Genomic DNA, 288358 nt, shown 5'->3' on the forward strand with positions numbered 1-288358 from the left:
GACTTTTACACAGTACTGTATATGCTGCTATACACTGCAAGTGCAATCTTCAAATATTTTCAAAACACATTCCTGAGCACTGTAACTCAGGACTGGCCTGCTTTATTTTTTGACCAAAATCACTGATGTTTGTTGAGTCATGCAAATCCTCAGGCTTGAAGAACATCTAAGGTGCTCACATGCTCACAGCATACAGTAAAGCCTTCAGTGATTGGTTTGAGGAACATTTGCATTTTGTATCCTTCTACGAGATCAGTATTGTGAAAACCACTGTCAAGATAACAATAAAGAAGTGTAATATTGCCTGAACTAATCCTGGAACTCTATTGGAACGTTCTATTACAAAGCAGGTGTATTTGGTCTGAGTTACTTATTTATTTATTTGAGCAAGTTATTTCTGCTTGAAAGTGGAGTGTATTTTGTGGCCTGACTATAGAGCACCTTGTCGCCACATCACGCCACATGCATTATTCTTTCTGTAATACCTGCTCTGACCTTGAGAATATACTGAAAAGCCATCTTTGGGCCTCTCCCTGGCAAACACATGCATTTAAAAAAGCTGCTTCTTCATTTAGCATGTGGGAAAAAAGAAGTCTTGCCCAGCATCATTAAAACTGCACACTGCCACATCTATGAGTTTTGTGGTGCAGCATTGTCAATGCTCAGCTGAGCATAGAGCATCTTGCCCCAACGCTTTCTAACAGACCGCAGGTCCATCTTCCAAAGTAATCATTGTCTGGGAATGACGGAATGGAAAGCTTTCCGTTTTCATTTCAAACAGCGCACCAGCTTCATGTACCACTGTCTGAAATCCTCTACTCAGATTGCTCTGCAATGTTCAGCAGTCTGGCCCTGAGTTAAGAATCAAATTTGGTGGGTGGCAGCAGGGAATGAATCTCAGAGTCAATGCGAGTACCACATAAAAAAGCTCCAGCTGCCATTATACAGCGTGTTTGAGGGGAGCGGAGCCCACAGTGCACCTGCAGCCCACATTCCCTGACAGCTTGATAGACTCCTTAATAGTGATTCACTGGGTGTATCTTGGGAGATAAAAATGGAATTCTGAGAGAGCAATTTAATAACAAAATAAAGCATTTAAAGCTACCAAGGTCTTGGCGTACCCCTTATAGATCTTTTCTCTGTTATTCATTCTCCCTGAATCAGAAAACTAGAAGATGCTAGAATTAAGAGGTTAAAAGCCTTTGAAATTTCATCAATATGCTAAAATAAGTATTTGCTGGACATACGGTTCAAACTAAAACAAAAACTGTTGTAGAATCCAATAGTTTTTGATATTAAACATCTCATTAAACAAATGGTTGCTTAAAGATGGTTCCTCTTTGTACTCATAAAGTAGCTTTATTATGAAAAACTAATTTTTCCTCACTTGTTTTTAAATAAAAGAACCTAAAGTAGTATATTAATATTGTGCACAAGTATTAAAACATACCCTTCTCTCCTCAATCCATAAAGTCCAGTTACAGAAACTAAGCTTCATTTTGAATTGACTATTTTTGTGATGTCATGGAAATCACCATTTACATGTAGCCACGATACAGCACCCATTCATGCCGAAGTTATAAGTTTCAGCCAGCTTTCTGAATGAGACAGAATACAGAGCAACCAATCACATTTGTAGATATCAATAACAAAAAAGCCTGGTTAATTCTTAGGGATAAAGAGAGGTTGAAAATGGTCATAAATTAATGAAATATGACTGTTTATGGTACATAAAATCAGACCAATGTCATAAGCTGACCTCAGAAAAATAACATAAGGGCCCTTTGTGATCCATAGAAGACCCACTTTTCCTTAAAAAAAGCTTTTAATAGGTTCTTTAGAAACCACTTTTGAAAAAAAGATGTGTGACTAAGGTGAACACTTTTAAAGACTAATGAATCTCCACATGATGTGAAGGTGTTAGAAAGAATCCTTATATTGGTGTAGAATGTTTATATCCTGCAAATTTTCTCTAAACCTTTAAAAGGTTTGCCAGACTCAGATCTCAAACAGGCTTCTTTACAGAACCTAAAGTAGTTCTTGTATGGCATTGCTCAAAGAACCCTTTGGGACACACACACACACACACACACACACACACACACACACACACACACACACACACACACACACACACACACACACACACTTCTTCTAAGCCACAGGTCACCAGTCCTTTGGGCCACATCTTTTTAAAAGTGTAATATTTAGAAGTACTGTTGCCCAACATTTTTTTAAATAAATGAATAAAATGTAGTTTACGCTAAATACATAAATAATCACATATAGGTACCAAAGGCTTGAACCTTCATGCTCCCTGCTCTGTTATACATTCTCCCTGAATCAGAAAACTACAATAAAGGGTTAAAAAGTGTTTGCAAATGTTCCTCTAATGCCGCTAAATATTCAAACTGAACGCTTCCCAAAAGTTTCTATCCAAAAAGGAACTTCATTTTTTATCAGCACATTTAATAGCCCTTCCAGTGGCTTTAGCAGAGTCACTGAGGGCTACCTGAATTAAACACCCTCTACATGGCAGCTTTTCCTGGGTTTCTCTAGTCAGCACTGTAATGTATATAGACACTAAGTGGAATATATAATGTTGAACAGCGTGTAGCCATTAGAGCCTCTGTAAGGAGCTTGAGGATCTAACCCAGAGCCCCCATTGATTTCCAGTTTCATATATCTTTAATGAGGGGATTAAATACGTGTTTAGGAAGCACAAGGCTGGGCTTAAGTGGTGTTTGTCAGGGAAGCTCATAACGGAGAGGACCCTTGCAAAAATCTCCCCAAGGTGAGGATTCTCATTTAGAGAGAAGCCATTAGTGGAGTGATGTCATGGGTTCTCACATCATCCAACCCATTGCTGACTGAGGGCAGGGCACTAGGCACTGCCAGTGTGTACACTCATATTCAATATGAGATCCAAGCCAGGATCCAAGCCAATCTGAGCAGATCACAGAAAGACCATCTTTGCTGTTGTCATTTCTGTTCTATGTCATATTACATGGAACAGAACTGTTCCACAGCAGAACAGCCTCAATTTCTAATCTCCTGAGATGTGGAAACCATAGAGGTAGAAAACTGCAAATGGGACGTCATATAGTGTGGTATAAGCAGGTTGAGCAGGGTGGATACTCAGCGAAATGAACGCATAATGCACATCAGTGGTATTGATCAGTATAAAATCTGCCCTACACATCTCACCCATGGGTTATCATAGCATCATTACCATCCGGAGTTTGGGGATGTGGCAATGATACGGCAAATGGAGCTGCTATTGATTTTGCATAGCTGGGCGAATGGCAGATGGAGAAAGAAGGAGAGCATGTGGATTGTACAGAGCAGGAGGGGGAAAGGGCAGGCTGAGTCTCTACTGTCAGACGATACACAGCCACAGTCCTCGGGGCCACTGCTCCAAACACAGAGATCACTCATGTTTCACTTTTAGCGGAGGAAATCCCCCAATAAAGATGGAAAGGTGGACAGCTCTTTGTATGAGCAAACATGGCAACGATGTGCATCTACTCAGCTTAAAGGGCCTGTATCATGGAAAACTGAATTTTCTTTGTTTTTCTGGAAAAAAAAGTTCAATGTAGTGTGTACACATTCCAAAACGTATTATTCACTCATAGACCACTCGACCCACATGCCACTGATGTCAGAGAAAAAAACAAGAAAAAATGTATTATTAAGTAGAGTATTTTCATTTTTATAAATTTTTTATCTATCATTTGTACAGCAGCTGTTCTACATTGTGTAAAAATTTTTATGATGAATGGACCAATACAAATGCTCCAAAACTGCTTTGAATAAAACCTCTTTACATTATCTTGTACTGAATTTAATGAAAGCCTGTGCCTTCTCTTTGTGTCATCATTTTGGAGATACTGTTTATTTTTGAACAGCAATAATATGGAAATTAAGGTGCAAAAACATTTTTGAATTTGTGTTGTCACAAATTGGGCCTACAACAGTTTATTCCTACCCAATCATGCTGAAGTTATAAGAAGCGTTCTCAGCCTGGATTTCTGTTCGAATGAGGTTCAACATGAAGCAGCAATAACAGGTCATTTACATGTGCAATACGATGCAAAAGACCACCCTTCTTTTATTTAATTTCCAGCCAAAATACACATTAAGTTATTAATTTTCAGTGTCAGGAAATAATCAGAAAACATATACATTATATCGCCAAAGGTATTCACTTACCCATCCAAATCATTGAATTCAGGTGTTCCAATCATTTCCATGGCAACAGGTGTATAAAACCAAGCATCTAGGCATGCAGACTGCTCCTACAAACATTTGTGAAACAATGGGTCGCTCTTAGGAGCTCACTGAATTCCAGCATGGTACCATGATAGGATGACACCTGTGCAAGTCCAGTCATGAAATTTCCTCACTACAAAATATTCTACAGTCAACTGTCAGTGGTATTATAACAAAGTGCAAGCGATTGGGAACGACAGCAACTCAGCCACAAAGTGGTAAGCCACGTAAAATGACAGTGGAATCAATCACAGAATCAATCACTACAGACCTCCAAACTTCATGTGGCCTTCAATCAGCTCAAGAACAGTGTGTAGAGAGCTTCATGGAATGCAGTGAGCAGCTGCATCCAAGCCTTACATCACCAAACGCAATGCAAATTGTCAAATGCAGTGGTGTAAAAGCACTCTAGAGGACTCTTGAGCAGTGGAGACGTTTTCTCTGGAGTGATGAATCATGCTTCTCTGTGTGGCAATCCGATGGATGACTCTGGGTTCGGCGGTTGCCAGGAGAATGGTACTTGTCTGACTGCATTGGGCCAAGTGTAAAGTTTGGTGGAGTGGGGATTATGGTGTGGGGTTGTTTTTCTGGAGTTGGGCTCTGCCCCTTAGTTCCAGTGAAAGGAACTCTTAATGCTTCAGAAAACCAAAAAGATTTTGGACAATTTCATGCTCCCAACTCTGTGGGAACAGTTTGGGGACGGCCCCTTCCTGTTCCAACATGACTGAGCACCAGTGCACAACGCAAGGTCCATAAAGACATGGATGAGTGAGTTTGGTGTTGGAAGCACTTGGCCTACACAGAGTTTGGTGTGGAAGAATTTGACTGAGTCCTAACCTCAACCTCATAGAAAACCTTTGGGACGGATTAGAGCAGAGACAGCGAGCCAGGTCTTCTCATCCAACATCAGTGTCTGACCTCACAAATGTGCTTTTGGAAGAATGGTCAAAAATTCCCATAAACACACATGTAAGCGTTGTGGAAAGCCTTCCCAGAGGAGCTGAAGCTGTTATAGCTGCAAAGGGTGGGCCGACATCATATTAAACCCTATGGATTAAGTATAGGATGGCACGTTCATATGCGTGTGAAGGCAGACAAGCTTGTGTTTTTGGAAATATAGTGTATGTCTAACAGAAAATTAAACAGAAGTCTCAACAGCTAAAAAGATCAGCTTCAATTCTTTTTGGCAGACTTTCAAATTTTCAGAAATCTGCAGAGATATTTTTCCCCACACGTCCAGTCTATGTTGCATTTTCTGCTTCTCATGATGCATGTAGTCTCAAACATGTTAAGTGATGTTGAAGTCTGGAATCAGCAGCTTCTTTGTTTGATTTGCAAATGTTCTTCTCATTTGTCTGTTTCCTTTTCTCAGTAATGGCTTCTAAAAAGCTACACATTCTTTCAGACTTGTAGCATTGAGTTATCTTCTCACAGAGGAAGGATGGACAGAAACACCTGTGGATAATTTCAAATCTGAAGTAAGAGTGGATCTTGATTTTCTCCTCTCTCTCAAAGATGAAAGCGCTTTGCTGTTTATCTGATGGTGACATTTTTGGTGAGCTACCAGCTCTTGCATTGTTGTTATGAGTCTCATTTGCTCTGTATCGTTTAATATTTTTTTTAACTACACCTTTGAAAAAGATGGTTCTTCAAGGGTTCTCTTCAAGGGTTCTTAAGTACAGAAAATGGTTCTACATAGGACATATTTTCTGTACTAAAGAACGCTTTGAAAAAAACATTTTTTAAGACTGTGGTTTTTAATCATTTTGGAAACTTGTGTGTTTTTCACTTATTTTTGTTTGACTTTTTTGAAAAACAAAAGGCAAGAGAAAAATGTACAATATGGGCCCTTTATTATTTTTTCAAGCCACTATTTCATCGGATATAACACAGGTCTTATTATAGATTAATGATCTGCATAATACTTACACCATAGTTTGCATTAGAATTCATGTTATGAGACTGGTAGGACATGATACAGAGGGTCAGTGCATGACATGGTGTGTAAAGGCACACATACAGTCATTATAACTTTACCATTCAAATAGGTGTGAGAAAGAATACTAGGCGAGCAATACTTCCTCTCGGGAAAGGGATATCCTGAGGCACAGCGATATAGACCCTCAGTGCTGACAAAGAAGATATTGTGTTTTCCCCAGATTGCCTTTTGAATTTACTGCTGGACAAAAGCAGAGTTCAGCCTGGTCATCCAAAGCATGACTGTTTTTACATGATACGCCTCCATGTTTAGATGACATCACTGCTGCAGAAAAATTAAATAAGGCCCACTGGAAACAAAAGGCTGAGCTCTTCAACTTCATGTACCAGCACATCGCTGCTCAAGTAAATAAGGACGTTCTTCCTCTGGGATCAACTTGTCCACTGGCCAAATTGTCTTTTTTCATCCTCTCTTTCCGCTCCACTCATTTGTTTTATACTGGTTGATTAACTGAGAATGCACACAACTGTATGTATTGTTTCCGCACCATGAACAGTGAAGTAAATATTTGCTGTGCTTTAAATACTTTCGCAGAAAAATCTAAATCCTTTCAGCACCACATGTCCATGTGAATAAAGGCCAACAAAAATATATGTCTTGAGCATAGTGGTGAAGGAAAACACGTCAACACACTGCCTGCTCACAGAGTCCCTGCCTGTCAGGTAGAGCTGACTGGCAGCTGAGATTAGTAGGGATTTGGTTGATGTAGCACAACCTTGACACTGAACTGTGAAATAGTTTCACGCAACATTCCAAACGAGCTGTCTGTCAACTGCCTCTGATTCTGACAGACAATTATCAATGTGTTGTTCCACAGTGCAAGTTTGACAGAGAACTATACCCCTTAAAAAAAAAGAAAGAATGAGAAAGAAAACAGCTTTTCCTAATAGTCACATGAACAGTCACATGACACTGGATTGCAGCACAAAATGCTGTGTTTTCATTTCAAAAGCAGTTCAGGCAGTCTTTATTGATCATTTAAAATATGCAAATTCTTTCACTACTACCCTGAAAAACTTTGTATTGCTGCTAAACTCATCATGAGTTTAACTTAGTATCATTTTATTTATTCATTTTTTTTACAACTGTTTAAAAATAGTTGATTATGAATATATGAATTCCTCTATTTCTCCCAAAAACATCCCACATTACTTCTTTCCAGCAGTGTCAATCTGTCCTCATTTATAAACCAATACTCTACAAATTACTATCAGGCACATCAACTTTCCAAAAAGCTCAAACTGTCTGTTTTCACCACTCTGCTGTCTATTCAAAAGGGTGATCAACTTACACATTAATATTTTTGTCCCTATCAGATAAACAATATTTAAAGCTTCCTTCTTTGAGAGAGAGGAGAAAATAAGCTCTACTCACTCTACAGATCTGAAAAAATCCACAGGTGTTTCCATCCATTCTTACACTGTGAGAAGACAATTCAACACTGTCTGAAAGTATGTGTAGCTGTCAAGAAGCCCTTACTGAAAAAAGGAAACGGGCAAAAAAGTAGAATTTTGTATTTGTATTTTGTATACGTTTGTAATTGAGATTACTTGGATTGCGAAAAGCAGAAAATTGAAACCAACTTAAATAACCAACTTTGAAAGTGTGTAAAAATATCCCTGCAGATTTCTTTGAAAACCTGAAAGCAAGTCTACCAAAAAGAACTGAAGTTGTAATAAAGGCAAAGCGTGAACTCACTAAATACTAATATTTACACTGATATTTAGCTGTTGAGGCTTTGGTGTAAATGTTAAATATCTGTTTCCTGCTTTTTCTTGCAGCTGAAAAATGAATAACTTTATTTGAGTGAATATTAAAACAGAATAATGCAATATATTTGTTAAAGCTAAACTAAATATAATTTAATGAAGCACTGATTGAGCCTAACGAGGTATTGGAGGAAAATTATAATTAATACAGAGCATGGGAAGGGGTTATTATATAAACTTCATATTTATATTATATTATTTGTATTTATTTTCTAATTTTTTTTTCTGAACAAATTAATACTTACTGCCCAATTATCACTTTTAAAACTTAGACTATACTTTATTTTTGTCATCAAAAGAATCCCTAAAGTTCTCAACAGTCTGAGCTTGACTGAGGTCAAAAAAAGAATATACAGGAACTTATTTGGTGACCATCTGTATTTTATTGCCGAATAAAACCATAAATTCATCCCAACATAAGGCAGACTCACAGCAGAGCTCCACTTGGCTGTAACTGTCTTTCTTTGAACAAAATTGCTATTAGTTTGGGAAATCCTTCCTCTCACGCTACATTTGCGAGACATGTCCTTGAGACAGAGCCATGTTTAACTGCCACGTCCAGCTGCAGAGGATGTGCCCTCAGACCCAGTGTCCATCAAGAGATGGTCTGTTTTTACTTTCGACCCATTAGATCCAGCGCAGGTGGATCCTCACTCTCTGCAGGGGACAAGCAGGTTAGCCACTTTAGCATGCAGTGTATTAACCAAGAGCCCAGGAAGACACCTCCTATGCCTCCCCCCCACCCCCCAACTACCATGAGGGTCATTAATGTGCGAAAGGGAGGCTGTGTAAAATATGAGGAAACACATTTTTCAATGCATTAAATTTCGGGAAGCATCTTTCAGAAACGTCTCCGTTATTAGTTAACCTCAGACTAGGGGTCACTGGAGCATCACGAAACGTTCAAGGTAGGGTAAAAGTACTTAGGAAGGGTGTGGGTCAGGGTGCAATGGCTTAAAAAAATGGCATAAAAAAAAGATTCTCCCACGTTCATGTCTGGCAGCAGAGGCAGACAGAAAGAGAGACAGAGGACAAAGAGGGAAAGAAAGAAGGATTCAATCTTTTACGCTAAATGATACAGCGAAGCCATGTGGTGAGTCCTGAACAGACAGACTGAGAGCTGGATAGATTACAGTAAAAAGGAACAGCATGGCAATAACAGCAGAGAACCTAAAGATCAGCTGGCTCGCTATATAATACTGACACAGTGGCTTTAGTTCTGTGCACTTTGCAGACCATAAGAACGTAAAATTTGATACAGAGGAGCCAGCAGAAAAAACATGATGTGCAACAGGGTCTGATTTGTAGCTCCTACATTTACAGCAAGAACATATAATGTAATCAGGGCAATAAGAAGCAATAACCACAGTTATCTTCACTCCAAAGTTCAGTGCAAATGTTCTCAGTAACTTCTCTCTGTGCATTAACAGGAAGTGTGCATGTTGGGCCACTGGAAGTGGGGTCTGCTGAGGGCAGAGTCAGTAGGAAGAGGGGCAGCACCACATTTGGGCCAAAGCCGCTTGCCCCACTGGGGCACAAAGCGGATATTGGTGTGTCAGCACTGATGCATGCTCCAGCGTGGCCTCTCGCATGAGAGGGCACAGGAAAAAAGATGGATTGCTGCCTCATAAAGCACAGCCATTGTCAAATGGGTCTTTCTTACAGTGTCACGCTGTTGCTGTTTCGTCGAGGTTTTAATCAAATCATATCATGAAAAACTGAAGTTTCCTCAATTTTATGAAATAAAAGTGTTTGATGCACTGTGTTTAGTGCAATAAGATTACTAATTACTTCTTGGAAAAAGTAAACTACTCATTACTTTCTTTTACGTTACAGTCCTGTAACGTAATCTGTACCAAAACAAAAGTACAACCAAACCTTTTAGAATCAGAATCAGAATATTTATTCACCAAGGTGTGCAAAGAATTTCCTTTGGTAAAGGTGCCAACATAAATGTAATTCCAAATAAATAAATAAATAATCAAAGAGGGGCTGAGGCACACATCATCTGCCTCTCATTGTGTGCAAATGGTAATTCTACATTTTGTGGTAAACATACCAATGGAAACTCAGGAAATCACTAAGACTGGGCCATCATATGGGAAACCCTCCATTCTTCATTCAGTTAGCTTTGGAGACGTGTACAAAAGGTTTATAGCTGCTGAATTTGCTGTAGCAGTTTTGATAAGTAGTAACAAAGATAATGGAGCATTTTGATATGAAACATATGAATATGAATATGATATGAATGTGAAAGCAACATAGATGCTAATAGGCTAGCCTGCTAACAGGCACACTGCCTCAGCTACGACTTAAACCAAAAAAAATGCATATTAAAATCAAATGTTCAACAAATAATTATTGATGTTTCAGAACCTAAAGAAAACACACAATCAAAATGCCATTATATTAAACTGCAAAACAGATAGATGCTGTTGACCATCAGTATGTAACTCCATGTTCAGTTGACCACGTATCTCAATTTAATCAAATTGAAAAATGAAATCATGTCCCACCCACAATTATTTCACTGGGAAATATGTCACTTTAAGGAAAACGAATGCATTCTGATTCCTGATTCACACATTTTAAGAATAAATATAAGCTTTCAAAAATATCCATTGAACAGTACTTTATAGAACCAAAAGTGGCTCCTCTATGGCATCGTTCCGAAGTTCCCTTTTTGAAATCTTGATTTTCAAGAGTGTAGGTGAGTGACAGACTCACACTTGATGCAAGACTACCCGACCTGACACACAACAGCAATAGATCACTGAGTCAGGATAAGTCACAATGCTCTACAAGGCCATTCTGTCACCCAGGGTAAGACGACAACTGCTCCGTCATGGGGAAAAGTGGGTAAGGGACTCCCTAAGGAGGTTAGAATAAAGTTGTGCTGGATGAGCTATAAGAGCAATCACTGTGACAGCCATGACGAGCCCTGGCATCCACTTTGGCGTCCCCCCTCAACCTCCTCCGATGCCACAGGGGTCTTAGAGGGCATGAGAGGGGGATGTAATTAGGAATAAAATTGCCCACTGGCCCCATCTATGGGCACTGCTGAGTGTGGAGGGAGGTCCAATGAATATGCATGCTGCTAAAAGTGTACAGGGCATGCTCATCAGAAAAGTGACAGTGGCATTTTGACTTTTCGGGGCTGCCTTACCTGTCATCGGCACTGACATTTGGAGAACGAGCCTGTGGAGATGGGACAGACATGAGGTATGAGGAGACATGGGAGCCTGAGGGCTATGATTAATGACATGTTCCAGGATTTGTCTCTTGAGTATTTACTAAGGAGAACCATCAGTGGATTCACCGTAATGAACTAGAAATTAAGCTGTAATACAAACCATGTATTTCATGACAAAAAAGCTATAATTGATATGGAGAAGAAGATGTTATGTTGGTTTGCTTTTGGCAAGTAAAATCTATGGGTGATCAGCTGAGTTAAAGGCAAGAGGTGGATAAATTGAAGGGGGCGTATAGTCAGTAAGTGGAATCAAAAAGAATCCAAAACTGGCAATGTCTCTTGCATGATTCCAACAAGAAGCACGAATTGAAAGAAAATAATCTACTCAACCATCTACAACCAAGTGAACCTCATATATGTCTCCCTCAACTTTTCCTAAAACTTTTGTTAGTCACTGACAGAAGCACTTCAAATTATTGGTGGTAAGGAAGGACAGGTAATAAGAAAAAAAGAAAAACACACACAGACACACACAAACACACACAGACACACAGACACACACACACACACACACACACACACACACACACACACACACACACACACACACACACACAAAAAGCACTTTTAGGGGAAAGTATGTCTCATTAAAGCCAAATTACTTTGTCAACACTGTGGATGATAAGTTCCCTGGACAAATGGCAGTGAAGAAGCAGTTTTTACATGTGGTCACTGTGTAGTGAAAGAGGGACACAGGCCCAGAGCTAAGAGCTTAAGATATGGAAAAAAGGCATCCTTAAACCATTTCTAATTCTGGCTCCAGGAGTATCAAAGTACACACCATAAAATATGAGCCAATCAGGCTAAATCTTCCAGAAGGGGAAGAATTCTGGCTATGTTGAGCCCTATCTCTGGTTCTCTCACCCCTCCCCAGCCCCTCTGATGTCAGGATGCCTTCCCAAAGCTGATTGGGGTTAATGCACCGGACAATGAGCGAAACACTGCCCTTCTGTTCCACATTATGTTCTTCAGAGGCCCAGTATGGTCCTGCTTTGGAGAGGACGTGAGCCATCACCTCAAAATAATATTTACCAGATACACAAGCAGCTCTGCATGTGGTATCACTCTCTGCTAGTCCAGCGGAGAGGTTCTTACCATCAACCATTCTGCTTTTTTCAATTCATTGCACTTTTTTTCACTGCATATAATCATTAAGAACCATTCTCACAATCTTCTGCCTTCCGTTTGCAAGCAGTATAAACTTTTTAAGTAATGACCTTGACCGCGTAAAGGTTGGGAGATGGATCTCTTCTTGCCTGGGTTAATGTGAGGTCAGCCAGAGGTGCTGATTGGTGAGGGTGCTTCAGGCTGCTCAAAGCTCTCTCTAGTCATGTGATGCTAAGCTATGTCATAAAGGACACAGGTGCTGTGATTAGTCCTGCATGTTCCAGCACAGATCCACAGATCCATGGAAATGTTCCCCCAAGACCATCTGCCACAAGGACACACTGATCCTATGTATCTTGTATCTACACAAATGTGGTATTTTTTAGTGCTGGTGGAATGTGAAGCAGAAGGAATTGGGTTTGGGCAAGACAGGGAAGAAGGCTTTTAAGACAAATAATAGAGAGAATAGCAAAAGAATGACAACAATAGACTTGGTGTGACTTAAGAGTTTCTGTCATCACGAGCAATAACAGAAATGGGGTGTTATTATTAATAATAAAGGGTGTCAAATTATTAAAATAATCACAAATAATTGCATAATTTTGTGTAGTTAATCACATTTGTCTCATTAGCCACAATTTGACCCCCTTAGAGTGTTTTCCATTTAAATAAGCTTCAACAGAAATACTTTTTAATAACTCACTAACATTATATTCATGATGTGAATGCAAGGTTCACATGAATTGAACATAAAACTCACATGAAGTTGAACATGAAAATACGGTTTCCAATTGTCATCACTGATGTTCAGTGAGAGCAACAGTTCCAACTTCTTCATGATTATAGCCCTATTGCTCTCATACTGCTGTTATGTCTCTCTCGTTTGCAAACATTTAGTTGATTCCACATTTGCTTTTGTAAGTGGAAGATGACATATACTTTATTATTATCTGAATTTGATAAAAACATTATTGTTGTGCATATAGCTATGTAAGTATTACATAATTACATTCAAATAGACCAGAATTAGGTGGTGTCCTAATTCAATTGATTTTTAAATAAAACAATGAGTGCTTGAAAATGTGCGTGGGGTTAGTATGTTCATACTCCCATTCTGATTTTATCAGAGAATGTAACATTAAAAAGTACAATATTACTTTAGAATGGCAGAGTGGAGTTTTGCCTCATCCATTCAGACTGATTTCTTAGCAGCATAGTAATAAGCTGTACTTTATAGTGCCCCAATCTAACACATCTCTATGAATTTGGATTCTGCAGGGTTGTTTGATGGGCAACACCATAGAGAAGACGGTGATAAATATTCAGTTAAATATTCATCATGCTTAACACATGCACAGTAGCAAGATTAGCTCATTTCCACCACAAATAAAAGAGCTGGAAATCGACCAAGACAAAATACTCCCCTTTTGCAATATGTAGCACATACCATGAGGCCTGGCAAGCCACTGAAATGAGAGATAGTAACCCAAAGCAAGCCTGCTGTGCTGTGACGGACAAAAGCCCTCTGTTGCACTCTAGGCCTTTAATATGCTTGTCTAGCTGTGGCAGGTCTGCATGGCACTGGCCCAAACTTCCTCGTCTGGCTACAGAGTGAGCAGAGTCCACTCAGTCTCCAGCAATGGGGGAGAGGGTCTGTTTGCGTAGGCCCACCTCCACTCATCAAAAAAGGCAGAAATGTGGAATTGATGACCTCATGCACAGTGTGATAGATTTATCTTTCTGAAGTGTTTCCATCTCTACAGTTCTCCTCCAGCAGCCTTCCAAAGCAGCTAGTTAGCAACTTTTAAGAATGATGGTGTAGTAACGTAAATCATTTCACAAATGATAACAGTTATATGCATCACCATGTCCTGTCCACAGCTGACCTAGAGCTTGAATTACGTGCCCAAACCTGCGAAGACCCACCCCAACACCCTGGGTACCACTGAGTTCAGATGGGTGTCACGTTTAGGTTGGGTTCAAATTTCACATTTGAGTTTTCACAGCCTGCCTTCCACTTTAACAGATTGACAGAATTTGTTGACATCGTTGATAAAATTTAGCAATGAGTTCCATTAGGTCCTGTGAAAACTGACATGTGGGAAATAAACACAGAATCAACTCCATAAAGTACAGTTAAGTGCAGCCAAAAGGATATTTAATGAGCCAAAAGCAGTTTTATGTTGTATGTTAAATATGTTATATGGGATATGTTCAATGTAAAGACATTGAGTTTAAGGCTAGCGTTACATGTGAAACTTTAGATGCTTGTAACTTTCAGAAAACTAGTTTTCACTTGAGTTTCATAACATAAAGCATCCTGCAACTTAGCCGCAACAGTTGCAACCATCTCAACTTTGTGAAGCAACCAAATAAAATGCAGACAATGCACTTATTAAGGACAAGAGTAAGGACAAGAAAATAAGACAGTTTATTTGATGGTTGAAAATGAGATCATGTAACTGTCAAGTTGCATAGAAATGAAACTACATGCAACTCACAACATGCAACTAACTGCCAAATGCTTTAGGATTAAACAGGAGAAAGCTAACATCCTGCTATATGAGCGCTGCATAGCATGAAAACAGTAGTGCATTATTAATAGTTTATCCAGACTGAAAAACAGATTTGCTGTTCAAAAGCGTTCTTTAAAGAATAAATGCATTAAAGTGGGATGTGATTTTTGACAGCTTATTATTTTATTTACCCATGATCTAATTATAGCAATTGTTGTCACTTCATTGTTGTCAGATTTTTTTTGTTATGCTGGGTAACGATGGGCCGGTCTGGTTAAGTTTTGGGCAGAATTTTTTTTTGTTCTTGGGTCAGCTTTGGGCTCAAAATTGACAATATGTTTTGGGTCCGGTTGGTTTCTAATAAAATTCTCTTGGGCTTAGGTCGGGTTTAAAAAGAAAACGTGATACTGTGCGCTGGGTTGGGTCAGGATCGGACAGAAAGCTCAGCTTTGGAACAAAGTATCAGGTCTGATTAAATCTCTAGGCTGAGGAAAACCTGATGTTTATATTCCAGCCTTTGGTATATTTTGCCAAACACCAAAACTGTGAGACATTTGGAGGAAATGTTACGCTAGCGTAAATGCTGTAGCCCAAGTTGAAGAAAAATATTTTGGAAGGTGCAGGTCATCAATGCTCGACATAAGGACAAATAATGCATTGAATGGATTGAATGCAGACCTACAGACCCTCTTCCATGAAATAAGATTTTGCATATAGGTGTGTATATAAGACATATCTGAAAAGTTTAGCACACCTTTGCTTTGGGCTGTCCTGTCACTCTGACAGGCCCTATAGACTCTGGGTGTGCCAAGAACCAGCCCTAAAGCTTATCTACCTTGATAATAAATAGACTTCGATCACCGTTCCAGTGTGAGAGTCATTAACACAAGACGCTGTGAAAGAAAAATGAGGTGAGTTGGGGGGGTGGGGGCACAGCGGGTTCAGGGGGCAAAGGAAATGGTGCACGTCTGGAGAGAGGGCGAGAAAGAGAGAGAAAGAAAGAAAAAAAAACATGCTGCTATGCTTATTTTCCCTGCCCTCAACCTCCTCATGTGATCCAGGGGCTGAAACTGTGAAATACTGCCCATGCTGTGGAAGTGACCTTATTTAAAATGGTACACTTATGTTCTTTGATCAACCTTGTTTCAGTTTTGTGGTTTTGTGAGAAGATGCAACTCCCCCGTGTCCATATTTGGTGGAAATCAAACAATGCAGTGCATGAACACTTGAAGCTTCTTCTCTGGAGCATCTCTTTCAAAAAGCCAGAAGGCCAAGGGCAGTGTGCAGTAGGAAACTGCTCCATATTCCCACAGTGAACTTCAAAATGACTGGCCAGTCTATCTTGAGCATGTCCATAAAGTGCTGGATGCAGAAAGACCCAGCGTGAAACCCTAGCCGCGGGTCTGTGCAGTGCTGCACTATAGAGCACTCAGGGGACAGCTCGGCTTGCTAAAGCACTATCACAGCCAAGCCTGGCTTTACTGCCTCAGTCATCCTCGCTGCACACACAACCGGGCCGGCCCAGTACTGCGCTGCATGACATACAGCACAAATCACATTGATGAAATACACCATAAATAAAATGTGTGTGGTTGTTAAACATGTATGTCTCATCATCAAAACACAGCACCAGTGAGAACACAAAGCGAGCAAATAGTGAACCGAGCCTTTCTCAACATCCACCTCGTCCCATAAACGCTCACATGGATGACAGTGATGAAACACGTTTCCAAGATTAGATATGATTCATTAATTGATTCGAATGCACACAATGAATAAATCAATGGACTTACATTTGGGCAAAGAGCAGCTTTACACTTAGTTTCAGTGAATATGGCAGCACATGACAGTACTATACTTCATGACTTTTTATTGCAGTTTTAGTTTTCCATCAGTTAGGATCAGCAAAGAAGCCCTTCTCTTTCTAAAATACACACACACACGCACACACACCAGGGGTCAGACTTACACATAACAAAGAATGATGGAAAGCTTCTTCCTGGTGATACAATTTATAGTAACTTTAGGAATTTGTGTTTATTTTAAAACTTCAAATAACCATTACCTTTGTCACTTTTTTAAATAAATCAATTCATTTATTGATTATGGTGCTGTTTTGAAAAATACACTTAATTAATAGGCCAAGAAACCATAACTTGAAAATCTTGTTCATGTTTATGTTAAATTTATTTCTCAAGTGAGGCTGTTTCTGAATGCAGCTTTTTCATTGTGTAATAATGTCTCTTTATATAACATCATGTACTGTTTATTTATTTATTTTTTTTAACTTTTTAACTAAATGGGACATGTCTGTCTAGGTGACACCTGCTACTAAATTGGCTAAAAGGAGAGTCCGTTTAAGAGAGTAAGTTTATGGTTGGCAAGGAAGACTGACAAATTAGTGATTTTTCAGCTGTATATTTTACAGATTTTAAGCATCAACACACTTTTATCGTCCCTCATGCACATTTAATGTCATCCTCCCCTGGACAACTGGACAGCATTAGTCTGGAGCTACTTAACATTACTGAAATGTTTGTCTCTTTCCTTCTGTTTTCCAACATGCAAGTGTTTACCTGCTATTAGCGACAGCAGCTGCTGTGAAGTGCTACCTTTTGTCTTGCTTTCTTAAATGTATTTTCGTTTGATATTGTTTAAAAAGCTATGTTTGTACCACAAACCTACCCTTGTTATGATGCAGTGCTATATTCCCCCCATATATGTGAAATATTTTAGAATTAATGTATAAACCTTAGGGAGCACTTAAAAAAAGTAGACAATGCATCAAGAATAAAAAAAAAATCAACATTTTAAAAAAAATCAACATACATTTTGAGAACTGACATATGAAGTAACAACTAGCATTAATATCAATCAGTAAACTACTGTTTAACTAAAGCTGCTGGAGTCCATAGTGACCAGGTAATATTACACCAGCTGATATTTTTAATTATCTGCATTTTTAACTCCTTAAAATTGGTACTGGTGGTCAAATTTTCATGCCGGTCAGGCCCTAACACATATACACACATGCCCAGGTAAGCTGGAAGTGAGCCAAATCCTTGCACTGCTTCAATGGCACCATAGCCCCAGGGCAAGCTAAACATCATATCCTCATATCAAACCCAAGAGAGCCAAATGAAGGCCAAGCAGCCACAGGACTCATCCAGGCCTGCAGCTGGGGTTAATGCTGGGCCTCACCTTCTGCAGCTTCGCATATCCTTTTTTCCTGTGTGTGTGTGCACGGGCAAGCTCATATGACTCCACACACACGCACTGCGGCCTTGCCAGGAGCTGTGTTTTACCTGACGCTTCGTTCCATTCCATCTCACTTTATCTGCCCAGGACGGGGAGGAAGATTTCACCGTCTTTTCTTTGCCTGGGCTGGTGGGGGATCTGTGATGCACTTCACTCTATCTGGTAATTTCTTCCAGTCGTGGTGTGAGTCTGATGCTGGGCCTGGGACGCAACCCCGGAGCCTCAGCCTTCCGGTCCGACTGCCATTAATCTCCCCGCCTCAGCCTGGCTCAGTGAGATCATCAGATGCTGCTGAGCGGCAAAGAGGAGCCACGCTCAGTGCCAGAGGGGCCCAGGGCTCTGCCAGACACCCGCCGTTCCTTTTCCATTCGCCTCTGGAGGAGGGGTAAAGTAAAGACTGCTGGAAAATTGGACTTGCATTGGACTTGCCCAACACTGAAATTAGTTTCTCTTTCTCTTCCTCAGCTTTCTGGCAACGGTAGAGACTAGAAGAGTGCAACCTAATACGAACAAAGCAGTATTCACATTCAAAAACAGCACGGCTCTTACAATATATCCTCCACAGGAGTGTCTCTTTTTGGCTATGTAGCTGCGCGAGGGGTACATCTGAGACTTCTTTAGGCCATCATCATCAATCTGATATTCATGTTGTTAAATATATTTATACTCTTGTTATTCAATATGGGAATCTAATGCATAAAGACTTTGGTTAACTACACAAACAGACTTTTATGTGAGCTAAAGTGGGCTCGGATTCAAAATCTGCTGATTGGGGGCTCGGATGGATTACCGCATGTGGAAACAAGCAGAATCGTTTCCTTATCTATGACTTCCTGCATACGTAGAGTTCAGAAATATGAGGATACAGTTGAGAAAGAAAGTGAAGAGGCTTTAGGGAGACTGACAGTGGGATTACAGCACTGGCTGCCAGAAAGAGAAAGGCCGCAGCGCAGCACATGTGCATGCCGGTGCAGGGCGGCCACTTACTGATGAGCTGTGGCTAAGTTCAATGGTGAGTTTTTCTCTAAGCACCACCCCACCATAGAACACAGCACTCAATTCTCCCCGCCTTCATCGTGTGTCTGGGGGACAGATGAGACGGATTTTCTGTGGCTGCTTGATTGTGAACGGATTCCTTTTGAAGGACGACCAAGAGCACCACTGACGCACTGAGAGTGGCAGAAATACAGGCTGGGACTGTAGAAGTCCTGCTCTGATACCTTTTTGTGTATTATTAATCAATTATAGTTCAGCTGAGGGTCATCTACACTTAGATATGGTTCTTCAAGTGTTCTTTAGTAAAGGTAGTGGTTCCATTAGTGATATATAGTACCATTTTAAAAAAAGCCAAACCATAACCATATACAACTCCTTCTCCATCAATCTGCAGAAACCATTTCACCATGCAAAGAAACATTTAAGCATGAAATGGTTCTCTAGAGAACCATTACCTTTACTAAACAACCCTTGAAAAAACATCTTTTTCAAGAGTGTACAATCCCCTATCCAACAAAAAGCCATTATATTACGACTTTTGTGACTATTATGTAATGTTGTAAAGTTGTTTGCAAAAGTTTCAAAACTTCAAATGACATATTTTGTTGACTTTCAAAGGGAAGAAATTTCAATATGCCATTTTCTGCTCATATAAGTTTAACATATTGGAAAATATGAAATATAACATAGACAATGTGCCATAGCTTTTGCACAGGACACATTTTATGTTTTATTTTTTTCCAAATTCAGCAAATAACAGTGACTGTGCATACAAATGTGCATATGTGCCCAAACTTTTGCACATGACAGTAATCAGGCTGGGTAAAATGACAATATCCTATTGTTACTGTGATTAATTACAATATGCTTTTCTGAGTGTAATGTAGTTGTCTTCACTACTTCTAGAACACTGAAGAACAACTGAATGTATCCAAAACAAATCAATCAATTATAGAGAGCCTGCAAACAACAAACACCAACAAGTTTATAGTAGGAATGTAACAAAGTCTCCTGACACTGTGATACTGCAATGTAAAACTGTAGCAATGTGCATCATGGAGAAGTGACTGACGCATCATGAAGAATGGACATTTAGTTAATTATGGCATCTGCATTGTTTGAACACCAAGGCTTGAAAATGGTCAGCACCAGTTAACACTTCAGTCCTTCTGTCTTTAACTCTGTCACTAATAATCTGCATAACACTGTGATTATATTCATCATTTTTTTCAGATTTTGTTCAATATCATGAGAATACTGAATCATGAACCCAGGACTGTGAAGCGAATCGAGTGATGGGCTGAATACTGCATAGAGTGTACAGTAACAAGTAGCCATCTTATTTTATCCATTATTTTTACTGTTTTACTTTTTGCTTTATTCCTTCTTAAATACTTTGATTAATAATCATTCTATAGCCATGTTATATTTCTGCCTACTTGCTCCAGTTCAAGCTTTAATTTTAAGTATTTTTTTGCAGACTGTTTGATTTTCCTTGCTGTTTCTTATTAAAGGGCCCATATCATGAACAAACCAATTTCTATACATTTCCTGGTCAATATAGTCCAGATACTAATGTCTACTATACTACAGATACTAGTGTCATTTTAAAGGCATACTTTTAATTAACATCTGTTACAGATAAAGACATATCAAGGGTAATACAAAAAACACTGTGCTGTTATAGTCATGTAGAATTAGAACTTTAAAACCAAGTATTTTTTGGGGTTTTTAATTGACGATTTATAGCTAATGTCAATTTCAGACATGCCTTTCCTCCAGGTAATATGAGATCAGTTTGAGTGTACCTTTAATTTGTTTTAAATAAAAAAAGGATAACAGGCAGCAATGTACGTGCTCAATTAGGCAGTTTAGTAGAAATACAGCAAATAAATCACTTTGTCAATCAATGTTCTCAATAATTAAATGCTGGGCAATAGGTTTTCTGTTTGGAGACTGTCGATATGAATGAAATTTATAACTATGCCCAAACAGGAAGTCAATTTTTACGGCAATTCAATTTTCAACTGGAAAGCGTATAATTTGAATATGGCCATAAGGGGGAGATTAGAGGCCTGTGAGTCTATTTCTTTTTTTTCCAGCCAGCATGATCGATAAATTAAGGTAAAAGTATTGGATCCCTGGCAGACATACGCTCTGAGTGAGACCTTCTGTGTATTCAGGGGTTATTCTTTACAAAACCAATACACAGCACTCTAATATGATTGTGTGTGTATTATTTTACAATTTACAGGTGAATGTACTGTATGGGATACACTTGGCTCAGCTCACTAGCACATCCAGGCTGGAGATTCCTCTAGGGCTGTGTGTCCCTCTGGACACTGCTGAATAGAATTACACTCCTCTGGATTTCTAGCCCTGGGCTATTTACACATTTTCAACAGGATGGAAAAAGAGCTTTCAAATCACGCTTATGCCCAAATGAATGTCCATTTCCACAGTCTAAAATCAAATGTGACGTGAAGAGACTGCTTTATCCGCATGCATCTTTCCCTCTGCAGTGATGATCTGGTGAGCTAGTGGATTGTACGTGATGACAGAGGTTTGAATAACTGCAAGTACTTGAGCTAAAGCAAATAATCTGAACAAACAAAAATATGCAATGAAGCTGTCAGAGCAGGGATACAGACACAGCTCTGTGTAAGTCACGCAGTTATCATAACACTACACCTCTTCAAATAGACATCCCTAGAGGAGCAGACAGAGAGAGAAGACTAAAACATCCTTACTCAGAGCAGTATAAATCACACCTGCATGGTAGGGATTCACAACATTCAAAGCTCCATTTATTACGATGCAATATACAATTCAATCCATTTTTTTTAGAAAAAGTAGAGCCAAGTAGTTTGTGTTTTCAATTTATTAGAACATTGAACAGTAAAGAAATTCAATATTTTAAACTTGATAAATGCAACATGATCCATTCAGACTAGTTTATTAGCAGGATATGTACATAGAAAAGAAAAGCCCAAAAGATATATTCTACAATGTTACAAAAGCAAGTGCAGCAAGAAAAAGAAAAAAGGAATATACTGTGCCAACAAGTACAGCTCTGAACCATTCAAGAAGCATCGCTCTGGACTGTTCAACAAGCGCAGTTCTGAACTGTGTAATGACAACAGCTTTGTACTATACAACAAGCGCAGCTCCAGACTGTTCAACAAGCGCAGCTCAAGACTGTTCAACAAGTGCAGCTCCAAACTGTTCATCAAGCACAGCTCCAGACTGTTCAACAAGCACAGCTCCAGACTGTTCAACAAGCGCAGCTCTGGACTTTTCAACAAGCACACCTCTGGACTGTTCAATAAGACAGCTCTGGGCTGTTCAACAAGCACAGTTCTGAGCTGTGTAATGACAACAGCTTTGTACTATACAACAAGCACAGCTCTGGACTGTTCAACAAGCACAGCTCTGGGCTGTTCAACAAGCACAGTTCTGAGCTGTTCAACAAGCACAGTTCTGAGCTGTTCAACAAGCACAGTTCTGAGCTGTGTAATGACAACAGCTTTGTACTATACAACAAGCACAGCTCTGGACTGTTCAACAAGCACAGCTCTGGGCTGTTCAACAAGCACAGCTCTGGGCTGTTCAACAAGCACAGTTCTGAGCTGTGTAATGGCAACAGCTTTGTACTACACAACAAGCACAGCTCTGGGCTGTTCAACAAGCACAGTTCTGAGCTGTTCAACAAGCACAGTTCTGAGCTGTGTAATGATAACAGCTTTGTACTATACAACAAGCACAGCTCTGGACTGTTCAACAAGCACAGCTCTGGGCTGTTCAACAAGCACAGCTCTGGGCTGTTCAACAAGCACAGCTCTGGGCTGTTCAACAAGCACAGTTCTGAGCTGTGTAATGGCAACAGCTTTGTACTACACAACAAGCACAGCTCTGGACTGTTCAACAAGCACAGCTCTGGACTGTTCACAGCAAGCACAGCTCTAGACTGTTCACAGCAAGCACAGCTCTAGACTGTTGAACAAGCACAGCTCTGGACTGCTCAACAAGCCCAGCTCTGAAATGTTACCCAACACAGCTCTGGACTGTTCAGCAAGCACAGCTCTGGACTGTTGAACAAGCATAGCTCTGGACTACTGAACAAGCCCAGCTCTGAAATGTTAACCAAGCACAACTCTACACTGTTAAATAAGCATGGCTTTGAACTGCTCAACCAGCCCAGGTCTGGACAGATAAACAAGCACAATTCTGAACTGTGTAATGGCAACAGCTTTGAACTGTTGAACAAGCAAAGCTCTGGACTGATAAACAATTACAGGTCTGGGGTTGAACAAGTACAGTTCAACTGTTTCTTCTATTATTTTACTTTGATCGGACATGTTTTTGCTATCTTCTAATATGCTAAATATGTGACAATGCACTAGTAATGAGCTAATATGCAAAAAAACCCATAACCAAAAATAATAAAAAAAAAAAAGATATTTTGTCCCAGCAGTGACAATAATCATTATTTTCTATTTGGTTCAGCCTACTGGATGCACCGGCTGATGCTCCAGAGAGCCTTGTCCCAAACAATACAGTATAAACCAATGTACTGTTACACCTCTCATGCACTGCTGATCACTCTGCTCTCTTAGCAACTACAACCCACTAGGGTCTTTCCAGCCGAAAAAGTTCTAAAGAGACAAGAAGGCATCAGCCACATGCACCCTCTACATTTACAACATGGAAGCAAAACCAAAACACACTGGTCATTCACTCAAGTCAAAGAAGAGGTAACCAGCAAAGGTATGCTTCTGGGACTCCATTTTGATTCTTCTATTGGCAGAGCAGGCCAGCAGGAGAAGAAAGAGCTGTTGATGGAATGCAGCCATTTTGTTGACCTCGTGGCCCTCCCTCGGAGCAAGGCCGGAGACAGGTAGATATATGGCCAGTTTGTTATTGTGAATTCCAGATCCTGTGATTATCTCAGACTCCGCTTCTGGAGTTTTTTAATCTCAGATTCCTGAGCCGGTTCACGCAGGGTGCCGCCACTGCCTCTCACTCACCTTTCCCTGACCCGCGCTCCTTTTTTTTCACCCTCCTGCATGAAAAAAGAGAAAGAGGAAAAAACTACACCTTACAGATTCCAGGGCCAGGCTCGAGTTTCGTTTTAATGTCCGTTTACATGTGGGCTGGTTGGCGGGGGAGTAGGAGGGGGTTAAGGGGGGTTCCCCACACAGCCATTAGTTTTACAGACGAGCACTGATGTCACGGACCTAGCCATCGTCGGCTGGCTGACGAGAAGCAGCGGTGCGGCCAGTGCTGGGGAATTTATTTTCCCTGTTGACCAAGGCATCAAAACTTTCAAGCTCTCTGAGAGCCTGATGGACAAGACAAACACGAAGTACTCGGATAGCCACACTGAAATGTGGCCAGCATCTAGACAAAAGGAATCACGTTTCCGAGCTGTGCTCAAACGGCAGAGGCCTGATTGAAACCAGATAAGGATAAAATGGAACTGTTGCGAGGAGTAATGAGATTCTCCGAGTGTATGTTTGGATTAGGTGATTACAGACTCCCCCCTCACTCTCTCTCCCTCTTTCTCTCTCTCTCTCTTCCTTCTTCCTCTCTCTCTCTCTCTTTCTATCTCTCTCTCTCTCTCTCTCTCTCTCGCTCTCTATCCTCAAGCATAAGGCCATAGGCTAAGAGTTCAGCACTGGTAAAATACAACACAGTACTTTTACAGCGACTCGTAGCTGAACAAAAGGAAAATGGGTTATGAAAACAGACACAGCTGGCAAGATGCAAACAATAGGCCAGCTGTTTCTTTTTTGGGGTAATGGTCTTCAGATCCTACCAGACCTGACGAGGTCAGCAGAGTTACTGCACTCATAAAAGTGCAGGCAAGATTAAAAGAAAAGAACATTTCAATAACAGAGGCAGAGGTCAAAACGGCACCTGCTTTTACAGTAGGTCTACACTTTTGCATACCGTCTCTCTCAAGACCCCTCTGACATGGCATTGTGGTTCTGAGGTAATAATAAACACAAATAGATTGTTTTACTCATTAACAAACAACTCACATTCGTATCTTTATGAATGAAAGAGATGACAGCGGAAGATGTGCGCACGTGTGGATAGAAAACGTCAGAAAAGTTCAGCTTTTGGTACTTTTGCACAGAATGTGAATACATAAACTACTAAAGAAGACAAAGGCATCATATCTTCAACAGTGAACTTCCATTCCTCAAAGTACACAAAGTAAAATTTGCATCCCCGTTTAATGCGGCCCTTTCATTGCAGGGTTAAAATCTGAGATGAGACAAAATGAATTAATTCGTTGCTCATTCTGAATTATCATTTCAAAGATTATCAGCGCATGGTGGGCATGACACATTTTCACAACTTAGTGTGGTTTTAACATAATATTTCCTTTCGGGCATTAGCCAGACATCCAGAGAAATATATTGACATGTGTTTAAAGTTTGTTGGCATATGTATGCAGAGAGCTGTGGAATGCATAATTTAGCACTGCCTCCTCTCCTTAACTGCAGGGCCAACACTGGGAGCTAGGCTTGCAGCACACTTCAATAACCACACGTGCATGCATTGTTCCTTTGAAAAGTTTGTCAGTGTGACAGCGTCACTGGGGTTTTTGACACCGTCTGTCATGCTGAAGATCACGCCTGCTTCTGTCGCCGTCAGCTCTTATCAGCACTCATTTCTTAAGTTTGCGCTCGCAAATATTCCACCAAATATTACTATTCCCCCCCCTCTCGGTCTGGGGGGGTGGGGGGTGGGGGGGTAGAAAATATGAAAGTGTGCAATAATCTCTCTCTCACAGTTTTATCTGGGAGCCATCCTTCATCCGAGTGCTCAACATTCAGGATTTTCATCAGTCACTCAAATGAAAAAGAAGGATATTAATGTTTTGATGCTCATCTTCTTGAATATGAAGCAGCACGACAACCTTACCGCTTACTGATTCTTTTAATATTTCCCTGAATTATTTCATTTCACCTCGGGTTAAATGGTAGTGTCAAAAATGACTGCATGTGAATTTTTGCCGTGCGCCGCAAACAATGGCAAGGGGTTGCGGGGGAGGCTTACATGTGCGCTTTAATTGCATTACAAGACAAACATTTAGGAGCATAATACAAAATCGCGGAGGCACGATTTTACAGAGCACCCTCGCACAAAAAACAGCGCCTCAGATCAATTTTGGCATATCCATCACAATGCCCTATCAGCGAGGTGCAGAGTAACCTGATTTAAGGCTGACTTATTGGATTTGTGGGAGGGACACAGTGGGGTGGAGGGCTCCCAGACAAAAAACAAAAGCCCCGCTTTAATCGCTCGCCTGTGCCATGACAGTGCTTAGAAAAGCCAGTCATGAAACGGCTCCTTGACGAGAAAATGATTGCGCGATCCGCAAGTAACTGCCTGCCACCGGCGATGTTCTCCCTCCAACTCAGCTTGTCAGGTGTAATCATTTTGTTCAGCTTAATGTTTTATGCAAATGCACTGGGGGTAGGGTTAGGGTGCTGCTGGGTTGGGGTGGGGAGAGGAGGGGGGTAAGGAAGGGGGGGGGGGGGGTTGTTGTGCCTCACAAGGGTGTGTTGTTTTCTCAAGTGCTCTGAAAATATTTGCACTTCTCTGAATGTTGCCTGCATTGCCCTGATTATTTCCTGTTTGCATCAGGGGTTTTGTCTTTGCTGCCTGCGTGTCTCTCTAGTGGAGATCACAGGGGTGTGTGGCACATCACACAGCTGCCTGCAGTGCTGTACTGAGCTGGGGCTTCTTCATCTTGCTGAAGACAGAACAGAGTAGAGGACCAGCTGCAGGCCTACAGCAGGGATGTGTGGATCACATATTTCCAATAAAAATATCAGTACTGAAAACTTGAATATCTATACACATCAACTTTTTTAAATTCATAAATTACTAAGCTTTAAAATAAGCTATTTTGCATTGACACACTTCACTCAAACTGAACAAACACTACTGCCCTACAAGACCTGATAGTTCTTTTTTCAATTTAGTTAAACTGCCACTAAGAAATTGATATGTTTGCAAAATTAGACTAAAGAAAAGGACCTGTTACTAGAGATGCACTGAAATTTTAGACACCAAAAAGGAGGAAAAAAAGTCCAAAAATTCTAAATAAATAAATTAATAATAAAAAAAAGATTAAATAGAGCTAAGACATGCACGTGGTTTCTACAATGAATAATGGACAGATAGTTTATAATCTCTGTTAATACAGAGTAAGTGGAGATACAGGATTTAACAACTTTACTACAAGCTTGATACCACTTGGAGACATGCTGTGCCACTTGATATACAGAATACAGCAAATCAGCAGAAGCAGAAAGTTCCTGCTAGTATGCCAATGTCATAGTTTTTCAAATCATAAATGTGATAATGATAATAATGATGCAAAGCATAACCTGAAAACCATAATTATTTGCTTAGGCTAACCATTCTCTGTCATCAAGGATGTTCACATTGTTGCACATACCGCTCATACTCCTTCTTTCTTTCTTTGATGTCTGCACTTGATATTCTCTTTTGAGATCCTATCCTAGCATAAAATCTAAGTATTGAGTGTTTTCTTTAACCAATAAATGCAATAATGTTTTAATAAAATAAGCATCATTCAATGCTGTGAAAAATAGACTGCACAAGATAAATGTGTAGCATAGGGACAAACACACATAAGCATTACCCGTGTATATTTGGTGAGATATTAGATATTATATACTCAGATATATACGGTGAGATATTAGATTATTTTAATAATTGAACACTTGGAATTGAAACTCCTGTTATTTCGTGTGGAAAACAATGCTAATGTGTTCATGGTTACAATAATATGGTAATAATGATAATAATAATAATAATAATATAAATAATGCGTAATTGTTGCCACAGCTGGTATATAATAATACCTGCACAAACAAACAAGACAAAACTAGTTTAAAGGAACATTCCATAACATGTAGAAACATTAACTAATCTCTAACGTCAGCTTAGCAAACCACTGAACACAGAGTGAGCAGCACAATAGCTCAATTCAATTAATTCCTACATCAAACTGTTTCTTCTCATAAATAAGGAAGGTAATCATGTTGAAAAATCAATGAAGAGGAAAACATCCATGATGTGAAACAAGTTTAATACAGCCCCGGGTCCCAACAGTGAACACCTGCCTTTTAGGACTTTTATTGGCCTATATCTTTTTTTATAGTTCATCATCATCATCATCATCATCATCATCATCAGAGGACAGCTAAAAATCAAAGAATAATGTCAGCATTGAGGAGGCCAGTGAGGCGCTGAATGCAGTCCTAGCCTGAGGTTTTTCCCCCCCTCCTCATACCCGCCTTAATTTGCTGCCAGATGCAATAAAGGGATGTAGCCGATGGAAGGAGGGCGACTCTCTTATCTACAGAGTGATATTCTCTGCCTGGGTCTTTTATCACCTTTAAAACCTGCACACTTTAATGCAGCGCACTGAGCCTTATTGAGCTGGAGCTAAACGATTCTCTTCCTGCTGCTCGCCTTTTCACTCCGCCAAAGCAGGAGCCTTTATAATACTTTTTTTTGCAGCTGAGTTCGACAGTTTAACTCTGACAGTCTCTTTCATTACAGTCTTAAACTGACAAACTGCAGAAATCCACATTACGTCTTTTGTGACAATAGTACAATTACTGTAATTCAAGCCAGTCAAGCTGCTTTTCACTTTTTTTTTACATTTTACTCTAAAATTATTTATCATTATTTCATCTTAACAGCTGATGTTGCTGAAAGGGCAAGCAGTTATGTTAAGGAAATGACGTGAAATGGGTGCAAAGGCTACACCTCTGTGGAGGTTGTGCACGTCCTGTGTGACAGAAAGCCCGAGCTGATGTTTAAGGCTTACGCTGTGCTAGTACTAACTCTGAGACAGAACACTAAACAGGTGAAAAGAGCGAAAATGATGAACATCAGCAGTTAATCAGAAATCAGTGACTTAAGTAATGTCATCTTTACGAACCAGCGAGTCAATATGTCAATATATTGCTTAAATCAAGCTTTCAGAGATGGAGCTTGTCAGTTACCACACAAGTAGTCAATCAGCGAGTACATACCTAGAGGACAGAGGTTCATGTAGCTAAAATTAATGTTAATACGTAATACACAGTTATCAATTATCTATAAAATCAACTGAAGTACATTAAAGCTGAAAACATTTTTTTTCAGTCATATGCAAAAGTTTGGGTGCATCGGTCACAATTTCTTGATTTTCTAAGTGAAAATGTAAACATCGTCTACATAAACTCTGCAAAACACTGCACATTATTATGCACAATTACTGTTTACTACTGATCTTAACATACTTGAGTAAAAAACATAGGAATTTGTCTTGTACAAAAGTTATGGCACTTTTTTCTGTCATATTCATTATTTTCTCACAATATTTTATATTGCCTACATTGTTTATATATTTACAGTCAGAACAAAACTTTGTATCTTCATTTTCTTTCTTTATTTATTTATTGTAGAATTTGAAAATAACAACTATCCTTTACAATTTTATGACAAATGAACCATCAGCAGTTATCTAAAATAACTTAATAAATCTTGAGCCATTAACTTCTGTTCAAAGAATGTTCTTTCTTCTCCTGTAAAGTTGGCATTTTGGAGAGACAAAGTTTTTATGCTTTGTGTCTATTTCTGAAAATTGCTGCATGTAGTATGTTAACAGTTACTTGCTAGAAACAGTACAAAACTCTACTCTCGCTATTATTGTGCAATATACGTACTATCCAGAGTTCCCAAACAGTTAATATAAGATAATAATAATAGCTACCCTCAAATATCTTTACATAAAGTTTATTTAATTTGTAGACAAAGTAAAGACATCTGCAGGTTATATAAACTGCCATTAGTGGGTAAGGCAGTACCTCTTTGCTTCATCATGATGTGTAATTTTGCTGTGTGATTCTGGTATAAAATTAGCACATTCATGTCTACTTAGCAGCTCAATGTGGTTTAAAGAATGTGTGCGATGATTTGGCCATGCAGTTTGGACCACGCAAATTGTTCTCTGGTCAAATTGTGACCACCCAGTGCAAAACTAACGAAGCAAACCTCTGACACTACATCTGAGTTTTTGCTAAACAAATAATTCAAGTGAATGAAGATGTTCATGATTCCAATGGCACCTGACTGTCACATGCTTTATGTACACTACCTAATGCTGTCAGTCTCTGCAAAGCAGCTTTAAGTACACATGTATGTGCATGTGTCTGTTTCTTAAGGCCATACAGTCTCCGTTTATGAAAAAAATGGAAAATCTCAAATGACTGTGTTTACACTGTGCAGCAGGGAAGAGTGCATGAACAGACAGGCTGCATGTTATCTGAGGACAGAAACACCATGCCCTCCATTCCTGTCCAGCTCCACGCCAAGCCAGGGCATGGGGAATGAAGCAAGTGATGATACAATTACATGCTTCAATAATTTGTGAATAATGACCAATGAGCATTATATTTGTGCATCTTGTGTGCGGGTATCTGCAGGCTATTCTTTTCTTACATTTTTGATGCACATGCAAACCTTCAGGACAAGTAATTACAGCTCTCTCTCTCCCTCTCCCTCTCTCTCTCTCTCTCTCCCTCTCCTTCTCCCTCTCTCTTTCTCTCTCTCTCTCTCTCTCTCCCTCTCTCCATTTAGATTAACAGAATATCCAGACTGACCTTACTTTCCTGCTGTACAAAAGTGTTTGCTATGGAATATTCATTGGTTTTGCTGGCCTCCTCTACTACAAGTGAACAAGGCAAAAACATCTGGGGATGTGGAGTGATTATCTTTATATCACACAATTAAACAACATTGCTTCCACTAAAGGAACAATATATCCAGACGTTAGCAGCATGCAGACCACTTCTTAATCCTCAGAGCATACAATAATGAAGTCCATGTAAAAATGCAAAGAATGCAATTAAAACCTTTTTATGTTTCTGAGGCAGTGTCTGTTCCTCTCATTAGGAACTGGACTGGGTTCTCACTAAAATAAATCCCATTAAGATGACCTTTACTCATTACTCCAACATTACTCATTATGGCAAGCTGACACATTTCCCTTTCTTTCCAAACCATAATGAGGAGGCCAGTACACAGACTAATACATAATCTTATCAGTGGCCTCAGTCCAAAATTAAAAAGACCTTTTTAAAGTTCATCTCCATTAAACGCCTGAATCACTCAGATAGGAACTTAACAACAAACACAGCCATTAATAATTGTCTGTGGTCAGTGTTTTAACAAATAATAACTGCATTCATGTATGTTCATAACCTAAAACATACCGTAAGATACCTGAACAACAGGCTAACTATCAGATACTGCTGAGGATTTCACGCCTAAGTTCTAAGAAACGGCGGTTATTATGCTGTCAGAAAAGCTTTGGTACAACACCTGAAAACGTCTTATGGAAAATTATTTAAAATTACAGAGGTGTCAAGCTATGGAGGTTTTACACTGTCATGCTTTACTGATACAAGATTTAATATGCAGGCTCCAACAGCTGGGCTCCACCACTTTCTCCACGTTCATGAAGCAGAATATTAGATATGCCCAGACTCCTCTACACAAAGCAGAATCGTGATAGGAAGAGAGATAATCAACATAGCTTAAGCTACACTACTTGGCTTTAAGTCAAAACCCAGATCGTTGCGGGTTAAATGAGTTATCAGTAAGGAAACAGTAATATATCTTTCTGTCATAACAAAAAGATTGTATACTTTTAAAATCTCAACATTTTATATCATATGATTATGTAATACTGTAAACACAGCCATGTGCTTGGAGTGAGCATGTTCATACATACAGTACTTTACAAAAGGCTACCTTTCATTTATTTCATTTCCAGTCAAACAGACATTAAGTAAATTAATTTTACAGGAGATATTTCTAGATGTAAGTCAGGGGAAAGTCAAAGGAAAGTGATTTGATAAAAAACAGGACTTTCCAACACTCTAGTACAAAAAATGAATAAAAACTATAGAGAAAATGGGACTCCTAACAACCATACATAGACCACCTACAGTCAACATCAGATAACCAGTACGTAAAGCTTTAATCTTTGATAGACAGGAGAAAATAATGCTCCACTCTTGCTTCACATCTGAAAAAAAACACGTTATTGTCCATCTGCCTCCTGAGAAAAGGAAATAGACAAAAAAGAACGAAAGAAAACGAAAGAATCTGTATCACTATATCGTCACTCTCCAAAGAAAACCACGCACCTCCATTTTTGCCGATTTTATTTTTGTACATCATTTCAATACACCAGCTGTCCTGTTACATTGTGTCCTTTACATTACATTAACTTACATTGAAATGCAAGAGAGGTTTTGGATTCTCCTGTAAAGTTACTCATTTGTAGATGGACAGTGGCAACAATGTTCTCAGTTCAAACCTCAACATCACTGAATTTGTTTTCGGACTTGGATAATGCAACCAGCCTCTAAGACTGACCTAGAGATTACTCTAAAAACAGAGATCTCCAGAAAAGAATGAAGGCTGTAATAAAGGCAAAGGGTGGACACACTTAATGTGTCACATTCACACAGCACTATATAAAATGGTCTATCACACATCTTAACATTAGTATTTAAATGAAATCAAATGCTAAACGTACACAAACAGGCACAGAGGTACAAACAGAACAACATAATTACAAGACTCAGAGAGCAGCACTAGCATTTGCATTTTATTAGGCATAACATTAATTTAAACATTATCTCATGAAGCAATGCTTCCAATCACTCCCATTTCTGCTTATGCACAGCTAGATTAATTTGCTGATGCTTATTCTCGGTTCTTGCTCTGAAAAAGTCCCACAAGCAGCTTGTGGAGATGCACAGTCCTTTGTCCATTTTTATTTTAAAATAAATGTTGTTCAAAGTCATTGATTTATGGAATAAATAAGCTAAACTATGCATTCTATAAATACACTTTATGAGGTTTCACACAGAGCAAAGAAAACTGTAAAACAAAATAATCACAAACAAAAAGCTTTACAGGTCTTTAGTGTTTTCAAAGAAAAAAGGACCTCTTTCACTTGCTTCAGCTTATTTTTGCACTTGAAAGCAAGCCATCTACTCCAGAACTCAATAACGCAAAGCTAATTGGCTACAGCTATTAGCTAATTGCATACAAAAATAAAAAGTTGCATAAATGGATTATCTTAAACAGACGAATGTGTTATCCCTTTAGATTGATGTGGAACAAAGCAATTAAAAAATTGGACAACTAATGGAAACATTTGTTCTTTCTGTCTAGGTTTTACCGTAAATACTAAATATAGGACTATTATGCAGAACTGAGATAGTTTCAAAATTCTATTAAGCCCATAAGCCTTGAAATATTACTATTGGAAGTTCGCTAAGTTCTTTTCAGCACTTTCATTTCAAAAGATGTTGTGGCGCTTTGAAGCTGGGGGGCCTGCTGAGGGCAAAAATGCTTTTAATCAAAATGTCTTCAAGGCACACAGCCTCCATTCACTACGGCTTTGGAGACATCATCCAGAGATGAGGACATTTCTCTGACAACATGCAGTATTTAAAGTGAGCAAAAGTTGTTTCTGTAATTTAATTTAATATGTTTATCCACAAGCTCATTGCATTCCTGTGTTTGCAGATCTGAGGACACAACCAAACTAATCCAACTCAATTCATTGAGCAATACCTGATACTTGCATTTCTCATGATGCTGCTTATAGCTGTTATATTGCCTTATTTCATGTCCATGAAGAAGTAAAAAAAAAGAAAAAATGTGTTAACAGGTGGACAGAACTACTGAAGAACTAGCAAAAAGTTAAAATCCTGCGCACCACACACACACACACACACACACACACACACACACACACACACACACACACACTAATACTACTACTACTAATAATAATAATAATATACTGTATTTATGTTTCTATCAACACTTTGTGCAAATTGTAAGAGGTCAAATAAAAAATATGTGGAAAAAATATCAGCGATACTTGCTGCCCTGCAGCTTGTTCCATCAGAATTTTACCAATAAAAAGACTCTGTCATTACATCATTTCCTGAAAAAAAAAACTGATGTCACACAAGTTTTGGCTTATCGATAAAAAAGCGGAGGTCGACATGATTCCATCTCTAACTTTATATGTGTCACAACTTTGGCCTCCCTGAATTCTCCATAATATACTGACAAGGACATTTATTTTATTTTCCCTTTTTTTCAGCAAAAACAGTTATATGACAGATCGTCTTAAAAAAGGCTGCAGTATTTTCTGGACATGTGTCTGTAAAAGCTGAAGGTGTCAGCATTCCTACTCAGTTCAGCTGCACCTCTCCACCAAGCTCTCACATTACACTAAATTTATGTGTAAATGCAGGTTTTTTTTCTCAATTGCATTAAAAGATTATCACAAGAAAATTGTAATTATTTTTTATAAAAGTGTATTCAGTTAAACCTCAGCATGGACAGCAGAATGGAGGAAAAACTAACCAAACATTATAAATATGTTAGTAAACAAAAACTAGAACTTGATGGGCGATGACGGGCAAGGATAAGGCAAACAGGAAAAATCTCTCGTTGCCTATTTTAACTATTACATTTGTTTGGTTAGAAGTTATTTAATAATATCTCTTTTTCAAAAGTACCACTTTCCATTAGAATAGTTCATAAGAGATACATTAAAAAAAGAAATGAAGTTTTTTGAAAAATAATAAGTTACACTATCTTAAGTATAAAGAAAAACAAGACAAAACAAAGAATGAAAAGACACATTTAAAAAGATTCAGAAGGCACTTTTGTGAGCAAGGCTTCAGAGACTGAAATGTTTGTACCTCTTTGGATAGATTTTTGTAGCATTATGGTTCTATTACATTTAATATCTCATGAGATATTGTTTATTTGACGTTTTTGTGTAGCATGTCTTTTTGTTCATTCTTATCCATAGATTTCTTTCAGTCTTCTCTAGAGCTGCTGAGGCTCTGGAGCAGCCAGGGTGCTTTACTGTGTTTACGGGGCAACAAATGAGAGAAAACTGTGACCAAATTCCTCACACTTCCTCCTTTCCACACCTCCTGGGCAAGCGGGCTTAGGCCGCCAGCAGCCCGCACTGCACGGCTCTGTGGAACTTTGGCGGTGTGCCGCTTCACCCCGCCACAGGTGTTTCCCATTGCTGAGTCGTTCTCTCTCTCTCTTACTCACACACACACACACACACACACACACACACACACACACACACACTGAAGAGCAACATTGTTTAAAGTGCGAGGACTGCAGGCCCCCTGCAGCAGCCACTGACAGGCCCAGAAGCCCATGTTTATCTGTATGCATAAAACCGCATTGCACTGTCTACTCTACACAGCCACAAGGGACAGCACATGGTTTTAACATCAGAGCATCTTTTAGGCTTTTTTCCACCCAAAACTAAAAGAGAGAACCGCGAGTGGTCCTTTGACAACTCGGATGGGCATGGCTGAAAAATGAAAGTAGAAGAAGTTGGATCTTACCACTCAGAGCAACCACTCTTCCGCATCTGCAATGTTTCATACTCCAGAGGCAGGCACAGGAAACCTCATTCATTCTGAGAGGTTACAACTCTTTAACACTGATCTATACATTTCTTCTGATGCTGCTTGTGCATCCTTTGGTCTCTGTTCTTGTTTTTCATCCATAAAAAACAAAACAGGACTCAATGCATCATCAAATCAAATCATGCAAGAAAAAGGTGTTAGCACGTGTGTATGACTAATGAACAGAGCACACTAATAAAAACAGACAAAAGTCCCATATGCGTCACAAAAAATGTAATAAATATGATGTGAGATCTAAAAGGGGAACTCCATCAATTTGTAAAAAATTACTGCATAATTTGATTGTTGAGACATAAACTTACTGACCCAGATCTCTTTATAGTGGCGCTGATAGGAACCAGGGATTGCACAAATATGTCCATTTATTTATTATTCAGATTGATCAGTGAAACTACACGAGTTTACACATGAGACTCATAAAAGCAGTAAATACAAAAAATTATTTTCTAAGAATTTGTTTTACAGTGGCCTGCATTTACACACTCAGCAAAAAAGGTACTAAGCTGCCACTGGGCTGGTCCCTTCAAGGGTATGTTTCCAGTTCCTTTAGTTAGGGAACATAATGGTACTATATTTCATTGTAATTCTATTTTTTAAGTATTGACTCTGCGTGGCCTGCCTTGTCTCCTGCCTTTTTATTTTATGGTTCTGTTTCAAATATTAGGTTATGAAAAGGTACAAATATGGAAAAAACCTATTCAAAAGACCTTTGAGGATACATATACATTGTTTGTACCTCGACGAATGCACCGGTACCTTTTTTACTATTAAACTTTTTTTTTTTTTACTATTATTACTACTAAAAACTATTGTACAATGATGTCTAAGGTCTCAAGCAACATATTTGCAACCATTTTATGTAATAGCTTCCATGAGGTAACTTTCAGTGCAGAAGTAGCTAAGTATCCAGTCAGTTACATCAACAGTTAAATACAATGTCTGGATTTGAAGACCTCTGTTTCAGTGTCATTAAATGTCTATAACAATCGCTGTGAAAAATTCACTCAATGACTGAATTATGCAGACATTTAAAAAAATCTGTTGAACTCCTCTTCAAATTGTAACTGCTGGTTTGCACTGAAGTGGTCATGCAGCTCTTTGCATTCTTTGCACTCTGAGCAATGTTTCGTACTCCAGACGCTGGTAAACTCACTAAAGAACCACACTCATCTGTGTCCTCTGGCTTCACCGTGCCACTGTGTAATGAAAGCACACTCCAAATCTTTCTAACGAGATGTTTTCTTGTTCACCATTGAGATCTTCCAATTCTCAAATGAATCTTACTGTTACTGTCACATGTCTCTGAAGTCTTAGAAGCCCATAGGCTATTTTCTCAAACTACAATGTAAACTGCATTTTCTATACCATCCACAGCTGAATTAATGTTAATGAGCTGTCATCTGATTCCTGCAAAGGCAAAGAGATACTACATTTGAAGAGGAACAGTGATGGACATAGAGCCCCTGGATGATACAGCTTTCATAACTAATAAAACTGCACCACATGCCATTACAAATAACAAAAAGCCACTGCAGATGTCTTTATGGTCTCTATAGGCAGAATCAGGAATATTTTATCTATTCAAAAACAGGAAAGTAAGCTAACAAGAAAACAACGAAAACATTGATTTTCTCAAAGATACAGTTCTCAGCTAATATAAACCCTAAATATATGTCTAAGACAACATCCACTATACCGCTAATCAAGTCAGGACTATGCAACTGCTAATAGCACATCTGAATTACATCTTCCTTTTGCTGTGCAGTTTGGGAGAATCACCCGTTCACCTCTGAATGCCTATAATGTGGGTAATTGCAGCACAGCTGCTAGCCCGATGCTACGACAGTGTCAGTGATACAAGGATCCACTGTGGGCGGCCTGCTCCTATTTTAGCCACCTACCTTTCAAGTGCACTCACCATAGGCAACACCTCTGACACAGCAGTGAAAGCAGGAGCGGCTGACTGAGATTGCTCAGTAATTCCAGGCACATGATTGACTTTATGATCGCTTTAGTAGCGCAACTAGTCGTTATGCTTTCAACCCATGCCAAAAGTTTCCTGTGAGAAAGTGACGGGGAATTAGGAGGATGGGGGAGGGGGGTGGTATTTGAGCACTCTGTTGAAGATGGTGTAAAGCCATTCCTTCGTAGGCCCTCCTTCCTGCACTTTTAATGGCACAGAATTATGGGCCTGGGTGGAAAGCAACCACTGTCTTGGTTTAAAGCACAAGACGTTGACAGGAGTGACACAGCCATTTTCTCCTGCTCCATTAGTGCAGGGGAAGGCCACCCCCAGTGCTCTTAAAAGGCCTGACCATGGACAGCACTACACCTCCTCCTTCACCATTATCCTCTGATGGCTGTTATTTTCATATTGACAAATTGGTAAAACTGTCAAGAATATGAGTGTAACTGTCACCCTGACTGAGTAGATTTTTTGGTTTGCTGTGTATGAGAAATTCTGAACTTTTTGTTTTTATGGTAGATTCTACATTTAACACATAGATAAGGCTACTCATCAAATCTTTATTATTACCATAATCAGTTATTTATTTATATATTTTAAAATATTAGCCACACAGGATCTTTCAGCAAGGCCCTTTAATTTTCTTGCTCCTTAAAATCATGTATTTTATCAAAATAGAAAGACTAAAGTCTTAAAAGACATTTGGTTGAGGGGTTTAACTTGAAAAACACACATAAGAAGTAGCCCATATCCCGAAGGCATAATATTTTTGTCTTCTTGGTGGAATAATAATTAGTTATTTATTTAATTTAAAACAAATATGAGAATAACAGGGCTGAATGATTTGGAGAAACTGTGATTTCCCAAACCAATATTTTGATTATAAGTTACATTGTGATTATCTTCTATAAATTAAGGCCCAGGCCTGTTATTTTGACCAAGCAGACCAGAACACCCACTTTTTCTCTCTTGAGGCTTGTATGCTGGATATGATGTGCCAGACTACCAGTTGCATTGTCATGTATAGCACATTGGAGTGTGGTTGGTACTGATTGGTCTAAATCATCTATAGACAATGCACCAGCTCCACATTATTGGAAGCAATTTGACAATGACACTCAAATAACAATTATGATATAAAACCAATCTTCCAGTCTAGGTATTACAGTAAGTTTCTTTCATTACATACCTTTTCAAATCTAGAGATGGTACCATTCCAATACCAGATATCAGTATTGGGCCAATATCAGCAGAAAATGCCAGATCAGATATCAGAGGGAGAAAAAGAATGTAATACATCTAGAGTCATAAGTCATATTGCACACAATCACATCAAGCATGATTGCCTACATTTAGATGCTCATCTTAAGTGAAGTGCTTTAATTAAAAATAGTTCATTTTAACACTGCACTTACAGAAAACAAATATGACTGTTTTCAGTTTCAATATCGGCATCAGTAACTAAAGAGTTGTATTGTGTCTTTATTAAATATTTAATCTAAAATAAAGCATGGCAACCCGCAAATTCTGATACTTGGTAGATTGGTTTACTTAAATTTATGAAGAAAACAGACAAGCAGTAGCCCAGTATTTTCAGCAGGCACATTTCAGAGGGAATTTCACCCTTAAGCAGTGAGGAGGAAAGAGAAGTGACAGAATGGGTCTCTGCTGGCCTGCATGCAGGCTTTGGAGAGCAGAGGAGCAGAGTAATAACACTGCTTTCAGCAGCAAACTTCACATCTATGGGCTCCTGTCAGAGGAGAAGAATCAGAAAGTCCCGCTCCACTGAGGACCACTAGTGTGGAGATGCACCATTGTTTTACATTTAAGGTGTGTGTGTGCATATTATGTCTATTACATTTGGGACAAAAAAAACAAATTAATTAAATATATCATATTTTGGAGAAAAGTTAATATTTTGGAGAAAGATAGATGAATGTATGAAGTATTGATGTGTCATATAATTCTCAAGCATATTGACTAATATGTTATCATACAGGACACCAAAATCTATTGTTTTCTTAGTCTGCAAAATGGTGCTGAGAAGTATTTATTTCTCCTTTCTGGGGAACACATTTATGTTTTATGAGGATGTTTTGTGAATGCTGAATAAGTGAAGTGAAATGAACAAAGTGTAAACTTTATTAGACAAAACGCATATTTTGTTGTCAAATCACAATATAGCAATATCATGTTACTTCATCAGAAAAAATTAGGACATGGTTTATCTGTATAAATCTGGTATTATTTTATTTTTCTTTTTGTTGAGCAAGACCTTTTCTTTAACAGCACATCCTCTGGCTCTCTGAACAGCATAGCAACTCTAGGGATGGTGCTTTCAGCTACTGAAGGGACTTTGCATTTCTTTTATAAATCCCTCAAAAATGTCAACAGCATTTCCCGATGACATCATTAATGTTGTGCTGAAAAGTCCAGTGCTGTGGCGCTGCCTGGGTCTGGCTGTCTTTGGACCGGTCCTGCAGCTACTCGCCGTGGCCCAAACTTCAAGATCATCCCTTAGAGCCCCCACAGCAGCTTCTGCAACTGTAGATCAACGTGACAGCTAGGCAAACCCACTAACTCCTACTCTGACTGCTCTCGGAGCACACACAGGAAAACACAGACCAGCCCTCCACCAGCAGCGTCCCCAAAGAGAGGATAATCCATAATTACTGCACAGAGAAGATTAGTTACTCCAAAGCCCTATGAATTTCACTCACGCACTGCAGTTGGCAAGGGAAAATGCAGAAATGGGGAAATGGAATGCAGTAAGAGGTCGGTAAGGAGCACATTAAGAAGTGGTGATCCCACTAAGAGAGTCCTTTCAGGATGGAGTGCATGCAATGCGTGTCTCAGCAATGACAACAGTAGGTGTACATTTCATCCAGTGAAACCACACATTTAAGCACACAGCCTCAGTTTTCAGTCTCAGGTTCTTCCTATTTTGCTTGAAAAGATAATAGCATGTAAAATATCCTATGCAAAAGCACACAGAGGTGCAGGCTGGCATGTTTATGCCACGGATGGCTCACACGCAACAGAATGAGATGTATTTTCAAAAGGATTTTGCATTTTGGCTGTCTTAGGTGGTTTCCAGGCCACAAAAATGAGCCACCAGCAAAAGATCATCCCTGTTGTAACAAGACCTTATTACTGAAAAGGCAACTTTACACACATAAAAAAATGAAACACTGAATTTACTTAAAAATGTTCTGTCAGGTGGTTCCAACTTGATTAACTTGATTAACTAATATGAGCTCAGTGAATTCAACTAAATCACACACAAGTGATCTGAGTAACTACTAATTAACTGGAGTGGTTTATATTTAAAGGTTATATTAAACTAATTAAAGTGCACAAAACAGGTTATGGGTTTCAGTTATGTTTATGTATTTTAGTTATTGTACTACCGATCCATCAAAACAACAGCAGGGTACATGGTAACTCACCAACAATGAGGTTAGGCGGCTAAGAGTATAAAAAAAGAGAGTATAAAAAAAGATATTCCAGGGAGAAAAAAAACAACACAAAGACTGTGCAAATAGATGATGCCAGGAGCCAAAGGGAAAGATGTTCAGTTTTAGTCAACAAGGTTGCATTGATACAACTGCTTATCAAGTAAATCTGACTTCTTAATGTAGACAACTCAACTGAATGAGTTTCACTGGGTAATGTTTGTTAAGAAATCTACAGCGCAATTTCAGAGTGTAGCAAGATAAAAAAAAATGTGCTTAACCTATTCACGTCCAACAACTAAATTTAGTAGTATAAGGAAAATTCCCACAGAATTTGTTCTGATTGGTCTAAAGTGATGAAGTATTGTTTGTTTCCATCTTAGACTATAACAGTAACAGTGCTTGTTTTATTAGTTTATTTTTTAAAACTCACAATTCTCATATTTTTATTCACAATCAAATTAGGATATTCTGTTATTTTAACTATTTACTAGCAGTCCAACTGAATTTAATATGATAAGAACTCACTTTTAAGCCATTTGGTTTCATCAGTTTGAATAATTCATATCTGTTCAGGCAAGCTCACAGAACATTATCTGTATTTTATTCATTCACTGCATCTGCAATCGTGCAAAATAAGTGTTACATTTCTCTGTCATGCTAATTCAGGTAGAGTTGGTCTAAAGTTCTACATTTATGATGTTTATGTATCAGCACTGAAATATATGTGCATGTAAAACATTACACATTACATCATCACTTTCAAAACAAAACCTTGACTTTTTTCTTTATATAAATTAAAAAGACTGGTTGACATTTATACCATGTCAAATTTCAATGGTAAACAGACCAATTGAAATGGTCTAAAATTACCTGAAATAAAATTTTGTCACATTTACTCACAAGTTAAGACAAGTTTTTCCTACGCTTGTAAAGTGGCTTTCCTGGAGATGTGAGGTTTTGTTCTGACAGTGGCAATGTGGAAATTAAAAACTTCACATATAAACACTGAGGACATACTGGTAATGTAAGTCATCAACATCGTCATACATAAAAGGTGAAAGGCCATTTTTAAATGGTGTAAAAATAATAATAATAAAAATAATTAAGGAAAAAAAAAAAACAAATGCACTTACAGAGCTTTAACATGGCAATGAGAAAATGCTCATGGTAGCTTTTGAGGATGTATATGCACACACCCACCCAAGCACCCACAAGCACACACAAACAAAAACAGATCACGCAGAAACGCTACCTCTTTCATCTAATCTGTGATCTTGGTTAGCACGGCATGACAAGACAATGTGACAGAGCTGCACTCACAGCCTTGACTGACTTGTCAATGTATGCTGCCTCATTAGGAACTATGATGAATGGGCCACTGCCAGGATGCAGCTAAGTCATTAAATCACTAGGAATTAGGACTGTATGCATGTTTAGAATTTGCTATTCAATTAGCAGAGAGAGAGAGAGAAAAAAAAAGAAAAAAAAAGAGCAAAAAAAAAAAGCATTAAAAATGACTGTTCTGTCCATTTGGACCAGCCATGATGAGAAGAAAAGTAATCGAAAGAGATTTATTAATCCTTTGTTAAGAAACTTCTTTTTATAAGCAAAACAATAAATCCCATTGTGCAGATAAATTCAAACTGAACTGCAGGAAGCATCTGCTCAAAAGTTGTTGATTTCTTTTTAAATTATGAACAGTGCCAGCTCTCAAATCTGCATTACATTTTTTTTCCAGAATAGTAATAATAGTAAAGTAAATGGTAATGTGTCTCACTCTAGAGACCAAATGGAACTGCTGGAACTTTAAATAGCAAATAAGTGGTGATGCACAACCATCCTTAAATAAATAGTTTCTGCTGGAATGAAACATCATATTTCTAAAATGGTAACTTTAAAGGAGAAGAGCAAGAGGAAAAATGAATTTATGATGAAGTTTTATGCAAAAAAAGTCAAAAACAAGCAACATGGAGATACAAGTTTTTTGTGCAACAGTGAGAAATAAATAATAATTTCCATGTAACTTAATGCAACATGATTTCATTCCTAACAATTTGGATGCATTTCTGTTGGTCCAATTATCATAAAACTAACCTAATGTTAAACCTAATATTTTCTGGTATGCTGATTTAGGTAGATCTAGCCTCCAATGTTACATTACATTAATGTTTATGCATCAGCATTGGTATTGGCATTAGAAGACATGTACATAAATCATATGGGATATGTGAGCTTTGGCCCACAAGTTTCATTGCATCCCTAACAAATAAGGGCTACATCATCTTCAGGATAAAAGTAAATGTGCAAAAGTGAAGGAGAGAAAAGTATGAAAAAGTGGAGGAGGAGAGAAAAAAGTGTGAAGTACAGCACAATTTGTTAAATTGTCTAAACATATGTTTCAGAGGAGAACAATGCTGGTGTGAAAACAGTCATATACTATTTCTTTTCCCACAACTCTCTGTCTTTTGAATAAATGAGTTCAAGCTCTCTCACCAGGTGCAGACACAGGTGCTACCCTGATAGAAAGGTCAACCATTTTTTAAAATGTCACAACATGATCACATTTTGGGGATGCATTCAATCAAATGCCTCTGAGGAGGCTACTGTCATAGGCCTTGGCTCGTAACTTGAAGAAGAGGTAGTTCCAACAGCTTCTAATCAGAACACCTAAGCCGAGGACACGAAATACCTTAGATCAGCTGTTCCCAACCTGGTCCTCAGAGCCACAGAGAAATGACAGACCATCTGGGGTGCCCTGAGGACTGGGTTGGGAACCTTTGCCTTAGACTTCATAATCTGTAAACAGAGGTGGGAGATATGGCAAAGACATACTACCATGATGCTTAGAGATGTTTTCACCACTTCATGCTTTTCAGTTTTTCTGAAAAATAAGTTGTGATTCAGCTTTTCTTAATTCCTAAGTGGAAATAGCCACAGTGCACCACTGGGGGTGGGCGATACAGCAAAAACATAATATCATGATAGTCTAAGGTATATTCATGATACATGAATGCATCACAATAGCTTGTTTCCCTGAGTTATGATTAGTTGGTACAGACAAAATCCCCCAATAGTAGCACATTTAAAAAACATTATCGAAGACGAACTGCACTGATACAGGAACTGTGGGTCGATGCCGATATCTGATATTTTTCATGCACATATTTATTGATCCTTATATTAAGACAAACATATTTATAAAACATAGAAATGCATCTACCTGGATTAGTGTTACAGTGAAATGTATCATTATAATAAAATTAAAATATCCTGTATCCTGATGACAGCTGAGATAGGCTCCAGCACCCCCCGCGACCCAGAAGGAGAAGCGGCTTAGAAGATGTATGTATGCATGTATGTAAAAATAACTTTGCAGATGGTTACAAATGGAGTAAAATGAATAAAATGCATACATTTTATGAAGACAACCCAAATGCTCTGCTATACCAAAGTACAATATACATTATCAAATATTGGTTTGAAATACCAGCCAAATCTGTCATCATCAGTTCAATGCTAATAACTCATGTTTAAGAAATTATCCGCCAATACTGATATATTTATGATATCATTTTTCTTTAAATACTGATGATACGCATGATATATTTAGACAAACACATTGTGATGTAATTTATCACAATAATGATAAATACTGTGAAATTGTCCAAAACATTTTTAAAAATGCTGACAAAAAACTTAATAAATTCATTTTTGCTATTTAATGTTTCACATACATGACTACATGCAAGTAAACTAGTTCTACTCTCTTTAGTTCTAGAAGCATTGATGACACACTGAGAAAGGTGTACTGTGATATAATTTATCATTATAACAATACTTAGTGTCATATTTATGGATGAAAAATACTGTGATTATGTGCTCTAGAAGTGTATTATGTGTTCTAGAAGTACTGATGTTGAACATAATCTACTGAGAAAGGCATACTGTAACGTTTACCATTTAGCGTTAAAAAACTATATCATATATTACACAGTTCTACCTGTAAAATGTAATAAATACACAAAAGTAGGGAAGGTCTCCTCATATAATGATTTGAAACACATCAGAACATGTGGCGCTGATGCTGTGATAAGGGATGGTTCATGGAGAACAAGTTTCTGAATATTTGCTGAATTCCACAATGAGTTCGGCTGTGCCTCCACTAGGGAGGGGCCATGACAGTGACGAGAGGAGAGAGAGAAGACAGAAGACGAGAGGGTTGAGAGAACGAGGTAGAGAAGGAGATCAGACAGAACAGACATGAGGAAAACGCTGTCAGGTTCTTCATCATCTGTGCAGCCGTTCTCAGGCCAGTCGTAAACAGTTATTTGGCCTCCCCTGAGACCAGTAATACTTTTCCATAACTAGTGCAGTTATAAATCTAGTCTTGGCTACAATTTTTTTTTTCCACCAGAATCACTTTGCCTTGAAATTCACACTAAAATAGAAAATTAACTTCAGCCATAAAAATTAACAAGGTCCGTAAGAGGCATTGTACATGGACAGTGTGACACCTTGTTGTACTCGAGTTGTGTGACCTCACACACTTGCACGCAAACACGTATGCACATACCTTAAAGTACCTATAAATACATTTCACTGAAAGAAAATAATGAATGGCTCCTTATGGAATTAAATAGTTTATTATTGTAACGACAGTTGTTAGACCTTTCATTACAACATGTGGCGGTGCCTGTGAGGACTCAATGTGCAGCTCGAGTCCAAAGTCTGGACTCCGTCTTCACCGTCAAAATATTTATCCTCCAATATAACCCTAAAAAAATCTGCAAGTGCGTCAGTATTTTCAGTGAAATACTATAAGCAGTGAAGCAATTATGCTGTGTAAGACATGGAAGTCACACACTCGTGCTGTGTGCCACATTTGCACCTGTGTGTGTGTTAGTTTAAGCTGGGGCAGATCCGAAAGCAGCTCCATCAAATCTGTGATCAACGTTTCAGGCTTTACTGTCCCCAATGCTGCGTAGCAATGTGTAATTCCTCCTTGTCAAGGACACTGAGCTTTAAACAAGGCAGAGCTATATATAGATAAAAGCAGGAACTCGAAGACAAGTGTGATATGAATATAAAAGAATATAAATATAAATATAAAAAGCTGTGGTCCTCTGACAAACTGTCATGCTGCTGAATTTTGATGCAGTGCGGCTCTGCTTCACTGCCAAGTATGGAGAGGAAAAAAAAAGAAAAACGATATTTGTATTTCTAAAAGTTCCAAGAGAGAGGAGGATGAAAACAAAGCCAACAGAAAAGGTTGATGGGATTTATCTGTGGGATTGAAGGCTCTCAGCAGTTTGGAATGGCACGTCTGAGGTCAGAGGTGAACTGCGGAAGCCAACGATCCAGCAAACAGAAACAGAGAAGTCAGCTTTGTGTGTGGAAATGGGATGTTAATCCGCACGACGTTTGATCAATCTTAGCTAATGCGGATCTTAAACACTAAGCAAATATATTAGTTCTTCGACCCCTAGAACAGGTGTGAGGCTGTGAAATACCTTTGATACCACAGAACAGTTCTCTAGCAATAAAGGTTCTCAGGATATGAAGACAATCAAATGGCTTTAAGCATGTATCTTTCATTCACTGATTTTAAAAAAATAATAATTTAATATAAAAGACAGTAGAAGTGCTTTCTTTAACTCTTGTTGGTATGTGACTTATTATTTTGTGTTGTGTTATGAGAGAAAGGACAGGGCATGATGAAGACAAATATCACTTCCCACTTCTATAAGAGGACATAAACAGTCAAGGAGCACTGAGCTTGTTTCCAATTGCATGTATACAATACATAATTGTCTGTGAATGTGAGTATTCATGAGCAGTTTCTATAGTTACACAGCAGTAATTAATAGATATACTGTTACATGAAAAAGTTTGATTTGTTTTGTTGATTTGAAAATAAGTTATTGCATCCTCTACAAATAAACTGACATATGGAACCTTTCTGCAATTTTTAGTGACCATTTTCTAGTGATTTACAGAGTTTAATGTAATGGAAAATATAAAACATAAAATATAAAATATGCACAGACCACATTTCATGTTTTATTTTTCCATATTAAAATCAAGTTTGCATTTAAATGTGCACAAGTGTGTTCACAGTAGAGGAAATGTACTTATTTTCACTTAGAAAATCAACAAAACATCATCATTTATGAATCATAATATAATTTAAAATGTTTGCACATTAGTTGATATATTACTTGTGTGTTTGATATACAACTTCTTTTTAATACATTAACTTTCTAATTTTACAGGAACAGTATGAAACCAATAAAAAATTTAAACAATAATGCTGAGAAAGGTCTCACCAAAAATGTAACAGAATGTTACTACATGCTATGTGATGTTCTGCTGAAAATCTGTTCTTGAAATGTTTTTCTTAATATTAAAATAATTCCTCAGTAACACTGTAATATTAATAGCAACCAAACTAGCTCAGTGCACAGCATTCTAATGAAAAATGATGAGGATCTTAAAGGGCTAATGAATGAACGCGGTTTACATTTGAGTGATAGGGCTCTCATTTGATTGGTCTCCCAGGGGGCTCAAGGCACTAGAGGCCAGCTTGCCATCCTCTATACCCCATTTAATTGGTCGTTTGACATGAGTGACTTGACTTCACATCCGTGAACTGTCAGTGGAGACATTTAACCCTCTCAATTATTAGAGGGTTTTCTGAAATTCAGAGCAGCAAAGCTGTGAGAGATACAACTGTAGTGGAGCTAAAGCCATTCAAGAGTACAGTTTTCATTATTAAACTACATTATCTCAAAATATTTATGGACACACGCAATTCATTTTAAGAGTTCTACAACAAATCCTGACAGAAAAAAGATGCAGAGTTGAACTGTATAAGGTTGAAACTACAAGATATCTCATCTCCCGGAAGCATGTTACAAAATGGTGGGTGGACGTTTAAGCCATTCCCTTCTAGCATTTACATTGGGCTTGTCCAAATAATCATACTTGCATTTTAGCACAATTATCAGCACACCCTATTCTACAGGTCTGATAACATTCTTGCCTAGGTTTCGATGTGTCACTCGGGGGAAAACAATGCCTTATTGACACGAGTTACAGCCCCACAATGGACACAAAGCATTAGGGTTCCTGTTTTTGTTGACACTGATTAAGCTCCCCATTGATAGGAAAACCGCTGTGGACACACACATGCATAATTGGACCTTTCGAGCCCTCTGACATACAATAGGACAAATATGTGCTTCAAATATTTGAGTTTGATAACTGGTGAAAAGAGGGCACACACACAGAGAAGCAGCTAAGCTGCAAAAGAAGACTTCTAACTGCACACAGGATGAGAAGAGGTGCCAGCAGCCACTAGGGGACAGTAGCAAGTCACAAACCAGAGAAGAGAGTGCAGGGAAACTGCAAACAAAAGACTTTCTTTGTTGCACTCTCAGATACAGAAGAATACAGAAATAGCTACTTGACTGCTTTACAAAAGATCCTGACAATGCGTTGGCCCATAATGCACAGAAACAGCTCTGAATTTACATAATCACATGAAATGTAAACCACCAAGTAATATGGCCAACAACGGAAAAAGAGAAGGTGGGAAAATATCTGGCTTTCCCCATGGAATTAATATTTCCACTAAAAGTACATTTTACATTATGTACCTGCTCACAACAGTACAGAAACAAGCATTTTACATCTGGAGTCTTTTTTTTTCTTTCCTTGGAAAAAAAGAAAAAGTTATAGCTTTCAGCAAAATACCTAGTGCTTTGTTTTTTTTTTAAGTGCATTGAGTGAAAGCAAAAGTACTAAAGCCATTAGACTTATTCTTACATTTTGTAAATACTCTAAAAAAAAAAGGATGCAATATTTCAAACACAGCATGCATTAAATTCTCTTGCCTCCCTTCAAATGACAGGCTGAAGAAATTAAAGTTCAATCAACAAAACCAGAAAGACATTTGACAAGCAAAGCTCCCCTGAATATATCTGCTTGCTCAAACACAGATATTTACATACACGCAAAAGACAAGATGTTTTATGAAAGTGTCTGTGAGCACGTGGCCTAACCGTTAGAGTCCACACCTCCTCTTACCTCGTACGCCAGATAAAACTGTCAGGAAAGGTCCAGTGTTTCTGTGTCACTATAGCAACTGAGCACATACACTAAACATGCCTCCTTATCCGACAATTAAAACAGTATCAGCCGCTGCGCCTTTCCTTTGACGTCTGGCGTGTGCACGGTTTTATCACAAAACATGAGGGAAAAAACACTTAAAAATGTGAGAGGGTTAGAGAAAATATACGTTTAGTCATTCTGAACAGCAGTGCTAATAAAAGCAACAATTATAATTATAAAGACAATGCTCTTATTTATGTTATGATTGTAATTAGGATTGTAATATATCGTACTGCAACATAGAAACAGCAGGCATCTGTTCACAACTCATCACCCACACATATTAATATATGTAATATAACAGAGTGTAAGTACAGTGCATATGGTATATTTCATACTTCACAGAGGGACTGGCATTTGTTATGATAGGTGCTTTTTAGTTCCACTCAAAACATATTGTAACAACTCCTCAGCAGCCATATTTATTCAGGCAGGGGAAAAAAGAAAGAAAAAAAGAATATACAAAAATAATCTGGCGACATAATATTCAGCTGTTTGCACTTCATCGTCACCTTTCCAAATATCCGATGTGTTTCATTTTCACGTGATAGACTTGAGTGACATTTGGCAGGCTGCTTGAGCTGTGTCTACAGGTCGCCTCTCATTCTGCTAAAATAATTACTATTCTATTATTAGCAGAAGTATTTGTGTTATTGTTGTGGAGTGTCAAACACGAGCTCGAATGCTGAGACGCTATCAGCGGGAGTGTACAAATACAAACACATTTGTCAGAGTTATTGACCTTTATCTCTCTACTTTCTTGACAGCCTTCTCCAGTTATTGACAATACAAACACACGGGGCAAAGCGTAACCTTTCATTTACCAAGCCGTCTCTCCCTCTCTCTCTCTCTCCCTCTCTCTCTCTCTCCCTCGCTCCCTTTTCACTCGCAATTTGTTTAAATAACACGGCAGACAATGGTGCTGTTCATTTCTGCCATTTCTCTTTCTCTCCAAATTTTACTAGATAATGTCATTAGGCAGATACAATGGCGCCCATTCAGCCCCGGCTACGGAGATATTTCAAAAGTCTTCAGCATGACTTTGACATGGTGACATTACCACAGACTGTTGTTTCCCTATTTGTTTGCTTACAATGTCATAAATATCATGGATCTCGGATCACTGAACCCAGGCATCCGTCTTTGGAGCCACTCAAACGACCACATTCATGTTAATAGGGCGACTGTACACTCTGTCCGGAAGAAAATTATTTCACACAAAGAACAGAGGTTATGACTCAGCCACAATTATAGTTTTAAATGCAAATCTTTTCCACTGGTACATAAAATCCAACTGTGTCTATCTAGAAAAGACATCTCTCTGATATGCTTGTATACGCACACTAAGGAAACATGGAGGAAATTCATGCTTCTATCCTTAATGTCAAGCACCATGCAGCCATATATTAATTTACTGAGCTTAAAAAGACAAGCACAATGATGATAAATCACATTCCAAATGCTCTAATGATGCTCCTGGAAAATTACCAGGCTTTTTTTTCCCCCCATTGCATCCTCTTGTGCTTCAATGTGAAAAATAGCATACATAAAATATGTGCATCCCCACCAGTCAGACGCTCTCTGGGCACTTCAGAGATGAAAATTAAATTTTAAACAATCCAGACCAGTGTTTGGTGACCACGGTTAATCATCAAGAAACAAAGACATCAAACAATATTTGATAATGAGAAAAATGCCTCCAGGATATTAGGAATGGGGGAGAGCAGAGCCCAGCGTGAGCGGCGGCGACACAGCCAGCAGCATCCCAAACACAGAGCACCCTCTCTCTGGCTCTCGCTGTAACACGCACACATGCGCGCATGCAGAGGGAGGAAGAATGGCATGTCCATTCTGTGGATTTCTGATTCTCTATTTTGAGTTGATGATGAGATAATTAGAACTCAGTGTGGGGACTCGACCGAGATATCCAGGCTTTGAGGGACGCTGCCTCTTTTTAACCACACACCACATCACAACTGAACCCAATTATCGGGGAAAATGGCTCTGTGATGACCTAAAGCACATGAGGGGGAAAAAGGAAGTCAAAAATTGTTTTTTATTAACAGGATTGAGTGAAGCTCTGACTTTACTCAATCGTTCTATTTTCTGAATGCATTTAGAGATGCACCGATATGGGAATAGTGGGTGTGATGTTTTTTGAGGGACATTTCTGCTGATATCTATGTTGATATGTAGCTCTACAGAAAAATGGAACATTTATTTGTATAGGGTAACAAATGCAGTAACATGAATAAAATGCAGATGTTTTGGCACAGTAGCCCAGAATCTCCTGGTCTTCTACTTTTTTACATTACAGTACATTAATATCAGTGAAATCTCAACATCTGTCCAGTGCCGATATGGTTTAAAAAAATGTTTGCTGATACCAAAATGCTGTGGATATCATTGTATATCACTAATTTAATTTTACATTATTAGCTCATATTAATGTATGAAAGCATGGATGTAGTCTATACCTGTTCAATGAATTAAATCAAAACAAGAAATGAAATCCTCTGTTAAACATATTATATAACAACGAAACATTGAAAGGCTATACAAAACCTTGCTACATATTTCTCAATAAAAAAAAAAAATACAGACACCACACCACTCTTTAAACTTCCTTATGTCAGAGTAATTAGTGCTGAGCAGAAACGAACGCTTTTGGGGGCAAGAGAGAGAGGGTGCCCTTTACTCTCCTTAGACAGCATATTACTAGGTTAGCCCTGATTGACGCACCGTTAACAGTTTGGAGAAATCAGGGAGAGCTCTGGCAACCCCGGCTGCTCTGCAGCACCACCACCTCACTCATGCAAATTGCAGCAGAGCTTCCCTTTGACAAAGATTAATGAGCTTGTGCTGCAGCCTTTGTTTCAGCGTTTGCCCGTTTAGTATGAAATACAATCCAAAAACATTATCTATCCCCGATTAATCCAATAAATTTGTGCGTACCACACATGTTATTTGTGGCAAATTACAACAAGGAGGGAGGACGCTGTGAGCACAATTACATTTAATTACTTGCAATCTAATTACATTCATTAAACGCTAATAAAATAAATGAAAAAAGGCTGCTTTAAAATCGTCTGCAAAGCACACATCTTCTTAATGGTGTAAAATATGGCTATGCGATTTCACGGGGTGATAATGTGTTAGTGATACATTTTCCAATAATCTGATATTTTGCTAATACTCCACCATTTCCTGGATTATAGCTTGACCAAGACAGACCTCTGAAATGTTTGTAAAATTTGAGGCCCCTGTGGAAAACCACTAAGACTTCAATGCTGTCATTTTTAAGAGAGGATTATATAATATGACACCAATCAAAAAAAGCCAGCATTAGTGAAAATTGCTAAGAAAGTGCATTTTTTCAAATATGAAAAAACATAAAACAGTCTTTTCATAAATATAAATAAAGACTACAACATAATTTCAATGTAATATAAACTATATACTATGTATGCCTACATACTGTCTACCTGTATACACATAAATATAAGCATTAAATAGTACAAAAACAATCTTTTCCAAAAAAAAAAAAAAAACACATTATATTTTATGTCCAGTGCCCACTAAACCAGGCGGGAACCACCCACCTTCTGTATGAGAGCAAATGTAAATGCATCGAAGGCGTTAAGGTATAATGCTGCCATTAGAAGCACAGTGCTTAGCACTACAATGGTGTGCCGAGAGCAGTGGAGCAGAGATCAGTGGAGCGTCTCCTGGATATCAGAGGGAAACATCCTTTGCAAATTCATCTCCCACTGTGCGCAGGCTTCACAGCTGGTTAACAGCACCGCGTGTACCACTGCCCTGTTTACACGCCGCCTCAGAAGCCCCCTCCTCTCTGTCTCCCTTTCTCTCTCTCTCTCTCTCTCTCTCTCTCTCTCTCTCTCCTCTCAGCGCCTGTGCTCGCTCGCCACAGCTTCTCCAGCCAGCTCACACCCAAACCCGCCACCTCTGATCCCTGCCTTTAGAGCTATTACACAGCTTTGATTTTATCTTTTTAAACCATCGAACTACACTGATCCTTTCATTCCTAATACATACGCTGTTTCCACAACCTCCAATTCTCTGATACCTGTGAGGGGAAACAGGCTCCATCCTGCCTGACCTCAGCCTTTCATACCAATCACCCTAACACTGCCTTAAGACTCCAGAATTTTATCTGCCATGCACAGTCCAAGAGGAGACAGCTTAAACACAGTATCATACATCACAGGCTCAGGATTGCCTTCTTTTTTGCAGTACTGCAGTAGACTGTCTCCAGCACTTTACTGTACTTCAAATATAGTGACAAAGTGACTGAAATGATATGTTCTGAACTGTTAGGCTTTGTTCAAATTTGTTTTGCCTTTTCCTTCCATCTTTTCAATTCTCTTCAAAGTCCAGCTCAAATTGTTTCTCCTCTACCTGTGTTTTCACTTCACTAGTAGAAACAATAGTAATACTGGTAGGAAAGAGTCAGGCTTAACCCAATGCATGTCGCTTTTTGCTAAATAATTTTTTTAAAATGTAGGAAGTTTTTTTTTGTATACTAGCAACCTGCACATCTGTGCTACAAAGGAAAACATTAACTTGTTTTCAGCATCTACAATTTATGAACAATTTAGGTGAAAATAGAATGAGTGCAAACATTACAACTTACCTCATAGGCACTGTTAACTGTAACAGGGGCTAGCAGTTACAATTGCTAAAAGGCCTGGTAAATTAACGCAAAACACAATTCATTCTGTACAGTTCTATATTGCTTGAACATAACAAGCTTTCCAACACAACAATATATTTCTCAAAACAAATGTGATAAGGGAAAAGATGCTGCGCCAAATGTGACATATAAAGCACAAAATAGAAAAACAAATTTACATCACAATAACATTGAAATCAATTTTTATTTACATTACATCTGTAGTATGCTTTTGATGAATCTGTGCATGCAAAATTTAAAAAAAACGAGGACATGGTGTTCTCCTGTTGTTTACTTTAGCTGTAACACTGCATTAAAACTAACTCCACCATGTGGAGGATGTACGCTAGCTCTGACTGTAAACTGTTTACATATTTCTAAATGGCACTATATCAGAGACACTAAGAGGTTGATTAACATAATATTGGTGTGGGTTCTGTTATTTATACAAACAAGTCAGTAATCAAAAACATTCATGATGAAAAAAGTTACCTTCATGGAAGCAAAAGTCTTTGAGGTGAAATATCTGTCCAATTACTGGCAAATTTTACAGATGGCTTTGATCATGAGAGTAATGTTCTGCTTGAACTTGTTTAATTACGTTAAATGCCTATGTTACACTTCACTCCACGTTATTTGTGTCTTGCCCTCCTCTAGTAGTAATTTATAACCGCTTAATATAATAATAATAATAATCATCATCATCATCTCTCTACATAATAAATAAAATAATTCTCTCAAAAGCGAAGAAAAATAGCCTACCTTGGGCTTGCATTTCAGCTGTAATTCAAGCTCACAGTAGTGGGATTTCCAGGGTTATCTACTTGCCTCCTGACTGACTGACAAAACCAAACCAAAAAAAACTGTAACCTAAGTATTTTATTACATTTAAGACACCTATTACAGAATAATTCACCGTTTAAAAGCACTGGTTTTGGAAAAGTATTAATAACAAAATAGTCCTTAAAACGCAAAAAGGTAGCTAACAATTCTACATGCTATCAGTACTTTGGACTTTCTCTTTTATTGAACAAAGATTGTGGATAAAAAGGACAGTGACAGAGACAAAAGAGGGTGACGGGAACAAAAGACATTGATTTTACATACGTCTTACACTAAACTGCACCGGGAAGGTGGCGGTTTTCCGCAGATTTGAAGGCATCGTGCTAAAAAAGCAGACCGTCCATATTAAAGGATTTGCAAAGTGCTTCCCACTGTTTGCCAAAGCCTCATTGCAAGTTCATATCCCTGGCCAATCAGCTTTGGCCATACTCAATTCCTGCGAGTCTAGCCAATCAGAGATGGACTTTTTTGTGACGCCCGCCTTTCAACTTGTTCGCGGGAGTGATTCAGGAAGCTGCTTCAGAGCGTTGCAGCAGCAGCGACGCCTTCATCCATAAAGGGCTTTTTTGGAGCAAAACATAGCAGAGAACGCAGACATAAGGCTGATTTAACGGTGTCGAAGGTACATTGACGCGTAGACCGGTTGAATTTGCTGTCGTCTATTTCTCGGTTTAGCGCTGTTTATGTTGTTAGCTGAGCTGCTAGCCGTTGCAGTGTTTTGCTGTGCGGAACGACAGCCTGCACATCCACAGGCTGTTTATAAGTATGTTTCTGTTGATTATATGGTTATAACACATATATAAATACCTGATAACCACTCAGAAAGCATTAAGTACACGATGACAAAACTGTCCACTGCATCGTTCAGCTCAGTGTGCCTCTTTAACGTTACTTCGTACCACAGCTTCCCACTTCAGCCTGACAGTAAATGTGAATGCTAGCTAGCTAGCTGATGTGGAGTTTGATGGATATTTGTGCTGTTCCCATTACACATTCTTTTGTACGCTTTAGCTATGTGTCAGATTCATGCATGCTTTGTTATTAACGTAGCACAACCCTGTATATAAATGTATAAAAATGGCAATAATATTATTACTTAATCAAGTAACTAAGCGTTATGTGGCTATGTCAGTTTACTGATGTGTAAGGAATCTTAAATACGTTTTTATACCTCAGTCCTCTTCCCTTCTCTCCTGAAGGTGGGCACATAGTAAGATGAAGCTTTGTAGAGCAGAATATAGAACGATTGCGAAATTCACCGATCAGCTGCGGCCCACTCGACAGTGTATGAAGATGCTGAAAGACAGGTTCCCCAAGTAAGTGCATGGTTTCTCACACTGTGCCATCACACTTACATAGCCTTGAAGATTTACAATTTTGTGACAGCCTATGCCATTGTCATGCACAATTTGACATAACCAGACAAACATCCCCTTCCTGACGCTGCTAGGTTACACACATGTCATTTCAAAATGGTATCCCTTTTTGCTTTCATCTAAATATGTCATGAAGTCTATTTTCTAACAAAATGTTTAAACTGAGGGAGGAATGATCTCTTCTTTCTCCTAAAAGTGCAAAAAGTGTAAGCCCTTTTGCCTTTTGTCGCTCTGGTTGTTTCGATGTCATGAACCTGACGGGCTTATCACGATCGTGACATTTCACTATAACGATAAATTGTGATTAACAGTTTAATTCTCTTTTTGCATCTAACAGACAGGCTGGTGAACTATCTTGCTTTCTTGTGTGCTCCCAAATGATGACCAGTACAGTTGAAAATTTTTTTGTTTTTGTAAGGCCATCACATATCTCAATAAAACATGTTTTCTCATTTATTTTACTTGCATGTATTTTCCTCAGCCCAACTGACAAAAAAACCCAATCATTGTCCATGAAATGCTTTGTAAGGTCAGTTCTGGTGAATTGGAGATAAATCTGTATGAAATATTCTTTATATTCATAGGATATGCAGTCAGGTGAATGTAACATTATAGAAGACCAGGCACACTGACCAGTTATTTGCTTAAAACAAAGTTTGTGCATCTCAAATGCCATACTATATATTTATGGAATTTATCTGTCATCATTTCATGTTTTCTGTTGATCTTGTGAGCTTTGTGCTGTTAAGAGAGGTTATTGTAATTCTCTGAATTTGCCCAGAGTCAGTGCTTCGTTTCTGTAGCTGACTTGGAGTGTTATGTGCTGCAGAAGGTCTTAGATAAAGACATACTTTTTATCCAGTGCCAGTATTAATTTAAAGCTAGGAAGAGTGTGAATATTCTTGTGGTCATGGGCAGAAACTGGCTTTTCTGTGAAAACTCCAAATGTCCTGTAGGCTTGTAGGAGCCTTTGTGCTACTATCCTGTTTGAAACATATTTGTGTAACTTGAAGAAGAAAGCTGAAAAACCATCAAGATCAGAAAGAAATATTATACTATTGGAGTGGACAATCGGGATGCTAGATAACTAACTTAATGTACATAATGATGATTAAAGTTGATGAAGGAAAAAGTGGTCAGATCCGTCTGTCGCACCTCAAATATCAAAAATAACGTCATATGAATGTGCACAAATAGCAAGCCAATAGCAGCTGAAGTGTTAGTTCTCTTGGTCATTGTTTGTTGCATCTATATACAGAAATATGATTTCTAATTGAGAGTGTGGTCAAATATCCCTTGCTCATCTGTCTGGACAATGTCAAATTTGGCAGTCTTTAGTTCTTGTGCAGTACATTCCTGCATGTTTTCAGAAGTGTGTTTAAACACTAAAATCATCCAAAATGATGCTTCATTGCACTTTCCAGTAACAAAGAAGATCCACAAGGCCTTTGACTCCTCCGTGTAGCTCAGATGACTCTTTCTCACTGGGACTTCTCAAAGCTTCCTCAAATCTATCACATATTTTGTAGTTTCAGCCTCATCAATGGATAAGGCTGAAACCACAAAATGGTGACCGTCTGATAAATATTGTGCACTAAGGTGACCACAGCTGTTGTAATTTTGCCACAAGTTTTTTGTGAAGTTCATGGTATCACATCTTTGAAAGTTATAAGTATTTTTTGAGGTATTTAGTCTCTAGTAAATTAGATCCTTGCATGTTTAAAAATGTTATATGCATAGCAGATTCAGAGATCTGTTTTATTTGTAACACATCTTAAACAGTTGTTTTCACATGACTCAAAACTACGTTTTGTTCTTGGCTCAATTTCCTGGCATAGTAGCAGGATGGGATATGCACGCATACTCAAGTACTTAGTTAACCATTCGAGGTGCCAGTATTCAGTCATAGAAATCATTGTTCGTGTATTTGTTACATATTATCATGGGATGATGGGAAAAATGCAGACCGATAATCCAGTGAAATGGCAATTTTGTGTAGCAGAACTGTAAAATGTGAGTTGTGCTTGATTTTACGAGTAAGTAAGAGTATTATATTACTCTTTTCTCCTAGACTAGACCAGCTACTGTGGCCACTGTTAGCTAAGTTCAGAAACAGTGAAAATATATGTATCTGACAAACTTATATTTGTCACATCATCTGCTGAGGATAAATACCTGCTGAAAGAAGTCTCCATTAGCAACCAGTTCAGTACCCGTTAGCACATTAGCTCAGCTGAAGAGGCAGCCTCTGTTACTCATCCAACAGGAAAACCTGTCTTTTTCTCTTGGCTATTTTTGAATAATTAAAAATTTTTTCAAAGGCATTCTTCTGCATGCTGCTAATTGTTTGTACAACCGTTGTGCTGTCTTCTAAAAAAAGCCTTTATGTTAATGTTATTCAAAGTCTATTGATCTTCTTTTGTTATTTTTTTTTAACTGAATGTCCGTTCATTAACTCTTGTGGATGCTAGCAGAGTGTTGTCCATGTGTAGCAGTGAAAACTACTGGACTTTTTGACAATTGGTAAATGGCTGTAAGACCACATTTTCTGTTCTAGTTAGCTAATTTTGACTTAGTGTACATGGTCTTGTTAACCTTACTTGTGTGTATATATCAATATATTTCTCTGATTATAATTCAAATTTTTTTTAAATTTGCTATGGATTTTGCTAACCTAATTAAATGCTTGATATTGTGGCTCTTTTGGCTTTTTGCTTTTTCCTGGATGTGTCCACCAGGATGATATGAGGCCCATAGAAAACAGAATCCATTGTTAGTGAGACCGTTTGGAAGCCAGCCAAGGTTACCTCTCAAAGAAGCTTCTAGAGGTTGTATATTGGTAAATTTTTCTTTGATCTATTGAAATCTGTTTTGCTTTAATATTGAAATGGGCCTTACAAGAAAAACGAAGGCCAGCAGTGGTGCTCTTGTGCCAGTAAGAATCTACAGACACTACATTTGCCTGTAAGTAGAATAGAAGAGCTTCTGCTAAATATGTGAATACAAGTTTTTGCTGGTGTTGTTTGTGAATTTTTTTCAGTTAGCATTTCAGTTAGCATTTCAGTTATTCAGTTAGCATTTCAACATTTTGGAGTAACTGTAAAGTTAAGTCAGTAAAAATGTCAAGATTAAGTGTTGGAGCTTGGTGATGCAGACCTGTAGGCTTCAGCCGCCTTAGAAACAAGAAGATAATTACAATTAATTGTAGAAAAGCCAAGACCAGGCTAGTGCAAGTTTTGTGCAAGATGTTAACTGAAATTATGTAATATTCTAATGAAGATGCTATGATGTCTAATCAGTTATTTCTGCATGGGGTGACTTGGAAAGACAATGATATTTGATGTGAGTTCAACCATGGCAAAGTTCCCTTGCTGATAATGGGAGAATAGTGTGAGTTATTGCTGTGAATGACTTTGACAAGACTGTATAAGACTAATGGAAAGGACGAGAGCATTTGATCCCAGATCTGGAATATCAGTTTTCATTTCCTTTGGGTTGGCCCTTAGTGTTTCATGGATTAATATTTGGATGCAGAGTATCATCGGTACAATGATTTTATGTGGAGTTTCTAGTTAAAAAATCATTTATTTATTTGTCCTGGGGAATTCTTAATTATCAAAATTATTTGCTCAGGTTTTACATTCTCTTACAAGCTACCTTGTTGTAGTAACTAGTTTTGATTTTGCATTTTAATTAATGAATTTTATGGCACCATACTAAATTTAATTTAGAACCATTTTGCCAACTGTGTTTTTTTGCACACTGTGGAATTAGACCTCCACATTTAACCCATCTGTGCAGTACACCCACATGCATGCACACTAGTGAACACACACACTAGGGGGCAGTGAGCTGCGGTGGTCCTATCCATGGCACCCGGAGAGCAATTGGGGGTTAGGTGCCTTGCTCAAGGGCACTTCAGTCATGGACTGTCAGCCAAGGGGATCGAACCGGCGACCTTCCGGTCACAGGGCTGGTTCCCTAACCTCCAGCCCACAACACTTTGTGATATGGTCAGTAAAGGTGTATGAGCAAAGTATTAATGACATCTAGTAAATGATTAAACTTATCTATTATTTCATATCTTATCTATTTTCAGAGAATACATAGATAACACATTTAAATAGGTGTGCTCATGAACAATATGGAATATTTTGCAGATTTACCATGCTAAGATAGAATAGCAATATAATTTTTATACCTATGCCTTCTGCTTTGTTTTGCCATAATAACATTTTGTCCCATTGCTAGGCTCGTATTCTTGGATATATCAAAAATTGTTATATTGGTCAATTCCTAATGTATGTCTTTGTTTATATTTTTACATATCACTTCACTACATAGTGTTTATATTGTGGATGAATTGTATAAGCTAGGGTTAATGGCTTTGTTTGTGTGTCGCCTTGACAATGAGGGACTGCTCTTTATTGAATGTAACACATGTAATCCCCCAAGGCCACTGAGGCAGCCCCTGTTCCTTTAGAGGTCACTTAGAGACTCGCATGAATTGGGAGCTTCCTAGTTTCATAGTGCTGTAATCACTGCTAGAATAAGGCACAGGGTCCCTAAGGGGTTCACAGCCTACCTTGAACATGCCTTTGTTATTGGCGTCAGCGTTTTATAGAATATGATATGTGCTAGGCTGATCCCCCAGCCACTTTTTTATATTCCATTGTCCTCATGGTCTACCCTGATGTATGACCTAATTTTCATGGATTTAACTTTTTTTTTTTTTCTTCAAATAATAAATCTGTGTGTGAGGCAGTTGTTCTAAACTGTAGTGTGACTAATATTTGTGCAGTGTTTTTCGTTTTGGATGATTGCTTAAAAAAAAAACGCGCTCAATTCTTCACTTGGCTGATTGTACATGGCAACAAATGCTTGTTTTAGCAGCTTTGATTCGTCTTGGTATTATTGTTCATATTTCCTGCGTGTAAAGAATCTCAGCGAGGCCCTGGTTTTAAAAACCTGAACGGCGTCTAAGAACCTGACAGCCGGCCATGGCGGTAGTGTTTTCACAGCCTGCGAAATTATTCTGCTTGTCCAATCAGCTGAGCCGGACTCTGGAGGGTTAGTGATTGGACTGGCAGGAAATCAGGCTCTTAAGACATAACATATCGACTAGGCCATCCATCATCTCTTAGCATGCGTTGAGGCACAGCAATCCTCCCCTTCCAGTGCCTAGCAGCCCCCTCCTCTGTGCCTGAAAGCCCAGGGCCTTAGTCAGTGCTGGAGTGGAGACAGGCAGCCTGCCTGTGTATTTGGGGGTCTAGGGAACAAGGAGTTCTGTCCTTCATCGGTCCTCATGCAGGCTGTCCCTGCTGGGAATGCCATGCTTGCAGAATCATATCAGAGAATCCTTCCAATCTCCCAGCCTTGTCATACTCTGCAACCCCCTATCCATGCTGAACGGATATGTAATATGTGCCCACGTGGACTTAATGAAAGAATATCGTCTGCTTTCAGGACCAGTTTTTCATATTTTTGATGTCGCATGCTGTGAATGTGCTGCGCTGAAGCTGCTGCATCCTTTCAGCTATGGAAATGCATTAGAGGGTACTTTTGAAACTTTTTTAAATCTTAAAGGTTTTATAAAGCCTCTGATATTGCCCTGGAACTAGGTCTGAAAGATTAATTGTTTTAAAATCAAAATTGCGATTTAAGAGGGTACAATTTTCAAATTGCAAGAGATGCAGTTTTATTTATATTCTACATTAATCAGTGTTGTCTTAATAATTAATTGGGAAAATAACCTAATAATGCAGAGCTTCAGAGCTTGTAAACTGGTAGTCTGGTATGCTACATTCAGCTTTCCAGCCTGGAAAAAAATTATTTGTTGGCCTGTAACTTAACAAAAATAATCACATTAAAATTGCTATAAAAAACATTCACATGTAAATATTCTTTAAATATTTTAGTCCTATCTAGACCTGTGAGCTTGAGAGTTTGCCTTTGGTCCCCTGTGAAGTTTTAATAAAAAAACGGAAATACAGTCACTGACACATTGTCCAATGTCTGACACAATGTCCACTTTTTCAACTTCGTGAGCAATTATTGAGCTGCACTGTTCCAAAAGTTATGGACTGATACATATGCAACATACATGTGTTCATACAGAAAATGATTTAATTAAAACTTATAAATATATGTGTGTATATATAGAAAAAGGCAGACAAATTAATCAATGATAAACCTACTTGAAATCACCATAATGGCTCTGGTCATTTGAAGCTGAGTTCCGCTGGGTCCCTGAGCTCTGTCTAGTGGGGTATGAGTTTGGCTGCGAGGGGGATGCAAAGTCCCTCATCTGTATCGCTCACGTAACACAGATGTTGGGAGTCATCTGTCAGCCTGGCCTATCCTGCCGGGCTCGAGCTGTTCTGAAGGGAAAAGAATTGGACACGGTGCTGTCACTTTTCCCCCTGCTCACAATGGAGGGACATGCAAATCCAGCACACCTCCTGCCTGGACGGCCTGTCCTGCCTAGTGTCTGTGCCCCCACTACAATGAGACTAGAGCGGGGGGCGTGATGGGCCAGTGGCGGGATGTGACATCAGTCCTGGGCCTATTCTCTTTCCCCGCTTCATATTAGAATTGGAAATTAAAGCAGGATCTCGGAGACCTTGCCTGGCTGACTGGGATCATGTGGGACCACTGTCATTCCCCCTGGTCTTTGTCCCAGGAGAGAGAGGCCTCCATCGGCCCTCTGCACAACGCTATGAATGAATTTGGGTGTAATGATTACTCCCTCTTTATAATGCCATTCAGCTCATTTTGCATATGTCTGTCGAGTTTGGAGAGCCGGCTGGGTGAAGTGTGGAGAGAATGAATCTGTGCAGATGCTCCGGTCTTGGATGCGCTTTAAAGAGGAAGAGTGTGCGGTTTCCCCTTTTTTTTTCTCCATACACACTCGCACACACATGTCCCAGCAGAGTCCCTGAACGTTTTCAAAACGGGCCCTAATGTGCCGTTTTCATCAGCACTGAGGCGGGCTGCAATATGGTGCCAGTGGCTCGCTTGGGGAATATGAATGTTGATTAAGCATGCACTCAGCCTTTTGAAATTCTGAAGAAGTGTCAGAATAATGGATGTTGAGCAAATGTCAAGCATTTGTTAATTTCTCTGTTATTTGGGGTTTATCTAGCGTGATCTTTGGAGTAAACCAAAGGCCAGTGTTGTTGTGGCATGTGCCATTGATATGCTGATTTTCTTGGCTGCAGACACTTTGTTTTCGATGGTAATGTTCAAGCTGGGGTTTGAAGCAGAGGGGCTCCTCATTGATTATTTATTGCTGTTATGGTGTTTATCTCTCCATTACATGCTTGTTAATCCAATAGGACTGAATTATACGCTAACTAGTCTCTGTATCGTCATGCTAACTGAAAATTCATTATTTTTTTTATTCCTTTTCCTCTTCTTTTTCCCTTCATTGTCTATATGTGTGATTAAAACTGTTGAGACAAAGTATCAAAATCAGAGCTTTTTACTTTGTGTGTCTCGTCTTGTTGAAAGTTCTTTAGTGTCAGGGCCACTGTTTTGACTACAATGCTTTTGCTTAGACAGTGCAGTAAAGATGCGGTGATGACATTAGCCAGTAGCCAGTCTGGCTCCCAGAGCTGTTGCCCTGGGCCCCGTCGTCCCTCCCATGGAAGACCACACGTCTCTGGCTCACAGTGCAAACAAAAAGTGGAGCTGGCAGCTTAGGCTTGTGGCTTTGCCCTGGCCAGTGGAGTGCTGTGCTGTCAGGGATACAGAAGGCCTAATCACAGAACAGGGATTGTTTATATGGTCAGGCGTTGAACAGGCACAAGAAAGAAAGCCAAGGGCCAAAAAGGGGGTTGGATGCCAGAAAGACCTTTCGTTTAGTTTACGAGAGTATGTCTGGAGCGTGCTTGATTTGGTAGAACTGGAATTAAATGTTTCCTTGTTAGATACAGTGCCCTGTTATTCTTTGCTAAGATAAGTATATTAGGCTCTAAAGCATCTGCTGAAAGCGGTCATAAAACATCTGTCTCACCAGCCAAAAATGTTTCAAAGTAAACTGTAACCTGAAGGTTGACTTCAGTGTACTGATTTTAGAATTATCAGCAGAGTGATTTTCAGAATCACCTGTGCTGTAGTACACGATGACCAAAGCAGTATTCAGTGAAATGCTGCACATCATGCTCTCTTACACAATGTTCTGCAAGTGTGCTTTGCTGAGGACAGTGCAGTGGCTGTATGTGATTTTAGCCTGAGGATCAATTTGCATACTGGGATCAATGGTAGAAGAGGAATGGAACAAATTGTGTAGAAAGGTACAAGTGCTGGAGCTGTGCTTAAGGGAGTAGACATTTGGTTGGCCTGATGTGCTTCCTTGTCATACTAAAGAATGCACAATGCATGATGAGTAATGGAGGCATAATTTTCCAGTTTGCATTAGGTTTTGTAGACAAAGGAATGATAATGATTTTGATTTAGAAAAAATATTCATGTGATAATAATTGTAATGTGTTTTGGCACTATTACAACTATAGACCCTTACTTTTCATAGCTGATCATAATTAAAGTAGAGACAGTGTTGCGGATATTGTCATTTTTGCGATTGTTATTGAACTACTGACAGCCTGCAAGCCTCTAAGGCACCATTTAAAAGATTATAAAGCTACTATGCTCCTTTACAAGGCAGCAAAGAGCCAGTGCTTCTGCACCAAGAGGCGTTAGCTGTTGTCTAAAGTTGATGCTCCCTATGCTGTTAAGATCAGCGTTTCCGGAGGATATAAGATGAATGTGTAATGTGGGGAAACTGTAAGTGCTTTTGTCTTTGAGAAGCTGTGCACTAAGTTTTTCATTTTTTTTCTTTGGTGTTAACATGGGCATGTAGAACCTCAAGCATTTTCCATGACTAAATGTAATATTTGTTCTAAAGACATGTTTCTGTTTGTTTTTTCTGTTTGATTTTCAGTAATTTATTAAAAAAAAAAAAAAAATATATATATATATATATATATATATATAATATATCGTACACAAGAATTACATTTGAACATTTGAATCATTTGAATGCTTGTCTGTTTAACAGCACCTGGTAGGAGAAAAAAGTAATATATGAATAATAGCAATTTTTACAGTATAGTTTTGGGCCACAACGTTTGAATATTTTCATTTTCAATTATTCCTAATATGTAACAAAGGCTGAAGATATTTTATAGAACGTTTTGTGTTATTATTATTATTATTATTATTGTTGTTGTTGTTGTTTAGTGTCGTACAAGTTCCAAAATGTACAGGTCTCAAATGGGGGTAAAGAAAATTTGTGCATTATCATATGATTATTTATTTATTTATTTATTTTATAATGCTATTACACAAGCAACTGATATTGCATGTCATGCTATTAGTGTGCTTGTTTATATATAACAATGTAAAATATTTTGAAAATTGTTAGAATAAGACGAGATATAATTGGATGGCTGTTAGTATACTGTGGGGGACACCTAAGAAGAGTAGCCTCTGTGTGGGAGACATTATTATCAGCATTTTTATTATTATGTACTCTTGCATAAAGCATATGCAATTATTTTGCTGTGTAAAACTAAAATTCTACAAGGTAATGAAAAAATATAACTGATCAATAATTGTTTTTATAGTTACATTAAAATACTAAACCAGTGCCACCCTGATGCTGTGTTACTGTAACTCAGTAAGTGGTGTGGGAAAGCTGAGGAAACAGCATTTTTTTAAAACTGTATTATCTAAATGAAAGATTTTTAAGCTGCTCAGAACTGCTTTATTTCTGAGCACACGCTAAACTCAGTCATTTCTACTTTAGTCTGAATAATTTTCTTACAGCTCATGAATGATTAATTTTCTTGGCCCATTAATTCTAGGTAATAAACTGAGAGCGTGCTAGCCAGAGAGCTAGCAATGTGAAGCAGTAAGAAACTTTATAAAACTACACCTGTGGTTAAAACATTTTGCTTAACTTGCCAAATCTGTGTCAAACTGCAGTCATAGTGAGTGTGGTGTACAGAGCAACCGCAAGGTACTGGTGACAAGCTAGCATTCAGTTTGATAATCAGATGTTTGTTTCTACGTGGAAGCGATTGGTTTAATAAAAATACAATAAAATGGTGTAAAGAGAATGCATAGCATAAACATAATGATTTAGGCAAACGTATTTATTTATTGATACATATGAAGGGTATTGAATATAACTACACAGCCCATTATACATGTTTATGTTTTCGTTTTGGTGTGTCACATCTATCACAGTTGTGAGTTTCCTCTTTATGTGAATGCTGTTTGGGCTGAAACAGATGTTCGCCTGCTCTTATCAGCATGTATAATTAGGGGCATTTACATATGCGGAGCATGAAGCAAAAACAAATCCAGTAAAGTATTTTCCTCTGGTGCAAAATATTGATTTGAGAGAGAGAGAGAGAGAGAGAGAGAGAGACTTGAGAAGAAGCAGTCCACCCACTCTCCTCGTCTCTGCTTTTCAAAGCAGATCATATGCGGCCTGCACTTACTTCATTCACTATTCAAGATGGCTTTTGACTAAAATGTTATCTAGAGCAAGCAAGCTTTCTTAAAGTCTCATAAATGTCAGCATCAAGCTAACTCAATCTGACCTTGCCAAACCTAGGCAATACCATAAGAGGGTTTTCTTTCTGGAGCATGTCTTAAAACCATTAGGAACGATATTTGCTATGCTTCAGTTAAGTTCTGCATCACGCTACAGAGGTGTGGCAAATGCTAATTATCATCAAAACATATGATACAGATGTCATTAGCCAGGTGGCCTTCATTAGGTTAATTGCTGTCATTTTTTTATTATTAATCATTTGTAGAAAGAATGAGATTTGAAATGAAAAAGTATTGAATAATTAAGAGAAGAGTGTCTCTTTAAATCTGCTACTGCTTTGCTCTCTTGTTACACACAGTGGGGAAACTAAAGTAAACTGCTTTGGTTGAAAAATGCAGAAAAGATAATATTCTCAATTAGTGCTTTAATCTTTGTTTGATCACCATGCAGTTTGTGTATGTAAAATGCTCTTCTGTTTATGAATATGAGCAAAGTGCTGTAGTTTAACTTGTTCAGTTGATGGTAGAGTTAAGTAGACATCATGGAACAGTTTGAGTGGGATATTTTAATCAAATTGGCTTCGATACTATTTTCAGCCACATGCATATTAATGGAATGTCGTAGGTTGTAGAGAAGGGTAATTACGTTCTGAATGATTTCCAAGGCACTATTCTGATTGCAGACCTTCTGTTTTTCCCTGTTTGAAATTATAGGCTAGAGGCAATAGGCTTAATACTGTTCTATGACCTTCTAATAGCTCTCTTCATTCTTATTCCACTGAAGTATTTTCCTGATTTTACCTAGATGTTGTAAGCATACTGTTCAAATTGCAGTCATTTGTATTTTTTTTTCCTCCCCATGAACCACAGGTCTAATTGAAAAGAATAGACAGTTTCATTATAGATGTGGTAATTTGGTAAATCAAAACCCCTTGCTGACTTCTGCTGTTCACTGATCTTATTCTTTCTGGACTTTATGCCCATTTACCAGTGGTTCAGCAGAGAAAATACAAATTGGTCCAGTTTAGAAGAACAGCAGTTTAGCTGCTTGACAACTCACATCAGTCTACTTTGACCAGTTTCACACGTTGCTGTTGTAAATACTGCAGCACAGAGGGTAGGGATTACGATATATTGGGTTTACATGCATTCAGCAGCTGCCCTGTGGTCTGATGCCCACAACCCCATGGATGCTAAATTAGTGAAGCCACCAAATAAGTACAATTCATTTTTACTTTATCAGACATAAATAATCTGATATTAACATTTGATGCTTTTTCCCCACCAATAAAATGAATTAATTTTATTCAGTCATTACATAGGTTATCAGGCTTAAGAAGTACAGATCAAAGAAGGGTTTATACTAGGGATGCACAGTGATATAATTGCAATTGATAATTGCGTTTAAAAAAAATATTTGCATCAGATAGATGTCTACTGGACTACTTTTTTGTTTTTTTTTGTTTTGCTGTATTTGTAACCCCGTTTTTAAATAAATTGAACATTTTCCGCTAGTACTAATCTAGTTAGGTTATGGGATTTTTATGTATCAGCATCAGATATCAGCATTGGCCCACAGTTCCATTATCAGTGCATCCTTAGTTGATATATCAGTCTGTGAGGGAATGGGTCCTATGAGAAATTGGTAGTCTCATGATGTGTCCTGTAGGTGCTGAATTCTACATCGTGTTTCATATAGACAATACAGTTCAAACGATTTCCTTTACTGTTTCAGATACCTTTTGAAATGTAACTTAAGTCATGCTGTACTGCACAGTGAGTTTTGTGATATTGTACTATTGTTTTCTTTGTCTTTTGGAGGATCTCTTAAAATTGATCTAAACTTGGATTCTTATGCCATATTTAGTTGTTGTTTTTGAAATTTAGCTTGCTTGTGATGATTCTATAATCTTTTCATTTTTATGTGTTGCTGTAGATGCGAAAATAAGTTGAAATACAGTTTGTCGTCTATTAAATTTAAGATGTATATTTTGCTTTTGACTCAGCCAGTGTGTGAAGTGGAAGCCTGATTCTCTAATAGGCTCTTGTAGATATGTTTGTTTTTTTTTCCCCAATTTTTTTTCAAAATTGCCCATTGCTCTAATGATGTACGAGTAATTCCAGCCTCCTGTTCATTTCCCAACTCTAATTTAGGAGCAAAAAGTGGTTTAGAAAGATAAAGACATTCAAGGATAAATAAAAGATTATGCCAGAATACATAATCAACAAAGTGTAAATAAACAGGCTAGAGCATTTCCTTGATTTATTTTATTGATATAAATATTTTAAACAATCAAAGTCTGTACTGAACTTAGTGTTACATCATATATCTTTGAATAGATCTTAGGAATTAATGGGAGAATTGAAGTATAAACTTTCTGCATGTAAAAATTCATGATCAACGGTCATCATATCGTTGTGTTAACAGGGTGAGTGTTCAATGATAGCCTGAGACTATTACTACACATTCGAATTGCGATTTTCCTGAAGTTCTTAAAATGGCTCCGAAAAGCATTTGATTTGGCTTTGTACCGATGGGCTTTGGGAATGCCTCACATCAATTTGTGGGTAATCCTTCCTACCAAAGAGCCAAAGCCTGAATTTGGGGTTAGCAAAGCAGAGTTGGGAATAAATGTGGTGTCGACGTAATGTACAGCATAATAGTCTTGTTTAGGGCTTTTTTAGATCAGGTGTCATTGTAAATCCCATGGTATTGTACCACAATGAGAGAAGAGTACACCAGAGGACCCAGGTTGAATATGCATCAAGGAAAAGGCTGCAAAAAGCCTCGTCTTAATGTCTTCTGTGGAAAGAGGAACGTTATACCCCTTTGCCTTTAAAGCCTGCACAGACACAATAGAATGATCTGAACTGGTTATCAGACTTCCTATGTTTCTGTCTGCATTGTAGTAACCCCGCTGGAAGAGTATTTTGGCCGTATTTTGCCAGCTGAAGCACAAACACTAAGGTGCAGAATTCAAAGTTTTTTCCCTGTTGTTTAAAACAGGTATGTTTTCACAGATATTTAGGGCAGTTTACCTCCCTTTAAACTTAACAGGGTAAAGATTTAGCAATTAGGGAGTAATCATGATCATTATAGAGAGTAATCCGTTTAAAACCTAACAGATGTTGGATTCAGGAGAGGGGATGGTCAGGGCCTTGAGAATTGTGCAGTAACGTTGTTGAAACGTTCAGGTGCAAGGCTGAAGTGTAGAGGACTTTTTTTTTTTCTCCTCTTAAGTGTTCACATGTTGACAGTTGACCGTTTAATGGCCCACTTAATTGCACTGACCCTTTGGCCTGTGCATATCATTGTAAATTAATGCCTTGCCAGCCTTCTTTTCTTAGAGGTATGCTCACAAAGATGTTATTTTTCCCCTTCTGAAACTTTGTTCAAGCTGAGTTGTTGATGGTCAGCCACATGGCTGAAGCACACACCAGGGAGAGTGTCCACACACTGTTCACTATATATAACCACTACTCTCTTTTTAATGTATTTTCAACTCTTATTTTTATTTCATTTTGACTATAATGAGAAGAATATAAATATGCTAACAATAAGGCTTCTTTCATATAACCCTCTCTGGTGTTTTCATTGGTGCATGTTCTGATTGATGACCAGTGTAGACTCAATATTTCAATGCAGAAGGAAGCCTGCCTTTCCAGTCTTTATTTACATTCTGTTCTCAGGTGACTTGTAAAGAGAAGTCCATTAAATTTAACAATCACATATACTGAGGGTGTTATGTGGGAAGAAAGCCATGTGAGACAGTAGGTACAATATCTGTACATTATAGTGGATACTAGTTATACATTTTTGGGCAAAAATATAATTACTTAGAATATTTTGGTGTTTTTGTATGGGGGATTTGGAAGGAGACAGCAGCAATGGAACAGCAGTCTTACCCCCCGCCCTTGCCAGGTGTTTGACATTGAGTGGGGCTGGAGATGAATGTAGCTTATGGCAACCCATGGAATTGTCTGACTCCTGGGAGTCCTAGCTTCCTGCTGTGAAAGTTTCCATTTTCAAAGCCCACCAGTTGCAGTGGGAATGTTCCAGAATGTCCCATATGCCAGTGCTGACAGTGAGGCAAACTTTTTTTCTTCTGCTTCACTATCACCAGCACCATTTCTGACACAGAAATATTACTTGATAATGGGACTACATCCTGTTAAATTTGAGTTGAATGTTATATCTTCATGGTTATGCCTTTTTCTCATTTGAACTCTCTATGCTAGTTAAATTTAGGACAGTCTCTCTGCTTGATGCAATATGCAGATGCAATATAGTGGACAGTGATATGAGGAGTGGGAGTGCTTTTATTTTCTCTCATTTCACACCAACCTGATTCTCTGTAACCCAAACCCCCCTCCCCTCACGAAGCATCTCAGCAGGAACCTTTTGTCCAAGGTGTTCATCTGGAACAACTTTGCCACACTTGTTTTCATGTTCTTTTAGATTACAGGGCAGCTGGCCTCAGCTTTGAAGCGCCTCTCTTTCTTTGTCTCTGTGCAATGCACTCTGGTAATTAACTTTGTCCTTCTTTTATTTGTTCCAGTCACTCGCAGTCCACTCTTCTGAGCATCTTCTCCCTGGAGTACCAGGTTAGAAGTTTTCTTCCTTTGTGAGGCCTGACAGGTGCCTAATTGAATGATGAATGTCCCCTTATTTCTTTGTAATTGAACTGCCAGCTTTCTGATTGGTTTGGAGGATGCCCCCTCCTTCTCCTCTCCCCCACTTGCACGATGAGGGCCCTGCCTGAGTCTCGGTGGAATCCTGCCAAGCCTTCCCATCCATCTGTCTAATAACATCTAGCCCCTGCTTATTTGGTGGACCTGTAATAAATTATGCTAAACCATTATTATTCTGACAATAATAATTTCCCCGTGTAGTGTGGCTCCGTGTGCTAAATGTTTGCTGACTCGCACTGTCACTGCTGCTTTCCCCGGCTGACAGCCGATGATGATAAATGGCCGTTGCCGGGAGTGGCAGAAGGCTGCAGAGGCACAAAATGGAGTCATTCATCATCCCTCTGACAGGTGTCACTCAAGTGGCGTGTCCCTGCGGAATTGCTTTTTTTGTAGTTTTTAAATAAGTTGTTTTTAAGCAATGCTCTTTCTTTCCCCTGGTTAAGATGGCAATTGAATCATGTATATAAAAAAACAATTTCAGACGGGAAGGCTGAAATGGGTTGTAGTTTCCTCACAGTAGAAGTTAATTGAAGGTTTGAGTCAGGAATGAATAAGTTTTCCATGACTCACATTGAATCATTAGATAACTTGCTGAGATTCAATAACTGATCTTGTCTGCTCATACACAAAGATGCACCCTGGGCAGAATGATTATTGTAGCTTTCTTACAAAAAAACCTTGCATCTCCATTTATGACATTTTCAGCCATTTACAAATGGACCAATACAAATAGAACAAATTGACTATGATTTTTTTTTTTCCCTCCATCTCTTGTAAAATAACATTTCTGGATATACAGTTTTATTCCAAGAGCAACGCTTTGCCTTTCATTCAGAGGAAAAAGCAAAGTTGCAGAAAAAAGCATTTGCATTTTTAAGCCAACATAAGTGAATAGTGCATGTGTATATCCGTAAGTAACATTAAAAAAAAATATTATTTTATGTTTTCAGAAGCGAATGAAAAGAAGTCTTGTGAGACACCATGCCCCAGATGTTATTGAAGACTACTACCAGAGGTAGGAATCAGTCTACTCTACCTACTAATCACTAGACAAGTGCTTGTGAGTGGGTGGGCTCTGCTGACAGATATAATCTCCTCTAAACAAATCACCAGGCCATCCAGATCCCCACTCGCACCTGCTAAGCCTACAAAAGCACACAGCCCCACTGAAAAAAAAATAGTGCACTTGGATATTTGCCCTGATTGGGTGTATGGTGGCCTATTATATGTAATTTCTTTCAAAAATCAAATCAGGAGAAAACAAAAGGAAACTGGCTGAAGGCAAGGAAGCATTTTTGCATATCACAATTAGCCTTGTGTAGCCTATTAAGTTTGTTGTTTTGCAGGATGGAAGCCGGATGATGCATTTGTAATCCACTTACATAACAGCAACCTCATAGATTATCTGCGAGGGATCTTTGAAGGCTTTGTGGTTTCTTATGGGGAGGAGGCAGAGCCACCCTTTTTTGGTTAATGATCATGCCTGTCTGGTTTGAGGACAGTCTGAGGTTTCAGAGCTCTACCGTTTGAACCGCGCCAAGCGCTCTAAATGCCGCAGAGGCCAAAGCCATCCGGGACATCAACATGTCTTGGCTGGCCTGTTCTTGTTGTCCCCTCTCCCCTTGTTTGTTGACTTTCTTCATGGTCGTTGTTCTTTGTTGTAATGAAGGTACCGTAGTGAAGCCAAGAAACGTCCTTCAGACCCTGTTCTGCTGGAGTTAGCCAACGAGGTAATGACTTAAACCCTCTCAAGAGTCTCTCTGTCTCTCTCTCCTGGTCTCATTCTTTCCTTCTCGTTTTCTTTCTTTCTTCCCTTTTGTGTATTTTCTTCCCTTCAGTGTTATAGCTAGCTATTTATTTTTCTTTTGAAGTGTTCAGGCAGGTCTGCAGCAAATTTTTGGCACAAACACAATTATCCCTGAATGCTCCATCATTTCATAGACCAAATTGCTGTTTTAAATTTTTTTCCCCTGCCTGTTAGTACTTATGAAAATTGGGCAAATGGTCCTATCTATTAACCAATTATTTAATGCAATTAGGCCATATCCTCTTTAGACAGATGTAAAAATACTTTTTGTATCATTATCATAATTGACATTTATAAATGCTGCTGCATCAGTTTGAAAAAATAAATGATTGACACATGGAGGTTGGCTCTTAATATGTGGATTTATGCCAACTGTTTACATATCAGATCAGCTCTCAGGCTGAAAACATTCATTAATTCTCAGTTACACATCACTGAAAAATGACACTGAGAGTATTCACAATGATACTTGTTCATGGTCATATTTCAGTTCTGAATCCACTCACATAACCTTAATGGTAATTCGTGGACTGAGGTGGACAGGCACAGGTTCGTCATGTGTGCGTATGTTTGTATTGGAAATAGCTTGATGCTGTGAGCATTAAAGTGTTACACATGGGCAAGTTCCCACATTTCACATTAATAAGAATGAATGAGCCCTCTGCCTGACTAGCCGGTGTCTCCTGTGCTTTGCAGCCAGTCAGCAAATTAACAATTAACATTGGGTTACTCTCAAGGTTTAATGGCTAGTGAAAGGGCCCTGCAGTGTCTTTGGTGCCTCCCATTAAACATTGCTCTTCTCCCACCCTCTCCATTGCCACAGCCTCTTAAAATGCATCCCATAAAACCTTGAATTTGATGTTTACTCTGATAATAGCAATGAGAATCAAGATGAACTGAGTTAATACCCTTTCTTTAATGATCACACCTTGCCTCAAATGACCTGCTTCTCCTGAACAGACATTAAGCATGAACTCTAAATAAGAAGTGCTCATTTTTTCATAAAGAGCCTTCACTTCACTACATGAGTACTTGACCTCAAAATATGAATCATGAAGATTAAAAAGCTGATTAACACATTCAATCAAGAAGTTGGTGTATGTATATGTTATGGTATTTAATGATGTAGTTGTATGTTGATGTAATGATTAATGATGTAGATGTATTGATTGATGTGCGATTCCCCCCCCCCCCCCCGTAAAAGGGTGGCATATGCTTTGCTAAAATGCATGATGAACGTGTTATCTCATTCTCAGGCCCAGCACTAATAAATGGTTAGTCATCCATCCAGTGGCAGTCTAAAACTAGAGCAGTTCTCATGCATCTAAAACGTAACTATCTAACATCATTATTTATCTTGTTCAATTGATGTATTTTCTTTTTTTGGAGTCTTAGAATCAGTATGTCTGATGCATTTAAACAAACTGCTCGCAATATTATATACAGCAAATTAATATTGGGAAAGTTGGGCACAGGGCAACAAATAGGGGTAAAATGTGACAGACGTTTTGTGTAGTTAAACAGATTCAAGTTGAAACATGCTTTTTGATCATTATCTCGTATATCATTGTCATTGAGGCTGGCTATCATTTAAAAAATTTCAATGCAAATATCTTGATGTCAATACAGATTCCTGAATTATACTTTTTTTAGATAGCTTCTTTTTATTTACAAATTGAAAGTGGATAAGGATTAAACTTGAAATAATTGTGATGTACAGGTAGTAGCTATATTTACGAACTACATGTTTCTGAACAACATGCAGACTGATGTGGAATATAATATAGACAGTCAGTCAGTAGTATAGATTTCACAACAAGCATGCTTATGGCTCAAAGATGCTGATAAGCCTGACTGCTTAGGTGCTGACTTTTAATTGAGAGTTTTTCGCTACTCTGTAAAATTGTTGTAATTTGATAGGTACCATAAAATACTGAATTTTGATGCCTGTAATAGTCATCTGTGGATTTTCATGCCAATCAGACAAGATTCATCCTGAAGACTTCATTCTTCTTTTTTTTGTAGTTTTGTGTATAATTCATGAAATGTATGCCTACTGTTTTAATGAATCTCTTTAATCAATTTTGAAAAATATAAAAACAACTCACAACCAGGCTAACAGCCTTCATATGGTGGCATTAGTTCTATTGCAGTTTTACAACTAAACATCTCAAAGTAAGCAATAAGGGAAATCCCTCTCATATGAGACTGCACTGATTTATCAGACTTTTTAGCAACGGTTACTAGTTCCTCTTTTTATTGCAGTTAACTTCACCTTTGGGATAAGTTATAATATTTACGCTTCTCGAATGTCTGAATTGTTCACAGATGGTAGGTAGTGGAAAAGAAAGTTTGTTTTCATTTGTAGCAGAGATGTGCAAGTGGCTTGCATAACAATAATAATAATAATAATAATAATAATAATAATAATATTGCTCAATTTTTTTTATATTTAGCAAAGAACAAAATGTGTTCTAGCTCATTCTTCTTAGTCATAACTTATAAGAGAGTATATCTCTAAACTGGGGGACAACAATGGAACTTGATGAGAATTAGCACAATTTACATGAAGATGTTGCTTCTCATTTATCTCAGGCTTGAATATTCAATAGTGATATGTTACATGCTTATATAGCTTTGGGTGCATTTTAATTCTTGTCATTAAAATGGCCCTCGCCCTCTCAAAGGGGCATAGGTTCATTTGTGGATGATGAATTTGCGGAGTGGTTCAAGGGTCTGTAAATGTTACTCACACGTTGCAGGCAAGTGCTAGGGTCCAGCTTTAGAGCGAGATGGGCTTGTGATTAATATGAAAATTAGGAGAATGCAAGTACCTGAACTAATCAGGGAGTTCTTATTCAGGCCGGCCCACCTTTGGTAATGTTGCCATTTTTCAAGTGTCAGTCCTGATGTGGGTTACTGCAGTGGCTATGCACTGCTTCTGCGATATTTAAATGTGTGCACGTGTGTGTGAGAGAGAGAGAGAGAGAGAGAGAGAGGGAGAGAGAGAGAGAGGGAGAAAGAGAAAGATAATGGGGAAGAGAAGCCAAGAGACCTGCAGGCTTAAAAAAGACGAAAGTGCACTCAGAGAAAGCAAACCCCTAATGAAGATGAATACTGTCTCCTTACTACCATAATAATTATAGACGTGTTTGGTCTTTGTTGAGGTTACGTTCTGTATGCAGAATTATGGAGATGTTAACAAACAGCACCGCCAGTAAATCTCTTTGTGTTGTGTGTGTGTGGACTGCTTCAAGCGGCTCCAGGAAGGATCACAGAGGAGATAAAACACTACAATCGAGCTATAAGCAGAGCAGGAACTCACGTTTGGAGCCCCAATTATGCTAACAAGAGAAAGGAATGTTTTCCAGCAATGAATTTTCCCAGTTTCACAACAGAGGGGAGAAAAATGGCTCAAATACACCAAAGATGTTTAATGAACTAAAGAGGCATGGGGATTAGACTGTAATGTTATCTTTCTTTTCCACCCTCCCTGAGCACATCTTATTCTGGCCAAATTCTTACTGTATTTCCTTCGTCTGTGCTGTATGTTTGCTCCAGCTGATTTTATGCACTAATTATTTTTGCTGCAACATTGTATTCTCCAAGCACTCCTAGACTAGTTATTGAAACCCATTAATTATCCACCACCCCAGCTCGGGATACAGGATTTTGAGAGGGGGAGGCAGGGTGGAGAAAGCATGGATGAGTTGCCATTGGTGTCAGCCTGTACTCACAGATGAGCTTAAAATGAGCCATAGGTGCCGTGCTACATGTCAGGCTCTGTCTTGATCTTCCAACCCACGCTAGCACGTTTCAAGGTGTTTTTACCTTCAAAGAGCTGCTACTCTGCTACTGGTCCTTCCTTTCTTTCTTTTAGTTAGAGAGGGTTCCTAGGCCCTGCCATGAGCTCCACCTTTACCCAGCATCTCATATGGAAATGCTATGCTTTGTGTTATAAAAGGATTTGTGTCATTTAAAGGGCCTATATCCTACAATTTCTTTGTTTCTTTGCATTTCCCTTTTATTTTTCTCTCCAAAGGCCCACTTAATATTTGTATGGATTTATGTCCAAAAAAACAGTCATAATTAATTTTTAAATTACTACTTTCCAACCTTTCTTTATCCCTTAAAATTAAAGTAAGAACTGTTTTGGTTACTATGTTTTAAGAGTACAGAAATTATGTAGGTTCTTATTGGCTGCCCTGTATTGTGCCTCATTCAAAAGTCAGTCCAGGCTTAAACACTACTAACCTTAGCGTGGATGGGCGAGGCTCAACTGCAGCAGGTTGAATAGGAAGATATATGTAAAAGAGTAGACTTGTAACGTCACACACATAGTTCAAAATGCTTTGTTTGCAGTTTAGTTTTTGCAAATGGCACATTTTGCAACTTTAACAGTGTGTTGATAGGAACCAGGGGTGACAATGTCTACAGTGCAAAAATAACCATTTTATTAACTATCCAGAATGACCAATGAACCTACATATGTTCTGTATGTTTACAGAATTACAGAAAAGAACCCACCAAGATTCGCTTTAAAAAATATTTCAGGCCAAACTTTTATTTATCATCAAAACTATCATGAAGCAATGTCTTATACATCAGCATATTCAGTACCATTACATGTTATAACTTTCTGTGAGTAGCCATATTTTAGCTAAGTTGGTATGTGTGGTTTTTAGTCCTCACCTCCTGGCCTCTTGGCCTATTTGGTTTACCAATGACATTAGTAATATAGTAGTGTTAAATAGAGAATGACCTGAAAGATGAGAGTAAACTATTGTACAAATTCCAAACATTTTTGTGGACTGTGAACAATCTGACTGAATGTGAAATATTCCTGATGAGAGTCCTTTGGGTGTTCTGCTGAAATTAAGCATTATGATCAACAAATGCAAATTATTTTTTAGCCAAAATAATGCAGCGAACATTGTCATTTTATTTTAAGTATCATAAGTTATTTTATTACAGTCTGTTTTATCATTTAGTCATCCTCTTGGTGTCTTGGCCTTTGCTGGCCTACTAATGCAGTTCCTAATGTAATGTTGTTGAATGCAGAATGAGATTGCACAATGTATTGTTAATAGCACAAACCACAACAATGTGCATATAAAATAGGTTTGTGTGCTGTTATGTCCTGTTAGCACCTTGACCAGCCTGTTTAAGTCTTCAGCTTTTGCCTTTTTGGCATGTACTTCTTATTTTCTGCATCCATAATAGAATGGTGTTATATTAAGGATTATGTGTGGTAGGACTGCACAATATATTTGATGATTGCATTTATCAAAAACAAAGATAGAAAACACTCATAGGAAATGACCACAACACACAATAAAACTTTTTCATTTATTAGAAGCCGTTTTTTCTGATATGAGTTCTATGTATGTGTAGATGAATCAGAGTATTTGATACAGTGGTTGTAAATGATTTTGGTCAAGATATACAACAGACGTGCAAGCAACAACACATTTTATAACTGTCTTTTTTATTATTGCAAAGAATAGCATACTCACAATAAATAGCAGCACAATGTTGTACAGCTCTAATTTGTTATATGTACATGTGTACAATATACATGCAATCCATTCTGATCACATTATGAAAATAAGAAATCAATATCAAAAACATTTTAGACATATTGTGTTCTCAAAAGTATCTTAATTGAAGAGTGAGTTTTTGGTGTACTGCCTGCTAATTGCTAGAGGCTCCTCTGTATGCCTTAAAATACTGAATGTAATTGAGCTACGTTATATTATTAACGGAGATATGTAATGTGTCAGGACAGTGAAAAAGTCTCTGAATAGATTCAGAGATACTTCTGTATGCTTTTAATTCTTTTCCTTTTAAAATTAAGTTAACCCTTGGCAGTGCAGTGCTGCATCATGACATAAAAAGCATGGTGTGATTGGATGTTAGTTTCATTGTCCTAGCTTATTGAATAAGTGAAGGAACATTTTTCATATTCTGACTGTTCCATCGATACCACCTTTGAATTTGGAAGTAGAACAGGAGATTTTATCATGATGTGAATTTGATAGTGATAGTTGGGCCTGCAATCTAATCACTTTTTTGTCATTACCTCACTTTGACCGAAAATAATCTGAAAGCCAGACTTGAAACTTTTGATACAGAATGTATTTCAGTTGTAAATACAACTTACTGTATAGCTTGCTATTTAAGTAAAAATGTGAATAAAGTTATATTTGAATAGAACAACAAAACAAAAGTGACTCAGTTTTTAGGGTCTGATTCATGAAATGTTTCTTTGAGAACTGGATAATCTTAAAATGTTACTATGGCACTCTCTGGATCCTATGTTGTCTTGTTCCTCAGGTGGATCTGTCTCCATCTCTCATGGCTCGTCTGCTGGTGGAGCGCTTCCTTGAGGAGCAGCAAGGTTCAGTGTGTGAGTAGAGCCGCTTATTTTGCACCCCCACGCTCCTAATGAGCCACACATAGGGCCTGCCAGTAGAACCTGCGGCACATGACTGACAATTAAGTGCTCTGCAGACCACCCACCACTTAACTGCTGTTTAGATCAATGCTTCTTCATTTCATCAGTGTTATTTATAACCCCTATTTTTCCTCTTCTACCTTTCTGTCCTTTCCTCTGTAGAAAATCGAATCTTATTCAGATACCATTAATATTGTGTGTTTTTAAAAAGGTTGACTTTTTTTTTAGTTTATAAGAACTGCCATAGATAAGTTGCTTAAATGGTTTTGACACCTGAAATTCAGGTGAAATTTCATTACAATGGGCTAAATGGCGATTTTATTAAACATGGGCTAAATGCCACTGATGTATAAATTTAAAGGCACCTTAAAAAAAAAAAAAAAAAAAAAAAAAAAAAAAAATATATATATATATATATATATATATATATATATATATATATATATATATATTGACAATTCTGTGTAATTTAAATGTATAATGTATTAAAGACACATGTAAGTACAATTTATATATATATATTATTTTGTATGTAGGATTTGAGAGAATAGGTACAGGTGTGTTTGTGTCTTGCCTCTTGCACTCATTGCCTCTCTGTTCTTGGTTTTCAAGGATTTTCCTTTTTTATTTGCACCTTGATGTCAGTAAGGTTTGACATCCTATTTCTTCCTTTGAGCATTCATTTGAATGCATTTCTAGTGATTTCCTATAGTATTCTCTCTCTCTCGTTCTTTTTATTTCTTTGTCTCTCTCACTCTCTATCACTCTCTCTTGCCCCCCCTTCCATCTTTCAGATACTGTACATGAACACACTCACATCCATACACCCTGACTCCATATCATTCTAGCAGGCACATCTCTGCACAAAACCAGCAGTGGGTGCTTTATGAGAGAATCACATGATGTCAAAACTGTGTGCCTTCGATTTAATCAAGAAAGAGATTAAAGTGGATGTGTGTTATTTTCAACTCGGCCACAGCACAGCCATTTATCAAAGTCAGGGCTGTGATTGCTTTGGACCTGCCATTATCCACTGCTTGTCAAAATAGTAGTCCTGGTACTGTATAGAACAGGGCAGTGTTCCAGAGGCTTTTTTCCCCAGGAAAGTATTCAAAGCGTACATCCTCAGATGGTCCATAGACCTCCCCAAGATAGCTCAAAGTATACTGTACAGTTGTTCTGATCAGTCAAAAATTCATGAATTTAGGTTTAACTTGGGTTGTTCTTAGTTTAATTAACATTTGTCTTTACTATATTGCTTTATTGCACTTTAAGCTATTTTTACTAATAGGAATAGGATTTACACAGCTCATTTTAATTTGCCATTTTACATCTGTACATCAGGTGTTGTTCATATAGGCAGAGCCCTGCTGCAGCATTCTGGTAATCTGGTCAGGGTGACTTCTATTTTGACATCAATGGCCTGCCCTTCTCTTTTCCACTGCTGACCTGACTGCCCTTTGGCAATGAAATTCAGTGCACATGGGCTCCACGGTCAAATCTTTGAATCTCCCTGTGTGTATATTAGAGTTTTGTAATGTGTTTCCATTATGAAGCAATGCAAGGATAATTGTCTTTGGTGGCAATTAGCTAACAGGTTTGTTCAGTGCTATTGGCAGACACATCAATCATTCCCTACCCCCACTTGCACAGATCTGCTCTGTGTTTGCGTGTGTATATGTGTGTGTTTGTGTGTTTCTAGTGAACTGCATGAATCGATAGATTTCTGTATAAGGGACCTTGTCTCCAATTCACTGAGCGACTTGTTGTTACCCAGTACCATCATTTTTATTCCCTTTCTTTGCCCTTTTGCATTTAAGAGACATAGAAATTGCACCTTCGGGACTGTGGAATATATACACAATCACTTGGTTAGAATCAATAAAGAGTTTTAAATTGTTTCTCATCTCTTCCTGACTCTGTTTGTCGTGTGTGTGTGTGCGCGTGTGTGCATGTGAGATTTCCCCAGACCACTAAAGCAGCATATAAACAGGCAGGGCCCAAGATAGGTTGACTGTGCATGTAAATAAATCAATACTTCATGTATTGAATATAATATCAACATCCATAATGCTTCCCTTCTGCCAAGAGTGCCAAGGGCAAGGGAGGGACTGCTGTAGGAAAACTTTTTTAGGAAAGTTTTTTTTTTACTGTAGGCTGTTTTTTTTTTTTTTTTGGGGGGGGGGGGGGGGGGGTGAAATATTGCTTTACCTGTGTGTGTGTGTGTGTGTGTGTTTGTGTGTCTGTTGCTGTTTTTAGCCGACAAATGCATATCCCATTAACAGTATGGAGTTAAATCCATGATAAATCTAAATCTTTCAGCTTCATTTTAAAACTAATCAAAAGAATCTTTACAATAATGAAAAGTCATTTAAAATGTACAATTTGGCAGTTAGCATTTGAGACCCCAATAGAAAGTACTTTATATATATATGACTTTGTATGTATTTATCCTATCACTGTCTCAGTTAATGACTTGGATTTAAATTGATCATTATCTTTCTAAATGTCTCAGGTCTGGTTATTGAATTGCTTTTACATTAGTTTTTTGACTTTGGAACTGCAGTTTGAACTAATTTGGTAGAATGGTCCAGTCTTAAAGGCACAGTAACAAACAGCCTGCTTAGAAAATGGTCATAAAAAAATTAATTATGACTTTGTTTTTGGTACATAAGCTTACACAAACATCACATTAACCGTGGTTAAAAAATAAATAAATAAAATGAAATCCAAGGAAAAAAGGATATGGATAGAGCCTTTCAGTACTCTTTCCATCATTTGAAGCTAATAATGTGTGTTTGCAATTTTACCTTGTTAACATATGAGCCTCTCGAGCTTATCACTGCTTATTTGTTTAGTGAAGCCCGTTCTTGGAATATATCTGAAAATCTACCTGCTAACTCAGCTTCTCTCTCAATCTCTCTCTACTCTGTCTCAGACTCCCTCCACCTCCCTCTCTGGGTACCTCCCTGACATGATTTGAAGTGGTGTTAGATTTAGATACACTTTTTTTGAGGAGGCAATTTTGTGAGCTGTTTGACCTTTTCCATTTTCCCAAGGCCTAACATGAGATTAGATCCCTACTCCAGCCTTTCTAACAATGTGATTGGACTTGTTTAAGATTTATTGTCATATTGTGTTTAGTCACCTAAGCTTTATAGCACAGCACTGGTTGGGTGGGGAGTGGCGGGTCAGTGTATGTAAGTGGGCTTTGGTGCTGTGTTCCTATATAAAAAATAGAAAATTTGTTTCCAATATATCTCATTATGCAGCAATAGAGAGCGTCACCATATTGACTCTAATTGTAGGTAGAGCGTGAGATGCAGATCGTTTTAGGTTTTGAATAATGAGATCCACAGCCTCTTCATTAGCAGCAGGAGCAGAGCGGAACAGAAAGTCATACGCGTGGTGAGACGACTGGGAGGTGGAGGGGTTTGGGTGAGGTAAGCAGGTGCGTGGCACTCGGCTTGACAAGTATACTAATTACTGGAGTAGAGCGGAGGAGCTGGAGTCAGGCTCGGTGCAGGGAGAAGCTCTGACCCAGGCCCAACCTGCTTTCCGCTATCAGCCACAATCAGGCACAGGCAGATCAGTTCTGCCCCACTAACCCTGCTGGGACCTGGCTCCTCCAGTACTGCTCGTACTCCTCTCCAACCTGCACCTATAACCACCACTGCACCAAAGGTGGAGGAAGGAAAGCCCCCCCCACACCCTCCACCACCACCAGAGAGCGAGAGGGAGGATGGATTTAAAAGAAGTAAATTGGAAAATCAAATGAGGGCTTTAGGCAGCCAGCGAGATTTGCAGAGCTGTCCGCCAGGGTCTGAGAGGCTCATCCATCATGTCCCACAAGTAGTCAATTCCTCTAGTATCTGTAAATGTTTTCAGATATTAGCCAATTTATATGCTCCAAGATTCATCATGGAAAATCAGCTTTAGCGGTGCGCGTTATCAGGACCCGTCTCTCCTTTGCACCATGAAGTTTGATGTACGAGCGCTTCCGCAGCTCAATGGGTTGTGCGCTGGAGCCATGGGGGGTGCTGTTAAGAAAAAAAAAGTGGGTTATTTTAATTAATAAACAAACTTGCATAGGAGCTCATCAGTGTCAGGGGCAATAACGATCGTCATCCATTATTGTTTATTATGGTCCTCCCTCAACAAATGTTGCCCTCTAATGAGGTTTCTTTCAATTTTTTGACTTAGATAATGACTTTTTCATCCTAGTGGAGAAGGAGAGAAGATATAAATGATAGGACTAAGGGGAGAGAAATCATGCAAGGTTAGGCTCATTTCTCCTTCCCCATTCATCATTTCATCAGAGCCTGATAAAGGTGCTGTTGTTTTTCTTTTTCTTTTTTGTTTTTTTGTTTTTTTTGTGAGTTTTTTTTTTGTAAACACCAGTTCTGTGTTCATGTACAAGTCCCAGAGGAGGTGAAGCTTTTCTCTTTAGTATTCTCCTCCTCTGCGTGCTTCCCCAGATAAGGATACCTCAGTCAGAATTTATGCCGACATGGGACAATTACAATAAATTTGGTGTGTATTTACAGTGCTCTGTTGTGTGTTGTTAAGTCACGCTGCAGGGCTTTGTGAGTGTGTGCATGCGTGGCTCGGGCGGGGGTTTTGCGGTGTGTGTGTGCGCAAGGCGGAGGCGTCTTTAATAAATGTATGCTGATGTTCGAGGCTGCAGTGATGCGAGGATGTTAGGCTCTGTTGTTATTTACTAGGCTGTTTGGGCGCGGCGGCGGATCCTGGGCTGCAAATGGCATTACTGCTAGTGATGAATGAGCATTAGGGTAAACTCATTTTAAAAGCAGCCTGATTTATTAGTGCTCTGGCCTTCCGTTTTCATCAGGTCAGTGCATGGCTGAAACCTTACAATGTCAGCTCCAAGGTCATCCTGTTTATGATTATTTTTAACCCCGTACTTCACAAAATGGAGGGAGAAAAAAGATCCTTTTCGCAAATTGTCCTGCAAAAAGAAAAGAAAATATAAGCCAAAATGAAGGGAGAACATCAGGCAAATGAAAAGCAGGAATGTAATCTGCGTAAACAATGTAGCGTGTGGTGTGAGAGGCACCAAAATTTGATGGTGGTCAACCTCCAATTATGAGTGCTAGTAAGACAAGAGCTTTAATGACCGCTGTTTGCCTTCAGGGAGGTTTATTACACAGTACTGTTTTGCAGGAGCAGCGTCAAATCTATAAAACTACCATTAGGAGGAAAAAAATCAATCAAAATGCCATTAAAGTGGAATAAGTTGCCAATATTGCTGATGTGGTTGTGGGTCCTTTGATTTTCTTTCAGATTATTAGGCACAGTCGAGTAGTGACTTTGTTAAGGGAAACGAGTGTTGTTGGGGAGTAATATGTCTCCTGGCTTCATAAAGTTTGCTGCCTCATATTTCCCACTTTATTGATTATCCATTATCATTTGTCATGAGGTGTCCTAACTCAAGGGGAAAATATAACCCTCTTTCTTCAGTGTCGAGCAGCACGGGAGCCCTGTATAGATCTGCGTGTGAAGGTACCAATCTCAGAGAAAAATGAGTGGAGAAATAAGGTGTTGCCTGTGCCTGGCAGGCCTGGGCTCGGTTGTAGAGAGGTAGAGGAGTGCTGACTGTGCTTTGTTCTGTCTTTCCCCGCACCTCTTTCCTTGCCTCTTTTAGCAGCAGCACGAATAGTGTTAAGATCACAGCCTTATATTTGTTATTCCACCACCAGGAATGAGACAAAAGGAGCAACACCTCAGAGAGAGAGCTGGAAGAAGGAGGAGGAGGGGAGTGAGACCAGATAGTTTATAGATAATAGTGTAAAGATGTGCATAGGATGGAGATCATAGAGAAGGTTGCCAGAGCTTAAAGCGGCTCTTTGGTTCTTAGAAATCTTTTGTTTTAATCATCCTATATTTCTGTAGCTGCTTCACCAAATCTCGGCTTGCTCTCTCCAATTGGCTTAACATGCCCTTTCACGACTCTCATATTGCAGATAGAAACATTCCTTGAATTGTCACCACAGCTGTGCGTCTGTCATGACCATATGTATATATCATTAGAATGGCATGCCTCCACCATTTCGTCACACGGTGATACAATCCATTTAATCGGAATCTGTTTGAAAAATGATTTAGGGAATTTTGCTGTTGCGGTAATAGGAAATCAATCTAGTGGCTTGTGGCCCTGATTTATAATGTTAGTGCTGCATGAATGGGGTGAGAGATGCAAAATATTCATCCTTCAGAACGTAGATAGACTGCATGGTGTGCTAGCTCTGCAGAGTGAAGCATTTATCTACGCAAAATCTCAATAGGCTCTGAGCTTCCACTAAATTGAGTAGCATGAAAGTAGTGCACATATCGGAGTAAGTGGTGTAAAATATGGCATTTGCATCTGTATCTTCACTAAAAGCAGTATATCACTGCCGCTACCTAGTCAATTACACAAATCAGATTGTCTGGGTTACAAGAATGTTGTTACATGCTAGTGATAATGTTTAAAATTCTAATTGTGTGTGCATTTTTTTCCCTTTTCTTCCTCTCTGTCTTCAGCCTCTAAGCAAGTCTTGAACAGTATGTTACGGGAGCCATCTTTAATTCCAGACATGCAGTTAGCCAAACATGTCGAACAGGTATGATCACTGTCAGCCATTGTGATTTGTGATGCAAATGAATCATATAGTAATGGACGGAGATTACAAATGAAAGAAGAAAAAAAAAAAAAAAAAAAAAAAAAAATATATATATATATATATATATATATATATATATATATATATATATATGTGTGTGTGTGTGTGTGTGTGTGTGTGTGTGTGTGTATATGTATATATTCCTAATGAATCAGCAAGTTATCTTTTGTCCCTGTTTGTCCCTTTATTTGAATTTGGTTAAAGAAACAGCATTTTAAAGAAAATGAGTATATTGTCATGGTCCAAACAAAACCTTGTGTACCTATTTCTGTATTTATTAAAAAAAACAAAACAAACATAATTTGAAAAAATAAACTGCTGGAATTTACATTTTGTCAGAATGTCATAATGGAAAGATAAATGGAAATTATTAAAAATTCTTTAGAGTAGAATCTTTTTACATTAATTTACTTTGCAAGATATAGTTTTTGCTTCTCCTGTAAAATTATTTTGCAGTCAACTAAGTAGCTAACTTACTTTAGTCAAGATCTAGATTAACTGGTTAATGATTAAAAAATATGCAAGACAATGTTATGGCCAAAAAAAATCTAGCCGAAATGTACTCATCTCAAATAAGAAAAGCAGGCTACATGACTGATTGATTAAATTGATCGATTGATTAGATTGAATTTTGTAGTTTCTAGTTTCCTGTTTTCTAGTTTCATTTTAGTATCTAATGCTTAATAAGTACCTAATAATTAATATTTAGTTGGGACGCTACTCCAAAAATGTCCATAGAAACATAACATAACGATTTCATTTGTAAATGGTATGAATAGAGTATGCAGATCCAGCAGGGTGGGTGGCCCTGTATCTAGCTGATGTAAATAATCCAACATCTCATATTTGCTAATAGCGTCATGTCTACAGCTGCATTGGTGCGTGGCCTCTAGTATTTCCTCTTTTTCTCCTATCAGTTTAACGGGTGCACCACTCCCCCCCCTCCCAAATGCTGTAATATTTCTTCTCCCTCTTTTCAGTGCACAATAAATGACTGCTGTTATGGGCCGCTGGTAGACTGCATCAAACAGTATCCTTTCCCATAAAATTTTAAGCCTCAAATTGACGAGGAGCTATTCAGTGGGATGAGATGTGTCGAGCATCACCTGACATAAAAGTTCTGCTTGAGTAGGGGTAGTGTGCGTATGTGTGTCTGTATGTGATTGTATATATGTTTATGTGTGTGTGTGTGTATATATATATATATGTGTGTGTGTGTGTGTGTGTGTGTGTGTGAGAGAGAGAGAGAGAAGCATATAGACAGACGAGCAGCTTTATCTCTATATGCACTCTGCATCAGGGCCAGGGTTTTATACCACACTGTGTACTCTTTCACAGGCTGTTCATATACATTGTTTCCTTTGGCGGTATGTAATACACACTGTTCTAAGGACAGGCCTCTCTTGACAGAGGGTGCTAACAGTAAAGAGGAGGTGAATTATAAACCGTGCAACAGTAATTGCACAATTTTTCAACTTACCAAAGATGTAGTTGATCAGCTAAAACACATTTGGTGTCTGAATTTTGCCTTGTTTAGTGCTGGAGCTATAAGGTTAATGTCCCTAAGAAACACGAAGTCAATAGATACGCAAATCTTTTCCACAAGTACCTCTCCAGAACTTCTCACAGCATGCTCAAACCGCATTTAGTTCTGTGGCAATACCATGCAGACTTGTCAGTGTGGTTTAGGACACAGTGTGACTAACTGTCAGCTATAGAAATGAACAAAACTTCACCATATATCTAAGGGAAGTGGGCTTTGATTGCATGTATGTCATGCAGGCATATGGACACAAGGTTGCATTCTCAATTTATGTTGTCAGTTCGAAATCTCAGGTTTAGCAGTTATTTATAAACAGAGACAACAATGTGCCAGCAAGACATTCAAGCATGCAAATAACAGTCTGATTTTGGTAAATCACCCATTCAACGTTCAGCTACACAGTGACATTTTGTTCATTTGTGAAGTTCACAGTAAGTCATGCTTGACCATGTTGGTGTAATAAAATTATCTTTCAAAGTTAGGGCTGCATAGTATTGCTATAAAATGCAGTGTTTGATAAAGCTGATGCATATCATGATGATGATATGAGAAGTGATAAATTACTATTAACATAGTGTCTGAGGCTGGATGTAACACAAATGCAGACTTTTTTTGGGATGTATAAACAAAACTCTTAAGTATGTCTTAACAAATCTTAAGTAACCTCTCTTTAAGCCCCTCTTCAAACAAATATCAAAATACAAAATTACAAAAGCACTATTTACTATTCTCTAAAATAAAAAAATGAAATACTAAGAACTATTTTTATCAGCACTGCAAGCACATTTTTTTTACACTGAAGGGCTGAAAAACAGCATTAACTCACAGCTTTTTACAAAGGCTCCAAAACCAGATAAACAAATAAATACAATATATATACTACTATTATTATTATTATTATTATTATTATTATTATTATTATTATTATTTTATTATTATTATTTTATATAGGCACACAAGAACCAATACAAATTCTTGTTTCATTTTGTGTGTAATTATTAAATATTGTGGTGTCTGGGTTGTATTTAGTTTGAAAATAATGTTCTTGCTTTTGGTTCAGTGTAGTTAAGCACTGTGTTCTGAGTTGGTCCGTGCAGCAATACATGCAACATATGAGCTATTGCTTCTAACTTTACATTTACGAGGTGGACCAAGATGGTAGGAGTGACTAATAGAGTGGACAAAGTGTTTAAAAACTCCCAACTAGACTGCTGTGTCTGATCCACTCGTACCAGCACAACACACATAAATACATCACCACCACACCAGTGTCACTGCAGTGCTGAGAATGATCCACCACCCAAATAATACCTACTCTGTGGTGGTCCTGAGCATTGAAGAACAGAGTGAAAGAGGGGTAACAAAGTATGTAGAGAAACAGATGGACTGCAGCAAATATGGAACTGCAAAATGCTCCTGTGTCATAAGCAGATCTAATAAAATGGCATTTGTAGACACAACATAGGCATTCGTAATAAAGTGCTCAGTGAGTGTGCATTGCTTTGTGTTAGTTTTGTGATAAAATGTTAGTTTTACCTAAAATGTATTTATGCATTTATTTATTTATTTTACTTTTACATTTATGGCAGAGAGGCATAATGGAAAGCAAAATGATACCCAAAGAAAAGCTTTTTTTCCCTAGATTTACTGCTATTTACCATTTAGAAATGTGTAGGTTCACTGCTTTTATACAGTAAATTAAATTACTGTTTTATTATTTACCTTTTAGACATTGTGACCTAGCTCATATCAACACTTTTGTGAAGAAATTACAGTCTGTAAATTACCACATTTTGCATTAAAACAATCTGAATGCCTTTGATTACATCCCAGTAATGGAAACGAAACGACTTGGATATCCACAGACTTTGTGTTTTGTTAGCAAAGTTAGCTTCATAGCTCCACCGCTAAACTAGTGAAACTAAATTTGGACACCCAACTTGTTGTTGGTCTAGATCTGGGGATTAGGGGAAAATTGTGTAAATTTTACTTTTAGCCAGTTTTTTTAAGATTATGCTCTTTTGCATAGTCATTCAAGCATGAGATATATAAGTATATGTCATAGACAAATATTCATCATACACAACATAGGCATATGCAGTGATTTCTTTCAGCTGTGAGGATTTTGAACACATTATGTTTATTTTCTTACATTTTCATATTTGAGTCAGAAGCCTGAAAATCAGTTTAGACTCTCTCCTTGGTGAGAAACAAGCCTTATTCTTTTCCACCTGTGTGTTTATGGGTGATTTATCAGCACCTTGGAGAGATCTTGGCATGTCACCATGATTGTCAAATGTACCTTTCTCTATTCTTTATCCTTCGGCTGTGATTCTTATCCTCTTTCAGGCTTCTTCTTTGTCTCTGACTACAGCACTCTCATTCTATTTTACTCTGACTCATAGTTCTGGCCCCAGTCTCTTATCGGAGCACTGATGCAGTCCCAGCGATCAGAGAGCAGGAGATGGGCAGTTATGGGCTGTCAGAATCGGGTCATCACATGCACACGCTGCACCCTTGAGACTTGTGTGTGTTTGTATGTGTGCGTGAAACAGAAAGGAGTGGTCAGTCTGCAGGCTGTTTAGGGACGTACAGCTGGGGACCACACTAGGCTCTTCTGTTCCTGGCCAGTCAACCCTTTCCCGCCCTGCCCTCCATCTTCATCCTGCCTCTTTACCTCTTTTCACACTTCTCCCTCCAGCATTGCTCCTCATTCTCCTGCATTCCCTCTGAGGGTTCATCATGCCAGCCCACTCGGTCTTCTTCTGGCGCTGCACCGTGACATCAGTGGACTTGCTTCAGTGCCTGCACCCGGCCACCATTATAATGACCTAACTAGTCACTCTTTTCTGACTGTCTATATAGAAAAGGAATGTTTATGAAAAGAGTTTATTTAGCAGGAGTTAAGCATCTCAGTAGCCTAATTCTAAGTATTCTGAAAACTATAATGAGTAGAATTTTGTTGCTTCAGTAATGGTAACTGTTTAATAAAAAAAGATGTTCTTAAAATAGAATTCAGTGTAATGAGAGTGTATTATTTTAAAGTGAAAAGAAATTAATTTTTGACTATTTCATGTGGTCTATTTGCCACTAAATCTTTGTGCAAATTTCATAAAGGCAGATTTAGTTTTTAATCACACAAAAAAGGACAAAACTAGAGTTATGAGATTTTTATACAAACATTTGGTCTGTTTCTCTTAAGTTTGAGATTATGCAGTATAGACTAGAGCTGTAATGTTCGTTTGCCTCAAGGCATACCTTTTAATCCTGCATTACATTTTTTTATCATCTTCAACTGTAATTTAGAGTGATTGTGATGTTCATTTCAAGTATCATTTAGCTGTTGAAAAAGCCCCCCCCCCCCCCCCCCCCCCCCCCCAAAAAAAAAAAAAAAAAAAAAAAAAATCATATACAATCATGTTGACTGTCAAGTTTATTGCAGCTGCCACTCCCAGGCATGCATATTATAATAAATCACACAAACAATCGTACACTCTTCTGGTGTTGCCGCAGCAACACTGCTTAGCAGTCTGAGCGTTTCCATAGCAACCTACATGCAGGTAAAATGTCCCCGTTTCTGAATCGGGCAACTCAGATTTGGGAATATGAATTGCCATTGTGTTCTCTTGTTGTTTTTTTCTAAAATTCTAAAAATTTGTTAGTCTGTTTTATCAGAACAAATAATTCTTTCCTGAATACATCATCATACGCAGACTTCATTTTTTCAAAAAGAAAAAAGTTACTCCTTCCATCTCCTTAACTCCAAACCAACAGTGCTATAGGCCAAGAGCATGAGGAAATTCTACGAGAGAAACTCAGAGAGAGGAACTTGTCTTTTTTAGGTAAGCTGCAAGTCCTTTTCAGTATCATTTCACATAAAAATATACTGTCCGTTTATTACTGTGTCATTTTTTAAACATCATTTTGTTAATGAATGTTGTTCCTGTTGACATGAAATCATACAGTCTATACATGTAACTGTCAGATTCAACTTGTATCTACCCTAAGTAGCTGCTAGCATTTTTAAAATGATTTATAACACAAAATGTTATCCCCAACTTAAGCGTCATGAGGTTTAAGGTCAAGGTGGTGAGTGGCCAGGTGTGAAATTCCCCTTTTCTTTCCTGTCTCACTACCCAAGAGAAGAGAAAGAGGGGACTTATAGAATCAGTCTTTCTGTCATTAAGAAGATATCATTTATTTGGGCCCCTAGTGCTGACCTTACTGGGGCGACTGGGAGGACTGTTCTAAAACTGTCAAAGTTTGGGCGCTGGGGCCACAGAGGCAGCCTCACCTAGCTGATAAATGGATTGGAAATAAGCTCCCCAACAGGAGGGACGGCCCATTAATTTTAATCAAAGGTGATGTAAAAAGGCGATCGGCGCCGCATGACAATGTCAACAGCCCGGTAGGTGTTAAGAGAGAGACCACACAGCCTGGACCCTCTCACCGCCAGAGACCTTCGCCTCTCTTCCCCCTAACCCCATTAGTCGAGCTTGGCTGAAGACAGAGAGGCCAGCCCCTGGAATTGAATGACCTGGTCAGCCTGAGATTTAATGGAGAAATCAGGTGTTCCACGGATAATGGTCGAACCGCGCCAGGAGTCAAGGACAATGGCTGAGGCACACGCACACAGGGGTCATGCTTTCAGCTGCTATAATGCCAGCCCTATCCTTTCTGTTCTTTATGAAGCACACCAGTCACACACACCCCACAACCAACCTACCTCGATGGATTTTTGTGCAGTGGTTGCAAATAGTTGGCAGATGGAATGGCTTTGCTTTTTTACTGTGTAGAAGAGGCTTGTGCTTCTGTGGCATATGTGGCTTTACTTGATGTGCTTTGTGGAAAATCAAGATGTAAGTGAGGTAGTGCAGTAAGCATTGGGCTATTTTTTTTCTTTGTTCATTCCTTTGTTTTCAAATGCTTTTTTACTCTAATGCTTTTTCATTTCAGCTTTGTATGATGTTTTAGGTCAGTGATTTGGAAGCAAATAGCGCACCTCATGCTGTTTTATTTTTAGATCCCTACTCAAGTACAGTAAAGGTCATTTTTGTCACCTAAGAACCTATGACTTCTGTGGAATTTGTTTATTACAGTTTAAATAATTGCCTTACAATGTGTCCCCTCAGATGAGAATCATCTACGGGCCAAGGGTTATGACAAGACCCCTGACATTATTCTAGAAGTCCCAATTGGTGAGTTTCTGTAAAATCAAGAAAAACTCTCATGCTGAATTTTATTAAAAGACATACCATTAAAGCAGTTTTGTCTGAAAATACTGCATCGCCTCAGAAGAGGTTTTCCTTGTGATAAAGTTTACTTCAGTCAAACACCTGTCAGATAGATTTATACATTCACTGTTCCTCAGTGTGGGTACTGAGTTTCCATTCACAAGGCCATGTCAGAATGTGTATAGCATAACCACTTTCCTCACATTTGAAACTTCTCTGCAAATTCACAGCTGTTGAAGGCCACATTGTTCACTGGATTGAAAGCAAGGCTTCATTTGGAGATGAGCAGAGCCATCGCACATACCTGAACGATCAGTTCTGGAGCTACTGGAACAGGTAAGAAGCCCCACATCTGTTCGAGCTATTTATTTTTTCATACATGCGTACATGCATATTAAGGACAATGAAGTAGCAGCAAAAAACCCCCCAAAAAAGAATATCAATATGAAGAAGGGCAACTTAAAATAGAAAAAAAAGTGGTTGGATTCATGCTTCAACTGTAATTGTGCATATGAGATTGGTTCTTTTTTTTTGTATCATTATCACCACCATCATTATCTAGCACTGCCTAAACCCTCTTGGGCATGGAATTCACCAGAGCTGCGCCGGTTGCTACTGGAATCCGTTTCCACTCCTCCATGATGACATCTCCGAGCTGGTGGGTGTTAGACACCTTGCGCTCCATCATCGTCCACTTGAGGATGCCCCACAGGTACTCAAGTGGGTTTACGTATGAAGATATACTTGGTCAGTCCATCACCTTTACCTTCAGCACGCCAGCTGTCATCTTGGAGGTGTGTTTGGGGTCATTATTGTGTTGGAAAACTGCCATGCGTCACAGTTTCCAAAGTAAGGGGATTATGCTCTGCTTCAGAATGTCACAGTACATGTTTGAATTCATGTTTCCCACAAGGAACCATAACTCTCCAGTGCCGGCAGCACTCATGTAGCCCTAAACCATGATGCTACCACCACCATACTTGACTGTAGGCAAGAGACCGTTGTCTTGGTACTCCTCACCAGGACACCACCACACATGCTGGACACCATTTGAGCCAAACTAATTTATCTTGATCTCGTCAGACCATAGGACATGGTTACAGTAATCCATTTTTTTTGGACTGCTTGTCTTCAGCAAACAGTTTGTGGGCTTTCTTGTGCGTCACCTTCAGAAGATGCTCCCTTCTGGGACAACGGCCATGCAGACCGAGCACTGACAGGCTGACCTCCCTCTTCTTCAACCTCTGCAGCAGAGGTTGGCCGAGCCTGACGAGGCCTGCTCCTAGTGGAACCTGTCCTGGAAATATGTATAACCTTGACCACCATGCTAAAGCTCAGTTTCAGGGTGTTGACAATCTTCTTATAGCCTAGGCCATCTTTGTGGCGAGCAGCAATTCTACTTCTCACATCCTCAGAGAGTTCTTTGCCATGAGGTGCCATGTTGAATATCCAGTGGCCAGTATGAGTGAATTGTACACACAACACCAAATTTAACAGCCCTGCTCCCCATTCACACCTGGAATCTTGTAACTCTAACGTGACACCAGGGAGCGACAACGGCAAAATTGGGCACAATTTGGACATGTTCACTGTGAGGTGTACTCGCTTGTGTTGCCAGCTTTTTAGACATTAATGGCTGTCTGTTGAGTTAATCTATATTGTTATACAAGCTGTAAATTGACCACTTTAATGACTAAGTTTCATTTCTATAGTGTTGCCCCATCTGAAGTGTGTGTGTGTGTGTGTGTATGTGTATGGTAACTTTACAGGAAAAGGAAAAAGTGTAATGTGAGTCATTTTGGGCCAGTTCTTTTGGTCTACAATGTAAAGGACAACAGGCCTTTTCAAATTATGTGAAAAACAAAACAAAAAAAACAAAAATGGAAATACAAGGTTTTCTTCCGACAGCATATACATTCTTATACACACACACACACTCACATATATATCGCTGTTGTCAGAAGAAAACCTTGCCTCTCCAAAATGATAACTTTACAGAAGAAGGGAAAAACCTACTTTGCTTTTAATGTCAACTTTTTTCCAAGTTATTTTGGGCTGTTTATTTTGGCCGGTCCTTCATGAAATGCCATTTCCCAACACAATTGCCCAGCACAAGTCAGTGCATTATGATACTGATACCAATTTCTAATTGCCATTAGGCTCTATATCACAATATTGGTGAGTCCTAAGCTCTCTTATTTCTTAGGACTTTTCGATTTCTGGCCTGTCAGGTGGAGTGGGTACAGGCCGTCATCTATTGGTTTGGAAGGATAAGAACTGATTAGGCCCATTCGTCTCTGTAGTGGCGGACAGAAAAGGCCTGTGGCTCTTTCACTGAAGGCTGCATGCAGGGCCAACCCTCTACAGCATGAAATGAGATCTTCCCCCCACTCCCTCATTTAGCTGTCTCTCTCTGTATTTCCTTTTGCATCTGTATATGTGTGTGTGGGTGTGTGTGTGTGTGTGTGTGTGTGTGGGTGTGAATGGTAGACCAAAGATGAAGCTTCAATGTGTCCTCTGAGATGATCTTGTTTTAAAAAAATAAAAGAGAGAAAGAAATGAACTACAGCAGGCCTTCTAAGCAAGTCGTACGATTGAGGTCATGTAAACAGCTGTTTTTGGTTTCTAGAAAAGCCTTTCTTTCCAAATGATTCATCGTTGCTGTGTCGTATTCTGCATACAACAATGAAGAAATGTGTACAGCATGAAATGATTTTCACCCCACACAAACACACAATACAGGGAAAAATACTATGTTGAGAAAGGAAGTGGAAACCAGCTGTATACCACCCATAGTTTCATAAGCATGCTTTACTGTAGTCTTTTTGCTTCCATATTAGTCTTATTTAATATACTACTAGCTTTTTACATCGCTATATCTTCAGATGAGACTCTATGAGGTCTAATTTGAAGGGCTTTGTTAGCTGGCTACCTTGGAGACTTCACCTTGCTGGTGAACAGATGGACATTGTATGTATGTGGGTGTGGAGCTGTGGCCGTGCCGGGGGAAGTGCTCAAACGTGGCCCTGTGTGCAGAGCTGAAAGGTCACCCCCACTAGTCATGCTGAGGCTGACGGCCGGCTGACACACTGTGACATGCTGGTGCAGAGCCGCAAGCTCCTGACCCCGAACACTGTCCAGAGACAGCCACTCTCACTGCGTCTGCTGGGTCAGCCAGCCACGCAAACAAAATATTACCTGTATGCTTTGGTTTTTGTTATTTTTATTGCTATTCTTAAGGCTTATCTTAGTTTTGGGAATAAAATTTAAAAATTCACCTGTTCAAGTTAAGTTTAAAAATTCAGATGTTGGATTTTGGTCATGGAAAGCACAGTGACCTAACAAGCAGTTTGGTCAGGAAAGGGCAACCCTCATGTCCACCTAATGATGTCTCCTGAATGTTTTTCCATGACTGGGTCATCACCTTTTGAGCAGGAAATTAGTGAAGTGATTGTCATCATCATGATGAGCAGTATATTGCACTGTATTGCAATACCCTTAGACTTTATGTTGCTGTCCTTTGTGGAATGGTTCAGCAAAACATTGTTTTTTCACTTGCAGAACTAGTAATCGATTTACCAAGACATGTTTGGAGTCCATATTTTGCTTTAATCTAACTCTGTTACTATGCAGTTTACACTGCTAGCAAATACAAATCTTTTCCATAAATGCATCCTCAGAACGTCTCTTAAAATGCTTAAACGCATCCGGGTCTTCATTAAAGTTGCCTAGCCTTGTCAAGGTGGTTTAGTGTACAGTATGACTTACTGTGAACTGTAAAAGTGTCAAACTTGTAACAATAGAAGAACCCTTTTGGGTGCTATGTAGAGCCCTTTTCCAAAAAGTTCTATATAGAACCATCTATAGCACATTCATGCACATTTTTCACCAGTACAAAGGACGATTTTGTGCTGCAGAAAACCTGTTAATCATGCAAAGGATTCTTTGAGTGTTTATTTTGAGTTTCTTTACAAAAGCACCCTTGAACCACATTTTTTAAGATTGCAGAACCCTTTTTTGGTGCTATATAGGACCTTTTCAAAAAGGTGGTATATAGAACCATCTATAGCACATTCTCCATTAATCTAAAGAACCTTTCACAACATTAAGAACACTTTGATTATGCAAAGTGTTTTTTGAGTGTTAATGATTCTATGTATAACCATTTTCTTTACTAAAGAACCCTTGAAGAACCATCTTTAAGTGTGTATGTATTTGTGAACTTAAAATGTTTAGGACCCTACAAATGAATAACATTGTTACTTTGGCAATTACAACATAAAGAACTCTACAGTAAGCGTTTTGCAGCATTATGGTTCAATTTCCAAAATTTCTCATGGTGGTGTCCTGAATTCCCCAAAGTAAGTAGGTTCTTTCTGTTAGACTTGCAATTTCTGAATCCTCCATGCATTTTCTGTGGTATTGGAAGTCATGATTGGTTAGGCCGTGCAAGTACCTCAGCTTTTCTGGAAACCAGTCTTGAGTTTTGTCTGTATGCATATTTAGATTGTTGATTAGTCTGCTCTCTCCTTCTTCACCTATTAGATTCAGTTCTCCTTTGCTGTTCCACTCATGTTTCCCCTGTACAATTTGCAGAGAAGCATCCCTTGTAATGTCCTACATCTGTATTTCACTGTTGTTATGGTTCCTGGGTTATGTTCCTGGGATCATAATTGTAACCCTTTTTTCTTTCAACGTAAAGAGCTAAATTATTGCCATTGGGTTCTATTTTTGTTTCATTGGAGTACATTGTTTCAAAATATTTTTCAATTGTCTTCTTTTTTGCACATTTTTTAGCAAAATTTTTGATGCATTTATTAGTTGGAGTTTCATTGATTTATTTTTATTTTTAACCTTTTTATATGCAGATTTCATATCCTATCTTATTATATGTAACTGTAAAAAAATACATACACACACACACACACACACACATATATATATATATATATATATATATATATATATATATATATATATATATATATATATATATATATATATATATAATTTGTGTGTGTGTATTTTGTACATCTTTTTATATATATATATATATATATATATATATATATATATATATACTGGAAGTATATTACATAACACCAAAAAGTGTCTGAAGACACGTTTCCCCTCATTGTAGTGTGTCATTCTTTGTCCTAAACCGCATCAAGAAGTCGATTCAACCTTAATGAAGACTGGATGTGGTTTGAGCAGGTTGGGAGGTTTTTGGGGCCAGATTTACTTACATTTGGGTGAGTATTGCTCTAGCACTAAACTACCAAAGCAAATGTGGACAATATCCAACTTCTAAGAAGAGTCATTCTGAATAGGCATCGCCATTGAATTGACATTTTTTGCCAGAGCATCTTGATGTCTTTAGCAGATGCTGTGTCTCCGTGAAGATGATTCCTGAAAAAGTGCAATGAGTCGAACAGAATTGCCAAGCGATGCCAAGGTCATAATCAACTGTGTGTTTTATTTTCTCATTTTTGTGGGGTTTTATTTGGAAATTGCATGCGCTGGATTGCAAGCTGTGCTGAAAAGCCGTGGGATCAGAAGTGTGATAGTCTCAGCTTTGAACAATTCAGCTTTTAGCAAGCCTTATTAAAGACCTTAAAAAGTTGTTGACCGGAAAATATTGGCCCATGATTGAGAACATTCCTAGACTATGAGGGATGTAGCATTTAATGAGACAACACTTGAATGAAAACTGCCCTAGTCAATCAAAATTGACATGATATAGGACTAAAAATATATCCTTTTTTCCCCATTATCCTCTATGATGAGAGACACAGGCCTTGCAGGCCTCTGAATAGTCATATGATTTATCAGTCCTCCTCACTATATCTGATACAGTTGTTGGTAATGATAGTTGTGTTCTAATACAGGTGATAAAGAATTGCAGATTCTACTATAAAGATGTAATGTACATGACAACGAAGGACCTTCACATTGGCATTCAGCAGCGGCTTTTGGCTCGTGCGTGGAGAGGCCTGACAGTGCCGATGCCGTCATGTTTGTGGGCTGCCTCATCCGATAAACTCTGCCATGTCAAAAAAATGTCAGTTCCTTCAAAGCCCACCTTTTGGAACTCCCTTGTAATTTTTAATTGACATTTACATCTGACATTTTGAATGCGCTCTCCCATTGTTAAGCCTACTTCATGGGCTGAGCAGTAGGAGCTGCCCCCAGCCCCCCAGCACATGCCGACAGAACAGCTACCTTCACCACACTGCCCAACTGAACTGATGTCAGCACTGAGAAGAGTGATCAGGTGACATCACTGCTTTCTGTTCCAATTCACTGTATGGTTTTATTTCAAGGCCTGGGACCTTTGTAGACAGGCATTAGTTCATTCTTTCTGTTGGGATAAAAACATTGCAGTGAACCACCGAAATGCATGTTGAGTTTCCTTTCGAATGACCTTCCAAACATGGCAATCACTTTTTTTTTTTTAATTACCACAGCACTCCAGACTGACAGTTCTGGTGATTAGCTTATTTTTTTTTTACCCTGTTTCCATTTAAACTAATGCCAGTACTTGTAACCATTGTTAATTTTTCCTTATTTACCCTTAAGCTGTGGGGAAAAAAGAAGAAGAAAGGAATGGTGTTGTATTGACACAACTAATTTTCTCTCCGAAGCCCTCATCAACAATATTCATCATCCAAACAATAGCCTTGCCAAAACACTAACCTCATAATACACTCTCCTCAGTGGAGTGAGGGGTAATGACGCTTTGCCTATGAAGGCTGCAGAGGAGAAAAAAATAAAAAGAGGAGCTAAGGAAGAAAGGCGATGGAGAAAAAAAAAAGTGTGTTCAGGCCCACTGGCTGGATGTGATGGCAAAGAAGCCATTGGTCTCATCTTACCATCAATCTTATCTGCAGCCTTCCTCGTGCCAGGGAGCCGTGTGACGGATGTGCTGATAATTGAGTTATCCATCTCCCACAACTATCAGAGTTGCATAAAAATTATTCACCTGATGGTGAATATTAAGTACATAATAAGCCTCATGTGTGTTTTAGGAGAAGTGGGTATAGTTAAACATGGCATGTAATGAAATATGGCTCCAGGGTAACCTGCTCCCTCATCGTGATTGGAGGGCATGGCTAAGCTGCGGTTGGCAGAGAGTATCCAGTAAATAAAAACCCACGCATAGGAATAGGAAATATGTAATTTCTTTCTAGCATACCTCGCACTTTGAATTAGACCCATTGAGCCTTCTTTTGAAAGCTTTGACGTTTGTCCGCAATGCATGGTTTGCAGGGAAGTTCTCGTCTCTTGCTGGGTTACTTCAGTTTGTCAAACATGGGCTTCAATAGCACAGTGTGCAAGGCATTAGTCCACTGCATGTTAGCGCTTGTTCTCCCTACTTCTCCCACTAAAAGCTAAAGCACATCTGTGCGGCTACATGCAGCTGGCTGAATTTTTGAAAGCTAAAGCTAGGATGCACCAGGTCTTACCCCCGTTTGTGTACAGGATGAATCATCTCTGTTTCATGTTGGTGAGGTAATACTAACCTCATGTTTGTGACACCATCATTTACACACAGAGAAACACTTTGGATTTAGATCAGCAGAACACCCCCCCCCGTCATCCAATATATGTGATTTTCGTCATTCAAATAAAATTATCAAATAAATTTCTTTTTTTTTTGATGATTGCTTTTTCTCCTCTGTTAGAGGTGAAGAGGGCTTTGCTGCAAATGAGCTGGGCTGGCAGCCTGCCCTAGCCTAAAGTTAATCAGCTGTGCGATCCGTATGCTGCAGATGTGTCAGAGTTGAAAATGTTAGCGTTCCTAATGGAGGCTTGAAAAGGTTAGATCTGATAAAAAGCTGTCAGTGTTTGACAAAAATGATTTATGGCAGTATAATAGGACAATATGGCTCATTTCACCCTCATATGAAATGGGGTTAAGACTTTTGGATTTGTCATATACATCATGCAGCTTGACCACTTTGGAAGTAGTTGATGTGATGGTGTGTCGTTTGCGTCGTTCTGTTGTCTTTGTAGCATTTGTGGCTGATGTCTTGAAGAAACATTTTACAGTATGTTAGAGACCAGCCTACCTTTTTCATTTCCATTCAAAAGGGCCATTAAGTACAAGTTATTCATATTTCAGCAGATATTTCTGAAAAAGATTATATAAAGGCGGGGGGGGGGTCAAAACTGGAGATCAAAAATTAGTTACAGGACATAAAGAAAATCAAGCTCGACTCTTGCTTTACAGATCTGAAAAAAAAATCCACAGGTGTTTTCTTTCCATCCTTTCATTGTGGGAAAACAATGCTCCGGGTCTCAAAGGATGTTAGCTGCCAATAAGCCCTCACTGAGAAAAGAAATAGACAAAAACGAAAATTTGCAAATCAAACAAAGAAACTACTGGTATTTTCAGAACGATGGACTGACCACCCCAGAGCCCAGACTTCAATATAATTGAATATGTTTGGGACTACTTGTATTATGATAACAGAAAACACAAACAACTTTTAAAACTTTCTTGGAATGCAAGTCTCTTGGGAAAATAAATGCTGAAAAATTAATGACTTGTACTTAATGATCATTTTGCCTGGGGAAAAAATGGTCTCTGGCTTTTGCACAGTACTGTACATTGTCATCTTATGAATATTAAGGAGTACACTCAAGCAGTTGGACAGACAGTTACATAATGAATTGAGGTTGGAAAAGGCTAATTCAGGATAACAAATAGCAAAAGACTAGCTTTTTAATTGTATTTTGTGCAAATTGTAAATTTGAAAATATTTATTCACTGATTTGCATACATAAAGAGGATATTTATGCCCCTTTTTGTTGGCTTACCTCCAATCTGACAGTTACTAGCCACCTTAAAATTTTCCAATTAATTTTCTTGTCTTAGATTTTGCAGGAGTCATAGATTTTGCAGGAGAAATTGGATAATAATTTTGTAACAGTCTTATGCTGGTCTATCAGATAGCCCTGACATGGAATTAACTTTTGATATAAGAAATTGGACAGTGTGCTCATGTATAATGGATATGTCCATCATACTCTCACCCATCTTCTGCATGTAAGGCCAGGAATTTCTAATTAATAAATACGTATTCAGAGAGAGAGAGAGAACACTGCTGTATATAAATAAATCACTGCTGTCTGAACAAAACCTTGTGTCTCCAAAATGATAACAGAAGAAAAAAAACTGATTTTTCTTTAGTGTGCCCTTTACCTTGTATGGACTAAACAAACCATAGGGACTTGGAGTCTAGTTCCACTGATAGGTAGGTACATAGGTACTTACATACATACCTACGTGTTAATTTATTTTAATATAGAAAATAAAGAAAACGTAATTTGACTAGGGTGTTAAAATGTTGGATACATCTGTATGTACATTGTATAGTTTTGCCTGAATGTATGTTTTGAGGGTTTAGGTGTACTGGGCCACAGAAGGCCATCAGCAGGAGCATGCAGATAGAGCGTGTCACCTGAGAGAGAGGCTGGCAGCCCCACAGCTCTGTCTCCACTGATCCCAATGAGGCTGGACATCACTGGGCTAACCCTGAGGACAGTCCCTCTGCCACAGTCATCTGTGACACACATACAAGCACACTAAGCCCTGTCTGCTTGTGTAATGCCTTAAACCATTTTACAATACATGAACTTTATTATTTGAATATCATGGTTGTATGGTTAAGCTGCAATGTATGTTTGATTTTTTTATTTTTTTTTTGGGGGGGGGGTCTGTGTCTTTCCAAAAACCCAGTTTCAGGGCTTAATCTTTCTTCTGGAAACGTTCTCATCCACATCCCATGACGTTTTCATCTTGTGTTCCATTCTGTACCGGCTAGTTCTTTATACCCAATATTTCAAACCATTTTTTTCCTGAGTTCTCATAGATGCAGGCTGTGCACCACAGAGTGCTCTTGTGACAGTTTAATCGTTAAGAGCTCTAGAGAAATAAAGTTGACATGAGATGACTTCAAGAAATCCTCTTGGAATTTGCGACCCTCAGCACATGACATTTACCACTGCGATACACCCAAGTGTAACGCAAGATGTATGACAGACAACCCAGAATACTAATGGCAAATGACAAGGTGGTTTCATGCTTTAAGGATTTCAATGCATATTTAGGCGCATTGTTTAACGCGCTCTGCATGTAATCCAGGGGTTTCAGCCTCCCATCTGGCCGTAGGATTTAGCCCCCACTAAGCCTCCATTTCACTTATTTATTCTGAGGGGTTTGTGCCGGCGCATTATACAAATTTGTCATTTAAACTTAAGGTTAAGAGCAGCTTTGATGCACAGGATGTGCAGTAGAAATGAGCAATGGGACGCAAAGAGGCACCCGGCTGCAATTTCTGAAGCTTTAGTCTGACAGTTCATGTTGTAAAGAAAGACTAAAGTAATTGAGAGCGAGAGCATGCCTTTTCAAGGAATTCCTGTTTTGTAACGGAACTTTTGAGTAAACTTTTTTTTTTCTTTCCTCTGCAGATTTAGAGATTTATGTCGTCAGAGCTGAAGATGCATGTGCAGGATTTTAAGCCCCCACTTCCCCTCCTTTCTCCCCCTCTTCCCCTCCTTTATTGACCTTCCGGGTTTCATTCCAGGCAGAAGTCAGCAACATTTGTCATCCTGGTGGAGATCATGTCTGGGGGCACTGAGAGCAGTGTGACTTTATTAAAATGGCTCTTTGTAAAACCTAATCTAACAGGAGAATTTTGATGTCTGAAATGGTTTTGAGCACACAAGTGTCTCTAACCCCAGAGATATTTTGAACTCTGGGATGGTGAACACAAGAGAGGTCGTGAATTCTTGTTTTTCTGGCACAAAGGTAGCCTTGTGACAAATAGAACTGGCGCATGGAACAAGCTGTGTACTGTAATTCACACATTCATTGTAGCTGACTGACATGTCAGCTCACATCAAAACACATGGAAATTAGTGTTTCTAAGGTGTGATTCTTTGAGTGCTTAAGTTTGCAGAGGTTATGTACAGTATAGCATGAGGGTCTTCATTGTTTGATGCTTAAGTAAAAAAATCAATAAATAAAAGAAAGAAAATGTTTTAAATATTAAAAAAAAACAGCATCTTTTTAAATCCTGAGCATGTATATGAAACTTCAAACAAGCTAGCAACAGTACTAGAGATGTTCTCTCACATCTTAGTATAGATCCTGTTGTTTACCAGAAATCAACATATCTGCATAGCAGAGCTGAAAAAGTCAGTGTTGACATAACTGCTGAGAATAAGAGCAATCATACGATTTGTTTGCATGACCCTTAGATGCCCCAAACTGTTCAAAGCACATATGAGATACTGCCTATTTCTGTCGTAGCTCATATCTAATTTCATGAAACATCTATCCTTCTATATTATTGCTTCATTTAGTTTCATAGTTTTTAATAACTCTACCATCCTCAAGTGCTCTTCATAAAAAAAAAAAAAGCACAAAACCAACACAGTCACTCAGTGATCCTTTTTAGAAGAAAATGAAATTTGATTTCAAGAGATACACGTGACTGCGTTCAGTTCCAAGCAGTTCATCTTATGTGTCCTGTCTGAGCCAAAGTCAAGTGTAAGACGTCTGAGTGCTGGTGGAAGGGGCTGACCTCGTGCTGGGCTTGCGTGAAGATCGTGCTATTGTACAATGAGGGCTAAGGAGAGTGCTGGAGCATGAGGCTACGGGCCTGGATGAAGGACACCACTCTTAAAGTGGCCATTTAAATGAAAAAAAAAAATTTCCTTAGTAAACCAGCAGGCCCCTGGCATATTAGTCCAAGAGTCTTCTTTTTTTATTGGTGTTAAATGGACAGAAAAGGAGTATATATTTTAGAGTCAAAGGTTTCATCATATTGCAAGCTTATGATTGCTTGTGTACTATGTGTAGCCTTTATAGGCTCACAGCCGTTTTAATACATTGATATTTATCATGGAGATGCATGATTCTTTTCATTCTCTGAATCTGCAGAGCATAAAATGCTTGCTCTTGTAGAGTTTAGCTATATCCAAATGATGACTATTAGGTTTAAAAGCAATAATATATACTACAGTTCATAAATTAATCATAAAGAATTACTGTTTTTATTTTAAAAAAAAATTTTTATTGGAGATGTATGTTTAAAATTTTCAAATCTGATGTTTTATAGATTTCAAGTGGTTTATAGGAAGATGTAAATATGTTTAAAAAAATGGTGAACAGAGCTGTAGGTGATTCTGTAATAATTTAGACAACTGTAGCTTAAAAATCATCTTACAATAAATGAATGTCCAGAATACTACATATTTGGAAAGTGGTTATCAAATAGCTATTCATTATCATATTTATGACAAGAAATTACTATAAATTGGCAATTACATTTTATTTAAGTAATGAACGTGTGTTTGTATTTACATGCTGTGGAAGTCTTAGGCACTTAAGCACTTTTTAATCAAATTATTTAAAATCATGTCTTTGCTTGTAAATACATCAGATCAACAGAATAAATGCCAATAAACAAACACAGTAAAAAGTAATAATTTCCTGTTTTCCTAAACGTAACTGATACCTTGTGAGCTATTTTGAACAAAAATGTTTCCTGTTGAAGCCCCGTGCCATCAAAAGGATTTGTTAAATTCCATCACCAGCACACCTGATTTGAACTAATGCATTGATTAGCAAAAACGAGGTATTGAATGATAATTACAAATAATACTGACCTGAGGACAGGTTTGAAAATGGTTAAACACATTGACCTACATAAAACCGCTACTTATTAAATTAATATTATTGTAGCATTACAAAAGTGTGTGTGTGTGTGTGTGTATGCATGTATTTAATTTTTTCATTTCATTTCAAAAGACATGGCTTGTGTATATATCTTTGTTCATTTGAAAGAAAAGTCTGTTAATTTTATAGTTCTAAGTGGTAAACAGCTAAGATTGAGAGGCTGGACGGCTGAAATAAGTGACTATTTATAAATAACTTACATTTGTCTTTTAGGGCCACTGTTACTCGCTTAGCCTTGTCCTCTTCCTGCCTAGTTTGCTTCAACCTGTCTTAGCTCTCACCTGGACCATCAATTACAGTGGGTCACCATCATGTCATCTTAATCGAGGAACAGATGTTGGCCTATTCTGACAGTCCTCATCAAGAGAACACATTGGTGCAGGGAATTGTGCTTTGTGCTACAGTATCCATAAACGTCAGTGTTGAGTTAGTCAGTCAGGATTTTTTTTTGTTTTTACTTTTTTTCCTCCTCTCCCCTCCCCTTGGTTGCTGTATGTTGACCTCGTTGGACATGATCGCAGTGTGAAGGCCTGAGGTTGATTTGTTTCTGTAAAGAGTCTTTGAGTGTTTCAGGCTGAGAGGTAATCCAAGCAAACAGGGGGTTTATAAAGGACAGCTAGCCTTCCAGAGAGCATGCCTGTATATATCACAATTAGCAACCTCATGCTTTAACCAAGCTAAATATCTATAAACAAGTCTCCACAAAAACAAACATGTCATGGTGTACAAATCACTTTCTATATTGTACTCAGCATTAAGGAAAATATGTGCAGCAATTGTGTCAGTGAAAAGAAGTGATTGCTTCTTTTCCCTCATTTCATCATTTGTTAAGTTTTCTTTTTTCTCTTGGATTTGGCTTATCAAACATTATAAAAATTACGTGTTTTTCAGTCTTTGTGCAGATTGAGTGTACTCTAGAGAGTTTTTTTTCTTTGAATTTTCATTGCAGATATCATGTAGACAATCTTGTTTGTTTAGATTTTACAATAACTATTTAAAATCACATTGCCTTGCGTTATTATTGGGAATGTACAGTAAAAGAGGTGGACACAGGAGGATACTATAGGACATTAAAGTAGCAATATGTACAAATAAAGACAAAGCTCATCTTTTGTTTTTTTTTTTGGTTTTCATTGCAGTTACTAATATAAGACCAATGTGTGTGAAGGATTCTTTAGATAAATCAGGTCATTATTTACTAATTGGCCAGTATGCCTGTGGTGTTTCTGATGATATACACTAAAGTTGTCAAAGTTAATATGTTAATAGTAAAGTTGACAGTAAAGCTACAGGTCCCCTTGAGAGAAGCAGAAACCTTGGGTTATGTGAGAGAGAGTGGTAGGCTGCAATCATAGAGGATTCAGAACCATTGACATGATTATATAATATACAATCAGGTCCAAAAGTATTTGGATTTTTGTAATTTTGCTTCTGTACACTACCACAATGGATTTGAAATGAAGCAGTCAATATGTTATTGAAATGTTGACCTTATAGCTTTATTTCAAGGGGTTTAAGAGAAATATTGCATTAACTGTTTAGGAATTACAGCAGTTCTTCCTACTCCCTCCATTTTCATAGGCTCCAGTGTAATTGGGAAAAACTAACTAAATTAAAAACTCAAGGACTATACCTGGATGCAGATCTTTGCCTGAAGTCTAGAACTCATGGCCATCACCAAATCCTGAGTTTCCTCCATTGCCAGGCTTTTACTGCAGCTGCTTGTTTGTGGATCTTTCTACCTTTGTTTATGTCCTTAGTAAGTTAAATGTATGCTCAATCAGGTTAAGGTAAGATGACTGACTCAACCATTTAAGAACATTTTCATTCTTCTGCCTTTAAGAAACTCTTGGTTTGCTTTCATGGTATGTTTGGGGTCATTATCCATCTATACTGTGAAGTGCTGTCCTATTAGTTATGCAGCATTCGACTGAATCGGAGCAAAAAGTATAGCTCTATAGACTTCACAGTTCATTCTGCTACTTCTATAAGCAGTCACATCATTAATGAGCACCAGGAACCCAGTTCCACTGGCAGCCATACATACCCATCCACCATGTTTAACAGATGATGTGGCATTTTTTGATCATGAGCTCTTTCTTTCTTTCTCTACACTCTTCTCTTCCCATCTTTTTGGTCCAAGTTAATCTTGGTTCCATCTGTCCAGAGCTGGGCAGGTTTTTTAGATGTTTGCTAAATCTAATCTGGCTTTTCTGTTCTTGACTGTTACCAGTGGTTTGCATCTTGTGGTAAAACCTCTGTATTTACATTCATGAAGGTGTCTCTTGACTGTAGACTTGACAATGGCACGTCCACCTCCTCTAGAATGTCCTTGACCTGACTAGACATGTGAAGAGGATTTATTCCTCACCCTGGAAATAATTCTGTGATTATCCATTTTAGTCATTCTCCGTGGTCTTTTGGTGTGGCAGAGCTTGCCAGAGCACTCCCTTTTTTTTTTTTAAAGAATGTACCAACTTATGGTCACTCCTGAAGTTTCTGTTATCTCTTTGATAGATTTGTTTGGTATTTTTAGCCTAATCATTGCCCCCCGTTTATTTGTGTTAAAACCATTTTGGACTGCATTTTGAGAGTTTTCAACAACTGTAGACCTTTTATCTCCTTAATTTCTCCTGAAATAATGAGGGAAACAGGTAACACATGGCCATGAATCTGACTGAAATCTGTCAACTGTCCAGTTACTTCTGGGCCTGTGAAAATGGAGGGACTATTTTTTTTTTTTTTTTAAAAAAAACATTTAATGCAATATTTTGTTATACCCCTTGAATTAAAGTCTACACTTCAGTCACATCTTGACTGCTTTATTCAGATCTATTGTGGTGGTAAATACATGATTTTGAATGAGTAAGCCAAATCTGATTAATCGTTATTAACTCCACAAAAATGTGACTAATCACAATTAATTAGTTTAATCATTTGACAGCCTAAATGTAAAAAAAAAAAAAAAAACATGCATTCCATTTTTAATGATTTGTTAACTTTTGAAAGTCAGTGGAAAGATCGACAAACCTGCTAACAAATGTTCAGAGTGACAGATTTCTTTCTGTCTCAATTTGTGTTCAGTTTTTAAATGTTAAAAACACCCAGCATAGTTCTCCTTTTTACAAGGAAAGTATGTGACTGTATCTGTTCTTACCTCCTCATATTTCTGGTTTTAGTTTCAAGTCCTTCTCTTGCTTCTTGATTGCCTTGTAGCTTAAACACAGCTAAAAGCCATTGGTCAAAGCTTAATCAGAGACAGATGAGAACTAGAACACTGACCTTTGATGCCACTCATCAATTCAAACTAATGTTTAATATCTATCAGGACATGTATGTATAATCAGTTTAAAGCATTCGGCCCCTTTTGATGAACGGTTGCCAATATGGCCCAGTGGTGGCCTTTGTTCTTTTATGTGCCATAAAGCAGGGCCATAGTGCACCCCTTTTGTTTTGTACAGTAGAGTGCACAGAGTTGCATGGATGTGTGTTCCTGCTCTACATGTCATCACTGTGCTGTGTTTTAGCATGGGCAGCAGGTTGATGATGATGGTGGTGATGATGATGCCCCATCCCTGCTACCATACTGGATCAAAGAAGCAGTGCAAAACTTTGCCACTCCGTTGAATAATGTCTGCAGTGATGTCGGAATAATCCACCATTAAACCTGAGAGATCTTTTATTGCCCATTGTGCTTGCACTTTATGCTTGTTGCACCCTAGCTCAAGCACACATCAGGTCCTATATTTTGAGCGAAAACTCTTATTGCTGTTATGAGTTTATATGTCTGCCTGACTAAAATCCTGAGGAAAATGGAGCTGTCTGGTGAAAGCTATCTGATAGAACCTGCCACTTCAATTTCTCTGCAGCTGTGGCTAGTTGAGACTGGCTCAATGTCCTGCCTGACTGCTTGGATTCTCTTCCTCCGTGATTGTAATGAATGTGAAAACTATTAACTTCAGACTGAGTGTGGGCACTTCTTAATCCCCCAAATTCTCCTGCTCTCAGGACATTGTGGTCTTCTGTCAAAGCTACACTGGCAGAAAGTATGTGAAATGTGCCTAAGAATATTGATGTTTCTTCAAACCCAGTCATAAATTTTAATGATAAATCACCAATGTGACAGCAGGATTTAATATTTTTTTATCATATATGGTTTGTTTTAATAATTTTGAGAATAGTTTTTTAACGCATTTGCACTGTTCAGCCAGTGTACCTCACCTAATTTGGCAATAAGGGGCTTTAGCAGTGAGTGGAACTCAATCCGTGGAACTGCTGACAGTCCGCAGCACCCCCAGAGTCCCGGTGAAGGACCAAGCTGTGGTCAAAAACGACTGTAGCCTCTGTTTTGAGCAGTCGTTGTGGTTTGAATTAGTGAGGGGATAAACTCTTTGAATAATGATTCCAAAACATTTTGCTTTAGCTGCCTGGGTGAAACCAAACACTCTGGTTTAAACCTTCAGACCTCTTTCTCTGCCGTTGTGTTGTCGCTTCATATTCCTGAGTTCATGGGAAACTTTCAGTGGAGGTTACCTGCGCCTGTCCAAGCAATGGAAAAAAATTGTCATAGCCTAGGAGAATGTTTTTGCAGTTAGCTGAAATATTACTAACGTTGTCAAATGTCATTTTGAATGAGAAAGCAAACATTTTAATCAGCATTTTAAAAGCTGGACTATTTGAAACAGTTGACTCTGGCAGAAAGGGGTCACGTAAACAGACCAGACGTGACATTTGATGTCATGTTTGGTCTGTTTCTCCGATTTTGATGCCACTGCATGGAAAGTTATACTTTCCCTGTCCAAAAAAGGAAGAAGGAGGGGATGAATGAGAAACTACTAAGAGGTCTTAACATGTTAAGTGCTGTAATCTTCCCAAAGCGTTCAGTCCCTTTTTCCTGTTGGCCCTCCTCTCAACTTCAACCTCCAACCTTTCCCTGCATGTATCACTGCAAACGAAGGCAGCCCACGCCGGGTTGACGTGGAGAACCCAAAGCCCCAGGGCCTTCTTCCTCTTTCTTTGGGCCCGCCACCACCAACTGACCTCCAGTCCCAGCCACTCCTCTCCTCTCCTAGCCAGACGTACAGAGGCCTGGCCGTAAACACAAGCTCCTATCACCCGTGCGCCTGTAATGACTGTTTTAACAGTACCAGAGGAGGTGGAGTATACATAGTAAATTGTGTTTGACAATGCGGGCTTAGTGGTTTTGTCGTAGCTTGTCTGTAGTTATTACTCAGACTTCCTCCCGCCAAAGATAAGGGTCGTTGCTGAACATACCAAGGTGCGCATTGTCGGCAAGGGGGTCCTTATCGCTCAGATTGATTTAGGGCAAACCCCTGTGACAGAGGTCATTGCACACTAAAGTTATCCATCATCCAGGCTTTTGATTTCTGCCTGTGTCTGTCTCCAGACTGTCTACACGTAGGCTGGGTGTGAGGGGAGGGGTGGGGTGCGGTATGGTGTGGTGTTGGAACACAGCGACATGAGACTGCTTCAGAAAGTACAGGACACCAGCATGCATCAAAATAACTGAGCAGCACTGTTCCAGGTGCCCAAGACTGCTGCTATGCGACACCGTTACCAGACTCCCTGCAGTAGCTGTCTTTATCGTTAAAAATTTTAGAACTGCAGTTTTGTAGGTATTCACATGTGTAGCTATAAATCCCTGCTACATTGACAAAATCTTCAGTGACAGAGAGCAATCTGTTTTCTTTAGTCCTTACGTAGACATTTGGAATGTAATGCACAAAATATTTTCCAAATGTCCTTTAGTCTCTTGTTTTCTGGAATATGCCAAGTGGTACTAACATTTCTTCCTGTAATACGAATTTATACATATTTCATGATATTCCATGTCAGTATTTTTGCAATTTAAAAAGTGTTTTTTCAGTGGGATGAAGATGAGTAATTATTGCCATAAATGCTGTCCATGGCTAGACAGTCCTGAAGCTTAAATGTCATTTTTTCTGGCATGAAAATTAAGAAATCCTTCTTTCAGATATGCTGTGATTCATAACGTTTCTTTTCAGAATATTTATGGCCAGTCCTTTCCGAGGTTCCCTGAGTGGCTTAAAGTCGACAGTAGCCTTTTTCATACTTGTAAAATCTGCAAAATACCTTGGTGAATGGACTTGAGTAAACAACCTTTTCATTCTGTGACCAAGTGCTTCCTTCAAGGTTTGAAACTGTAGCTACTGACTGGAGCAGAAGTGACAGTGGAATTTCACGTGATTTCTGACTCTTGCACTCCATAAGGATGGCTTAAGTAATTATACTTCAGTCCATAATCAAAATTGTGTCAAGTACTCCTCCTCAAGTAGTACTCCTCGCACACACACACATGCATTTTATGTATATAAAATGTGTATATATATTTATTTCCAAGTCTCTTTCTGAAATGTCACATCCCATTACACAAATTTAGATGTGCTAAATTACCGAGAGAGGTGCTTATACTGAATACGTTTTAGCCTCCCCTTTTAACAGTTTGTGGAAGGTTCGCTTGTTCAGGGGAAATGTAGGTCTTTAACTCTTGGTAGTTGTCTTGAATTTTCTCCCATTGGAAGATGATGTGGTTTTGCAATTCAAATATTTGCTCCTTCTCCTTCCCAACGCAAAGCTGCTTTGAAGCTGGGAAGTTCTATCATCACCAATGACAGTGTGAGTGTGCAGCGTGACAGCACACTAGGCAGCGCTGCACTCCTTCTTACCGCATATTTTAAGTGCTGTGGAAACACCAAATCAAAAATGCATGCAAATGTCTGCATGTTTTGCATGTGAATATTTTTGATTTGTACGTTTGCATATTCAGGTAGACTACGTGCAGATAAACAGCATTAATCAAGGCTACTTAATATGGCCAGCGTGTTGATCCTGCTCATAAACAAACATGCTGGCAAGTCCTGAAGTTTCACCAATTTCTGCTCTGCGTTGATGAAAGCTTGTTTTTCTTTCTTTTTTCTTTTTTTTCCAGAATGTTTTTAAAATGCTCTCGAGGACTGAGTCTTTTTGAAGGTGTAGGGAGTTGAAGCACACTTGATTCCCCTGCTAATTAAGCTTCTTCCACTCAGGTCACTTCATCACAGACAATAGGCTTTTGGCTTTTTTTTTTTTTTTTTTTTACCCTGCTTTGCTCAAGTGGCTCTCCACTCATTATTGCACCAATATGCATCGCCTCTTTAGGGGCCTGGGAGGGACAGGGAATCAGCAGTTTTTTTTTCTTTTGCTATGTGTATGGACCTCGAAGTGCTGTCGTTCAGTGAGATATTTAGCGTTTCAAATAGCAATTCCTTTTTTCCAATTTGGGCAAGTGTAGCATGCTGCACATTAACCTTATATATAGACCTGCAAACTTGTCTCTAAACATAAAGAATATATAAGATAATTAAGAATTGTCATTGCAACAAGAACACTCTGCTCTCCAAACCCTATAATTTCATCCTTTTTTTTTTATTCTTTCCCTATTCTTTTTTTTGCCTCTCAACAGCAATTAATCTCATTTTTAGTACAATTTCCACCCCACTCCTGAAGTCAGGCAGAGTCCCCTGTTTTGTTCCTATTTGGCTTGGTTCCTGTGCATAGTCATTAAAGGTCCAATTAATGTCACCCTTTAGCTGAAGAGTGCTCATTTTTATTGGGGAGCTGACAGTCGCCGCCGTGAGTGCCGCAGTGTAATATGCATTAATTGCCCCGTAACACTGGTAATTACCAGTTCTTCAAGCCTCTCAGTAAACTGTCATGCCCAGACAAGACTGCTTTGAAATAGATTACTCATTAGGGAGACCTGCCCTGTTTTCCAATGGGGCTCGCTATGTTGGCACAAAAAAAATGATTCTGGTGCTGAACAAATAGTTGCCAAAAGCAATTTCCTATTACAACTTCCCTGTGACGGGCCTTCTCCCGCTCACACCCCCCCACCCTCCACCCGTTCACCGTTTCGGTAGTCACTTGGGGTGGGGGTCAGGAGCTGAGACAGGGGTCCACTGTGGATCTACCACGCCTTCTATAATCGCCACTGACATGCACAAGACCGGTACTCATCGGGCACCTGCTCTAGAGAGCTGCGCGGCTGAGGATGTTGGTCACTCACAGCAGTCATGTTGTCTGGGGTCTGTCATTTTGTTTTCACTTTGTCAGTTTTTTCCTGTAAATGGCCAATCCAGCAGAGCTTGGCACATTTGATTACTGTGTGCGTTTTGTGTATTTCAAATGCTATATAGATCATAGATATAAAGCTATATAGATCATAGCAGTTTCATGCAATTGATGCTGACCTTGAACCTCCATCAGCCATTTGAGTCAGGCCACTGGTTAATATTATCTTAGACAATTAATAAGTAATTTTGGACAAATTATTTAAATTTTGCAAGAGAACAAAATATTATTAAATTGTGAGTCTGAAATTGTAGAGGATTCGGTATATTAAAAAAAAACATTTAAAAAGGACAAAGTAGAGAGTTTTGCTCTGACTGGTATTATAGCTAGGTTTTCATTCATATGTTTTTATGTATATTTGGCATATTGAATGACAATTTGTTATTAAATAAAGTATGAAATAAAATTGCTAACCATAAGTTTCTCTGTGTACTTTAGGTGAGCTTAATTTTTTGCCAGAAAAAAATGGGATATGTTGTGATGATTAAAAAAAAAAGCATTTACACTAAAATACTGTAAATGTGAGTTGGCATGTGACTGATCAGGTATTTTTGGCTTTGTCCAGTTTCTTCATTGCACTAATGAAGAAATTAAAATAAACCTCCATTTTCTCAGCAATTTCCCTTGCATTTTGCCATTTTTTGCTCTTAGTGTCAAATATAAATGTAAAATTAAACAAAACGTTAAAAAGTTTAAAAATTCTCTCTGTCCCATATTACTTAGATGTTTTATTAATGTACCATTTAGAGTTTTTTTGTACCAAACTTGTCTAATTTGAGCTATTCTTTTTGTAAAATTTCACCTGTTCACTTGACTTTAATTTGACAGCTGGATAGAAACACAGCTCTTCCATGTTTAATCCTTGCACATATTGCTCATGTTGTTGTTTTGCTATCTAATGTTGACCAGGATGGGTTCCCTTCTTGATTCCTCTCACGGTTTCTTCCTTTTGCTCTTAGGGAGTTTTTCCTTGCCACTGTTGCCACCGGCTTGCTCATTGGAGCTTGGACTGGGGTTTTTCTGCACACCTGTTTTGTGACAACACCTGTTGTAAAAAGTGCTATATAAATAAACTGACTTAACTTGAATTGACTAGTAACTGATGATGTGTAAGGATGGAGTGGATTTGATCAGTACTACATGAAATAGACTTACTCATACAGAAGTATCATTAGGTGTTCTTTGAACAAATATTTAGGCAATATTGATTTTATATATATATATATATATATATATATATATATATATATATATATATATATATATATATATATATATATATATATATTATTTTTATTTTTTTAAGCCATAATTCTATAAAAAAAAACAAGAAAAATGCAAATTTTGAAAACTCGTTTTACCACCACTGAAGTAAAGATGCACATGCACAGTGTCACACAGATTTGTTTTATCTCCCTTATAGCACCTGCTTCAGGCAATCTGCTCCCACTCCCTTTAAATTAATTTTGTCACAGCCTTTCAGATTCTCACTAGGCTATGTGCTAATGAAAGGAGATGGTACAATTTGAAGTGACCAGGTAGCAGAGAGCAGTGCACAGCTGAGCAGCGGGGACACTGGGAGACAAAAGAGAAGCCTTGTGCTTTGTCACTGATAAACCTATTACAATTCTCATTAACGTGCACCCATCCGCACTCTTTGGTTCTCTGGCTTTCTTGTGGATGGTGAGTGTGTGTTTATCTGTTTGCATTGGGTGAGCACTTATCAAATTGTTTATGACAGGACTAATTGGGATAATTGAAGACATTAAGATTACCTGTCAGCTATGTGTATCCAAACTCCACGTCTGGCTGACAACTTGTGACAAGCGAGGGACCCTGTAGCATCAGTCATGATGGCATTTTCCCAAGACATAATAAGGACAGTGGGGGCCCACTCTAATTTGACGTGGACAGGCTTCTCAGGACAGAGAGGCTGGCTAAATTGAGTGCGGGTGGGGGTCTGTCTGGGCCTGGCTAATGGAGTCCCCTTTGGCATTCTGATGGAGAGATGAGGCAATTTGAGGAGAAAAGTGAAAAGTAGCCTTTTTTCCAAGTGTTTAGGAACATCAGAGGGGGAAAAAATGACCAAAAGCTGTTGCCCCTCCGCCCCTGACAGAATACAAGGCGATAAGGAGGAACAAGGCAGCATGTTTTTGTGGGGTAATGTTTGTGGTAACTGACCACCCACACAAAGAGATGCGCCCTTCTCCCTGGCCTCGGTCTGCTGGGTGCTTATGTACAGCAGTTTTAGCCATGATCTATACTAATAATTTACTTTCGTCTTCTCACTGCTGTTTCAGATCCTTTCTTTTCATTTTTCTTACAGTAATATCTGCTATGCTGCCCACTACAGAGTCTCTTTGCTGACCTTATGCTGGATTACAAAGGGCTACTCATGTTGCACTCAGCTCAGTTCCATCTTGGTTCACTGAGCACCTGTAAACCAGCATGTCATGCTGTTTGTTCGGCAGGCTAGTGGTGGCCTGCTCTTGGCCAAGGCCTGCTGTGCGCAGGGTCTGTCCACTCATGTCCCAGAGCCTCCCTCTCCCTCTAGGAAGAGTGGAGCATTGTGCAGGGATTTGTAGTGTCATCGCACCACAGATCAGTGCTGTCAACTGAGGAGATGGTCCTGTTTGTTTCCTTTGGAAAACGGGGTTAAACTATCAGCATGACAGCCCTAGAGCCCAGTGCCCTGACTGCCTTTCCCCCATCCTCAGCCCCTCACCCTCTAAACGAGTGAAAATCAATACCAGATTGCCTGAGGAGCAGTGTTTGGCGTCGGCCTGACCCCTGCACGTTACCCTTTCATTCTTCCATTACGTGTTTCAGAGTATTTAACTTCCAGTTTGATCCCCTGGCTAATTAGTGAGGCCAGTCCACTCAGAGGAGCCTCCATGTTGTCTTTGAAACCCCACAGTGCTGCAAGTGTGAGGAGTTGGAGACCTGGCCACCATCATCACACTAGAGGCTGTGGTCCCACTCATGTTTTATTTGCTTTGCAAATTTTTTAAAATGACAGTGAAATTTGATTTGCACCCTAGATCATCTGAAAAAATACTAGCTACCTCATGAATATCTGTAACAGAGCCTACCCAGTGCACTAGTTCCTTCTTTCTCTGATGCTAGATCTGTTAGCATGTCAAGAATTAAGAATTTTTATATTTACACATTATAATTAGTGTGTAATAATATAATATTGATCACTTGGTTTTTGTTAATGGATTCCAGATATATTACTGAGTAACAAAGACATATTGTAATTTTTGTGTATTTTATAAAATATTACCTTGAATATTTAAATATTCTGTAAGAATAAAAAAGCTGAATACATATATCTCTTTAATAAATGGAAAAACGTTTTGCTGCATTTGTTCATTATTATTGTTGTTAGTATCATTATTTTAGCTGTCAAGCTATTATTACAAAAAATGCTTTGCACAATTGCATAAATTCTATTTATTATTTTTTTTGTAATAAAACTTGAATTATTATAAGGTAATAAAAAATCTGTAATAAAACTATTTGTCTTTGCAAATTGTGACTTTTTAAACATTGTCTTAGAAATGTACACAGCAGTTAAGTTGTGAATTGGGGACTGATTAAGATTTTTAAGATACTCAGAATTGTTTTATACCATAGAATCCACCATGTCTGCTTTATCACCTGGTGCAGTCTGAATAGTTTTCTTACAGCTCTGGACAGCTAGACAGCCTGTACACTTTCGTTTATTTTCAGTAATAAATGCAAAAGAATAGCTATCAAGCAGTTCAGAGAAGCTGAAAACTTACTTGCACTGCACCTGGATTAATACAGATACTGTTGCTGCAAATTGTGAATCCGTCAAGCTGTGCAAAATTGCTGTGTGTGTGTGTGTGTGTGTGTGTGTATACAGTTTGTGCTGGTGACAAGCTAATATACATGGCTTGATAAAAGTTCTGATTATTCAAATGACTATTCTGTTTTAGAATAATTTAATTACTGAATTTATAAAATCTTATCAAATGTTTGTTACGAACATGTTCTTAAGAAAGGTAAAGAAAGTACACTGAAAGGGCAGTCCTAAGGCAAGTCTTTTCAGTTTGTACGTGTCATTATTTGTAGTTGTTTTTGTGTGTGCACCTTCTTACTGTGCCACCCACAAACCTAAGGGTTTTATGTTGGGCTTATTGGCTGGTGATGGCCCAACAGTGACATTGTGGCCATTGTGTATTCCCATTGGGCTAAAATTACCCCAGGAATGTAAACATGATGCTGAGTTAGCACCTGGTTGTCCATTGACCTTCCTCTTCCCCACATCACTTCCAAATCCACTTCTCAAGATGTAGTCAAGGTCTAACTCTTCAGGCCTCTTTTACCAGTAGACCATGCTGACACTTCATGGCTGCATTGTGATAATTACAGAATTTAATTGGTGGACAACAGTTATTTCTGAGTAGAGGAGGTACTGTTTAATTTCTTTACACCTTTCTTTCTCGTCTCCTTGTTTTTGCACCAGGGTGGCTGCAGTAACAATTCATTACAGTTGCTGAATAGCTGTAAGCAATATGGACTGCAAGAAAAGTTCAGATGCCATGGTGCTGACATGTTGATTTAGTGGTGGTAACACCACTGAGCACTTCCAAAGGTGGCGACTTGGATGAAAGCCAGGTCTGTTTTCCCACAGACCTTCTTTTTTTTCTAACTGCTCTTATTTTGAGGGGCCCTTTGCCCTCAGGTTTTTCTCCTTGGGTGTCAGACACCAACTTTCACACCTATTTATAAGCAGTGGTAATTCATTCCTCCTCCTCCTCTTCCACATGAATTTGGTGTTTGGAATGCAAAGATGGTAATTTGTTGCCGTGTAACATTTAAAAGAAAAGTCCTACTTTTCTGAAAAGTGAAGAAGATAAATACTGCATCTCACAATCACTGTATGCCTGGGGCTTCATGTTGTATATGTGCATGTGAGGTCAGGTCAGTCAAACCGTTAGAGACCAGAGTAGTCCCCAGCAGCCTGAGAGGCGGAGGCTTGTTTATCTGAATGGAACACGTCTGCTGCAGCCCTCTGAGCACCAGAGATGCTGGACACTCCAGCACAGAGGCGCCTAGGCCAACCCAGTCAGACCCGGCTTAGATTACACTCCAAACTGTTGTTGATTACCGCCATGGCTGCAGAGGGGATCATCATAAATTGGAAACACATTAGCAGGCAGGGTTAAGGGCAGGATTAGGCCACAGCCTGTAGCAAGGCCTGCTTGACACAAAATGGAGTCCATTCGCTGGGATTTGTTCCTTTACCCCAAGAGAGGCTTGGTAATTATTGGATGGTGGCTGCTGGGAGTTCAGAATAACAGGTTAAAGGAGGTTGTATCCCCTTGACACTGTCGCAGTAGTCCCAGTGATGCTCATCATTGGGCTAACTTCCTCATCATGCTACCGAAGCAGAGATACCTATTGACACATGCTCATCTGCAAATTAACACTGGTGCAATTCTTACATTTCACGAATGGCTTATATTTCATTATGCCTGGTTAGGATATTCTTTATCATTCTATACATGTCTTATGTAGAGGTCCAAGCATCTTTTTTAATTAAGATGTAGAAGATCAGTGCCTGAAAATGCTAGAATATCTACACATTAAAATTGCCATTGTTGATTTTACGATGGGCAATTCAATACATAATTTCTTAGAAATGGGGTCCTGTAATAAAATGCTGTCAGAATCATAATCTCTTAATGAATTCACTCTTAGGAAGTCTTAATGAAAGCTTTTGTCCGTTTGGAGAGTGCCACTTGGAGTGATGGAGAACAGACTACTCTTAAAGATCGGCTGAACTCCAGGTCACCCGCCACTTGATCCAGAGTGAGAGGGTGAGTCAGTCTCTTATGTGAGCGCAGTTCTCTAAGGAACCTGATCACGGTGGAGTTGGATAGGGGGATCACTGTTGTGTAGGGGAACATTTACCAAGCAGCACATGTTCTGCTGAAGATCTTTTATCAGAACATCATGGTGTCAGTGTCACAAAGGCTCCTCTGAGCGGCCCTTTCGTCGGTGTTCTGACAGGCCATGGGTCAGGCTGTCAGTTGTTTGGTTTTACCGCATAGCCATAGCAGGCAGGCTTGTGTCAGAGCGAGTCTGAGCGTGACGCTGCAGATCTGAACCGTACGGGGCACGGCACCGGCAACTTCAGGAACGGGAAACACTGCCTCCTGACATGGAGAGAACATCAGTGCTTTTCCATGTCCTAGCTGCTTTTAATTTTAACAAAGACCAAATGCATGAAGGGGATGGCTCTAAGTTCACTTTTTACATTTTCAGACTGATTTGTTGCTTAATGTCTGCATTCATGAATAAGCCTATCCTGATTACTGACCCGTTTCGTGTCGGACAGTGTCTCTTTATCTCTCCACCCTGTCATTTCAAAGGAAATTAGGTGGCTAAAATTGGAAGTGCCATCTCCTTAGTCATTATCGCGGACAGGCCAGGTGTTTATTGGATCTCACCTCACCAATAGCATGGCGATCATTAATACATGAGTGAAGGATAATGACTGCTGTGCGGTTTTACGCAATTACAGCCGTATGCTGGATAAGGATGAGGGTCTTTACCGTCACACATTAATGAGGTTATCAATATGTGTGGTAGGCAGGGCCTTTGCTGCTTCTACCATGGCCAGCTTGGCTGAAAGAGGGCCGAGATGTGAGGACCCTAGGCAGCTCTTGTCCTCGGGGTCATGGAGGTTCCTAAGGTTTACAGATAAAACACCCCCTTTAAACTCCCAAGGTGTATTGACATGCTATGGCTGTATATTTCAATACCACCCTGCCGTCAAACAAGAAGTAGGGACATCTGCTTCACATCCCATTTTCAAAACCTCATTGACAGAGGCAGAAAGAGAACATAAAAAGGTCTGTTAAATTACACCTGGCCCAAGATGGGATCTTAATGGCACACTGCTCTCAGTGCTACTTTTTAGAGATCCTTTTGGAGGCCAGGCATGGCTCATCAGAATCCTATGTTTGTGTTTTACATACCTCAGAGAATTGAATGCTTCCAGTACAATAAGAGTTTTTCTTAGCAGAGAGGATGTTAATGGCTGGTTGGCTGTTTGTGATATTTATGAAGAGTGAACCAGTGCTTGTTTACAATCTGCAGTGTTCTGTCCAGGCATGGCCATACTTCTTTAAATATCCTGTTTGTGTGGAAGCTTTTTGTATTATCTCTATGCTGCTGTATCCAGGGCCCCAGGCTGGTCCAGTAAAACATGTAAGATGGAGGTTCTGTTGCCGATATCGCCTTGCTCGCAGCCTTGAGTCGGCCCCAACCCCCGTCACCCAGTTCAAGCCCTATAAATAAACACCAATTAATCACCAGCCGAGAGCCAGGCCAGACCAAAGCTGTGACAGCACAAGCTCTCTCTCTCTCTTGCTCTCTCTCTCGCTCTCTCTCTCTCTCCTATATTTTCTGTCCCCATATACCGAACAGGTAGTGCAGGAGAAAACAAGTCACAGGATCTTGAAAGTCAGCACTTCACCAGATATATGCAATATTAAAAAGTGTACCCACATATCTCAGAATATCTTCTCAAACATTTCTTTATTTTTATTTTGTGACACTAATAGAAGGTATGGCTTCAACTGATTTAAAGCTAAGCATGTAGTGCACAGTAGTGCATTATGTTGTTGTGCTACTATTAAAATTACATTTAGACATGCTGTTGCTTCCATCAGATCATACATCAACTTTGTACTACTGGTTTCACTGCAGAAGTCATCAGTTCAGGCCTTAGGTTCTTTTATGATGAAAAGGTATTCTGTGGATGTTGCTAAGAGCTGCTGGGGAGAGCTTGAGACGACACCGTGGAGGGCTGTAATTAGTTATTTAATTACGCTGCGATTACACGTGTGCATTGAGAGGGGGAGGAGGCCACACTAATGGCAGCTTACTCTCTCAGCACCTCCATTTGGGTTTTTGTTCTTAAGTGCTGTGCTCTCATTAAGCTGCCGTTTTAACCAGCATGGCACCTGCTTCAAAATCAAATGCAGGCCGCTCGTTACAGCTAATGGCAGCGTGTCTGCCAGCAGCACTCTCCACGGCATCCCACTCACTCCACCCGCCAATGCTAGCACGCTCCAAATTAGCTACATTTCACAAACAATTTCACCAACTCGTTACGCAGTTAGATGTTTATTGGAAGATCACCGACTTCCCCCGAGCGTTGCGGGTGCCAGCTTTAGGTGATGGAGCACTGGCCCGCATAATAGACCGCAATTATGATTGGAGACTTGTGCCATTTACTGCATTATTTATGGAAGCCTTTCATTGAAGATTCTTATTGTTATTTATTTTGGAATGGTCACAAGTCTGTCTCCTTAACCTGGAACCCCTGATGTTTGCCCTTTACCTCCCCCCATTCCGTTGCCAACAACCCATCCCTTGTATTGCCTTTTTCAAGGTCTCCTTGGTATGGACTTTATTAATTCAAAATAGAATTCAAACTTCATTCCTTTACTGTACACCCGCGGTGACACTGTTCCCCATTGTTTATAATTTTGCTTGTTTCAATTTGTGCTTAGCTGCCCCGACAACCCATGGACATGATATATTGTGTATACTGGTGCCTTATCTGTTGATGTACAGTTTTAACCTTTTCAGAAGGTTGCTTTTTCCCCTCTCTCAGCCCCCTCCAACACCACCCTCTACCTTCACTGTCTGAAAGGAGCAATACACACCAATGCTCAATAAAAGTCTATCTTAACCTCTCTCCAAAGTTATCTAATGTAAATGTTTAGATTTTGTTTCCATAACATTTCCATAAAAAGAATGGCCATCCATACAGCGACGGAACAGAATATGGGACTCTTTTAGAGTTGGAAGATGGGGAAGGGGGGAGGGGTGGTATGGAGGAAAAAAATGCACCCTACAGACTGTTCTGCTGAATGGCTCAGCTATGTGTGACTTTGTGGTGAACTTGCAGTGCATCTGTGGGCTCTCTCTCCAGGGCTGTTAGTTTTGGCCTGTTTGCCCAGAGATACTGGACTGTAAATCACAGCCTGTAAAACAGGGAATGCAGGGCTGCAGTCGCATGTACTCGCTTTTCTTCATGCTGCAGCCTCTGCACCTCTGCTGGGGTTTCGGATTATTTATACAGTTCAGTTGCCCCAACACGTCCAACACAGGTCAAACAGCTCATTATTTATAGATATAGTAATGTGTAGCAGTCAGGAAGTCCTGACGGAGATGATGATGAAGGTTGTAACAACTTGGGGAAGATGATGATGATGATGATGACATACTAGAGTGGTTGAGATGTAGAAGAGGTAGATAATATGTCACTAATCATGATTATGATGTTGACAGAGACAGCAGTTTTTTACTGATGGCATGATTGATCACAGTTGGAGATTTATGGACTGTTCCTGAGGGGCTGAACTTCCTGCTGCGCTGTGCAGCCCGGCAGGCGGCTTCCTGTCTGACTTGGTAGGGACCTCTAAGACTCATTTATTGTCTCTGGACATCGCATGTCACTAAATAATGCTATTTTCAGTTTGGACTCGTGTGTCTCTGCACTCACACAAAAAGAAGCTCAACTATGATATGACTTTATACCTGTATCTTGAAGTTCAAACAATAGCTGTGATCTTTCCTCGACCTTTCTTCAGGGCATAGTAAATAGCTGCAGAAATGATTTATTGGATGTCAAGAAAATTGTGAAATAACATTTTGATGTTCCTGCAAAGCCTATTATAATTACCTCTGTGCTTTCTAAGTGGGTATGTAGACATGTGATGTGACTAGGAAAACATGTAATTTGATGATGTAAAGAGAAGGGGGCAGAAAAAGGTAGATTTGAATATTGTTTGAGTGGAGCTTTTCTCAGCAAGCGGGTGAGTGCTGTTATTTATAGCTCTCCAGAAGTGCAATGTGAGCCAAGGCAAAATGGCTTTACTTTAAGTGTCCATGAGAATGAAACAGCTGGACAGTACTGGATGTGCACTGACAGATGCACTATTAGAGAAAGACTGCTCTCCTCCATCACGGCCTCTCCGCTCCACTCACTCTGGGCTTTCTCCGCAGCACTAATCTCCAGCACCGTTCCTCTCTAGAGTTATTATTGTTGAAGTCCCATTGTAAAGAGATCCTGCTTATGTATCGTCTGCTGATCTTATCAGACAACGGCTTTTGTTTTATACTCTTAGTCATGTTTCCTAAAGGGGTGGATCAAAAGCAAGTGTTCTGCATAGTTTTTCCTCCACCTCCTCTCATATGCACTTTTTCTTCATTTGACTAAACTAGCCAAGAAAATCCACTTGACCTCTATATGGTAGATGTTTGGAAGCAATTGTACTGAACTGTAATTGTAATGTAAACATGTATTTTATGGTCATTCTGAACTGAAATCCTTATTTGCAGGTTTGGCCCAGGTCTGGTCATCTACTGGTATGGCTTCATAGCAGAACTGGACTGTCAACGGGACAGAGGGATCCTGCTCAAGGACTGCTTCCCCTCAGACATCATAACTCTGTGCCATAGGTTGGGAGAAAGCTGATGCTAGCCAAGGCTTACACTGAGGGTGGATGGGGGGCAACTAGGGCATTTGTCGGTGGAGACGTTTATCCGGAAGCAATTTAGGTTTCCCGCTGCGTGACGTTTCTGGAAAACATCTGCCCTGAACTTCAGTTGAACTCCAGGGGATCAGGGTCAGGATAGTACCTCTGTACAAAATAATGCTAGAAGGCCTGGACTCTTCCTGGACTGGGCCTGGGTAAGCCTGGACCCTGTTGCTCTGTGGGAGCCTCCTGGCAGATAGTGCCTCTTATCACAGCCCTCTCCTTCGACACACTGACCTGGACACACTCTTCTGAGGCCAGCTTTTGTACTCACCCCTTTCTCTCTCTCTTGATAGGGTGTAGTCTATTTGGAACCATGTCTACTGATCCCTAACTACTTTGTATTTAGGACACATCACAAGTTTACCATGTGCCATATGAGTTTGAGTGCTCCCAGTGATTAAGTTGGCTTAAAAACAAAGAAATCAATAAAAGTGAATCTGTAAATATCTGTATCTTTTTTTTTTTTTAAGAGAGTAATGCTTATGCCATAGTGCTTTATAGTGAATCTCTTGGAGAAAAAAATAAAATGGAAGGCAACAAAACAGATCTCAGGACAGAATTAGTAAGTAAAAAGTTATTGTGTATATGGTTAAAGAAAAAAAACAGCCAGTTTCTAGTCCCCCCACACGGAAGGGCACAAAGGTTGACGTTCTTGGAGCCTCCTTCTGCGTGCTGTCTGGATGAAAGACGAGTGCAGGCCCTCTGCACTGGAGTACCATGGTGAGATATGAGGGAGATCAAGAGCTTTCCCCTCTCTCCCTCTGCTCTGCTGTTAATCGGGCCCAGACCTGCTCTGACCTGCTCCTCTCAGGGCGGACTATAGTGGAGCTTTACCCATCACTGACCCTTCTCTCCCATCCACCCTCTAGACCGTTCAGCACTCCTCTGGCCTGCACAAGCCTCGGCGCTCCACTTTTAAATAGCAGTAAAGTGTTGCATGATTTGTTACCCTTAAACCTCTAACCTTAAAGCAGCCCCCACCTCATTTAGGCCTTGAGGACCGCGGGTCAGAGAAGGGTCACGGGGTGGCCATGATTTCCTCTGCCGGGCGCATTTCTCCAAGCGGTACAAAACAACGGCCCCCCAGCGTCCAGTTAAGAGAGCCTTATTGCACAGCCATGGAATGCTTAGACATCACTTTACAGCTCCGCTTGGACACAAAAACAAGCTTTTTAACTGGGGGGAAAAAAGAAATGTGGAATAAAGAAGGAGAAAAAATGGTAAACAGCAGATTCAGTTCCTCTCAGGTTTCAAGCCTTCCTGCTATTGTTTTTCAAGATGGCTGTTGCACAAAAGAGGAGCTTGGGTCAACCTCTATAAATTAGTTTCTGCACACAATGCTAACCAAATACTGCTTTTTTTAAACCAACACTACAACTAACAGTAAGACATGAGATGGGCCTTCTGAGATATCCATGATGCAGTTGCATTCTATTGAATGGTTCTCTTGCTGTATACTTTTATTTTGAATTTTTAGAGCCAGTTTCCAGTTTTGGATTCATTGTTCTTATCACAACTGTCTCCCGCTTACAGCATTCTCCAAATGAGGGCTGATCATGGTGTTTGTGCCAAGTGTTCTTTTGTAGTATTCCATATGGGATACAACATGTTCACCAGTGCCATCAAATTTTGCCATAACATTTAATAAATTTAATAAAACCTGACTGGGCTTAAACTACTCTTATACTGATGTCTGTTACAGAACTGCTACAAATCCATCTTGACAATGTTTCTCAAATGAAGGTGCGAGATACTTTGAGTAGATGCTACTGCTCTGGTAATTTAATCTGTTCTTTTAGGGCCTTATGATCAAATGCAAGTCCAGGTCTCCGTTTCTGCAGTGCATTTTTGCCGCAGCTATACATCCCCTAGCAGCAGAAGGCTATATACGCTTACCCTGACAATACGCCAAAGAATGGCCATCCACAGAGAATTGTGCTTATTAATGTGGGAGGGAGGCTCACATAATGGGCTGCAGCAGTGCTCAGCATGCTCTCTGCATTACTGACTGGCAAAGCACGGAGTCCGTTCAAGAGAGGACCACGGACTGGCCTGAGGCTTGATGGGAAGCATGGTCTAGAAGCTTGAAGAGACAAAGACACCATGCCTACATTTTCTTTCCCCCTCTTCATTTGTTTATACACTAAAACTGGCTCATGACCCACAAGAAGAACACAGATCTGGACATGAATTTCCAAAACCACATCTGTCAAAAGCCAAGCATAAATCATGCTTTACACTCTGTTGGCAGAATTAAATCATGCTGCTGGCAAAACTAGAGAAAATGTTCTTTATCTACACAGTACATCTGTAGAGGACGCTTAGAAAAGAAAAAAAAAAGTCCTACAAACTTCTGCTTTAGTGCTCAGAAGGATCTTTTCATTCGACAATTTTGTTGAAAAGTTCCATTTTTGGAGAGTGAACATGCAGCCTAAATAAGTAAAACTTTAAAAAATGACAGTGGTGTGGGTGGTGGTGGGGGTGCATGTAGACATCCCCTAGGCGAGAATACTTTCGGATTGTTATTACAATCGGACGGGATATATGTGCAGGCACGAAACAGCATTTCAGCTGATGTTTAACTTTGGCCGAGGTTGTAAGCAGTCTGCGCACAGCTGTGTGCACTCCACCATTAACATATCTATCTTTCACTGCCACAGCAGGTGTGCGATCATGTGCTGCTATAGATTTAGCTCTGATCCACTGTGGTGCTCACACACAGGCAAAGGAGATATGACCTAACATTCTTTAGTAACAATTAGCTATAATTCTGTGATCTCTGTCCAGTGCTGCAAAGAATTGTGAGACATAATCCCATTACTGTAAGAATGCCTGGCAAAGTTCACACCAGGTAACATTTATATTCCAATGCTGAGCTTGTGTCATTTAGGTTTAACTTTCATGTTGCACAGGCGTATGTTTTCACTTTGCTAGACTGAATTACCAGTTGCTTTGCTAGCCTTACTAACCTTACTGTGAGTTGAAAAGATTTGTCCTTTGATACTTTGCATTGCTGTCAGTGGGGGTGACCACCAATATTTTGGTGATTGAAGATTGATCACAGAGTTATTTTGACAGCAATACAACACCATGCTACACTTATGTTCACTCAATAATTTGCTGCCATTGGAATGTCCACATATTTGATGTTGCAACATGAGCAGTCTAAAGTATCTTTACGATCCCTCCCTGTAACTCTAGCTAGCTTCTGTGAGAGTGATTCCCAGTTTGTGGAACCTCAGATATCCTGCGTAGATTCTAAGTTGAAGTGTTGAAAGGTGTGAGCTCCAGTGCTTGCTAAGTGAGGAATTGAATTGGTATGACTAACTCATACTAAAGAAGAGGCAAAAGTGTGTTCATGAATTAAGATAAATCATTTTGCATATTTTAGTTAATTTTTTATTTTGCTGATTTGCTAGGGGACAGTGCCCTTTAATATACAATATTGATAAGCTGGAAATAAGTCAGTGAACCCAAGAGACTGGTTTCATCTGTTGGTCTGTTGTAAAACATACAAAGTAGCATAAATGCACACTGTACATAGACAAACATAAGCAAGATCAAAAAGCATTTGTAGCATTATTATCAGGGATAGAAATGTACACATAACAGGGCCAAATGATGGCCTGTGATTTCATTTGATTTGGCTCACCAGACAGTTGCCCCACCCCTTCACCTGAGAAAGCAAACGTATAATATAATACTTACAACATGAAATTCTTGTCTTTTTGAAATTGTTTTTGAAGTTTTTTTATTATGAAATATAGTGTAGTGTACTTAAATACATTTTTTAAAACAAAAACAAAACTACTATTCTAACATACTACCATTTTTTTTTGTCTTTTTGGCACTTGGCCCACCACAAACACTGACAATTTTTCTGGCAAGGTCAGCGCACTGGCCCCCTGAATTGTCAAAATTAGACCCTAATATTGTATACCCGCATCCATGTGGTGCTTGATTTGGTGTGAGGACCAGACTCGCCGTCCAGTTTCTTCAAACACGGCAAGCAAGTAGAGGACGGCACCATGGAGGAATGGGGGAAGGCATGGCATTATGGAAGATGTGTGATTAAAACTATGAGCTAGGAAAATGTGATTGTGTGGTTGGAGGGAGAACTGAGGAACATTCAATACAGGAAAAACAAACTGCGGCGCACCCTGCCCACAAGTTCACAATTGTGAGTGAGATCTCCTGATGAGAGCTGTCACTGCCTTGTTATTATGAAACAAATGTTCATGCTCGATAGTGATGTTCTGTGTGTGCGTGTGCAGGCATATGTGTGTCTCTGCACACTTAACCCCAGCTTTCCAAACACAATCAGAGCTACCAATCCTGCTGATAGTAGAGAGCCCAACCCTGCAGGCTGCTTCAGACGGTCATTCATAAGTATCCTACACTATTGCCAAAACAAGCCCAATGATCATTTATCACTGCAATAAATTGTGTTGAGAACTCAGAGATGAGGCAACGTGCAGTTTCAGACGGCCCCTGCCTGATTTTGGAAATGTTTGAAAAGGCAGATGTGATTGGTTATTTTATTAAATTGTTGCCAGTGGCAACATAATATTTTTGCGAGGGTCTGGAATTGTGGCCAGGGAGGAGACCACGCTTGTATGAGGAGAAAGTGTCAGGGGGGTGGGCAAGGTGCCGAGCGTTGTTCGCCTGCTCCCCCCTCTCCCTTATGAGCATTTTGCTGGGCTGTGCTCTAGTGAGCAATTAACTGTTTTGCTGGAAGCATTGTCTGTTTCAAACAAATGAACGTGAGCACTTGTTTACTTTTAAAGCTACATTTTTAATAGCTCATTAGATCTGAAACCTGAACTATACCTAGTTCATGTAATCATCTTACACCAACTCCTGCTCATAGCAGTGCGCTCTTACATGGCCTTGACTGTCTACTTACCAGCAATGGTGCTGAGGAGTCCTCTCTTTGTGATTATGGGGCATTCTTTGCTTAATGCATTAAAGCACCATCAGTGGCTAGCTGATGCAAAAAGGTGTCCAATTTCCTCAACTAGCTACATTACTGTGCAAAAGTCAAACCTTTGTTTATTTATTTTCCATTCAAAATGGCTTTTATACACAAGTTAGTCCTTCATCAGTGGGGGCCGGGGGGGGGGGGGGGCACAACACTTACAGACAACACTTTTAACAGAGAATTGCTCAGAAGCCCAAATATATTATCAGGTTTTTTTTCAGTATTTAATGTGTCTACACACAAGGAGACTTGCTTTCAGTTTTTCAAAAAAAGGGATATTCCACTCCTCAAAAGTTCAGTCTTAGAAGTTGCTTTTGCTTTTATTTTGCTTTTTTCACAATCTCACAATCCAAAAACGCCAAACACATTCAGAGGTGTTGAGGTCTGGACTCTGGAGTGGTCAGCCTATTTTTCTGAGAACACCAGCAGCTTTTTTTTTTGTTTGATTTTATTCTTGATTGTCTATTTTATTTTCTCAGTGTGGCTTCTTGACAGCTACACATCGTTTCAGACCCGTAGTGTTATGTCTTCTTACAGTGGAAGGCTGGACAGAAACTTCTGTGGATTTTTTCAGATCTGAAGCATAAGTAGAGCTTGATTTTCTCCTTTCTAAAACTGAAAGCTTTGGGTGTTGTTTATCAGATGGAGAGGTCTTGCACAGTTGCTTGAAGTCCGTATTTTTCTGTATGTTTGAAATTTTTTTTTAATTGTTTTGGAAAAACTCTTTCTGTTATTGTCATTTGTTTTCTACATTCCTGATGCAAGTAGATTATCTTTTGTCTAAGACATATCTATTGAAAATAGATGAGAATATAAGATGAGATGTACATTGTGGTTTTGACTAAAAATGTAGTCAGTGAATGGTGGTCTCTGAATTTTACACAGTACTGTACTATATATAAGTACTATATTTGTCACCCACCCCTAGTGAATTGTGTATGATTTTTCACATTATCTTCAGGAATTTGATATTAAATTCTAGAATTTTTTATTCTAAATACTGATGAAAAGCATAAATCACTCAATATTTTCTCACTGATAGACAGAGTACAAGCATTTATTCTTATTAGAATTTAATACTTATTTAAGTCCTAGTCCCATGTTGATCAATTCCAAGCTTAAATTATTTAGAGTTTGGAAAATGCACTGCGTTTTAGTACATTTTCTGCATCTTTGATCACAGTTGATTTGCATACCGCCTTCAGAATTTTAGATCTATACACTGAGGTTAGTGAATGACCCCGGATACATGATCAATGCCCGTAATTGCTGTCATTACATTAGCACAATAACCGGAAAGGTATAATTAAGATTTTGCATTAAACCACCTCACTTTACAACATCTTCCTGTCTCCAGGTGTGTCAGTATATGACAGCCTCCTCCCACCACCACAATACACACACACACACACACACCCTCATTTTGCCATTACACTTCCTATTGGGCCAATGTCAATTACAGCTGACTATTCTCTTAGCTATCGCCCGGCGTACAGATAAGATATGCAGCATTACTAGTTAAACTAAGCTTATCTGAGTATTAATGATGGTGGGTGAAATACACAGTGTTGAGAAACCAGCTGCTGAATTTGTGATTCGCTCTGTTTCTGCAGAATGGATGACTCTGGATATGATGATCCATGCTGGTGGCCTGAGCTCATAAGCTGTCTTATGTCATAGTTTGGACATCTCTCGTTGCTATTTATTGCCACAAGCTGCCCAGATAGGCTAAAAAAGCTCTTGACACCAGCTATTGGTTTTCAGCACCATGGCTTCCAACTGCTAACAGGGTCCCCACTATCGCTCGCCTCCTTTAGCTGGATACACACACTGACACACAAGTCCACTGTGTTACACTGTCACAGTGAAGGCTGGAGCACAGTTTTCTGCACAGTTTCCTCTTGACTTATGTTAGATATGTTGTTGAGTACAAATGTCTGTTTATATTGTTGAGTAATATAATAATATAATATAAGAATAAACACTATATATATATATATATATATGTGTATATATATATATATATATATATATATATATATATATATATATATATATATATATATATATATATATATATATAGTGTTTATTCTTTAAGGTAAGGGTTTTCAGAGGAATTGTTCTGGAAGTGGCCATTCCTAATTTGACCAAATTTGTCTTCCAAATGTGGATTAAATCCCGTTATCGGGTTGTAAAGCCGTGCAGCTTACATTTTCTGCCTCTTTAACCGCTTTTTTCTTTTCACTGAGTAGCCAGAAAAGCGCTCACATCAAAGAGCCTCAGAGCTAATCTGGTGTAATCTGCATTTACACTGTTTACCGTTTGAACCTTCTGGCAATTAGTAGCAGCCCTCATTCCCACATAAACCGGACTTTTCAAAGGATAACTTCATTACATTTCACATCACACACCAAATACAGGGCAACAACGTTCACCGTTATGTTTTTTTGGTTTTATAGCTTTTTTTCATTATTATTTGTCATTAATTATTTTAGTTACACTCATAGAGATGATGATAATAACTAACAACAATAATAATAGGTTATTGTTATTATTATTATTATTGTTGTTGTTGTCGTTGTTATTGTTGTTGTTCGTATTTGCCGCATGCAGAAACTGTTTAAATCCCCTGATCTTGAGCTCTGCTGTTTCTGATATAGTGATTAAATAACGGACAGTCCTGCTCATCGTTCTCCACCAGTTCGTGGCCCCCAGTTCGTTCGTTATTTAGTGTTGAAAAAATAAGGAGTGGTTTTAACTGCCATCCGAGGAGATAATGGTTACTGATCCCATTCTTTCAGTCATAATGTTCAAGTGGCCCAAAGATGAATGACCGGGCCGTTATTAGCAGGAGAGGAGCGCTAGTGCCTCACAGCCTTTTATTCCCGTCACTGTGGGAGGTGACAGGCCGGACAGCGCACGGCTGTCTGGACACTCCGCATAAACAGGCTGGACGATCATTTAAGAAGAAAAATAAACACAAATATGCGAGCAAGTCCACGTAGAATGACTCTGCGATTATTAATGCTGTCATTGGTCACATCGCCTCGCATCTTTAACGCGTGCTGGAGATCTACTAAACTCCCTAAAGCAGAGAAAGTGTGGACTGAGTACATATACAAAGAAAACTAATTCTCAGAGCTTTACAGCCACTCCACTGTTTTCGTCTGTATAGTGTTATTATTACTGTTTTTATTTTTTTATTTTTAATTCGACATTTTCTCAATAAAAGAGTAACGACATGGGAAAAGCAGTGATGGATGAGATGTGTGTCCCTCCTTTAGCTCTGTTGTCATTGTTATGTGAGGGCAGGTGAGCGGTGTCCTCACACGTTCTGCACCCTCTGTGGCTCGATGATGGAAAGGTGCTAAAACTGGGCACATCATTTACTAATTTTGTAAAGGAGCTCAGTGGATACTGCGCTCGTTCTGCGTCTTCAGCACTCGTGTTATTCAGATTTACGCTGTGCGCCAGCAGGGGGCGCCAGGACGATGCCACACTGGGCCCAGGGGTCCGTTTGCTCAGCTTTACCATGGGCGGAGAAATCTCTCTCTCTCGCTCTCTCTCCCTCTCTCGCTCTCTCTCTCGCTCTCTCTCGCTCTCTCGCTCTCTCTCTCGCTCTCTCGCTCTCTCTGTTTGCCCTCCATGGCCAGTATGTTCTCTTATTTACACTTCTCGCGAAATGTCTCACTTTGCTGCCCTGAGAACCCGCAGAACTGTTTTTTCTTCAAATATCTGAAAATATGTTTTAATGAAAGTTAGCAAATCCCAGCGACCAGTGATCAGCATTCTGCTCCTGTTACTTCCACTCATGTGGGCAATAGTTATTCGCCACGCTAGCCGCCACTCTGAGCGCGCGAGCAGATCTGAGCCCAACATTAGCAAAGAAGCCTAATGAGGAAATATCAGCTCAGCGTGCCGCGGGCTTCCTAATTAAATCTCAACTGATTGCAGAATAAAAGCTCAACATCCTTGAGGCTTGACTAAAACTTACAGCCATTTTACTCTATTGCTCTTTAGCTGTTTTCAAGGCAAATGGCCCCGTTTTGTTTTTTTTCCCCTCCTCTAACCGCCGCGCTGACCGTTTCAGTTTGACTCGGCCTGCGTTACTGACTTCCAGCCCTCAGCGAGGCGACTCAACTCATTAAATGCTTTCTTCATTGGCGGAGAAATGAGGGGATCCGAAGTGTGGCAATCAGAAGAAATGAGCTCTAATTCAGAGAAGAGGAGAGAGGAGTGATCGTGCGCACTCTTTCCTTCCCCTCCACAGTCTGCCCTCTCTCACTGACACTAACTGAACTGAGGAAACCTGAGCTCTGACTTTTACGCCTATTACGTTATACGTTTCAGCTTATGGCCAATGTAAATAAATGAACAAATAATCAACAACAGCAATAATAATAAAACTAATAATGATAATACTATTATTAATAATAACAGTAAAATTACTACTAGTAATAATAATAATAATAATAATAATTTTAAGCATATATGCTTAGAAAAAAGTAAAGTAAATCAAAGTGACAGTATATTAGAATAACACTAAATAAATAGTATGAATACGTGTGTAAATATATATATATATATATATATATATATATATATATATATATATATATATATATATATATATATATATATATATATATATATATATATATTGGAGTATAAAATAAACTATAAATATGTTTATTGGCTATTTCATAAATTATAAACCGGCTGTACTGAGCTGTCTAGCGAGCGCGTTGTTCAAGGCTAAATAAATGGAAGCTGGCATTGAGCACCGCAGAGAATAATTCTGCAGGAGAGAGTTGGAGACATTCCTGCAGGGAATAAGTTGTTGACAATTAAAACATACACATGCACACGCGCTCACCCAGAGCGTCAGCGTGCCCTGTGTTGAGACTCGTGTGTTGGGCCTCATTATGAGAAGTGTTGGTCTGCTCTGAGCATTACTGAACTTTACTGTACAATCATCTCACACTCTGCCTGATGCGCCGTGTTACAGTAACTGAGCTCTCGCTGCTCCACAGCTAACACCTCGGTGTTAATCCGCACGCGCTCCCGCTGAAACCGAGAAAACAACAACAACGTGGCACCAACGGAGAAACTCAGAAATAAGATTTTATGAAAGACCGAGATGAAATGATTTAACCCCGGCTGAAGTGAGTGTCGCGCTCACACTGAAGGTGCTCCTCTCCGCTGGGAGTTTGGTGGTCAGTGCTGAATGGCCTGGTGTGGGTTGTGTAATGCAGATGCGAGCAGCGAAAAAAAGAGAGAAGTGCTTTAGTCTTCACTAAAACTCCTCAAACTGTTCCGTTTTGTAATAGAAGGAAAAAACAAAAGAAAACCGGGGGGAGGAGGAGAACAGCAAGCCCCCAGTCCCAGGGCCTTTAGGTGGGTTATAATAAAGCATTTTCCCCGCGCTTTATTGATCAGTCACTGGGAGCTAATGTAATTATCCTCATCAATAGGGGGGTGCAGGGAGGATCATTATGTGGCTGACAGTGATAAATGATCACCGAAATGTGGCCTTTTCTCTGAGGAGCCCCCTCACATACATAACGCTGTCACAGAGACACCTCGTGGCAAAGCGCACAGAGAAAGTGCTGAAACGCGCCCAAAACAGAAAACAAAAAGTGCACGTGACAATACTCTCTAAAAAAAGATTTTAAAAAAACGTGTGGAGATTATAAAAGTAGAAACAGCACAAAACAAACCAGAACTCACAAAAGAGATTAAACAACGCCAAAGATTAAAAAAGATGCTGAATAAAAATAATTTAAAAAGCAATGATAATGAAAACGTAAATAAATGAGTGTGTAAGAAAGAAAGAACAAGCATAGGGACAGTACATCACTCACAAAAGCAAAGCAAATACATTAAAAAAAACAGGTAAGTCAAAAAAGGGAGAAAGGAAGAGAAAATAAAATAAACGAAAGGTTGGAGGTGTAAAAAAGAATGATCTAAAAGTAGAATTAAATATGTACAATAAATCTGGGTATCTGTGCAGGGAAAAGGAAAAAAAGAGGGATAAAACACCTCGAACATGCAGCGCTTCAGCGACACGTTCATTCTCCCTCACTCTGTTACAGCCATAAACACGTTTTCTTTTGCTCCGCATTAAGAAAGCGGCGACCGCGGGCTGCAGTGAGGAGCGCGTGCTCGATGCAGATCTCTAATTAAAGCGGCTTTCATTAGAGCAGAGGCTCGCGCAGGCGTCTCTCCAGCGAGGTGCTGCAGCGCTGCTCTCCTCCTGCAGATCAGATATTACTCAGGGTTAAGGGTTTATTAACATGTTGCCTTTGTGCACACGGCTGCTCTCGTTTTCTCTGCTTTATTGTGGACATGTAATGTGGTTTGGGGGGGGGCGGGGGGGTTGCGTCGTGGGGGGAGTTTGGGGGGAATATTGCGCGTTTTATTCCAGCAGCAGTGGCCCAAGTAGCTCTGACAGAAAGGAGATGAAGGGGTGGAGTTGTTTAGCTCGCCTGGATCATCCATCATTCCTGTCACACCGAATCGGCAAAGAGAAGGAGCAAAGGCAGCCCAGCCTTCTGTCTCCCACAAAGGAAGAGAGGAGAAGAGAAGAAGGAGGGAAAAACTATTAATATTGAAATTCACCCTCCCCACAATAATGCATTTTTTCCTCTTTGCATCTGATCTCTGCCCTCAGATTGTTTTTTTTTTTTTTCTGTCCGGTTTGTCCATCAGACGTGATGGTTTGATAAATTCATTTAACGGTTAAACCTGCGCGTCACCGTCTGGATGATCGTTGATCGCGAATAAGCTTAAAAGTGCTAATAAATGTTTTAGTGCGTGAATAAAGAGAAAATAAACACAGATAAACAGACCCTGGTTAAAGTGTTTCCTTAAGAAGCGGTTCGGCTCTAACGAAGTCACAGCAAACGGAAGAATGGACCCTGTTTTTAAGATATTTTAAATGTTTTTTTTTAAATCTGTTACATTTAACATTACGTCACTCCTTTATTATCGCTCTATATGTTAAATAATAACACCGTGTCTAGTAGCCTGTGCACAACATTCAACCTGTCTGTAAGTATAAATAATGAAATGTTAAATATCGGAATAGTAACGTCCGCGTGAGCTCAGTGAATTCTGTATTTTTAGATTTAGGTGTAACTGAACTCGCGTGCCATCTGTGCTGCTATTACACTGCGCGAGATTTAGTGTAAACACTATAGTGTGTAAAACAGCAAATACAGCACTTTAAACACAGACAAACAAAACAAACACACAAGAATTACTGCTCTATATTTACACCAGAGCTCCCAGGAAACAGCTTCACTATTATCATTTTATTATTATCATTTTATTATTATTATTATTATTATTATTATTATTGTTGTTGTTGTTGTTGTTGCCAGTGGTAAAAAAACGACTATTACTACTACTACTGATTATAATAATAATAATAAATAATAATAATAATAATAATAAATGAAACTGTCTGCAATAATAATTCTTGCTGTTAATTTTACAACAGTGCTAATATTGTAGTTCATAAATATGAGTGACCTGCACGCGCACAGCTCCTTGAATTTCTCCTAAAAAACTAAAAGAATGCGGATGAGCTCTTTTACACCGAGCAGACCAGCGCTCACCTTCTCATTCACTCTTACTCTATATTTACAGGAGAGATCTGAGTGAAGAGTGTTTAGAGCAGTAGTTGCAGGCGCAGAGCTGCAGGGCCAGCAGGGGGCGCCGCGGAGCGCTGCACTCTCCACCGCCTTTGTTCAACAGGAGAGAAAACGGCTCAGACTCTTCACCTATTGTTCCGCACTAATGCTGAGCACACAGCTCTGCGCGCTTATTAAACCATTTACATTTCCCCTTTCACAGCCCAGAAACAGCACAATAAAAATAATACACAGTTTGAGCACGAACATTGACATTTTGAGGGGTAAAATACCATGCTGATGATAATAATAATAATAATAATAATAATAATAATAATAATAATAATGATAATAATAATAATAATAATAGTAATAATAGTGGTTGCTGGTCGTCATTTCAAAGCGTACACTAGAGCACACAGGATTCTAACAAAATCAAAAATGAAATATTTATTACAGCATTTTGTGACTGAACACCTTTTAAACATTACGTCACAGTCCTCATACAAGTATTTAATGTATTTTTGACAAAGCTTAAGGGAGACAGCATTTTTTTATCATCTAGTGAGGAACACGTGCTGAAAAAGGAAGGAATTCATGGACATACAATATCAATGCCACAGCAGATCTGAAACTAGCAAAAACATTCTTTTTCAATTGAGGTAAACACATAGAATATCTAACATGAAACAATTAATAGACTGAACTCTGTACGAAGTTTGTTACAATATTCTCTTAGCTTTTTCTCCAAGCTTTGAGTTCATAATTTAAGTTCTTTTTTTTCCTCTTCTTTTTTTTTATTTATTTTTTTTTTTAAGTTTTAGGTTTTTGGTGCATCAACCATCAATAGCTTCTCTAAGTGCCAAAGAATCCACCATTGTGTCTGTCTTGTCCATATGGTGCGTATGTTGATCCAGAGGCTTGGAAACTACTGTAGGATGTTGCTTTTCCATGGATATGCTTGCTTCCTTCAATAGGCTCTTCCTCTGAGAGTCCATGATACAAAAAAGAAAGAAAAAAAAATAATAATAAAATAAAAATGTATAAAACCAACACAATCCAGTGCTTGGGCAATTCAAACTAAGAACTTTACCTACAGGGAAACATTCATTCATGAGCAAAAAAAAAAAAAAAAAGGGGGGGGGTGTGAAGTAAAGGTTGAGACTGAATGGTACAGAGAGAGCAGGCTTCACTCAGCAGCCTCTCTGACAGAGTGCTACTTCTGGTCCTTACCGGAACAGGTCCGCTGCCCGCTCTAGTGTTAGTGTTAGGGCCGAGATTTCTGAGATGTTTGTTTATTTTGTTTTTTTTTTTTTTATTGCTGCGACGAGACCATCTCTCCCTCAGGGAACAGCACACACAGTGTGAAAAGCAGGGGTGGGAGGGGGTTAACCTTTTATTCTAGGACTAGCTCAGGAAAACAGAAATGGAGTGATCAACAAAAATGCACAAGTTTTAACTTAGTGTCTATACTTTTATACTACAGTAGTTATAACTCTTGGAGTCTCTTTTGTCTTTTTTTTTCATCTTCCATAACGATTTCTTTAAAATGGTTCAAACAAGAGCACGCGTATGTTTCTGCTTGTGTTGTGTGAGTGTGTGTGCGAGTGTGTACGTGTTTATTTGAGTTTGCACTTTCATGTGTTCAGTTGAAACATCTTCTGTTGATCTTTAACAAAAGCCCAAGACTTTACAAAGTGTTCTTGTCAGCTTGGTCCTCTGTCGATGAAAGTAACAAAATTGACAAGATAAAAAATTATCACAGCTCATCTGGAATTCCATTTTTTGTGTCTAATTCTGGTCAAAATTGTTCTTTTTTCCTTCTTTTCTTAAAAATAGTCTCAAAATCGCTTTAGTTGGAGGGGGAGTTGGACTTGTTTTCTTGCTCTTGTCGTTGGGTTCCCTTACACTATTGGGCGTGGATGTCCAGGCCTTGTCCACCAGTGCTGTGGTCAATGGGGGTCAGAAGAGGGGGGCTCTGTGCAGACATGGTCATTCCTGGGTGGTGGGGGGGTCCTCCGTGCATCAGCATGGCGGGGTGGGGCGGCGTGGGGCCGGGAAGGTAGGGGTGCAGAGGGGGTCCGTGCCGCAGCTGGGACAGGTGTGTCATCTGAGGAGGAGGTGGAGGAGGGTAAGGTAGCGCTGCCATGCTCATGCCCATAGGACCACTCTGAGGTACGAACTCCCCTGGCATGCCCTGCAGACCTGTAATACAGACAGAGAGAGAGTCAGCAATCCTGCTTACACACGGTCCTGCTCACTGCTACTGTTTACACACTGCTATGAGCGCATTCAGGATGACAACTCCAATGTAACAAAAACCTTCTACTTCCAAAATGAAACACTTCACACAAGTAGAAAACATGTCCTACATGGTAGTGCACTACCATGAAAACTCTTCATTTATTTCATTTTCTAGCCAAAAACATCTATTAAGTACAAGTTATTCTTTTCTTTTTTGGGGAGATATTTGTGAAAAATTTTGACATGTGAGAAAAAACAACTCCTTTCCATAAGGCGACAATAAAAAGTTAGGGACTAAAAAAAAAGGCAATTGCTATTTATGCTAAGTGCAAATAGAATTATATTGCTATATACACTTGAATGCATGAATTTACTAGCCACACTTTATCTTCAAAGCAACATTGTGCAATTTACACACATAATTATATGCTATTTTATATTTTGCTGATTCAGCACTGTTAGCCTATAGTTCAGCAATAAAATTATTCTGCTTTTATTCTAGGCTGTACTTGAGGTCATTCTTACCAACCTCTCTCTCTCTCTCTCTCTCTCTCTCTCTCTCTCTCGGTGTTACTGTCCTCATTTGATGTGTTACTGCTATTGCTTAGATCTACACTTGCTTTTGTGTGTATATGTGCATTTAAAAAATAATTATATAGATATTGGATTGGTATTTAAATTAATTATTTACTGAATACTTATGTGGAGTGAATGGAAAATTGCACTCACTTATGTTCTGGTTAATACTTAATAAACTAATAATTTTTGTTAGTTGAAAATATGAAAATACAACAAAAATAGGTGTTTTGGTGTGCTTTAATCACATGATTTGCCAGGCAAAGTTAGTGCAAATAGCCAGACTGTGTGATTAATGCTATTTTCACTTAGAGTAAACAGATACTGCCTCAAAAATATTTCAAGATATACAGAAAATCAGACTCCTAACAACAGCGAATAAGCTAGTGGACCACCAAAATTGTTTCCATCATGTAAGCATAAGCTGTCATCAGAGAAAAAACTACATTCTTGCTTTAGACATTCCTGCAGATTTCTTCAATAAACTAAAAGCAAGTTTTGCAAGTGTGGACATGTTAAATACTGAACATTTTAATGTTATATTTAGTTTTTGAGGCTTCTGTGTAATTTGTTTTTAAATATGTATCTTCTGCTTTTTCTCCTCAAGCTAATAAATGTATTATTAATGTTTACTTAATGGATGTTTTGACTAGACATTAATGGAATGAAGTGTGGTCCCTGACTTCTGCATAATGCTATTAATGTAACAGTGAAATAAATAAATAAATAACATGATTTTAATGTAGTTTGGACCATTTCTTTGCAATTGTCATATAACGTATAGTGCAGGTAGCATTTTTGAAACAGTTTAAAAATAATAATAATAAAAAGTAGCTACAAGGTTTCAATACGACAGCTGATACTTCTCCAACACAGTGGTCTTATTCTGTACATTAAAATCCACACTGACCATTGAAATACATATGTGATTAAATGAGGAACACAGAGCAAACCTCTATCAGTGGGCCTGCTCATACAGCACATTCATGAAAAATTACACTACAGCATTTCCATGGCGAGTGGGATATGGTCAGCCTGATACATTCCTGGTCAGTTCTCATGCCGTAAAGTGATCTGCACATCCATCCACTGACATTGCAAGCTGGCAGGATGTAAAGAAACAAGCTAAAGTATTACTTCAGCATGTAGAGACATCAATTCCCCTTAGTGAGAAAGAGAGCAGCTCGTTTCTCAGGGGGCCACACTGCTGTGAACACATTTGAATTAAACCCCTTTAAGAAGTTATTAAATAATTTAGGGCTCACTTAACTATCACAGCATACGGAGCTAAGAACAGTACACAATGTATGTTTTTCTCAACAGGAAAACTTTTAAAGTGAGCAAAATGAGCAGCTGTCAAACTAGGGGATATGGTCTGGGTGGTCGAAATTTCAGCCAAAGCCCAGAGAAAGACAGAGAACAAGCAAGAAACATAAAGTACCCAAACCCAGAGGAGTTAAAAACTTGTATTCTTTTACAATTTGCTTAAATCTTACGCTGCTGTGATGCATGCTGAGACTTGGAGGACAATAACTATGACTTGTATTGCATTCTCCAGCATGGGTTGCAGGTATGGGTGTGGACGAAGTCTAGACCTCAGGAACGGGCCTGAGGAGCTGCAGGCGGGGCCAGAAGCAGGCCAGGGGACAGCAGAGGCCTGGACTTCACTGCTTTGTAATGTGAACCCCTGGGGGATTAGCAACGGCCAGTTAAGGCGGGGGAAGAGGGGGTCGCCCCAAGGTCACTAGGCATGCTCACTCTCCGCATTCCTCTACCTTGGTACACTGCAATTAAGAAATTACACAGGAGGGCCCGGCAGGGAAAAAAAGAGCAGCAAAGGGTGAGATTAATGGCCGATATCGCCGGCTGAAAGCCATGACATTTTCTAATACTCGCTTTCCACCTAACTTCATTTCATTCAAATGCACATGTTTGTTAAAGCGGTCTTTTAAAAGCACACTATCGGGGTCATAAAAAAGTAAATCAATCTAGCCAGAGAGGGCAGGAGGAGTGCACTCACCTCCATATAACCTAGAGCAGCTCCTGTTAAAAGGCCCAACAGATGTTTTTGACACTGTAAGCTGGTAATCTCAAGTCTTGTAAGCTGCAGTCATTCTGTTAAGTAGATCTGTGGGCCCCCTTTATTAACAGGAGTGGTAAAACCATCTGAAGACAATAATGCTGCCTCGACCGGCCTACTCTCTCTGCCTGCTCCAGCAGAGCAGTCGGCTCAATGGCTGATGATAATTAACTATCAAATATACCATATTGTGTGGCTGCGTAATCAAATCAAGAGAGGGTAATATTCCTCTGTATTAAGCTATTAATGTAATTGGTCATGAAGCATAAAATATGTTATGTAATTAAATAGTCTAGAAATTATATAGCCTATATTAAGAATTATCCAAGCTGAGCAAATGTTGTCTCTATGTGGCTGTTTTAGGGAACATTGCTCTCCGCATTTTTGACTCCATTAGCAGTGGCGTTGAGATGGGTGTGGGGGGTAGGGGTGGGCTTTGTCAGGAGAAATGCCATGGTGACCCTTTTGAAAATCCGCTGCCTATTTACATATAAAGGGTTCTTTTAATCAAGGTAAGTGTTATTATATTGTGCCTCATTGAGCAGAGGAGTTTAGGTGTTAAATAAAATTTCCTCTGCCCCGGCGCCTTTGGGATGTGATATGTCTTGATTTCTCAAATGTCAGTGCCACAGTGCTGGCAGGAGGTGTAATGGGTATCTTAATCAGGCAACGGCCGTTTAGCCTCAGAAAGAAAGAAAGAGAGAACAGGCAATGGAGAAATCCAGTCCTTTATATGCACTCATTCTTTAATGTCTCTGTCCCTTTGAATTTATCTCAGTGTCTCTCCTGTCTCTGCATCTTATGTTGGGACACTGTGGCCCCCCTCTTCCCTGTAAAAAATAATCAAAACACACGGGTTCCCCCCAGTGAAGGATCGGCCGTGTCACCCCCGGCCCGTATATCTCGCCCAGGGACCGTAATGTACTGCGGCGTTCCCGTCTTTGCATATAAGATAATTTGGGCATCAATCCTTCCCCAGACAGATTTATGTCACTCCGAGGACAGTTTCACTTCTCCTTCTTTATCGCTTCAGTGGAGCCTGCTTAATTTCTCCCCGTCAGCCCCTGCCCCTGGAGATGTTATTTTTTCCCTAAATGTCCAACATTTGCATTGGCTGCCGGAGATGGGGAGAGTGATGCCGCTGTTGTGATAAATAAATTTGCAGCCAAGACTTTTCTCTCTCTCTTTTTTTTCTGGCTTCTGGCGCCATAAGTCCACTCCTCTGGGGACATCAGGGTGGGCATCACAGTATGACACTTCAGAATACTTCCTTTTCTCCCTTTAGACCTATAAAATAGGATCACCCAATGCACTATGTTTGGTGGAATGAGGGTTGTGTTTTGGTGCTATTTTAGGGTCGGTATCATGGGGATCCTAACCGCAGAAAAAAAAAAAAGAAAACACACAGAAGGAAAAGAAAAAAAGCACAATCGTACTTACTTCCCCCTTTTCATTGAGTTTTTACAAGGAGGGGGTTACATGTAGTGCCATTGCCCATCCATGCCCATATTCATCCCCATTCCAGTCATAGGCCCTGAAAGAGGAGAGAAACACCACAGAGCGATATGAGTCACAGATAGTGAGGATATAGCCCGACACTAAAGAAGGACAGGTACAGTAGGAAAACAGCAAAGATGCAAAAGAAAAGCAAGCAAGCCGGTGTCTTCTACCCTGTTGACTGAAATTTGTCCTCATGTGCTTGAGATGAATAATGAATGTGCTTAGGCAGGCAGCAGGCATGTAGAGGCTGTAATGGCATGCTAGAGGAGCTCAGGGGTCAAGGAACTAAACCGGAACTAGCAATGGCAATCACAGTGGTTAGTAAGTGGGCATCAGGTGATCAGATATAGACTTACCAGCTGGCCGGATTCCCATGTGCTGCTGGCCATCCAGCACAAAACTGCCCATGGGCTGGCCCTCTGGACTGTACGCTGCTCCCTGGCTCACTGAAGGATCAAGAAGAAAACCTGATTGTAGTCAAAACGTGGACATGAGGGGGGAAGAAGAGAAGACATACCAGACAATCAGCAAATAGCCCAGTTCCAGCCCAAACATACTGCAAGACATTCATGAGTCAAAGGCCTAGCATGCAAACATGGAGAGCCACACCAGTACACTCGCATACATTCATTAGAGAACAAAAGCACTGCCATTCCCTGATAAAGACATTTACCTATAAACTGGCAGACTTAAAATTCAGTCATGCCAATGATCCAGTATCTTCTTGATCCTGATGTTCAGTTAAATTACTGAACTCTTCTTCTGTTGTTGACCTTTACCAAATATTGTTGTACTGAGCTGAAAGCATTGGCCATGCATTGGGGGGATTTGCTGTGTACAGGAGGTACCCTCTGAAGTGAGTAACAAACAGTGTATGTCAGGACTAAAGTGTATTATCCCCAGTAATCTATAAGCCCAGAAGATTAAGGGAAGCTGTTAGTCATGCTGTCTTTGGGGAGTTTGCTGATTGTGACAGTTTCTAAGCATGCTTTCCAATATTGACAACATATCCCAGGCATTGTAGCTGCAGCAGTTTCAGCAAATCCTATTTCAATAATTGCTTCACTTCATTTATATAACCTCCATCCCGATTTGTGGACTCTGTGGACCAAATATGGTAGCTATAAAATCACCAAAGAGCTTTCTACTGTTAAGACTAATTAATTGCTGATCATTTTATTGAGATCTCAGTGGCTTCTGCATAAGTTCTAGCAGAACCTTGTGGATTACAGAGTGGCATTTTTATGCACCATGCTTTTTGTCATCTTGGCCTTTATACGATATGGCAAATCAACATGTAATCAATTTATAATGCCTAATCTTTTTTACCATGTACAAGAATAGTAACTCTATACTATACCATACTTGTATCCCAGAGGCAGAAATCAAAATTAAATCAATAAACACAAAACCCACTGGAATTTTGCTTCATATTTTGAAAATTAATTAATTACCACAAATTACAAGGAGCACATCAAGAAGAGATACTTAAAATGCTCCTAACATTCCTGTAAAGTCCTCTTGTGGCAAATTAGCATTTCACAGAGAATGTGTGCTAATGTACCTCTAACAAGCTAGATTGGGAAACATCTAATTAGAGCCAATCAGCTAACATGCTTGGTCATATTGGAACATGTCCCATAGAGAACACAGAAAGCAGAGGATGGGAAAGGGAGGAGGATCTTGCCCCGTAATGGCAGACTGTGCGAATGTTTATCTGCCAAAGACCTGACAGGAATAGAGAGCAGAGGGACAGAAAGAGGCAATGGCTTTACCTGCTCGATTTGACTGGTCAATCATGGGCTGTACTATTCTTCTTCTGGCATTAATGAACCTGGGAAAAAGAAGAGGAGAAAGACAGAAAGACACTTTAAATCACCTTGCCATTAAATGAGACAAATATTCATTACAGACCACAATAAAGACGAAGCCATTTGCATGACTTTATGGCCGCATTAGCAGCTAGCTCCTTGAAAAGCAATCAAAACGATGAAACAACAACAAAAGAGCGATTGTACTCAGGCTTGGGAGCCCGACAAGGTATCCTTTTTAATGTCCCTTATGATGTATTCTTTTAGCGTAATAAAGCTTCTGATTACTTTTGGTAGCTATGGCTACTCTACAGACATTCCACAAGCATTACATGTAGTTGTGGTGAGGCCACTATGCAACTGACACTCTGAAACTTCTAAGGCTGCATCTTCACACAGCACCCCCACTCCCCCACCCCCAGCCCCCTCGAAACCTCCCAGCCCCTCTCTTTCTCTCTCATGCACATAAACATTATTCTTGGTGGGTTATCACTCATTAGAAATTCAGAATAAGTTAAAAGTTTGTGAGGGGCAAGACACAAATGGTTCTTTTCAGCCTTTGACTCCCCCTTTCTCTGCCCCCCTCTCTGGCTGCATTGTAGGGGGCTCTGCTCCCCTTCCAGCTGTCTTTAAACGAGGACCAGGCATTGCCACTCTGTGCTTTCACAAGGTATTGTTATGTCAGCAAGCCCATCAATTAGGCTGTCTGAAGTTTTATCACCACCGCAGCGGCAAATAAGTGCAGTTCCACAAAGCCTTCCCGGCCCTGCTCTCTCCTGCCGCTTTGGACTGTAAAGCTTGCGGGGTCATCAGGAGGTTAGTGCCAGCCAGGGGAACCCTTTCTTCCAGTCAGAATGGGACGCCCAGGGCTGTGTCAAAGGCAAGCTGGCCACTCTGTGCTCAAAGAGACTCCCTTCCAACTGCACAGAGGAGTTAAGGCTACAGGTACCAACATGTGTTTGATATTAGAGGGAGGTTTCAAATCATGGCAGGGCTATCCTGAACGAAAAAAGGGAGGGGGAGTGGACATAGCCTAACACATCAAGGGCAATGCTAAAGGACTGGTCATTAGATGCAAGGAGAACTGGAATCAATTTGGGTTTCTAATCCCTCATGAACCCCTGATACCTGCCCTTACCTTCTCCTATTAACTTAAATGCCCGTAATCTGGGCTTTCAAAGTGACATGTTTAAATTTACAAAACACACAGTTGGGAAAAGAGAAGACTGGCTCATTTGGCCGAGTGCACTGAAAGTTCTTTTGGTTTTCCTTTCAGTTCCAGCGCAAGGGATGAGAGATTCGAACATGAAAGAGAAATGGTGGGTATTAACAGAGGGCACAGTACTGAGGGAGGGCAATTAGAAACCCACAGAGGTGCAGGCATCTTTAATTTTAGTATATCACAGAAATGATTTCGCCTAGATGTGCAGGGTCTAATATTAGTAACTGAAATCTGTTTTAAAGCACAGTCATCATAATGATCCATTTGTGATAGCTGAAATCAAAGGCATGAGTCATGTCTTCTCTGTGGTTTGTCTTTGTTGTCAGAAATGCCACTGTGCCTGTGGCAAGGTGAAGATTCAGCCGCTGGCATCAAAACCAGCTGAGCAAGTAAACACAGAAAAAAATCCCCCCTATCAGGATTTTCTGGGCCGACAGCAACTAGGCTTACCAAACTCTGTGTCTCAAGTGCTGCCTTAAAGAGAGTGCTCAAAGGCTCAAATCAGAACCATGTGCACAACCTCCCGCCCATAGATCCGGACCATAAACACGTAATGTTAGGAATGTTCCTCCCAGGTGAAGAATATGCCCACTTACTATCACAGCATATCAAAGCTCATCACTATACCTACAGCTAAAGAACCAATCACAAACACTTCAGCTACTAGATAGTTTGATTTGGAATTTGCATAGATTTTTTCTTTATTAAAATATTTGATGCCATTTTTGGCAGGAAGTAGGTATAAAAAATATTGTACTGAACGAAACATGACATGTTTGCACAAGAATGCCACACACGAACACAAGTTATTCATCTATTTCTTTAACAGCTGCCACCAGAACTGACCCCTTCGTGTCAACGCTGTCCCCATCGGCCACATCTTTGCACATTACAACACACACACACACACACACACATACACACACACACACACACACACACACAAACACCCAGAGACCACAGCGTCTGTTTTCCCTCTCCAAACTGTTGCCACAGTAACGCAGCGGGGGCTGACCAGGGCCCACTCCTGCCCCCAAAGCGCCTTTTATCAGTTTGAGTAAAGCCAATTGAGATTATCAGAGCTGGGCCTGATAACACTGTTTTCCCTCCTCCCATGAGCTGCTAATGGGGTGTGCTTAGAACAACACCCGCACCAAGCCTCCAGAGAGAGGCAGCTCGAGCTGGCACACTAGAGCTGGGGCCTGCTGACACACACTTGTATTCGCGATCACACCAGGGACCCAACCGCAACCACCACCTCCCTGTGCGAGTCCCAACTGTGTAACCAGCTCTGGACCACGAGTGAAGACCAGGGTCCTTCCAAACTCTTACCACTATATTTTACTATTTACATCTGGTAGAGTGCTTATTATAGCCTAAGCCTGCATAGCATTATATACCCTCTCACTCCTACTCCCCTGCTGAATTCCCCTGTGAGCACACTGACTGGTATTATCACCCCCCCATTCCCTCCACCCAGCATGGGAACTCCATGCTGTCTTCAAACAAATAATTAAAGCCTAGGTGAAGGGGTCACTGAAAGGTCATTTCTCTGGATACTCTACAGAATGTGTACATTACTGCAGGAAAAAAGACTCTGGCTGGCAGTGTTTAATGTGTAGGCCAACAGCTTTTACAAATCAACTGAGGAGTGAATTCAGCAGGGAAAAGAAAGAAGGAAAATAACATTACATGCCCAGAGCTTGTGTGTTTGTGCATGTATCGTTGTGTGCAAAAATTTGAACACTTTCAGTTAAATTACGTTTTGTTTATTTTCAAAGGGAAAAGTTATTACATCTTCTACAGGGATGAGATTTAAATGTGGCATTTTATAGCACAATTTCTGTTTTTTGCTAGTTTAACACATTGGTAAAAATATAAATATAAAACATATTGGTAAATTATACAATGTTTGTTTAGGTTTTTCATGTGAAATTAAGCAAATACACAGTAGTTGTGCATTACATTGTGTTGTCTGTAAAGCATGTGCACTTATTTTGTCTCAGAAAAAAACAAAACAATATATTTTATTTGTCCAGGGGTGCCCAGCTTTTGTGCACAGATCTATGTTGTAGTAAAATTTATCTGCATATATGTTCCTTTCCTGCAACAGATGACAATGAGCGTGAAACTTGTCTTCCTTCATGCGTCACGCCCTGTCAGTGGATAACTTTCACAGCCCATGTCGGAACGAGAGATTTAGAGCAGCACAACACACAGACCACAACTGCTGCAAATATGAATAATGGAGAAAAAACTGCAGGAGCCCACTTGACCTCACTCTACCGTGGAGCTGCATCAACACTCGATCCCTAGCCAGAAATCTCAACTCAAACAGCCCAAGGGGAGCTCGACTACATCCAGGCTGGACTGTGTGTTAAAGAGGCAGCCAGGGGACTAGAAACCATGCCGTAGTTCCCCCTCCTGCTCTCTAAGGACTAAAATCAACTCCTCCTCTGTCCTGCTATACCACAACACATGGAGCAGCACTGTAATATTATATGGGGGAGTTTTGCAATGGCAGTATTGCTGAATCACTAGACCGCCTCAATGTTAGTGCCGGATGATGTATCGTCTATATCAGTATGCCGGTATTGGTGTAACATAGTAGTGATTTTTAGTTTTATTAATATTGCTAGGTAGCAAAAACCTCAACATTAAAAGTAACCGGCAATTTAAAGCATTTGCTGGGAGGGACTGTTTGAATGAACAGTGTAAAAAATCTAACTAAATAGTTTCCTTTCTTAAAATTGGGCTTTCCATCTGGTTAAGGTTTACAATACTGTAAAACCCTTAACTGGTGTTATTTTAAAACAAGTAGTACAAAACAACACAGTCCAAGTAAAACAAATTATGTCAGGTTTATAAGACATACTTTCAGAATTACTTGTGCTCAAGAAGCATGGCTTCCTAACTTTTATCAAACAGCACAATATATTTAGGAAAATATCATAATACTGAATTTTACTAGTACTACTTAGTAACTGTAGTACTTCCGCTGCTCAGTCAGACAGAGAGAGCAGAGTGATCTGTAATGTGGCCACACCTGGTAACTGGCTCCTGTTGTCAGTATTGCTGCCCTGAGAAAGCCCCAATGCCAAACCACCCTGCCCTGGAGCCCAGCCAAGAGAAAACAGTCAACCAATCACAGGGGAGCAGCCCTGGGAGCTCAGCCAATCAGGGCCAGGGTCACTTGTTTGACGAGTTTGCAGTGACAGAGTGAGAGGACCCAGCGTGATCACATTGCTCTGAGGAAACTGCCTGCATGCTGCTGCTAGCTTCACTGCAGAGCAGAGCTGAGGTTGGAGCTCTTGAGCACTCGAGCTAAGAAATCTTTAGCAGCCAGAAGCATGCACAAATGCATGTGCAAAATGCTGTTGAGCTCTGTAATATGCTTCAACAGCCAGAACCATGCACAACTGTGCAAAAACAAGTGTGCAGTGCATAAAGATCATACCAGGCCAAAGGCTCAGGGAAAGGATATGTACTCTAACAAAATTCCTCAGCTTTGCTTGTGCAACATACAGCACTCTCAGACTAAACCGAACCCACTTGCTGATTATAGTTATGAGAACATCTTCAACGTCTTCTGCTTCCAATTTAATCTCATTGCTTCCATACCTCTGTTTTTGGGCAGAAAATCCTAAACAAAACTATTTAAGTCACTCCTCAGTGAGATGAAAAAAGACGGACATGGCTCTAGGGAGAAAAACAGCTCTGGTGTCAACTTTGACCTGTGAAGTGTACACAGATTAAACCTGGGAAGCGTGGGTTTAATAAAAGCAAACATGTCCCAATTATCACCCACTAACAGGGTCACGCGTGTGTCTGCAGGCCACCGGCAGCTCCTAATCTGCTGTGGGGTAAATACAGATTTCATATCAGGGTGGACTGGCCTTTTTTTCTTTTTCAGAGAAACACGGTAACTATTTAAGCCAGTCCCCAGCTTGCACCTATCTGTGGATTTATCATGAACTATCTGAGGATCTTTTCAAAGCTGGTCCAGAGGAGGGGAGGGAAGCGAGAGGGGGAGAGAGTGATGGAGCAAGCAAGGGGAGGAGCGCACTGAGGCTTCCTCCAGCCGTTCCTCTCCGAGATCTCTCTCTTCTTTAAGTTAAAACAGGAGTCGGGAGACATGAAGCGGCGAGCATTACCTCACCCTGTCGCCTGATTCAGTGCAGATGGGAGAGCGAGCGGAGTGTGTGAGTGTGCATGTGTGTGAGGCTGCGTTCAGGCCACTGTGGTGTTTACATAGTTCTCTGGAGCTTCTCTCAGAAGGGAAAAGTGCTTCACCTTTTCTCTTCTCGGCGGATCTGGCCACTTCTCTGCCCCCCTTCACCCTGCCATTCCTCTCCCTTCACCACTTTTTTTCCACAGGCTTCAAACCCCCAAACTCCAGCTGCATTCCTCTGTGTGACATATGAAGAGAATTTGCACTCTTTCTCTTTGTCTTGGAGAGCTATTTTCCTGCTCCAGTTCTCAGTCAGCAGGAGTCATTAAGACCCAAGTGGAAAATCAGACAAAGAATTATATATTTGTTTTGCAAACTGACACGACTTAACGAGCTTCTAATTAAAATAAATCAATAGCACTGCAGCACCCCCCCCCCCCCGTGTGTAGCATCATGTAGTGATGTAGTCAGAGAAAGCCAGTGACTCTTACTCTTTCTGTGCCAGACATGCTGCGATGGCTGATATTTCATAGATTCCAGATTGGAGTCCATCAGAGCTTAGACTACATCTGAAAAAGAGGAATTCTGGCACTGGGACTTTTCCATCCAGCCATGATCTCCAGAGTGCCAGGAGCTGTAACTCTTCCATAGCTTTGCCTTTAATGGTAAGTCTCCCAGATAAAAACACAAATAGGGGGGCAATGTGGAGCTACAGCACCTGTGGTCTGCTCCCACTAAAATAAAAACTCATCCCAGGGCAGGGAACCCCCCTGTGGAGGGATGTCACCCCCCCTCCTTTAACCCTCCCCACCCCCTGGTTTGGTGGACAGTCCGAGGCGACCCCTGCATGGCAGGAGTGGGCCCAGCTGTTAACTGTCCGTCAAACACCTCGAGTGGCAGCGCGGGCCAGGAAGCCTGGGTTGTCGCGCCTTTGATCCTGCGAGCAGCAGCTGCTGGTTCGTACAGCAGGACTTTGTTCTTCCAATTCTGCTCTCTCCATTCTGTCCTGCGGCACAAACCCCACCGAATCTGCTGGAGAGTGGAAGGGGGTGGGCGGGTTGGGGGGATAAGGCGCAGAGAAGAGAACGAAAGCGAGAAAAACCCTCTCCCGCTTTCTCTCGCTACATCAACAAGCTCTGACAACTGCGCCGGGGTTTTTCTTGGCCCCAGCAAAGCTCACAGGCATCTCCTTTGACGCCCCCCCCCACCCCTTCTTTAAAAGATAGGATAGTTATTGTTCAAATCAGTCTCTGAATGGAATGGACTGAGGCCAAGGCAGCCCCAGGCGTCAACACACCTGTGTGAACGAGGCCTTATTGTAGCAACCAAGCACGGCTAACCTACACTAGCACTACCAGTTTTCTGCTCCTCTGAGAGAATACACCATTCACCCCCCCGTCTCTCTTTCTTTCTCTCCCTCTCTTTTTCCTTCTCTCTCAGGCGGCACCTAATCTTTCCCCTCATTAATCCCCTTTCTTCTCTAGGCAGGCACCTTTGCTCTGGAATGTTTTTACCAGTGCTATTATTTTTGATTATCACTGCCAGAAGAGGGATTAAAAGCCTGTACACATTTTCTCACCCACTTAACCTAATTCCCCCAACCCCACCACCTACAAAAATCCATCAGATGATGGTGTATAGGTACACATAAGCCATTCTCTTCCTTTTCCATACGGTTTATGTGCCGGAGAGCAAGAGCTGTGGTTTTCCCTCTTTTTGTCTTTTTTGAAGTGTGCTTCAAAACATCCTGGGTGTGTCAACAAAGCTGTGCATCTACCTTATTTATATGGAAGCTGACAGAGGTGGTCAGTGCTGTAAGGTAGCCTCATTCCTCAAAAAGCTCCTCACTCAAACATTAGCTTTGTTTCTGCTCAGGCTCTTTCATATGGGACCAGTGTAGTAAAGAAGAAAGGGTGAGCCAACACGTGCCCAAAATGCATGCACACGTGCGCTGTTCACATTACAGGTGCATTAATACTATGGTAAACTGTTGCGATTTTGCATGATTTTACACTAATACTTTAGACAATTGATATTTATTTTTTTCTTTCTGTGCATTCATAAGCTTTGCTATATTACAAGGTGGATGATGTACCTACACACCTATAGGGGGCAGAGATTATGTAAGGCCATGTAAATATCGTAAGGCTTTTTATGAAGCTAACAAAATTGGCTAATATTTGCTATATATTCGTCATCTTATCATCTTAGATATGAACAATAGCCACTGGGATTGCACTGCAATTACATGATGCTTATTAATAAATTGAATATATCATATTGTGAGCATCCATTGTGAGATATTTGACACATGAAGACAGACACAGTCGCAGACCTATACTTCAATGAGAGTGTATAAGGGTAGTTGGTGGTTAATGGTGAGGGCAGGTGGCACCTGGGACCTTAGTGCAGGTCACTGGGGGGGCTGTCACCCTGCCCTGTCATTCAATTCAGCTGCTAAAGCTCTCAATTATCTGCCTTTTATTGACCGCAGCAAGGGAGAACCAGCGAGCCTCTATCATTACACCGCCTCCTGCAAATGAGAAGGTCCTGGACAGGGTCAGCCGCCCCATTCTTTCTAGCCTGCTAAGGCCCGGGGCCTGGCCTGCTTGCCCCGGTGTTTTTCCATTGCTTTGCCCCTCCACACAGAGATGTGTATGGAGTCCTGAGTGCAGCGCAGCAGGGAGGCCAGGTATAATCTGTGTTCTTCTGCACCCTCACCTCCTGTCTCACCATGCTCTCAGAAATATGGGTCTTTTTTCTCTCCCAGTGCCTTTCATTCCCACTCTCTCTCTTCTCTTCCTCTCTCTCCTACACTAACCTCCAGTAATCGAGTAACAGACTCCGCAACGCCGTGCTTATTGTCAGGAATCAAACAGGCAGCTTTGTGGATTACCAGGGGAAACTGATAATGACACCACGGAGGCGTGAGATTTCAAACAAAATTGAGTGTCAATTGACTGCATCGTCTTGGCAACACGAGTGCCTCCGCCGCTAAAGTCAGACAGGAAATAAGGCCAATCTATTTCCTTTGCTTCATATCAAACGTATCTCTCTCCCTCCCTCTCCCTGCCTCTGCTGGGGGACTATAATGGGCTGCTGCCATGAAAGAGGGGCCTGTAGAGAGGGGCTTCAAATGCTCTTCTTACGTAACACAAATACCTCTGAATTGCACACAAGGGTTTCGAGGAGACAGAACACAGAGCGGGTGGAAGGGTGCCCCGTTTTTCCTCTCCACTTTCCCCCTCTTACTCCTCACTCTCTCTGCTTCTCTCTATCTGTCTTCAGAGGGAGAGAATTTAGGGCAGTGGAAATGCAAAGCAGTCCCAGCAATTAAAAAGAGCTACCTTAAGCTGCAGAGGCTGCCATGGTTCTCTAATAGGGGCTCCCCTTATAAGGTCATGGCATATATAGGAAAACAAAGAGTTGTAAGGGTTCCTTGCACTCCTTCCTCCCTTGGGGTACCATATCATATTGTCAGTGTGCATGTGAGTGGGGAAGTACACTGTATCAGTGCTGCAGTGAGAGACTATAAGGATCAGCAGTTAAACATCTTGCTTCACTGGAACCTCTCTTGAATAATTGATGTGGCACTCAGCTCAGTAGTTACACACACAGAGTAGTTACACAAACCTCCAGGCCTGTTTGAGGGCAACAAGCTACACAGCAAATCACCATTCTTAATAGTCCAGTGTGCTAGAAGTATTTGACACTATGACCCACGTTAGCGCTAGGAAAGCCCTGGAACTTCAAGCAGGTATGAATGCTCTGCTAATGTTGCAGATGGACAACACAGTGGCTTCAGCTACTACATGGCATGTCTCCATGTAGGCCACTCACTGAATCTGGTACAAAAACTACTATGCTCTAAGCTTGCATTTGAGCCTCACCACTAAGTCAATACTTGTAGGCTGAATCAGCTGGAGGAGCTTCTATTGCAGTGCTACTCTCATTTCCCCTGCTTTTTCTTTCTCTCACAGCATCACCACAGGGGTTTGAATTAGCCTGCTACAGAAATGTGCAATATAGCGCTGTCTATCCATGAGTTTCTGTGGTGTGTTGGCTATTACTGCCTTGTATTAGGCTTGTTGTGGCTGGAGATGTGGTGTGGTGTCATGGTGAGGCTATATAAAAGGTGAAGACTGCTGAGACCATGGTGGGAGTGAGTTCTTGCCACTGTTCTGATCACAGGCTTGCACTAATGAAAGCACAGCAGCACAGCAGCAATGAACATGTACCCGATGAGATTCCCACCCCGCTACATTGTCTGTTACTACAAGGATGGGAGGGATGGAGAGAGAGAAAGAGAGATTGCTCTTCTGCCATGCAGGATCTCTTGGCTTAACAGGACTACTTTGTAATCTCTTCACTCGTTAAGAAAACAAATCAGGATAGCACAAGAAAAATCAACAGCAAGGAGGAGCCTTCACATTCCGTTTATCGGAACTACTGTTTACATCGAGACACCTGGCTGACTTGGGACACCTGCCAGTCGTGGAGGACTTGAATCTAAAACAATTTGGTGATATGCCTGCTCAAACCAGAGACATTCATTTTATCCATTTTCACCAGCCTTGTGACTTGACAAGTTAATGTATCTTTTTTCTGTATGTATCTAGTGCCCATTTTCCCAACCTCAACACAGAGTTAAGATCAGTGCTCACTGTGATCCTTACTCTACCATTTAAGAAAAAATATTGTGATATGTTTCTTTCAGCCCAGTCCAGAATAATAACACAACACAACTAACATTTTACAAGTTTGTCATCTTTTGTTGGAAATCTTTGAATATCTCCACACAGATGTTGCTATTTTTCTATTGCATGAGACTATTGCATTACCAGCTGCTTGTATCCCAGCATTCTCAGCAGTTGTACACTGCATATTCAGTCAAATATATTTGAAATTGACAAGATGATACATGATGTATTTCTTGTTTCAATTTACAAACTACTCGTGCTTTATATAATCACTTGACTAAGTAAACATTGGATATCCACTATAACCACTTCTATTCCTTCCTTATGCCTATGCTTGAGCCTTGAGATCACCTCTGGACACCCCTGCCTAAAACTCTAAGCTGTGGCTGCTGAGTGGACAATGGCAAACTCCCTCAGGTGACACCCAAGAGTTGAACATGTTGGTTTCTTCAGGAAGGAATGACAGCTCTTCTGCACATGCTCAGTTCCACCAGCAATTGAAACATTACCCTTGTGATGGGCTGATAAATATTCATAAGGTTGAGTGCCAGTGATGGAGGGGGTGTGATTACCCTGATGGAGCTCTATTGTGTTTCTAAGCTCAGCAGCGCTGAATGGTCTCGGTGGCAGCACCCCACTTTGATAACTCCATTGAGTAACGTGTAAGGGCGTAGATTAGATTTTTTCTATTTTTTCGACTTCCCTAAAATGGCAAATTATAGTGTTGGTATCCACACAGACTGGGAAGTGTTCCAGTACGTGTGAATTGTTTCACCGGGGCTTGAGGACCCCATGCGATGTTCTGGCACTCATTGTGATGGTACCTCATCTGTAACAGCCTTGCTCTCTGGCACCAGATTCTTACATAAACAAAAGCAGACTATTGATTTATGGAGTCCTCCTTGATGGGGTTATTGGCATGGACCTCTGCACCACAGGGCATGGACGATAAATTCAGACTCTAGAGAAAGCCGCGAACAGGTACAAAAAATACATTAGGGCCTTGTTTGCGGATATGATTATGAGGTCAAATGAGTGAATGTGAGTCGGAGGAATACACAGCCAGAGAGGGAGAGAGAGTGAAAGATAGAGAGAGAGCATGTCTGAACAGGGTGAGAATGCCGAGCAGCAGGCTAAAGGCTTTTCTTGGATCAGCCTTGTCGGGAGCTGCCTGTCTTGGCCTCTGTCTATGTCTCTCTCTGTCTCTCTTGCTTTTGCCCTCAGGCTTAGGCCTATGCACCTGGTCAGCCCACTAACAACCCACAAGCCAGCCCCCACCCTACCATATCCCTCACCCTTAACCTCTTGAACCTTAGGCTTTTTATGCAGAAAATAATATCAAATATCATGAACTATGCAAGTGATGTAATCACAAAGTGTAGGCACTCATTTGAACCCTCAGGTTTTTAGGGGTTGAACTGATAACCGCTTGAATTCACATCTCTCAGTCAGAATATCTCTTCAGGTCCACCCCCTGACTGATAAGTTCTCCTTTCCTCCAACTCCCTCGCTCCATTCCCACTGTTGCAGACTCAGCAGAAAGAATGCCCCACACAACACTTTGCTCTCCCTCTACTCTATCTCTTTTCTCACTTTCTTTCGTCAACCCCCCACCCCCTCACCCCCACCCCCACCCTTTCACTGCCTTCCCACACTGTAGGCTTTATTTCTCTAATGTGGGCTGTATTTACTCCATGCTCAGGCTGGGAGGAAGAGCAGATATATGGCTGTCTATAAATAATGTCAGACGTGGAAAAAGCCAATTGATCTTTGTGAGACTTTCTCCCTCAGTAGCACTGCCAGGGCACACACATAGGAAGCTCAGGACCAAGGCCCATACATCCCAGCACACCCCCAGCCTACTGGCATAGCCAATGAGGTCCTTTTGTGGTGTAACCTACAGATTCATTGATGAATGTTCTTCCATGTGTAGACTCTGAGGGAGAAAAAACTAATCAAACTATGGTTACTACACACTTAAACCTTATTCCGGATTTTGTTTGGAAAACTTTTGAAAAAATGTTCCACTAAATCTTTCCATTGAATTGTCTGTGTTGCCTACTCTCCAGCAAACAGAAATGGGTTGACATTAGTGGCACATATCAAGGCCAATATTCCAGCACTTACAGCTGCACAGTGAGGAGAGCCATGGAGAAACCATTCCATCCAATGAGCACTAAAGTGAAATGGAAGCTCATAAACAGAGCCTTGACTGTATAGACTTTACATTTTATCTTTAAGCACTTTTCTCTTTTATGGGGCTGAGCTCCCTCTATTCAACAGAGAGAGAGAGCAAATGTGTAAGAAGAAGCGCAGCAGAGATAAAAAAAGGAGGAAAAGAAAAAGGAAGGAAAAGAAAGGAAAAGAGAGCAGGAGAGAGAAAGAGACAGAGTGGAGGTCACAAATCTCGCTGCTATTCCAGTACGTGACATCTCTGCTCGTTTGCGGCTGCTCATTAACAAACAATACTGCTGTGAAATTGGTTTAATGACAACGTAATAAAATTGCTATTCTGCTCACAGATGGCCTGAGGCGCATGGAGACTCTGCAAGGCTCACTCGAGGTGCCAACGCGCATTAAGCTGCTTATTCATGAAAACTGCATCCCTCCACTCTCTCTTTTTTTTCTCACTCTCCCTGTCTCTCTCTCCTCCCCCTTCCCCACTTCCTCTCCTTTTTAAACACTTTACCTGCAAATGAAATAAATTAACCTACTTATTTCCCCTTGTACTCTCCTTCTCTCTCTCTCCCTCGCTTGGTCTCTTCATTCTTTGCCTCTGTCTTATTCTTTGCAGCATTTTACCCCCTCAAACAAAAGTTACCATCTTGAAATAAAAAAAGCCGCTCGCCCACGCAAAATGCTGCCTGCTTTCATTTGAAGCGCACAGCCCTTGTTATTAAACGACCCACCAATAAAACCAAGCCATTGAGGAACAGAAAAAAGCCAAAAGCACTGGAGGAGTACAAAGACTCCACTACTGTGCTTTCTCTCTTACTACTTCCACTGCCATGCATCCTGTGCATTACTACATATCATTTTTATAGACTTTGAAACAGGATTCTCCTCTCATCATTCAAAGCTTGAATTAATCAATGCTATGAATTAAAATTCTCTCAGTGAGAACATGACACTGACATCATTAGCCAGTGATTGCCAAGCTGGTGATTATAGCTGAGTGGCAGCTCGTGCAGTAAATGTAGGAGCTCGCCTTTGCCAGGCTACCACCCACCCACTTTAACAGGTGGGCTGAGCCCTGTTAACTGTACTTTAGTGCTTGCCTGCCTGGCACTGGCATTGCTGCATTCACACTGATATACACCCATGTGAATATGCTCTCGCTGTGTGGGAAAATAAGGAAGTAGAAGCAAAGTGTTTTATATTTGATACACACTGAAATGTTGTTTCATTAATGGGCTCAACAGTATTTGTTCAGATGACAGGAGAGGCCTGGAATCTGTGCCAAAATGTGAGATATGTATTTAGTCGAACACTGGAGACTAGCTGCACACTGAAATAGGATTATCACTGTGCCACTATGGGAGAAAGCCAGATCAAATGAACTTGGAGGGGAGGGGGAGTGGAGGGAGAGACACTTGGGATCTGACAACAGAGTCAATTCTGCTAATTAACTGCCAATTAGCGGCCCCTAAATGAGGAGATGATGATGGCCGCTCTGCCAGAAAGCTGCAAATGCTCCCCACTCAGGCCTCCTCTCTTCTCCGCTCTGCTCGTCTGCTCCTTTCTGCAACTGTATATTTAGAAAGAGCAGCAGGGCACAACATGGCTGTGGCCGGGACTCCCAGGTGGCGTCCAAAAAAAGGCCTGACATTTCCATCTGGGTCAAAGTTAAACGGATAACCAGCAACTTCAGTCAACTATCTCGTCAATGCAGGCGAGAGAAGGATACAGAGTAAGTAGAGTGGTTGTATATCTGTATGTGTATGTGCATGTGTGTGTGTGTGTGTGTGTGTGTGTGAGAGAGAGAGAGAGAGAAAGAGAGAGAGCGCGTGCGAGAGAGAAGGCAAAGTGAGTACGCCTAAACTCAAATGCCTCCACTTAAAAAAAAAATCCCATGCTCTGATCAGAAGTGTAAAAACACATGCAGCCCAGCCAATTTATATTTTTACATTACATTTGGAAAATATTAGTTATTATTTTGCATTTCATAACAGCTGCGCACGCCAAGTTAGTGGGTCATAAAAAAAATCGTAAAAAAAAAACATAAAGCCGTTCTGTTTCTGCATGTCTCGTTTGAGTCTTTAAGAGGAAGGGAGAGTAACGGAGCTGTTGACGTAACAAAGCTTCTTCAGTGCTCAAAGTGAGTCTTCTCCATGATGGCCCTGCTACAGCAACTCCCCCACTTCCAAGCCTATGCTAGCTTCTTCTGACACAGTTCAGCTAGCACTAATATGCCAGAAGGGGTAAGCATGGTCTTGGAGGGAGGGGCGCTGCTGGCAGAGCAATTCAGGTGCACCAACACAAATTAGGGGAAGTTTTCCAAGCAGCTAGCTTAGCAGCTGCACCTAGGTGGGCATTTAGGTGTGGCTGTAAACCAATAGAGGTTAAGCGTAGCTTGAGGTCTGCAGCTGCAGCAACTCTGCGGGCAGTCAGGAGGCGGTTATGCCTACAGCGGGCATCAGGCTCCTGATGACGCGGGCTGTACCCACGTGACCTCCTCAGGCAGGGGGTCTAAGGTCGCCTCTGCTCCGCCCCCATTTTAATAAGTCACCTATTGCACTCCTTTTGGCCCTCTCATTAGCCGCTGAATCTGTTTGTTCCTCCACAAGCAAGCGAGGGAAGGAGGGAGGGAGAGAGGGAATAGTAGGTAAAAATAGAAAGTGGCTCAGTGCCCTCCTTATTGTTATTGGTGATCCACAGCCGTGGCAGTAGTGATGACTCCAGTGGCAGGGAAATGGCCCAGTGCCTGCATGCTAGCATGCTAGACAACAGCCCAACAAGGGCCCATTTCCTTCCTTTTTTAGTCTCTCTCTCTCTCTCCCTGCTCATCTGTCATCAGACTCATCTTTCAGGCTGTGGTGCATCGGTGTGCCAGGCAGGGCTGGGTGTAAAGGGCTGGGGGTAACTAATGGTTGGTTGATGCGTTTAGGGTGGTAAGCAGAGGCATGTCATGCTGAGCCTGATGCTGAGACATGAAAGGATGCGGTCAAGCCCCATTTAGCCCAGACTGATAGAATAACACACAGGCCTGAAGAATGACAACTACAGCTGGAGCATCCCAACCTACTCTTTCTCTCTATAGATATATCACTTTCTACTTTTCTCTCACTCTCTCTTCACCCGAGGACAGAAAAGTATGCTCTTCTATGCTAACTCAAACAGACCACAGTTTGACTGTATTTGCCTGTCATTTAAAAAAAGCCACAAAACATAAATAGGTTTAGCTGGTTTAACGACTGACTAATGGTCATCTTGACACAGGCTGTATCTGAGAGGATGCTGTGTCACTCTGGCAATCAATCTGGGCTAGTGTTTGAGGAGCTATTAATGCCGCACCTTTGCACAGAAATCTGCAGGGAAGGTGTACTTTAACCTGCATTGTTGCTCCTTGAGCTGTAGGAGTGTCTCACAGTAAAAATATTCATTTTCTATTATTCTTTTTTCAATTTAAGGTGATTTTCATGTGTAACTCAACTGCATCGAGTCCAATGTTGCCAAGGTATGGTAAAGTTTAAAGCTGCTGGTAATAGCAGTTATAGAATTCAAGAGCCACAGAACCAAATTTTCTTCACTTTGTGGAAAGAAGAGTTTGATTTAGTATGTAAACATCATTAAAGTTTCAACAAAGTGTTCTCCCCCAGTGTGTACAGTCCATATATTGAAACTAAGCTGCAAAAACAGCCTGTTATGAATTATTTTGTGCTGTCACAAAAACATTTACAAATCATTGCGGTCCAAATACCTACATGTATCCCCCCCACAGACACATCTAAGCCGCTTCTCCTTCTAGGTCGCGAGGGGTGCTGGAGCCTATCCCAGCTGTCATTGGGCGAAAGGACTGGACAGGTCGCCAGTCCATCGCAGGGCAGACAGACAGACATACACATTCACTCACACATTCACACCTAGAGGCAATTTAGCATGTCCGAATGGTCTGACTGCATGTCTTTGGACTGTGGGAGGAAACCGCTGAACCTGGAGGAAACCCGTGCAGACACGGGGAAAACACATGTATCTACACTATTTTATGATTTCTTTTTCTCTACATCATTTGAACACAGCTGTTCTTTACATTGGTGTAAAAATTCATGATAAATGTATGAATAGCAATTATCAAAATAACAATAAAATCTCTTTACATTAACTTTACAACAATAAAACATAAGGACATTCTTGCCTTGTGAAGGTACCATTTTGGACATACATGTTTTTTGACAGCGAACAAAAAACACACCTATTCCGCCTAATGGAGTTCAGCTCCGCCCATTCACACTGAAGTTATAAGTAGTGTTTTAGCCTGGACTGAAGCACAATGCAGGACAGCAATTCAGAACAGAGCTCATTTATATATATCAGCCTTACAGTTATAAAAGAAGCCTATTTAAGGGATAAAGGTCATGTTAGAGGAAAATCATCTGAAACTAACTTGGAACTGTTTTTAGTTCATAAACTCACATAAAACTTATAAATAAAGAATAATATAAAGAAGAAAAAAAGATAACAATTGGCCCCTTTAATGACAATAATTATGACAATAATAATAACAGCAAAACAACAACAATAACAAAATATATGGTACGACTCCTACTACAGCTGGAGCTGTGTGGCCTAGGTGAGAGCAGGTAGTCAGGGGGTGAGGGGCAGGGGGAGAGGTGGAAAAGTTTTGGCAGAGCAGGGCACGTGAGAGAAGGAGAAGCACCGTCTGCTGACATGCACATAGAGCACCCTTGTGCCCCCCTACAGGCCCGATTGTGCCTCAGGACAAAGCCGTGATTCAGCACATCCTCCTTTACGGGACAACTGGAAACTGAAGACGATAGCCTACCCACCCCCTACCTCTCTCACCCTCTCCCTCTCCCTCTCACTCTATCTCTTTCTCCCTTGCTATCTTTCCCTGTGTTGGCTAGATACATGCCAGTGCCCAATATCAAAGGGAGGTCGTACACAATGCCTGTGTAAAGCAGGAATTTGGGGGCCTTTTTGGCCTATCAACAGGAATTTCATATGGCAGAGGTCTGTCATATACTGAGCCTCTTCACCGCCGCCTTGAGAAGGACAAGAAGACACCAAAGGGGAAAAGGGGCCTGCCCGAACAAAGGCACATTTAACTCACTGTCCCGACCTGACTGGTAAAAAAAAAGGAAAAAAGGGAAAAAAACGGCATCCTGTCTGTGGCTCATCTTTCCAAGCCTGCAAAAGCAAAAGCTCCAGAAACATGCTGCTTTTCCTGAAGCCGTCTGGCCCTTCTGCATCTATACAGCCTACAACCAACCAGCAGCCCGCAGCCTGGCATCTCCACTGAGTTCATATAAGGAAAGGTTCTGGTGAGGGTATAGAAAGAGGGTGATTTAGTCTCTCTATTTCACTCACTTTCACTATAGAGCAGCCAGAATGAGGATATGATTCCCTCCATCAGCTTCCTGCAGCCTCTTCAGAAGCACCCCTAACATCTCAGCCTGTGTTCAAGATTTCAAGGCCTAAAAAGAACAGAGCACCCTGCTTCTCCCTCCTTTTTCTTTTTCATGCACCCATTCTCTCTCACTTTCTTTCTCTCTCTCTTTCTGTCTCTCTCTCCCAGTCGCTCTCAGGTTAGCAGTCTATTTCTGCATTAATCACCATGACACAGGCAAGGCAACTCAATTTTCTGCTCCTGTAGGTAAGGTGCGTGGCGCACTGAAACGGCGGCAAGAGGCATGAAACAGCCAAGCGGGGGCTAATCTTTGGTTACTGGTGTAATTGAAATGCTATCCACACTGTAGGGTGCATTAAAGGCAGATAACAGCGGTTCCTGTGGCCAATTTAAGTAGCTTGACTTCCCCAGGAAAAAAATGCCTACCAGATAAGGCAGACAAACCAGGCTAATTCTCCAGGCATGTCTCTCATTGTGATCCAGGAAAAAATGAAGGGAAAAAAAAATGAATCACAGAACCAAAAAATCAATTGACCCTCGGGTGGCTCGCGAGCCTGGGAGCCAGATAAAGCTAAAAGCTCGGTTAATGTCAGCCTGCCTGTATCCAACAGATAGAGCACTTTGTAAATGAACCAGCTTTGATAAATATATTAAGAAAAGCTGTGAATAAAAGGCAGAGACTTCTCATTTGTAAATAGAACCCCCGCTACATGGAATTAGAATGATAAAATGGGGTTCCATGTAATTAAGTTTGTGTAAGACCTGAAATCCGTGCAAATACCTTCCCGGAATTCTGAAAAGAAGCTGTCAGTTCAATTAATCTGAACATCACCCCGAGAATGTACTGAACAAAATTAAGCCGCAGATAAAACCTGGGCTAGCATTTTGATAAGTAATTCCTGTATCATTTCTTTGCTTCTGTGATCATTTTATTTAATCCACCACCCCCAGTTATGTGCTAAGCCATCTACAAAGGCACTGCTGGCCAGGCCACCGGAGCCTTAATCCACCATATAGCATGTGTAAAATGGGGAGGGTAGGGGGGCAGGCAAGCGCAGTGGCACTGCTAGTGATGGAGGATGGAGGATGGAGGAAGCAGGATGGTAGTCTGGGGGCAGGGGAGGGGGCGTAAGATCTTCCCCCTTTCCTTAAATATATCAAAGTGAATAAATGTATATCAAACAGAGAGCAGTGACTTAGTCCTAAACACTTTCCTGATAAAGCGCTCATATCCTGCTAGCATCCACCCAGCGCTGTGCTAGCCGGAGAGGAGGGGGTTCAGAAGGGGAACTGGGGGGTGGGGGGGTACTGTAAATAAACACTTTTCACACTTTATGAGCATTAGCCGCTTTGGCTGGCAGGGAGAGGCAGATGAAGCCTTTCAAAAATGAAAGGCAGAGCTATGCTGGTGACAGAGATAGCGACATCAAGACTTGACTCACCAGTTGTTTACTTGTAAGATGGTGAGGCCTGTGTCTTGGGCTAGCTGCTTTTTCTGTTCTTCTGAAGGATACGGGTGCTGAAAAAAAAGGCAAGAAAGAAAGATGTTAGCTGAATTTAGCTTGGCTTAGTCCTTAGATAGACAAATGTAGACCTTATAGTTGTCCTATGCTACAAGTTTTGGTGCTTTTGTGTCAAACATGTGCCCACATTGCTGCTGTCAGATCAAAGCCTGGTAATTGGAAAACCTTGTAATTGGACCACACTACTTATTTTATTTTGATTTACATTGTTTAATTTATTTTGTGAGAAAATTTCATGACATGGAAATGGTCCAACATTACTTGAAAAAAGATCTTGTTACATTACTAAAGTATCCAAAGAATCCAAAGGTTTTGTTCTGACAGCTCTTACATGCGAGTATGGTATGTAAAGCAGAACTCTACGTCAGTTACACTGACTGAATTGTGAGCATGTTTAGTCATGACCTCTACCCTACTCCAATACCCATGTACACTCACACACTTAAGACTGTCAGGGGCAGTAAAACAAGTTTGTCAGTGCCAGTAACCCTGCCCCCCCCTCAATAGATAAACACAAATCCACATGCCGCACACCTACACGTTTACAGTTACAGTCATTTGCAACATGGCAATCTTTCTGCTCACCACATCCTTTGAGCCTAGCTGAATTCCCTTGCTGAATTAGACCCAGGGCTGAGTGAATAAGGACTGAATAAATCCTCCGTTCCTTTGACTGCTACAACAGGGAAACATATGCAGCTGATTTCTCTCATCCCTGGTGTCTTTTCATCTGCAGCTGCTGAAGGCTAGCCAAAACGCTAAAAGAAGACATTTATCCGAAAGGTCTCCCATCGCCAAAAGTTCTACCTGAAACTGTAATTCCCCAGCCAGGGATGCAATGATACTATTTGTGTCAGCTTCAATATGCCAAACACGAGACAACATAAATGACAGGCTTTGGATTCTTCTTCCTTTTTTTTTTTTTTTTTTATTCCTTCGCCTGTCTCTGCTGTGGAGCATGACAAAACAACGGAGATCTGTGGTGACAGATGTCTTTAAGAGCCAGATTAGGAATCAGCCCTCACACTAAAGGAACAAACACCAGGCTTTGCTTTTATTCACTCTTTCCACACAAGAACACAAACAGACACGCATGCTCACACATAATGCTCTCTCACACACACGTATGCGGTATGTGGGTGTAAATTACATTTTGATGTTGAATAATGGAAGGATAGGAATGAATTTTGTTTACATTCATACCAGTGTCCTTCTAAAATGATTGTAAAAAATTTCTTAGTCTTAGGAAAATCCACAAATTTCATTAATCTGCTTAGTTGAGCTACGGTTTAATAGGTCTTGAGAAATTAGCATCTCTCTTCACTGTAGGGCAGTGTTCATAATCCCTAATAACTACTGATACTGGTCTACATAAGCATTTACATAAACATTTATTCCAGTGGGCATCATTTGGCATATGTTGCCTTTGTCAAGCTGACATAACGTTTACGTCAAGTGACAGTGATTTTTTTTCTAGCTTGCGTCAGTGTCAACCAGCTTGCTTTCTGGGGTGAAATGACAGACTTTGTAACTGTGTATGTCACACTCACATAATGCTGGTAATGTCAGCAAATTTAACATTTTGTGCCCTTAGGTAGATTAAATTGAATTTTACCCTTTAGAAGATTTAAGCTATGTTGCAGCATCAACATTATGCCACTGTGATATACACTAAGCTACAAAATCAGTTGTTATGATGTGCTATGTCATTTCACTTGAAAATGTGTCATGTCACAGCCCAATGTCAGGACAAAATAGATGCACCTGACATGTGTTATGTCAACTGAATATTAAAGTTGACAGAAGCAGCCTTTATTGCAGGTGATGCATATTGGAGTAAGTCCTGTTTATGTAGGTATATTTAATTTGCCATGAAAATGTAACTGCCCAGCCAGGGAAATATTACATGACAAGCTTTCTAGGTTTCAGGTAGCCTTAAGATTGCTGCCCTACAGTAAAATGTTCCCAAAATTATTCTATAACGGTGTCCTGAGGAAGGAAGAGTTCTGGTAACGCTCTCTCATAGCTCCAGTTTAATTAAAGGTCGGAAAACAAGGATATTTGAGGAATGCATACAATTAATAAGAAAACAACCCTGAGATTGAACAAAAAATGACTAGATGCCACAAAAGAAGGATTAATCAGTTTTTAATTGTGTTTTTAATATTCTAAAACTGTTAACAAAGAAAGATGATAATGCTTACATAAAAATACATTTTTTGATTGCTAAGTGCTGACATTTCTTTGGCAAAGGAGGCCAGCATTTTTTCCCCTTGCACACACACGTGTGTTTGTATGCGAGTTTTGCTGTTCGTGCGTGCGTGCGTGTGTGTGTTTTCCCCTTTCATCAGTGAACAACAGCGTATAACAGGAGCCGACTGTCTGGGCTATCTGCTCTGTGTGCACTCGGCTGATTTAGCCTCCTTATATTAACAAGCAGCTAGGCCACAGTACAGCAGACGGGCAGTAAGGACACTGTGTTACGTCTGAAGCGGGGAGAGAGAGGACAGCAGCAGATTGGAAGTGGGTCTCAGTCATTTACATTGTATTAAGGCTTCCTGGGCCACTAGGGCTCAGCACGGGTCATCAATCGGCCTGTGGCAGGCTGTGTCGCGGCAGAGCTGGGTGATAAATACAGCGGCCGATGGCAGCCTCCTCCGCCCGCCACAAAATGAATGGTTTGAACAAACAAGAAAGATGTCTCATCAAGGAGAGTGGGGACATTAAAACCCCCAGCGAGGGGGAAAAAAGAAAAAGAAAGGAGGGAAAAAAGCCCTGAGTAAGGAGATTTTGCCTGACCACAGAGACACGACACTAAAAAATCCTATTTCATTCAGCGGGACTCCATCGGCTCTGCTCTACACATTATAGTAAATGCAGGCTTGTTTCTTTCACCTCCCCCCTCACCACCTCCTCTCCCACTCCCTCTCTCCATCCCTGTTTTATTACAGAGACTGTTGGCCACCCATAGTTTTCACTGATGCCTTCTTTAAGCACAGCTCTGAAATTGCAGCCACACAAAATGGAGTGTGCAGTGTTGAGGAGGCAGAGTGATGAAGGCCGGAATGCACCAAGCACACTGTCCAAACTGGCCTGTCCGCTGGCCCTTGCCCTGCAAGAGCCTTTTCTCTGCATTAGTGAAAAAGCATTGGTCAAAGAGCAAAAAAACAAATGTAAGTCTTTTCCAGCCATCTCCCTCAGTAGCCTCAAGAACATGCTTACTTAATGGCTGAAACACAAACTTGCCGCAGAAGATCAAAGAAATGATTGAAAATCTCCCCACTCGCTTCAAATCCAATCAATAGAGCGAATTACAAACTCCCAGACCAATATCCTGAGAAACTGATTGACCACAAAATGTAAAGAAGTGCAGTCTATAAATAATTAGGCAGAGAAATGAGCAGGTTATTTTATTGCAGAGGCTAGCGCTAGCCTCCGATCGAAACAACTCTGTTAATTATGCTGCGGCCTGTTAATGGCACTAGCGCTTCGCTATCCCCCCACCACTCTGTCCGTTTCTCTCTCTCTATCTCTCTCTCTCTCTCTCTCTCTCTCTCTCTCTCTTTCTCTCACACTCACACACACACACACATACAAACACACACACTGTCTTTCTCACTCACTCTTTATGTAAAGGCCTCTTGGGACACTGGTGGATCATGTAGTATACGGTCCACTACAAGCACATTTTTTCAATGTCTCTCAAAGTGTATACCGTGTGTGTATTTGTGTGTACACGTACATGTGTGTGAGTGAGTGTTTGCAGTCAATCGGCTAAATTACAGGGTGTGATGTGCTCTCTACTGCGGCTGAATGTAATGGCCCCTGTAGTGTCTGGCCTATGAGGCACAGACCAACCCCCACCCCACCCCCAACAACACCCCCACTCATATAGTACAATCCCCACAACACACACACACCCCTCCTGAGAGCTGTGGGCTGACCATGCTGCTGATGGATGACTTCATCAGTGGAGGAGCAGGCAGCGGGTCAAGAAAAGGAATCCTGCAGTTAGCTCCATGCTAATGAAGCCGTGAAAAATACAGACCTTTCCTCTACTACACACACTGGCCTCAGTACTGACCTGCACTTCTCACTGTGCATTTCTACTGCTTTAGTTACCTTAAATTAGTATAGTTTTCACTCTTTAATGTAATTTAAAATAATAATTTATCGCTTCAGCAGAAAGCTGTAATATCATAGCTTGCTTATAATGCAGACTTTGAGTTGATTGTGATCGTATTTGTTTCTTTAATCAAACTGACAATAGGATAACAACAATAATAATAATAATAATAATAATAATATGGGCTAAATAAAAATCACACAGATTTGAGAATGACATTTTAATATCTATGCATAAAACAGAAGAAAGATTGGCACATTTTAAATATAGATAGACTTATGTTGTTAATAATGTCACTGCAATCGAGGTTTGTATGAAAATGATATTCAGATTAAATGAAGGTTGGCATTTCATATTGATAAGAATGATTAGAATGTGACAAAATACCTATTTTAATATTGGCATTCATGAATAATAATAATAATAATAATAATAATAATAATATTAGTATATTTATTGTTAATCGTATGATATTGTAAACAGCATATTGGGCCCAGTTTTGGATTTGGATTTCAGTTTTGTTCAATTAGAATAAGAAACTGCAAAATCGTGCATTTACAGCTCAGCAAGTGCATGCCATTAAAGTGCTGTGCAGACACAGGAGTATGACATCTTTGTTTACTAAATAAAATGTAAAAGAGCATATTGTTTAAACAAAAAGGCAGGCAATGTAAACTCACTGTCATCTGTGTGTGTGTTGCAGGTTAAAGGGGGGTTAGTGTTTTGTGTTTGTTTTATTTTCTTTTGGACTAAGCTGCTTCCTGACAACAGGGAGAAAACGGGCAGGAATGCAACATGACTCAATGAGTCAGACTCCCAGCTGAACCACCACAGCCAGCTCCTTACAAACACACACACACACACACAAACACACCCCTCTGTTTTATGGTGTGCTATAAGCCATCTTATACAGTACTGTGCAAAAGTCCGAGACCACCCTTTGTTTATTTAATCAAAAGAGTAACTAAGAACTTTTTCTTTAAGTTATTAATTTTTCAATGTTAAGAAAAAAAAGCAGGAAAGTATATATATCACAGAACATTACATGAAAGCCTCAACAACTAGATCTGATCACATTTTTTTCTTACAAAGTCCATCCTTTTCCTACATTACTTCCACTCTTTTTGGAAGACTTGCTTTCAATTTTTCTAGGAAATCTGCAGGGATATTTTACTACACCTCCAAATTCAAGGTCTTGGAAGCTGGTTCCGCACATTCACTGATGTTGAGGTCTAGACTCATACCAACACCAACAGCGATTTGTACATTTTCTTTTTCTTTTTTTGTCTATTTCCTTTACTTATTAATCTTGACAGCTCCACATCCTTTCAGACCCATAGTGTTGAGTTGTCTTCTTACAGTGGAAGGATAGACAGAAACTTATGTTTTCAAATCTGGAGAAGGAATGGAGCTTGATTTCCCCCTTTCTTTTAAAAGATGAAAGCTTTAAGATCTGCTCCTCTAACGGTGACAGTTTTAGTGGTCTACCAGGTCTTGCACAGTTGGCAGGAGCCCAGTTTTCTCTGCCTTTTAACTTTTGAACTCCAGTTTTGTAAGTGACTTTCCCTTTCATATGCAAGTGCATTATCTTATATCTAATCTCCTCAGAAATACCTTCTGAAAGATAACTGGTACTTAATGACCATTTTGACTGGAAATTAAATAAAGTGTGGCTTCTGGCTCTTGCATGGTATTTTACATGACCCTAAAGCTCAAAGACTGCACTCCAGCAGTTGTATCATTGTCCTTTCGTTTTCTCACGCACACACAGACACACAAACAGACCCACACTTCGACAGATAGCACTCCTCCGGGCTTTTGCGTTCTGATGGACTGCAGAGCCACAATTACAGTGGCAGATGCATCGTGCAGGGCTGCTGCACTTGTTTCTTTAGAAGTAAAACAGTTATCATTTCAGTGGCTTCAAAGGGGCCGCCTGGGCTCCAGCAGCCATACAGAGCTGGTAGACAGTCTCTCCCTCTCACTCTCTCTCTCTATCTGTCTTTCTTTTGCTTCTCTGCCGGAGTTTGTAGCTGTGCCCCTTCAACAACTGTTGGCTGGACTCCTGCCCTGCACTGCTGGCTCTGTGCCAGGCCCCTGTTTGCTCTACACCATTAATTTATGTTCGCTGGAGATGGTGCAAGGTTCTAGAGCAACTTTGACTATCAATTCACTTGCCAGGCAAATTGTTGCCCAGCAAAAGGAACGAATGGCATAGTAAGAGGGGAGGGGCAGTTGGTTTTGGAGGGGTGAGCAGCCCCCTGAGGACACCCTAGAACAAGACTGCTGAGGGCAAACATGCATTAGGGCTAAAAAACAATCACTCCCACACTCCCTCCCAAGGCTGTCTGAGAGCAACAAACACATACACACCGAAAGCCAACCAGAGCACCCCACTGAAGAGTGGCAGAGAGCTACAGGAATGTTTACTTTTTAACTCATGTTCATTGCAGGGCCTGCCCTTAAATTCACAGTTATTAACTGAGCTTTGCTTCCTCTACTGTGGTATTGATTTTCCACTAAAGAAAGTGAAAATTAACACAACTTAAAAATTACTTAAAGTATACCTTCATCAGCCAGTCACAAAGCCAGCATCTCACTGACTCTTACACAGCCTAATCCACACTGAGGACACAAGATGCAGAGGGGGTGTTGGTGGGTGACAGAGGGGGTGAGGGAAGACCTTGTGACTTGGGGACAAAAGGCTGTCTTTATTTCTCTCACAGTAAACCTGTGCTTGGCTGTGGCCTGCAGCCATAGTGATGAGGCTGTTTAATCATCAGATCAAGTTCATGGCTTCTCTTTCCACCGTGGCTGGCCAGTTCTTTCAAGGGGAGCAATCTGATCTGCATGTCCTTGCAGGGGAGAGAGGGGGATGAGGAGAAGGAGAGGATGAATCTCAATCTCATCCACTCAGCCCACTGGCTATCTACTGTAAATTCAGCCCAAATCTGAGCACAACCAGCCTTCATCTCGTTCTTACACTCCTAGAGTTTCTGTTCTCGCCCAGACTGGTCCTACAGGACAGGAATTCAACCTGGTTTATAAGAGCAGGTGCTTCACTTTGTTGTGGTAACCGGTTTCTCGTGTTGCCTTATTGTCGACACGCATGCACAGCAAGACTCAATTTCAGAAACTGCTAACAATGGTCTTATCAGAGGCTTTCACTGATATCTTCGCTTGCAAATCCTTTTGAACTGGGGCTCACTGTTTATGGGCTAGTAAGGGGATGGTGGCTGAGGGCTGCCCATTGTTGGAGGCTGTGGTCAAACCCAGGCCAGGGGTGTAAAAGTGAAAGGGAGAGGCCCATGGCTAGGTCATGAGGGATGGCGAAGCTCAGCCACTTGTCACTATCGCCTGTCATAAAGTGATCTGACTGCTCATGCATGAAGGCAAATTGGGCCAGTCTACTAGATAAACATCAACAACAATTTAATGGCTTGTGAAATACACATTGCGAAGTGGCACCTCTGCAGCCAGGCAAAAAAATAAATAAATAAAAATGAATGAGTCTGCAAAGAACAATCCCTTGCCAAAAGAAATTAACTGACTAGATTCAGTGTACAGGTACATGTGTTACCTGCTGCGCATTACTGTACTGTCACTTCTGAGCTTGCCCTTAGGCCAGCTGCAGGGTCATCAGCTAGTAACCAGTTATCATTGATGTTTGAAATTGTCCTGAAAATAGGCCAGTGGCATGGATAATTCCCTGCAACCCCCTGCAGCTGGCCTCAGGATCTATACCTTCCAGGTATTAACCTATCTTACTACCACAGCAAATATCTTCCTTTCTGTGAGGTATGCTTCATACACCACATATTCTAAGAACGTCAATACTTTTCTCTCATATATGCACACAAACTCACTTTGAGCAGTATCTCCTGTTATGTTTTACCTGATTATGTAATGACTTGATCGCTCTGGATGGCACCAGATTCATGGCCCAGGCTTTAGGCCATTAGACATGTAACTACCTCTGGCCTACTGCTTCAGTACATTCAACACACCCCATCCCCCAATTCCCAGACCCTCAGGGATCCAACTCTTTTGTACCATTCTTTAATATATTTTGTCTGCATGAGAGCAAGGAGAGGGGGGGGGGTACCTGAAAAGAACCAGAATCTCATAAATGAGGTCACATAGATTGCCAAAAACAACAGCATCACCATACTGACAGGCAGCAGACTATTTCATACTATACCTTCTTCTGAGCCTCCTGTCTGAGTGGGTTTTAGTACTGTGCAGCCAGTCTGGAGCTTCACTCTGCATTGTGACGCTGATTTTCTTTTGGACTGAAACTGAAGTAGGGCCTGATCTAAGACTATAGTAGAGGCTTATCTATTGAAAGAGAAAACGTAGTGTATTGACTCTACAAAGCACACTTCTAGAAGTGGCACTTGGCAATTCTCTCCTCCCTGAAGTACTAACTTAATGAGCAGGAGGAGTATTTACATAGACAAATAGATCTCTTTTTTTCTGTGTCAGAGATTTGCATAAGGAGATTAAGTTAAAATAGCTGAACTTAGCTTATTTTCCCTGTACCAGCAAAAGGACAAACAAGAAACTTCAAGGCAAGTCTATAATGTCAAAAATAAGTGAGCAAACCTCTGATGTCGAACTTGGTTTAAGGTCAAAACTCTCAGCAGAGTGAGCCCAACATTTAGCCATTAGCTGGGAATGTGCCACAGCCTGCAAACAGCTGCAGGGGCCACTTCCTGTAGGTTAATGATGCTAAAAGTGTAGAAGTCAAGCATGGCGTCCATTTAGCCAGCTCGGAGAGAGGACTAAACAACGTCTCTGCAGAGAGGCCAAAATCCCTGCCCCCACTCCATCTCACACTCTCAACCACTCTCTCATCCTTGTGAAAGCCCAGACACTTGAGCCAACAGAAGCAGAAAAAGAATAACTACACTTAGCCAAAGGCTTCTCTGTTAGAATTTGCAGAAAAACTTTGTGACGACAGAGGGAGTTGAGCCAAACCTCAATCTATCAGCAGTTTGTACCTGTTGTATGTGTTGCTTTTGGGATTGCCGCGTGGGCCTTTCAGAAATGCACACCTTCCATGAAGCGGTGTTATCTTTGTGTAAGAATCAAGAACTCCCATCATTCCTAAGCATTCAGGCGGTGTATTTGCTCTGAATTGACAAGCACCCTGGGGACCGCTCCAATCTTGATGTTCCAGAGTAAAGATGGAAGAAGAGTTTAAATGGTTCTAAGAGGCGCAGGGCAGAGAGAGGAGAGGAGTGGTGGGATTTAAGCAGTGCCATGCTGGCCTCCTTTAAGTGCATTCCTGTGGCCCCCTTACCCTGTTGTGCTGTTCTGTTCAATCTTGCCCTTAGGCCTGTTGACCCATGACCTGGCCGGTTGGCTTGGCTAAAGGCTCCTCGTTTGTTACTGGCTTTATCCACTGACAAAGCAGGCAGGAAGCTGGCAACTACCCAACAGCCCCATGGGAGGATGACCATCAGCTTGCTCAGCTTACTGCTTATTAGAGGAAGGGAGGGGAGGAGAGAGGAGGGGGTTGTTGCGGGGGCTGAATCAGAAACGTGGCTGACCTTTTTTCATGCCGACAGTTTTCCTAACTAATGAAATGCAAAAAGGCCTGGAAGCCACAAACGTCCTGATCTCCTACTAACCTGATCAGCAACGCATGTTAGCGCCTAACAGGCAGCAGTCCAGAGAGCTCACCCATGGGACCTGACAGAGAGTCTGACTCTCATCTGAGCACTGTTCCACAAAGCACACAGAAATATTATATCTCTTGCTCACACACATACACATTCTCCATAAAAATCCACCTTCTTTAATGCCTCTTTTATATCTGTGTGCCCTCTAATAAAGTTGATGAACATTTCATCCTTAAATCTAACAGCGCATTTTCCACAACTGCAGAAACTGCAGCCTACCTCCTCCATCCACCCCCCCCCGCTGTACCTCATACTGGGGCATCAAAGAGAGCTCCAGTAATCCAAACACAGCCACTACTCTCAAAGCTCATGCGCTGTCTTAGAGGGGGAGATAAAGGGGGATTTGGAGATCCACTAAGAGCTTTTTGGACTGACCCAAGCCACAAACAGGAGGGCAGAAGCTGAAGCTCAGTGCTTCTCCCACAGCCAAGAGGAGCAGATTTGAGAGAGTGAAGCTCTGTTGGACTCCAGCAGGACAGGAATACAGGGGAAGGCCATTTACCCCTAGGACTAAAATGCACTCTGATGGCTGCCTGTCTTGGAAGCTGTTGACAGGCGTCTGTGCTCATTTCAACAACTCATTGAGCTGCCCCCACCACCAGTGCAGCCCCCTTCCCTTCTCAGGAATGTAACACAACCGCTTGCTGAGGTAACCCAAGCCCCTCCCCTATCGCATCATTTGCAAGAAGGCTGATGCGAGGTGTAAGACGGCTGTTGTTTTTTTTTTTTTTTTCCACCCAGCCCTTGCCCCACCTAACAACTGTGCAATAATTCATGATGCAATCAAGCTAAGGAGAGTACAGTAGACTTTGACCATTGGGAACTGAATGGCACGCTTCTATAATGAAGACCTTGAATATGAAAGTGCCTCGCTAATGGCTGCACCAATGACAGGGCAGCTCTACTGAATGGTATCCAGAGCACAAGTCATTACCACATGCTAAAACCAAATGAAGCCTGAAGATTCAAAATAAGACTACCTGGAAGGGCAAGAATTACTTCCCATCCCAATTACTATCCCATCAAGTTTACAATACCACACTTCAAATTTACCTCCATATTTCAGACTGTCTCAAAGGCTAGGGCTGGGAGGCCTGTCCAGTCTGCTGATTGACATGAATGTCTCAGGAAGTCATTTTCCTGTGAAAAAAAACACTCAGTGCCTTTCACCAGAGACACAACAGAAGGAAACTTTAACTCTGCCTTCTGACCGGCTCTGCCTGGAATTGAGGTCTCCACCATACACAGAGGACAAAGGGTCCAGTCACCCCATGGGCAAACCAGAATGGGGGGGGGGCAATGCCAAGAAACCCAGGATATGCCATTTTATGGTTACAGACATGCAGTGGACATCTTGATGCGGCTTTGCAGATCACCCTAATTCTGGGAGCCTGAGATGGTTCTCCATGATTCCATTACTGTCAGTGGTTACCACATCTATTATAGCAATTACAACCCAGTTCTAATGCTAGGAATGCTACAGGGAGGAATTGTTAACATCTGCAAAGCTTGTTCCATGTGTCAGGGGTTGTCTTTGCTTAAACACACATCTTTTCCAGTCACAGCACATTTCTTCAACATCACACTCCACATTTATTTACTTAATTCCACTCAAACTGTGCCTTAAAGAGATCCTTCTCTGTTTGAGTCCAAATAACTTAAAATGATGCGTGAAGGCTTGCCTTCCTTTTCTCCATAGGCTTCATTACTTTTTAATATCTGTGCAGGAAGAGGGAAAAATGGCATGGAGATAATCAATGGTATAGAAGCAGTAGGCCATTAATCTCCCAAAGGATTCCATTGTAATATACACTTGCACGGGCAAACATGGGTTATGGCAAACGCATGTGTCTGCCTGGATGGGCCACTTAATGAAACAGCAAGCTTGCCTTCTCTGAGGAGTTTCTCCTCAGTAAAAAATGAGTTCTCCCATATTTTCTGTGCATCACTGGGGCAAAGGAAGAGATGACAACGAGACACTGAATTCAGGGGAGACTCAGATCTGCCCCATGTGAGCAAGCAGCACAATGAAAGCAGCAGGCAGGAAATGGTGGGAGCAGTAGAGCAAGTCCCTATGGAGATTTTATCTAGGATCCTTAATGTGAACAAGAGTTCAGCTGATCTGGGAATAGGACACAAAGACGGAACAGGGAGGGTAAGGTGACCTGCAGCACTGAACCAAGGTAGACAGAGAGATAGGGGCATTTGGGGAGAGGGCAGAGAAAGAGGGGGGAAAGTAAAAGTGGGGTTAAAGGGGGAAAGGGACGGAGGATATGAGAGACAGGATATAAGGGAGTGAGAGGGAGAGACAGAGATACAGAGAGAGAAGGAAAGGCCACCTGTGTCTGTTGTGGAGTAGGGGAGGTGCATTTTCAGAGAGAGGGTTGTACGTGGTGACCTTCGGTCAGGGTGTGCTGTAACTGGAGCTAACTGCTGGTTCTCTGAGACCTCCTCTCAATGTGCTAAACGGCCACCTGAAGACAGGATTAGCCATTGTGACCCATCCACAAAGGTAACAGAGATCCACCTGTGTGGAGCAACTGCTCATAGCACTGAAATGCACACTGCCACACCACGGGCACAAGGCATAGGCATGCCAGTGATGATGAGTAGAGATGGAAGGGTGGAAGAGAGGAGGAAAAGAGCAGGGGGAGACAGCCCCGAGTGGTCTGGAGAAACTTGTGGGCGGCCTGGCAACCACAAACAGAAGGACAACAAGCAGATGATTGTAGGCATAAGCCAGGGTGAAGTTTGATATGTTTTTCATGTAGGGAGGGTAGCTGGGGGGTGAGAGAGACAATGTAGCGTGCCTAAGAGGATTGTAGGCAGGGATAGAGCACGCTGGAGCCCTGAGGTGGCAGAGATTTGTGCCTGCATGGAAATCCACTGCTGTCACCGTGTGTATGATTCACCCCTGCCAGTGAGCTCTGCTGTGACGAATGAGCTGCACTTCATTTGCTGGTGATTATGCGGGTTGCTGGCCCTCTAAACCCCTTTGAACTTGTAATTGCTGCTGGTTTTAAATAATGAACATTAAGGGGGATTCAGAAAAGTGTGGATAATTACAGGTTCTCCACCCCACCCCCCTTTTCTTATGCTTCTTAGAAGAAGAGGAGGAAGAGGAGGAGAAGCAGGGAGGTGGTTCTGGCTCCTGAAGCTTGCCATGTCGCGCCAGGCCTCTTTATCTAAATCATTATAGCAGCTTGGTTTGTGAGCTTTAGAAGGAGCTTTTTGTGAACCACGGCAGCCCTGAGGATATAGGGACTAGTGTGCAATGATCAATATTCACACAGATTCACATCTGGAGCCAAAGCCTGCTCCAGTTAGATTTGGATTTATTCAATTTATTTATTTATTTTGGTTCCCTTTTCCTTGCACCCTGTGACTATTTTTGATATAGAACACCCTATCATATGTTCTCATCTGTGTAGCCATATATGCTCACATAGATTACAGCCACCAGGCACTTGCAAATAGCAGTCCAGATGAGGACTAGATTCCAAAATGTCACGTGGTATCTTGAAAATAGTGTTGTGGTACAGGAGGTGTGGGTAAGGGAAGGTTTCAGCATTCTTGTGTCTTAGCTGCAGGCATGGAAGCCACAACAAATTGGGCCACTTTATTGTTGCCTTTGATATGCACTTAAAGATCTGAAATTATATTCCATAGCAAGAGTGCTTTAGCATCATCATCAGATGACAAAGACAGAGAAAGGTAAAGCTCAGGGGAGAATTAGATGAGTGGGTGCCCGCAGTGAAGAGCTTCAGCACTGCAATAAGTAGAAGCCAAAACAAAAGCGGCAAAGAAGGGGGAGAAAAATCACACAACAAAATGGCAGCAGTGGGAGTCAGTCAGAGCCTGGGTCCCATGACAAACCAAACAGAGAAACAGAGCCTGTTTTTGATTTCTGCTCTGTGCCCCAAACCCCCCCCCCCCCCCCCCCCCCCCAACACACACTCCTTCTCACCACCCCCTGCTTTTGCCTGGTTTGCTACTTCCATGTTTGTGCTGTTTCTTTTCCCCCTGCATTTCCCCTCTCCTGGTGTGAGCTGAATATCAAAGGGGCTGGGCTGTGTGGAGGCCTGCAGCACATAAGGCCATCTCCCAGGGCCACTCCTCAGATCCAGAGCCACTGCACTGATTAATATACTGGCCTGCCCATGGCCTGCCAGGGTCCAGCCCCACTAACCCCTCTGGCACTGCACAGGGGGACAGAGAGGAGAGGGAGGTCCAGAGAAGAGGAAAAGGAGGGGCAGGCAGCACGGGAGAGAGGCTGAGATGGACAGACACTATTTTAAACTGCACCATGCTCCACATTCAGCCATTAGGGGGAAATCCACACAAAAACGTCAGGGCAAAGAACATACACAGCTAGCCCCTAAAGTCTTCAGCCGGCTTTTTGCTTTTGCACACAAGCGTTTATCTCATGCTGCCCCCATGGCCCATTACATCACTCCAGTGTTTGGTGAAGTGGAGGGCCAGGTCTTTCTCAGAGCTTGTGGACCAGTGTTATTGCTGTGGATGGCTGACTGGGGGTTGGAGGTTTGGGGCCTCCTGCCACTGAAGCGTGGGCTGCTGGAGGAGTCTCCAGTGAGGTCTGGAGTTTATAAATCTGACTGCACTGCTCTGCATGCTCTCTGCTCCGTTTGGCTTCTCTTCAGTTCAGAGGAGATGCAGTCACCTCTGCATTGCAGAGTGGCTCAGCTCCGATGCCTCTGTGGAGCGCTTCACCAGCCAAGCACCTGCCAACACAGCTGCCAGCAGTGCATCCTAACATTGAGTTACTTTTTTAACCACAGTGATTCTAAGTTATTCTTTGGTTGGCCACTGCTTTGGAGCCCCAGAGGCTTTAATCCTCTCCAAGGAATACAGGCTAGTTGTAGCCTTTAGTGAAAGCTTTCATTTCTTCTAATTAATTAAACAACAGGCATTAGAATTTGGCTAACAGTGAAGAACAGAAAGATAGAGAACGAACATCCAGCTGCAAAGTAGACAAACAATTGTGCTCCCTTACAGAAAGAAAAAAATTCACAGATGAGAATATATACATAAAAAGGAAATATTAAATAATTCTACAAATTACTATCCTATCATTTACAGACTAGAGAACTGCTCCCTTTGCTTCTCATTCCCTAGCTGTTTTAGCCTGTTGGAGTGCCACAGCAGAACCAACCTTTAGAAGGGGAACTATGGCAGAGAAGGACTAGGAGTCAAAGTATATTGATTTGATGGCTATTCCACTGTAATGCTACTGTAACACTTGAGGCTTCTAGAGGCTTACAGCAGGCATGCTGTAAACAAGGCTTTGTCAGTCATACTCTGTGACATACACATTTAGCCTGGAATTATTGTTAAGGCCTTTGACATGAAATGCAGAGGTTGATGTGGCTTTTCATATAATTATATAGCCCACAAGAAAAGGAGAGACACTTGATATGGACATCTTAACTTTCAGCGCTATTTTCCCTTCTAGTGAAAAGCCTCTCCTGTTATAAAGGCTAAACAGTAGACGGGACAACAGTAGACTTTTTGAGAACAATTGCTTTTCATAATTCTAGCTGGATGTGACGACTGCTCTTTAAGAGCTATGTTTTGATTGTCATGGTACTGTAACTCATAAAAGAGAGTGTGTTTATCAATGGGCCTAGTCTTAGCTCACCAGGTTTACAGTTCAGTGTGAGAACAAGGGAATTGGAAAACAGATGGCAGACAGGGATGACTTTAGTCCTCGTTACAGGGCTGCCAAGCAGCCCATACATGAACACGCTCTCTGACAAAAGCCTAGGCCAGACCTGCCCCTTCAGTAATTACCCCATACTACAGCAACTTCAAAAACATAGTCACTCTCCAACCCCTGCTGACAATTAGTTTTGCTGCTCAAAACCCCCTCATAACCAACTCATAAACACATACACATACATAATTAGGTTCCCTCGTAGAGGGCTACAAACATAAACAACCACACAGACACACATGGCTCTGGCGTTGAACCAAACTGTTGCCTGGGTTTCCACGGGTGACTGGAGAGCTGACTTCTGGGCTGAGAGGCAAACGAGCACATGACAGATTAGTGTGTGGGCCTCCTTCAGCCCTGCACCCCTGTGACCCCGCTGCACCCTTTCCCCTACCCCCCATCCCTACCTCACCCCATATCCAGCCTAAGACAAAACAAGCTTGCAGGGCTTTCACTGAACGAAATTAAGGCTCATGGAACAGAGGAGTAGGACATGGAATTAAAAATTTTTGGAGAGGAGCAGATTCAGAGTGTCAGTGGAAGTCTGTGTGCGTGTGCCTAGTCTTTAAAACCGTTAACAGATGTGTCCCAACAGTTTAATGGCAGAAGGCATGAAACAATGCATGTGGATTACGTGGACACAAACAGGCAAAGACAGTGCAGAGCCAATGTTTAGTCTAGTACTAAAGCTGCTCCAGTGTTTGTCATCTGGAACAAACATCCTTTAGCAGAACTCAGCAGTCATGCACCCCTATTATTGGCTACGCCTGTTTGTTTGTTTACCTGTTAATTTTCAAAGGCCTTTTTAAAACATTTCTCCAAGGGAGTGACCTGAAGGAGACACTGAGTTACCATGGCAATTATTGTCCCTTAGGGGGCAATGAATGCTGTTGTCCTGTCTCTTTTGGGGCTGATTCTGGATCAGCTAGTTCTGCTAGAGATGAAAATCAGGCATCTCCTCCCATCACGTTCTCCAGCTCTCAGATCACTGCCACCACAGCTGCTTCTAAAGGCATCTTACTTGTTTGGGTGAGCCTATTTTAATCAAAAAGCCACATCTAATTACAAACACTTTATGCTTTGTGAAATGTGTGCTAAGTGCTGTTCAATAATTCATTCTCGAACAGCCTTTCAGCACTGATGATCTGTGCCTGCTATGAACTGCCACATCATAAGATAGAAGTTACAGCCTGAAAATGAACCTTATAACACTAGCCCATATAAGGTCATGTTAATTTGTTATAAGGGTCTCCCATAGACCTTCAAAATGGTCATGGGATCTATCACTCCTCTTTCAGTGAGCCCAGGGGAGCAATAGACCTAGCTTTGCAGCTTAGCAGCACTTCCTAAACAGGCTGGCCAGGAGGCAGCCTGGCATAGAACCTGAGAGGCTTGATCTCAGAGAGTGAGAGTGAGAGCGTGCTACCTTTCCACGATCTGACCAACTCCAGCTTCTTATACAAATCCACTCAGCACTGGGCCTGGCCTGCTCAAAGGGGCTTATTTATTTTCACTGCTGTTTGAAGGTTTACGTTAGTGAAAAGACAGGCCAGGCCTGGAGTGGTATCTTTGTATCTGAGTGCTTCCTGTTTTCATTGCTGGGCCAACCCTTGTCTTTGCAGGGGCGCAAGAACTGCTCGGGAGGAGGGAGGATGGGGGGTACCAACAGGGTAATTGAAAGAATTCAGAGTAGTCGTCTAACACATACTAGGGACCCCCTGCGCCAACTGGGCACAAACTCTTTTCCTTTACTCCTTCCTTCAATTATTGCCCTTTCTAGTACATTTTGTGTCCATCTGACTTTTTTCCCTTTCTCTTCTTATATATGTAGCACCTAGCAGAACCTAGAACAACTTCTGTCCTGCTGAAAAGTTTACCTTTCTGATAACATAATCACCCTACAATATTGGAGAGCTTACGGCAACAGGCTGGGATTTCCCTCTTCCTAATGGAACTGGAAAACATCCAGGAAAGCTGGAAGGAAAGAGAAACCGTCCTGGGGCCTACAGTGCCAGTTTCCTCCAGCTGATCTCTGCTCCAAACTGCCCTACACAGAGGCCCTAAAAAGCCTACTCATGTGCTACTGCGCATTATAAGGGTGCATTAGACACAATAACATCACATCACTTTGGTCTTGCATTCATCGCAGAGGATGCTGTGGGACCTTTCCTGAAGCCCAGGCATCTTTCCCATCCCTTGGGGAGCTGTTGGTGGGTGCCAATTGAAGCGGCCTTTTTACCCAGAGACAATGGTAATGGAGAAAGGCTCAGTGAGATTTCTCCCATGAAAGTGTGGGGTCAAAGTGTGCAGGGGAGGCTGGAGAGGGGAGGGCCATCGATTTTGTTATACTGAATCCAAAAGCCAACAATTGTTACTGTTGGCCTGTGTTGTTTTTCCGTGCAAGGGCGGAGGGGGGCTGTCCTTTTGAGCTTTTCAGAATAGGTGACAATGGCTGGATGTTGAGAACATATGTAGAGAGACCCCTGGAGCTCATGGAAGAGTAGCTCCATGCTGGCCCAAGCATTTGAGAAAATACAACCCCGCTCCTTTCATTCTGCCCTCTCTAATGAATGCCTGAATGCCAGAATGCCCCAATAGGCCATTCAGGGGCCAAAGTCCCCAAGAATTCTCTCTTGAACAAACGCATCCTGAAATGGGAAATACATTTGCTTAACAAATTAAAGTAAAAGAGTTGGATGTGTTAGTGCGTGGTATGTGTATGCGGTGTGTGTGTGTGTGTGTGTGTGTGTGTGTGTGTGTGTGTCTGTGTGTGTGTGTGTGTGTGTGTGTGTGTGTGTGTGTGTGTGTGTGTGTGACACAGTAAGGTATTGTATAGGGGGCTGCAGTTAGTAGTAGAGGATAATTCAATTAGGCCCCCTTTTTGCACAAAAAACTATAAAGGTGGGTTAAAAGGGACGGATTATTGCTTGTACAAGTCCAACCAGGGGTTTTCACAAAAGAGTCCAATAAAAGTAGAAGAAAACATGTAAAGAGCAGGACAGCTACCAAAAGAAGGGGAAAATGGGGTCTTGAAAGCTGCACTTCCATGAATTAAAAAAAATCTACTCCTAGGCTTAATCTATCAGGCTTTATTCTTTCACTCCCTTTCTTTCATTTCTCTCTCTCTCTCTCTCTCTCTCTCTCCTCTTTCATTGCTATTTTAAAACAATTCTAAAGAAAATTGGTGGAAAAGGCTGTACAGTTCTCTGTGAATCACCCTCCTCTTTTGCAGTGCAAGTGCTAGAACTGAGAGAAGCGTACAATAGGCATTCCTTGAGTCGCCAGGAAAGACGCCTAATGATCCCTCAATAAAGCAAGAAATTTCTGCTTGGTGTGAGCCAAGTAAATTAACCAGGAGGCGTGTATGCGTAAAAAAAATACACTGTGGTAGGTGGCTCAGAGGAGGCCTCTAAATTCAAGATTTTTCTTCCCAGTCCTTAACCAACTTGAAACTGAGAGGGAATAGGGAAAAATATGAGAGAAAAGAAAATCCCTGTGATGTTGTCTCTCCCTAATACTTGTTCTCAAATGAGAAAAAAAAAATGATTTTTTTGCAGATTTGCTGAAATCTCCAGCAGAGGAGATGTAGCTGTGAACAGCTGTGAAGTCATTTTGATAATGATGGGAATAATAAGCACATGGCAAGGTTCAGGGCTCTGCTGTTGCAGCTTCAGTGCTCCTGAATAGAGAAAAGTGATTAAACCGCTCCTGATTATCCCTGACCAATATGTAATGGATTTACAGCCCTTTCAATTAGGCTGTATTTGCAGGGCCTCATTATTTGGGCTTTTGGTTAGATAATCAGGGCTGGGGCTGGGCTCCTGCGCAGGGGGTGATGCAGTCAGCATGGCCACCGAGGGCATCTGACCTTCTGAATCATACACATTACAGGCTATAGGGCCTCTCTATCTCTCTTTACATTCACATACACATACATATACTCAGCTTGCTGAGCTGCCCCATCTGTAGCCACGTGCTCAGGAACAGGGTCGCATGTAACCTGACCTACTCTGTCCAGATCAATACAGCTTGAGCCTCTGATAATGTCCTGACATAAGAGAGGGCAACGGAACATGACCGTCTCTGGCCCTTGCTAACCCCCCACCAATCTAGCCCCCCTCTGGCCTGGCCCTACCCAGCTTACTCTGACAACCCGCACACTCCCAGGACTACCCACAGCATCTCAGAGACCCTCCTTCCTCACACAACAATTCTGTGATGTGTCCTTTAAATATTTAATTTGATGGAAAGTAAGCATGATTGTTTGCTGCACTGAGAGTATATGTTGTCTGATGCAGAGAGAGCTGGAGAGGAGAAAGCAAACACTGTTCCAGAAGCAATCAAAGTAGCCCCTCCTTACACCCCCACACCCAGTCTAGGGGAGCATTTCCATCTACTGTAACCAGATTGATCTTTTTCCCAAATTAACACAGTAAAACAAATAGAGCTTTTGCATCTTCAGAACAAAAGACACATTATTTTCTGTAAATATAAAAGGACATTAAATGTTAATAACATTCATCTCTCCTGTTTGATTAGACAGCAAAATGTGCTCAGTCCTGTTTGAGAAGTCTATCATTCTTCATTGACAGAACAAGAACGACTTTTTGCAGTTATTTTCAGCCACAGATCATAGCACAATAAGATACTAGAACAGAGCTGCAGATTGCTGCCATCATGTCAAAACTTTGAAACTCCTTGTTTGAAAACACTGGCTGCCCATTACTTTTTGTAAAAATTGCATGAGGAATACATCAACTGTTTGAAATTGGTTAAAATGTCTTGGAATCAAATCTTGTTATATAAGCTTACATGAAATGAAGCCATATCATGAGAAAAACACGTTTTCCTGTCTGTTTTTTTAAATAAAAGACTACATGGTCAAATATACTGTATTACATATAAACTAAGTTGCAAAACTAACCCTGTTTTGAATTAACTGCTTTTGTGATGACACATAAAACAGCACCTTTACATACAGTATATTTGCCTATTCAGCCTACAGCAGCTTACCTAGGCTTAGTTATGTTGAAGTTATGAGGCTGAAGTTGCATTTTTAAAGGCCCAATATAGGGTAGCCAATCAGAATACAGTTTACTTACCTATATCACTTACAGTGACAAAATAGCTTGTATAATTCAAACAGATAAAGAGAGTTTGGAAAGTGGTATTGTAAAATTGAAATAGGTTTTTGGCATATAGATCCACTTTTGGCACATAAACTAACTTTATACATGAACCTCAAGGGAAAATGTAGGATATGGGCCCTACAAAAGTTAAGAATATTTTTTCCTTCTCTTAAAAAGATACAATTTTGAAGATTTTGTTCAGATAGCAACAAGCTACTGGAAGCCACTATGTGTGTTTATTGGTAGGTGTAGAGAGAGAGGAGGCAGCCTGGAGAGTGTTGAGCAAGCCCAGGTCACGTGCATTGGTGCTACTGTTTGATCTAAGTCCATACTTTACTGATTATGTTGACTCTGATCATGTCAAGGGGTAACTGACACGTGTCCATCAAATGGCAATCCGATGTAGCATTCCTCTGGTGTGTCTGCAGTGCTGTTATTTTGTGTTAGTATGTGCTTAGCTGAATGTGCAGATGACTTTGTTTGTGAGTTTGCTTTAATGCTTTAAGTCTGTATGTAAGTTTATGTTTGTATGTGTTTATGGACGCGTGGATCATTACATTTAAAGAGAGCACACATTTGTGCATGCCTGGATGTCGTATATAGTGAGTAAGCAAGAGAACACTTACTGTGAGGTGCTGGAAGAGCCATGCTCGCATGATATTGGTAGCCACCTTGGGGAAGATGCCACGTTTTTTCTGCCGCCTTTTGTCTTTGTCTGGGTCATCGTCATCACCTGTGCCAGGCGAGGCCACGCTGTTTTCTAAGCCGTCTCCTGGTCAAAACGAGAAATCTTTAGAAACTAATCACACATCAAAGCAATCTCTTACAGACTCACACCCCATATAGTAACTGTAAGCTAACCTCACTCGTTAGATCTGTGTTTTCATTTAAAAATAAAGATCCTAAACCCTCTACTCTAGATCCTTAATGGGCCCATAACATGAAAAAGCTTTCTTAGCTTTTCTGAAATAAAAAAGTTAGAGGTAGTATGCAAATACTGTTTCAAAACATATAATTAATTCCTCAGTCTATACAGTCCACGTATATGGAAACTAAGCTACAAAAAAGACTTATTTAAATTAAATGGTTTTGTGACATTATGAAATGTGTTTACATATAACTACCTATTCTGTCTACAGCAGTTTAGCTTTGCCCATTGACACAAAAGCTATAAGGAGTGTTTCACTCTGGACTACTTTTTGAATGAGACACAACAGGCCAGCCAAAACTGAGATAATATATATACACCCTGTTTAATTCAAAAGGAGTTACAAAATGTTAATTTAAAAATTAATTATGACTGTTTTTGATGCATAAACCCACACATATTATAAGCAGATCTAAGGGACAAAATAAAAGAAGGAAGCATAAAAAGGAACATTGAAATAAGTATACTGAAGGATGACTATACCTAGTTATGGACCTGAGGTCATATCATTAACTCAATTAAAGTTGCATGCTTGACATAATGCACAGCCCCCTCACCCCCTTCAGGAGGACTAAGGGCAGGAGTGCCATAAATATAGATGAAGATGATAAAAGAACAACATGAAGATAAGTACCCAAACATACCCACTGAACTGAAGTGTAGTTTCATGGGAGTACAGTACAGTAGTGGTACAATGAGTAGGATGCTTCATTGTTGCACTCGGACACACATAATGGACTGCAGTCCATCTCACCCTCGGCCCCTCCCCCTCCTGTCCGCTCATTTGCATGACAGGGGTATGGCAGCTTCATGCTGCATTAATGTCCATCAGTGTTTGATTTGGGCAGGAAACATGCGCATATCAAGGCATGCCGGCTTCCTTTAAACCCAAGTTCCAATCCCAAGCCCTCGCCTTTCTCTCTCCTCCTCTCTGCCATTAATTGTGCATTAGCAAAAATGATTTACTTTTAACAGTCATAGTTATTTTTTCTTGCCCCCGGGCGAAAATGCCTTGAAAGCCTTCCTTGAGGGCATCTAAATTATGTATCTAAAAAACTCCTCCACTAAGGCATAGCAGGACCCCGACATTCTGAAAATTCAGACTTGCATGTCTTCCTGTTTTTGGGGAGACATCAATCACGCGCACCTATACAAGCCATAATCTCGCATAAATATTTGAACTAATAACATTAAAAAAGGGGAAAGAAAAAGGATCCGACTGGTGGCGTAATCAAATGCAAAATACATGAAGAATACAAGGACAGAGCAGACGCCCCGTTCTCTGTTTCTCTTTTCATCCTTTTTACCCCTCTCTCCTTCTTTCTCCTCTTTGCCTCTCCCTCTCTCTCCAATGCTGTTTTCTTTCTACATCATTAGTGCAAAGGCACACGAAAGACGAAAACAGAGAAGTGGTGACTGTCTCTGCTCTCCGTCCAGAGTTAAAGAAGCCGGCGCTGCAGACCCACACACGTGGGAATAGTGGACAGAGGCTGGCTAGCGCTGTAATTGTAGAATGGGCATTCATTAGCAGCAAATGCCATAAATCCCAGGCTAAGTAAAAGCCCTTGTTCAGGGAAGCCTAAAACAATAAACTGGAGCTGAGCTGTAGCCTCTGCCTGACCGTGTGTGGCTTCCTGAGAAATGTGACCCAGACGGCGTGCTAATTCTCCAGTTTGCTCTCCACTTCAATAATAATAACATCACCGGAGGAGGGGAGAAGTGTGTGTTGGTGTGTGAGATCTGCGGGGGGTGTAAGGGATGTGGGGGGGGGGGGGTGCACATGTCGTTTTTGGGTCTCAGAGTACAAACTTGTGTTGTTGTGGTGGTGTCATAAGCTGCCCCTGCTGTTGGCTACTCTGGTTGACTCCAGACATGGACAGGCTAAGTGGCCCTGGCCAAAAGGCTGGCAGATTAATTTTATTGGCGTTTCCATTTTCACTGCAATGCGATAGCCTTCCCCCTCAACGGGGCCAGACCGACCCGTGCGTATTTACAGACTGACCTGTCACTTCATTACCCTCCAGCCCTGGCCGCTCCAGTAGGCTCAGCCTGCCTCCCCAGCAGGGTGAAATCAGACTCCCAGGCTTTCAGCTCTTCTCTCTCTCTCACACACACACACACACGCTGAGAGCATGTGCTTTTACGCTGTACACAGTGAGTGGCCTGAATCTCAGCTATACACAGTTACCATCAATACACCTAAGAATGCTGTAAGTTTCTTTAGAAATGCCACAAAAGAAATACTTTTGGATCTTGAGATAAATGCTAAATGGGTTTTTTTAAGAGGAATTCCATTGATTTTTCATAATTTTGTTGTCGATCTATTAACAAAGTCATTTAGACTGATTTGATGTGAAATAGCACATTGTAGACAATCTTACAGACAGATTTCTTTTTAGAACAGCTGATAGGAAAAAGGGGTGTATATGGCAAATACAGTCATTTTATTTACTAAACAAAGAAGACACCTACTTGTGACCTACACGTTTTCCCTATAATATAGACAATGGCAAAATAGTAGCAAATCTGTAAGCTAAAAGTTGTCTTTGTGGACTATTTTGACTTATAGTGCAGTCTATATACCTCTCTGATGAATAAAAAAAATCACAAATCTTACTTTACTTCAAAACTATCATTAAACAATGTTTTAGGCATTAGGCAGCACATTTGTTACCATTTCATGTAACAACTTTCTGTGAGGTAGCTTTTAGGGGCATTAAACTCTTCAGACATCTGGTTCCCATCACCACCACTGTGAATAATTTAAGTTTCCCTAAAACAGAGCATTTTACCTCAACACCAGAAATGATGCTAACCATGGATTGCAATGTCTGCCATGCAAATATAGCCATTTTATTTATGAACCAAAACAACCACTGAATCTACATTTCTTCAGAGTTTTTATGTCTAATGTTGATAATGGACATAATAGAAGATCTAAAATCTCAAAGCAAAAGGTTTTCTTCTGACTTACAGGTGCACTTTAAGTACCTCTCTGCCATGAACAAATGAAAAAATATATACATTATTCCAAAACTTTACCTCAAAACCTCTGTAAATGAGATCCAAATGAGAACCTTAAAGAATCTCCATATAATATAAGGGTTCTACACCAATTAGGTTTTCCAACCAAAGGTTTTCCTAAAGCCATACATCCAAGCCAAGACCCATATAGGAACCTTTATTTTTAAAAGTGTACACAGTGAAATGAGTACACAGATGGCAGGGTAAGACATGCAAGCCAAAGTGGTGGAAATCAATGAAAAAAAAATGATGCAACTCTAGTAGTGTGGAAGGAGAGAGAGAGAGAGTGAGAGAGAGAGAGAAATGGAAGACAAGAAAGAAAGAAAGAAAGAAAGAAAGAAAGAAAGAAAGAAAGAAAGAAGGGGAAAACTTGCACACCCTCATTACATCTAAAGGCGAGCTGGTGATTTACATCCGCCCCCACTCCTTTCTTATGAGCCAGAGAAGGAGCGCTGCAGGGCAAATTGTCCCAAACGCTAATGGCTTCTGACTGTTCCCTGGCAACTCTGGCATTTTAACCTGTGTGGATGTGCACTCCGCTAAAAAAAGAGAGAGAGAAAGGGAGAGAGAGAAGGAGAAAGTGGAAAAAAAGGAAAGGGGAAGCGTCCCATCATCTGCCTGTGTGACACAGATGGGGGATGGCTATTAGGAGGCAGGCGAAAGGCCTCGGGGAGGAGAGGTGCTGGAGTGTAGCCTCAGGCACTTTTGGAAAAGCAGCGCCCTTGGAGGATGAAAAAAAGGCAGGACCTATCGCTTTCTTTCTTTATTCCCTCCTTTCTCGTCCTCACTCTATCCCTTTGCAAAAAAAAGTGCCCCAATGTAAACATGCATGCTTCTGTATGCATGAACAGTGAGGGCAGTAGACTGAATGATGCTGACCTTAGATTACTAATACTAGTGAGAATAACCAAGGCAAGTCTGATAATAGCTATATGAATAAGCAAGTGAACTCTGTTCAAATAGGCTCACATCACCAAAGGCTGATTATTAAACATGCATCCCCACATTTCCCTGTGTGCTAATACCTTCTGCTCAGTGCTCATTAAAAGTCCAGGACGTCAGTAAATATAACATTAACAGAAATTTCAGAGAATTTGGTGGTGATGTGCTGTCTGCCTGCGGACATACAGGCAAGTGATGAGCACTGTGTGTCCTGGAAGGTGAGAGGAGTGTGTATCCTACAGGCTCTGTTTGCCTGCAGGATGCTACAAATAAGACCTGCAGATATGAGTGTGTTTTCTCCATGGCTAGGGGGCACTGCACACTTGGGGGAGGGGGGCTGCAGGGATCATGCTAAGGGAACTTCACCAGGAATGTCAAACTGCACAGATCTAGAACATTATGAACTCCCTTCGTAAAGTCATGCAATGCTCTGGGTGGCATCATGCAAAGAAGTCAAATGAATTGCTTTTCAAATTTTCAAAAGTGATGAAATTGCATTTGGTGTCATGTTTAAACAATGTTCACATTGTGAACAAGAGAAAGGCAGGTCTACACACACCATCTGAATACTGAAAAATAATCCTCATGACACAACAAAAGTCTTATAGTTTCAGAGATTAATTAGTATAGAACTTTCTGTACCTTTAATAAGGACATAGTGTCACTGTTAAAAAGTACTTCTCTGATGAAGCATGTAGGCATTTGATTGCTAATGGCACGGCCTTGTGTAAATTTATCAGTCTGCTAAATGTGAGTGAGTGAGTTAAGTTACAAGCCTGGTCCATGAGCTGCTTTGCATATAAGAGATTCTTCACACTTGTAACTACCGGTCAGAGACATGCTTAACAACCAATCCTTCTTTAGGGAACCAAATTGCTTCTATGGCATTACTGATTTGGTACCATCATTTTTAAGAGTGTACCAGTATCTATACACATGTCCTGCCCTTAGAAGCCTAGCTTTGTCTTGGTGGAGTGACTTAGCAGAGGATTTGCGTTTCGGTTGGCTTTGGGGTTTGTTTCAGGGTAATGGAGCATGAATGTGGAGGCAGTGCCTTCTAGAGGCTGTGCTTAAAGTGACTAATTGCAGCCCCCCACCCCACCCCACCCCCCTGGCCGCTCAAGCATGTTCACAGAGACTACCATTTGAGCAGAAATGCAGAGGGTATTGCACTGTGCCGCAGTCTCAGTGTTTAAAGAGAGCAGAGGGATGTAGGGTGGAGTGCAGTGACCCTGGCCACAGTGCTCACCCTCAAAGGGAGAGAGAACAACACAGGCCCCGTCCTGTCCTCCTTACCTTGGCCTGCAGCACTGCCCTTACAGCCCCCCTGCCCTCTTTTTCTCCTTCAGGGCTCCCTCGCAGAGAAAAGCAGAAGAAGAAAAAAAGAAGGATTTTAAGCTTCTTTTTCCCTCCTTTTCTCCTCAACTTTTCAGCCGGCATAAGCAGCGTTTAGCAAATTCAAGGGCTCAAATGGCTGCCAATGTGGGCCAGGGCAGGGGCTTCTCCCTCTTTTGTCTGCTGCTCCCCCCTCTTTTTTTATTTACTCAGGATTCACGCAGGCACCCAGACCACATGTTCCTGACACAGAGCACTTCCATTCACACTCCAGCAGGCCTCATCACACAGGCACACACACGCCAGTGTAGTGTACACACTCACAAAATACACAACGCATGCACTCATTTCCACTGCTCCGTCTGCATTTGAGTTTAGCACTCTCCAAAGGCTCACTCCACTTTAGTTCAGGCCACAGCTCGACCCTTGCTCAGGTGAGGAGGTACAGAGAGCAGCATCGCCCACAGGGACTGCTGTTTTATGGCAATTATTTCCTGAGCACTGCTTAAAAAAGCAGCAGCCCGTACGCTGGCCCGTAAAACAACAGCTTGGTAAACACTGCGCTCCGCTAACAAATTGGGAGTGCGACAGCGAGAGTCATTAGCGGCTGTGTGAAAGCTGTCGCTGCTCTAACACTCTTCGTCTGTTTCTCCACACAGCCAAATCAGTGTAAGCCACCAAAACTCACTCTACCCACCCCCCTTCACACTCTACATAAACTAGTCTCGCCTCCATGCACAGCTGCATCCTCTCTCTCTATCTACCGGGTATTGTTTTTGTAACTCCACTACTAATATGTGGTTGCTTGCTTGCTCTGAAGAATACATGGTTAGGCATGCTTGTAAATGAAGTGGAATAGAAGGTTTAATGAGATGTCTTTTTGTCCTGGGTGAATTTGGGGAGGGCTAAGAGGGCTCCTCTCCTTCGAACACATATGAGGCCCCCAGACTTGCCATCAGGCAGATAGCTTTCTGTCATCCCAGGAATGTTCCAGATAACTATCATCTCTCCACTGAGGCACTGCCCGCCCTGACCCTGCAGCAGAAGCTTCTCTCAGAATCTGGACAAGGTTGGAATGGAAGAGAAGAGCCTGTTTGGCTCATGGGAAAGGGGGTGGGAATGTCCATGTAGGCCAACCTTTTCACCCAATTGAGAACTCAAGAAAGGGGGGGGGTGGGCAAGAGAAAAAGAAAAAAGAAGCAAAGGAGTGTCCCTGTGCCAACAGTTCAAAGTGATAATCATCTGCCAATAGCCCTGATGTTTGGGGAAGCTGAGACTATGTATATTATCAAAGGCTTTGGGCTGGATAATTACAAGTGTAATTAACCTGCTACCTGTAACAACAATTATCTAATTACATCATAAGTAGGGCCTTTGAGAGGCCCACAATGGCTGCTCCCGGCCTGCTGATTGCGCCCTTGATTTTCCATCTGCCCCCTCCTCCCCATCGTCCCCTCCTCCACTCATTAGCCTGTTAATCACTCAGAGCTGCTGATGATTTCATAAGTCACAAAACCTTTCATTTAGAGAAGCACTGCATGCACGTCCCCATTACAGAGGCAACTGCCACACTCAAAAAACAGCCCAGCCCATGTTTTCTTTGACACAGTGAGGAAAATGAGCAGTGGAAAAGAAGGGGATCCCTCTAGACTGTTTTATTTTAAGATGGCAAAAATGATCCCGACACATAAAGATATCGCTCTGTGGTTTGATCCTCCACAAAATATTTTAATATTTTATATGTGTGTTGCATCCTTACAGCTTGCCCTGTCTTTTGTGAGCCAATGGAGTTTGTGGAAGGGAGGGGTGTGTCTATGGCCCAGCTAAAGAGGCAAGTTCGTTTGGAGGAGTTAAAAAAAAACAAATGAAAAGAAATGGAATAAAGATGTGTGACTGAGAGACAGAGAGAGAGTGGAGAGAGAGAGAGAGAGAGAGAGAGAGGCTGTTGCAGATGTCAGGATCCAATTTGCATGAATGGCAAAGGGATAAATTGCTGAGGACGGCAGAGCAGCAGCACCCCCTCCCCACCACACAACACTCTTTTTTGGGGGGGACTAAAAGGCGTTGTGATGCCCATGACTGCCCATCGCTCCAGAGACAGGGATCAGAGCGTAATGAAGGGCCTTGGGTCTAGACCAAAGATTTCACACTCACTGACTCGCTGACAACTCCGCCCCATTCCCTAAACTAAGCACACACCCCTGTGCTCCTCCTCTGTGTTTTTTTCCACAGTCAAATTGCACTAATTGGTCCCAGAGGTTATCGAGGTGTGCCTGGTCTCTAAAACATTGTCTTCTAGAGCCTCTTCTATCTCTTTCTCTCCCCCCTTCTCTCCATACACTTTGGTGGCTGTTTTATTATGGAAAACAAATAATGATTCTATCCACGTGCCTCAGTGCTTGTGTCTTGGAGTTCTTGCCATTGGTGGAGGCAGAGACCCGCTGAGCAGAGCATTTCACACTGCAGTAATTAAAGTGTTAATTACAGCAATAATTAGCAGAGTAAATTACATAAATTCTCACCAAAGCAGGATTCATATGCTCTGTAAATGATAAGGGTGAAAACTGTGAAAAACAGCAAGAGCTGAGAGAGAGAATGAGTGAGAGCGAATGAGCTTTAAAAGAAAACAGAGGCGGAGAGAAAAGAAGTGTGGATTCGGCTGCTAACGGCAATATAGCTTTATTAATCCCTGGTAAGGGAATATCAAAGTCCTCTTCAGAAAAGAGAGAATGAGCAGGCTACAAAGAGAGAGAGGGAGAGAGAGGGAGAGAGAGAGAGAGAGAGAGAGAGAGAGAGAGAGAGAGAGAGAGAGAGGCTCTCCCCCACTCCACTGCTGAGGGTTAGATTCTACACATCTCTCCAGCAGCACTCAGCAGATAACAGTATTTATGGTGATTCTCTACCCCCAATTACACTTCAAGCTAAAACAAATACATAATCCCTCACTCTGGGAGCAAGAGACACCTTGCAGTTATTACAGGCAAAGCCCACCACACCCGCCGGACACTGCCATCAAAGAAGGAGTTCTCTGAGCTAGGCCATTAGGACGAGCGGGGCGGAAGAGATGGAAGAGCAAATGAATTAAAAGGTTTATAAAAAGGTTTATAAATCAACAAGTCAACCATCAGATTGTAGCCTCTGCCCAGCAGCCCCTCTCATCAGCCCACTGCCATGAAGTTTTGCTCCAAAATGTCCCGGAGGCAGGGAACAAAGCGAGCAGAACTGATTACTGCACCACGGCCCCACTCCACTCCGCTCCGCCGGCTAAACTCTGTTTGGCTTCCTAATGAGCTCACTAAAAACCCAATTCATCACCCATAACCCTTTCTCAACCCTCCTTGAAATTTGCTGCTCTGGGTTTGAAGAGAGGGGGGTACTACAGGGGTGACGGGGGTGTCCCTGCACTCAGGAATGTCCGCCTCTCCCTCAGCGGGACAAACGCGCTCCACTGGCCCTAACACCGGAGATTTCCACTTTAATACCCCTTCCCCATCCCTGGGAAGACAGGAATTCAGTAGGAAGGGAATGTGGTGGAAAAGCAGGGGTGGGGGTGGGGGTGTAGTGGGCACCTAATGGAAGGCTAGAATGAGGGAGAGGAGGCACTCTTAGGCAGGAGATCCTAGTGATGACAAACAGCTGAGGGGAAGACAATTGTGAATTCCTCACCCATCAGTGTAGGGGAGAGAGCATGGTGTGAGCGACTGCACTGTGTGTGTGTGTGTTTGAGAAAAAGGGTGCTGGCGGGAGCTAAACTCCCTCAGTTCCTCATTACATGGAGTCAGAATGATCCTCTTGGCACCTGAGTTGAAACCCAGAGATTACAGAATTGATGAATCCTCAGTTTAAAATGCAGCTGTTTTATTCTGCTTTAGTAATTAATTCTTTTTCCAATAGCGTATTGATTAAGCGTAGCCCCTGATAAAGTTCAAACTGAGAAGAGTGCCCCCCCTGGGCCGGGCCTGGCCTGCTCGCCAGAGTCAATGAAAACTTCCTTCAATTCCACCTGCCTCTCTCTCTCTCTCTCTCTCTCTCTCTCACTCACTCACTCACTCACTCACTCACTCACTCACTCACTCACTCTCACTAAAGCACAGTTTGCCTTCATAAATTAGTCAGGCCTATGAGAAGCCCTGTTAGTTGATCGCTGCTTTTGTCTCCCTGCTTGCTGACTTGCTTCTCTCCACCGCTTGGTCTTTTGTGTTGTCACACACACACACACACACACACACACACACACACACACACACACACACAGAAACACATACATAGAGCACAGTCCCTATGCAGTTCATTCAGTCACTCACTTACCCGACCACCCCCCGCCTCCTGCGGTTCACCTCGATCTGCTGTGTGCAGGCACAGAACACCTCTCTCACAAAACTTCACTTTGCATTCTTTTTTATCTGCCCTTTTTTCCATACAGCTGTGAGCCCCCGATCAACAGACAGAGCACAACAGCCTCTCCAGGGACCCAACTAGCAGAGAAATCAGATACTCCTTTACAAGAGCCGGGGCTGCTCGTGTCTTGTCAAGACTCACCTACCGGCTCCTTTACAAGTCAATAACCATGGCCTGCTGTCCTTCCCACAGACATTCCAGACTATAATTATCATTTAACAAAAAAAAAAAAAAAAACAGTCAGTCAACGCTTCTTATTCTCTTCCAACTTAAAGGGGAACTCCTCTCCCACTGTTCTGAGGCATACGCTCTTATATAAGGTATCAGACAGAGTTCTTTGGAGCATTTCCATAGCAGAATCACTTTTGATTCCCTAATGAACTTTTCAATAGATATTTTTTTAGAACCATTGTATAAAGAACCTTATTAAATTATATAATAAGTTTCCATAACAAAAAGATTTTTTCTTAGAACCATATACCCAAGCCAAGAACCATTAAGGAACCTTCATCATTAACAGAGAACATGAAAGTAAAACCATAATAATGGAGATGTAAATGAATTAATGAAAAGGAAGACATGTAGGCTTTGCTTAATGCCTTTACAAGACAATTTCCCTCTGTTAATGGAGTCATCTGCGAGCGTTTGATGAGTTCTCCAGTGTCCGCACTCCTAAAGGTAAGTTCAGCAGGTCATTTTATTATAGCCCAATCCTGGCACTCTCTCTGACTTTAGAGTCTTGACAGCTCATGGCAGTAAAAATTGCACTCTAGACATGGCTGAGTTGGTGAGGAGCTTATTACCACAGTGAAAAATAAGAGTTTGGGAGTCCAGGGCTCAAATTACTGCCACTCTAGCACCTTGACCTGCCCAAATGAATTTTCTCCATCGCATTCCTTGCACATTTACTTAATTAGGTGCCTGACATTAGCAGTGGGAAAGTCTTGCCTTGCTCCTTTGGAAAAAATATCTATTTTGAAAAGTGAAGGAGCAGAAGATGATGACAGTCACACCATGACTGTGCTTGGCTTCTGTGATGTATGGTGATTTTGACTGTATCTTGATATGGCCAGCGTAATTTCCTCTCTGCCTCCAGATATCATTATAATGTGGCACATTCTTAATCCTGGAGCAGAGTGAGTTAATTTGCAGTTTTAAAGACCTAGCATGGCCAGAAAAAAAAAAAAAAAACTTCTGATGCAATTCATCAGCAGCCTCAGCTCCTTCAAACCATTATTTTCTTTTCTTTCGTCTCCTTTTTTCCCCTTCTTTTGTGTCTCTTTCTGCCTTTTTTTTAGCCCCCTGTTATTGACTTTTCAATTTTCCCTTCCCATCAGACCTCAGCAGCAGCAGAAGCTGCCTGAAGCTGAGTGGCTGAAAGCATAGCTCCAACCATTCACTAAACCAGACAGAAAGACGCAGACAAAACAGGCAGGCCAACAGCTTCATAGTACGTAAAAAAATGTATATAGAAAAGCTAAAGTAGGAGGAGCGTAGAATAGAATAGATTAGAAAACAGTACAGAAACCCTGAACAAGCTTTTCTGCCACCTACAGAAGTCTGAAACAGAGTGGTGGAGCACAGGAGTAAGAGCGAGAAGAGGCTCTTATGTTTAGCTAGTGGTGGCCCAAACCTGCACTATAAGGAGGCTGCAGCGTGCCTCTGGAGCCACAGGGAGCACGACTCATTTTCCGCACAACAATGGGCCTGGATGGGCGCCCACACAATGGCAGGTGCACTGAATAGCGGCCGGCCGGTGCAGCAAAGAGCAGACCAGCACTCCCCACCACACCAACACTCCTCTGCTGCGTAACCTCTCCTGCTCTCCGTCTTCACCCGAATCCTCTTTACTATAAAGGATGAAAACGATCTCATGGGGGTCCGAAGAGGAGAAGTAGCAGCAAGGCCTTTGGGGCAAAAAAAAGACCAGTCCTACGCTTTGGCCTGATCTGGCTTTTTCTCTCTTGTTATCTCTCTCTCTCTCTCTCTCTCTCTCTCTCTCTCTCTATGTCTTTGTGTGTAGCTTTTTTAATAGTTGTAGAGTTTGTTCTCATGCGCTGTTCGGCTGTCCTCCAGGCCATGTGAGGGGTAAAGGCAGCATTCCCCCACCTTCAGAGCATTCTTTTTGGGGTCAGGGGGTCAGCCTCCACAGATGTCTCCAGCAGACAGGCAGTTGTCTAAGGACTGCATCCCAGAGAGTAAGCATTCGGCCCAAACAATGCAGGTCAGCCCTCAGTAAGGCATATTTTTTTCTTAGGTCTACTTTAAATAAAGTCTTTCTGTGTTTTTTTTTTTTCTTGTGTGTGTTTTTTTTCCTACTACATGGTTTATTTTTCCTCTTGAAATTGACCAAGTGCATTCATGGAGGTGGCTATCACTGGATAACATTGTTTTCTTCTTTCTTTCTCCCATTTAAACACTCTTCTCTTCCTAAGCTTCCTGCAATTGTTCTAATGGAGCTTTAGTCATTACCGCCTGACAGTACAAGGAAAGATGCTTTTAAAAAAAGCGAAGAAACCATGTTGCCAGGACAGCAAAACGAAAACACTTCGCCTCTTGCAAACATGTAAAACTTAGTTCATGATGGAAGGCCTTGAAGAGGACTTGAAGAGCAGTCAGAGGCGATATTAAAAGAAGAGTATCACTAGGCTGTCTCAATCACAACAAACGGCTTCAAAAGCAAATTCCTCAGCCAAACAGGTTTCATTAAAGGGAAATCAAGCTTCTGTATGTCTGGTGAGTAAAACAATGCCAGGGAGAAAACAGAGAGGGAAGAGAAAGGCTGTGTGCATTTAAGCAGCATGTTTCGCCTGGAAACATGGAAACGGTGTAATTGCAACAACCTTTTTAGAATCGCAGCAGCCGGGCCATCTCTGAATAGCATCCTCTTTTTTTGTCTCTTTCTTTGAAATGATATGTGCACATGTGTATGTGTGTGCATGTTCACGCGCCTGCTTTCCACTCCCCAAAACAGCCCCCTCTATTCTGAAATTGATAACCTTCTAAATGAATTATCGTAATGCATAATGAACGTTATCTCCCCCAGGCTGCAGCCCTGTTTGGCATGTTGATTTGTTTTGTTTCACATTACCCTTCGTTCTTTAAGAGTGCTCGCTGCTTGAGGCGTGTAAATAAGAAATTATCCTTGCTTACTAACACTCCTAATACCTCCTTGGGGTAATTAGAAATTATTAGACTGCTGCCTCCAATAACAAGAGCTAATGGCACTAACTACTGTCAAAGCCAACACCTCCTTCGTCCCTCTCCCTTCAGATGGAAAAAACAAAAGCTTTCTGCTGTGTGTGGACTGCAGGGCACAAGGCCGGCATTCTTCCCCTAAAACAAGCACCCCCACGCTCAGAGACTCATTATAGCACACGGGAGAGTGGAAATCAGGCTATAAAATGAGCTTATCTGCAATAATGCCCAAAAAGATTTGCATAAACGCGTTAACTGTGCTGGTGGAAGCAGGCGGGGGAGAGGCGAACTCAAATCTGCCCGCGCTCTCCTTCTCATCCACCCACTCTCTTGGACGTGAGCTGTTTATTGGAGAGGTACCTGTAGGGTATGGCTGCTACGCTCAGCACCAGATCCTCCATGCTTCCCTGCCTGCACTATAGGCCATGGCGTTCAGTCTCACATTCAGAAAACGCTTGTTTCTCCCAGAAAGAAGGGGATACGAGGTGGGGCTCGGACTTTAGCAGAGCCGTTGGGGGGAGGAGGCCAGGCAGATTAGAAAGCCAAGGGAGACAGAAGAAAGGGGGAAAGTGGAAAGGGAGCAAGGCCCATCGGACAAACACAAAAGGGCCGATGGGAGGGGGGCCCAGGAGTCAGGGTTAATTCCCAAATAAGTACACCTTAAACGGCCTAGATGAGCAGTTCGGCAGAGATTTGGAGTCTCCCTGCAGGTGTGTCTTTAGTGCACTGGCCTCTTGAACCTCCTTCCCTGCTCTGATGGAAATGCAGCAGCAATCACAGGGCAAAAACCAACACAGCCACTGTCATTTCAGTGTCTTCTGAGCTCATCTCTTCTCTTCTCTCAAAAAAACCAAACAAACAAAAAAAAAACATTGGCATAAACACTCCTGCAGTTTTACAAGAAACAAATCTGGTGGAGACAGGAGTGATTGGATTATCACCCCTTAAGAATGACTTCTTAGCTGACCCCCTCAGGCACAGCTTGCTAAAACAAGACCCCAAAAAAAATTCCAGCGCAAAACTGGTGTCTCTTTAAAGGGCCAGCACATTGTCATGCTTGTAAAAATACAGCAGCATTAACGGAGCAGGCAGAGCCCCCCGGGGGCGTGGTCTCAAATCTCTTTTAGCCATATTACATCAGGCCCTCTGTGTTCTACATTACCACGGTGACAGGGAGGGGGTCTGCAGAGTGCAAGCCCTTCATATAACAGCCCCCTCTCCTTCTCTCTATCTTGCTTTCTCTTTGTTCTCTTTCTCTTTCTGTTTCCTTCTGCAGTAAAAGTCAACATGATCCACATCATGATTGCTTTCCTGCCCCCTCTAAACATCCTTGCTTTTAACACAAGCAATGTGTAAAGAAAAGGTGCAGATTCACTTAAAAAAAAAGTTTTAGCCTTCTCCAATGGTGCATGACATACAGCCTCCTAATTTCAGTCATTTTCCCCCCATGTTTACTAAACATTAGTTTGCACATTGGGCTGACCCACTTGCTGCTTTACGGATGGACAGTCTGGCCATGATTATGGGCCATAGGGACGAGAGAGAGAGAGAGAGAGAGAGAGAGAGAGAGAAAGAGAGAGACCAAGGTAGGGGGTGGGGAGAAAAAATGCCTTTAATAGAAGTAATCTCCCTAACTTACTGGCGAGCATTAACAGTACTCTGCTTTCTTTCCTTTTAATGTGTTTTTCTCCTAATCCAGTGAATCAGGCATATGAGTAGAGCAAGAGAAAGAGAGAGAGAAGATGATCATTCTGTTTAATCGCCCTCTGGAAAAAGGCCAGGCAGTCTACTACAGAGAGAGAGAGAGAGAGAGAGAGAGGGAGGGAGGGAGAGAAGAAAAAAGGGAAAGAGAGAAGAGAATTAAGCAGAGAGTGCTAGTTGAGAAGGGGAAGAAGCTCAAAGCACAGCCCCTTGAAAAGTTCGGAACAGAGAGTAGTGAGGCCTTTTCCCGTAAAGGCCTGTGAATGCTGAATCCAGCAAGAAATCTGCTCTCGGAGCACAAGGATCCATTTTAAAACTATCTACATTAACTATAGTTTTCCCTATAGATTAAGCATTCACCATGAATAATTTACCCACTCTTATGCTAATGGGAGACTTAGAGTATCCCCTATGTTGTATTTTCCCCTCCAGCACAAATATTCTCGGCATTCAGAAGTCATTCTGTCCTTCCAAAACTAACTTGGAGAAATAGACACCAGCCTGCTTATGGGTACATACACAACTACCAAACAACACGGGCATCTTATGATATTATTCGATTTTTAAAAAAATGGCCATTAGAATTAACCAAAAAAACTGACTATTGGATAATAATTTACTGTTAAACAGTAAGATGCTGTATGGGGGGGCATCCCTTCAATTTCGTAATTTCATAACTACATAATTTACGTGTTAGCTTTGTTAATAGTTACTGAATATTTCATAGTACTAAAATAATACTAAATAATAACTGATTCATAACTGAATAATAAACCTATGGTTCAAGGCATGAAGTTTTGTAATTTGTAAATGCTCCACATTTTACTAAAAAGGCAAGGTTTTTCTAAAAGCACCTGTTCTTTCCTAAGTGTTTTTTCTGCCTGAGCTGTCTCCATGTATATCCTGGCAGTGTGGTCAGATCTGCTGTTGCTGGGCTAAGTCTGGGCACTGTGTAAAAATGATCAGTCCTCCAACAGCTGGGAGTGATGGCCATGAAACAGCAGGCATCGCTGCTGCTTTATTGTTTATCTTTTGTTTATGGGGTAGTATTCAGGTTTAATTATTCCTCTAAATTAAACTCTTAACAGGCACAGAGAGACAGTCAGCAGCCCCCACCCACCCCACACACACATACGCAGGAACACATACACATACTCAAACACACACACGGCTAACAGATTTCACTGTAAACCAGGAGCAACAACAAACACGCAACAAGGCCTCCATCTTGCGTTTGCTGAAACTGGAATCCTTTTTCCACTTAATTCCCTTCATTTTTTCTTCAACTTTGAGTAACGCAAACTTTGGACTGTATTTGCAGAAACAGATTTAATCAACAGGCCTTGTTCACACTGAAGCTGCTGGGCTTGTAGTCCCCATGAGGAAGGACCCCCTATGGTGAGGTCCACCACAATTAACCAGCCCAGAGGGGCCCTAGTCAATGTAGTCAACTGTCTATGTATGCTTGTACAAGCATAGTCAGTCCCAGGCTCATTCAGCAATCAGAGGTGTTCAATCATCAAGGAAATGTGCAAAAAACTTTTCCACAGGTTTAACTCAAACCTTCAAAGTTTTCATGCACACCTAATTACTACAGTGGTAGCTGCCCCACTAACTACATCCACTATCTACATGTTGATGTTATTCATTCATGCGGAAGCGAATTGAAAATGTTCATATTAATTTTATGTTGAAGCTCCCAAAATCAGTGTTTGCTTATTCTGTACTTTTCTTACTTCTCAAGCCTATGGTTTAATTCAAGGGGGCTAGAATTCATATTTTTGATTTTAAAAAGAAATTCATCTATAAATAAAGTAGGGTAAAGATGAGACATTCCTGCAACAGTATAATATCACATGTATTAGCTCAAATGACTGCAGGGAGAGCTTGTGCCATTGGAAATAACCTCAAAACTCTTCCCAAACCAGCCCCTGACTTGTATGTGTACAGATCCTGTAAATGACATATATATCTGTACAATTCAATACCTAACTTCATTAGGATGAAGAAACAATGATAGTATGGACGTCCTATATGCTACAAGTAGTCCAGATGAAGGTGTATGACAGCTACTTTTCTCTCCTGTCGCATAGACCCCAAACCTTTTCTAGTTTTCCAGTTTTACATGACTTTTTGACTAAATTGATTTTGTTTTTTTTCCTTAATATTTCTCTCCACATCTCTCTGCTTTTCTATCTACAAATCCATAATTGGCCTTGTTTTGAGTGGAGAGTGGAAATTCTTCCCTGAAGAATTGGAGAGCAGCGCAGGGTGCAGCCTATCCCTGTGTGTGTGGAGCTGTTTAGCTGTGAAGCTGCGTCCAGCCAGGCCCGGGCAGGAGCTGGGAGTCAGCGAGCGCTTCAAGCGTTAACGTAATTGCAAGAATGTGAAAAATGAGGCGGCGGGGCTTCTGAGCAGAGCGAAAGGTCACAGCAAGCCTCACACAAAACAACTGGCTGCAGGGACAGCCTCATTAGAGCAGTAAATTGGCTGCTCTCCTTCTCCCTCTCTCTCTGTCTCTCTCTTTTTCACATTCATAGGAATATAAGGCATGTTTTCTTACTGGCACGTCAGTGTTTAATGCTATTTGGGCCTGGTTGGCCCGGGTCAGGCCCAAGCACTTTACACCATACCGTAACTATCTTGGCCCTTATTGATCAGCTGTTACTGGATCCGGTGCAGAGAAGAGTCGATAAGTGCTCTGTGGATTACAGGTCACTTGTACTTATGTGTGTAAGATAATCAATAGGCAGTGCATTTCTTCCTCCCTCTTTGCTGTCTTTTCCTTCTCTCTTGTGTCCAATCTCGCCAAGCCCACCCCTGAAAAAACGTATAAGGAGCACAACATACGCTGTGAGATGGCATTGGTGTGCTGTTTTCGTTCTTGTAGCTAGTTATATCAGCATATCAGCACTGTACACTGTTAGTAACAAAGGTAGTGTGCAGGTGCATTTTTCATTCATCAAGGTACAAGCAATGTAAATGTACCCTCAAAGGTACAACAATGGTTTTAAGGTCCAATTGTGTACCTTATATAAGTTTTTCCCAGTGGAAAAGTATGTATTTGTACCTTTGCAATACCTAATGTTTTAAAACAGAACAATACAATAAAAAGGCTGGATACAGAACAGGGTGTGTGGAGTCAATGCAACTTAGAAAATATAATTTAAATGGATTATGGTACAGTTATGTTCTCTGACTAAGATTCTGAGATATACCTGTGAGGGTATTGCCACAGTGACAGTGGCAATCCTGAACTTCTGTAGCTCACACACTTTAAACTAATAATTAAAGGGCTTGTTTCTAATTAGTTAATGAAATTAGTTAATGCTGGGAATTACTGGCAAAACATTAATATGTATAATGCCTGGGAAATTCAGCACAGTGATGTTAAAGTATTGTAACATTATGGCACACATTCCACTAAAGTCAGTTGCAGGTGCAAGTCACAATGCAGACCTGAGAAAAATGCTAAAGGGAAATCTCCACACATGGACCTTTCAAGCTCCCTTGACATGTAGTGGTACAACCATTCTTCATTAGGCCTGCTGGAGACCGTATTGGTCAAAACTTTCCACCAATAATTTGAAGACTGAAAAATCAGTGTGATGATGTTTTTTTTTTCCACTGTGAGGCACTAAATAAAACACATATTCTCTCAATGGTTTGTCAACTGTTGGCAGTAGTAGATGGGAATGGGATGTTTGTTTCGCCCAAAGAACTGGCTGCTGAACCCTTCAAACTTGCACTGCCACCACCACCAAGCCCTTCCTGCACGGGACGACAGTTAGCAATGATGAAACTGCTCTTGACACAAGGTCTGTAGTAATTTTGGCACTGTGGTCTAGGCTGGGTTTTTAAATAGCCATCGCTCCAGACAGCCAGGCCGAGCAGGGCTGCTTGATTAAAGCCTCAGAGCTGCAGAGAACTTCATCGATACCTTTGATTGCCTATCGGCGGAATGCTCGCCAAGATGGGACGTGACACCAGTCTGGGCTGGTGTGAGCAGCCCGACCCCGTCTAAGCACTGCTGCTGCCTGATGAAACTCTGTGCAAACAGCAGGCGCTTGCAGACGCTGCCCAACAGAGAGCTCACAAGCATTCTGCCTGGCAAAGCACGGCAAAGAGCCACAGCACAATGAGAGAAAGAGGCACTGGCGTAATTGGAACCCACTATTGTCTTTGAGCATTTCTAGAAAAAGCTTTTGTGCTATTTCAAAATCAGATGTTAGCAGGAGTGCATAAATGGAGTGGTGCACATTTAAAGATGAAGAACAAAAGAAGAGAGAACTGTTTGAATTTTTCACATTCATTACTGGTGTTTTTGGTGAGTGCTACTTATAAGTCCAGAGCCTGATGAAAACACAGTCCTTTCTGAGGTGTAATTATCACTCCTGAGCTAGCAGAGTTAATGTGTTTTAAATGTTTCTAAAATCAAATTAATTATAAGCCTTCTGTGGTACTTTGCACCTCTGAAAATTCTGGTAGAGCTGTAATGAAATGCAGCATTCACAAGGCTACACAACACCTGAAATAAGCCTTTTGTGACAACTGACATAATCCTATACAGACATATATAAAGGCTTATTCCAGGAAGAGTCAATTGTCATAACACTGGGTATGACAAGTGGTTCATGTTTGAATAAGCCTTTGTAAAAATTTAGGTAGGTTTATATCAGTCATGAAAGGCTTGTTGGTGTCATAGGCCTTATAAATGCTGCCCTTCAGAAAAGTGTTACCAATATTCTCACACAGTATCTATCGATTTAAATGAATGTGTGGAATAATATAAGAAATACATACAAAAATGAGCTAAAATTTAGGATGTTTATGAAAATTGTAAATACATGCTTGTCTGCTATTCATGTAACATTGACACAATCTATTTATAGTTAATAGAGCATTATATATTCATTTTATATTTTTATTATATATACATTTTATATAAGTAGAAATATGAAACATTTAAGGTCATTAGTTCATCTTGTACGTGTTTTTAAATCAGTGAATGGAAACTTTAGAATAAACTTTTTAAAGCAATTACTTAATCAAATGGAAATGGGATGAAAAATATCAATGGAAAGCAGTTCTTTAAATGTTTGTGTGTATGAATGTAGGCCTGCATATGTGTTTGTTTACCAGTGCATTGTGTTCTTCCATATATGCATGTTTTGCTTGTTAACCAGCATACTGTGTACATCCTGTACATCATTGATTTTTGTAAGTGTCTGTATTATACATTGTACATGTACAGACCCTATCATCAGGAGATCATGAGTTTGACACCCAGTGATGTCACAGCCAATAGCCACAGGAGTCCAAGACAGATGATTGGCCTCGTTCTCTCTGTGTGGGAAGGATGGCCCCTATCAGCCTCCATCACTCAATCACTCAGTCAATGCAGGTATTTGTTAGCTAATGTAACAAAATTAGCATTTAACATTGTAGCATGTTGAGCTGTCCAATGCAGCACATTAGCAGCAGTTTGAAAAGATGCACTGGTGGCACTTTTGTGGCTTGGAGGAAGCATGTATTAGCTTTCGACCTTTCAGCTTTGCAGCATCATATGATGGGGAATGCCTGACTAATAATGGACAGGTCTAACTTGAGAAAAAAATGGGTAAAAATCTAAAAAAAAATGCTCATTAACGTAACCAGAGTTTATTCCAAGTCGTTATGTATTATTTCCACTGGTTCATAGATCATGAAATGTGCACACGGTGTAAAGAGCAGCTGGCATTTTCAAATGGTGTCAGAAATTAAAAAGAACAAGCAAAAACGAAGATAGATTTATGAGGCTTTGAAAGGACAGCAACAACATATTAGCACATGTGTACATTCTGTACTTGTGCTCACCTTGTTCACTGCTGTTGTCTCCACTCTGGGAGGCGTGTCCTCCGCTGCTTGGCCCTGGTGTGCCTGCCGAATGCGTGGAGGTGGCGTCATCGTGGTCTCTCCAAGAAGCTGGGTTCTGGTGTTTCAGAGAAGAGATCCATCCATCCACGTTCCCCATCCAAACCGCAAACCAGGAGCAGAGCACAGGAAGCAGTGGAGAGCAAGAGAGAGAGAGAGAAAGAGAGAGAGAGAGAGAGAGAGAGAGAGAGAGAAAAAACACATGAACGCACTGGAACTGTGAGTGGGAAATGTGTGAGGTTGTGGAGAGCTGCGTGGATCTCTGGCCTGTCTGTCTGAGCACCCTGAATCAACAGCCCCACGGCCATCTTAACTTCCATAACAGCCAAGCAGGCACTCTCTCCAAACACCGTCCACCTAACAGCTTAATTACAGCATAAGAGTCCATCGCTGCTGTATTTAATGTACCATCAGATTGGGAGCTAGCTCAAAAGAATTGTCTAAACACATGTGGCGGAAAAATGTCAAGTTAGTTTATACCGTAACCAATTGAGACTTCCGCGTCAAGTGAGAAATATGAGGCTAAAAAGTCGACATGCACCACAAGTGCCATTAATCATTAGCACTGTCAGTATTGAAAATAAGATATGAGGCGCTGTCTCTCTCTCTCTCTCTCTCTCTCTCTGCCTCTCTAATCTGGCAAAGACATTGCACATGGACACAGATGCACAGTCACACAAGCAAAAGCTATCCTGTCTGGGAGGTAAAGGAGTGAGTAAAATGGTGAATTTGTCCTCTCTTCCTCACCCCTCCTGGTCATTCTCAGAGCCTGAGTGGTCGGCACAGGGAAACAGGATTTGTACTGTACAGGAAAGGCTTTATCTGTGCAAAAACGAAGGCAGGCAAGAGGTGGAATTTCCTTTGCCACTCTCAGCCAGAGAGGGACTTGCTGACCACGTCACCTCAACCCCACACACGCACAAAAAACCCACACATTATGTTGCAGTCAACATGTCACCTGCTCTGCATGAAAAAAGTGGCCATAGAACCAGTCTAGCTTTGTAGCTTTGTCTCTGTGGGCCAGAGTACGGCCCCCTTGAAAAGAGCCCAAGCCAAACAAATCCGGGCCTGCACCAAGGCTTCCCACAAACCTCATCCCACTTCTCTGCTCCCTTTTTTCCCCTCCACTGCTCCCTTGCATACACAAGCAGCCTCATAAACGCAAAGTATTCCCACAGAGGAGAAGCACTCATGTAAAATATCGGGAGGAGAAAAAAAAGAGCTGCCATTTGGTGTAAGCTCATTACAGTCGGAGCTGAACTCTTAATCTGAGTGCAATCAAGCATGTGTCCAGCTGACGGCCTGAACGGGAAGCAGACACACAGAGGGAAAAAGAGGGCTAAGGTGTTTGCTGACCAGTGCTTGCCCATGCTGTGAGCTAGCTCTACTCTAGCAGACCGTAGGCCGAGGCTGCACTCCCAGCTGTGGACTGTGGGCTGAAGGAAACACGCGCAGGCCTCTCGATCCGCTGCAGCCTCTTGGCGTCAGCTGTTCACCGGATGGTGTTCAGATAAAAGCTTGCAAAACTTACCACAAGAGCATACAATAGAGACAATAACTACACATAGATTTGAGCAAAAAAGTGAACAGCATGGTTGGACTGGTGGCTCGACAGCAAAAACATTCATCTAAGCCAGGTCATTTAGATGCTGTTTTGGTCAAAACTCTGATACATAATCTATGCATATATATGGCCTTCATTCAAAGTTGCTCTTTTAATCATTCTCAGCAATATCATAGCAACGAGAATGACATTCACTCTGTCATAACACTTCCATTATGTCTCCAGAGCAAATGTCATAAAAAAGGGAAGGAGAGGAGGGAGAAAAAAGGGTAAAAGAAAAAAGGAAAAAAAAAACAGTGTGTATAATGTAGTTCAGCTGAGCCAGACTCATGTACTTAGAATGTGCCGTTGTTGTTTTAAGGAAAGAAAATGACTGGGTTCCACTTCCTGAAGGTGAAACACCCACTGCCGGCAAGACAGGCATAAAAAATATGCTCCAACCAACACTGCATCATACTAGCTATTAGTAACTTGATTACTAATTCTACAAAAGCATGCTGTCATTCACCTTATTAATGTAAAATTAAAGATTACCTATTGTCATATTGCTGTGAAATGTTCTGAAAATATACTACATTTTATCAGTACCACCAGGACTAATATAAAAGCAGTTCAGTACAGTGAAGTGTTAAAATAGGCAACATCCCCCACAGTTTCACAATCAGAGTTACATTAGTCTATAGAATCTAAGCCTACATGAGCAGCCTAAGTCGCAAAACAAACTAAGGGCAGAAGCAGTGTGACTTGGACATCAAAGAAGCGAAGAAACAAAGCCCTAAAACACATAGTGCTATCATCTTTTGCCCAAACAAACAAGTGACACAGATTTCCTATATGCCTGCCCCAACAACACAACCAATATCGCTACAGTCATATCAGACAGTGTGAAGTTTCCTCACTCAGATCCGAAACAAAAGCAACAGCCTTTTTACCCGGGTATGAATTATGCAGCGGGCTCTCTTTCTCTTTTTCTATCTCTCTCTATGCTACAGTCAGAGCGCCGCTCGTCACACACAGGCCTGCAACACAACAAAACAGTTGTCAGAACTCCCCAGTGTCCATTAAAGTTCAAACAAGCTGTTAAAAAAAAGAGAGTGCGAGCAAGGGAAAGAGAGAGAGAGAGAGAGAGAGAGAGAGAGAGCACATCACCCAAATTGCCCTTATCAATCTCTCAGAGAAGGCCCACCATCTTCCAAAAATAAATAAATAAATAAAAATAATAAGCTGCCCACGTGACTATTCCCCATAGCCTGGGATAATTAGGAGTCAAACATGGTTCACTCCATGCTTTTCCCTAATTGTGTTAAAGAGCACTGTTACCAAGAGGAGAGGAGCAACAGCCAGCAAACACGGAGGTGCAGCACAATAGGAGTAGATGGAAAATAAGATACAACGAAGGCCTGTCTCTGGGGGCAGTCTTTTCTATTGGCCGAGGTTACCGACTCGGGGCTGATAATGCAAGTTGTAATTAATATAAAAGCATGAGACAATATGGGGAAAGGCTTGTAGAGCAGAAGGCCACAGGAGAACGTCTGATCCGTCGCTATCTACTGTTGCTCACTGACACACACCTGCCCTTCCCATCAAATCACAACTCACTCCCAGCATTTTCCCCCCTCTTCTCTCAATATCCCTTAAAATTTCAAATAAAATTGATTTAGCACTGTCACTGTATTGTGCTCCGATTCCCAGGAAACTTGATGTGCTTACAGAAAAATGCGTGTAGGGGCAGGGAAGGCTGAGAACGGCGTGCGCCATGAGAGGACGCATGCTATTATTGCTGGAAGGACTCGCAGCTACATCACCCCAGCATGCTGACACACACGAAACATATCGTGCCATAAATCTCCAACACCTGACATTTCAAAATGCATCCTGCACTTAAAACTCCTCACACATTTTTGTTGAATTTAACACATAATTACACAGGGTCTGTGAAAGATGTTAAAGAACAGGTTGGCTTCAACCGCTGTGTATTTACAAGACCATCAATGATCTGCTAAGAATAGAAATGAAGTATTTATTTGGTATCATTACAGTTTTCCCAGGTATGATGGTGTTGGGGAGCATAAGGCAACTGTTAGATCAGGGCCTGCAGATAACAGTAATCAGAAGCAGTGATTTGAAACTAAACATGCAAACATCACACCACATGCTGTACTGATTAACTTTAGCATGTTTAGATTAGATAGTGTAAAATGTGAATATTTTTTAAAATTTGAGCAATCTAATGAATGTCAAGTGATATTATCATAGGCGAAATGTATCTACACAAATATATCTATTTTGTTTATAGTCTACAAATGCATCTGTGTTGTTTACATTATGGAATTGTTTATACTGTCCACACTGCCAAAGAGGAGATCTTTGAAAAGCAAGAGATTGCAGCATACTAGAGTACACAGCAACAAGTGAGCGCAGCCCGGCATGCGGGGCTCATGGGGGAGGCCTGCCAGCAGGCCTGAGCTTTCTAACACTAATCAAATAGGATATGTAGAGCCAGACATCATCCCATCACAAAACAATTGTGAGAGGTGGTGAATGCTATTGTGCAATGCATCGCTTGAAAAGGGGAATCCTACCGGAGTATGTCTGCACGTGCTGCTTAATTTAGAAGACCCCCAGAACTAAGTAAATGCACGGTTCACTGGCTTTAGAAGCCCTGTAGGCTATATGTATGCAAACACGGAGGCCTAGAGTAGTCGATCACAGAGCAAGGGCCATGTAAATAGCCTCTGTAAAAGAGAGACACTGCACTTTTTAATTGATTTATGAATTGATTGTAATTCACCACACGAGACGAGCAGCAATATCCCTGCTCCGAACATATTTCACTCTGGCACCCATGTGGGAAATGCTTGTGTTAAGGAATGACATGCAAATACTGCTGTTTTCAGGTCGCCCATGCACAGCTTAGATAACCTACACATAACCTCGATAAGAACTACAAGAACGAGCCACAAGCAGTGCGGGAGAAGGTGCCAAAAACACACATGCCACAATATTTTTGCATAGCAATCTCCAACTATGCAGCAGTCGAGAATTGATTTGAGGGGAATGCAAGCTTGGTGCTTGATTAAAAAATCGCATGCAACTGTAGCAGCAGACACAAAGACAAATTCATTAGCACAGATAATACTCAGTAAGCATTCATTTCTCCCCCCACCGTATTAATTGGATGTAGCATATTAAAGAGTGAAATTTCATTTCATTACTTAAAACACAAAAGTCTGAAAGTCTGAGGATCTAGTAACTAGCATAACCACTCTGATTTCAGTGGAGACAGTAACGCCCTTTTGCAATCACTTTTCATACACATATAGTTTGGACTTGGACAGTGAGCCAAATGTCAAAGATTAACAAAGGCCTTGCCTCTAATGACAATACTGACAGTGCAGTGTAATTATAAATGTGTTTATTAGGTCCTGCATCAAGTAGACAAGAAAGAGTAAGAAAGCTTCAAAATGAGCACAACTGGTATAACGGCCTGTCTCCTTCATGGCGAAGAACCTCATGATCCTCAGCAAACCAACTTTCACCAAATGAGATGTAGCCCTGGGCTATATATTAAAAATGCATAGCAAAGCAAAGAAAAATGGACGTGAGAGATTCTAACTAAATAAATTAGCATATCTAACTATCACATTGCCTGCCCCTCTCCAACTAAAAAAGGGGTAGAAATTAATAATGAAACACAGGCAAATTTAAAAAAAAAAATTAAATGAATAAAACAAAGCAACTAGCTTCAAATCTTGTGTGTCTTGTGTGTTTGCTGAGCCCAGTTGCAGCTTTGAGAGTTCACTTGCAACCCAAACATTTCCACACAGCCTGCTCAGTCAGAGCCTGGGGAATGAAGGGGAAAGGGACAGGGCTTTTGACATGGGGCCATAACAACAGCATCCCCATTAGACCAGATAATCTCTAAAACCTGCTCTGAATTACACCTGGATGCATTAGTCATTATTTTAAGTTAAACACAAGCAGGCCTAAAATTTGTAAGCAATAATATAAACTTTAATTGTCCTGTTCTACAAATCTATGCTTAGTGTGCTTAAATCTAAATTCCACACAAAATTATACGCGCAGTAAAAACAGTAATCCACACAGAATAGCTGGAAATAGACCATCTTAGAGTGAATACAAGTTTTGCTAATCAGTATTATGATAGTAGTAAGGATTGAACGGCCACTAAAAGCGCTCCTCTAAAAACTTTTTAAAAACTAAAACTTCAGTTTTAATAGCGCAAAGTGCCAAAGTGGTAGTTGTAAAACGCCACTGCTGCCGCTGACAAGAAATAAATCGCTCTAAAATGAGGCGGTCAGTGGGAATAACCATTAGACCATTGACCTGCCTTATAAACGTGGGTTCAGAAGTGGAACATGCAGCCCAGTGACTGGACGTGAGCGAGACAGCGCCCGAAATTGGCTTGATCGTCCACCATCTGCCACGGACCTAAACAGGCTAGTTTATCTAATCTGGCCTGCGTAAACAGCAGCACGCCTAGTTTCTGCACTTATTCTCCAAAAGAGCTGCAACGCTTGGGCTTTTCCTCGGTGCCTTAAACATCCACACGACCACGTTAATTCTGCTTTTGCCCTTGTGTGTTTTTGTGTGTGCGTGCGTGTGCGTGTGCGTGTGTGTGGCTTTCCAGCAGCCACAGGAAAGCAGCGGGACACTCAGAGACCCAGCCAGACCCAGCAGATGCAGCGGAGTGACTTTACCCAGCACTCCAATCTGCTTTCATCCCTAATAGGCTTGAGCTTTGTGCTGCTGATACATGTTAAGCATTTCGCCCAGTCCAGCCCCCAGCGTTTTCGCTTCAGTTTGGCTAATTGTAGGCCACTGTTATCTATACCAGATATTAAAACGCGTCAAGCCGCGGCAAGGCTCGCTAGCTGCGCCTGTTTCTTACCGTGCTGCGTTTATTGCAACGAAATAAACACGTCCAAACCACGACATCGATTTCCAAATGTAAGGACCGCGCACTTCAGGTGCAGGTAAATGGCCTCGGCGTGGCGGAGCCTGAAGGCCGTAAAACGGACCGCTGCGGAGGAAACCGCGAGGCGATCAATAAGCAACAATTAAACACATTAACACAAGCAGCATCTAACGCTGAACTGCCTGAACCACAAGCCATGCCTGAAGCTGACCATCCCAGTGCCCATTAGAACTAAGGCATTTTTTTCTTTTTACTTTTATCACTTTTTGCATTAAGGTTAATTCATTCAGTGCGCGCGCACCATGAAAACAGCACTTCACTGCAATATTGTATCATTTCACACACCAACACCATGTTTTCCCTACGCAGCCATCTCCTATTCAAGACACGGTGATGGCACTCTGATTCTCACTTATTCTGAATTTGTGTTTCAGAACACAGAGCGCGCGCAGCTCCTAATTTCAAGTTTTTCACAGTCATTTTTTTCCAAGCGCAGGCCTCAGCAAACTGGGTATTGCCATGTAAATGTATATCCTACAGTCAACATACATTTGTCAATCCTGGATTTTAAAAAATCCCAATGAAGCTAGGAGTGTGCTATTATTCACGGCAAAAGGTGAAGCAAAGTTCAGCCTCCGCGCAGACAATAACAACTTGGCTTCATATTAGTTCAAGGCAATTTCAAGGATCCTTGTTGGTCTCAGACAACACAGCTTTTCCTCCAGGCCAGTAAAGCCACACGCACAGCCCGTTTCCCGGACGCGCTGTCCCAGGACAACGGCATCATAAAAAGGAGTAAAGCCGTGTTACTTACATGATCGGCTAAGTTGGTGGAAGATCCCGAGAGTTCCTCGTGGTCCGATTTCGAGCTGCCGTCCCGCTCGTCTATGACTAAATCTATAGGCATTTTTCCTTTCAAACAACTGATGTACCGATGGCAGAAATTGTCGCAGAGCTCGTGCACCTAAGAGCAGAGAGGGAAAAGGGGGAAAGTGAGCGTGATGTGAGCGGGACTGGAGGGCCAAGATCGGCCGAGGCGAAGGGAAACAATAGTGAAATTGTTGCAGCGCTTATTATTCTCGTGAGACCAGAGCAACAAGTTGGACGGCAAAGAAATAAACATTGCGGGAGTCCTGTCCGTCCTACACTCTGAGAGAACGCTCCAAAATTGACCAAAACTGAGAGACAGTATAGCTGTGAAAATTACTGATAATTTCTTAATATAAGAATTTTTCTAATAAGCCTTTCAGCAGTTCAACAAGAACAAAATGTCAAATAAATTAATTAACTAAAATACAATAAAATAATAATGCCACTAAATCTTTTTTATCCTATCAGACCTGTCTTCCTCGTATCGTGTAGTTTATTTTTTATCCTACTAAAGACCAAACTCAGCGTCATCTGACCAACATCAAAATATCAAACGCAACAAGCACCGATAAGCAATAGAAGAAATGGAAGAAAGCGAGAAAATTACCTTCTCTAACTCCAAAAGGTGAAACCGTAATACTTGTATGGCCTGTATCATCTGCAAAAAGCAAAACATTTTATTTTTATTTTTCAATATTAGTGAATATTAGTAGGTCCTGAATGCAAGAAAGTGCCAAATAAGCATCTTAAATATTTTTATTACACATATTCTTAATTTTACAATCGTTATCAACTGAATAAATGGCAGAAGGCGATAATACAAACCAGTTGAATTGAAATGAATAATCTCAAAATAAATGTGCCTGTTATACAATAACTCATGCCCCTGTGCACTGTTAAGCGGGCACGCGCTTGATTATAGAGGGCAACAGTCTAGCAACCCACTGCAACACTGAATTACAGTCCACTTCAGATAATCGTGATGGGGCTTTTGCTAGAGTCACCCTGCCCCAATCAAAGACCCTACGCGGCCTCGTCGTGTTAGAAACCTGTCCAACATCTGTGCCCGCAAACCCCCCTCATTTTCCCTCTACTGTCCCCAATAACCTGCGCATAATACGGGTCACAAAAATATGGCACAGCACACTAACACACTGCTAAAGCATAGAACAATAAGAGTCCAAGAACCGAGCTTACCAGATTGTCCAGCTCTGGATTTGAAGAAAATAAAGGTTTTTCTGCGCGGACCTAAAAAAAGTGCGCCCACAAAAAAAGGTAGTTAATTTCTGGACCGTGAAAACCTGACAGCAGTTTGAGGAAACTGAGGGTCGTTACTTATACTACATCCATAAAGATAATAGCATAATACTTTATATAATAATTTTAAAACACTGTTTCACTAGGAAAAAATATCGATGTAGGCTAGAGCATGCACATGCACTGAAGGTAATATAATTTACATACACTTTAACAGCAGATCATAATTAATCTTTAGCGCTATAAAATGTTCCCCAGCCTTTAGGCTTCCCTTATTCTTTTAGAATACTTTAAAACTCAACAGCAGCCGATAAACGCTGCGTGGATTGATCACGAAACAAGAGCGAGAAGTCCGAGGGAGCAGGAGTGACCTGTTTGGCAAACACGGCGATGTCCTCGTTGAAGGAGTCGGAGGAGCAGACGTCGCCGCCCGCCACCCCGGGCTCGCGGGGAGTGCACGTGGCCAGCTCGCACTTCTCAAAGACCAGCGCGAGCAGAGGGAACAGAGGGTGACTGCAAGAAGGGAAAGGCTCTTAAAGCAAAACTCAAAACGCAAAGCCTTCCTTTATGATAAAGTGAAGTTTCTGATCCTTTTAAACACGCACGCGCACGTAAATTGCGTGCAGCAGTCCGAGCTCGGTTGGTTGTTTACACTGGAGCTTTAACCAGTCGAGCTGGAGTGAAACTCTAGTTTTGGCCTTTTCGGAGCGACTGTTGCTGCTGAACACGCCGGTGAAGCTCTGAGATTGCAAGCTGACAAAAACGGGTTCTTCTCTTTTCTAGTTCAGCAGTTTTTAGCAAACACGGTCATTTGCATGTTAGCTTTGCAGCGTGAGGTTTAGCCGATCCGAGCTTTACAACTTTGGTTCTAGTCTGTTGTGATTTTCTGTCCACAGAAAGCTTTGGCGTATAGAGAGACCAGACGTCAAATTACAACGGTGGCATTCTTAAGTATTTTAATTATAATTGCTATTATTGTTGCTGTCATTGTGTTTTTAATTTTTACTGCTTGGAATGTGGTTTAAAGCTCTAAAAAAGTTCACAGCCTAAGCGGACAGACAGTAAATTCAATTGACAATCAATGTTATCCTAAACTTGTAGTGTTTAGTGTTGCAATACTAAAAAAACAAACTAAAAAGTCAGTGGAACTTATCAGCTTTACTGTTTTGTTCTTTGCATAAAATTGTTATTAAAATAGATTTCCTAAACTGCCCTGCACTGAACTCGGACAGAGAAAAAGGCAACAGCTAAAGTACAGCGTGGGTGTGATAACGAGAACAATAATATTCACACTCACCCGTAAATTTGATCTTTATCCCTCTTTAAGACGTCGTTGACCGCTGAGCCCATGCTAGTGGGCATTACATTGGGATGGGGCGCGTGGGCGCCGTAGTGCTGGCTCGCGTGCAGCGGCGGCCCGTGGTTCAGATGGTGCACTTGGGGCAGCGGCCGTGGGGCATGAGGGTCCCCGTACATGGACGCCGGAACTCCCACCCCGTCCATCCCGCCGTAATGGGCCAGTTCATCGTACTAGAATAAAACACAAGAAAGTCAGACGGACAGTAAACGAGCACGCGATGGTTACGGAAAACGTTTCACAGAAACAAGCTATTCTGTAAAAAATGCAAAAAAATGTGTGCTGAAAGAGTGGCTTAAAGGACGAGAAGAGATCCCATCCTCAATGCGGTGGTTGGGAGAAGACCAACTTTCCCCACTCGAGCATAAAGTTCTAGTACAAATTATTTGTAATTACCAAAAACATTGCAAAGTTCAGTGTTTTCTCTTTTTCCCCACTTTTTGTTGCTATGTCAGTTAAGCCGTGCTGCTGCTGAGCCCGCCGGGAGAAGCACAGACTGTCACACCGTCTCAGAAGCAGAGATGCGGCGAGCGAAAAAAAAAACGTGAAATAAACGGCGTTAGACAGCAGCGGTCTGGGAAGAAGCCGCCAGCGCCGAGGCCCTCCTATAGTGCATTTGTATAGGTAAGTGTTGGAGATTGCAGACCTACCCTCTGCGCCATCAGGCTGCGCTCCAATAAACTCCTGGACGTGTCGTATATTTAATATCCCAGTCCGGCAAGAAAGTGATTTAGTGGTAAGATTCCCCTTCGTGAATTCTCCTATTCTCCAATACAGTTCACGCCGAGCACGGGCATCGGGAAGACTTTTGCAAAAAAAAAATCTTGTTTTTTTTTTCCTCCTCGCCCCCCCCAAAAAAGAAAAAAAAGTGAAGCACCAAAAAACTGAAGGTTACAATCGACCCATCAACAACGTGCATGTAACTAAACTGTCGTGTCTCATGGCTTTTTGCCACTCCAGCTGTCAATCAAAGCCAGAGGTTGTCAAGGTAATGAATGAATGATGGTGGCTGATGATGTTCAAGAGACGATGAATCTTTTTTTTTTAGTCCGTTTTCATCCGCGCACAAAACTCCGCGTCTTCTTTACGCCTCCGGTCCGCTTTCTTGTTTTATGATCACTGTAAGGACAGAAGGAAAAACCCAGAAAAGAAAAAGAGGAGAAGAAATTAAAAGAGTGGCGATTCGGATCTCTTCGGGGTTTTTTTCACCCACCCCCCCCGCGGTATATTTCGTCTATCTCGCGGTCTGAGATGAGTGAGTGTCAGCGAGTGTTGGCAGGTTGGCTGCTAGCTTTGCTTATAGTACGGAGTCACTTCGCCGCGCTGATCGGCGGGAGAATGGAATGACGGAACCCGGAAGTGGCGCTGTGCTTAGCCACGCCCACCACTGGGTTCTGGTGGGGAGTTTGTTTTTCACGCCCGTATTCCGGAAAATCCCGCCCACAGTGAGGAGGGATTGGGCACCGGCGTCCTAAGGGCGCTGGGGCCCGTGTAGGTGGTACCCTCTCGCTAAGCCACGCCCTCCTGTGCTGGGATTGGCTGACGGTAGCCCGCCCTCATGCGCTAGGATTGGATAATAGTTCATACTCGTAAGCAGTCTGCCAAAGGAAGAGTATGAACTACTAGCCAATACTAGCGCTGGGGGGCGGGGTTCAGCGGAATACGGGTAGGGGAAAAAAAAAAAGAAACAGATGGGCGAGAGAAGAGAGGGAGGACGACTTTACGGGGGAGAGCTCCCCTCCTACTGCACACAGAAGAGGCTGGAGCTATCTGGAAAGGAAAAGAAAGAGAAATTACTCTCAAATGTTTCGGTCTGCATTGCGTTTTATGGGGCGTCCACACTTTTTTGGGCTGCACAATATCTCTATGAAATGATTGAGGGTCATATCGGTCCTACACATGTGCTGGCCTGGTTCTCTTATTTTAAAGAAATTAAGCTGTCTTAGAGTATTATATATCTCAAAACGCTGAACATGCATGGCATTACAAACCTTAAGTTATGCAATGTTTTTTTCGCTATATACTACAACATATATACTACAACATATATACTACAACATAAACAACAGACACAGCAAACCTCCACCCCTTCAGACAAAAGTTGAGTTTATCTCTTTTTTTGCCCTCAAGTGTGATTTGGCCGAACTAAGTGAGAGTTTGTGGAAACCCCTAATCTCCACTTCTTCCTCAGATGTAGTTATTGTGCTTATTAGGACCTACTGAACACCCCTTTCTGGAGTAAAATGAACTTTCCCACACAAGAAAAAAATAGTGTTTTTAGAGAAACTGTTTAAACGTGTCTTTCGTCCAATCACGTGTCTAGCTAAGAAATCCGCGCCTCACCTCGGAGTAGTCAATTATCAAAGCGGCCCACGATCATCAATCATGGGGAAAGCTTGAAGTTTAGAGGAGGAGCAATGCCCGGGCCATCGATTCCAGCGCTGCTGGCCCTTTCCCCCCGTCATACCAGGCTCTTTTGGAGCTCAAAACCCAAAGAGGTCATCCATTCCCTTTAATATTTAGCCACCATCAGTGCCAACACAAACCGCTGCGCATGTGACATCATCGCCGTATCGATAGCTTTTCACATCACTCGGCTGCGTCTCGAGCTCTGTGACCTTTTTTTTAAATGAATTAGCGGCGCACCGGCTAAGGGGATTTTCTCATGTAGGAGTGGGATGAGCTCGGTCGCGCGGTCAGTAAACACCGACCTAAAGCCTCGTAAGTTCGCGTAGGTGCTTTTGCGTTTTTGCACTGGAGTTACCGACGAAGTGAGATTTCACAGGTTGTGGCATGAAGGGGGAGGGAAGCGCGAGGAGAAGAGTGCGGCGGTGCGGACATCACACCGGGCAGCAAGAGCGCGAGAGGAGAGTCCGTCTCTCTCTCTCTCTCTATCTCTCTCTCTCTCTCTCTCTCTCTCTCTCTCCCGCTCCACCGGCGCTGGCGACGGGACAGTATCACGTTAAAACCGGCGACTACAAATCTCTTCTTATGAATTAACCCGCACACACACTCAGTCATACACACACTGTCGCGCGCACACACACACTCAGATAAGCGCGTGACGTTTCCAGGAGGACTCTGGTAAGTGCATGAATATCCTCTGTCTTTAGTAATGCTGCAGTAAAAGCAGGGAGATGAGAGTGTGAGAGTATTGAAGGCAGGTGAACAGGAAGGCAGAGCGTTTGAAATGGCTCGAGATGGTCACGATTTTAACTACAAAGTGTAACAGTTCCTTTAGAAAATCCTCTAAAATACTCCAAAAAAATCTCACTGGAAGATAACTTGGAATATGAGAGAGAATCTGATATTGCCGTGCAGATAAAATCGCAGCTATTATATAATGTGGATCAGGTCATTTGTTTGCAGTCCGGTCTGAACAAGATGTAAATATTCTACAATCGTGAAAAATTACAAGAGATACAAACATAAGGCACAAAAGGATATAATTAAGCCGGGTTTCCCATTTAAGCTTCCTTAAATAACAGGCTTTCCTTCCCCTAACTGCCAGCGTTGCCGCATACTCTTCTACTCGCAGCTTTAAAGTTTTGAAACAAGTCCTAACTTTCTTGAGCAGATCTCAACGTCTCGTTGAGTTTGTTTTTTGGGGGCAGTTTACAGTGAAGAGTAAACAGGCACAGTATGAAGGGAAGCCATCCAGCAACGACTAAAATGACATTAAGGGGCGGTAAAATTTCATCTGGTGGTGTCAGATTGAGGTCAGTTTAGGGTTAAAGCTCTCGGTGTCGGCGTGGGACATGCCCAGCTGCGTTTGGATTCATTAGGGGGCAGAGGATCCATTTCAAGTAAAACAGGGAGACAATCCCGAGCCCACGGAGACTCTCATATCCTGCATTATACCTCCTATTGTGGCATACAAACTGTAGCCTAGAATAATGCTCTGATCTGACTCGAGAGATCAGATGTTCAATAGCTGAAGCTGAACAGTAAGTCTAATTCACTTCAGTAACATCAGATTAGAAACTACTCAGTGTAAAAATAGGCTATCAAATTTACATTTCTTAAAAAAGGAACAGTAAGAGAAACGGAACTTAAACTGATGTAATACAGATTATTTTATAGATGTTGAAATTGCATTAGCCCCATGAAGACTTGCTTGTTTTTCTTTTTTTCTTCATTTTTTTATCAGCCCGGGCAATGTGAATATGTATTTGTTTGGGGAGTTATTTTTACTTAGACCTTTAATTTTGAGACCTTGTAATTATTAAGTTAGAGAACGATGGTCAGTTTCTGTAACACATTTCAGCTCTCACTTTGCTTTTCCAGCAGTTTGTCTCAGCTTGTTCAGGTCTATTATTTCTTTTTTGTTTAGGCTTGCATGGTGCAGTAATCTAAATTAGCTCATTAAGATGAACTCTCTGTGACCTGCAGTGAAATGACTCTGAGCTGCTACTCAAATACTAGACAAAGTTTCTCGGCTAACTGTAAATTCTGCAGTCTGCATGGCGAGTAGAGCATGGACCAGTGAAATAAGAGTGTGTGTGTGTGTGTGTGTGTGTGTGTGTGTGTGTGTGTGTGTGTGTGTATGTGTGTGTGTGGTAGGCTTGGAGTACTGAGTGTATCCTCGCCATTCCAGGGAAATGTTAAAGATCTTTGTGAGTCTTTTGCGGGTCTGCTGGGTAAAATATGCGGCCCTTTAGCGCCATCTGGCGGAAATCAACCCGGATTTCAAATTACAGCCGCTTCAAATAACAGTTTAATCACACGGGACGCAGAGAGAGCCCACTCACACAAACAAGTTAAAATAAAAATAATAATGATAATAGTAGTTATAAACATATAAAATAAAACCGGGTTTTAAATAATTTAATGTGCTTCTCAATACTGCAACATTAACAAAATGCAGCCCAGATTTCTGGTCATGAATAAAAATCATAAAGTTCTCATGAGTTGAGAAAAAACAACTCGTGCGCTGTTCGTTTGTAATTTCGTGTATTTTAATAAAATCTGAAGGATCAGCGCTCGAGATCCGACACTCCATCCACTGCGCTTTAACGGCCCTAAAAATATTAACATCTCACATTTCTGCTGATCACTTTCAGCTCCCTGCAGCCCGTGGCACGCTCACTTTGATATGAGCGTTTTCTGTAAAAAAAATAGAATTTAATTTTAAGAACTAAAATGCTAAATTGTGTGCAAACTTTTAAGAATTATCATAGTGCGTTCGCAATCATCATCAGATGTTTTAATATTGGACGTGTATTATTATTATTATTATTATTATTATTATTATACTTTTATTTATTCACATTATTCTAACAATGTTTTTTTTATTTACGACATTTGTTTTTGAGTTGTATATTCTCTAAACCCAGCCCAATTACTGTGCTGATAAATTCATAGATTTAAATCAGTTCACCTCCAACGAATTTCTAGAAAAGCGTTTTATTTTTAAATAGATATTTTTATTTTTTGTATATAAAATTTGTCAAGAGAAATGTTTCTCCGGATGAGGGAAGAAGGGCGCTGACCTGGCTCCTCACTCCGCGGGTGGGTTTTATCTTGTAGATCTGGGTGAAGCTAGTGATTCTGCAGTGGAAGTGTGTCGGCTGTGTTTGCTATCGGAAGTCTTTGCCGCGCGCTTATCTGCCCAGTGAGAGCGGCTGCTGAGCTGTGGAAACAGCGGACTGTAACATAAAGGCGTATTTGTGCGGATTAAGTACTGTTTGGGAGCGGTAAACCCAGGAGCAGGACGACTAGGCTCCCTCTCCTCCCCAGTGCCCCAGCATGGCTTCAGCCGCTCCATTAGCCTGTTTTAATTCCGCTCATCTCGCTCCGTTTCTCCTTCAGACAGTTAGCCTGAAGAACAGAGAGAGCGGAGGTGCAGCAGTGAAGTGGCCCGGGCGCGCTCTCCCGCGGTCTCCGAGCCATTACAACACGGCTTCGGTAATCCCCGTTAACTCTAATCACCTCTAATGTGGAGAGGATTCAGCTATGATGGACCATCAGGAAGCTGGGGGCTCTTTATTATTCCAGTTTGAGCTGCTGCTTATTAGTGGATTTTTTCTAAATTAGTCAAAGGAAAGCCGGTAAATAGGTTTCGTTATAGAACATAAAGTCGTTGTTGGTATTTCTGAGTCATTTGGGACTCAAGACAATCTTGCCCCACATTACTTTTTAAATTTTAAAACCTGATAACAATAATGACTTGATGGTCATTATTACCTGAATCAAACCTGCTTAAAAGATTTGGTTTAACGCGTGTGGTCAAATCGGCGTCGCAAAAATGTGTTACAGTTTTTTCTTTTTTCTTTTCTTTTATTTATTTTTTTAGAGAAAAGGAATTAATGTTCATATCAAGTGTAACTGCACCGAGCAAAGCGATTGTGGTTCCTAACGTTGAGGACGACAGGATATTTTGTAGCTTAGGCCCATTTACTTTCACTGTAAAACCGAATCATGTGCTCACACTGTGTTCAACTGTGTTGCTCAGAGTTCTGATTGAAACGTTTAAGGAGAACTGTGTGAACATAATTAATGTGCAATAAAATCGTTTTATTCAAAAGGATTTTTGTGTGGACTTTTAATAATGATTAATCAAACAATGAGAACCAGATTACAAGTAGAGACTGAAATGTATTACCAGCTCTTTCACTGAGATTTTCATTACACTCTGCCGTTGTTAACCACCAGTAATAAGAAAGAAAGAAAGAAAGAAAGAAAGAAAGAAAGAAAAAGAATTTGGCATGCACGTTTTCAAATAATAAGCCCACTTGGAGGCACACTGCACTACATGGTTAAACATCCAAATTGTACCAGCACACTTTACTAAAGCAGGCGGACATTCTTTATTATGAAGGAAAGGTGCTAATTGGCTTTGCATAGCAGCACTGAAACCTCCCTACTGGAAAAACCCACAGAAAAGATTTGTTGTGATAGTTTTCCATTTACAACATCTGATTTCTATATAGCTGACCAATATAATATTCAATACCTTTCCCAAACCACAGAGAATGTAAATTCCATTTGAAGGTGACTGCAGGTCTAACAGAGTGATATCTCCTATCACTTTGTCTGACCTCCTCATTTATTAAATAAATAGCTCTCAGTGTGTGATTACAAGCAAACGTCACATCTGAGGAGCACATGATTGTCTTTATTTCATACAGCCCAAATTAAAGGCTTGAATCCCACATGCTTGTTTGAAATGTACTTAAACAAATGCTGTTGCCATGTTTGTTCGTGTTTTGTTTTCCATGTTTCTTCCTGTCTAAGTATTTCCCCCTTGGTTCTGGAAGAGTTCACACGATCAAGCAAGGCACCCAGGTAATTACCGTGCATTGTCAAATAAAGGGACTGCTGATTCAAATGAGGAGTGAAATATCAAAGAAAAGTGTTCCCTTTGCAGCCAGCCACTTATCCACACAGGAGACAGCAACGAGACGACTGCCACAGGGACACTCGCACAGACACTCTGACAACAGACAGCTTCAGATTCCTTGGTAAATATTAGACCCCACAATATTTTGCACACAAGCAGAATACGTGTGAAGCTTTGCACTGTACACCTCCCTGGCCACGCAGGCTTCTGAAACAAGAATGCCTCATTTCCACCACGTCTATGAAAACACCAGACTCTCACTGTGCTCAGATACGCTCATGATTTAGTCTCATTTCAGCTTATATACAGCAGCAAGTGCCTGGTGAGATCCTGCAGATAATGTTAACAGCAAGATCATCTAAAAGGTGTTTTGTGTGGAACAGTTTAAAATGTCATAAGGATGTTCTCTGCTGGGGTTAAAATGGCTTAAAATGTCTTTATGTGGTACCAGTTTGTAAACTGCATAACATGCAATGTTTGGGGAATGAGACAAACTGTAAAATTTTTGGAAAAGCACTTGTTGTGAATTGATACAAATTCATCTCTTGAACACTGCTTTTCTTTTCATTATTACTATTCTCTCTGCTATCTCCTCAAAATGCGACATTCTTAAGAAAGAGATTTCAAACTCTTCTGAGACTTGAGATTCGCCTCTTGGGAGTGAGACACCCTCAGTGGAGACAGACTACCACTGCTGTGTCCACAAGTACAACTTGGAACATATACATTTGGATGCAGTCATCGTAGCTGTAATTTCCTTGGGTTTGATCTCACTGATGTGGATGACACAATAAAAGAAATACTTGCAATGCTATGGTTGGTGTGTGAAATGGTTGGAGGCGAAATCCAGACTGCAAGAATGTGTGAGAGTTTAACATTATAAACACACTTCCCTCCCTCTAGCTTACAGATAGCTCTGAGGGATACTTTACATGTAAATATTCGCTCAGCAAAAGGCCAGATCATTAATTATTGAGAGCCATAAAAAAGTGTAATACTTCAATGTTTAACATGTGCGTCTTATAACTCATTAGATGAGGCTGAGGATGAACTGGAAAGGGAGAAAGTATTCCTCTCAAACAGTCTGAGAACAGCCAGAAGAAAACAAAATGGAGGAGGCTTTATGTAATTCTTTCAAGTTACAAATTAAGCTTTAGCCTGGTCTTCAAATGGCTTTCCCCATTAGCATCTGCATCCTGACAGCCAGGACTAGTTTCCTAGGCACGGATGGATTAAATAGCACTTGCTATGTAGAATCTCAATTCAGAATGTGGTATAGTCCAGAACTGGGCTGTTTGGAAACTCGGCCCATGACATTTACTTTTCTTATCTTTTCACATATTTACACAATACAGAGTTAAAGAAACAGATTATATTACATTCTCTCCATGTGCATAATACATAATGTATAATGAACACCACCAATGATGCTACCATTAGAGTGAGTTACATGATATAGTAGCATCATTTTATTAGAACCTGAGCTTTCTGATGAAAGAAAAGAATTCCAGTGTTGATGAATTATTTATATATGCTAAATGTGGATAGCCTATGTATAGAAATAATGTATGCCATACCTTTTACAGAGGTACAAAAAGCACTGTGCTAATTTTTAGAGAAGAAGGCAATGTATGAATAAAACATCCCTTCATATAGAGTGGCCTATATGAAATACGGCCATAACACTTGATAAAGTTTCATACTGGTGGAAAGTTTGTTCGTTACAACTTTCCTTGTAAATGGAGTCAGGCTGCATTCTGGCACCCATCGTCTTTGTTACACTTTGGCCTGTGGCTGAGCTCTTGACAGATTGTCACAAGGTGATAGAACTCAAGTGGAGACACTAGAAGTGTGGCACTTAGAGCACAAGCATTTTGACTTCCGGGTACACCGTGGGGCCTGAGACTGGATCAACCCTTCAAGGAGCACTGTCCCAAAGGCATGATTGGAATGTCCCAGAGAAGAGCAATCTACTTTTGTAGTATCAATGTTTACAAAAATTTATATCTGTTTTTTTATCAAACAGGTAAGGATGTGAATGCATATATACTGACAGCCTTGATACAGCTAGGCTCACTTTATTTGTATGCAAATTAAAGAACTGCAGTAATACATGTTCAGTTACAAAGATGCCAAATTAAGCATACACACAGAACCTATTATATGTGTATAATCCCTTTTCCATTAATAATGTATTAGTCTTGTGGTGACAATACATATACTTCTACAAAAATATAAATCTTCTGATAAAGCTACCCTATGAAAAAAAGAAATGCAAAAATATGATAAATAAAAGCCTCCAAATGGGATGCAGAACTAAACCAAAACATGCATATTAAATGCTTTAAATGACTCTAAATATGAATGAATAATGATACTGATTTCTCTTGCGGATCTTCAATATGTATGAGTTACATCAAAGAGGTCTATCTTGTCATGTAGCCTATCCAGACAAGCCTTACTTATTATTAACCATATGCAAATTGTTGCATTCTGAGAACATTGGATGACAAATATGGATAATGCATTTGACTGTGCAGTTTGTGATATCATCTTGGGACCTCTCCCTAAAATGCCATTCAGATTTCATAGCCTATCACACAACTTTAAAAAATACTGTGCTGATGAGAGTTCCTTGTCAATCTTAAGCCAGTCAAAAACGATATGCTTTGCAAATGGAAAGTCTCCTTGCCGCAGGTTTATAAACACCATATAGGGCAATTTGCCTAATTATTTAACTTTAAGCGACTGATAATCTGTTACAAAGTGACAGAGTTTCCCTCTATAAGCCTTACAACTCAAGTCCCCTTCAAACCCTTGAGGGTCATTAGCTGCTTTGCATGGCAAAAAAACCCTGCACTAGTTAAAGTTTGGTGCATAGGCCTCCAAAAATTAAATATTATCAATATGATCTTACACTAAACATTAAAGAGAGCAGTGTTTTCAACTGGCTTCACTGGATCCTCAAACCTTTACAAACTGCCCCTCTCATTCACAAGAGCCACGGGGCAATTAGTGATATCTGTGAGCATAAGCCATTGTAAACCACTGACCTCTGAGGTCAGCTTCGCCCAGTGTAGACAGCATCTTTTATTCTAGGAAGTTTTATGGCAAAATAAATAAATAATAATTAGTGAAAAAATACTGCAAATATCCAGCATGAAACAATAAATAGATAGATAGATAGATAGATAGATAGATAGATAGATAGATAGATAGATAGATAGATAGATAGATAGATAGAAGCATTTGTTGTTTTCAAATGTTTTTTTAATCTAACCTAGATTTTTAAATATCTATTTTATTTGAATATGAACAACATATTAAATCAAAGTAGTTAGCTAAATGGAAGCAAAGCACAACTATTAGCTACTTTTAGATAATTACTATATTACTATTCTGTTATTACTAGAATATTACTATTAACTAGATTTCTATATGACGTCACATAGAGAAATTGCCCTGGAGTCGCAGTCAAATTGTTATCATTATCAAATATAAGTTTTCAACATGTCTACATCTATGTTTATTATTGACAAAAAAGAGAAGGCTGGACAGGTACCATATTCTTCTAGGCCTGCTGCTGTTCACTGTCAACAAAGGATACAAAGCACACTTTGCTCAGCAAAACACGCATCTTTTCAAATTTGAACATTAAGATTTACATAGAGTACCTAGAATCTACTTGCCACTAAACCAGCCTAGTTTTTAAATCCAGCTACGCAGACCAGAGATTATTTGTTAGGCCAACTTATTACAGCTATGTAAAAAATATTCATTTGCCAGACTGCTTCTAAAACTACCCTTTTATCCTTTAGTGCTTTAAACATGTGAGAATCTTTGACGTGTTTAGTAAGCTATTACCTCTGTGTAGAGTACACATTATGTTAGGGGCTCCTGAATAACAACTCATTACCAATCTTCAAATATATCATGAAAGGAGTGCAGGCTCTTGTGTGAATAATGACTATTATGAGATCTGTTCTAAAAAGACAAGAGATGACTTTACTTAAGCCAGATCAGCAGATATTTATCCAGTCTGCTAACATAAAACAGGTAAATCCCACACACACACACACTTACCACAAAGACTGACCACATGTTTAAGGTACTAATACACTGTAGTCTTTTAGATTTTGTAAATTTATCTGCAGTAAGTAACAGGCTATGCTAATGCATCCATTGTCAGATGAATGCAAGTAGGCTTCACCCTGTCCAAATATATCATCCAATAAATGCATGTATCTTCAGAATGGTACAAAATTAAACAAGTATTTCATTGCGCTGTCATATTTCATTGTGTCTTGATTGTAAATGGCATTTCTCGGAATAATAGTAGGCCTCCTCCATATGATAGTCTAGTTGCCTGTCCTGCCGGAGAGTATGATATGGGCAAAAACAGTCGTCAACTTTTGCTCCCCTGTTATCTCTTTGTTCCCTGATGCAGTCAGAATTGAAATTTAATGCATTCTCTCCCAACTATGTCTGTTCGTGAAATCTTGTATTCTCCTTCAATATTCAATGGTTGTTAATTATTAAAGGTATGTATTTGAATTATAAATATACTAGTTATACAGAAGTAGGCAAAGCAGGCATATAGCCTGAGGCTAAATTCTTCCATTACCCATTATTTTGCAGCCTCCCGCCTCCATTTCCCTGCCTCCTATCTTTATGTCATCTCCAAAAACAGCCAGGCATTCCTTTGTACTTACCTACCCCTCCCCACTATGACCACAAAAAATCACCCCCTCGATATGTATGGGTACTGCTTCCTTGAAGAAGGATGTCATACCTGTCTTAAATATAATGAATCGCTATCTTCAAGGCGTCCCAGAATCCCAGACACTCCCCTCAGAAAGCTGCCTGGTGCTCTCCCATTCAGCCATCCTACATGTCACCAATCATCTGGCATGGCATGCTGTACAGTAAATCATTAACTGTGTCAGAAATGACTGTGCTAAGAGTGGAGGCCCACAGATTGTGCAGCACATACATGTGCAAGGGGAAGGAAATGATAAACAAAGAACTTATGCAGCCTCTGCTTGGCCTTTCTCACTCCATCGCTTCCTGATCGCCCCTTCTCTCTCTCTCTCTCTGTCTGTCTCTCTCCACCTCACTCCCTCCTAGGAATTTATGAATAAAATACTAGAGTTGCAGGATAAGGAGAGGACAGTACAGTAACTGTCAAACACTAAGATAAAAAGTTAGATGAAATATTAAATTCAGGTCTCTTTTCCTGTCTTGTTGCAGATTTATAGAGAAGAAAACTTTGCGCTCTTGCAAGCTGGCATTCCTTTCGGGGCTAGAATGAAATACTAGCTTTAGAAGAATTTTTTTCCCTTTCTTGCAGTCATCCTCATGGCCTCACTATCAGTGTTATTGTCTATAGATAAAATGTGTGTATTGAATGATGACATAGTATTAAATATGAACTCATATGTTTAGTAATTGACAAACTTGCTTGCACTGAGGAGAATACAAGATCAAAATGATATCAGCATGAAGATATTATTGTACGAATGTTTTTTGGGTTTTTTTAACCAATGAACACCATTTTCAATAGAGTGGTGGGGTTTAAAAGGTCCCTTGAACATTGTTAATCTCTTACTGACCCACACTTACAAGCACTGCGCTCTGCAGAAAGCTGCTTATCGGCTTAATTCACAGTAAAACCCAGGGATATTCTCCCCTATCTGCGAGATATTCCCCCACCTACCTCCATCAAGGAGCTCACTAATTTTCTTTCAATTTCCGCTGCTCTTCTCCTTTGAAGAAGCTAAAGAATGATTGATAACGGATGGAGGAAAAGCAGAGTGGTCCTGTTTTTAACCTTGCTCAAGCCATTAATCCAGTTTATGCCCATGAAGGTAATAAAGGAGACAATGAATTAGTCATTAAAGCACAGGTCAGTTTATTAGAAAGCCTGATTGAACTGTGAAACGACTTCTCGTGGGTGAGCAGGTTAGGGAAATTTGCCCAGCAAAGGAAGCGAGAAAAAAAAAAAAGACATGGATTCAGTTCTTCAAACCCTCCACAGAGACATCAGCCAGGCTTTGAACAAATACTGCCCCTCCACAGGGATCCACAAAGACCAAAATTATCTATTAACCTTACTTACTCACTTTGCACTTACTTACTGCGCTGTGGTCATTCCACTGCACTGTCATTTCAGAGACAGGTCCAGTCATTCAGCTTCTTACACTTCTTCCGACTGAAGGTGGAAAACGTTTTAGCATTGTGGCCTTCTCTGGCCTGCACCTCTTCACTAAGAGCTCAGTTGGTGGCCAAATGAATGGCTTCAAAGGCAACAGTGTTATAACAAGTCCCCCAGAGTCCACCCAACACATGCCTGTCCTCTACAAGTATGGGTAAGGCAACTAACCTTGTACTCCAGTTATGGTTTCAAGGTAAAGGAAAGTCACCTTTATAAAGACTTGTGCCGGGCAGTTTGTTATTTCCTGTCAGATGAGGCAAAATGCTTTTATTAAAATGTATATACTGCATGAAAATTCTTTCCAGCAAAGGACACTTTGTATTAAAGGAGAATTCCACTAATGTAAACAAAGACATGTAGAGTGTTTTGGTATGAAAAGGTTCATTGTAGAGAAATTAGTAACTCTCATTTCTTTGCAGTGATGGTGATAGAAACGAGGGGCCGTTTTGTTTCATTTACAATGCAGTGTGACCAGTAAACCTACACGTCTTCTGAGTTTCTATATGTAATATTGATGATGATAAAACAGTGTTCAATTTGAAAAAATACATTTTATTCAGGGACTATTTTGCCACTCAATTCCCTGTATGTACTTGGTTTAGGTCAGAATTCTCCCAAAATTGTAATAAAACAATGGCTCAGGCATCAGACAGGTGTTCATAACCATTTCATTCAATAACATTCTGCGAGATAGCCTTTACAGTCATTTAACTGTTACTGTTATTACCTTTATTTTTACACTTAATTTATTTTATGAGAAAACATTGCTAAAATAAAAATAAATGCAAGGCCTGTGTAAATTAAGATAATAAATCTAAAATAAAATGTATTTGGTTTCATATGATTTGCTGAGAGTAAATTTGCAATAAGGGGAGAAAAATGTTCAATATTTCATTTTTTCCACTGTATTTATAACAACAAAATCATGAAATCAACTGTTTTTACCTTGAAATAATAGATATTTGTGTTAAATAATATTTTATAATGGTAAAATGTGTGAAACACTAAACCATAATATGAGACGCTACATATATTCTGGGATTTATTTGTGAAGCATCCAAATCCATTCCTTAGCTTATTGAGACTGTGTTATGGTTTGTTTAGAATCAACTACAGCTGCCCTTATTATGAATTTAAAGCAGGATCACTGAGCCTATAAAATGATGTGTGACATGGTTCATAGGTGCTGAAAAAACTCTGAGAGTTTAGTTAAGGGTGTAACAGGATGGAGTCCTAAGGCCTGGGTATTTGAACTACATTGAACTTGTATTTTTACACTGTTAATTTGCAGTTGCCTCTCTGCATGCACACTCCCTCTAATGAGTGAAATTGCTTATGAAAGGATTCTGTAATGGATGGGGGGAAGATTAATGCACTCTGACAAAATGTCTTTCCTCGAGGTGCTTTAGTGGAGTACAGCAGAGGTGTGACGTAACCGCCTCAAAGATTTCTCTCTCTTGCTCTCTCTCTCTCTCTCTCTCTCTCTCTCTCAGGGAGTTTAGCCTCATAGAGGAAGGTGACAAATTTGATGATTTGGATTATTTTATACTGCAGAAGTTTCTTGAAGTGAACAAGGCCTACAGGTGCAAGCATGTAGAGAGGCTAGTGTTGATGTGTCAATCAGAACAAAATGTCCTGTTCACACACTGAAACTACAGCATACAGAATGGAACTATTTCCTTTCGCTCTTTGTTCCAGCTACATATTATCTGTTTCATCACCAGCCTCTACTTGAAGTCCTGCTGATGGTGAGTGATGGGTACTTAAAGGCCATCTACTAATGTCTGCTAACACACATATAAATATTCATATATGCATCATTGCCATCTAACCTGGGTCAAATCATATAGATAAGATGTACATTCATTATCCTTTATGGCATCTGATGCATAATACAGTTTTCTATACATGTAAAAGCATAAAAATAAGAGTGAACTGCTCATCCACATTCTTGCATTTATGCTGAGGAGTTACAGTATATTGCTATCAGCATGAAGTTACAGTGCTGCAGTTATGTTCAGTTAAGGTTTAAAGATCTTTTGGTTAACATTGAAAGAACACTAAACGTGGTGTCTGTGCACTGCTGCAAGTTAACCTGTTAAACTATGAAAAATTAAGTATTATCATCTCATGTCAACATCTCTTCTGATGTTTAGGTCTCAAATGCAAAATCAACACTATACCAAGGAAGATATGATTATATTGTAAGATATAATAGTAGATAATTCACCTATATTTAATTCACCAAGTTTTGATATTAAATCCTCTTTCAATACTCTTTCAACACGCACACAATCATCAGATTCATCCACTTAGGGAAGGGGACATTATAAAATGTTCTCCCACACTCTGCTTGTAACCACACATTTTCACCAGAGAGGTCCCCAAATCCCCATTAAAGCTTTTTGAGCTTTTTAAAAGTTAAACTTTACATAGATGTAAAGGAGCCTAAAAGAGTTCTTAGGAACATTGTCATAGAAGAACCACTATTAAGTCCCTAAAGAATCTTTAAAGAGATGGTTCTTTTAAAAAAGACAATTGAAATGATTCAATTGAAAGGTTCTTCAGAGGATTCTACAGCATTGCTCCACTACAAAAAGAACCTTTTTGGCACCTTTTATTTTAAAGCTACATTTTGTAACTTTGGCAAATTTGGAAATTGGCAACCTCTCTGGTGGAAATATGCAACTGCACAAAATAGGCAGAAGAACCTTTTGTAACATGGGTTGTGCTGCGGTCTCCTTTACCAAGTGGGTCAATCTGAAGTGATCTTTTAAAAAACAGAGGGGAAAAGTATGAATATGTTATCTGCTTGACCACAGATAACTGATAGCTAACTGCCATTATTATTCATACAACACAATAAAACACAACACACTGAGTGATAGCCTACTAATGTGATAGCCTACTAATGTTATGCACATACTCCGTAGGACCATTCAATGCGAGGGACAGATTGTTAGAATACCAGCTCTCTTCAGTTCTATGTCTCTTTGCTTTGCACACACGTGATACTGGGTTTGTCATTCCAATGTCCATACATTCAGTGATATCTCTCTTCCTTTCACTAACTTTCAGCTCTGTACAGATCAGTGCTGTGAGCAATGCTCCCACCAATGTTGCTCAGGTAACCAGCCCATATTGAGCCATGCCTTCAGTTTGAGTCTATGCGTGTGACGGTGTAAAGATGCCTGACGTGGTATGAAAAATTCCCATCAAACTAGTTCAGGCTTTACAGAGAGACCCACAACAGTGCAAGAACACCATATTTTAGCAGATCATTTCCATCTTGACTCAGTAATGTGAATTCTTGCTATTTTAACAAACAAATTTTACACAGTGCAGCTTTAAGAATGTATTCTCTTTTTTTTGGACATATCCCTGTTCAGTTTGGTCTAAAGAGGACTCTGCATCTCACGGCCAAGCTTCAATGTATCTAGAACAAACATGTGGGTGGTAACTACACAGTTACATGTGCACAAGTAACAAACCTACCTCTTGCTTCTTTTCTTTCTCTGTTTTAAGTTCACACCATAAAGCATTTTGAGGTGCACTTTAAATGTCTGAAAGGTCCCATATCAATAAAGTTTGTTATTGAGTCATTATTCGACTGGAGTAGAAAAACCTTTCTTTGAGTATGGGTTTAGGCTACTCTACCCACCTCCAATACACAGTCAAAGAGTTTGTTTGGAGGTCCACAGGGCCATGCACATATTATCTGCCTTCAGTCAACAACGGTTCTTCAGATGATGGAAGTGGTCACATTAAAGCAGGTGTCATGTGTGAAAACAGCCTTTGATTAATTGGTTTACAGACTGAATTCAATCAGCCCTGAAACCAGAGAACTTTGTCCAACTTAATGTAGTGTTACCTAAGTTCAGGCAATGTTAATTTGGTAGTCCACAATTCAAATTTAATTGAACCCCTATGCAAGTGAAGATGTTCTTCATTAGTCTTAAACTTACAGCAATACATCACACTGTTGTTTGCTTTTTTGCATTTTTGAATGGGTAAAAAAAAATCTAAATACATGTTACAAGGTTTTGATGTGTCAGTGTTGATATTGGCCTTTATTCCTTAAGGTGGTCTGCAGAAAGTCATCCCATCATGTAATGCACAAAAAGTCATTTGCAGGATGTATTTTTTAAGTTCTGGGGTGGGCAAGCCACTCAGAAAACAGTTTTTATCATATCTGCCTGGTAACAGAACTGTACATTCTTCTAGTTTTATTATTTGAATTCTCCCCAAAATAAATGCAGCGTAAAATTACTGTTGTTAGAGTGACACAGGCTCATCCAGGACCTTCTGTTTTAAGTGAAGGATAAATTGAAGTTCTCTCAGATCCTAAATACTTCTGCCAAAGCAACAATTTGAGTAAGCCCTGTGTTTAAAAAGCCTAGAATGGTTTTGAGACAAATCCTCTAATGACTCACGTCTTCATAAGGTGTCCATCGTTATCATTACTACACTACATGTTATAGTTACTGGTTGTGATCAGAGAGGATATGAGGCCAAATTGAGAGCAAATGAGCTTTAGCCAAAGCTGATGGTTTCATTGCAGGGGCTTGGTGCAAATGAGCCTAGAATAACAGTGAACACATTGTACTCAAGATCAGAACAGTAGCACCTCTTCCATGCAGCTGACCAGAGCTAGGGTAGAACAGAGGCTCTGATGACAGATTTTAGAGGCTGAGGATGTATTGCATGACTTGGCATAGTGTACATATGATGTGAGAATGGTGTGTGCACCAGAATAAGAGGTAGGTGATAATGATTACAAGTGTAGTGAGAATGGTAAGATTCTCTTTTTAGTAGATCTTCATTTTGAAAAACAGAATAGTAAAAGTAAGAAGAGTACTTGAAGCATATTGTCATACATTAATGTCAAACATATGTACTTTTTGTCATCCTGGTGGTTCATGGCTCTTCGGTTCAAGCTGTGACTGTGCACAACTTTTGCGGAGAATTCCGAATTTCATTTCCGCTGCAAAGATGGCTGTTCATCCTGTTCCCGCCATATGCTGAGCTGTGAGAGGAAGAGAGAGGGAGAAAAAATCTGTTCAAAATGCTTCATTTCATTATGAAGATATAATTGTTCCCCTTAGCTGCAAAACAAAGAGCAATCAAACTATGTGTTTATTTTTAATTTCCCATGCATGTTTTATCTCGACATATGCTTTGGTAGGAGTGTAGGCGGGAGGGTTGGGGGGCGGGGGGAGGGGGGGGGGCAAGAGGGATGCTGTTGCTGAGAGAGAGAAAGAGAGAGAAAGAGAGAGAGAGGGAGAGAGACAGACAGACAGAGGAAGGGGGGAGCAGAACATTATCATAGTCTTACATTTCTGCCTGCTTATTATCGTCATTCATAAGCTTAGCCCTGGTGCAAAACGTCTTGGGAGCACAGATAATGTTCGTGCTTTGCTGAGGCCAGGTTGGAGGCTGTCACAGGCGCAGACAGAATAAATGACAGGGTTCTGTCGCTCAGCCTCAGAGGCATATTATGGCTCCCAAACACGCAATGAAATATCATTTTGTCAGAGGCATGTGGGTTTCAGCCATCACTGTCTAATACATACATTGATTAATTGTAAGAATGGATCAACATTATGTCCTTCCATGGTGCCTCTTAATTGTCTCTGCCCCTCCACCCAGCTCATCGCTCTTAGTGTAATGATGGACCGTCTGGTGTGCAGGGAACATGTGTCTGCGAGCCCTCACCAGGTTAAAGGACCACCTCCTCCCCCCAAAACACCCTTTACCTCACCCTTACCATGTCCCATCTCACCCCCCGAAAACCCTCCAGAGCAAACCCCCTCTTCCCATTAGGCTGCAGCCAATGCTCACCTCTCATGTTTATGTCCACGCCAGGCTGACTGTTAGTGTTAATGCATGTAGATTTCATTTCTGATGAGTGATCATTTGACTGCTCATTTTAGCCAAGATTTATGATGCACTTTCTATCTCCTGACTGCAGTGCCACTCTTATCTGTAATGAAAGCGAGCGAGGCATTAATCAGGTTTTGTCAGCGGCCCTGACTAAGACATTAAATGTATTGTACAGGGTAAGTAAACACGCTCCACAACGCTTTCTACTTCACCCAGATCATCCAGGATGAGGGAGAGGGAGAGAGAGAGGGAGAGAGAGAGAGAGAGAGAGAGAGAGAGAGAGAGAGAGAGAGAGAGAGAGAGAGAGAAATCCCTCATTATATTTATCATAATTTCACATCTGCTGTTTTTGAAGCAATGTACCATGAGGCTATAAACTGTGTTACAACTGTGCATAAATTCAGCTGATTTGTGGCTGGAGTAACTAATTCCTTGAGTACATTTTAGAAAAACAAGCACTGAGCCCTGAAATTGCAATTCCATAAAGGCTTTAAATTACTGAGTACAGAATCAAGAACTTGCCTGATGTGCTGCGGCGGTGACCGCATTATAGAGAGAGCGACAGTGCTCCCTGAGATTGAGTCAATAAAACCCAAGATGACTGAGCCATATACTCAAACAAAATTAAAGGGAGAGGAGATAGAGATGGGACTAGAGACGTGACGAGAGGAACGAGAAGCCCCACGCATCTCATTTCACCCTGTTAACCATAAGCATGCCTGAGAGAGAGGCAGAGCCTGAGCCTGAGCCTGAGCCTGAGCCTGAGCATAAGCCTCGCTCCCTGAAGAGGAGCTACAGGACGTGTGCCAGTGCATCATGCCAAGCTTTTCATTCACACGCCTCTAAAGTGTTATAAAGATCACAATTAGAGCAGAAGGCTAAGTTTGTAAAGACATTTTATGCACAGAGATTTCCCCGAAGGTTGCTCAATGGATTTCTTGGATATTTACAGGAATGTATTAGATACAGCAAATGATAAACATATACTGAAAAGTCTAATGGCTTACTTTTTTGAACCAGTAATTGATTTCTTGGTCCAAGTTTCCTTCATTTAATTTTAGAATATATCCATAGTACTAACAGTAACAATTTATTCTAATGGTCCACTGTACACTCTAAGTGAAAAACGTAGTAAATTGTCACTGGGGCAGTACCCCTATTGTCACTGGAGTGTTACCCTCAAGGGCACATCTCAGTACCTTTAGTCAGGGAACATAATTTTACCAAAATGTATTAAAATGATATTTTCTAGGTTGTATTGACTCCACACAAACCGTCTCTGGCTTTTTATTTTATTGCTCTGTTTTAAAACATTAGGTTATGAAAATGTACAAAGATATATAATTTTACATTGGGAAAAACTTATATAAGGTACACAGTTGGACTTCAAAACCACTGTTGTACCTCTGAAGTTGCATTTACATTGGTTGTAATTTGATGAAGGTAAGAAACGTACCTGCACAATATCTTCATTTCTAACAGGGTACATTTAATTTGTATTAAATTAAATATCAATTAAATACCCCTACACTTTTCTTTAACCCTAATATTAACATCTATTCTAATTTTAATCTCAACCTTAAACCTGATCCTAAGTCTGGCTAAAACATACATTTTTATCATATCAGTTTCTCACTCGCTTTGTTGCTCCACTCCTTCTCTGCATGAAATCATTACGGATCAACTTTTGGGAACTTGGGGAACAATCATTAGGGTACAAGACTGCCATATTCTCATATGGAGATAGTGAGCGTGGCGACAGGAGGAGGGTTGGGCTGCTGGGGAAATTATCAGGCAAGGCTACTAAATCTAGAATACCCAGAGAGAGATTTATCCATAATGACCCCTCACACAGTGCTTAACAATGTATTCATACAGGCCAGGCATATGGAGCAACAGCATGGCATAGAAATATTTTTTAGATGAATCAGCTCAATCTTTTCTTTGATCTGGAGAGAAATATATACTAAATATAAACAAAGACGCTGCTGGTGTTCTCACATCAATGGGCTGGCCAACACAGAGCCCAGACCTCAACATCGGTGAACATGTTTGGGATTGAATGCGAGAAGCAGAAAATGTAACCAACTTTTACAACTGAAATTGAGAGACATGTACAAGAAGAAAGAATAAAAACAAGAAGAAAACAAACAAACAAACCAACAAGAAAATTATCCCTTCTTATCCCTTCCTCTAAAAAAATGATCAATTTTGGCTTTGGCAGAAGTCATGGTGCTTATATTAAAGAGCTGTTGTAGGCCACAGCCACGTCATATTCAAAGAACGCTTCATCTAATATTTCACTGTAAGCCTAAACTACATCCAGCTCTCTGTGACATCAACGTTAGACTGACTGAGTACTACCTAAAATACACAAAACACAGAACACAGTTACAGGCTGGCCCCACCTTCAGAATAAGAGTCCTTATAGAAAAACTAAATGAATAAATGCTGCAGAATTATTGTGAATTGCAGAATTAAATGATCATGCATACATAATTGAATAAGCTACAATATTATTATCAAAATTATACTGAAATGTTGATTAATTCATTCATTTGAAACATTTGTGATGGAGACACTGCAACTTCCTTGTGGTGGTGAAAGTTATTCTATATGTTCTAGTAAAACAGTGCTGCTATAAATGCAGTATATGCCAGTAAAGTTCATTTGAATTTTGATGGAGGTGTTTGGAGGAAAGAGAAACTCTAAGCATTTCTAGTGCAGCATGTAAAACAAAAGCACCCAGCTTGCTTTAAATATCCAATAATAATTGATTTAAAGGCTATAAACTTTGTTCATTAGAGGGTTATACTTAAAAAATATTGGAAGTATACCTAAAAGTGTCACTTTTATGGAGAATGAACTGGATGATATAATTTGAAAAGGGTGTGATTATATTCGAAATTTGTCCTGCAGCATTTTCTGGGAGCTCGTAAAGAGCTGAAATTTAATATGATGCTTTCAGTCAGTTTAATTGAATTTTAATTGCCACTTTGGGCAGAAGGCTTAGATCGGATCAATAAAATATTAAAGATTTGGTACTTCAGTGTGGAATGGTCTCCAGAAGCGTGCTGCAGAGTACAGTTGTGAGGAGTGTTTGTGAGGAGTTTTGGCAAGCAGCACCTCTGTCACCCTGGTACAGTAGTGGTGAGTGGGTAAATAAGGCAGGAAGAGCAAGTAGTGGATTCCATTAATTAAGAAGCTGAGGAAGAGGAGCCGGTCACCTTCAGAGTCAGGTCTTTAATGTGCCAGAGCTATAAATATTTTGAAATGTCACACCTCGCCAAGACAGCATTGGGCTAGAACCAAGCTATAAATCAGCAGCAGAGAAAGACCAGGAAGGAAAAGATGGCTCTTTGGTATTTTAGAAATAATTACTAATACAAAAAGGCTAATGTAGGAACCTATAAATTACACTAAAAAGGACTATTAGGAGATTATTAGTTTATAAAGCTATGTGCTGGTCCTTGAAAATTGCCCCAACTGAATATTGCCTGTCTTTCTACAACCATAGATCAGGAAAATCTAAATTATTTTGCATAATGTTACTGAGTCTTATGATTAATTCCAGGTTAATTGATTTAACTGACTTTTTTTTCTATTCATGAGAATGGAAATGAAAAGCTACAAGTAGACAGTGTTTATGTGTCCTATTTGTTCCAGAACTAGGCTCTTCAGCTAGCTGCTAAAGACCTCCAAAAAGGAACAAAAAATGTCCAGTCATTTCTTTTTTATCAAATTTGCTTAGCACGACAGTTTCAAACCAATATTTTAATGAAGACAGAGCTGTCAGAAAAAAGGCCCAGTCAGTGCACTATCAAGGCCACTGTCCAGCATGCTCAGTAAATCTACTATTGCCTTGGTTCGGTCCTGCACTACAGTCAGATGGAATTTATGCTACCTCCCTATGGGCTGATGTGAGACTGAGAAATGGTATCAGCCATCCTCTCTGAGGCCCATAAAAGTCTAAATTAAATATCAAATTGAACCACTGATGGATGTCGGCACACTCTAAATCCCAAGCCCCACTATAGACAGGTGCTGCTCACATGACTGCAAACCAGACAACTCTGTTAGTGGTGATTTTCTCTGTTCAGTACAGTTAGAGTATCTCAAAAATCACTGGCAAAAAAAAAATGTCTAGGAGGACACCATACACAATTCTAATATAACGTAAATGCAAAAATTCAGAATTCATAGCAAACTACTTTGAAATCCTGATGTGACTCTTTGAGCATAAGGCTTCTCAAAGTCTTTGTGGGTGTATTTATAATGTAAGTAAGGCTCTCCTCTGAGACGCAGAGTGACAATGGCTGCTGTCATGTCCCTGTGCTGCAGTATGGGATCGCTCTAATACCCTCCCTCTTACAATAGTTAAAATTGCTTGGCTAAAACTGTACATTATGAATCATCCATTGTGCCCAGCTTGTATTATCCCCCAAGAAAATCCCAATCTGGGTCTGAGATCCCGCCTGATGGACACACCATTATTCACGGGGCGCCACTTTGCCATGACGACAACAGCGCTGAGAGGCGGTAAAAAGACTGCCTTAAGATTAATCCTCTCGTCTTCCATGCACTGCTTCCATATCCCAGAGAAATAGAGCAGCCCCAGCCTTAATCAAAAACTTTTTTTTATCATTCACCAACTTGTGAAATGGGGTATTCTTATTCTTTGGCTTGCATGCCAAAATGACACGGAGGGGGCATGCTCTCGCCTTTGTTCTGGAACAAGCCAGAACAATTTAGTGAAGTCAGCTCATCTTTGCCATTACAAGCATTATCTTCCTCTCTAGGATGGAACAAAACCTCCATCTCGATGTGTTACACAAGCACAGTAATGGGCTCCTCTTTCCCTACAAAATGCCCTTACGCTCCAGTCAGTTTTCACAGCATGCTTTGAAAAATTGGGGTAATGCTAGAAATGTGCCTGGAAAAGTTAAACAAAACTTCTTCACTGAATAAAGAAAGGGCAAGGTCAATGAGTGTTCCTTTTATGATTGGAATAATATGCACTTTCAGATTTCATCTCACTTGTTTGAAAGTTTTATTTCTAGTTTAAAGATGTGTGGAAGACTATGATCTTATGAACTTGCAGGTACCCTAGAAGACAAGTTACAGACAGGTTGCTTATGTATTCAGCATGTTACATTAAGGCAGAAAACAGGCCACCAGCCAATGCACTTAGCACTGGGGTGTGAATTTGTTTCAGCCAAGGTGTAAATGAATTGATGGCATTGAATGCAGCAGTCAGCTGCATGTGGATGCAGATCTAGGCATTGTATTGTGTTAGTACAGTGTGTGTGACAGTGTGTGTCACACTGTCAGTTGGCTCTATGGAACATGAAATAATTCAAACTGATCCTGTCATTCAATGTCAAGGACCTTGGCCTGTAATTACTGCTGCTGTTGCATTCAAATCTTGTGTATTTGGACTTTGCTTGAAGGACCATAGATACGGAGCAAAGATGCTGAGATGTGATCTTATGAGAAGCAGTGACGTGTTGCGTAGAGGGATCCAAACTATGAATCTGAAGGTTGTCTGGAGGCCTTGCAGCATAACACAACCTTTAAAAAGAGCTCAACAGCCTCACTGTTCTTTTCTGGTTTATTTGATCATATTAAACAAGAACAAACAGACAAATAAGGGCCAACAGACAAACAATGTAAAATATGTGAAAAACAAAAGTAATAAAAATACACAAATAGATAAAATTTACAAGTACATTTATCACCTCAGACGAAGAGATTGTTCATACTTCAGTTCATATGCTGTGAAGTCCAGGAGACTTCACTTTGAACTAAATCTCACATAAATCCTTGCAACTGATCTACCTAAGCTTTACACAATGCTGACAAAGATCCCATTCAAATGAATGAATTTATATTGAGGTTTTGCTACATTGCAGATTCCCAAGTTTTTTAAAAATGTGTACCAAATAACCACTTGCAGTATTTTTGACAGGCCAGTCAAAACCTAACAATATAAAACAAAATGTATGGAATAAAATATGATAACTTGCCATTAATATGGGTTCTGGGACTGCTTTTCAGAGATAAAGCAGTTATAGTGTGGTGTTATGTCTCTGAGTGACAGATGCTGTATGTGACTGGTGCCAAGCCTGTCAGTGAGCCTTGTTTTAGTGTCTCTCAAAGCTGAGCACCCAGCCTCCCATATGTATGTAATTGAAAAGGCAACAACTTCTCTAGTTTACAATAGCCATCTATGAACTGGCAAAACCAGCACTTCGTTAAAGCGGCCCACATGACATGCATGCATACAGCGGCCATGTAGAGATGTAACATGTGCTGCTACATTTGCAAACATATTTATATTTTACATTTTAGCATGAAACAGGCCTTAAAACATAAACGTTTTAATGAAAGCAATAGTGTTAGTAAAGTCAGGCAGCCTAACAGATTGGAGTTAAGCAGTTAGGCTGTTAATGTAACCTTTTCACTGCTGCATTGTTAAGGCCGGTAAACAAAGAACATGGTCTGGTAATACAGAAAATGTATTATTGTGAGAATCAGAAGGTGATCTCATAATGTTTTGGGCTGGTCAATACATAATCAAGAATGCACAAACTGTAAATGTTACAACCAAACCTATAATTATAGCAACTTAGGGGTTAAATCAGTGTCCCCCCCTCATCAAGTGGTATAGCCTTGGTTGTAGAGTAGAGTGAATTGAGATTAGCCTGTTCAAATTCAGTGTAGTGGTATGAATCTAGAGCTATTTCACACAACAGGCAGGGTTCTACAGAGAACTTTCAGCATTGCCTACTAATATAGCAATTTCTATGAGTGAAATATGGAGTAAAACAAGGATGAGAAGCAGTAGCAACAAGTGAAAAAATAAGTTGTTGCCAATAAGACACGAAAAAAGCAAAAAAAAAAGAGGGGGGGGGCTCCAAAATATCAGATAAATCTGAGCAGGTGGGCAGTATGAAATGCTAACAGGAACTTAGGTGGCATTATTTAGAAGCATATTAACTGTAATAATTGTCACATTTCACAAAAACATTTCACTAGTTTTAATTTTATTACTGATCAGTTTGATCATATCATTATTACAAATAAATAAAAGTAGGAAATGATGAAGATGGAAAATACCAGAAGTTTAAGTTAATATGTTAGGTAGCCTGATTTGAACAAAATGGTTAACTAGCCCTAACTGTTAGCTAGTGAAAAGCTATTTGCAAATTAGAAAAATTAGTAGAACGTTTTTGGTAACTTGCTGTGTGTGTGTGTGTGTGTGTGTGTGTGTGTGTGTGTGTGTGTGTGTGTGTGTGTGTGTGTGTGTGTATGAGAGAAACTACAGTTAGCATTTGGAGTGGGCTAGTCTCCCAGTCTAAAAACAAGTCCTACTATGAGTCTGGCTACACAACATTGGATTTCACATTAAAATGTTATGCTACCTAGCTGGATAACATTATTACAATTAATGGAAACGATGTAGTGTGGAAAAAATTTACCACCACGGTAATTTATTTCAATAACATGACAAAAACCACGCCCAATCTATGGTAAAAGTGACCTTTTGGACCTTTGGAAAATACATAAAATGAGCATCATTTGAAATTGATAACCCAATAAATTTCTGACAGAAACTAGCTGTGTGCTACAACTTCTCATTAGACTGAATGGGATTTTTGCCCATCCTCACAACAGCTGCTATGAAAGAGCACATTTGAGGGTGGAGCAAGGACAAGTCAATTGACATGCAACTCTGATGAGACTTGGGAGGCATATGCTGAAGCAGAACCTCTGGGCAGGCTACTCACTTGTTAAAACCGAATTCTGAGAGCTATTATCACATCAGAATCAAGACTGCCGTTTGCCTTAATTCACAAAAAAAATACGTAGTCACTGATGAACTTGTGGCCCCATTCGTACTTATTGCAGGATTAGCTATGCAGATTGCTCACTGCAAAGACTGCAGTGTCCACTGGCTTTTTCTCCAGGACATGCCGACGGAGCGGCTGGGAAGACGCAGTACGCTCTCCCTAAATTGGCAGCTGGCAGGCAAATGAATTCAGTGTGAAGTGAACCCACAGAAGTGCAGGTTCCTGCTGCTCAGGCAACAAAGGGCCTCCGTGCAAGACATCTGCTGCTCTGTTATCAGAATACATTTAGTCACGTGCCCCCGGCTCGGCCCCTGCTCCTCCATTATGTCAGCTGGGGGCCTGCTTCTCTTTCTCATTCTTTCTCCCTTCACTCTCTCTCTTCCAACGGCATTTTAAAATCTCTTGTTCTCACTCATTTACTGCTGTAATCCTTCCTCTTTTTTGCTCCCTCTATTTAGAGAGTTTAGAGCTGGCAGATAACCCACTGACTGCCTGCTATCTATGGATCCTTATGCGTGAACCCAGTGTGAATGATCACAAGTGGGCCTGAGGAAATGCCGTGCAGAATCTTAATGAGTTAGTCTCACAGAGGCAAAAGTAAATTGAGCTTACCACCATGATAAATTAACCTAATGAATGCAATTGTTCTGTGGCACGCTAGCTTGGGTTGGTGCCAGATGGTCGATACTTAGCACCCACATTTTTTTTTTCTCATAATGGATAATAACCATTAATGTATGACGGAGACCCTTTTTGGAGGGTTGGTTTTGGCTCTTGCATATAGTACATTCAAATTAGCAATTTTTTTTATTCTAGGTTGATTTGTTACTGTTTTTTTTAATGATAAACTTTTTTTTTTAATGAAGTTAGCAATATGCACCCCCTGCACTGCTTTTGATATCTGGAGAACGAAAATACAGCCCTTTGGATTAGTTTGGAGTAAGCTGCGCTCCAGTCTTGCCACTATCTTTTCCAACCTTACTAGCAGAAGCTTTAAACAGAAGCCCAGAAATTATTCCTTAAGTAACCTCTGACACAGAAGGGGTGGCAAGCCAATGATTCTATTCACCTTTTATTGTCACCCACTAAGTTGCATGAAATCCTCCACTTTGTTCGCTGCTTGGTTTAACCAGCAACTGTGGAGCAATGATAGGGACTATCCGTGTGCATTTAGCAGCCTCTGTTTTAACTCTGCATATCCACTGTTTATTTAAGCACTTAATCCTACAGAGAGCATAATTTGGTGAGCATGCCTTATCCCTCCTTATCCTCCTCAACAGTGCAGAATGGAGTGTGGGGTAGCTAGTTAGGAAATAAGGAAGCCCGTGCTGGGCGGCTCATCAGGGGGAGAGAGTGGCACATATCCAGATGTTCTCTGCTTTTCCAGGGATATCAGTGACACTCCAGCATCAGGACCCCTCTGCCTACATATCCAGTGGAGCAGTTTGCCCAGTAATGACTCTTTTCGCCTGGGGCTCCACCACATCTGTGCCTTTCTCCTCTTCTCCTCTCTCTATATCACTCAATTCCCATCTTCATATCCTCTTCCAGGTTGGGCGTCACACTCATCGGCCCTGTCGCTCATGCAAAACAAAGCTGCCACATGTTTTCCTGACTCAAATATAATGGAAATACAGGCCACTGCCTTAATTATGCTGCCCACTTCATTTGGGCCTGCTTCTTAAATCTATATGATCATACACTGTGGTGATATCTTTTCCAGTAACTTTGCCTTATTAGCCTCTGCATGTGGTCCAGCAGCAAACAGACACTGAGTTAGTTTAAGAGAAAAGAAACGCACACACCCACACATGTGCATACACACAGACAGCCCTTGTGCTCTCAGCACACACAGGGCTGGCTGGTGTGCTCACCCCCAGTCTTGTTTTCAGGTTCATTAAGCCCCAGTGCTCCACAGTTTGGCTGACAGGATGAGGAACAGTGGAGAGATCTCACCCTGCAGGTATCCATGGCGATTATTATTGGGAAAAAGCCACTCTCGTTAGGGTCCTTGTTACGGCTTGAGGGGGAACAGCTAATTAGGGGGACAAGCACTGGTTGAAAATGAGTCGATTACACCTGTGGACTTTTGGCTTAAAATACCCTGGAATTTTTCTGTAAGTTCCCTCCGCTGCTTTGCCTCGTTTTCTATCCGGCAGAGTCCATTTATTCCCAGCGAAAGAGAGAGAGAGAGAGAGAGAGAGAGAGAGAGAGAGAGAAAGGAAGAAGTGAAGGACAGATACTGTCAGCCGTTTGAAAGGCTTTATGAAAATGATCATCCAATTAGCAGCTATGATCAAATCAGGCATGAGCCCTCTCTGGAAGGCTGGGTAATTTCCTCTCTCTCTCTCTCTCTCTCTCTCTCTCTCGCACACGCGTGTGTGGTGTAATTTTACTGAGCTCAAATGAACTCATGAGAGAAAATTCAGTTAGTTTTCTCATCACTGGTAATTATACTAATACATTGGAAATGCCTCTTACAAAATGCATGAGCCCTCTAAGCCACCTCATTAACGTGATATAATTTTTTGGCAGAATATGTATCAAACCTATTATCACTGCAGCTATTCTATTCTCAATCCTCTCGCCACAAAAAAGGAAAGTCTGATCAGATGGAAAAGTAAAAACCCCTTCACTATTTGCCCTTCTTGTAATGAAGTACAGCTCTTCATCGGCTGTCTCCTCCTCCCACACATCATCTCTTTATCGTCGCTCCTTCTCTCTTTATCCTGCTTTCTCTCTAAATGTATCCATCAGAGCTTTTTATGGCTTCGACGACCCCTAGATATGTGTTTAGTTACATTATTTAAAACAAATATTGATTCGTTTTGCTCCGGCATGTGCAGCGGACGAGACAAGCTGGGCCGGCGCAGAAAAGCAAATAAAGCAAAGTGACAGAAAAGGCAAAAAGTGGCACGCTGAGGGAGGATTTGCTGGGTTTGAGGGCCGTAAAATCAAGACAGATCTGATAGTATTTATGCCACTTAATGTAACTGCTGGGTAGGGCCCTTTGTTGAAACATGAGTTAGTTCCAGAGTTTAACCCTACAGAATTAATTTCTGCACCATGGCCAGGGCCATTCCATCATCGACCTCTTTAGGGTGAGTCAGTAATGTCATTAGCCAGGAGTTAATGAAATGCAAGGATACACCGCTCAGTTTTACAGATTACAGAAAGAAAAGGCAGGTGTACATTTCAGCAGGGTGATATGCAGTGCGCTTGAGCAGCAAGCCCGGTGAGGATGCTGAACGATAGCAATGAGAGAGCAGCTCAGCACAACAACCCCACTAACATTCACCCGACACAGCCGATGCATTATTCATCTGCACTCCATTTTACATTAAATGCAAATATTTTAGAACTAGACCCTTATGTGGCGATCCATACATTTCACCTGAGTTTTATACTGGATGTCACTGAAAAATAACCAGAAGCATACACGTTTATAGCTTTAAAACATTTACGGTGCTTCTAGTGTAAGTCAAAGGGGAATTTCACCTTTTTTTTGTTTTTTCAAAATTTCTTTTTAATTAAATTGTTAAAAAAACATCATTCTGAGTGTTTGAATGTGAAATGCAGCAGTGGTGACTGGAACCATCTGAAGCATTTAAGTGACCTCACAGAAAGCTAATTTACTGAATGGTTATAAATACATTGTCTGATGTTTGAGATATCATCTTAATGATAGTTCTAAGACAAGGTTTTGGCCTAAAAAAATTACATTTTTAAAAAATACATTTATAGTAAAGAGGTAACTGCAGGCAAAATAGTACCAAAGGAAAACTCATTACTTACCACTGTTTTACCATCATTGCATATAAAAACCTAGAGAGAAACTAAAATGGCAATATATACCACAAAGGGTTCTTCGAGCAATGCCACAGAAGAAGAACTCTTTTGCTTCCATGAACCATGTTATATAAAGAGATTTGTGCATGTAAAGAATCTTATAAAGGTTTGAAGAACATAATGTAATCTAATGGCTCTTTTCTTCATATTGTGTTGGGGTTCTTTAAACTTTACAAAGGTTCTTCACATGCACAAATCTGTTTGTCAAAGAACCATTCACTGAAAGGTTCTTTAAGGAACCAAGAGTGTTTTTTTTATGGCCTTGCTCAAAGAACCCATTTTGGCACCTTTATTTTAAAAAGTGACAATACAATGGTTTCACAACTGATGTAAAGAAATCCAAGTCAAAACATTTCTCTACAATGTATTATTTCACATCAAAACATTGTCAATGGCTTTGTTTATTCAGCAACTGAACAATGCAAAAATATTGAAAAATTCTTTAAATGCATGTGCAATGCACTTAGAAAGTACTGCTGCCCTGTCATGCAGTACAAGAAGCATACACTTTCTACTCCAAAAAGCTACAGTTCTTGTAATGAAAGTTACTGTGCAACGCATTCAGAAACTACTGCCACTGTATCATCATCCACAGTAGCTCAAATAATACCCATGTTAAAGTTACTAGTGAACTAACAGGGCTGTTAGCATGCCACAAACCACAGTAATACCCTTCTTCAGCCCGGCTCTATGAGGCCTGACATTACTCAGCGCGTGCATCTTAAATACCCTCCTGCTATTGTAGATCCCCACAACTGCTAGCCCCAAGCCAAACAGTCTGACTGGATGAATACTTATTAGCATCTACAGAGGAGGAGAAAAGGAAAGAAAGGCAGAATAGATTTTAGTCTGGTCTTCTAAAATGTACATGTTCATTACAGATGGTGACTGCTAGGGTGCAGAGGAGGAACCACCAGAACAAAAAAAAAAACAAAAAAAAAAACAGTCCACCGCCGGCAGCAGGGCCGACGCAGAACATTAACACTATAATTTACATAAAATTACTTACATACTGCTGCAGTAATTGAATTTGTTTGACCAGTACAGTGCAACTGTGAGGAATAGATTTAGAAAGGCACACGAGGGAGCGCTGCTTACTCTTCCAGATGGGCGACTTTCCCTCTGAATATTACCCCGAGAAAATGAACAATAGTGACACTATAAAAACCTTGATTTCATTTATGAAGGCTTCCGCTTGCTCGTACACAAACGCACACACACACACACACACACACACACACACACATACGTAGACAGTCTCAACTGGTACACTTCCCAACACACATGCAGGACTTCAATATCAGTTAGTTCTATTTTGTGTGTTTTATTTGCATCTGTCAAATGTGACTGGATTCCTTCTCCTTTCCCCTGCTAATAGGAGGCACACACAGTTATTATCCACACTCCAGCAAGTCGCTATATTTGAGGAGAGGGCCTTGTGAACAGAATTCTGCTTGCTTGTCCCCAAAATAACATAACTGTTCAACTGCTACAGCATAAAATATGTACCCTATGTTTTTATTATTCCACAGGATTTTTTTATAGCATATTTTTTAATGAGAGTGTCTGAAATGTCAACTTAAAGTTAATTTAAGGCTTTATTCCGTGTTTGTATTGAACCTTCTTCACTTGACAGCGCCATTTTTGATGTGCAGCTTAGGTATGCATGAATTTGTTTAACAAGGTTGATGTCCCTCTCAGCGCTCAGCATTCTGTCAGGCTCTTGCCTCTGTCAACAATCTTCTCCGTCTCACTGTCTATCTCTGTCTTTCTGTCCTCTCTATCTGTCTCTTCTCCATCCGACGCCTCCCTTTCACTCCATTGCTACCTCTCTCGCCCTCTCTCAGTCTCTCCTTCCCTCGGTTTGTAAATACAGCCATGCTTTACTGTTAAACGTGGGTTTTGTCCATGTAGCCAGAATGTGGAGATTTCTATCCTTCCCTCATCTCCTGCTTTAGATCTTCAGAATTTTAGCAAAATTAAAGGAGGCCTTATTTTAAAAGCCAGGTTCGCCCTTGACAGGTGAGCTGTCACTCTCACATCTCCCAGAGCCGGTCTTTAGATTCTGCCTGCTCGCAGCTAACCCTGTCAACTGACAGAAAAAATACCCACCACCACCAGAGAAAAGAACTTAATGTCCTATTCACCCCGTACCATTCGAAAATTGCTCAATCTTTTTTTCTTGCTGACATATTATTATATATTGTTTCCATGGAAAAGGGAGAAAAAAAAGCATTTCATGTTATTACCATTAGAAATATGAAAGTTTGAAGAACGCCATGGAACAGGACATTTAGGGGAGAAGGTTGAGGGGGGAAATGGTTGTAAGGATATAATTATTTAAAATAGGGTGCTAATGTGTATTATCATGTCATTAGATGTAAATGAGATGGAGCTAAAAGGCCTGAAGTTGAAGACTTGTGACTTGCCTTAAAAAGAGACAGACAGAAAAGCTGAACAGCAAGACCATTTTAGTAGCCCCTCAGACACACTGTGCAGCATATATGCTTCTGAACAAGCACTGTGAAACGGAAACCTAAAAATTATGAGCTACTAAAAACTTTCCAAAATATGAATTAATCTCTCATATTAACCACATTGTGATGAAACAGGTAGAGGGGCAGAATGTGGCCATGTAGTGTTTGAAAGGGAGAGCACGATTGTGTGTGAGGTCTGTGAAAAGAGAGCAGCGTGTGTATTCTAGCATTTGATCCCCAACATGAGCGAGCATCATTCCACTCCAGCAGCTTAATAAGGCTGTCTGGCCTGCCAGCTTTTTATGGCCTGAAGCCCTGTTATCAGAAACATTAGGCTGAATATTAATGTCCCACACCGAGACGAATACCATTAAGCCTGACTGGCCATTTCTCTCTGTCCTTTCTCACCACTGTACAAGAATTAATGAAACGTGGGTAACACACAGGGGAAAAGAGCAAGTGGACAAGAGAGATTTTTTAGTGATTTTTTTCCTTTTTTTAATCTGGCAGGGTAAATAAATGGGCAGTTTTTTGGCAGGTTTTATGGTCAGAGTTATTGTGGTGTCGTAGGACAAGTAAACTACATTCTTCGTTGCTTATTCCGTCAGATTTCCTGAATTAATTCTTTACCTGCAGGACCTTTGTATGGGGCTAGCCAGTGAGAAAAAGGGGCTAAAAATGACAGTTTGATTATGACCTTCATTTTTTTTCTCACTGCCTCAGAAGAGGTTTATATTTAAAGCAAGTCCGAGCTGGAAGGCACTTATTACTCCCTAAGTGCTGTGGGGTTGCATCTTGGGCAAAGTGAGCTGTTAAGGGATATAATTTGAGCAGAATAGCCAGAGGAGGGCTTTTGATATGCAGAGGAGCCGACCCCTGCGCAGCTCCTTTAATTGGGTTTTTAATTTTCCAGGCCAACTGACAATATCAAACATGATCCCTGAGCTTTGCCACAGTGATTGGAGCCACAGTGACAAGAAAGCTGCAGCTTATTCATTTGCTCTGAACGTAAGAGTCTGCATGTACATGTGAAGCTCAGAGGCTTGTGAAGGAAATGCAGAAACAGGAAAGGAGTGGATGGATTGGTAAGCTTTGAATGGAAATTTGTTCCAAACAGTTAGAAACCCCTCCAGTGGTTCAACGCCCCTCTCTCACTCTCTCTCTCTCTCTCTTTGTCCTGCACATGGAGCCTGAGGAGCAGGAGGCAGTAGCGCTGGAGTTTTTAGCACTGGGGCCGTTGCCGTTCCCTGTTTGTCCAATCAGCGAGACCACACAAAGAGTTTCAACCTCCTAATCTCTTAACCAAACAAGACAGCAATTACACTCCTCGATAAAGCAGGAACATTTCCATCCCCTCTGACAGTGGAGTGGGTGTGAGAGTGCCTCTATCTCCCCACCAGCCGCCAGTTTGTTCAGATGAGGTTTAGAAAAGGAGAAAGAAAGAAAAAAAGTCTTTCTCTCACTCGGTCTCTCTCTTTCTCTGATTCTCTGCCCCAGCTCACTATGCAACACCTGCCAGTCAAATGCATTTTGGATGTACTGACACCTGGTCTTGTCATAATAACCGGCTTAGCTCAGCATGTGCTGTCCTGAAAATGTGGCAATGAGTGGTAAATATGGCCACAATGAGATAATGTCACACTATCATAATGAGATTAAGGCGTTTTTTGAACAAATTATATCGCGCTTCGTAATATAAAGTGGCTGTTTGTCAAACAAGTCAGAAGTTTTAATGATCACTTAAAGTAGGACAAGCTTTTTTGCAGTATCTCAAGCTAACTTTTTACATTAGTTTTGTCCCAGTTTATCTTTTTACTCAGCTTAGCTTAGTTTATCATTTCACTCCTGCACATCAATTCCTCCACACTCTTATTACATGTACTTAAATGTATCAACTGTATTTAATTATATTCCTGAGGACCCCCCAGCCATGAACAAACTGAGATCTCAGCGGTAGCTCTCACCTCTGCCCTCAAAGGCTGAAATTTATTCATTGTATTTTGTGAAGAGAACTTAAAATACATTAAACAGTTATGCTAAGGTAAACTCATTGAATATGTTCAATAATTTACTTTTTAAGTTCATGAAAATAATTCTAATTTAGTTCTTATTGTAAAATTAAAACTGTCCATGACTGTTACTAATACTTGAATGGTAGGAGTTTAAGCTTTAGAAAGAAAGCTGAAAAGTAGATGATTGCTGTTAATAAGCTTTTGTTTTTCATCTGTTATTTTCAATTAAAGTTACTTTAAAAGTTATTTTCAAGATAAAACAAAACTTTGCATGCATCTTACAGGTATTTATTGTATAAACCACCATGATGTTTTGTGTCACAATTTATCAGTCAGTCTGTTAGCTTGTTTTACTAATAGTTGGTATGGTCTCTGATAAGTCTCTGACATAGCTATACAACAAACAGTGGAATCACCTGAAATCTTATTTAAGTGTTCTTTTTGGTGAATGGCTTTAAATGAGCTTAATTACATTTATAGATAGATAGATAGATAGATAGATAGATAGATAGATAGATAGATAGATAGATAGATAGATAGATAGATAGATAAGTTTCAATGTAGGTTACTAGAACAATATTTCATTACCAATGTTTTTAACCAAAATAGAGATCAAAGGTTTTGTTCTAACAGCAAAGATATGTAAGTAATTCTAAACTGTAAGTTCTACAAACTTCTAACCTTTGATTTTATGAGCTTATCATAGTCGTCATACCATATTGTACTGCCCCATATTTTCATATTTTCTGGCATGCATGTCATCACTATCCAAAGAAAAACATCTATGTCTATTGTTAATTTTCTACAACATTTGAGCAGCTGTCCTTCACTTTGTGTGAATATTCTGCTCAAAAATCACTTGTGAAAAAATCTCTTTGCATTAACTTGAATAAAAAGTAAAAAAATGGCCCCCTTCTGTAAAGTTAGTCATTTGAAAATGTATTCTTTTCTTTGAACAGCAACAATGTCTTTTCCCTCTAAGTCTCTCTCACACATGTGGACATATGCACATATGCACAGACACACACCCCAGAATCTCATTAAAGAAATCATTAATTGCAGCAAACAAATGTTAATGATTTAAGAAACAAAGCAACTGCATGTATAAAAAAATGTAATCCACAAAGTAATTACTACATCCAATATTAATTTAATTATAGCATTTGCGTGATACAGTAATTTGGGAGGCTTTTCTAATCACATGGACTCTTGAAATAAATTAGCAGCACTGCAGGCATGTGGAACGCACCAGGGGAAACACAGGAGGATTATCCACTTCCAGAGAAAGAGCAGCGTTGCATTTGAATGGTAATGCAACTTCCGCTCTCAGACATTATGGGAAGTTGGAACACTGAAGATATTTACTCTTAAGATGCTATCCCTCAAGATTATAAAGTATATAATGCAGGGTTTTTTCAGCTTTAGTGAATTTGACTTTTGTGTAGTCTGAAAATAAATGAATAGTCTCTTTGGGGTTTTATTTTTGGTGCTCACAGGAGTGCAGTGTAATTGTAGCATGCGTGGAGCAGAAGATGTAGGCAGAGAGCTGCGGACGAGGGAGCCTTTGTTTTAATCTTTTGATTCCAAACTCAGTTCTCTCCTCTCTTTGGCAATACAGGCCTTTTGATTGACAGCACAGTTTTTGTCTTTCTCTGGTCTTCTTTTTTTGTATGCATGCATGCATGGAAAATGTTGTTATTGTCTTTTAACTCTAATTGTTTAGGATGGTTGTCAGATGAATTGCTCTGCACAGGGCGTCCTTTGTGAATTCAGTTTGCGCCTGTGGTATAAGGAGGTGTAATTTAAAGTACCGTATGTAAGCATACACCGTAAAAAAAGGATTTTAACTGTCAATGTACTGTATAATTTAATGGTCAATTAAATGCATGTAAATAAATAAACTACACACATACTGAATTATAACACTGCTGATGTTCACTTAGAGTAAAAGACTAACTTAACCATCAAACATACCAAACAACACACTTTTACTGTTAATAGATGGGTTTTCTGGCACCCCTTTTTTTTTTTTAACAGATTTTCTTTTTTACAGTGTGGACTAGTTAAGCATTGCATTCTTTTATGCGCAACTCTTATGTTGCCTGAATCTACACTCTACTCTTTCTACACTTTAAACCAACACATAAGCATAGGCTTATTTAGAGTTGCATCCTTTAATGTGCAACTGTTGGCTGATTTTCCCACTCTTTTTCACACACACACACACTTTTTTTGGCTGATTATTCTTCCGATGGAGCTGAAATCCTACTTTTTTCAGTGGAAGGGAACATCTTGTGATTGCAGGGACAGCTGTGCCTGTGGCCGAGGTGTAAATCAGCCTTGGAACATGTCAAGAAGTGAGATTTCCGACCTAAAATTAGAGAAGGAACTTGTGTGTATGTGTAGTGGGGATGGAGGCGCGGAAAAGAGGAGGGGGTAATGGGGGGTGTGAGAGGCATGTCCACCCATCCCCGTTACTGTAAATTAGGGCTCTGGATGAGTCAGGCCTGCTCCTCAGGAAGCAGCTTCCTGGAGTCAAAAGTGCAGGGGTATTTATATGATAACACTGCTTCACCGTGGCCCAGCCACCCACATGGGCTTCCACCAGCACTCACCTTCATGTTCTTACACTGTAATTAAAATGCACAGTAGGAGAATGTGTGCACATAAATCAGCAACAGCTCCCTTCACTATTCAGGACCGGAGCCTATATATATATATACACTCACTTCCTCCATGAGAGCCTGGAAACAACAATAAGGGAATTATCTTCCAGACATGACATATTTTAACATCTTTGCTTGAATGAAGCTATTATTGCAGCATTTGTTTATATCTGAGTACCATTTCCGATATATTCATCAGTCTCTTTCTCTTTTTTTAAAGGATAAAGAAATAGCAAGAAACAGAGTTTACAATTACAGTTTTCACCTATTGGTGTTATTACTGCAATTCACATTAACATGACAGATAATTTCACCCTTGATGTTGATACTGTGATCCAGATGACTGCTACTAAAATGATGTGATCACGTTAATTGTGTGGAGACAATTCAACTAATAAATTTAGACTGTTTCTGCAGGGCTTTAGGCTTCAGTCTCTCCTGAGGGAGTCACTGAGCAGAAATGGGTCACCACAGGTGCTTGAGCACTATTTATATTTACCAGAAAAGGAACAAAAAAAAAAAGAGCTCAGCACTATTTAACAGTTATGTAGATGCAGTTTTTATTGCTGCTAAAGCACACAAAAAGAAAAAAAGCTGATATTTTCACTGTCATATCAACAACTTATTAAATTTGTTATTAGAAAAAAACAGCTGCCCGTTACATTGTATGAAAATATAGTATGAACCAACAGAAATGATCTAAAATGAATGATGTGACATTAAGCTACTTAGAAGTTAAGAATGTTTATTCTTCTCTTATAAAGTTTCCATTTTTATGCCTTCAATTTTATAGATATGAGGTTTAATTATGACAGCAGTAATATTATCCTGGCCTCCTTACATCCCTATCACTGAAAGCACAACATTTCAAATATCATCCAAATTAAACATTGTACAATAGCACAACAAAAAAATCTAAAACCTAAACCTGAAAGACCTAATACAGTGTCAAAGGACTTCTTTTAACCTTGGTAAAAGTAAAAACACTAATTTTCATGTTTTTTGGGGATCAAATTGTACCATATTTCTCTTTGATAGAAAAGAAAAGGCACAGAAATTTAAGAAGATTGAGGACATGTTGGAGTGTTTAATGCTCCCCAGGTTTGCTCACTGGGGTGGGGGGGTGTAAGGGAGGGGTGTGTGGGGAAGATGGTACTTCTGGGTCACTGACAGAGATTGGACAGGCTTAGTCGATTAGGCAGCCCTCTCTGTCACCGTGTCTCTAACCCACCCACCCTGCTTTTTGTTGTCCCATTATTCCACTCAGTGATTGTGATAATAGCTCCAGCTTTCTTCTCTTTTTTTCTAACATTCTCCTTTAAAAGTCCTCTACTCAAGCTGGCTTATCATTAATAGTTCGCCTTGCTTCTTGAGAGAACGCAGACATTTCGACTGTGTCTGTTTTCAATGTAACTCCTCAGCTTTGATTACCATTTTTGTGAATTTTTTTTTTGTTTTGAGATGATCTTTTTTCGAGTATCTCTTCTCAAGAAATCTTTATTTTTCAGAATAAAACATATTCTTTATTTCTATAAAATCACTCTGCAGAACTTCCCCACAGAACTACGCAAGTTCCTGCACTGTCCACGTATCTTCTTTTCGTACGATGACCTCTGTCAACTGGTACTTATAGAAAGGTGTGGATGTGCTGTGACACAGTTTTGATGTAATATGAGGATGTCAGAGTAGCAAGGCTTCACTGCTGCCTCTAATGGCCTCAGAGACTGTGGGGACAAACGCAGAGGGCACGGAGTAAATCCTATCAGCTCCCTACTGCGCTGCAGCTGACAGTTACACCAGCCTTACCTTTCTTCACGCATACACACGCAAACATACAGTGGGATCCAAAAATCTGACACCCCCAGTCATACTTCTAAGTTGCATTCTTTTCTAACTTAATTGAATTATTTACAAATAACACTATCAACATTATCAACATAACAACTTGAGTTAAAAGTAGAGCCTTTGAAAAACTTGAATTTCTTAATATGTCCCCCATCTGCTTTAATAACAGCATGCATTCAAGCTGACATGAAATCCATCTGAACATGTGCTTCAATGGAAGGGATAAGACTAAAAGAAATATCATCTTATTGTACAAAGACATTAGCATGGTTAATGATATACATTTTGTTTAAGGCCACACTTTTGATAATATTGAAATTAGTAGCATTACTGAGTCAGGAGGAAAAAACACACTAAAATGTGGTGTCTGTGAGATGCTGTGAAAAGAAATAAACAACAAACAGATGTTCAATATAATCTCAGGCTTTTTCAGTGGACCCCACTGTAGAAACACACACACACACACAGCACAAATGCATATACACTAACAAACAAAAGCCATTTACAGTCAAAAAGGATTATTTGAGTGATGCCAAAGAAGAACTACCTTTGATTTTTGAAGAACCTTTTAATGGATGGTTCTTTAAAGAGTCATTCAAAGTGATTCGACTAATTTCTTTGTAATAGGGTAATAAGAAATATCAGTCATGATGTCTACAATGCAAGTATAGACATTTAATTTACTATCCAGAATAATTAGTGAAGCTACATGTGTCTTCTAAGTTTGTATATGTAAGGTTGATAATGGTAAAATAGTGGTAAGTGAAACTATCACACAAGACTGTCTCATGCATCAGTACAATAATGTCTCATGCATCAGGTAGTGTATTCATAGCCATTTCATGTGATGATCTTCTGTGAAGTAGCTTTTAGAAGCATCAAATACTTTTTGGTATTTGGTAGAAATTTGGTTCCCATCATCTCCACTGTCAACAATTCTGAAGTTTCTCTAGACCGACATATTTCACATCAAACCACAGTGTAATGCTTTGTTTTTATTAAAACTTAACCATTTATTTAATTTAATTTAAATTAAATTTTGCAGAAATAAAAAACAATTTAAAGGTTTTATCTTGTAACTGTACATTTAAGCCAAGAACTTTTATGAGTGAATTTTAGCCCAAAACACTTGCAAGCATTTCCAAGCAGCCACAACACTGACAGACCAATTTCTAATATGATCGAGGAATGAGAGCTAACGGGTTGAGGCCGATGTGGTGAGTACATGAGAGGAGAGTGGCTAAACATGGAAGTGATAGAAGCAGGACATACTGGGTCACTGGCCTACTTGTCTATCTTGTTTCATTATTCTTCTACTTTTTTTCAACCATAAAACTTTAGTAAGGATGCTTGTGTGGTAGAGCAATGTCCAAAGATTTGCTGAGTAATCTAAAGCCTTCTCAATTAAAAAGTAATCTATTCCTCCTCCTCTATCTCGTTCATCATTAGCAGTTTTGGTAATGTAATTTAACTCCAAATTACTGTGTCTGGAAAGCACACCCTATCAAGAGATCCAAATGGCTTTACTATAAGACTAGGCCCGGTAATGCTGGGATAATGACATTACCAAACAGTTCTTACTGCTATTAATGCCACCATATTTGCAACAATGCTGGAAACAGAGTGTAAGGCCAGACTACATATGTTTGTGGGTTTAAATAAAAGGTTCTTTAGGCGCAGGGTGCCAATAATGCCCCTCCCCCCTCTACTTATCACCACTTGCTTTTGTATTAAACCAAATAATGAGATTGAGGGAGCTAAAAAGCAGAGAATTTAAACCCTAGCCACACACATGTAGTCTGGTTACTTCACTGAAGTGGACCAGATTAAGGAATTTTCTTTCTCTATGTGAGTCCACTTCAAGAGTGATGCACTTCAGAATCTGGTTGGCTAGTAGATTGCTGATAGCAGCACTTTTTAATGCCCTTTAACCTGGATGATAGGGTTTGCCTTGAGATATGGTAAAATTAGACGTTTTGCAGTCTTATGCTTATAGGATGTGATTGTGATACTGAGTCCATTTCAGGAACTGGGCAATTTCATTCTGTCTCAGTTTTTTGTTGTACCTGTGCCTCCTCCTTGTATTAAAGGTGCATATGTATGTGTGGATGATTTCCTTACTAAAACAGTCTCGGGTTCACCCATAGGTCAGGAGATGACCTTAGGCCTGGTGTTAAGGATGCGTAGAGCCCGGCGATGGCCACTGATAGCATCAGCGAGGACAAGGCCTGCCGCTGACCTTTCCCTCCATTTAGATCCCAGCTTACACAAGCAGCTGCCCTTATCTCCCCCTGCAGCTCCTCCAAGAACCCCAGACACCCCCAGCCTGCCTGCAGTCTGTCCATCAGCGCTGCCACAACCAGTGAGGTCTCACTGCCATTCTATCTGTACTATCAGTAAAGGGGAAGGGAGAGTGGCAATAGAGAACACTGACAAATCACTTCACTTCACAACTGGCTTTCCTCACATTCTGTTTTCTGATAGGGTTGCAGGGGTATTTAAGGGTTGCATTAGAAGTTTGACACAAAACAGTAAGATTTCTAATGTATTTTGCTGTACTGTGCCTCATTCACACTGCAGTTCTGGTCTTTATAATGTCAGCATTAATAGGCAGAGGTAACTGCAGTAGGCTGAACAGGCAGATATTTATAAATGCATAGGTTTTTTGTGACATAAAAATGGGCCTTTTTTGAAGCTTAGTGTCCATATATGTATTGTCTGGACTATAGAGGGGATAGTCCATATTGGGCCTTCAGAACTTACTACTGTTCACATACTACATCAAAGTCTTTTTGTTTCATAACAGTGAAGCAAATTTATTTTTTCATAGGCCTTTTAATGCTAAACCTTTCGTGCAATTATTCTTTCACTTAAGGCCTTTGTGTAGGGTAGTCAAGGGAGGCTTGGTTCGGTATAATGGAGGCAGCAGCTAGCAATGGCTTTAAAATGGCTGTTTAAGTTCACAACAGGGACTGTTTGGCTTTAAAGAAAGAGCTGATTATTACATGTTGAAAAATAACTCAATTTTCCTTTCCTGCTAGAGGGAGTCTTTACTTGCAAACTTCCCTTTACAACAGTTTTTCTGTTTAAATTATCCACTTTCTACAAAATAAAACCTGTTCCTTCCAATCCAATGAAGTGTGTAAGAGACTTTGGAGACTTAGATGAATTAGCTATCACAGAGCAACTCAGGGAATTTAAGCTCTACATAAAACTCTTGTTCTCTAACTTTTCTAAGATACAAAACTGCTTCACTCGTTCACCTCTCCGCTTGCGAGGATGTACTTCTTACGGAAACAAGTTTAATTCTTTATAAAGCCAGTGCATTCTGAGTTCTGCACCCATTCAGCTGAGAAAGTTATGGCTAAGATTACATGCAAGAAAGGAAGTGAGCAACCGTGAGCTTTAGAATGTGGAGAAATTAGAGCTTTTGCTCTGATGAACGCACAGACTGTTAATCGGCCCAGGAACAGATGAGACCAGCAGCAGCGGACTCGGCTCAAACCTACTTGAAACCAAGCTGATCGTTGGGAAGAGGGAGTGATGGAGTGAATGAGAGAGAGATCCAGGGAGAGCGAGAGGGTGTTAACAAAGGACGGAGCAAAGCCCTGTGCCATCACTGCGCATTCCCGTGCATTTATTTTACAGATATTTATTCAATTTCTGAACACTGGGGACGGCGTATGATAATCCGTTAAATGTCTGCACACACCTTCCCTGTAACACCCGGCTTATTAAAATATGTAGATTAATTTGTGACCAGCGCTGCATGTGATTATGGCGGGTGGATTGGGTGCTCGAGATTCAGCTCGTATTTGTAATCTAAATTTAACAGCGGACTGAGAGCTTGTCAATTAAATGGAATGAAATGATATGAGAATAAGACTCATCTTCATCTTCTTGTTTTATGCTTGAGTGACTGCAGAGTTATCATTTACAAGGAGCCAAATAATTGGCTGGAAAGTTTTGTTGGAGGGGTTCAGATATGGAATGAATTTGTATTCTTCGCCGCGACAGCAGCTCAATATGCTTTACCCAAGTGCACCCAGGCTTTGTCAATTATGCTGTGTGCCACAGAATGAGATCTTGTCGTCTTAGATAAAGCAACGTCTCATGAGAAGCCTGCTGTAAAGTAAGACCTTAGAGAATTGGGTGCTAGTTAAGTGTCAGAAACTGTGACTAAAACTTAGGTTCATAATGGGGCGGAAGGTATTTGAAGCTCACTGATCATTAAGTCAAAAGAAGCTCAAAGCTTTGCAGTCTCAAAGTCAACGAGACAGCATTGACTATTTTTATGGTTTGCATTAAATTATCAGAGTTCAAATGCTGTACACATTATCAGAGGGTTCAGCCTATGCTTTTTCTCCTGCTTAATCAAGTGGTCTATTTCCATCATCTGAAACACTACAGTACATTCTGATCCCTGCACTGACAGCCTGAAACACCATTTTCAGGTGCTTGTAAAGTGCCATTATTGCAAATCAGACATTCAACCGTCTATCTCTCATTGACAGTTCTTCTCAGACATTGACTGAGCTGTACAGAATGAGCTCACAGAACAATGACCCATCAATGATTCACTCTCACACCTCTTTGTCATCAGCTACAATGAGATGATTTAGGTTAATTAAATCCAGTACGATTGTCAAGGCCTGAACGACATTTGAAATCCCCCTCTCTTTCACATTTTGCTAAAATTGAATTATGTCTTTTGTCTGGTCATAATGGAGACTCATGGTTGTGGCACTGATGCGTTCTATGGCTCTCCAAGTGCCCAGAACGCTTGCCATATTGATGAGCTCTCAGCATTACTACAGTCACTTCCTTTTGGAGTTTTTTGTTGTTATTGTAGAGGTTTTGATCTTATTGACGGAATGAGTGCAGAGTAAATGAATGAATTAAGTCAGGCCGTGATATTTGGCATAGCATCCAGCCCAGATGGGGGCGGGGGGAATGGGGGGTATTGTCAGTCTGTAGAAGTTATAGAATCAGGCTTTTAACTTGCTAAGGACTTCCATGCTGGCTACAGCAGTGCCATAGTGTTGTAATTCTAACTAGCTACATTTACATGCACACACATGGCACAATATTAATGTAACCTCTTTCTGCAGGTTAAAAAAAATGGATATAACATTTTTCGCAATAAATTTGTTATCAGATTAAATAGGACACAATTGCATGAAACTGTGACTCTAGGTTGAGCTGCTAGTGAGCAATGAAGGGTGAAGTGGGGAAAGTACCCCTCCTTCTACAATTCAAATAGCAAACACAATAAACCACTAATATAAATTATGACTTGCTTCCTCTCCCTTACAAAGATGAAAATCCAGCTCGCTTTTGTAAATCTTGTAAATCATACACATTTCCATCAGCATCGCTGCAGAAAAACCTCTAACACCGGAAGAAATTGCATTTCATGGCAACTAGAAAAAAGGGTTAATGAAGGCTGCTAGTCTCAATAAAAACATGATCATGCAAACCATATAGTATGATTATCATGGCTTAACTAAGGCTTAAGCAACCTATGATTAGCACAATTAGACATGATCTGGGTCAACATTGGCCAGACTATACAAGTGCTAGGCACTTTAGTTGCTCTAATGACTCTCCCGCAGCTTCCTGCAATACAGCATGCATGATGACAGTGTTGTAACATTTAAAACCAACCTGAGTGACAAGATGAAGAAACTTAACGAGAAGGCCTTAGATGATAGCATTATCCAATAATTGCATTATTTCAGTGGCTCGAGTTTAAAGTTGGAATTGCATGTCCCATGACCCATGACGATACCACAGCCATCCATGGCATCTAAAAGATTATAACTGGTCTTCTTCTCTTTAGATCAGTTGGATGGCCAGTTCCCCATCACTAAGGTGTCTGGTAGCTGACAAAACAGATTTGGCAGCTTGTATTGTCCTTCAAGTGTGTTAAGCTGTCCAGTGACTTTGTTTGAACATATCTGGTCCCTGGTGTCACATGACTCACCTTCACTCTCCCGTCTTAGAAGCACCATATAGTGAGACCTAGCGAGCAGGTGTGTACTGGCTATGACTGCACTGAAGGAGAAACTTTATTTATTTATTTTTTTTATGTCTTGGTTCGGTCGTGATTCTTAATTAAACTAAGAACTTAGGCGGGCTACTGTGTGGATGTAACCACAGCTGCTGTTTTGATTAATTCCCTTTTTCAACATTTACAGCATGAAGCAACATAAAGTGTGTTAGAGAATGAGTTTACAAGTGATTGAGTCTCACAATGTTTGTGTGTGTGTGTGTGTGTGTGTGTGTGTGTGTGTGTGTGTGAGAGAGAGAGAGAGAGAGAGAGAGAGAGAGAGAGACAAAGACAGAGATACAAAGCCACTGATGAGTAGAGAGGGTGCCATGCTAGGGCTCTCCAGTCCTTCAGTCACTTCCTCTTGCTTGACTGGGCTGCTCACCCAGGCTGAAAGCTCAGCGGTTGTCATGTTGGAGTGTGCTAATTAGGCTCCAGTCTAATTTTCCAAGATGCTCTGCTGCCCTTTAAATGGCCATTTAAAATTCAAAGTGATGGTAATTGTACAAAGGCATGCTGATCTAGTAATCACCGCAGGGTTAGAGGCATGCATTTTTTCTCTTGCTCGTCTGTTTTTATTGTCTGGACTTTTAACATGTATGAAGAGGTCTTAAGTGGCCTCACAAACAATGCCCCCTGTGTTTGCATCACTCACTCTCTAATCCTGCCCTCAGTGTGCACATGCACACATACAGCAGGTCAGGCATCCAGGGGCTTCGCAAGCAGCAGGGCCAAATTAGATGTCAAAATAAGTGTCTACTTCAGGCCAAGAAGCAGTGGGGGCATCGTTTAAAATAAGGGCCATCAAACGTGAAGTGGAGATGTGGACGGAAAAAGGAGGCTAAATCAATCAAAAGCGCCTACCAGCTTTGATGTGGCTGTTCACTCTTATTTTGTGGCGATGTATTTCTTTGAACGGACAATTAAAATTTACTTCCGTGAAGTATTTTTTTTTCACTCAAAAAAACAAAAAGACGGATAAAAGAACACAGCAGTGCTATGTCAGCTGTAATTAAAATGCATCATGTGATTTGTGGATAATATTAAATAACCCAGATTCACCTCTGAAGAAAAACACAAACAAAGAAAGAACTTCTTTTTTCCAAAAGATGAAGAATGACAGTGTCCAAGGCTTTGGATTTTCACACATAGAGTGTGAATTTTTCATTCAAAGGGGGGAAATACCCGCAGTGTTTGATGCTATTTACTTTTGCTGTGCCATAGCTTTGCTTTGTCAGCTGGGGCTTGATTTGTTCTTGAAAGGGATTCCTTGAAGTGACGGTGGTGTCAGGCTTGTGACGCTCGTCTTTTCTATTGTCTTTGCACTTGAAGGAGACGTGAGGGAGGGTGACTCCTCAACCGTCACAATATTGATACTGTACGAAGGCTGTCTGGGAGCAGGCTTGCTGTCTAATCTGGCCTGACAGTCAGCACAGAGCTGCACCCAAGGCAGTTGGGATATTCCTCTTATGAGCCACAGGAATACAAATAACACACAAACCAAAGAAAGACCAACTCGTTTTCTGAAAGTAAAAAAGTGACTGCACTGGAACTGGAGCATTAAATGAATCCTTCTTTCTCTTCTCCCTCCCTAGTGATCTGTAGTCTCAGTTTCAGTTTTTCAGGAAAAGTTCTTAATGGGAAGTTTCTTCACACCATATGTGCATCACTTTTGCCTGCGTTGTCTCTTTAGAGTAAACTGTGAAGGTGCTGGGAGTGGGGAGAAAAGCTACACAATAGGCATTCATAGAGACCCTTAAGTCACTCTCACACTCATCAGTCACACACATAGCCCCTAGGCAAACGTCTGATAGCAGTGGCCAAACTCACATACACACACAAGTACACTCACTTTTTTTAGATTTCTATTGGGTTGTGTCCATAGGCTACTAAAGTTGCCCTTGCGAAGGTACTGTGCCCAGGTCCCCTTTATTGATAAGCAATAGAATATAGTACTAAATAACAGTAATTCTCTTCATGTATCTGAAAAAACAAGACTTGGATGCTAAATAAAACTGAAAAATAATCACTTTACAAGACTAAAATCAGACAGAATGTATTTTAATCATGTAAGCTGTGGGTTAACCTTTAAGGGCCTCCATCCTACATTTTCCTTTTTTTTCTCTGATGTCCACTTATAACATCTGTGGGTTTATGTTCCAAAACAGTAATTTGCACATTTTCATTTGCACATTTTCCATCCATTCTTTATCCCTAGAATTAAACGGGCTGTTTTTAATTACTTTGCCTTTAAAAAAGGACAAAATATATATCATTTTTTATTTTATAACGTCATTTGAGCACAGCACTTGCCCTATATATTATGTGATTTCTTTTATGATGAATGTACCAAAAAATGCCCCAAAATTACTTTTCTAATTACTTTTACTTTAACTTACATTAAACACAAAGACCATTTTTGCCTTCTGTTGTAAAGTTGCCATTTTGGAGATACTTTTGTCAACAGCAAAGATATGTACATATTAATCATATCTGTTCTTACTGGCAGTATAGTACTGTGTCTCAATAAAAAAAGTCCTTATATCACTCCAAAAACACTCAGAATTTCAGAATGAATGGGTAGAGCAAACTAATGTAGGCTGAGTAAGCACATATAAATGTGTTTACATACTACACTCTCAAAAAAAGGTACTAAACTATCACTAGGGTCAGTTTAATACATGTTGTCATTGGGGTGGTACCCTCAAGGGCACATCTTCAGTAGCTTCAGTTAGGGAACATAACTGTGTCATACTTTATATACACTGTTCAAAAAAAAAAAGGAAACACTCAAATAACACATCCTAGATCTGAATGAATGAAATATTCTCATTCAATACTTTGTTCTGTACAAAGTAGAATGTGCTGACAACAAAATCACACAAAAATCTTCAATGGAAATCAAATTTATTAACCAATGGAGGCCTGGATTTGGAGTCACACACAAAATTAAAGTGGAAAAACACACTACAGGCTGATCCAACTTTGATGTAATGTCCTTAAAACAAGTCAAAATGAGGCTCAGTATTGTGTGTGGCCTCCACGTGCCTGTATGACTTCCCTACAATGCCTGGGCATGCTCTTGATGAGGTGGCGGATGGTCTGCTGAGGGATCTCCTCCCAGACCTGGACTAAAGCATCCGCCAACTCCTGTACAGTCTGTGGTGCAACATGGCGTTGGTGGATGGAGCGAGACATGATGTCCCAGATGTGCTCAATCAGATTCAGGTCTGGGGAACGGGCGGGCCAGTCCATAGCTCCAATGCCTTCATCTTGCAGGAACTGCTGACACACTCCAGCCACATGAGGTCTAGCATTGCCCTGCATTAGGAGGAACCCAGGGCCAACTGCACCAGCATATGATCTCACAAGGGGTATGAGGATCTCATCTCGGTACGTAATGGCAGTCAGGCTACCTCTGGCGAGCACATGGAGGGCTGTGCGGACCTCCAAAGAAATGCCACCCCACACCGTTACTGACCCACTGCCAAACCGGTCATGCTGAAGGATGTTGCAGGCAGCAGATCGCTCTCCACGGCGTCTCCAGACTCTGTCACATCTGTCACATGGGCTCGGTGTGAACCTGCTTTCATCTGTGAAGAGCACAGGGTGCCAGTGGCGAATTTGCCAATCCTGGTGTTCTCTGGCAAATGCCAAGCATCCTGCACGGTGTTGGGCTGTGAGCACAACCCCCATCTGTGGACGTCGGGCCCTCATACCATCCTCATGGAGTCGGTTTCTAACCGTTTGTGCAGACACATGCACATTTGTGGCCTCCTGGAGGTCATTTTGCAGGGTTCTGGCAGTGCTCTTCCTGTTCTTCCTTACTCCTACGGCCTCCTCCACGTTCCCTGGTGTACTGACCTGTCTCCTGGTAGCGCCTCCAGCCTCTGGACACTACACTGACAGACACAGCAAACCTTCTTGCCACAGCTCGCATTGATGTGCCATCCTGGATAAGTTGCACTACCTGAGCCACTTGTGTGGGTTGTAGAGTCCGTCTCATGCTACCACAAGTGTGAAAGCACCACCAACATTCAAAAGTGACCAAAACATCAGCCAGAAAGCATAGGTACTGAGAAGTGGTCTGTGGTCCCCACCTGCAGAACCACTCCTTTATTGAGTGTGTCTTGCTAATTGCCAATGATTTCCACCTGTTGTCTGTTCCATTTGCACAACAGCATGTGAAATTGATTGTCTATCAGTGTTGCTTCCTTAGTGGACAGTTTGATTTCACAGAAGTTTGATTTACTTGGAGCTATATTGTGTTGTTTAAGTGTTCCCTTTATTTTTTTGAGCAGTGTATTTTTAATTGCATTGCCTTCATTGATGTACTGTACCTCAATTAACCTTTCCCTGGGGCGGGACTTCTTTACAGTACACAGGAGTACACAGTATCAGTGTACATCAAATTCTTTCCGTTATAAAAGCAAGAAAAACTGGGTTTTATGCAGTATGGGGACTTCATAATACATGACATAGCTACACAATTAAACACTTTGCTTTAACAATGTTTGAATATGAAAGAAATAAATATTTACTGTATTACCCCAGCTTTTGCATCATATAATAACTCAGTATAAAGTCTATGTATCCAGTACTTTTTTCATGTAAACAATGAAATCCTAAGCGTTGCTAATGCATTGAAAAATGTAATTAAATAAGTAATCGTTTCTGTCAGAGACAGAAAAGTGAAGAAAAAAACAGAGAAGGAAGACGTTTATTTGAAATGTTAAGGTAAAAATTAATGTAAATGTATGTAATGTTGTTTTATTCAAAATATTTATTTGAGTTGCTTGCTACCGTAAGAATTAATTTTCTAGGTTGAACAAACCATTTTAAGTACAGTGATTAAAGTGATTTGGTGTTCCACATTTGTGAAACAATCACAATTAATTATTACTGTTTAGTGTGCAAGTCTTAAGGAAAGCATATTTGATTGTTATTTGTTGTTTCTCTCATTGTAATACTGGCTCATGTAGTCATTGGCTATACTAACTATGAATAGGGCTGTGCTGTATGCAGTAGGCAGAATTACACAACATAATGTCAGTTCACAGCTGGGTATCACTTGGGTATGAGAGTGCAGTGCTAGGTATCAGAGTGCAGTGCTAGGTATCAGAGTGCAGTGCTAGCATTAATGATTGTGGTAGCAGTTCCAGATTACTAAAGAGACACACTTACATTACATTAAACTGACTATGCTTTTCTCAGTGTGTATGTGGTTTCAGACCCCAATCCACACTCCTAAAAAATAAGAGTGCCAGAAAGAGTTCTTTGCATGATGCCATTAAAAAAAAAAAACTTTTGGCTCCCATAAAATCTTTCAATTAATTTCAGAATTTCAGTTCTTTACAGAGCCATTTATGGAAATTAGAGGTGTGAATGAAGAACTTTTTTAGGTTTAAAGATGCTCTATATCTTTTACATACATAACATTACATACCCATAACATTCACATAATTTAAAGGTTCTATGAAAAACCCATAATTTGGTATAGAACTTTTAAATTATGTGAATGTATATGTTAAACTTAATAAGAAAAACTGCCGTCTCCTGCCTTTGTATTTCCAGTCACCATCCACCACCAGCCAACAATGATTTTTCAGACACAGGCCTTTGGTGAAAATCCACTGTAATTGTAAATTACAGAAAATACTTTTTGCAATAAAGGTTTTTAAGTACATTTTTGTGTTCTATTTTGTTGACTGAATTTAGACTTTAGGACATTTGACTATTCAATTTTCAGTTTTCATATTTGCTTCATCTGATGACTGAATTAATGGAGCCTAATTTAAGTAATGCAACTTGTTAAAACAACTCAAATTATTCTAGTCTTAAGTATTTCTTTGGTGTAAATGCTAAAACAGGTGGTAAAATTAACACTGTGCAGAGCCTTACACATATTTCACTATTAATGCCCTGAATTTTAGCCCTCAATTATCGCTCAGCAGCATCTTTCACACTCCATTTATTGAGTCTGCAGTAATGTGTTTGTTTGTTTCTGGAGATAAACACTGGGTGGCTCTTTGAGAGCAAGCTGTCAAACTGTGATTTGACAATGAGGGGCTTGCTCGGTCACATTGTTCATACTGAGGCGAGCAGTACCAGGCTGAGCGACTGACTGAGTGCGTAAGTGACAAGGTGAGAATGAGGAGCCATTCTCTATCTGTGAGTATGCACCGCACTCATCTCACTTTTTTTTTTACAAATGGTTCCTCATACACCTTTCTCCACATCACTGAAGAGAACATCCCTGTTCTTAGTGTTTGTACAGGTCAGTGAAGGCTGACAAACTTTTAATTTTTTTTTCAAACTGCCCCTAAAATCACAGCAAACCTGTCAACTATTGTACGTGTTATTTTCTCCCATATTGCTTTCTGACAGTTCAGAATGAAAGCTTGTCAGGTTTAAGCATCTTTGTTCCATTTGATCCATTCATAATATCGAAATGTAGAACAGCAATTAATACTAAACTGGATTCTGTTCAGGTTGAGCATTCAGAAGGACAAAATGTCAGTGTTGTCTTATACCTAGCCACCATTAGCAGCTGGCTCAAAGCCTGACCTTTCTTGCCAACATTTTTTCGTTCCTCTTTTTTGTCGTGTCCAGTTCAAGGTTTTTTTTCTTCCCTCTTCTCTCCCACAGGAAAAAAACTGAGTCTGTTCATTTATTGAGAGGAAGAAGTTGAAGGCCGGGACATTCTTTTCTTCTGTCAGATTGGCAAAGATTACCTCTATCATGATCCTATTAGCTGAAGAGAAAATGTGACTACTTAAAATGGATTTATGGAAAACAGCCTCCCCAAAGAACCCTACTCTGGATGATTCTGAGCTCTCGACAGAAGTTTCCTACTTCACCTATTCTTTATAAGGGGCTGTATTTGTCTGCTTCAGGCCAAGAAGTCTGAAAGTCATAATCCCAGACTACAAGTAGCTTCTCAAGTTCCCCACAGGCAAGCTGAAAATTGTTGAGACTCATTTGATTTCTCAGGGGATTATTTCATCAGCCACCTGCATCTGCCCAGAGGGCTAACCACAGCTTGTGTCTAGAATGTGTCTACAAAGAATAACATGATGTGGAAATATCAAATGCAAATAAAAGCTACTGATGATGGTTTGAAACATCAATAAGTAGTATATCTATTAACAAATGAATAAATCTCTAAAGCTGAAAGCTTACCATACAGTTATTCAAGCTTATTACTAATCGAAGGAACTAATACTAACTACTATTAATTATTCACTAATTACCATGAAACTACAGCCTTAAAAATAAAGATTTAAGATTCTTTAAAAGAATACTCCAGTTGTTTCAATGTCATCTGTACACATTTGACACATCTATACCACACAATCACTTACCATAGGTGACATTTAAGACACTTTTCCCTGTACTAAGACACACACTGTACTTTCATAAAGTGCAGAGAAAAGCATCAAACTTATTTTCCTAATGATAGCGTATTCCTTTAAAGAATGAACCATTTAAAGCTTATTTAAGGAACTTCTAGGAGAAGGTGGTTACTCTATGGCATCACTGCAAATAATCATCAAATTATATCATGCTGTGAATGAGGAAGTTTGAAATGTGAAATACAGTTTAAGGGGTTAATTAAATCCCCTCTAAAGTCATCCAGTATTCACTGCCGTGAAGCTCTACCATCCTCCGTGGATGTGCTGTGTGGGTCATAGCCCTGTTCAGGGCCGAGGGTTGGCACCATATGTGCTGAGTTCTGGGGGTGAGCAGGCATGCCAGAGAGCTCAGGTAGGTTCCCAGTGGCGGATGTGCTATCTCAGAGGAGAGGAGGTGTTAAAACCTGAAGGGCTCAGCCTGACTCCCACCCCCCCAGCACGCTACCATCTGCTGCCCTTCCCACCCCCAGCTGGGCTCTCTTTCATCCCGCGCCCAGGCTGCCCAAACGGGCCTGATGACTGAGCTTTCCCAGTCCTCCCAGCCCACCCTGCCACACTCGAGTACAGCCTCTGGAGGATACCACTGCCTGAGTGAAGGCTACAGTGTGGTGGTTTCTCAATGAGGTAATGCTACAAGCGGCTAAAAATAGCCTTTTGGATGGAAACAATTTAGGGAGCCTATTTGGAAAGAAGAAACTTGAAGGTTCCCAATTGTAAGATATCACATTATTGAATGTACAGGACATTTAAGCCATTTGGGCCATAATGTAATATGCACCTTCAGAGAAATACACCCAGTGGACTTAATTTTAAACATGACCTGAGGTCAATTAAAATGAATCAAAGCAGAATGAAATATAGAGACATGAGACAAGCCAATAGGACTGTGCCAAATTCTTCACACTCTAAATGACCAACTTAACAACAAATCAACTTGTAAGAACATATTCAGCATTTTCCTGGTCTACATGGGGCAAAATTGATTCCCTGGAAAATATCATGTGAATAATTAAAAGCATTGATTAAGCAGTGAGATAATATTTAATTAAGGTCCCTCATTAAAATTCCTCATACACAGCCATTAATGGGTCATTAACACAACTAATTAATTAGCCAGGCTCTGAATACAAAAAGAAATCCAATCTATAATGAGTAAATACTTTGAAGAAGTTAATTAGATAATCCTCATTTCCAAACATAGTAAAATAATAAGCATGCATCATACAACGGGGCACAAATGTAACTACGTTTTGCTGTGAATTCACAAAAATTAAAACTTCAATATGTACTGTGTTTCTTTCCTTTTATGTACTTTTGATAATTGATAAAACCTTCTGAACTGGCGATAATGCCTCAGTTGCCTATGTTGTCATTCTTCAGTGGTTCATATTTTTTGTCAAGACTGCTCAGCTTAAAGAAGGGAAAGGATTATATAAACACCATAGCCATCTCATTTCAGTATTTAGACTTACTTTTTCCTATTACCTTTGTTAGAGAGAGAGAGAAGGAGAGAGAGAGAGGTTGATAAAGCTAGCGTGTGTGATCAGGGGTGAGCCCCCCTGGTGGGATTCCTCGCCCCTGTAGCGTGAACAATCCCCACCCGTGATCCAGCGCCTAACCGACGTGCATAAATAATATTAGTTATCTCCCATGGCTGTGCCTGGCTGTCCGCTCTGTGTGTGTTTAATCATGCGGGGGCTGACAGGATGGAGCCATTTTTCTGCTGGAATAATCAGAGTCGTCTTTGCCCTGGTCATATGTATTAATCCTGCCTTCCTATAGCCCAGCCTTATCAGCACCAAAGCCTCCCTCTCATGGGATCTGCTCATGGGCTTCTCGCCACCGCCTAATCTGCCCTGAGAAATGGTTAACAGGATGTAAATGGGTCCAGGGTTGAAATATTGTCCCATGTAGAACATATGTGTTATTGTTAAGCTTTGCATGCAAGTTATAGATTACACAGCCAGCGTGTTGATGCTATTGATTGATGGAATAACAAATATGTGTTTCACTTTAGATGCAAATGATCAGAGGCTTCGTATCAAAGAATATGCTCAAGCTGCTGCCTCTGCTGCCACTGAATGATTGAAGAAAGCCTGTTTGATCTTGATCTTCTCCTATCAGTCCCCTCACTGTTTCCATTCTCATTCTTGAATCAGAGCTCAGTTTGTTCAGCTGAGTTCTGTCGAAGTGAGGAATTACGTGAGCAAAGTTTGCTTTCTTCTGAAGAAGCTTCTCTACTAGAAACTTTTTTTAATTTCGTCCTTGGCTAGTGCAGTTTGTGGATAGAGCCTGAATTTGAAATGTTGATACCTGCTCAGAATTGTCCGTCTTAAAAAAAAATATCCTCTGGTCATCATATAAACAACTGATTAAACGGGTGATGTACTTTTTTAATGGATCAAGCCTACTTGCCACTAAGTGTCATTAAAACATCTTCTTGTCAGGGAACTGTGAGAGAAAATAGCTTTCATCTGCCTCTTGTTTCAACTCTCCAACACAGAAGAAAATTTACATATTCATGTGTTCATTACATTTACATTAAAATCACATTGCATCACAAATAGCCATTCCATTAAATGCTCCAAGCAAGGTGCATCACTAAAGCTTGCAAGCAAAGGTGTATTTTCTTCTCTTCTTTTGTTGTAGCTTTGTCACTATTATCTGTCAGAATGAAGGCCTGCATGCACATGTCACTTCCTGTCAGAATGGTTTAGGAGCGGCCATCAGTTCCATCAGACAGGAAGTGTTGGGATTCAGCAGTGCTGGAGCCATAATTAGAGCCTTCCTTTCCTCTTGCAAATCAGATGCAAACCAACTCAAACAGAGTCGGCTGCATGATTAAAGCACACTCGTTATTTCAGACATGTCTCTGTGTGATGTCTACTCACAACCCAATGGGACACAGTAGCACACATAAACATGCCAGGAGTGTTGATTTGACTGGTGCCAGGCTTTTGCGACAGGGGCATGCAGTTTCAGCAAGCACTTTTCACTATTCTCCAGCATGGGTGCAACTGCAGACAAATGGTTTGTGTTTGATGGAGATTCATTTGGTGTTTTTTTTTATTATTATTTAGCGATGGGCCATACTGAATTTTGTGTATTTCTTCAACTGCACATTCAAAAACAAGCACTGACCCAAACAGGAACCAGTGTAACTTTTCACTTGCTTGAGTGAAAGCTGGAATGCTCATCAAAATGGAAAAAAACACATACATCTTCATGACAAAAAGCTAACTAGCTAATGTTAGTAATATGAATGATAAGTATCTTCAAAGAGGAATTTACTTTGTCAAAACAGAGAACTTTATGGTCAGTGTTATAGATGTAGCCAACTGCTGTGTCTGAATGGTGACTGATTTAAAGCAAATATCATTTAAAGTGGAGAGATACTTTACTTTTATTGTAATTAAATCCAGACTTTTTTCCAAGTCATTTTGGGCTGTTTCTTTTGGTTCATTCTTCTTGAAATTTACACACAATGTAAAGGACAGCAGGCATTTTCAAAGTATGCCAAAAAACTGAACGACAAAAATGGAGATATGAGTTTTTTTTCCCCAGCAGCAATGATATGTAGAGTCAAACAAAGCTTATATTTATCTTATGTATGTAATCATGATCAAAAACATTCTGTGGAGCATAAATTCTAAAAATGTCATTGTTAGCTTCCTAACTAACTCACCCTGATGATCTCTTTACAAAGTAACTATTCTAAAAATAATGATGGACACAAAAACAATTCTAGCTTACATTCTGGTGCTCTTATTGGATATGTACTAATGCCTGGTAACTTTATCTTCGTCTAAAAACATGAAAGAGTTCAACAAATCTTTATTTGCTACTGGTATGTTGAAAATGCACTTTACCGGTACCAATATTTCCACACCATAAATGTATGGGAAAACAGAGAAGTAACATTTCATCCCATGTCTTGGAAGTTGTTATAGATTGAACTTTTTACAACTTTGAATAGTTGTCCAGATAATTCAGTCGCACTAAATCAAGTGTGGAGCACATCCGCATGGTGGCCAATTTAAACAGAACTGTTACAAACCAAGGCTTCAAATGAGAACTCATTTCTGACCACACTCAGCAGAGATGCACAGTGTGAGGGTGCCAAAGCTGGCAAAGTGCTCCAGCTGTGGGTTGATTAGGCCGAGGATGGGACGCGGCTGGAGGACGGACATCTCTGCGCTTCCTGGGAGAATAAATTTGCACCTGCCCCATCCCGAACAATGGCATGGAGCAATGCACATAATTAAAAAACATGGCTAATTTGCACACTCCTCTCTGGTTCTAAATTGGAATCCAGTTCACCACTGAGTGTGTTAATTTGCGCAGGAAACAGCCGACTGAGAGGGGATGGCACAGTGGCAGTCTGACAGGCACTGGACAGCAACGTCTGATGGACCTGAGATTTCAGACACTTATTTTTAAACTCCCTTTCTGTGAAGAAATATGCAATAGAATATAGCAAAGCAGAGTAATCAAAGCAGCAGTGGTTTTGGATAATCTGCCTAACATAAGCACGGGGGTAGGGGCGGAGGGCTTCAGACATGTCCCCTCAGACATCTGCCTGGATTGATGAGTCTTCTGTCATGTATATTTCTGAAAAGCGGATGAATTATGACAGTTTTCATATTAAACAGACTTATCTGGAGCAAAGAGCATTACGTGTGCTGAGTACATTAGCCGATAGAATCACAAATTGACCTGCCAATCAGTCTGCACTGGCTTCAAAGGTGCAGATAAGGTACTGAAGGTCATTCAAAGCCAACATCTCAGTGGGTCTTCCCCCTGTTATCAATAGCATGTTATCCTCAGAATCAGGTCTTCTGGAAGACAAGAAAGGATCACTCAGACTCAGTGCTATTTTGGTAAGATTTAGCAGACATAAAGTCACCATCTATATTTTACAGATATTCTCAAACATTAAACTTAAATTTTTCTATTGCAAAAGTAATTTGCTAGAGAAAAGAGTATAGTTTTAGGGCTTATTCAGTAATCTCGCTGATATTTGTTCTCTTAATGAGTACCAAGAAGGTGCACAGTTTCTTCACCATGTCCTCAATGAGCCTTTATTAGTCATGTAATGAAACCTAGTGTGGAGGATCTATGGAGGATTCTGATTGAGGTAAAACTGGCATGAATCAATTCAAATAATCCCTGCCAGGTATTAAATTTGGCAAATTCTAGATAATACCATTAGATTTACAGATGTATGCTCAGTACTAGGTAGAGCTTACTTACTGTGGTCTGAATAAAGGCCCTTGCTGTTATATATGTAAAGGGTTTAGACTGGTCTTAATTACAGAATTATGAAATTGAATTCATTATTAAAGCATACAAATTAGAATTGTGGAGCTCACTGAAGAGTGTGGAGCTCACTGAAGAGTGTACTCATGGAGAATCTCCTCCAGCTTTTCACACAAGGTGGGTACAGTTTGTGCACTTCAAGAGGCCCAGCAGCTCCGAAGCGGAGGAGAAGTGGAGAGTGTTACATTTGGGTGAGATCAATCCTCACATTGGGGCAAGCTGTCATACCTGTGGGCAGGGTGTTGACAGGCGGTTTGTTTGCAAAGGAGGTCAGGCAAGGCGCCGGGGAAGTGCAGGAATGCTCTGCTCTCTCTGTGTCATTGGCGGCGGGCGGCAGCCGTGCCGGAGGTGACATCTTGATTTATTGACCCATCAAGGGTCACCTGGACCTGAGCTCAGGGGTCATAGCATCAGCCCATGTAAGCTATCTTTGTGCTCGTCTATAATGAAACATGTTCATAGAGTGTGTATGTGAGCCTGTGTTTTGACTGAGAGCCTCAGACAGAGTAGAAATATGGAAAAGAAAGGAAATTGCCATGTCAGTGTAAAGAGTCAGTTTAGATAAATGGACTCTAAGACTCAGACCCTAAAGCATTCATACTCTCAGCATGGGCCTTTCTGTGCCATTTTACTTTTCCATGAAGATCGTTTTCCTGAAGCATTTGCACTGTTTTCTGCATACATTAGCAAGCTCAGTCTAGAGACAGGATTGTTGTTGTATAGTGTGTTTGTTTGTTGGAAATCTTTCACTGAACCATCACTGGGCAATAATACAGCAACTGTTCCCCTTATTGTATATGGATGCGCATCATACTTGGACCATTCCCATTATTTGGTGTTGTGTTGGAAATACAATACTAACAATTGAAGATGATGATGATAAGCTTAGTTAAGAAAGATCTTTTCAAATATCCAAATATTTATCCATTGAATTCCTGTTTGTTCAGCATCGCACATCATCCCTTCTGCTTTCAACACCTCTGTAATGAGAGCATTCAGGTATACACAGCACTAACAAGTAAGTACACAAATATTCCCCCTCACTCTTAGTCCATTTTTACCAGCATGGACCAGTGGCCAATCAGCAACCATGTAGACTGTTTTAGCTGTGTGTAGCCAGCTGTTGTGATTGTTTGGTACTGGTGGTGTTGATGGTGGGGGAGGAGGGGTGATGTTGACACTGTTGCGGCTATGTTTCCTGCCCTGGCTGCCAGCTGCCAGCTCTCTATTCTCCCATTCTCTCCTTTTCTCTGTGTCCGACTGTGGTGTTAGCTGCCTGCCCGCTGACAGACGCCTCCTTTCTGCCAGCTCCACGTTACAGTATCGGCCTGTTTTAACTACAACAAAGAGGAGTCCACAAAGAGTCCACAATGGGGTCCTGCCTCGCCTCTATAAGCCTCTGTTTATCAACACGTGCAGTGCACTGCATGATCATGGGCCCCCTGTGTGTTTACACACACACCACTTGACTGAAGCACAGTGCCAGGTGATGCAGTGAACAGTAGCGAGTGGGAAGATGTGTGTGTATATGTATTTGTTTTTGTGCATTTTCAGGACAAAATGTCCAAACTTAGGAAAACTAAAGAAACCAACTTTGAACCATATATATTAAATACATATGCAGCATATCGCTGCTGTCAGACGAAAAACTCATATCTCCATTTTTGTCATTTTTTGGTTTTTGACATAATTTGACAATGCCTGTTGCCCTTTATACTGTCTGTATATTTCATGAAGAATCGACCAAACAAGCCATCCTAAAATGACTTGGAAAAAAGTCTGGTCCCCTTGACTTTCATTAAAAGTAAAACAGGATTTTTTTTCCTTTTCCTGTGAATGTATTGTTTTGGAGGTACAAGATTTTATTTGCAGCAGCAATATTACTGTTACACTTGGGTAGTTCAATATCAGTGGTGATCTGTGACTATTAGAGCTAAAATGCCTTTTAGTTCTGTCCATGTCGAAAAACAGGAAAACAACCTGTCTGCATGATAATGTTAATTTCTGCTGCTGCCCCCATGGGATTTCTAATAATATGTTAGTATTAAGCTAATGCAGGTGCACCTCAACAGTTTTTGGCCATTTTTTAAACAGGCACATTTGAAAGTTATCAAGATTTTAACATGTTTTTTACATCTGTTGCAGTTTCATATTGCACGATCCGTAGAGCTGCTGCCACAGTTCTCCACTTCCTATTTAAACTACAGCTCATATTTGCAGTCAGTGATATATGTAGGAATTGACCATTTTTCTTACAAAATTGACCCATCCATCAAAATTAAAATATGACTGTCTGATTCCACTGTCACTTCCTAATTATGTTGGCAGGAAGTCTAATGTGTTAGGCCTTCTGGTTACCTCCCAAAGGCCAAAATAGACAAAATAGCTATCATGGACAAAAAGAAAGTCCTGACTGGACAATTTTCCATTTTAAGACTGTAACTCCTTTGGTTCCAACCAAACCTAAACAATGAAATAAGAGTGTTACTGCAATACTTACAGAGTTCAAATACAACAAAGCCAAATGATTCTATGAAATGAAAGTGAATTAAAATATATTTTAGATCCTCAACAATCACTTGGCCTAGAAGACCCTCAGGGGGTGTGCATGTATGAAAAAGAAAGAACTTTGATATCAGTTAAACTGGTAGTGAAGGTTTATGCCCTATGATCTAGTGCCTCTAAACCTAGTTTTTTCCGATTATCAGTTACGCTCCAAAGCAACTTTATGGTCAAGCTGGCACATTAGCTCTTGAGTAACAATGGAATGATTTGGACTATTTAATCCAATTGTTTGCTTTGTGCTGATAAACATGTGAGTAGAATTTGCCCACAAATGTCACACAGAGGAACAATATACAGCATGTGACTTACCATACAAAAACTATGCTTGACATTTTATGTAATTCCCCCAAATCCTACCACAAGCACTGTTTTTAAAACCTATACATGTCATCTGTATGTTTTTCAAAGGATAAACAATCTTAGACCAGCCTTAATGTGCAGATGTCCTTTCTTTGGCATGCTCCGAGCCTTAATGAAATGTGACTTGTTTGATGGTATGCAATCCTTTTAGAGGGACTGCAATCGCAGTGCAAATGGCTTTATGTAATGAGCTGAGGCATTTTTGCTGGGAATGATGTTTATACATATATATATATATATATATATATATATATATATATATGTGTGTGTGTGTGTGTGTGTGTGTGTGTGTGTGTGTGTGTATCTGCGTGCGCATATATATATATATATATATATATATATATATATATATATATATATATATACACGTGTGTGTGTGTGCGCGTTGGCTGGGCTAGCTAGAAGGACGACGAGAATGTGTCACCTGATTAAAGAGGAGATTGGAGATGGCGGGATGGGGAAGGTATGAGGAGAGATAAGAGAAAAGCAGCCATGTTTAAAGAGTCCTCTGATCAACCATTCCCACAGAGAGAACACTGACGGCTGACATACACACACACACACACACACACACACACACACACACACACACACACACACACACACAAAGTCTTAAAAATAAATGTGTCAAAAATGTTTAAAGAACCATATAATGGAAAGGCTTTGTACCAATTATAGGTTGTTTCCTAGAACCAAGAACAGTTTGAGGATGGTATTATATTTTCCAAAAGGAGAGATGAAGCTACATCCTTCAGAATAAAAAGAGAAAAGAAGCCAAAAAGTTGTGGTTGTGTCTGCCCTGTCACTCTTCTAAAAAGGGTCCTGAAAATACTACAGTTTCCCCCTTTTTAAAATAAAATTGATGTAAAATGTAAACAGTCATTTTAAACTGTTTTTTGATGTCACAAACAATGAACACATGCATATAATTGTCTATTCAGCCTTCAGCAGTTTACCTCCACCCTTTCATGTTGAAGTTATAAGTAGTGTTTTAATACTGCTTTTTGAATGAGGCACAATATAGGGTAGCCAATCAGAAGACTCATTCACATACAGTATACCAATCTTAAAGGCACAATAATGAAAAATGGCTGTTTTATTGTATGGGAAACAAAGAGGCTGGAAAATAATCGTGTGCAAATGAATAAAGATTGGTTTTGGTATATAACGCATCTACACAACTGTCATAAGTTTACCTTTAATAACCTTTAAACGATTCTATAGCATCATTTCCTCAATCGGACTCTCTTTGGCCAAGTCAAGTCAAAGTTTATCTATATAGCACTTTTACAACAGACATCGTCACAAAGCAGCTTTAAAAATCAGGATCCAAGATCCCATGAGCAAGCCAATGGCAACAGTAACAAGAAAAATCTCCCTAAGAGCAAAAGGAAGAAACTGTGAGAGGAACCAAGACTCAAAAGGGGAACCCGTTCTCCTCTGGTCCACACCGGATAGCAAACAATAACAGCAGAGAATAAGGGAAAGCAGGAGAAGCAATGTCTACAATTAAAAAATGCAGCAGTATCACCAGGAGAGTCAGTAACCCCTATGGTACCTTTTTCGTGTAGGATAGACAGAAAAGAAAAAGAAGGAACAAATAATTAAATATGTCATGTTAAGTCATGTAAATGCTCGCCCCAAAACAGAGGCGCACACTCAGCACTTTTTGTAAAGTTTCATAAAGAAGAAGGGCTATTGACAGAGACTGTGCCTTAATACATATAATAAACACTCCCGGAAAACAAATTGCTCGCATGCTACGTGTTTAATTTTTCAGGCCTCTTTTAGCCATCCATTTCCATATTAGTTGTGAGAGGCAGGCTAGGCCGGGCTGGATGGATGACACTGTCAGGGATTGAACCTAATGGAGGAGCTGTATGAGTGATCTCTACCAGGGAAAGCCTATTAGACCTGACAGGGGGATGATGATATTAGACCATCATCATTCAGAAGACACCACCCCCACACCTTCATCCATCTCTCTTTTCCCTTTCTCTCTCTTCCTCTTTTTTCCTCGCTCTCTCTCTACCTCCTTCCTCTCTCTGTCACTTTTCTCTCTGTGTCTGTCCCTGTTCCTTCCTTCCATTCATCTCTTCCTCGATCAGTCTCCTCCTCTCCTTTTCTTTCCTTCTCTCTCACTCATTCTCCCTCTCTCTCTCCCATCATCATCCAGCCTTGCTCTCTCCGTTTCTCTCACTTTCTCTCTGGTGGCCAATTCAAAGACAAATTTTGCCCTTTTCTTAGCCCATGAAACATTTAACATTTCATTTCGGATCCTGGCAGACGCAAGTAAAAAATGGCCAAATGAATCTTACTTATTGTCTAGCCCAAGTGCAATCATGAGCTAAATATGAGATCTCTGTCCCCTGCTCTGTATCCATTGTGTTCTGGCTGCCTCTCTGCCTGCCTATCCACTGTCACACCGCTCATGTCCTCATCGCCAAGGCAACCATGATTCTTCCGTGGAATTATTTCAGCCTGGTGCTCTTTCTCAGTGAGGTTAAAGAGCCACTCTTAACCCAAAGAGGGCTTTCTACTAAATAAACATATACCTAACAAAACAAGCATAAAAATCTCCTCTTGACTGAATTCTCAGTATTTTAACTCAGGAGCCCTGTGAGACTGAATGCAGCCCTCTTTCAGACAGGATTAGAGGCTACGGCTATGGTGTCTTTGTGCACAGACTTTTGGATCATCACAGTGACCCACTGCTCCTTGTTAAAGAGCACATGAACCTGAGACAGTCCCTCTGACCCTGGACCTGACCCACTGGCCCCTCGACCCCTAAGCCCCTTACTGTTGATCTGTGTCTGTTTCACTGCACATTGTAAAGTGCAGGCATTAGAAATCACAAGGAGTTGAGGCTTACTGGATCTGTGATCACACAATGTCATGGACTTGGAAAGTTCATACTTTGGGTATTTTTAAAAAAAGTGTTTAAAAATAACATTTAATAATAATGTTACTTGTATGTTTTGTAGTATAACAGCACGTTTTTCGTAAAGATTTCTAGTAAGATTTTTTCTAAAAGTTAGAATTTGAGACTGTTTGTACAAAACTTCCACTCAGTACTTTTATACCAAGTCATAACAGCAGCTAAACTAAATTCCATGAACAATTACAGTCGAAAATGCTGTAATTACTTGTGCAGAAATATATTAAACTAAAACTGAATTTCCTGTCACTGAAAACTACTTAAAAAATCCAGAACAGTAACTAAACTGTAAAGTCAATAACTGAAAAACTAAATTTTTCTTGTATTTCATTTTTTTCCACTGGAGTCCAATTATGATGTTTGTGTAGGCTTATGTATAAAAACAGTTACAATACATTTTCATATTATCATTTTCAATCTCTTATTATCCCAGGCTGTTTTTGTCACTGTGTCTCTGTTTTAACTGGCTGCTATATATTGTGCCTGAATCAAAATAGTCCAGGCTGAAACACTCCTTATAACATCAATGTGAACTAGAAAGGGAAAGTTCATGAAAGAACTTTAAGTTAATTTCGTTAAAACATTAAAATGGTTGAAAACTGTTGATAGTTGTTCAAATGTTGCCAAATTGTTATTAAGCAGAAGCTGCAGTACCTGTGGTGCAGGTAACTTGATGCTAGGTGCTACTGTGAATGAAGTTCCACCTTACATTCTGTGCCATGTTAACTTTAGGACTACTTTAAACTAAATTCCACCTTAAATTTAGTGCTAGGTTAACTCCAGTTCCACCTTAAATTCTGTGCCATCTTAATTTTAGTGCTATGTTAATTGAAGTTCCACCTTAAATTCTGTGGCACCTTAAATTTAGTGCTATGTTAATTGCAGTTCCACTTTAAATTCTGTGCTACCTTAAATGTAGTGCTAAGTTAATTGAAGTTCCACCTTAATTTTAGTGCTATCTTAAAGAGAGTTCTACCTGAAATTCCACCTTAATTTTAGTTCTATGTCGATTGAAGTTCCACCTTACAAAGGTTCCACCTTAAATTCTGTGCCACTCTAATTGTATTGCTGCCTTAAGGAGAGTTCCACCTTAATTTCGGTGCTATCTTAAAAGAAGTTCCACCTTAAATTCAGTGCTACCTTAGTGCAATTCTACCTTAAAAAGCAGTTCCACCTTAAGCAATTCATTATGTGTGCTGATACTGCTGTGCATTAGGCTGTAAGCATGTGAGACTAAGTGTTCCGTGCATGAGTGTGTGTTAGAGATGCCCATTGTAACATCACAAATTTGAATGTCCACCCATTCATTCCTATGGGAAAAAATATCCTCTTTGAACAATAATTTTACGAAAACTGCACGTCGGATTCCTTTTTCAAGCCACTTCTTGCCGCTTAGTTTCCATATTTGAACTGTATGGACTGGGTTAGCACATTTAGTAATGTTTATACACCATATCAAAATCCAGTTTTCCATGATATGAGCCAGATTAGCCCTTTATTTGATAAGACTAATGTGCTGGAACATAATGTATACAGATATCAAAATATTGCAATATTGGCAATGGTGGTCAGTGATAATTTTCGAAAGAGTTTTGTGTGTCAGCATAGCTTTGATCACAAAACTGCAAATTAGATACGAGTGTGACCGGGTTTTAAATAAATTCATTCTGTGCACATCGCATTGCGTCTGTTAATTGGCAGCGTTCTATGATATATCAGCCCATTTCAGAGAAAACGAGAATAAAAAGCAAGCTCGGAGCTTTAAGGTGACATCTTGGTGTTTGATATCCCTAGTTTAGGACAGAAAAATGTGTTATGAGTCCATTTATATGCCATAAAAACACTTTAATTGGGGCTCATTATGCATACTCATGCATGCATGTGAAAAGCAGGCAACTGCAAAAGCATCTTTAGCAATTTATATCCTTCACAGATTTGTCATGAAGAAGGTATGTCTAAAACGCAGCACAGCCACAGCCGTCCCAGGAGAATATAATGAATCTTCAAAAGGCGCACGGCTTCTCTGCTTTTCCATAATCCGCCTTTTGAGTACTATCACAACCAAAATATTATGCGTTGGGTCCATTGAAGAGTCACGGGTCAGTTTTTGTTCTAAAGTGTATCACGTGCAAAGCACATGCTTTTTTCACTCACAATCCCCTCCTCCTCCAGTTACTGGAGCTTGATCTGAGCCTCACGGTCAGTTCCGACACTCACTGTCTTCTTCCAACTGTCACTCTTCTGCATGGTTTTATTAAGATCAGGAATACATTATCCCTTTATGCTATGCAAATTCTTGTAAGGGCCTTTGCTACATCACTCCAACCATCCGTTCTATTGTTCTTAATTCTGTGTTCCAGTGTATCACCATCCTAAGGCAAATGCGGCATTGAAGGGCACCACATGTGATTGCCTTCACTGAGGCCAGTGTCTGGTAAATATCCTTGAAATGTATGGTGGATTATTTCTGGGATGTGAAAGCGATCAAAACGAAAAGAGTCCGTGTCGCAAGGACCCGGCTAAAAGCTTTATGCAAAACATGATATCTCTCCGCCTTTCCATTAGTCTACCGCTCTGAATTACTTAATGTGTTATAGACATTTTGCCATGAAGTAATTAAAGGATTATTCTAATACGAATCACATTCACTGTTTGCTGTTGCGCTGCACTGTCTGGCAGGTTCAAAGCACTGGCTGGGACCAGCATGTGAATTACACAGTGCCTATCCTCTGCCCACAGACAGTGACAGAGGATATGGCAGAGCACATACCTGATGGCGCTCCCAGCCCCTGTCACGCTGGCAAATACACTCCATGAGACGAGAGGAAATGGATTGTAACCCTTCCAAAACAGAGTGACAACACAGTGGTGCGGCAAACAACTTAATTTGATCAGCTTTATGTAAAACATCAGTGGGCCAGATTAATTGTAAATGTTTACAATGGATTTTGGGATGTGTGTTAAACACGATAATCCAACTGGCAACCCAAGGGAGGGGAACTAACAAATTAATAACAAAGAATGCATCTGCTTAGCACAGACTAGCATCTAGTAAGAGTGAGTGTCTGATGCCAGGCTGCCTTTAACATGTTCATTAAATGCACAGGAATGGAGTGATGGAGACCTAGAGCAAACCACAGCACTGTTTCTTTCTTTTCTCTTCTTTTGAAGAGCTTGCTTGTCCATTTTCTGTGCCGAAACCTGTCTGTTTGTTGCTTTGTTTTCTTCAATTTCATTTCCCCGACAGGGTCAGCGTCATTAATTGGCTGAGGCTTGCGCCCGAGCAATTTCTTTAACACATGACACACAATTATGGTGAAGAAGAGGCAGACAAAGGGAGAGGGCTTTCACACGTTCCCCCACTCGCCTGGGATGTTAATGATGAGAGCGGAGAGCAGCTCGCCACAGCGTAATCAGCTCTGCCTTCAATCAGGAGGACTTAATTAGCTCCTGTTATGAAGGTAAACACAGCTCAGCAAAGCGTTCAACAAACAATCAGCCAGCTCACTCGCTCAGTCCACCACTGTATACCTCACTGACATCCACAGACATACGCCAGCCAGCAGTCCCTGCACAGCTGTACGCCTGCCCAGCCTGCTTATTGGCCTTTCAACGTACTTTCCTGACATGCTGTATAAGACATGACTTTATTTTTCCTTTTTTTTTGCCCTCTCCTGACTGTAGATTATTACGCTGCTCTGCAAATGGTTCGGTAATATAAGAATATTCTGACGTTCAGCATGTTGAACGGCCTTCATACAAAAAAGAAGCATGAATAATAGAGAACGTGCAGTACTGTCTGTACTGTATTCTTTGTAATGTGTAAAATCTGTCTTGTAAATGTTATGATTTACAAATGTTTCTTACCTGCAGCCGCTCAGCCTGAAAACCTGGTGGAACGTTCTCTGAGCTGAGCTATGGCTTAATAAAAGAAGCTACTGTCGTTTAGTTCTTTACAACTGTCTAGTCTTTTGGCTCTCTCTGACTTGCAGAGATGGAATAACATTTACATGCATAAAATAATGCAAATTATTTCTACAGTTCTGGTGTTTCATTTTTGGAAACGACTTTGTCTTGTATAAAATTTTGTACAATCTTATTATACACTTTGAAAAATAAAGGTGCCAGAAAGGGTACCAAGAAAAACCACATTTGGTTCCTGAAGAACCTTTCAATGGATGTTTGGATAACCATATAAAGCTTAAAGAGCCTCTATAAAATGTAAAGTAAATTTGAGTTTTCTTCTTTAAAAAATGTGCCACAAAGGGTTTTTGTGTGATTCCATAGAAGAACCATATTTGGTTCTCTAAAAAAAGAGATTTGCAAGTGTCAAGAACCTATTAAAGGTTTAAAGATAATATAATACAAAGTACAAGTGCTGTACCAATTCAAGGGTTCTTCTTGCAACATTACGTGGAGGTTCTGTAAACTTCAAAAAGGTTCTTCATTAAAAAGAAACTGTTCTCTAAAGGACCATCCATTGAAAGGTTCTTTAGGGTACCAAAGATGGTTCTGTGGCATTGCACAAAGCTTTTGGCATGCTTATTTTTAAAAGTGTAATTGTACTTCCATACTTACAAAACAATTAGGAACCTTATTTGATCTAATGTAAGTCTTTGGAAACTCACAAAACATTGAAATTGTCAGTATAAAAAACAGGAAAATTGGTAAGGAGTAATATTTATTTTGAATATTTCATAAAGACATAGATTACCCAGGAGGCATCTTATTCATAAGGCCGAGCCCAACCACCCAGAGCAATGTGGATCAGTAACAATGGTGTGCCAGAATGCACCACTATGGGCTTTTATGGAATAGAACCTGTGAAAAAGTGGAGTGAGGTCACATATTAAAGCAGGAAAATGAGTAGTCAGCAGAAGCCCTGTGGAGCAGTGTGAGGCTGGCCTGAATGTGCAGAATGAATGCGGCGAGTTTCTGATTTATTGCGCCCGGCGCAGCGGCAGCAACATCGTGCTGGCCTGCTGAGCCCCGACAGAGGCAGCCTTTATGTAAAACAAATCCTGGCTTTTTAATCTACTGCCTCACTCCAGCACTATCTACTAGATTTCCCCAAGTGCACTGAATGACAAGAGTTGCATTTAATTGAGGCAGGCTTGAATATGATAAGCTGAGCGCAGGTAGGTTATTTCAGGATGAAGCCTGCCTGTTGGTGCCATGCATGGGGTAATGAAGACTCAGTGCTCATATCTGCTGGAGCCTGGGAAGAGCTGAGTTGATGGAATTGAGGGCAGTGTCTGTGTGATCCTTCATGGCTGTGATAGGATATCTGCTATATGTAAGCGTGTACACTATCTCATGAGATAGGCATGCAATTTGGCCTCACAGCTTACAATGATGACCATCACTGGAAGCCTTTTCTGGTGACTGTGATCAATTCTACAGTTTCATTCTATGGAATTGTTAGTAGTCTAGCTGAACAGAACAATGACTTATATTTTATGGCATATAACATTCTAAGAATACTGGGTATTGAGTACAGATGAGCGATAGTGTATAGATTTTATCTCTGGCCTACTGGACACTGCCAGTGTGTTTCAGTTAGTATCACTTGTGTGATAACTATTAGGACAGGACATAAAATAATTTGTTCATCCATCCATCCATCCATCCATCTTTCTATCCAACTACATCTAAGTGTCTAGCATAAATTAAACCTACATCTACATCTGACATCTACAGTACTGTGGTCAAATACCATCATTCATTTCTTTATTTCCAGGTAAATGGCCACTAAGTTATCCTTGTTTTAGCATCAAAAAAAGACGGATTTAACAAAAAATACACAGAACACTGAACAAGTAAATATAATTTGAAACGTTTCAGTATTTACTGTGTCCACACATAGCTTTTATTACAGCTTCCATTCTTTTAGGAGACTTGCTTTCAGTATCTCTAAGAATTCAAATAATACAAGTAGGCAAACTCAAAGATGTTGAGGTCATTCGACTGTTCTGAGAACATCAACAGCTTCTTTCTTTGATTTGCAAATTTTGTCTTTTTTCTCTTCTTCTTCTCACTTCTTTGTTTCCTCACTAAAAGGATGGACAGAAACATCTGTTTTTTTAAGATCTGAAGCAAGAGCAGACCTTGATATTATCAAAGATGAAAGCTTTTGCTTTATATATGATAATGACTGTTTTTGTGGTATACCAGGTCTTGCATGGTTGTAAAAAGTCCCATTTTCTTTCTTTTTTTCTTTTTGGTAATTTTTGAAACTCCAATTTTGGGATTTTGTCAAGAAATATCAAAACTTACATTTTGACTGGAAATTGAATAAATGAAGAGTGGATTCTGACTTTTGCACAGAACTGTATATGGTAGATTTTTCATGACAAACAAGATATGAAATAAATATACCTGAGAAAGTGATTATGGATTTGATGATTCCGATGCATGTTCATCTGTGTATAAAGATTTAACTTGGCATTAACAATGTGTTTTCTCAGCATTGCCATGACTTTATGTGTCCTCCTGTAGCCCCAAGTTGTCTGGTAGATTGACAAGTGAGCAAGATGAAAGTATTTGGACAACATGCCATTTACTATCCATTATTATGGTGTGAACATTGTGTCCTCAGGCAGGTAAACACATCTTCATTGATCCAATGGATAGAAAGAAATATGCTCTCTTCACCTCCATCAAGAATC

At 40.4% G+C, this 288358-nt stretch overlaps 2 protein-coding genes and 2 long non-coding RNA genes across 15 annotated transcripts; 2 read left to right on the forward strand and 2 right to left on the reverse strand.

Annotated features, from left to right (window-relative positions):
• Nucleotides 1–8418: 8418 nt before the first annotated feature.
• On the reverse strand, nucleotides 8419–55261 carry LOC108423445. The gene is made up of 3 exons (XR_001857560.2): nucleotides 55174–55261; nucleotides 54829–54905; nucleotides 8419–8697 (listed from the first exon to the last, which is right to left on the reverse strand). It is a non-coding gene; the product is annotated as an uncharacterized LOC108423445 (long non-coding RNA).
• Nucleotides 55262–55412: 151 nt separating this feature from the next.
• Nucleotides 55413–125208, forward strand: cdin1 (CDAN1 interacting nuclease 1). Of its 4 annotated transcripts, none has more exons than XM_017690906.1 (12): nucleotides 55413–55531; nucleotides 56109–56225; nucleotides 71411–71456; nucleotides 72494–72558; nucleotides 73213–73273; nucleotides 79687–79759; nucleotides 86351–86430; nucleotides 87471–87520; nucleotides 91808–91875; nucleotides 93166–93231; nucleotides 93498–93603; nucleotides 124565–125208. In XM_017690906.1, the coding sequence occupies exons 2-12, from the start codon at nucleotides 56125–56127 to the stop codon at nucleotides 124698–124700; spliced, it is 852 nt and encodes a 283-aa protein (XP_017546395.1). In that variant the 5' UTR covers nucleotides 55413–55531; nucleotides 56109–56124; the 3' UTR covers nucleotides 124701–125208. The 4 variants fall into 4 exon arrangements, with proteins under 4 accessions (XP_017546395.1, XP_037397620.1, XP_037397621.1 ...); XM_037541723.1 differs by lacking the exon at nucleotides 55413–55531 and adding an exon at nucleotides 55544–55672; XM_037541724.1 differs by lacking the exons at nucleotides 55413–55531; nucleotides 124565–125208 and adding exons at nucleotides 55544–55672; nucleotides 103744–104089.
• A 12607-nt stretch (nucleotides 125209–137815) lies between these two features.
• Nucleotides 137816–218212, reverse strand: meis2a (Meis homeobox 2a). 9 transcript variants are annotated; one of them, XM_037542068.1, is made up of 13 exons: nucleotides 217551–218212; nucleotides 216841–217073; nucleotides 215915–216056; nucleotides 215484–215534; nucleotides 214894–214944; nucleotides 214231–214380; nucleotides 206857–207013; nucleotides 186101–186243; nucleotides 164718–164794; nucleotides 145559–145617; nucleotides 144140–144250; nucleotides 143724–143817; nucleotides 139449–139588 (listed from the first exon to the last, which is right to left on the reverse strand). In XM_037542068.1, exons 1-12 carry the CDS (start codon nucleotides 217560–217562, stop codon nucleotides 143759–143761), a joined length of 1245 nt encoding a protein of 414 aa, XP_037397965.1. In that variant the 5' UTR covers nucleotides 217563–218212; the 3' UTR covers nucleotides 139449–139588; nucleotides 143724–143758. The 9 variants fall into 9 exon arrangements, with proteins under 9 accessions (XP_017546393.1, XP_017546392.1, XP_037397965.1 ...); XM_017690901.2 differs by having other exon boundaries at nucleotides 206857–206971; nucleotides 217551–218211; XM_037542069.1 differs by having other exon boundaries at nucleotides 144140–144229; nucleotides 186101–186246; nucleotides 217551–218211.
• Nucleotides 218213–222161: 3949 nt separating this feature from the next.
• Nucleotides 222162–225056, forward strand: LOC119264134. The gene is made up of 2 exons (XR_005130791.1): nucleotides 222162–224187; nucleotides 224270–225056. It is a non-coding gene; the product is annotated as an uncharacterized LOC119264134 (long non-coding RNA).
• The last annotated feature ends 63302 nt before the right edge of the window (nucleotides 225057–288358 follow it).

This window comes from Pygocentrus nattereri, chromosome 10 (genome assembly GCF_015220715.1).
Source record: "Pygocentrus nattereri isolate fPygNat1 chromosome 10, fPygNat1.pri, whole genome shotgun sequence".
NCBI classification, from domain to species: Eukaryota; Metazoa; Chordata; class Actinopteri; order Characiformes; family Serrasalmidae; genus Pygocentrus; species Pygocentrus nattereri.

Coding starts and splice junctions, on each gene's coding strand:
- cdin1 (XM_037541723.1), top strand. CDS start 55,593: ATGTTGTTAGCTGAGCTGCTAGCCGTTGCAGTGTTTTGCTGTGCGGAA. Junction 91,876..93,165: donor GAGGAACTTGTCTTTTTTAG/GTAAGCTGCAAG, acceptor GTGTCCCCTCAG/ATGAGAATCATCTACGGGCC. Junction 93,604..124,564: donor TTCTGGAGCTACTGGAACAG/GTAAGAAGCCCC, acceptor CCTTATTTGCAG/GTTTGGCCCAGGTCTGGTCA.
- meis2a (XM_017690903.2), bottom strand. Junction 214,381..214,893: donor ACCTTTTGGAGTTAGAGAAG/GTAATTTTCTCG, acceptor CTCTGCTCTTAG/GTGCACGAGCTCTGCGACAA. Junction 164,795..186,100: donor GGCTCTTCCAGCACCTCACA/GTAAGTGTTCTC, acceptor CTTTTTTTTCAG/CACCCGTATCCTTCAGAAGA.